We start from the raw sequence: 246,952 nt of genomic DNA, 5'->3' as shown, positions 1-246,952 counted from the left end.
TACCCAAAGGCTCAGGGTGGTGTACATGGAATGGGAACAGTAACAGAGAAGTCATAAATCATTAAACACGGAACCGTGGAACTATGGAACAGTAATGGCAGACAATAATTCATAACTGGAACTTGTTAGTGGGCCTGTGAGCGGTCGGTACAGGCATTAGCTTCAGTCTCATAGGAGGGGAGGCCCGGGGGCCCAGTGGAAGAAGATGGAGCTAGAGGACTTCAACCAAAAGCCTGGTGGAGGATTTCCCTCTTGCAGGCTCTGCAGAACTGTTCTATAACCATCATTGAGCTGGAAATCTTAGGAACTGAACCAAGGACCTTCTGCATGCCAAGCATGCTGTACCACTGAGCCATGACCCCTCTTTGGATCTGCTGGTAAGGCCTCCTGTCCAATGTCACAAGCATTGTCTGATTGTTTCCTGTGGACACCCCCCTCCACAGCAAACGTTTGCATTCGTTCTCTTGCTGGCAAGAGTAAAATTTTGTAGCAATTTGAGTTAGAAGCTTGAATGCTGATAATTAACATTTTTTTTTCAAACAACAGATGTCTTTGTTTATATGTTAGCAAGTGAACAAAAAAGAGGCACATCCTCTGTGTGATTAAATGCGCTTGATACCTGGAGGTAAACCACAGAAACTGCCAAGGCTCATTGATATGCCAAGACTCATGCCAGAAAACCGTCACAGCATTCATTGTTAAAAACATGAGGTTGTCTTAACAGAGTCTTATAACAGCTGCAAGCGGTGGGAACCCTTCTAGAGACGCATCCACCACTGGATGGAGCGTGTCAGGAACAAAGCTGGAAGATTTTTTGGGGTCAGATTTTTATTCACCCAAAACTGCAGAGGTTCATGAGAAAGTCCTAAATGTACAGATAAAAATGTAATAGGACGGATTATGTGTGTAATGAGTTCAGACATTATTTTAATTTAGATAGCAGCCCATTGAGTTTGCTGTGAGTGACCATGTGATTCTTTTGGTAAGTCAACATTTGCTTTGGCAAGCCAACCTAATTTGACAAAGCCTTGGCAAACAAACACTCGCTAATCTCAGACGTTGAGCATGTGGAGTGCGCAGAAGGGACTTCTTCGATGTCTCTCCTAAGTAAGAACAGAGAAGGAAACATGAGTTAGAAATAACAGAATGAAACTCACGACTGTCATGCACCTGTTACATTTGCAAGTTGTCAGAATATGGCTGAAATGTTGCAGTCTTTGGGTCTTGCTTAAAACCTTATTTGTAGTAGAAAAGGAAGATAGAGTAGTATGATCTGGTCCATCATATTTCGCTAAGCCCTTAGTGGGTGGAGAATGGGCAGGGCCCCTCAGCAAGGACGGACAGCAGTTCTGGCCAGTTAGGTGAGGGCCCAATCAGAAGGCGCAAAGTGCCTTCCAATTGGGCCCTCACCAGTAACAGCCAGAGCTCTGCCCAGAAGCCAGAATGACCACTGTAAGTAGGGAGTCAGTTCGGCGGCTGGGCTCGCCACCAGGGAGGGGGCTGGGGAGGGCTTCTCCCGAGGCCTCCGAGCAGGCCTGCTGCGTTGCAGATGCAGCGGGCCTGCTCAGAGGTCCCCGGGGAAGCCGCAACATTGGCAGGGAGGGGGGCAGCCGGGGAGGGCTTCCCCGGGCCAACCGTGCTGGCGGCGGGGACAGGGGACCCTTCAAAGCCTGTCCTTAGTGACGGGCTTTGAATCTAGTTTAAAATAATGCCGAAACACTGAATTCTATCACAGAACTGTTACACACATTGATGATTTTTATGAACTGGAAGCTCATTACCTCCTTCCCCTCCCCGTCCCCTGTTATCAAATCACCTCAATGGAAGCTAAAACGCCCTCCCCTAACCCCACTTAAATTTGCATTTAGATTGTTTGGTGCCAACATTCCCAATAAGATACTTTTCAGCTCTGTCAAACAAAACCTGATTGTCATTTAGCACAGTGGCAGCCAATTTACATTTCCATTAACGTAGATCCCAGACAATTATCTGAGGAAATAAAAAAGGGGGAAAGAATCTTAATAAAACCACGCTTTTGCCTGCATTTTTTATAGTCACCCCTCGATTGATAAATAGACCCTTTTAGCACTGTCACTCCCCCCCCGCCCCGCTTCCCGGAATCATTGGGACAGGTTGAGGCTCTTCCATGGGTGGTGCCAGAAAGAACAGCATGAGCTGGAGAACAAAGTGTGAGGATTAGGCGGGCAATGGGGGCCGGAACCAGAAAGCCTCATGTAACTCAAGACCTGAAAATGAAGATTCAAAAAGTGAAGGCTGACAGGAGAACTGCAGGCAAGAGGCCATGGGGATGATGGGAGGGGGACATTTGAAAACTCTTTACAGCTATTATATTTTACCAACTGTGTGTGTTCTTGCCCAATCCCTGCAATTGGAAAAGAGGAATGGGAGAGAAAAGCAAATGGCACAGCGAATCCATGCAATCACTTGCCCAAGGAAGCCCATATGGGGAGCCCTGTTTTGAATACCATCAATATGGACCTAAATGAGACAGCTGTACCAATGCCTCTTGCTGACCTTTGAACCCTTTTACCCACGCTCCAGTAACATGCTTTAATTACTGCCTGGTACTTCATCGAAGAAGCGCCTCGTCGTATAAAGAAGTAGCAGACTTTTCTTTTTGACTAAGGAACTGCAAATCCATCTGTAAATACTCTGAGAGTTATTTTAGGATAAATGAAAGTCTACAATGTGAAGACAAGACTTTTCTCCAGACTGGATCAAAGGCTGGCTCTCTCTTGCTTGCCCTGATCATATATTTCCCTTGGCACTTCCTAGCCTAACATTATATCTGCCAGTTTTGTTCTGTTCTAAAGAGCTACTAAGGTCAGGAAGTGCTCTTGAAACTATGAAAATACCACAAATGCTGGATTTATTTTTCCAGGAGAATTTAGAGAGAGGCATAGCATAGATTCTTAAAAACAAAACTGGAATGTCCTAGAAAATGGAAGCCAAGATCTTCCATAAAATCAAACCCCTGGAAAATACATCATTATCAAGTCAGCATATTTACTCCTTTTTGGGCCTAGAGAGCGACATAGTTTCCCACCTCTTGTGTGTTTGCCTGCCCTAGATCCCCCATGTAACGTGGAACACACCACTGGGCTGTTTCCTTGGATAATTCTTTTAGTTCCTTGAGCATATAACTGCAGACTGCATTTGGAGATTGCTGATTCTATTTTAGACAAAGATCCTATCAGCTAGTTGGATGGACGGCACATTCAAATGACAAATTTGCCTATGTAAAAATGTCTTCCAGAAGTTGAATGGAGGAACCGCATGGCTGTTCAACCATCTGTTGATAACTGGCTATGATAGTTTACTCCTGGGTATAATTTTTGTGAGGCTGAATGTTGTCTCGGGCATAATGTGTAGGTTTCCATTTATTTTCCTAAATAGAAAAGGACCTCCCACCCACTCCACACCAGTAACTCCGTGCTATCTGGAACGTACGCTTGCTATCCAAACACTGACCACCCTGCTGACGCCTATCCATCCAGTGCTCTGGTTCTCAGGCTTGTTTCCCCTAATTGTTTTTAAGCAGATTTTTTTTCTCCACCTCCCTGTACAGCTTCACAGCACCTTGGAGGCAGCCAAAGTAGCAAAAAAAAACAATGGTCTTGCAGAGTTTGCCATTCATCATAACAGTGCATGCTCGCTTACAACAAAACATGCACCAAAACAAAGCTCTGAAGTGGCATGGTATGAGGGGATCCAGGCTGTCTTCTCAGCTCCTACTTTTATTTCTGGCCTTCATGAGGCAGAGCCGCCATAGTAGTAGTAAAGGTGTGTGTGTGTGTGTGAGGGGGGGAGCAAAAGGAGGGCTAATGGTGTGGATAGTGATGTCATTTCCGGGGGTGTGGTGGTGGTGGGCATGGCCTGCTGACATCACTTCCGGGGCTCCTCGAAGTCTGAGAAATTATTTCAGGGGCACCTCCATGGTCCAAATGTTGAAAAAGGCTGCCCTACAGGGACCGAAAAGCACTTTAGAGCTGGAAAGAAGAGCATGCCCATTATCTCTCACTGTAGCCCCTGTCTGGCTATCAAAAAGTATAGTGGTCTCCAAAAAAATCTCATATAATGTTATCCAAATCCAGTGTAAAAAAAATTGTTATGATGGATACAGCTCAAAAGGAAAGTGGAACAGTTTAGTGGCAATACTGCATTTTAATAACACGGCACAAGGCTGGAACATGTGTTGACCTCACCTACATAATAATTAAAAAAACATTTATTAATTAAGAATCTCACCCACATAATAAAGTTTTTTAAAATGATGCAAGTACTTCAGAAAACAACCCTTTTCCAGAAATTTTGCAGTTCGCTTTTGGAGTGCCTGGACTTGTTTCCTTTCGCTATGTACCTTTTCCCCAGACCGGCTAGTCCCTCCCCATGTAAGAGAAGTGATTTCACACAGGTTACGTGAATGGATATTTTATTTAAAGGATGAGAAACACAGTCATGGCAGATCATTTGAACTTGTCATAATAGCTGACGTTTTCTAAATTATAGGTTAACACTCATGAATCATAAAAACCCCTTTCTCAGCTGTGCAAAGTACAAAGAGTTTGTTCAGATAGCAGAAACTTTCTCAGTACAACATACCCGGCATGATACAAAACAAGTTTGCCAGAACAGTTTGTTTGTGGCTTTCAGTCATAGAAAATGCACACACACACACACGTGCACACCCACACGCACAGGTACAAACACCCCCCATACTTACTGTCCCTTGAATGCTGCTTATCGATAGACCGCAATAGGCATTAATTCTTCCCCTCTGCTCCATAGATGTCACTTCCTAGATTGCTTGTCTTTGCGTTCCCTATTTGTGCTGCTCGCATGGAAGCAATCTGCCCTGGGAAGCTGTTCCAAACTACCATGATGGATGAGAACCCAGGGCTAGAAACAAGTGTTTTCAGAGCACCAAGTGTTCAAAGAAATGGTTTCATCCTCGAATGGAGTATGACGGATTGGTTCTTTAAATATTTAATGCGGAACAAAAAATGCACGAGATATATGTGTGTGTGTGTGTGTGTGTGTGTGTGTGTGGGTTCTGGTAGACAACCCTCTTGAAGTATAAAATTCAGGACAGCTATTTGCAAATCTGCAATTGTGTGATGTTTTGTCCTTGTGGAGTTCATAGATTAACACATGCACCCAGAGATATCCTGCAGCGTTTGCTGAAGAATTGGTATAATGTCCTGCCAAAGGGTGATCATCTTCCCCCCCTGGAGGGTGGGATAAATGCAGCTTTAGCTGCTAGCTGAGCACAATGTGCAAGACCAAACGCCTTGACTGTTATATATTCTCAGCACAGCAAGGAAACCAATTCTAGATAAGAGCTGGTCTCCGGTTTATCAAATATAGAGCTATTTTAGGTGAATACCCGAGCTTATGTGCCTAATAGATTTGTGACTTCACCCCCACTTTAAACAGCAGATCCCCTTGTCACATCATAACTTGTTTCTGAGACTTCCCTCAGTTTCACAATGTGGTTTCTCGTAGTGTGGGCGAGGAAAATGAGCTTGATGCTCCTTGAAATGGATGAAATGAGTTACTTGGTTCTCTGGATCAGTAGCGGACTTCCTTTTAATCGGATCTCTTTGTGCAAACACCTTTTAAGTAACACATGAGACAGGCGAGGGGTTCTTTATTGCCTCAGCAAACATCTCCCACTTTTGGTCCACTACAGATGGCTGTCTACAATATATATAGGAAATGGAAGTTGTTTGGGCCTCTGAAAAAATTGTATGAGGTGAGGTATACAATTGTGACTTTTTTAAAACCAATGTTTACTTGCCATCTATTTCCTTCTTTTATTTGGTCCAAAAAACCAGATGCAAAAAAACAAAGACATAACACAGTATCAGTTTGGACTCCTTCATCTGCTTGACCCAAACCTTCTCCAGAAGATGGGGGATGGGGGGGGGAGACACTCCATCCTGCCAGGTTCTCAGAAGAAGGACAGTCACGCCTTCATAGAAGACTCACACACTGCTACGACTGAAAAGTCAACATTGCTTTCTTGCTAATTTCCTGCTTGTCTGAGCATATTACAGTCAAAAGTACATAATGCATGCTAACATGCATAAATGTTCTCCAGAGCATCATTCCCCTTCAAAAAAAATCACTTCAAGAAGGAGGACTTCAGAAAGAAACAGCAATAAGAAGGGAAGGGATACTTAATAATGGCTATGCCTACTTCTCCTCTTCAAAATGCATAGGAAAACACAGTTGAAATTATGTAGGGAAAAAGACACGGGGGATGCTTTAGCAACTCTGAATTCCCCCCTACTTAACTTCCCTTGCTTTTATTTTTTTTAATGAAAGAACCAGAAAGTATATGTACTGCTTCGTACAAAAGTACCGGTGTTTATTGTGTAGTTCACCCCTACGTGCGTCAAAGTTTGATGAGAAGTTAAGCTTGGGTTTAAATCTCTTGTACTGAAAATAGTAAGACTGAAAAGATTCCAGCCTTTGGCCTTTTAAAAATGTTGGACAAATAGATAGATCAATACTGGAAGGAGCGATACTGCTCTCCGCCCAGAATCTGCAGCCCAATGTTACACTTCCAAGGCAAGTCATGGTACGGCTAGCTCTGGCCTAGCAGAAGGAAGAATGGGCAGACAGATGACAAATTCTGCAGTCAGAGGAATCATGGTTCTGTGGTCATTACCCATTTCAAGAGGTGAAATTCTACAGCATTCAAATGGTGGGATCCATGGAGAACAAAATACCTTTTGCACAATACAACTGAAAATGTTGCCCTGATACTGAGGCATGAGCCAGATTGTACTGTATTTTTGCATCAACTTTTAAATGTTTTTTTTTTAAATTGACAAAATATTTCAGATATTTTTTGCATCTCTTCAGGGGCTGCAGGTTCTGCTACTGGGTGCTTCCTCACAGCATATGGCCCGATCCTAAATATTTTCACAAGTTTCTGTTCTCTGTGTTGGTGTCAAATCCAGGTTCATGTTGTTTTGCTGGCACCAAAATGTGTTTGAGCTGTCCACGGAAATGCCTGTTGTCCTAGCAGTTCTTAGGATTCATGTGGCCTCATGAAAAAAAAGAGGGCCCAAAGCAACAACTTCATGTTTTGATGGAGGGAGGACAGATGGCATTTATGGTATCTGTTTGCAACACATGACAAGACGGCTGCACAGAAATCATGCAGTTCAATCAAACGGGAAACATTTTAAGTGATGTCTCTAGTATACACCATCTGAAAGAGCATACACAGGGCTAGAAATGCAGATTATCCCACTTCTTAATAAAAATGGTAATGGATGTCAACAGTTGACATTACAGGTTTATTTTCTTGCTCCCTGTTTATTGCACCTTTAAGGTCTTGGTTGTTGGAAAATTCTATTGCCTGAACTGTTTTATCATGTACCTTGAGCCGGGGTTAGAAAACCAAACAGTATTCAGAACTATACATTTTGTACAGGAACAAATCACAATTTGATAATGGTAAATACAGCCACCTTCTCGCTGCCATTAGGACAAGCAGAGAGACAAAAATCCAATGTGCTGTGCTTGAAGAAACCTGCAGTGTTCTTTTTATTGCCGTGTAGAAGTCAATTAAAACGAATCTTCCTGGAAAAGCTCCCAAATCTCCAATAATTATCACTGTCTAGACAGAGTACTGTGCTTTGAAGAGGCATCCAACACAATATGTTTGAGTGTGAGGGACAGGTCATTGTATTTAGCAGCATCCCATAAGGGTTTTCTTCCCTTATCTGGGGTTGTGGATAACAAGAAAGTAAAAAGCTTTCATCTTCAAGAATCGGACATTAGCTATAGTAACCGATACAAAATATGTATAGTTGCCTCTTCTAGAACGGTAAAGTAATATGCAGGCATAAGAGTTCACTAAGTAAAAGAGAATGGGCTCATTTCAAATATGACTTCTGGGTGTAAAAATGTCCTTTGGTCATGGCTTTTCACACGTCATTTTGCACACAAAAAATGTGCAAAACTCACTCCAAAGTTGATGTTGAATGAGCAAAATCCTGGAAACTGCTATTGCAGCATGGGATGAATTATTGCCCACTGTTCCTTTGCTCGTGTTCTTGTGTAAGGGAATGGTGAGCTATGCTCTTTGTTGGATCCCACTGAATCACCTCCCCCCCCCCCTTCTGTATTTGGTAGATGTTACTTTTTGTAGAGTTGTGTAAGCACAACTACTATTACCTCGTCTCCAGGGATTCTCTTCTACATACACATCAGATGCTTTCCTTATGCAACCAGCTTCTGTGAGGAAGTATTCCTTCATCATCCTGAAGCCAGTTACGTACATATAACTTGCAAAAATTCTCGTACAACCATAAGCATGAGCCCTAAGTCCTGTCTGCATACTGGCCAAGATATGACTCCATTCTCATAATCCATATACCAACTGCAGACATTTTTGCACGTTTGATAAAGGTAATAACAGTTATCTGTGGTATATTAAATCATGTTACTTGTTTTTAAAATCAGTAATACCATATATATGCAAAGTAGAGGTTCCCTTATCTGCGTGGAATATGCACTGTATAATGCTCCTTGCATTTAGAATACATTAAAAAAAAAACCCTGTCCTCTCTGAAATACTGACATAAAACGGAACAATAAAAATGTAAATGCTGCATGCGGGCAAGAAAAGAAAAAAGGACCCCTTCCTTAATGAAAATGTCACACTGACTCTTAATTGTCGAAGTCCAGCAGACCATATTGGTGGCTTTCCATCTGAAATCCTTGACCACAGATGGAATGAAGAGCTGGGTTCAAACAGCCACTGGATCACATGGCAGCCCTTATATGGTGACAAGATGGTCACGTGACCCTTTGCCAGCTATGGGGTCCACTTTCAGATCCTGTTAGGAACCATTGTGGAAAAATGTACTTCTCCATAATGGAAGTGGAATCTCAGGCAAGCCTGAAGACAGGCAGCCCTCTAGGCTTCTTTGCTATGCCTCAAGATGGTGTGGAAGGATGCTGACATGTTCTTGCACGTACTATTTTCGATGTTATCTAAAAAAGGCATGATAGCAATGTTTTGGACTTTTAGTTCTGTCTAGCCCGACAGTGTGTGAATTTAGTTGGGTTTTCCCTGCACAGCTCCTCATTCCCACCTGGGAAAATGTATTAGTTCCAGAATTTTGCTGCCCCCGTCCTGTGACTCAGTCCCTCTTGCATAGGCCGGTAATAAGAACACTGCAGCTCGGACAAATAAATTACTGCGATATAACAATTCTTAATTTGTTTAAAAACATATTTTCTCTATAATTTACACAAAGTATAACAATGGCTGGGGTTGAGTTTTAGATGCAACCCAAATGCTCATCCTCTCGGCCTTTGATTCCCAACAGAAGGCACTGCTCCGACATACTGCAGTATGGAGAGCACAGCAAGAGACCCCATCCCTGGGTCTGAATATCAAAGAGCTGGGATGAAGAAGGGGGGAGGGGTCTTTGGAAACAATAATTACAGTTATTATTATGGCAGTGGATATTAGGAAAGTGTCTCTTTGCCCTTGCTTTTTGTGCTACGGGATTTCCTCCAAAAGGTCTCTCCAGTCCAGAGAGTGCAGAATACAGGCCCTCAAAAGCTCTCCACGAAGCTTCCCGGAAAGAGGCCCGACCTGCCGTTTCGCTGTAACGTCCCTTTGTACCAACCATCTTCTCTTTTCTTGTGGACAAACACAATGTCGCCTTCTTTCAGTTCAATCTCGGCTTCGCTTTGAGGGGGATACGGAACCACAACGCGGTACCTTGAAAGACAAATGGAAAGGTCTTATTGCACACAACGGCGGACTGGGTTATACACAGCACCCTGCCATGTTGCCAGCTTTGGCATGGTCAGAGATCCACAGCCTCCCATGAACAGCTTTCAGTGTGTCTTGCTGTGGTTTATATCAAATCTCTCCTTATTGGGCAATGATTTTTTAAAATCTGGGCATATGTATCAAGGATTGCCTGTTTTTGTATGATCTTTATTGGCCAAATCCTCTTATGTCCTCTCACAGATGGCTTCCTAGTGCAACAAAAGGTTTTGTTTCAGAAGGACTGACGTGAGATGCTGCTGAGAGTTAATTGGGAGTCTGTTTTATTTGGAGTCTGAAGGCGGTTTGGCATACCTTTCAAAAGATTGCTTTATTTTCTGTGATATAAACTTGCTATAAATTGCTCTATGGATCCTACTGGATGGAAGAGTCTTAAGACACGTGGTCTTAAAGAAATATACACTTAACTCCAATGCTCACTGGCTACAAACATCGTCGAGCAGTTTGTTGCTTATAAGCATGTTTGGCTTTGCAGTTTTGAACAGTGCTCCAGCAGCCCCAACCCCCGGTCCAAAGACCGGGACCGGTCCGTGGATCAGTGGGTACCGGGCTGTGGATCCTCCTCGTCTTCCTCCCCGGCTGCTGCCTCGGGGGCTGCCCTGCCACTCTGCCGCTGGCTCACCTTTGGTGTTCTCCAGTGGCCGCCATGACTGGGGCTCCCACTCGGCGTGGCACTGCGCAGCTGCTGCTGGCAGCGCCCCCCAGTGGGTGGCAGGAAGTCGGGGGCGCTGGCAGGAAAGCAAGCAGGGCAGGGGCTCAGGCGGCGTCCCTCAGCAAAAGACTCAGTAAAATTGTCAAGCATTGACTGGTCCCCAGTGATAAAAAGGTTGGGGACCACTGCTCTAAACTACCTGACGAAAATCCTATCTTGACAAGATAACAGAGACATGTAGATTACAGTGCTCACCAGCCATCTAGAATCAATTGGTCACCTTTCCTCTTAGCCATTAAATATAGCTGTCACTCCTTCTACGTGGATAAGCGCAAATAATAAAAGGTTGAAATGTGAGCTGCAGAGAAAACAGTCTCTCACACTGTCATGGGCAGATATGCAATGCTTATTTTAGGAAGCACTGCCAATTCCAGCTATTATGCAAATGAATGTTCACATTATTTTAGACATGCTGCTCCAATGCTGACTAATTATGTTATTAAATTAGAGTACTTTCCCAACTTAAATTATGTCAGATTTCAGATCTTCCTGCTGTATACTGATGTGTGTAATGAAATGTACAAAACAGGTGTAGTGAATTGGACCACAGAATGTTGGCAAAAGAATACGCAGCTTTCACATCACTGAAAACATTCTGACTTCTATGGATTCTGGTGGTGGAGAGTGCTGTCATATTGCAGCTGGCCTGTAGGGTATTCTAGGCAGGAGATGTTCATAGGCACCTTACTGTTTCCTGCCCCCCAGGAATTTCTCAGAGGTCTCTTATCCAAATACTGGCCAGGGCCAACCCTACTTATCTTCCACAAGCTGACCATATCCAGCTAGCTGACCATCCAAGCTGAGCACATGCATTCTACTAGAAGAAAAAAATCTGACTTAGATCCTAAGCCTTCTTTCTGCTTATGCCTCTCTTTAACCATTGTGGAGGCAGTCCACAAACACGCAGTAGAGAGGACAATTCAGGTTTGTGCCTTGAAAGGCAAATTTTAATGTGGACACAGAGGGGCCTTTACAAATTCAAATCTGAACAATATCACTAGTCTGGAAACAGTCAAGGATTTGCACTGCCCCAGCCCTCAAACTGGCGGATTGGGAGTTTTTTTGGAGCACCTATACAATGTTGTCCTACCCCAGCATTCCTTCTATTGCATTCTGTGGTGCCTGGAGGTTTGACTTCATGTTCTTCCAACCTGTGGATTTCTGAAATCCACTGACTATATCTGGATGCCATTTTTCCTCCCTATCTCCTAATGTCCACCATATTCCCCCTGCCCCAGTGTTCATTATTAAAAATGACAGTAGGCATAGCACTACAATGCTAGCAGTACAATGACTAATGGCTTGAAAACAATACTTTGGCAAAAAGCTCACTGGTAGCATGCAGTGACAGTGGGTGAAACGGGCTGGGGTGAAGAAAATGGTGAATTGGCAGTTGCGGACGCTCCATTGCTAATGTGCATGGTTGGGCCTTTGCAGCAGCAATAAATCCACAAGGAGGCATCACCTGTGTGTGGAAGCAGCTGGATTCAAACATCATGCAGCAGATTGGAGCTGTCAATTATGACAAACATAGGCCTGCTAGGTAACACAGCAACCCTATATTGTATTTCCCTCTCTGTAATGTGTAATTAAACATCTATATCCTAGGATAATTTCTTCATGTTGCCTGTATCATTGGCTACAGATGGTGCACAGTGCAGGGACAACAGGATGGGGTTAAAGTTTACCAGACATTATGGAAAATGAAGGGAAGAATGTGGCATGGGGCCATAATTATTGGTTCCCATGTTTAGTTTAGGTTGAACTTGAGAGCTGCAGTGGAAAGGGGGAAGAGGCAATTCCATGAACTTGCTCTGTTTACAATCTGATTAAATCTGTCCCCAAAGGTCTGTTCTCAGACATGTTTGCTACCAACCTTAGTAAAATGTGAAGGTTTTAAAACAAGGAATATTTTGGAATATGTAGTGGAAACACTATGGGCAGCTGCAATAGGCTATGACTGCCTGACATATTTGTCTATTGTGTGGAGATGCCTGCGGGTAGGCACCAAAACACAACTACTGCATAAACCATGAACCAACAAATTATTTTATGGATCAGCGAAATCCACCTCTCTCCCCTTCCCACCTGCAGACCTGTAGGAATCAAAATAATTTGCTCTGCTTTGTACAATGCAGACGGTGTTGAGAGATTCAAAGGTTCCTGCTCTGTCAAGAGATTAAATGTAATGTTAAATATATCTTTATATATATCTCTATATATATACTTCTAAGCAATTTGATGCTTTAATGAGCTCAAATGGATTTGGAATGAACTTCTAGGCAAGTGTTTAATGCAGCCGCTCGGATGGTTCCACTGATAACATAATCCTTCCTAGGGTGCTAACTGCTAAGGTAATTAATATTCCTCATTTACAGGCATAAAGAGCCATATGATCAGTTAAAGAATGCGGATACACCAGCGATAGGGAAGTTAATTCATAAATCAATTAGAAAATCCTGCCTGCTGAGTATAATTAAGGTTATTTCAATTAGAAGTTATTCCCATACTTTGGAAACCGAAATGCCTAAAACTCAAAATCAAATTCTTAACTGCTGCACAGCGCAATTAGAACTATCTGCAATGTTTTAATGTTTCCATCTGTAGAAACTCACTGGAAGTTCTTTGTGATAGCATCAAACATGTAGGTAGGCCTTTGATTGCATTTAGCGGTTCATAATTTAGAGCTCTGCTTTTGGTTAACTTTTATTCCTTGGGCTAAGAATTGTTCTTTTGTACAGAGAGAGACAGAGAGACAGAGAGACAGAGAGATAGAAAGAAGAAGAAGAAATTGGTAACAAGCTTCACTTTTTGGGTTTTGGTTAGCACTATGACATCAATATGATGGGAAAGGCCTTTTTCTTTCAATTCTGGGGATGTTCCCCCTGGCCCTTTTTGAGAGCAGCCATATAGAGGAATCTTGCAATTGTATAAAAAAGGCCATCAGTTCTGTAAAGCTGCTGGCAATTCATATGCATCTCTGATAGACAAGTTATTGGCTATTTTAAATTTGATGCAGGACCTTTTCTTTAATGGTCTCTTAGCTTCCAGATCCCAAAAGCTTCATGGGGAAACTTTGTTAAAGCCTTACTGAAATTCAGGTAAGAAACATCAACTAAGTTTCCATGATCTAGCTAGCCTGTCACTTGGTCAAAGAAGGAAACCAGATTGGTCTGGCTTATCCATAATGTAACTCACAAGTAATTTGATTTATATCCCATTCCATGCGGCTTAATGGGGTGCCTTCCATGAAGATAGATTCAGGAGGGCAGCCATGTTAGTTTAAAACAGCAGCAGAACAAAGTCTGAGTCCAGTGGCACCTTTAGACCGATTCAAGGTCTAAGTCAGCCTTTCTCTACCTTTTTACTGTAGAAAACCCCCTGAAACATTCTTCAAGTTTTGAGAAACCCTGAAAGTTATGTCAGTGGTTCACACCTCCCTACCACTCCTCTAGACATCACATGACACCAGAAGTCACATGTCACCATTATCCTGGATACTTTAGGCTGATCCTATATTGAGCAGGGAGCAGGACTAGATGGCCTGTAAGGCCCCTTCCAATTCTATGTTTCTATAGTTCTATACGAGACATCACCCAGACACTCTCACTGGAGGTGAAATCATTCTCCATCGCCCCCCAACCCCACAATGTCAGAAATAGCCCAGCAGCCTATTCTGCTGGGCCACGAATAGAACCAGGGTAGACAACTGTTGCTCCATAGCCCCATCACTACCCCCCAAAAGCAGTTAGGTTAAATTGAGAGTATCTTTCTGGACTCCACTTGCTACCTGTGCAATGAGCCTCGACCAGCAAGGAGTTTTATGATTGGGCCCCTTACCCCTCCACCAGGCCCATAACTGGCCATTTGGGGAGGATGGGTGGCTCAACAGAACCATATATGGTCATATCACCCAATACATTTTAATAAAATTTAAAAACTATATTAAAATTAATTCATTCCCATTTCATCTGAGAAACTATTCTGGGGCTGCCAAGAAACCCCAGGGTTTCACAAAACTCCTGTTGAGAAAGCCTGCTGGTATGCAAGTGTTGTAGCATACAAAAACTTACACCTTGAACAAAACTTTTTTGGCCTTAAAGGTGCCGCTAGACTCAAACTTTGTTTGCTGCTTCAGATCCACATAGCCACCCACCAGGATCTATTTTGATTTATATTAGTCTTAGATAAAATCAGAAGCCTTTCCGTTCTTTTTATGTCCCTTTCCTTTTCCTATTTTCTTTCTTTCTCTTTGATATCTATCTTTTATGTTATGTTCTAAAATCCTTAATAAAAGTTATTTTTAAAAAAACGCTTTCAAGTATCACCCGCCATTGGAATTTTGGAAATGCTTTATGACCATTGTGGCTGGAGACCGTGTTACGATCAGCTCACACTTCAGCTGAAATCTGAGACCTCGCAGAGACTGCAGTGGCAAGAGGCTGCAGTGGGTCTTTCTGGCATTTTAAGGAAAGGATTCTTTGATCCACAAGATGGGATGGGACAGAAGAGATAAAATCCCCTGGCCCTGAGGGAGAAGAATTCGTCTTGGTGGGACTATTCTGGTTGACGACAACTGGAAGAAAGAGTTCTCCCACCAGAGCTCTATCTTGATGACTGCCATAGAGCAGAAGAAACAGCTGACTGCCTAGATAAAGACTGCAAAGTAATAGGAAGCTTTTACAAAACTGTGACTTCTAAGCTTCAAGTGCTTGCCTTGGAACAAGATCAGCTAGGGCATTTATAAAGCAAGGGACAGGACAGCCATGTGTCCGTACCATTCGTTTATATTCCTTGAATATAAGTTCTATACTGTTTGGAAATTGGAAATTGTTTTTCATACCACATAGACCTCCACTGACTGAACAAACTATTTAAAATGTGTGCTGGGGAAAGGAGGTGGCCAGTTGTTAAATCGCTATTTCCCTGGGAGTGTGCCAGTGTGGCAAGCTGTCCCCGTTGTAACCAGTCTCTGGGTAGCAGGAAATGCAGGCAGCTGGCAAAACCTTAGCACAGCCAAGTGGGAAGGGAAGTTAAAGGTAAAGGTATCCCCTGTGCAAGCACCGGGTCATGTCTGACCCTTGGGGTGACATCCTCTAGCGTTTTCTTGGCAGACTCAATACGGGGTGGTTTGCCAGTGCCTTCTCCAGTCATTACCGTTTACCCCCCAGCAAGCTGGGTACTCATTTTACCGACCTCGGAAGGATGGAAGGCTGAGTCAACCTTGAGCCGGCTGCTGGGATCGAACTCCCAGCCTCATGGGCAAAGCTTTCAGACTGCATTTCTGCTGCCTTACCACTCTGTGCCACAAGAGGCTCTGAAGGGAAGTTAGTAGTAGGTAATTCCTAAAACCAACAGTTGGGGGCAGCAAACTGAAGAACTAAGGGAGGGACACTTCTGAGGCTTGGGTGCACTGCAAAAGCAGCACCACCCCAGGTGAAGACTCAGGACAGATGCTGGGTGCCTGGATGCCTCAGGGGGCTGAATGGAGTGGTGTTCACAGGCCAGTGGGGCCACTTTTCCACACAAACATCTAATTACTACGAATCTTCCACCAAAAAAAGTTGTGTTTTTCTCACCCTTGTATGCTATTATTAATGAAAAATGCACACGAATGCAAACAAACAAACAAACAAATAAATGGAAGCAAGAGGTAGGATGTTTGGGTACCTTTCTCGAGACAATGGCTTAGGCTCCGGACGGATGGCTGCCATCGAAAGAGGCAGCTGCCTTATGGGAGAAGGGATAGGAAAATTCAAATCCAAGGAGCCTGTTTTCCTGTGCAGCGGTTCCATCTCCATGGCTCCTTGCATTTCGCTTTCAATGGGGCACGAGCCTGCCCTTCCATGGCTAGAGAGAGAAGACAGTTCAGGTCCTATGGCGCCCTGCAGCATCCCTTCCACCACAGACAGGGGGTCATGTGTCGGGGACATGGATGGAGGAGAGCGGGATTTCTTTTTCGTTGAAGCTCCTGCTAGAAGTTTCAATAGTCCACTTTTCTTTTCTTTCTGCATTATAAATGAAACAAAACGAAAACAAAAAGCAGAGCGAAATTTGAGCAGAGATTTTTAACGGAACACCACTTTATTTGCATGCCCTTCAACTTCAAAGGTAGATTTTTAGACTACCGAGCCGAAGTAAAAAGGGTATGTTTATGTCAATCTGTAATTATAATAAAAGGCCTAATGACCTTTTGGGCCTCACAATTTAAGGGCCAATGAATACTCCTGCCTGTGTCATCCAGCCGCCTGAGTGGCCGGCCACCCAATGGCTGCCCGCCCAATCAGGCTGCGTCTCCCACCCCTAACTGTCGTGTCCAACAACTTCACTCACTTTGCCTCAGATCACTGACTGAGCTGCCAGGGGTGCATTGGGGCCCTTTGGGTTAGGCTGGTCTAATCCAGTCTCTCTCAAGGCTCTCCCATCTCGGTTCTGAAAGCACAAACCAGGTCTGAGGGGCCATTAGGGATCCAAAGTTGTTCTAACAAAGATGTCAGCAGGTTTTGTGAATACTTTAGCATATATTCCCTGCACTTTTCCTGATAAAATATGGACTTTTCATAATCCCCACCCTCTGTACTTCTGGCCCTTCACGTCCCCTTGAACTTGCTGGGTTCTAATTTTTTTCATGCCTCCTACACAAAAGGTCTGCCCAGCAAGGAGCTGCACAAAGAAGCGGCCTCTACAGAATAAAAATGGTCCATCCTCAACGTGCCCCTAAGAAGCTTGAAGGGGCCTTAAGCTGGTCTCTGGGAGGCTTCCTGCAACAAACGGCGACTAGAGGTTGAAAGCAAAACGGGGAGGAATTGGCTGCCATGTAATCTCCCCCTAAGAAGAGTCTCCAGTCTGATTTTCCCTTCACATATCTGAAGACATGGCTCTGGAAAGCTCATCTGTAACCACTATGCCACAATTCCCAAAGGTTCCCTCTCCCACACTCAACGAACATTCCAAACCACAGGTTCTTGACACCCATCTCTCCACACCCATGCCCTCATTTGTCACCATGCCACCTCAACCCCCTACACAACACACACATCCAACCCCATGTCTTACGGACTGAACAACCCCTCCCCTTAATCTTCCCACCGCGAAGTTCTAGTGCATGTTGTATTCCTCGATACAACGGGCTTTGCCCCAAGTATATATATAAGTATGTGTTTTGTTAAAAAGGCAGTCACCTCTACAAAGAAGTGATCATTAGTGGCATATCACATTTGCTAAGAGAACTAGATCAGTATTTGTAGGACAGAATCTCATCTGGAAAAAAAAAAGCTCATTAAGGGACGCTGTAGGAAAAGGAAAACAAAAAGTCACGTGACACCCTGCAGACCAGCAGATTTACAGTACAGTCCTAAGCAGGCCTCTTCAAAAATCCTACTTGAAAATTATTCCAGGGATTTACTCCCAGGAACTTGTGTTTAGGACTGTACCATTACAGCAGCATAGGCTTTCATGGACCACAGACCACCTCCTCACATGCACGAGGCAGGTCACAGATATACTGGCACCTACAAAGAAATTGGGAACAGTGCGGATGAACTATAAGAGGTATAATGTACAATAGTATGCAATAATTCTATACAAAAAGTCAAAAGTACACATGACAAGTACAGTGATCATTCACGACAGGTGCAACAGGGGTGGAAAAGTCTGCCTAGTTATATTAAGCAATTTCACTCCTGTCCCAGGCATGCTGCTGTTTACGAAGAACCATGCTGTTCAGGTGCAACTGTCTCATGTCAACCCCTTCCATGGCGCTATCCAAGCAAGGCTTGTTCAGAGGTGGCCTGCCATCGTTTTCCTCCCAAAACCAACCCATTCTCCTTAGCGGTAGTCCATCCAAGTATTGAATGAGGCTGACCCTGCTTAGTTCCCAAGAACTTGGGCCAAAGTAGGCCAATTGAGCTGCTTTATCCCTCAAATTTTCATCACTGTTTCGAACCCTGATGCAATTTAAACTTGCTAAATTCAACAATTTTGCATTGCAGTCCCCTCTGAAGTTCCTTTGTTGGAAAATGGTGATTTTTAGGCAATAGAGCATTCGGGTAAATTGAAATGTTTGCAGAAATGTTTTCTAACGTCACATTTAGGCAAGTCAATATAATGTAGCCCGATCTCCTCAGATGTTGGGAGCCAAGCAGGGCTGGTATTTGAAGAGGAGACCAACAAGGAGACTCTAAAGAGGAAGGGACTGGCAAACCAGCTCTGCTTCTCACTTGCCTTGAAAGGCCCTTGCTGGGTGACCATAAGTTGGTTGTGACTTGACAGAACTTCAGGCACACAATTTCCCATTTGCATCAGATTTGTGTCACTTGGGCCTTCTGTGTAGTCTGACCTGTTTCTCTTTTGCAGACAGCAGAAAGGAATAGTTGACAGATATTTCTGTATATCTTGTCTGCAGAGAAGCGGGTCAGTGAGCTCCTGACTGTCACTGTGCTTATCCTGTATACTCCTGGGCTTACTTTTAGGCCTTGGAGGGCCAAACTATATATGTTGGATTTCCCAACATTTTCCTTAACATTAAAAAGCAGTTGAGGGGGACAGGGAGCTACACTGGGTTGTGGTGCTCACTTTTTTCCTCCTTCCTACTATTGTTTCTGCAACAGAAATCACTTCTCTAAGAATACTATTTAGACAGCAATTTTAAGCAGCCCCCGTCAGATCCTGCTCAGGTATATTCAGTGGGGTTACAGGGTTGTAAAGTAAACACCAATAAATGTTGATCTAAGTCACATTAGAGTGAAAAATAGGGCTGCCAGGTGGAACTGGGCTGGTGGTGGTGGGAATTGGGAGCGTCAAAATGATGTCAGCATGTTGGAAAAATCAGGGTGATGCTCTGGCTTTTGGGCAAAACTCCAAAAGTCAGAGTCGCCACTGTGCCCCCCCCCCCCCGAAACCTTGGGAGCCTCCATTTGTGGCTCCCCATCCACATCCATTGAACCTGCTCTTCTTCCAAAACCTGTGGCACCACGTTGAGGGGGGGGGAGCAGGCACAATGGCTTTCTTGCATTCCTGAAGCTGGGGAGGGGGGCTCTCCAGGGATCTGGCATCCCTAGTGAAAAATGTTGAGTGTCCTTCTCTGCCAGCAGAGGTGCTTTCTCTTGGGGAAATAGCAGGACTTTGGGAGGAAGGCAGGTGGCCATTGTAGATGAGTAAAGAAAGCATCTGGCTCTGTTCTCATGTTTCTCCCAGCACTGCTGCTATAGCTGCCAGAGCAATTTCCAACAACATTTAATTAATCCTTGTAATTGTGAACAGTCCACATGAAGCTATACACATAAGAAACATGTACTTGAGTCGAAAGCTGGGGAGGAAGGACACAAGGGTGAAGCCATTCCAGGGAAATGGTGTGGCCAGCACTCACACATCCTAAGGCACCAGGACATTTGCATTAAAAAGGTATTACAAAGGTTTTAAAGAGGTTCAGATTCTTTTTTTTAAATGGAAAGATGATATAAATTGACTTAGCGGGATAAAAGCTCCAGTTTTTTGAGCTGACATCCCAGTGGAATGCTTTCCATTCTACATTTGGTTTTCAAACAGGCCACAGGGGTTGATTTCAGAAGAGTGATCTCAGCCATGTAATCAAATTACTACATTAATTAGGAAGCCTTTATGAAACATTGCTCAGTTTTGAAATATGAAATCATGTACAAACGCTCAAGAAATTTTAAGATATAAAAGGTTAACTGAAAGTCATGGATAATCTAGTGAAATGGATGACCTGGAAAAAAAATGTAATACAAAAGAAAAAAAGATGTATTTGAAACATATGGTCCAACATCCAATGTTGCCCTGATAAAATAAGGCATTCCAGCTAGCAGAAATGAAATGAGCACTAAAGTGGTGACATTATTGACCAGTGCAGCTCTCAAGTTTTCACATACACAGAAGAAAATAGTTTATTGACTGCTGAGGTTTACACCTCCACACATGTTGGAAGGAAAAGTCAGCTAATGCATTGAATATCCTTGAAGACTGACAACAGATTCAATGATGAAATGCAGCTCACAGCATTGTAATACTTTTAACCTTACATGTATGTGTTCAGTTCAATTTCCTGCCTCTCAGCAAAAGATACGTTTTATTTTGGAAATGCAAAACTATTTAGCCTTATATCCCTTTAAATGGCAGACACTTACATATGTACAGCTCTACAGAAAAAAGCTGATGTGAAATTAAATCTCTCATGTGAAATTAAATCTCTCTCTCTCTGTGTTTGTGTGTATAAAGTTTTGTCAAGTTGCTTCCAACTTACAGAGACCCTATAAATTAATGACCTCCCAAACACCCTATTGTTATCAACCTTGCTTAGGTACTGCCAGCTGAGGGCTATGGCATCCTTAATTGAGTCACCTCCTGCTGGGAGTCTTCAGCTTTTCCTAGAAGTATTTTTTCTCCAGTGACTCTTCTCATAATGTGATCAAAGTATGCTAACCTCAGTTTAGCCATTTTAGCTTCCAGGATTTAACCTAGAACCCACTTTTATTAGGTGGATGCTATTTCACTTTTTTCAAATAAGAACAACAATGGCATATCAACATTATCAGGAAAATTTTTTTCACAGTCAGAGTAGTTCAGCAGTGGAATAGGCTGCCTAAGGAGGTGGTGAGCTCCCCCTCACTGGCAGTCTTCAAGCAAAGATTGGATACACACTTTTCTTGGATGCTTTAGGATGCTTTGGGCTGATCCTGCATTGAGCAGGGGGTTGGACTAGATGGCCTGTATGGCTCCTTCCAACTCTATGATTCTGTGATTCTATGATTCTATTAGTTGTGTGAGGCCATTTCCCTGTCAGATTCATCATTTAACCAATTGTCATAAACTAAATTTCACTCAAAAGTTGTTTTACCCTCCACAACATTACCATGAATAGAAAATGAGAACTTGGGTTTTCTGATGAGCATATATTCAATCAAAAGTTCCACCTAAGATGGGTATGCTTTTATGATGTGAACTAAGAAATCAAAATGGCCCAGGTGCAAGCCAAGCTCATTGGCACCTATGAAGCTACAGAAGAAGAAGAGTTGGTTCTTATATGCTACTTTTCTCTACCAGAAGGAGGGTCAAAGCAGCTTACAGTCGCCTTCCCTTTAGTCTCCCCACAGCAGACACCCTGTGGGGTAGGTGAGGCTGAGAGAGCCCTGATATCACTGCTCGGTCAGAACAATTTTATCAGCGCCGTGGCGAGCCCAAGGTCACCCAGCTGTGGCTGCATGTGGGGGAGTGCAGAATTGAACTCGGCATGCCAGATTAGAAGTCCGCACTCCTAACCACTACACCAAACTGGCTCTAGCAAGGCAGAAGATATTTATCTAAGACCTGGCTGAGATGTATCACTGAGCAGCTGTATCTTCTGCCAAATGATTCATATGCAGCTGATGTAATTAATACCACTACCAGTTTCTTTGAAAAGGTCTGAGCCAAGTGATGCCTGCATCTCTAACAGGACTAGTAGGATTTGGTTCAGCTTGCTCCTGGGCCCATTCCGCACACAAAGGATAATACACTTTCAATGTGCTCTGGCAGCTGTATTATCCTGTGTGGAACAGCAAAATATACTTCTAAAGTGCATTATTTATTGTGTGCGGAATGAGCCCTGGTCTCCAGTGGCCCACCAGAACATTTCCCTCTAAGTTAAATGGCCAGGGCAGTCCTGATGAGTTTTCATACCTGTACGTTGTATGGATATTTAAAGATGTATACTTAAATTATATTGTATGTGTTTCACAAGGAATAAATCCAGAAGAGTCAGTTCTACAGGGGCTCCTTTTTACAAATTCCTATTATTTTAAGCATTCCAGAGCAAGTGTGCTAATTTACACAATCTGTATTTCCCATGCTTTTCTTCTTCTAGTGAGGAGGAAAATAGGCAGATGAGAGAAGCTGATCCTTTATGTTACTCAAGATCTTCTCTCAAGGTGGACTTTTATATCAGAATGTTCATATGCCTGTGTTTGTTTTCTTCTGCCTTTCTGGATTTCTACCTTGCAGCAAGGCCTTAGCACGAGGAAGAAATTTATAGAAGACTGATCCATCTGTCCACGTTGCAAACTGCACCTGTGTGTAATTGTCACACACGATGAACTACATTCAAGATGCATCCACATTCTAGTTCAGAAGTGCTTTCACCATAGGAAACTTGTCATGTGAGAAATAGTTCTTTAATTAATAGTGGACTCCAACTCAAAATATATTCACTTAGCATTGACTAAGCTTCACTTTTTGAATTCCACTTTGAATGATACTTGAAGGTCACTTTGGAGGAACCTTCTGATAATATCTGAGGAAATTTGCATTTAAGGGAGAACTTGGCAAAAAGGAAAGAAAAAAAGTGTGTGGCATCTACATTTCCAGTGTTTAAAGCACTTCTGAACATCAAATGTGTTTAAGAAAAGTAATTTTTGGTACAATGTCATATTGCATTTGTAATACAGGCTGAGGCAGCAAAGGGGAAATCTGCTTTATTACAGAAGCACACTATATTTTGACAGCTGGGATTCATACGTTTGGCTGGGTTAATTGCCAGCCCAAGAAATATTCATGAGTTGATTTTCCAGCACTTTGTCCTTATGGTCTGAGTTTTAAAGATGAAATAGAAAACGGTGGGGAAGATGCTAACCATGACTTTAGCGCTCTGTATAATCATTTTATGGTCTGAAACATCCATGATTGTGAAAACAAATGAGACAAAAGAGATTTACAACACACAATGCAAAGCAGCAATAAGAACTGCAATTTGCATTTTAAGAATTTTAATATTTGGACACAGGAGGTGACAGACAATTTAGCTTACCAGGAAAGTTCCCACAGGGGTGCTGACCTAGAAAGCCCCTGGTGGCCAGTTGAGTCAAGCCCCCCCCCCCCCCCCATGAATCAGGCAAGGCTGTATACTGTTGTCTTATCACCAGGATTTGATTAAGGTGTGAATATCCCAAGTACATGGGCAAATATACGTGTCACTTCCCTTCCTGAAGAACCATTGGTGACAATATATTTTATAACCAATAGGATTGTTGGCAGCTCTACTGAAGAGGTCATGTCTAGTTTTTTTTTAAGTATCACTTCAGTTTAGAAAACCTAGCCCCATTAAGCCAGCAACAATATATTCTGCAATCATTTCAGCAGACACTGCTCCAGTGAAAGAACATTACCCAGACTTTGTTTTGTCTCATGTTTCATGGGAACCAAAGAAACTAAGTACAACAGCAAAAGAGGATCTTCCAGACAAGTCTAATAAATCACTTAACAATTTCAGAGCCAAGTAGTGTAACCCTAAACTGAGCTATGCCCTTCTAAACCCACTGATTGCAATGTACTTAGAAGGGCTTGTCTTCATTTAGGATTGTGTTGCCAATCTCTCTTCTGGTGTAGGAAGGTCATGTGCGCTAGATGCATCCAAGACCATATTGCATATTGAAGGGAAACAACTTCAGCACTCCATGGCTTATACTTGAGTTTTTATCAATGCAGTACAAAACTTGGCAGTGAGACTTACTATAGTTAGAACAAATTAGGATTGAGAAAAACCAATATGTGCAGCTGTGTGCTGTTTTGTTGTGTTTATTTTAAATTTTTCTGGATGTAAAACCATATTGTGGCTTCTCATATTTAGGTATTCCAACGAGGCAAGCATTTTAATGTGTTCTCAAACAAAATGAAATTCAAGCATGAAAGAATGCTAAGTGAGCTAAATGCTTGATTTAGTCCTCACTGTCATTAATATCATAGACACAGTTCTTACTTATCCTGCAGTCTCCTTTTTATGGTCAACAAACCTCTTAACCCCAAAGTGCAGCAGCCCCCCCTCCCCAAATTTACTTCTCCAGTCAAGGAGGCATGATCCCCTCGCTCATTCCTCTCTGCCTGCCTACCTCTCCCCCTTTGCTCACACTGTCTTCCTGTACACATTTACTTGAGGGGCACCCCACTTAACTCAATGAGCCTTATTCTGAGTAAGTGTGCAGAAGAACTCCTGACTGCATCCCCTGGTTGCTCAGTCACCTATCTGGTGAGTGCGATGAAAAACTGCTTGTTCATTTGACCAGCTGGTTTGCTTGCTTGTCAAGCCACTTGCCTGTTCTTCCAACAGTGATAATGGGAGAGGTGGCACTATTCTGTTCTGCCCCATTCACAGAGAAGGTGGAAAGTGCCAGGAGGAAGCAGTAAAACTGTCAGAACACCACCACTTATCCTGGCATACCCCCTACTGCACCATCACAGTTCTGCAGTCTTCAACATAAAATTCGGAACGGTCTCCCTGAACAGTCAAAGTTGCTTAACTTTAGCCTTAGTGTGGTTGAAAAGCAAGTTGGCATAATGGCCCAGAATGCCTCCTTTCAGCTCCATTTGGTTCACTCACTCTCTTGTTCCTCAACCAATCTGGCCATACTGATTCATGCTTTTGTAAGCTTGCAGTCCAATTACTATGTTCGGCATTGGGCTGCCCTTGAAGGGCTGCCCTTGAAGGCCACCCCGACAGTTGGTTCAGAATGGGCAGGCCATTGAATGATTGAAGTATAAAATGTAGGCATCTCTCTCTCTCCCTCTTTTTTGGGGCGGCGGCGGAGGGAAGGGGATATCTGGGGCTTTATTCTATTGGTTTTAAATGGCAATTTTTAAATTGTGACTTGTAAGTCATCTTCAGTCACAAGAAAAGGTGGGATGCAAATAAATAATTGAAAATAGGCTGTAGACCTTAAGAACATTTTGTGAGACACTAGAATTGGACTCTCTACCTCAGCCTTTCTCAGCTTTTTAACCATTGAGAAAGCCCTGAAACATTCTTCAGGCTTTGAGAAACCACAGAAGTCAGCAGGCCACACCTTCCTTCCATACCCCTGGAAGCCCCACATCACCAGAAGTGGCATCATCTAGACACTCCCACCAGATGTGACATCACCAGGCCACTCCCACAGCACAGGAAGTGACAGCACAGAAATATTTTCAAATGATTTGTGAACAGAATTATACCTACACTCGGGGCTGGCTACCAGTTTGTTCTTTTTCACCCAAAGGAGACTGCAGTAACAGGGCCAGAGCAGGACTAGCTGCTCTGACGCCCCCAAGCCCAACCCAGAGCCAGAAACTGCTCAGTAGCCTACTATATATGATCATATGATCATAGATATAGATATAGATATTCCCACCCAATCAGAGGAACCCTTCAGGAAACTCCATGATAAATCCAGACGCGGCCTTGGCCAGGAGAACCCAAAGAGCAATTAGAAATCTGTGAGCCCACATATCAATTCTGTCCTATATAAAACACTCCGAACAAATTTTACTTCTCACTTAGAATAAATGATAGATTTGGGTAGTTGGTTTGCAAATAGTTTGGGGTATATTCCAGCTGTCAAAAAGCACACTAGCTAATGATGAATTAAAGAAACTTCTCCCAGAAGCAATGATTTATCTATCACTGTACAAGTTGCTGTGCCCAATGTTTTGGAAGAATGTAATCAAAATTCTCATCAAAATCCAAATGGTTCAATATTTCAGAAAGAATAATTAGGCACTTGACAGTGCAATCCTACAGAGAGTTATTCTCATCTAAATGCTCTGAAATAAGTGGGCCCAGACTAGTAGTACTCTGTGTAGGAGTACACTAAAAGCCACCCACTGTGATTAGCTTTATCAGATTAAGTTACTGGAACTACATTAGTTCATTCAAATAAGTAGCTTTATTTGAGGTGGCAAACATTAGCTAAATTATTTACCAGTGAAACTGTCATAGGAGTAATTGGCTGATAAATACAGAACCATAGGCTACTTTGTAATTATCAGGCCACAGTTAATCTAGTTTCAGAGGAAACCTTTAATAAATAATACACACGGCTTGGATAAATTTCCTTCTGTGCTTTTAAAGAATGGGTGGAAAATTTAGTACAAGGAATATAAATGAATTCAGGAAGGTGTCCTTTGTCTGTAGTTACAGATAACTGTTGCATGTACAATTAATTGGTTAGTACAAGGAATAAATAAACACAATTTCTAAGCCAAAAATCTGTGACACTGATGTATGTTTGTAATTGTGATCCTCCCTTCTTCCCCATTTAAAGCCTTGATATTTGTAGGAGTGGTCATGTTTCTGGGAATTGGATTCTTTCAGCACTTTCCCTTTTAACAGTGGGGATACTTTAGGCAGTCCCAGCAGAACCAGTTAGTAATTTTTATAACCCAATGAAACAGGCTTTTTGAGACACGGTATTCCTCCTAGTGTCATCCTGCTATAACTTTCCACACCTATAAATATCCCACTAGAATCTACTCATTTCTTATTTCTGTTATTCTTCTATCATTATGCTCAAAGCCAGTCTACCAAAACAGGGTTGCCAGATCCTCCCTGGTCACTGGCAGGGAGGTGAGGCTGTCAGGTCCAGGCCAGGAAACTCATGCGGATTTAGGGGACGGAGGCTGAGGAGGACAAGGGCCTCAATGGGGTACAATGCTATAGAATCCACCCTCCAAAAGTATCCATTTTCACAAGGAGGACTGGAGTAGTAGTAATTCTGGGGATACTCAGGTCCCATTTAAAGGCTGGCATCCCTACCTCCTAAATGTGCTATGTCTAGCCTGGCTTCTAGCCTAGGTAAGTACTGTGCTGAGTTTAGGAATGGTTTGGGAGTTGGGAATAAACACTCTTTGGTTGGGAAGGGTGGGCCAAACTAAACTATTCTCTGACTTTGTCTCAGCTCCAGTTGCTACCAACCTTCCCTGCTCACATTGAGCTTTCTGCATTCCGCAGGGCCTGCAACATGGAGCTCTTCCGCCAGGTCTTTGGTTGAGGCCAGGGCAGTGAGGAAGATCACGCCCCCCCCCCTCCCAAGGCTGGTGTTAGCACCTGGGTATTGCCAGCTAGGCTCTCTCTCTCTACTCCCCAATAGTGGGTATCACCTTGGGTGCGGGGCTTGTTTTATTTATTGCCTGTTGCTGTGTATTTTATATCGCATCAGTCTTTTAATGGGGGTTTTAATGGGATTTTTAATGAGGACATTGTAACCCGCCACAAGTCACTGTATGGGAGTGGCAGGCAATAAATCAAATAAAAAGTCATAATAAAAATAATTTGTTTCCCCCTTCTTTAAGTCTACCTTTTGAGAGGGAGGAAAACCAGTGGTAAGGAAGGTACTAGGCAGTAGAAGGCCCAGTTTTAAATACTTACCCTATTCCCAGAAGGGAGACTCAAGAGCACGCTTAGAAGGTACTGAGTCAAGACAAATTAAAACTATAGACTAGAGTCTTATGTCGGGCTCCTAAAAGTCATGAAAGGTGGTGTCAAGGGGATACTACATCAGACCATTTAAAAACGGTGACCAAGTTGGTTATTTAAATACAGAGCTAAATTATAGTCCAAGTGCTTGGCTCAGTGCTGCTCTGTGAGAGCAGAGAAATAAAACTGATTCACCGTGTATGCAGAGTTGACCTCTGCAGCTGGCAACATCCTGCTCATATATATGTGAGCAAATGGCCTTTGTATGAAGTCCAGGAGACTATGGCACACTCGGGAAACTATCCATCTGAATGAAGGCCAGATTTCAGGGGTGTGGGAACTAAAAGTATAGCGTAAATTGGAAACAGTGCATTAAAAAGAAATTATGGCATAGCTTCTAGAAACACTGTTCTGGGTACAGGTGATGAAATTACTAGCTAAAAAAATCCCAGGATACTACATGGAAAACCATCAAACTTCAGAACCTACTACTAATATAGCTAATTAGGACCACTAGAAACTTTTGAACCGTGTTTTAATTTTCAGGGCAAATTAAGACAGCAGGGGATGCATGTATTTTGTGCTCAAGTGTATATGCTCATCCATCAAGAGCCTCTGCTAATCATTGTCCTGTGAGCTGGGCGCTTTGCTTTCTATGGCTTGGATCCCGTCACTCAAATCCTAAGAACAGTTTCCTGGGACACTGAGCAGACATGAGTGGTGTTCAGAGTAGACCTACTTAGGGCGCCATCTTCTCCTCTGATCAAAGAAGGCACTCTTATTTCTGGACAAAAAGGGAGAGGAATCTGTGCCAATTCCTCCCTCCCACCTTGACCTCTGTGATGTCCCTGGAGGCAAACTGGCCCACACGGGCACAATCTCAGGAAATATACATGGTGGTGATGGGAGGAATCAGGGAATTTGCCATTTATATTGCGTAGCTCCATTCCTGTGGAGCAGAACCCAAACTCTTGTAATTACAATGTGTAACCTGCCAGCAGATGTGCATATGTGTGTGCATGCACGTGCATAAAAACCAGCAAGCCACAAGGAAAAAGGCAGACATTCTTCTCTTGGGGTGCTCAGATATCTTCCTAGTCTGCTTCTAGGCGGAACGCAGTCACCAGGCTCTGCAAGGTTTCCTGTGGGCAGGCTTCAGCACTGATGTATGGGGATGGTTAGCAAAGTGTAAACTCTGCGCGAAAGCAAAACACTGCATTTGTTAAGGATCTAACAGGCTGAGCATTTTAAAAAGCAGCTTGGCACTAGCTTTCATTAACAACACATTTAATGCACTGACGTTGAAAGACTGCTCCCAGGACTGAATAATAAAAGCCCATGCCTACACGATGTATCAATCACATATGGCAATGAATCGTATTTAATCCTGTTCTCTCTTTCTCTCTGTTTCACTGAAGCATAGCAAGGCAATTTTCTGAAAGAAATGGAGACGTTTACAATACTGGTAAACATATCCACCATTTACAAATCAAGGTTTTATTGCACCTTTGGCTCCAACCTTTGGCCTGAACCGCATAGAAGATCTTCTATAAGACGCGTTTTTCTGATTTTGGCCATTCTTTGGACTTTTGGTACCATTTCAAACTTGTGAAAATTTAGATAAAGAACATTGTGAGTGCTGAAAGAACAAACAATTAACAGATGGAGGCCTGGATTGATTTTTCATATGCAGGTGGATACTCAACCAAGCAGTCATTCCAAAAGTAAATCAATAAAACAAGTGTATGAAACAGCTTTAAAAGCCACAGAGCCTCAGTTTTAAACCTTCTTTGTATTAATTCACTTGAAGGTTACATTTTGAAGAGGATGACCAAGAACAAAAGGGCAGATTATACTGAGAATCTTTCACGAAATATTTATGACGTTTGCATTATGTTCTTATAGTGAGCTATAGTGGCCTCTGATCCAGATTACAGGTCTACCCTTGTTAACTTCAACAACTGTGCAGCTATAGATGCTCCCTGCCAATTTACTGGGCCCCGTATTTATGATTTTCCAGGAAGGGCATAAATTCCATTCCACTGCATTGTCATACCAGCCAAATCCATTACCTTTTCATTTTTCCTCTCCTCTGCTTTACAGGCTGTATTGGTTGGACTGCAAGTTGCCAAGCTGCTGATAGGCCCGCCTCCTATGTCTCCATTCAGACTGACGGCTGTGACATTGGGAGGTGTAATTGCTGCTGCTGCTGAAGTCAGGGGAATCATGGGTCTGGCACACTGTGCTCCTGGGATGACATGCACAGGGGAGTGGTGGATGTGCTGTGGAGATACCACCGAGTGTGGCCTGACCACAGTCGCCGGGAGACGTGATGGGGAGTTCTGGGTTCTCAGTGGTGAGACTGTTGCAGTGGGCCGGTCTTGTGCCTGAACAGAAGGGTGCCCAACTGGAAAGCGAAAATGAGAAAGACCGCAATAAGAAAACAGTAAGTCTGCTATTGTCAACATGGTGACTAGGAAGAGGCACAATGCAGTTAAATATTTTGGAAAGTTCCACCCAAATCAACGGCATTTGAAAAGTCTTAATAGTGGGTTTATGTCCAAATTCTTTGATTATACATAAGCGGAAACAAACACAGCAGTACACGGATTGTTGCGTCTTATATCAGGAAAAGTTGCTTAAAATAGCACAATAGTATTTTTAAAAAGAGAGCTTGCAAAAAGAAACTCATTTTGCAGTCTGCAAGACTGCAACCAAAACATTCAGTACACTTAGCTCTTATGTTTTAGGATCAGGTTGAAATTACTGTCAGCCTGCAAAGAAGGTTTCTTACCTCTTTGGGGTCATCTGTACAGTCTAAATGCCTTTGCAGGGCCTTGATTCAGAGCATTCTAGAATTAGGCTTTTATTCACAGAATCCTTCCTGCTCAGTTCTTCCAAAAATAATGCCACAGCAATTGACAACCTTGTGTTGTGCGGAAGAAGGGTGGCTGAGTGACAGCACAGATGACCATTTGAAGAACATCACCTACAGGTAAGCAACCTGTTTTATTTCTAAGTGGTTTCTGCACATAGCATGGATTAGCAGGCTGACCTACCTGCCCAAATGCAGTCAACTGAAGAGAGTGTTAAGCCAGGCTCTCTCAATAGAGGCATTCTTATGAGCTCTGGAATCCAGAGCATAGTGTCTAACAAGGGTGAGATATTGAGACCACAGGGTCACCCAATTGGGCAACAGGTAGAAGTTTGGAGAGCAGGGATATGGGAGGGCACAACATTGGTGCTTTGTGATGTGACATATTCCATGTTCCAGGGAAACCCCAGAAATGATGGTAAGTATCTCTAGGAATTGCTGGAAATTGCATGATAGCCATTGAGTTTACAGCGATTCCTAGATCTACTTGCCATCACTTCCAGGTTCTTTCCTGGAGGTAACATCATAGTGTGTACACCACTAATGTATTATTTCCCCATTTCTCTTTCCCCATTGCTTGCAGTGGCGAGATCAAAGCAGCTTTTAACTCTGAGAAATCCCTGAAACATTCTTCAGGCTTGGAGAAACTCCAGAAGTGGTGTGATCATGCAGAATATGATTCAGAAGATTAGCTATATACAAGCCCACCTGGAGCCCCTTCCCCTTTACACCCCTCCAGGCCCACCCTTGGCCATTTGGAGGAGGGGTGGGTGGGACAACATGATCATATATGGCCATATCATCCAATGAATGCTTAAATTTTAAAAATGTATACAAAATTAACTCCCACCCATTTGGAAAACGCTTCCAGGGCTGTCAAGAAAGCCCACTCCAGTTTTGGTAGGGAGATACTTGTGCTGCAGGCTCAGGATCTTGCTTCGACTTTCATAGAATGTACCTTTAGAGTTCCTTATAATGGCTTATGAGCCTCCACAGCAGAATTTAACAGTAGTTGACAACCAGTTGCCAAAACACTGTAAAGTGACCTTGGAACAAGAAGAACAGAGAAAAAGGACAGGGTGCTTTCTCATAGGAACTATCTTGTCAATATGCAATGCCAGAACTTGACAGGCATCCACTGACTAGAGCTTCCATCTGAAGCAGAAGCCAGAAACAATCTTTGGTGGAATGGTAATGCCAACTCATAGCACTATTTTGTCTCTGTGCATGTACAAGCAAGAAGGGTCACACAGATCTATCTCATGAGCTAAACATGAGCAGGCAGTGTGATGCAGCGGTAAAAAAGGCAAATGCCATTTTGGGCTGTATCAACAGGGGCATCACATCAAAATCACAAGATGTCATAGTCCTATTGAATACGGCATTGGTCAGACCACACCTGGAGTACTGTGTGCAGTTCTGGAGGCCTCACTTCAAGAAGGACGTAGACAAAATTGAAAGGGTACAGAGGAGAGCAACGAGGATGATCTGGGGCCAAGGAACCAAGCCCTATGAAGATAGGTTGAGGGACTTGGGAATGTTCAGCCTGGAGAAAAGGAGGTTGAGAGGGGTCATCTAAGTATTTGAAAGGTTGTCACTTGGAGGAGGGCAGGATGCTGTTTCTGTTGGCTGCAGAGGAAAGGACACGCAATAATGGGTTTAAATTACAACGATATAGGCTAGATATCAGGGAAAATGTTTTCACAGTTAGAGTAGTTCAGCAGTGGAATAGGCTGCCTAAGGAGGTGGTGAGCTCCCCCTCACTGGCAGTCTTCAAGCAAAGGATACACACTTTTCTTGGATGCTTTAGGATGCTTTGGGCTGATCCTGCGTAGAGCAGGGGGTTGGACTAGATGGCCTGTATGGCCCCTTCCAACTCTATGATTCTATGATTCTACTAGCAAAGGAGTTCAGGTAGCCAAAGGACTTTTTCATTCATTGAGAAAGCATAATTTGCAGGTCCTTGTAGGGAACAAGAAGTAGACGGAGCCTAACAAGGCCTTCAAGAATGTTTTGAAGGGAAAAAGCCTGGCCGAGTGTGGCATTGCAGCTGAAGTGGCAGCCAGATACATTGCCAGAGGGGAGGGTTCCAATGCTTGAGAACATAGAAGGAATAAGCACTCAAGGACGGATGCAGCAAGCAATGGGTTCTCATCCATGAGTAGAAGGAAAAAGTCAGAAGCATTTCTGTTTACTGTCCAACAAACACCCTTTCATTTTCAGGAATACCTTCTGCAGAACGCCTTACTAAGCAACCTTGAATATGGGAGAGAGAGAAAATCAAAAGGCCAAATGTCAGAGACACCAAGGGAAAAAATAATAATAAGTTCTCCTTCAGCATACCAGAGGAAAACAGAGAGACTTTGTGCTTTGTTTCTCTCTTGCCCATACACCTAAACAACTTCTTGTTGCAAATACTGGAAACCTTTACTTAGAGAAAGCAGAAGACGTCACCCCCACCCTCTCAAGGTCAGGCGCCAAAGCTGTTATTTGCAGGAAGTGATTCCTTGGTGGCCTCCATCCAAATACAAGCCAGGGCCAACACTGCTTCTGAGAGCTGATGAGACTGGGCCAGGCCACATTTACTACACGCTCAGCTTATTTTGTGCCTAATGAGAAGTGGATTTCCCCCACCCCCAAATTTCCAAAGATGATGAAAAAGTCAAGCATTGAAGAAGAAGAGAAAGTCCTGAACAGAAGGACGGAAGGTCTAGAGAAAACAACCCTTGAAACAATGCAAAGAGCATTCTTGGCAGATAATATTTTCAACCAATGCTGCTGCTGTGGTGGTGGAAAGAGAACTGAGCAGGAAGCTGCAACTTGGAAGAGCACAACGGTGAGCAGGCTGGCAAGAGAGGAGGATTTTGTACCTAAAAGCCCAGCTGTACGATGTTCTGAATTGAGATTCTATGTAGGGGCAGAGTCCGTAGGTGCAATCCACAGACACCACCAAGGAAAATTATTTTTATACAAGCAATGCACCTTTAAAAAAACCCACCACAGCATTCCATATTTAGCATTATTCCTTCTGTAAAGTGGCTGACCCTGTTATGGTAAGAAAAGCAGCCAAAGCATGCCAACTCCTAGCCAAGGTAGGAGTGTCTTCATACTTGGGGGATTTCCTAAGTATGCACAAAAATAAGACTTCAAAAGACACCATAATTAACATGGAGGGGGAGAGGGGGGAAAGATAGAAAGCAGCATGCAAAATTAAGAAGAAGAAGAAGAAGAGTTGGTTCTTATATGCCGCTTTTCCCTACCCGAAGGAGGCTCAAAGCGGCTTACAGTCGCCTTCCCATTCCTCTCCCCACAACAGACACCCTGTGGGGTGGGTGAGGCTGAGAGAGCCCTGATATCACTGCCCGGTCAGAACAGTTTTATCAGTGCCGTGGCGAGCCCAAGGTCACCCAGCTGGTTGCATGTGGGGGAGCGCAGAATCGAACCCGGCTCGCCAGATTAGAAGTCCGCACTCCTAACCACTACACCAAACTGGCTCTAACCTGAGAATGTAAAAGAATTCTGGAAGGAGGTGACTGTAAAGGGTGGGGATTTCTCAGAGGTGCATAGCTTTTCATGCAGACAATTTTTTTTGTGAGGTGGTTTTATGATTTGGTGAAAAGCCTCCCAAATAGTTTTAAAAGCTTCTAATCATAGAACTACCCATAGCAAAACAGCTTAAAAATTAAATCAAAGTAACAGATAATCCATGAACAGAAACAACATTATACAGAAAAAATTAACTCGGCAAGATCTGTGCTCTTAACATGCAGATGGTGTGATCTTGTTGCATTCTGCAGTCGGTATGGGGCATGAAGCGTCTCCATCTTCAGGTGGGACCCCTTATAATACGTTGTGTTACTTTTAAAATCTCCCCAAGCTTCTCATCCCTAGTATTCTAAGAAGCCTGGGAATATCTCCTCCTCCTGGTTTTCAGTTTGCAAATGCAGAACTTTATTACTGAAAACATATTCTTCTGAAAGCTAACATAATCTTTATAGTGTATTCATTTCCATGAACATTTGTGGACAGCATAAACTGTTCTTCCTGTGACTAACTCAGTCATCTCAACTGCATGTACACAATATGAGATCTCTGCCAGAGGCTGAATCTGTTTGTTTTTAATTGTTCAGAACAAGCTTGCACAATAGGGAAGAAATCTGCTGGTCATCAGAAAATATTTCTGAAGATGCTGAATTGCTACAACAAAACACAATTTATTTTTATTTACTGTGCATTAAAGCAAGGCACTGAAGATGTACCATGAATCGATATGCAAGAAATTAACATTCAAGAATGCCATCAAGAAAAAAGGCCAGACTACTGTACACATATTTACATTTCTCTTTTCACAAGGTAGCAAGCAAATCAGACCACTGGCGTTATCACCTGTGTTTGGCCTGCATAATAAATTCCTTTAATCTTTCAACTGCTAATACAATGTTCTAAAATGTAAAGCCATGATTTGTTTGCCGAACGGACTTAGGAGGTTTAGCCCTCTTTGTATGCAGGATGTTTTATGCGCCAAAACAAATCTGTGTAAATATTTGTGAGTGCTGTAATTGATTTCGGCTGTGGCTACAGGACAACCTGATGAACAAAATTCAATCAATAAACATTACCCTAAATAAAACCTGTCCTTATAGCCTGCTGAATTTTAAGCAGAGTGGAATGTTCCCTATAGAGAAGAAAGGATGCCAAGGCCTTGTGTGTCTGAGATACAGGATCTGGACCAGAAGACTGGAAAAACCAAGGCTGATACATACCCATTTGTGCAGAACCGCGAGCCTGGATGACACTGGTTTGAGAAGAATATCTCGAGCAGCTATTCATCTGTGGGGAGGCTGTTGGCTGCTGGGGCTGAGTGGGAGGGGTTGTTATTGGGACAGCAGGTCTGATAACAGTAGCAGGATTCGTAAGAGCTGGGCCTCCTGCATGAGCAGTTCCAAGAGAGCCTTTTGCTGTTGGAGACCCTCCTACAAGATTTCTAGACTGGCCAGTCCCTGCAGGAACTCTTGAAAGAAAGAAATCAAGAAAGAAAAGGGAATATTAAATGCAAACATGGGCATACTGCAATGACTGCTGCTGGATTTCACTTCTCGTTTACTTCTGTACTTGATTCCAGTTTACTTTTTCCTCTGTTTCTTTTTCTTTTAATGCTCTTTCTATTAATTATTTCCTCTGGCTGCCTGTTTTACAATGAAAACTTTAGCAAAGTTCTACCCTTCTAAGACCACTGACGTCAGTGGGCCTAAAAGGGCGTAACTAAGCCCGGGGTAGAAGGGTATATAGGCTGCTTCTTTTCCTTTAACAGGTAGGCTTTGATGGAAGAGGAATGAGTGGATGATGTGGACCATCACTGTTATTAGATTTTAAAAAGAAATATTTATTTTTATTGATGGGAATACATCTACTGGTACACCCCCTGGAACGGAAATGGGTACGGATGTGACGTCCGCTACCCCACCCCAGGCAGCATACCAGAAGATATGGGGGGCAGCCAGCAGAGGAGGCTCAGGCTGTGGACAAGGTGCTGGCTGTGAAACCAGTAGAGGTAGGCCCCTGGCTGGGGCCACTGTGTGACCCGCATGAAAGCTGTGTAGTGAGGCATCGCCTGCGAAGCTGGCTGGGGCCATTGTGGTACCTGGCTTCTTCTATGCAGAGCAGGGCAGGTGGAGAAAGCTGTGCCGCAGTGGTGCCTGGCTTCCCAGGCTGGTCCTGCCTTCCACAGAGCGGGCTAGTCTGCCACTGCGACACCAGAGCTTCCCTGGCCTGCCCCACTCTGTGGAGGGCAGGCCCAGCCTGGGAATCTCTGTCACTGTGGCACCTACCCTTCCAGGCTTGTTCCACCCTCCTCAGAGCTGTGCAGGCTGAGGAAGCTGTCCCGCCATGGTGCTTGGCTTCCTGGGCCTGTCCTGCCCTCCACAAAGCATGGCAGGCCGGGGAAACTCTTCTGCCATGGTGCCTGGCTTCCCAGGCGAATCCCGTCGCAGGCCTGAGCAGGGCAGGCCTGAGAAACAGGAGATGCTGCGATTGCTGATGGAGGGCTCTGGAACTCCTGCTATGACAGGGGGAAGGGGAGCGAGGAGTATGCGTGTGTATCTGAGGGGGGGGGAACCAGGCAGGAGAGGTAGGTGGGAGAGGCAAGGGGGGGAGTGGGGGGATTGAAGGGGGAGGGACCCGGAGGGAGAGGCTAGGAGAGTGGGGGAAGGTGTGGTGGAAGGGGGGATTGTGGGGGGTAGGGACCAAGATCAGGTAGGTAGGGACCAGGGACTAGGAAGGGACCTGAAGAGGTAAGTGGAAAAAGCAAGGGGGGGGGGAAAGTGTGTGAGTGTGTGTCAGAGAGGGAGGGGGTCAGGATCAAGGAGTTCCACAGCAGGTATGTGTTTCACATACACTGTGATAGTCGGACTCTCACGATAATTTTTAAAATTTATATACCGCCCTTCCCTTGCAGCTCTGAGCAGTGTACAACAAATAATTCTCATTCATATATATAAAACATAAATACCAAAAACTTTAAAACAATAGAAGTCACAGTATTAAAATTACATCACAACATCTTGCCATCACTGGCAGCTTCTGCTATAGCCTATCAGAAGACAGTTGTTCATGGGGGGTGTTCCAGGGAAAGTGCATATGATGTTATTAAGATCACTGGCCCAATGCCTGACAGGGCCCTGATCTCCTCCTCCAAGTGGGTGCCAGGACGGGACTCCTAACTTGTTGGAACTAGCAGAGGAAATCTGAATGAGGCAATCGCCCCATGCCCATGTCCTACCCCACGTTACAATATAAACAATTGTAGTTCGATCCCAAACCTTACCGGGTCACCATAATTCAGTTGTGCTGCTGATGGCACAGGTAGATGTGAAATGCATTGGGGAAAATGTATAATTTAAAAGCAAGGATATTCATTCCTTTTCACAACCATCCCTCTATTTCTCACCTGGAAACAGGAGTTACATAATTGCCTGGAAAGACTCCAGACATGCCGTTTCTCAAAGATGTCCCTTTGAACCAGCCGTCCTGACACTTCTCAATGACGCGGTACATTTCACCCTTGCGAAGCTCCAGCTCATCTGTCTTCTGGGGCTTATACGCATACAATGCCAGGTAGCTGAAAGAAAGAAGTGACATCAGTGGTGACTGGAAACACACACAGAGCTGCATTTTAACATAACAGATCAGAACAGAAAGATTTATTTATTAGGAATGTATGTGTCTCTACTGTGAAACCTGGTGTACCAGTTAAGGGCAGGGGCTTCTACTCTGGTGAGCTGGGTTTGATTTCCCACTCCTCCACATGCAGCCAGCTGAGGGACCTTGGGCTCATCACAGCCCTGATAGTGCTGCTCTTACAGAGCAGTAACATCTGGGCTCTCTCAGTCCCACCCATCTCACAGGGTGCCTGTTATGGGGAGAGCAAGGCAAGGCGATTGTAAGTCATTTGAGATTCCTTCTAAAAGCAGGATATAAAAAACAATTCTTCTGAAGGTAAGAGAGCACTTAGCTAAAAGCTGCAAGAATACTGATTTAGACAATCCAAGCAAGGTAAGTGTTAGCTTCTAAGTTCCACTGAAAACAGTAGCTCAGTTATTTGCCTACTAGCACCGGTTTCAATAGGTGAATTGCAGATAACTTTTTCCTGTAAGGGGCGTTGAAATGAAAAGCAACAACCAGACACTAAAAAAGTCATACTCAGGAAATGCTGCGTTTAAAAAAAACCAAACAGAGCAGATGTAATCAGAGGAATTAATTACAAGAAACTATTGGAAAGCTAAAATTATTAGCAATAATCTACAGAGAATATAATTGCGAATCACTTCTTTGCAGGTTCATGAGTGCAGATTTAGGGTATAAAGAACAATGAGCTGCAGTTTTTTGTGCTAAATTCTGCAACAATTGTTCTTGCAAAAGGAGTAACATCCAATGTGATGGGGAGAAGATCAGTCTCAGAATAAATCCAAAAGAAAAAAAAGAGAAGCAACATAAAAGAAAAGGAAAGAAAAACATAGTCACCCACAGTGACTATGTCAGTCAATAACAATGTTGCATTTCTTTCTCTTTTTTTATCTCTGCTCTGTCAGAAATATAATTGAAGAATAATTTTTGTTGATTTTCTGTTTCTTTACAATACCAGGGTGTTTTTGTTTGCTTTGTTTTTTACTGTTCTGCAGGCAGGAAACAAACAGCAGTAATTATAAGAACACTTATATTCAGGAACAACTCCTGTAGGCATATTTTGGCTCTATTTACCATGTGCTTGCAGTACACAGTCTTAGTCAAATAAATTGCATTTCTATCTTACAACAGAATCAGGAAAACAGTCTGGTATTCTTTGCTGGCCAGGCATATGCAGATATCATGGAACATCGTCTGCAAACAAGCTAAGGAAGGTTAACATGGCTGTACTATTACCGTACGATTACTATGGTACAATTATGGGAGGTTTCTTGATGATGATGAAGAAGAGTTCTTATATGCCACCTTTCTCTACCAGAAGGAGTTTCAAAGTGGCTTACAATTGTCGTTCTAGACACCCTGTGAGGTATGTGAGGTTGATATTATTGCTCGGTCAGAACAGCTTTATCAGGGCTGTGAGGAGCCCAAGGTCACCCAGCTGGCTGCATGTGGGGGAGCAGGGAATCAAACCCAGCTCACCAGATTAGAAGTCTGCGCTCTAACCATTACACCCAGCTGGCTCTCATCACTACCAGAAGGACACAATGGGAAGTGCTAAGCAGTACTGTCTGAGACTCTAAACAAGGAACTTCTTAGTATTTATTGCTGGTTGCAATAGAAGGTTATGTTGTCTGACCTTGCAGCAAACCATGTTGGACAGCATCAATGTTAACAGGCCTAGAGCCTGATTCTCTTCTCTGCTCCTCAGTGGCACTAGGTTCCCCCTCATCCAGGGAAAGGGGCACTCTGCTCTCTTTCTCTGGTGCTGGAACCTTCCTATCGGGAGCAGCAGGAGTACATACAGAGGATCCCACATTAAACCTTTGCTGACTGGAGGGATTTTCATCAGTTGAATGGGACTTCCTAACCTCCTGCTGCAGCTCAAAATACTTCCTGAAATACTGTTCCTGGGGGTCAAGTGACCCCCGAAAACAACAGGAAGGGGCCACTGGGAAGACTGTCAAAGGAGGATGGAATCAGTGAAAACTGTCCGGAAATCCTCTGTAGAATCCACCCGACTATGCTAGGACCTTTTTGTTGGGAAGAACAGTGGTTGGTAGAATGTGGATCTGGACATCCAGTGTCATGACCCCATCCAAAGGACTGCTCTTGCTACCAGACACCCAAGCCCAGTGTCATATTGTGCTAATCAGGGATTGCATTAATTTTTAAAAATAATATTTAGCAACAGGTTTTGGCTTTGTGTAGAATTCAGTTGGTTCATTTAGCCCAACACAAGATGCATTATTTCAAGGTTCGAAATCCTTTATTTTTGAGACCACACCAAGTCTGGCTTCTCCATTAACTATTGGCATAGCTGATACTTCTTGCAAAGATGGCTGTTTTACAATGTTGGTACTAACAAAACCAGATTCATCAAGACTTGTACACGGACTGAAATTTCACTTGTTCACTTGAAGCAGTTTAAAAACAGTTTACACAGCGGACCTTCTGCAGGCTGAGAAGTAACATCTCTTTGCCGCTGGCAGCACCCAACAGCAACAATAGAGGAAACCACTTGTTCACTTGCAAGATGTCAGAAGAGAATTGTGCTTGACAACCTGTTGTCAAAAACACGTAAAAGCTATTCTTGTTCAAAAATGGCCTAGTTAACTAGGGGAAAAAATGTTTTTTATCGTTCCTTGGCGTGTGCTTTTGGCAAAGAACTGACATCAGCGGTGTTATCCGGCTATGAAATCTCTGGACAGGGCTGCTTTTCATTACACATTTTTGCAGCACAGAGAAAATTATGACAAAAGGGGGGGAAATTACCTTCAAAGCTGCAATAAGATGACACTTTAGAGTTTTATGGGTGAGATCTAGTTAAGGGACACAGTTTTAATCTATGACAGTCAGTGCTGAAAGTTGCCTGCCAGAATTTCCTGCTTTAACTTTAGCCTGAGGGACTGAACTGTGACTGAATTTATAACAATGAATTCATCGTACTTCGGTTAATGTCATCTCTGTAGGTCTATTATAAGTTAGAGATACAATGAAGCCTGGCTTTTAGGCATCAAGAGCAGGAAGGTGGTTATTTTCCTTTTATTCAATGTATATAAAATATTGCCTAACTTGATCAAATGACACATCAACACTACAGAAAAATGTATGTTTGGGAATGCGTGAAACTATCTCATACTGGCATACTGTTGGTCTATTGAAATCAGGGCTGAATCTGCATGGAGCTTTTATTCCAATCCCAGGTTGTTTAAATCCCTGCCGTCTACACTGAATGCGATTTCCATTTTGATTTGGGGCAATTTAAATTTTCCATCTGCAACCAATCTGATTGAGCCTTGGTGACCCTACCTTTCCATTGCGATATCCAGGAGCGGAGAAAACTCGGTATAATTGATCAAGCCGCTTTGAGGGTTCCCAGTATTAAAGTGTAGATCTGTGTTTTCCCGGAATAATGTCCTCCCCACTGACATAGAGAAGCAGTCTGTCCCTGATTGGCTGGGCGCCAGTTCTAAGACTTCCAAGTTCTGGGTTGCAAGATTTTCCTCCCAAGATTTATTTTTTTTAAGGTTTGAGGTGACTGTGCTCCAGAATCCCAGACTTCTCTCAGCAGAGATTTGCCTCATTCTGTGAGAGGCTTCTGCTGGCTTGGTGTCCCCCCCCCCCACTCCTTTAAGAAAGTAAAGAGGTGAGCAGCCTCGTGATCAAGTGCAGAAGGGTTTCTGTTTCAAGTCGGGGTGGGGTGGGGACAAAGCACAAAGACTCAGGTTCAAATCGATCTGAATTCAGCAGGATTGACAGCAGAAAAAAAAGGTGCAGAATCAGCCCAGTACTGTCTTCTTTGACTGGGAAAACTTAGGTCCTGTTTTTTTCATATTTTTAAACCTGGATTGTCATTCTCCAGGCGATGGCTAGAGATCTCCTGGAATTATAGCTAGACTCCAGGTAACAGAGATCGGTTCCCTTTGAGAAAATGGCTGCTTTGGAAGGTGGCCTCTATGGCACACATTGATGTCCCTCTCTTCCTCAAACCTTTCTTCAGGCTCCTCCCCTCCCCCCCAAAAAAAAATCTCCAGGAATTTTCCAACACAGAGCTGGCAACCTTATTTTAAGTGGACGTACTAGAGAATTAACCTAGAACTTTATGTATCCAAAGCAACCAGAGATTCAGACTCCTAGTTTCTTAAGCATAGTTTTGAGTTATGGTGGACACGATATTTTGTACTGTTTTACTGAGCAGTAATGTATGTTAGCCCCGTTTTCAAGGGCTCAAATGCAGGATAAAATGTTCTAATAAACTAGCCAACTATAAATGAATAAACTCAGGAACAAAATTCTTCAGCTCCACCACCCCAAGGTACTTCATTTGCCTATGAGCTCCTGACAGCTCCTTCTAAATCTGACCTCCAAGTAACAAGCATAGAGCATGTTGCTTTTGTTTGGCTTCAAGAAACAACAGCAGCAAACCCCACACCATTCCACCAAGGTAAAATCACAATTAAACCCATAATTATAGGTGCAATCACAGAGCATCAATAGCATAGACATTTTTATTATAATGTAACATAGTAGCACTATAAAATGGAATGCATTTGCATGCAATGTTCTTTAAAAAATATATTGCATTATTGACAAAACATGAAATTCCCACTTTATAAAGAAAACCCAAATGAATTTTCATAAAGGCTGATAATTAATTGAATCTGTGGTTCAGAAAAAAAACCCAGATTATTCGATACAGAGCTTACTGGTGGGGAAGATGGTATCCTGGAAACAAGAGTAAAGTTGACTGTACTACATACAAATATAGACCACATCCAATGGGAAGTTTGCACAATGTATTTGCAAAGTTTTATTCCTGATCTCGTTAACCTTCTGTTCTTTCAAGTAATATTTAGCCAACCGACGCTCTCTTGCACACAGCATATTAATTTTATGTCTTCATTTATTTGTGCTAGAATATACAACTAGATAGTTTTAATCCTAGAAATTGTTCATCCTAACAATGACAGACTCAGGTGTTCATTTGTATGGAAGCATTATTTCATGAGCGATTAAATTTACTGGAGCAGATTTTCTTTTGCTGATAGGCACTCAGGCTGCCATACAATGATTCATACAGCCATAATAAATATCTCGGGAGCTAAAAATGGACTATGTAAAAAAGGTGACCTGGCCTTTCACTGTTCATTTTTCAATTCTGCCAAAAGGCTGGGTCACGTCCAAGACAGTGATAAGTACGTGTGAAATGTTTCTCATAAAAGACTTCTACACTGCAAACGATACAACCCAAATGATTTGTGGTTTCTTAATACTGTATTCTGTACTATGATAAGCTGATCTTTGATCGTGATAATAAAGGGCAAAATGGAAACTTACATATTTAGAGGTAGCTGGACCTTTGGTGGTGTTGCTTGGTCTCCGCTGGTGGTGCTGGATCTGGGTCCGGCCATGGTTGCAGATCCAGCTAACGGTGAGTCCTAGAAAGAATACAAAAAAGAATGTTTACCAAAGGACGATTGTATCACCACCATATATAATAATTATCACCATGTCATTTAATTTGTATCAAAGACAACATTGCTTTTCATTCCAGTTCACAAATCGTCCAAAAAAGGAATATGACAAGAGCTTAGCAGGCGGAATTCACTTTTTAAAAAGAAAATGTTATATTATCTGTATCAATTATCTCTAACATAGCTCCCATTAGGGATGGCAGGATGGTAGCCAACATCCCCAGGAGCTCAGGGGGAGAAATGATGTTCTGCAATCCATCCACCTGAAACCACTTACGTGCGTGATATAAGTAAAATTGAGAGAGTCTCTGGCGGTCTCCAAAAACAAAATTGGCATTTATGAAGTTTTTGGGAACATTCAGAGTACTCCCCAATGTGCTTAAGACATATTTGGGGCAGCTATGCTGTTACCCTAGTCCAGCCTATTTTAACTTTTTTACCATTGAGAAACCTCTGAAACATTCTTCAGGCTTTGAGAAACTCCAGAAGGGGTACGGTTGGGAAGCACAGCTGTGTGCGTGCCCACTTGGGGCACCTCCTCTTCCTAACCCTTCCAGGCCCATCACTGGCCATTGGGGGTTGGGGGGAGGTTGACCATATATGGTCATATCACCAGATAAATGTTTAACAAATTTTAAAAATTAACTGCCACCCATTCAGGAAAACCTTCCAGGGCTGACTCTTCCAATGTTCTAGGGAACAGAAGTCCCCTGGATCCTGCTGGTGGTCCCCTGCCCCCCCCCATCACCACTCAGTAGGCTGGAGGGGCAAAAAAGAAAAAGGCAGGGGGAATTGCTGGAATGGTGTCAGGATGGCATTTCCTGGGCAAACCTGAAAGTGAAGTCACACTTTTCCAAGATTGAGTGGAAACTGTATAGTTTGCTTGGGAAATGCTGCTATGCCACCCGTGCAAAGGTACCCCTTATGCCCCTCCATTCTCCCATTGGTTGGCAGCTAATGACTGCCAGTCCTAGGTGGGAGGGTGGGTCCATCAATGAGAGTGCTATCACTAGAAACAGACAAGTGGTAAGCCTGTATCTCATGATACAGTAGTGCTCACCAATGGGTTTCCTGTGTCCTAGCAGAACAGAAGGTGCTTCAGAAGAGTCTATGGAGCAACACCTTCATTTCTGCATTCAGAAAAAAGTGCCTCTCCATAATAGCAGAGAAACTTTTCAATGTTTTTTATTTGTTGTTGTTAGGTGCAAAGTTGTGTCCGATCCATCAAGACCCCATGGACAATGATCCTCCAGGCCTTCCTGAACTCTACCATTCCCCGGAGTCCATTTAAGTTTGCACCCACTGCTTCTGTTACTCCATCCAGCCACCTCATTCTCTGTCGTCCCCTTTTTCTTTTGCCCTCAATCGCTCCCAGCATTAGGCTCTTCTCCAGGGAGTCCTTCCTTCTCATGAGGTGGCCAAAGTATTTCAGTTTCATCTTCAGGATCTGGCCTTCTAAAGAGCAGACAGGGCTGATCTCTAGGACTGACCAGTTTGTTCGCCTTGCAGTCCAAGGGACTCGCAAGAGTCTTCTCCAGCACCAGAGTTCAAAAGCCTCAATTCTTTGATGCTCGGCCTTCCTTATGGTCCAGCTTTCACAGCCGTACATTGCAACTGGGAAGACTTAGAATCATAGAATCATAGAGTTGGAAGGGGCCATACAGGCCATCTAGTCCAACCCCCTGCTCAACGCAGGATCAGCCCTAAGCATCCTAAAGCATCCAAGAAAAGTGTGTATCCAACCTTTGCTTGAAGACTGCCAGTGAGGGGGAGCTCACCACCTCCTTAGGCAGCCTATTCCACTGCTGAACTACTCTGACTGTGAAAAATATTTTCCTGATACCTAGCCTATATCGTTGTACTTGAAGTTTAAACCCATTACTGCGTGTCCTCTCCTCTGCAGCCAACAGAAACAGCATCCTGCCCTCCTCCAAGTGGCAACCTTTCATATACTTAAAGAGGGCTATCATGTCCCCTCTAAACCTCCTTTTCTCCAGGCTGAACATTCCCAAGTCCCTCAACTTATCTTCATAGGGCTTGGTCCCTTGGCCCCAGATCATCTTTGTCGCTCTCCTCGCTCTCCTTGACTAAACACACTTTTGTTGGCAGGGTGATGTATCTGCTTTTTAGGATGCTGTCTAGATTTGCCATAGCTTTCCTCCCCAGGAGCAGGCGTCTTTTAATTTCTTCGCTGCAGTCCCCATCTGGAGTGATCTTGGAGCCCAAGAAAATAAAATCTGTCACTATCTCCATTTCTTCCCCATTTATTTGCCAGGAATTGAGAGGGCCAGATGCCATGATCTTTGTTTTCTTGATGTTGAGTTTGAAGCCAACTTTTGCACTCTCCTCCTTCACCCGCATCAACATGCTCTTTAGTTCCTCTTCACTTTCTGCCATTAGAGTGGTATCTTCTGCATATCTGAGGTTGTTGATATTTCTCCCTGCAATCCTGATCCCAATTTGTGACTCCTCTAATCCCGTCTTTCTCATGATGTGCTCTGCATACAAGTTAAATAGGCAAGGCGACAGTATACAGCCTTGCCGAACTTCTTTCGGCAAGGCTGTATGTTTTTTATTGCGCCTTATAATTGCAGCCATTTTTAGATTGATCCCATCTCCCATAGTAGCCATTTTGTGATTAGTATTATTTCCTATGGTAGTCATTTTTAGGAAGACCAACTCCCCATACTTGTAACTGCCGAAATAGATTCTGGTCCAACAAGACTGGGAATGTTGGCCAAGGACCATGGTTACAATGGTGGATATTTGTCAGTACAGAAGGGAGCAAAGACAACAATTCACCAAAACAGGAAAACAAAATAATAATCAGGGATTGTATTGGAATTAAATCTGCTTTATCCCCATGGTCAGCTCAGTTCAGTCACTGTGTGGACTGTATGGAATTTTAAGACTTGGCTTTGATAGGTAAACAGATGTGATTCTCATCACAAAACAATAATATGTGGACTTTTTGTTACAAATTATATAAACATTTCCATTATGTGTGGATTTCATCGAATCATGGAGTTGCAAAGGAGATCCAGGGTCATCTTGTCCAACCCCCTACACAATGCAGGAAACTCATAACTACTTGCTCACCCACAGTGACCCTAATTTCCTGTCTGGAGGAAATTTGCCCCCCCCCAACCCCAAAGTGGCAATCGACATTTTCCTGGGCATGCAAGAAAGGACCCCAAGAGCCAAGTGTTGACACAACTCTTTCTACCAACCCACTCACAATCTGCCTAAGTTCACAAAATCAGCATTTCTGTCAGATAGCTAGTTAGCTTCTGCTTACAAATTACAAAGAAGAAGAACCCACTGCCTCCTGAGGAAACCTGTTCCACTGAGGAACTATTTTAACGGCCAGGAGCTTTTGGATGTTTAGCCAAAAACTCTTATGAAAATTCCTATCTCCCTCTCTTTCTTTCTCTGTCTTTCTCTTATCTTCCTGAAAGTTTCCTGGCCCCTACCTGGAAGTTTTCAACCCAGTTGGCTGCATATGGAGGAGGAGTCAGGAATCAAACCTAGCTCTTGAGATTAGACCACCTCACCACACTGGATCTCAAGAATGAGCAGGGAGTGGGTGGAGGAGGGCCAGAACCAGGAAGGTCACAATGCAGGTTTATGTGCTAGGGCCCACGGTATTCCTGAGTGCAACAGGCTTTTCCTCTAGATATTATCCAGTGGCAGGAGTGAATTGTACTAGTGCGTCCCCTAGCCTTGGTGTTGAGAGAGTGGGGGATATGCTGATCCTCTCATCCATTGTTTTCTATAATGACAAAGGTCTCTGCCATTTGTTCGGCCTCTTCAGTTCGGAACCATCCTAGGGTGTTGCATATGGAAAATCACTTGACAATATGAGAAGTGATCAGCTGTAAGTTCCTTTGAGTTTAAGACAAGCTGGATATTTTATACATAAATATTAAATCTCAATCAGCAGTAGCAGCCTGCGTTTCCAAATGGGCCTTTGTGTTTTGTATTGTCCAATAGGAATCTCTATAATAAGCCATGCTAAATAACTTTAAAAAAAATCTTTGAGCATTCCAGAAGATAAAACATGCAAGCCATGATGAAAGTGTTAAAATATCAACACAAGTCTAAAATTATTGAAAGAAAAACTGGCATTGTCTCTAGTAGATAAGCAGTTATGAAACAATGTTGTTCTGATTTTAAACACAACTTGACGCATTCAATTAAAAATTGAAGATTTTTATTGCCACGGGATGCATATTCGTATCTTATTTTAAATATATATGTTTTTTGGATTTCTCTAAAAAAGAGAAATATGCAGATATTCAGTATGTGCAAGTTAATATGCCACCCTCCGGAAATATCTAAGCTAGAAAACAAGCTAATGGTCCTTGAGATTCATGCTACTAATTTCTGTCAGATTCACTGACTCCATAAAACAATGGGTCATGTCATCACTCCTGGCCTTAATGTTCTTAGAAATAATGTGGAAGCACTTAATTCACAGTAGTGCTACCAAGTATTGGCAAGAAAGAGCTACAGCCAAGATCAAGTGGTCTCATCAAATGTTAATTACCAAAGTGGGAGGTAAAATATCCAATGGCTCCAGAATGCTTTTCTTTTAATGATGTAATATATTTAAAAGACCCAACCCTATATACACAGATAAACATAATTACAGCTGCAGATGGGCCCCCACTAACTCCTTGTCTACTGCAGAAGGTGATGAACATCAATCTTTTGCTCTAGATTTACCTTGCCTATAAATGAATAAGCCATCTGCGCTACTTTTAACTCTCTCTTAGCCTAGATAGTGCAAGGGGCTGGGGACTGAACCTCATTCAGATTTTTTGTTTTAATATTGGGAGACAGAAAGAGAGACAGTCAAAGCTCAGGGATGTCCAGGACCAAATGCTCCATGAAACTGGAAAACAATTCAGTGTAATGCAGTGATAAATAATGTGTATACAACTGTAATCTTAAAATGAGTTACAAATGCAAATTTTGCAAATTTGGAAGGACATTTTGCCGTTCACTATGTAAGCCAGATGGTTTATGCTTAGATGGCACAGTTCCACGTCGTGGAATGCTAAAAACACGTGTGTACTCCCTAATTCATGTGGCTACAAAAACTGGTGAAGAATTGATGGAGCAGCGCTGCTGTTAAACCTGGCTTCCCATGGCACTGTAACTATCTGACTTCTAGACACTTCCCATTCTTATATTTATTTATTTTATTTATGATTTAATTTGTATACCACCCATCCCTTGCAAGAGTGGGCTTGGAGTGGTATATAATCATGGCTAAAACATCATACATTTAAAAAACAATTAAAACGCTATCAAAGGGCAATCAAAACACAATAACATTTCAATAATTTCAATAATGCTCTACTTCTCAGCAACTGTTGCAGTCTAGCCAATCGATTTGGCCATTAAAGTGATAAGACGTTTATACCCAAGGGGAGGAGAGATGAAGTATGGGAGAGGACAGGAAGGAGGCCCATATGATTCTAAGCCACCAAGGCCTCAGGATCACCTGCCCAAAGGTGGTGAGATTGGCCTTGACCAGGGCAAGGGCTGTTTTGACACTAGCTCCAGCCTGGTGGAACGCTCCCCCAATGGAGATCAGGGTCCTGCGGGACCTTAACTAGTTCTACAAGTCCTGCAAGATAGAGCTGTTCCACAAGGCTTATGATGGGGGCCCAGAATAAAACAATCACCAAAAAATGCTGGCATCACTACTGGGAGATGGAAAATACCAGCTCCTTAATGCAGCAGCATTTTGTACCAGTAGTAATTTCTTGGTCAGGGCCAAGGATAGCCTCATGTGCAGTGAGTTACAGTAATCCAGTCTGGAGGTAACCATTGCACAGATCACTGTGGCCAGGCTTTCCAAGGACAAGTAGGACGCTAGTACTTTTGTTTGGTGTAGATGGTAGGATGCCTGGTGAGAAGCATTCATGTCCTGTTCCTTCATTGAAAGGAAGGGATCAAAGGTCAACCCCAGATTCCTGGTGGATATGCAAAGTTGTTAAATGCCCTCCATCAAGGCATGGGAGACACACTTCCTCCTCCAGTCCTTTCTTTCCCAGCCACAGGACCTCCATCTTCAGGGGGTTTAGTTTCAGCTGGCTTTGTCAGAGCCCTCCCATCATGGCATCCAGACACCTGCCCCTAAAATCTGGGGATGTATCTGGTCTACAGTGCCAAGTATGAAGATTCTACTTTAATGACCCAAGCAGTCTTAGCCATTATGGTTTTGTGGGCTGCTACTATGGTACCAAAGGTAGCACAATGAACAATTGCTCAATCTCATATAACTTGCTCAAGTCTCTATGTCTGTTTGATAAATCCATACATTCATATACCCATTTCTGTTTTGAGTTATCCATTTTAGCAACTAACAACAGTACAGTCCAAGGGCAGATTCAGATCTTCAGAAGAGCTATCCGTGGTGCACAGAATATATTTGTATCCTGGGCTATTAAGTGATATAGTTGCAGTTAATTGGCGTAATATTTGGGATTGAGGTAGCTGTAGAAAATGCTGCAGCAGCAGTAGAAATTGCAGCTGGACACTTGGGTGCAAGAACCTGACCTCATATGGGTAAAAAACAAAAAACAAAAACAAAAAAACCCTACCCAATGGGGCCAGCCACAGATATAATTTAGGGTTTGGCAAACCTGAAGGAACCACCAGTTTTGCAGAAAAATCAATCTGGTAGAAATAAATTTGGCCATAACAATTCCAAATGTCAACATTGACATCTGTGCATATGCAAATGTCAAGAAAATTTGCTAAACTTCAGACATCATTTTGAGTTGCCCTAACAATCCAAATGCCATGTAAATTTGTAGTAGTAGCAACCAGCAGCAGGTGAGGAGGTACTGCCTCCTCAATGGCCTTTCTCTGGCTTGCCTTCCATGCCCTTTCTGCTTTTTCACAACTCACCATGCCTGTAGGGCCACAGAGGCAAGTGGGCAGGGGTGGAGAGAGAGGCCAGAGTGGGTGAGAGCCATGCTGATGGATGGAGAGAAGCCCAAGTGAAAAGGCAGCACGTGGGGGCGAGGAAGCAGAAGTGAGTAGGTGGATGCAAGAAAGGCAGCAGGTGGAAAGAAGCCAGAGTTGGCGTGGCTCAGTAGCAGTCAGGTGCGTATGTGTGAAGGTGAAGCTAGAGAAGGAGAGGGTTAAGTGAGGAATTGGGTTTCTCCTCCCCGGCCCAATACCCTGTAGATTCCTACTTGTTTTTCAATAATGAGAAAGAAAAAAAAGCTGAGATAATGTGACTTCTTTCTTCTACCCAATTAGCTATATTCATAGTATGTGTGTTCAGATCAACACTCTTGTATGTTACAGTCTCCACCTGAAAATACAGCTGGTCAAAAAACTGGGTTACTTGAGCGGAGAAGCTTTAAAATGTATGAAAACTGTACTGAATGCTTCCAAGTTAGTGCTGGTGAACAAAGTATGAATGCACCCCTACTTTCCAATAAATATGGTTATGTGTCATAAAGTGGACATCCTAAGGTTCAAAAATAACTTATGAGCTCCCATGAAACAAGCAAGTGTGATTAACCTTACCTATCAAAGTCAAAAAAGAGCCTCTTGTGGCGCAGAGTGGTAAGGCAGCTGCCTGACAGCTTTGCCCATGAGGCTGGGAGTTCAATCCCAGCAGCCGGCTCAAGGTTGACTCAGCCTTCCATCCTTCCGAGGTCGGTAAAATGAGTACCCAGCTTGCTGGGGGGTAAACGGTAATGACTGGGGAAGGCACTGGCAAACCACCCCGTATTGAGTCTGCCAAGAAAACGCTAGAGGGCGTCACCCCAAGGGTCAGACATGACTCGGTGCTTGCACAGGGGATACCTTTACCTTTACCTATCAAAGTCAAAAGAGAATAAAACAGGTTCTTTCTGAATTCAGCACCAGAAGCTGTTTCAGTTGTGTCTCCCCCAGTCTCCCATGCACAGACATAAAGCTAAACTTTTTTCTTTGGTGCCTTTCTATTTTAAATATAAACATTCTACTTCTTAGCTGTAGTCTCCCAATGTCATATTGCAAAATGCAGTGTTAAGAGAATTTTACTCTGATTTGTTTTCTGTCGTCTAGGAACCGGGACTCCCAGCTCCAGCTCTCTTTATACTAGAAAATGGTGTAGAACGACTTGTTTCATTTTGTGTTGATGCTGCTTTCTAGAGTCCTTAGGACGCTGCCTAAAGTACCTTTCCACTGAGAATCAAGTATTAGCTCTTAGCATGAAGCAACCAGCTGGAATTTGTACGAAAGCCATATAATATATGCAGGGCTCTTGCATCCTGTCATCGCTGCTCAGACTATATGGTGGGCTGTCCTTCATTATTTATGAGATACATCTTTGGTCAGAAAGACCTGGGGATTTGGAGCAGGCTGACCTCTGACCTTTCCCAATAGCAAGGAAGAATAATTCATAAGGGGCACAAATGGAAGGAGGATGGGCCACCTGAGGCCACGGCAAGATTAGTGAGTCAGGAGGGACTTTCTCATCTGTGCTCATTGGGGCACAGATCTGTTGCTAGCCTAGCAGCTAACCTCTCCTTGGCTCCGTTTTATCACTGGCATGCAGTCTCAGTGCATTCCCAATACAAATCAATCTAAATGGCCTGTTAGAACACCCTGCATGACAAACACATTTCAGAAGGCCGTTTTTAAAAACGTTTAATGGGTGGCATGCAGTGTGCAGGCATCAACCATGCCAGAAGCAAATTCTTTTGAAAGGGAGCACAGCGCTTATTTTTATACGCACACACACACAATGTGACCTCTTTCTAGTCCACATCTTGCTAAGCAAGATCCCATCCGGCATATAAAAGCGGAATCATTTTAATGTGTTTTCCCCAAAAAGTAGCTCCTGCAATTTTAAGCTCAGGGGAGCTGTACGAACAGTTTGCCATGCAGTTACTGCTGTTGAAACAGGATGGGGTGTTGAAAGCAGGGCAGGGAATGTTCCCATATAAAGGAAATGAGGGCAAAGATCAAAGGATTCTATACTTCTTGGCAGATACCCATGTTTGCTAACACTAAATCTGCAGCCTGGCAGAAGCATTCCTCATACATTTCCAGGTTCTCATTATAAAGACTTCTGGAGACCGTATACATCTTTTCCATTTTCCTGACCATGTAGGATTAAGAGTCAAGTGCCAGATATTAGCCTACGGATGAGAACTGCTTACATCAGTGTGAAAGGATCCCAGAGAAGCAATTCTGTCCTTTGCTTGGGCTTCACTTCTTCAGTATAAGATCAAAAACCATACAGACGAATAGGTATAAAGCCATTTTGCCACTTTCTCCCATAGTACTCCCCTGCAGGGAATAGTGTTCCAGTTCTGATGTCCTACAGAAATGTTCTGGATTATTTTACTGTAGTGTTTGATTTTAATATTGGTAATTTGCATTGAGTCTTTGCAGGAAAGACGGACTACAAACGAAGTAAATAAATAAATGAACAAATTAGCTAATAAACAATCCACTGTGCTGGATCACAAACTTTGGGTGTCTGTGAAATGATATTCTGGCATTTGCATTATTATACATGTGCAAAGTCACAGGGCCTCTTCTCTGACATGCCGACATTACAACATCAGAAGTCCTGAAAGTGAGGGCTCATGAGAGAAGCCATGTCAAGTCTTTCTGCAGAACTGATAGTAAATTTGAATGCTATCCCCTCAGGGTTACAGCAGAACAATAGGTATACAGGTACGCTAGAAAGTAGTGACACATTGCCGGCAAAGCACCATGCAAGTTCTCTTTCCCATACCAGTTCATCTAAATCAAAGTCACCTGTGTTCCAAACTTTTTTCTAAGGTACCTGCTAGGGTTGGGCGCTTTGGTGTCCGAAGCGGCCGTTCCCACCCGAAGCAGCCAGTGCCACAGTGCGGGGGGTGGGGGGGAGCACAGGTGCACCAGTTGGTGCACATGCACAGGTACAGAGCTCTGCATCTGTGTTAGTGCGCCAATTGGTGTGCCCACGCCTCCCCCCCTGCACCGCTGGCTCCTTCAGGTGGGAATGGCTGCTTCTGAGGCCAAAGTGCCCAACCCTAGTATCCGCCAACAGAATTTGGCTTTGCTTTGGTTCCACTGGATGTAAGACCACAAACGGGACATCTTAGGAATCTAAGCCACCACTAACCATAAGAACACAAGAGCCCTCCTGGATCGGACCAGAGCTCTATCTAGTCCACCATCTTGTCTCATGCGCTTGGCCAAACATTTTCCTCTGAAGGTCCAACAACAGGCCTTCCCCTGATCTGGTTTAGGTGCCTTCCAAAGCCCATGGCGAACTTAAATCCAAGTGGTTTGTTCCTTATGCTTCATTTATCCACAGTTTACCTGTACTGGAGCACTGGATGAGAGATGAGCCACATCTCCAATTCTGGCGGCAGCACGGGGGTCGCTGGAGCTTATCAGGACAGGGGCGCTAATCTCCATGGAATGCCTGTTATTCATGGCCTGGGAAGATTTGTGTGTCATACTGAGAGCCGTGAAGGAATGGCGCTTCTTGGTGTTCTTCTTGCCATCAATGTGCCGCTGAATGGCACTGACTGCTCCGGCACTGTTCAAGGTACAGCAATGGGCTGTAGTTACTGCCAGGTTAATGTCAGCAGGCAAAGGGACATCACTGCCAGATGCAGCAGCTAGACTGGTCTTGTCCGTCTCTATAAGCTGTTTAGCTGATTCGTTGAGCTAAATGAAAATAAAAAATAAATAAAAAAGAAGGGAAGAAGTGGGCATTACAGTGCTGTTATGTCTTCCTAGAGTTCACATTCTGCGCTCGCGTGACAGCTACAGTGTTTTTAGCAAGAGTCCTAAGAAGATGGCCAGGCTAATACTCCTTGCACGGAACACTTCACAGTCTAGCTGGGCAGAGGGCTAAAGTGTACTAAGACTGAACCAAAATACTTTTTGTGCCATCACTTGGATACACAGAATGACTCCGGCATGTTATTTCAATGACCAACTACACAATTTTAATGCATGAAATGGATTCCTTGATCATTCTACAAACAGCGTGAATTTAGGGACCCTTCAAAAGAGTTACATTCCATGTATTATTTGTTCATTCTTTAATGCTTTCTTTCATCCTTTTATTATTTGTTCATTCATTAAAGGAGACCTTTAATGCTGACATGGAAGAGACACTAGAAATGAAGAGCTGTAACTTCTGTGCTGTCCTCCTGCTAAAATTCTACAGTTTTACACCACAAGTATTGGATAGTCACTAACCCAGGCCCTAAAAACAACAGAAAGCCATCTTTTGAACGCTGAATGGTGAACATAACAATATTTTAAAAGTTCCAACTATTATAAGCAACTGGAGAATAAACAGGGAGCACTACACAATTCAAATAGTGTTTGACACAGAATGGCTGCATTTTGAGTGTTGTTTTTTTTTTTTGCAGATACAGACACAGGAAAAGACATAACTTTCATGCATGAGTAAATGCCATTGGTTCCTTTACAGATCTGTGAAGATAGTTTGGCATACCCTCCATCACTGTTATTGATCCATCTGTCTGGTTTTTTGTTTATTTGCGTGTCCATGTGCCAATACATTTTTAGTGAATTATATATGATTTAAAATGCTTTTATTGTTCAAATGTTTTAATGTTTGGCACTTGTGGGGCCCTATTTGGGTGCAAAGGTGGCAGAAAAATGTTTTAAATAAAGAGTGAGACTAGCAGATAACACGAACTTCTCATTCTCAGATGACTTGATACAGACAACAGGGTGCTGAAGCCCTAACAAGAGAAATACCAAGTCTGTAAAAAGTCACGTAAAGCAACAACAAAAGCTGTTTCTTATATGCTGCTTCTCTACACAAGTCTCAAAGCGGCTTACAACTGCCTTCCCTTTCCTGTCCTCACAACAGACACAACAGACACCCTGTGAGGTAGGTGAGTCTGAGAGAGCCCTGATATTACTGCTCGGTCAGAACGGCTCTACCATGGCCGTGATGAGCCCAAGGTCATCCAGCTGGCTGCATGTGGAGGAGCGGGGAATCAAACCCGGATCGCCAGATTAGAAGCTGGCATTCCTAACCACTACACCAAACTGGCTACTACACATTTCTCAATGTTTTTACCACTGAGAAAACTCTTGAAATGTTTTCCAGGTTTCGAGATCATGCACTCCACCCCCTTAAAAGAACCAACATTTCTATATGACCTAAATCATCCTCTTCCCATCCTCTCTAGGCCCATTCTGGCCCTTTTGGGAGGGAGGGGTAGGTTAACATCACTATATATAGTCATATCACCCAGTATATATTTAAGAAATATAAAAAAAATATATTAAAAATTACTTAACTCCCACACATTCAGGAAACCCTTTCGGGGCTATCAAACGCCTGTTTGCATTGGGACCACAATGCTGTTGGCAAATGGGCTCCAGCCTCCCCACCGTCATTTTCTGGTGCCAGAAGCGCTCTACAGGGATTTATTTGCTGCCTTAGGGGGCTCCATGCACACTGAATCTTTCATGTGCAGTCCCATAATTGGGCAAATCTGAATTGGACCCTGAGGCACTTGCTTCCCGCAGCTGCCATGTGGCTGCAGGGAAAGCAAGTTGGGATGGGGGAATTTCAACACAAATCCTAGCCAAACAAATGCATAATGGAGTTTAGCCCAGTCAGTCAACTTTAGTGGGTTGCCACTATCCCACCATCCTGTGGTGGAACCCCTGCCACCGCCTGAGACGTGGCAAAACTTTACCACCCTAGAGTTTTGCACGCGCATGCACAGCTCCAGAGTGGACCGTGTTCACCAGGAAATTTCTTCCCCCGTGCATACAAAGGATCTGGCAGGGCATGTTGCCCTGCCACTAGGAATCAGCAGTGGCCTGGTGTGGCTGCTGCCGTGCATAATCAGTCTTTGTCTGGCTGCCAATCTGATCCCTTACTTGGTGCCAAATCAACTGGAAAGGTCGAGTGAGGAAGCAGGCTTTTTTCAAGCACTGCAGACTGCACAAAGCATGGTCAGGACTGGCAGCAGCCAATCACCCCATGAGGAACTGTGAGCATGTCTGGTGGGCAAGGAAGCCCCACCTTCTTAGATGTCTTCTCTTGACAGGGGAAGAGAGGAGGAGGACTCACAATACTTGCCAATCCCCCCCCCCCGTCAAACAAGATGGCTAACAATACATCATCAATAAGCAAAGAAAAGACAATGTGCTGTGTTGACAGCAATGGAGAAAGCAGAGATAACTGGAGGCCCTGAAAAGGGAGAAAGCCACGGCCAAATGGTGCGCAGATGTGACAGAGATTTATCAACTACCTACAATATTAGCTGGCACATAGGATTAACTGGCACCCCTCCCCCAATATCCCAGGATTGCAAAGCTCTCAGTGCATTTATTTATTTATGCAGTTAAAGTCTGTAATGTCCAAGTCTCTAATGTGCAAAGTCTATGATGTCCTTTCCATTTTCCATGGCCAGGGAGGTATGTGTGTGCGGGGTCACTTTCTAACATGGCTACATTTTGTTCTTTCCCTGGAGCTGACTTCTCAGTTCATTAAGCTGCATATTTTCCACAGTGTTTGTTGACTGAAGGTCAGTGAGAAGTGGCTGGGGTGTTTTGCCAGATATTCAAGAAAACACAATTAGTATTTTGGTACTGCTTTTCATGTCTCTATAGTAACAGCTGTAAATACAAGATATGGTTTTATTAAATCAAATACAAGCACAAACGAAAATATCATGTTCCTTTCAGACCTTTTAAGGATCAGGAATGGTAAGGCAAAATAGCTAATTAAATGGAAGATTTAGTGAAAATCGTCATTGTATTCAAATATTTCGGTGCTTCCACACCCAACAAAATACAGAAATAAGAAATATTTTTTTCATAATATTACTACGGAAATAAATGTTTATACAATGAAGTTGTATTATCTTCAATTTTCTGTTTTATGAGATATATAGTAATCCAGCCTTTCTCCACTTTTTACCATTGAGAAACCCCTGAAACATATGTCAGGCTTCAAAAACCACAGAAGTGGCATTATTATGCAGAATAGGGTTAGGAAACATACCTGTGTATGCCAGGCCCCTTCCCTTCCCACCACCTCCAGGCTCATCACTGGTCATTTTGGGGTGGGTGGGTTGACATGACCATATATAGTCATATGACCCAATAAATGTTTAACATTTTTTAAAATATATATACAATATTAATTAATTCAGGAAACTCTTCCAGAGTTGTCAAAAGCCTGTAGTAAACTATGTGGCCATGGCTGAGTTCACTACTTTATCCATTCATGCTACTTTATTTATTACAATTGTTACACGTTCCTCCAAAGAACCTCAGGGCAGGATACCTTACAATGCTGATAAAAGGTAGGTTAGGATTTTTCCTGAACAGCGATGCACCTTTCTAGGCTCATTGAAGACTAAGAAGAGTCTAAATTCAGCAGGCTAACCAATGTATCAAATGTGATTGCAACGTGCAGCTGGTGCTCCTTCCATCTGGTTTTATTGTTCACTTTGATTAGAATTTTTTCCCCATCTTTACTCATTAGAAGAACATATTATCAAATAAAGGGATAAGAATGTGATAGGATTCAGCAGCCATAAAGTACCCATTAATGTGTAGGGAGATAGAGTGTTAAACTTCCTAATACTTTAGGATAATCTGTTGATGATTTATCTATGAGAGCTAATGATGAAAGATGCTCTCCGGTGCATCTGGGAAGCTCTCTCCGGCCTTAGAGAATAAAACACATCTACATTTGAGTAGCTATCAGCTTCCACTAAGAGATACGAAGGGCTGGGAAGGAAAAGAAATGTAGATTTTCAGAAATAAATTGACCCTTTATTTTTTAATGACTCCCCCCCTAAAATGATGAGACATTTTAGAGAGTGCTGAAGAGATTACTTCATTTTCAGAATGAAAGGTTTTACCCACTCACAATGTATAGCCTGATCTTTAAAATATATTTAAAACAGATTTCAGCATTAGATAATATTCCTACATATACTGTAGACACAGACAACATGTTAATTATTTAAATATGAATACCTCTGTCAACAATATGCTATAATATTTTCCATGCTAAAACATTCCTAAACCCAGAGCTCAGCAGCACCTTAAGGACAAATATATATATGAATTAAGAAATTCCAGCATAATGTTTAAGGAGTCAGAATTCATGGTCAGATGCATGGAAGTGTAAATTTATCAGGTCCAAATTAGGGCACAATGCTAACAAGGTCTACTTAGAAGTAACATCCACATTATCCAATAAGGCTTACTCTCAGGAACATGTCTTTACATCATATACACCAGTGGCCCCCAACATTTTTCGGGCTGGGGACTGGGGGAGGGGGAGAGAGAGAGGTGCGGGTGCTGGTATGCCTGTGCCCACAAACCAGCAGACACACCTCCCTCCCCCCCCGCGGCGTGGCATTTGCTACGCCAGGAGCGATCGGCCGCCCCCTGGCGCAGCGAGCACCACGCTGCGAGGAGGTGTGGCAGGTCCGTGCTTGTGTGTTTGCCGGCGCTCCCCTGCCGTGTGGCGCTCACTGCTCCTGGAGGTGGCCGATCGCTCTCGGCGCAGCAAGAGCGCACCGCGCGGGGGGGAATGCATCCGGTGCCCCCGTCTCCCTCCCCACCTGCTACGGCCCAGTACCGAGGCCTCCATGACCCGGTATCGGGCCACAGACCGGTGGTTGGGGAACACCGATATACACAACAGAAGGAAGAGTGCCTGAGTTAAAAAGAGAGAAGCCAGCATAAAACAACATCTAATCCAAAGAATAATCCATATGTGTGAATTATTAACAAATTCTTTTTTTTTTTTGATGTAACAAAAGCTAATATACTTTCCAAATATACTGGTAGTCCTATTTTGGTTGTATGAGATTGTTTTTGTCAAAATAATAGTCTCAATTTTGTTTGGTACTTTTTTTTTACTCCTAGTTTTTTCAATCTTTCACATATCAAAAATTAATAGACATTTGTTCAAGCACCACAGGATGCATCAACAGGCTGCTTTTTCTCAGGTCTATCTGCAATTTATCTTGTAGAAAACTGGACAATGCTATCCTAAACATCTAAGTGCACTGATTTCAGTGGATTTAGAAGTGTTAACTGTTTAAGAAAAAGAAGAGTTGGTTCTTGTAGGTTGCTTTTCTCTACCAGAAGGAACCTCAAAGCAGTCTTCCCTTTCTTTTCCCCACAACAGATACCCTGTGAGGTAGGTGAGGCTGAGAAAGCCTAATATTACTGCTCAGTCAGAACAGCTTCATCTGTTGCAAGCCCAAGGTCACCCAGATGTGCATGTGGAAGAAGAGCAGGGAATCAAACCTGGCTCGCTAGATTAGAAATCCGTACTCCTAACCACTACACCAAGCTGGCTCTCTCAGTTCAGAATTGTACTCTAAGGTGTCTTACTTTTAAATTCTGTAAATATTCCAAATAGTAAATTTTGTATGTTAAGCTTCAAATTATGTTCTTAAAGCAGTAAGTTTAGGTACAAAAGGAAAGTAAATAGTGCATTCTTCAGTTTCCATCCAGTTTACATCTCTGTTTCAGCCTATAGGGAATGGGCAAAGAAATGCTTCAGAGCCAATTTTTGTGGTTTGGATTTGGGAAGAGCAAAAAAACAGTAACAGCTATGGGCAGACTGAACATAAAGCACCATGGGAGGGAAGGTTAAGAGTATTGAGTTGGGAAACTGACATGTGGATGACAGATTGGCTACCTGCTCTAGTATTCAATTGCTCCCAATAGGCTCTGCAGGAGTATTTGTAAATAAAGCAAATTTTACAAAGACAGATTAAATCTCAAATGTGCTTTTTCTTCTGCAGGAAACTAAACTCTCTAATGTTGCCCCTGGAACTTTACATCACTTGGAGAACTATATAAACATGGCTTGGTTTTGCTCATCTGCATTTGCTTATGTATGCAAAGCACTTAGTATGTATGCAAACTACCCTAATTACTTAGCAGTGCCAAATGCTCTGCTGATATAACCGGTGAAGAAGAATTACTCTGAACAGGAGCTTTTTTTGTGATCCTAATCCCTCACCACATGAGCAGATCAAAGTGCATACAGGTAAGACAGAGAACCAGGAAGGTTTTAACAGAAATCCAAAACAATCAAATAATACATAAAAAATGTTGCCCAACTGTGAAACTAGCTCAGAGAGCCCAAGAGGTATTCAACTTGCTGTTCTGAACAGCAGTCTTCCGCACTATGTATCAGGCTGCTTTTGAAACTGATGAGGGATGAGAGGTCAGCTCTTCAGAAAAGTCAAAATTTCACTGGGCAAGCAGAAGCCTAAATGAGACTTTTAATCCTACCCATTGTTTTGATCTACAGGAGCCAATATTTCTCCTACAGGGAAATTAATTAAGAAACAGTAAGTCTTTGTGAGAATCTTTTATATTAAAAATGCTGTTGGAAGGTGAAAAGACCTCTTAAAGCAAAATGTCAAGACTGCATTGGAGTTCAATTGTGTACTTTCAACAGCTGACCTTGTAAACAGCACACAGTGCTTACAGTGAATGGGATTTAATCTATACAATTTTATCTCTCCAAGTCTGTACAAGATTTGGCAAATATGCCTGTAAATTAAGGAGATGAACAACGTTTGGGGGGATGAGTTGAGCTTAGCTCACTTTGGTTTTTAAGTTGTTCAGATTCAGGGCACATGTTCAAGATTATTATTGTACAGCTGGGGGAACCACATGGACATGTCTAATTTCCATAACGCTATTCCACTGACCCAACTCAACCCATTTACCTACCTACCTGTATGGGTTTTTTTTTTCTGTTCCTTTTTCAAATTTCATTCCCCAGACAGCCCCACTTCAATATTCTGTTTCTCTCCCTGGCAAACTCAACCAGTCTATCTCTTCCCAACATTTTATTATCTTACCATCCATTTCCCCTTTTGGCCCCTCTCCCTTCCTATTTTAGTCCATCTCTGTCCCCATGTTGACAACAAGCAAATCTTGGAAACTTCAGCAGTGCTGATTGGGGGTTGCTGAGCAACCATCAAATGGCTGCCAAGATTTCACAATGTAATCTCACAAGATCTTAGTGGCATTCTCTTCTTAGAAAAACAAGCACTGCTCATGTGATCAGACCCCAATTTTAAAAACATTTATTTTCTTGCAAAATTGGGGCTTTTCTTGGGATTGTAGGACTCCCCCCAGTACATGACTTCATAACGTATATTTTCTTACCCACACTTTGGGGCCACTGTTCAGAGTTAGATATACTGATTCAGGTGATGGTTCTAATGGCAAATACATTCCAACATGTGATGTTTCTATTTCCCAAATAACTGAAATGAAATTGTACTCCTCTCCTAAAGAATCCACCTGTCAAATTTTTAAAAAGAAAAGTTACAATGTTATTCTAGAAGGTCCAATACACTTCCAGATTGAACTCTCCTCTTGCATCCAATCAGGAATAAATTCTGAAAGGATTACAGCCTTCCATGAAGGGGTGGTGGTGGAAAGCACTGCCAAATCACAACTTACGGCAATGCTGTAGGGTTTTGAAGGAAAGATATGTTCAAGGGTGGTTGGCCATTGTCTGCTTCCTCATCACAATCCTGGTATTTCTTCAAGACCTTCCACCCAAATACCAGCTGGAGGTCATTGTTGATGGGATATTGCCTCAGCCTTTGCCTTGAGGGGATACACCCCACTAAATTGCATTTGTTTTTTTTTCATGCAGCCAGGCTAATCCCTGATAGCTACAATGGCTGAGGATCCCTATATAGAATTAATATAATAATTAATTAATTAATATAGAATTAACAGTTTCCTAGAAAACTCTTTATATCCAGGAATCACTGTATCCCGATGATTATCCTCACCCCGCCAAGTTTCTGAAATTCTCACAAAGTCCATGTTCTCCCCTGACACTAAGCACTCCTGTCCCCCCATCTGGATAGATTCAAATGGGTAGCCGTGTTGGTCTGAAGTAACACAATAAAATCAGAGTCCAGTAGCACCTTTAAGACTAACAAAGATTTATTCAAGGTGTAAGCTTTCGAGTACAAGCACTTTGAGGAAGAGTGCTTGCACTCGAAAGCTCACACCTTGAATAAATCTTTGTTGGTCTTAAAGGTGCTACTGGACTCTGATGTTATTGTCCCCCCCATTTGTCTTTGGACACTTATGCAAAAGCCTTAAACTGAGCTATTCAGCTGGCCTATCAAGGTCTGTATTGCGTCCTCTGTTTGACAAGAGCCCTCTGGGATCCCCAGTTGAGGACTTTCACAACCCCTACCTCCTATTCTTTTAAACTGGAGATATGGGGGAGGGGGGTGTTAAACCTGAGACTTTCTGTATACAAAGACGATGCTCCAGCAGTGAACCTCCCTGACAGTCTCTTGGAGACTATGATGCACATTTCACTGCCTCTCTAAAAGCCTGCTAAAATGTGCCCACGCTGCATAAAGAGAGATACATTTATAAATAATAACTCAGATGTTTGTTCTAGTCTAACACATGTGTCCTCTGTGCTGACAGTGCCTAAGGCAGCTATGAACCTTTGCAGAGATTCTGACATAGATATTATTTCCTTCCCCCCACCCTCCTTATTCAGCATCAGTGCGATCTTTATTTTCTACTAGCAGTGTTATATTCACAATATACTGAAAGCCAAAGGAATGCTGTGTTTTAATGAACAGTGTGTGCTTGAAATAGCATGTCATCATGAACTTGCAAAATTGAAGTAACTGATGCATGCAGAAACAGTGAACATTAATCCCTGGTTAGTGAACTGGGAATTCTCAACTACGGTATTGGACAGGAAATTTCACAGTTGTGCCGTGCCTGAGCCAAAAATTCCAGAGTCACTCAGGTTCATAACCTTTATTTGGAATACTACATTATTCAAAATGCATCTTTAATTTCAAACATGACAGTGTGAAGGCATTGAGGGGGAAAATCCCTGACTGTTTAATCCTTTCACTTCCCTAACACAGGAATATATCCTGGCTCTTCCCCAGTTATGGAGTGCTGACAATCTAGCTATGTTACAGGTTCCATAATACAAGTCTCAGTATTTTAATTTATGGGACTATTCTGATAGAACTTCTGTTTTAAATGCCAGGCTCCACTAAAGGAAGAATGTAGGATCTGGCATTTGTTTTGAATGGCTGCTTGGTTTGAGTTTGATACTAGAGTGAAACAAATAATCAAGGTACACTCTTACAGAATCACAACTTAGAAACAGCATGGCAAGGAGTGGGACACTTTGGCTGTGTAAAGTTGACTCTTTTGACAGGATCTTAAAAGGAATGAGTAAGCATTAATCACTCTGAAAGAGAGGACTCCATCCTTAAACTCAAAGGCTTGCCTTCAGTCCTTGGACTCCAAGGATTCACACCAAGAACCAGCTACATCTCAGGAATGTTCTCTAGTAGTATTTAGTCGAGACCTTCTAGCCCTGCTGGAATTCATGGTGCCAGAATAAAATGGTGAGTGTTTTCTTCCCGGGAGAGTGAGATCCCCTTCCCCACCTGCAAGACTCACATAATCCTTAGCTTACTCCAGGCCTTAAACTTACATTCCTAACCTTTCTGCTGCTACCCTCTGTTCATCCAGCACTGGGAAACTAGCAGTGATCCTCAGCACTCCTGACTCCCATGTTGTATGCTTGTTTGGCTTGCCAATGTTTTCTGTTGGGCAGCGGCACAAAACAGGAGAGCAAACAGGGTAAGTGGGCAGGGAGCGAATCAGAAGCTGACTAATGCACATGTGATAACCTGATGTATACATACTGATTGAAATTCTACTTCCTGGCAGCCTGATTGAATCAAGCAGAGAGAAAGTTTCCACTTTAATCCATATTCTCAATGGGTTTTGTGCCACTTTGGCCACTGTCAGGAACCTGAGTCTGATCTTGGACTCCTATCGATGGAGGCCCACGTCATGAAAGCTGTCCGCCAGGCTTGTTCTATCTTTGCCAGGTGCAGCAGCTAGAGCCCTACTTGTTGGTGCCTGACTTGGCCACTGTGATCCATGCAATGGTCACCCACAGATTAGACTACTGAAACTTGCTCTGCATGAGACTACCCTTGCATTTGATCCAGAAACTTCAACTGGACCAGAATGCAACTGCCAAGCTTCTTACAGGTACCAGGTGGCGTGAGCATATTTGACCAGTGCTCACCCAGCTGAACTGGCTCCAGATTGAAGACTGAATCAGGTAGAAGGTGTTGGCACTTCCATTTGACCCTAAATGGTCTGGGACCTTTGCACCTGTGGGATTATCTTCACCCTTATGCCTCCCCAAGAAATCTGCACTTCAGCACTCAAAATCTGCTCAAGATCCTCAGCCCCAGAGAAATCTAACTGGCCTCAACCAGAGCCAGAGCCCTGGCATCAGTCTGGTGGAATGCTCTTCTGGAGAACTGAGAGGCAGAAGGTGGAAATATAAAATAGAGTAAGGGAAAAGGGGAAACTGAAAGTAGATAGCCTACTTAGCTTAGAATCCTTAGAAACAGGAGAAAAATTAAAGTAAAGGTGACTTCCACCAAAGAAAAAATAAAAGGAAGAAAAATAGTTCTTGAGTGAATGGTAGGAATTAGGCTTGTGTGATTCGGCTGCTTCAGCGGCCGTTCCCTCCGAAGCAGCCGAATCGCACAAGCTTAGTGGGAATCACCCACCAAGATGTCCTCTGCCTCAGAGGGTGAAGGCACAAAAAATAAAAATGCCTTACAATCATGATGACATTGATCGGTGACAAAATGTGTTGTGATGTAGTCTTTATACTTTCAGTTTTCTGAATGTTTTTGATTGCATGTTCCTTTTAAGATTTGCTCTACAATAATTCATGTAGACCTGATACGTTGACTGAATATGAATGTAACAGCTATGGGAAGCCTGCAGTGTATCATTTAATCAGATAAACTGCCTACATCTAACATTACAAGAAGAGAACATCACCAGCCATTAAGCTTCCATAAGCAGTCAATGTTTCAACAACAGTTGTTAAATCCTTGTTTTAAAATTATAGCTCTTGTCAGCTAAGGAATTTATATTCGTGGGGCTTCAGTTAATATTGGCGACCTACTGCTGTAGGTAATAATCAGACAGCTAGCAAGCTGATTTGTTTTCTGTCAAGCATTCTGTTAGGGAATCTGGTACAGGGAAGGTCTTGTTTCTGAAGAACATCATATCACCTTGGTTACATTATAGATCCAATTTGTTTTTGATACTGCAAATACAAACTAGAAGTAATACTGGCAAACTTATTATTGCCCTCAAATCTTGAGGGTAAAGATAGGTTGGTTAGCTACAGACTATTCAGTTTTGTAGTTCTAAAGCTTGCCAAGGTTTTGAGAATACACTGAGAAGCCATGATGTAAACTGAGAAGAAAAAGCACTTATTAACGTCTGAGGTCTTAGAATTCACATGGACATTGGTGAGAACTTCTCTTTTTGAATATGTATCTAAGTCTAAAAAATGAGACAGAAGACACATAAAAGCTTAGATCCCCTGGAGTATTTCTACAGGTGGAAGGATATGTGCTCATGGAGCACAATGTTCTCACCTCCCCCCCTCCCCTGGCAGCCTGAAGCACACTACAAGAACACTGCTCCTGGGGTTGTCCTGCCCCCCAGGAAGGGAATTTCAGTGGGGAGGCATCCTTTCAAGCAGCTGCAGAAGGAGAAAGTTGCATTGCGTGAACAAATGTTCTTACACCTGCATAAATAAACTACGAGGGTCTAAGCCAAAGTAATTAAGTCACCCAAACTGCATAAGGATGGATAGCTAATGGTCGAAAAACTAAACAGTACCATAAGGAAGGGAGATACAAAATAACTTGATGTCAGATAAAGAATGTAAAAAAACCCACTGAATCAACATTCTTTGTTGGTAGTATGAAATAGGATATATGGTCCATAAGAAATGGTGTACAAGTGGTACTATCAGTAAACTTGGTATACATTTAAAAGAACTCTATGAGCTATATTAAAACTTATAAAGGGCAATTTTCATAATAATATAGTGAGTGAGAAGATTGTGAGAACTTGTGGTTCAGTATCTCTCTCGGTTGGCAAGGGATAAACGCAAGTACATCCCAGCTCTCTGACTGGCCAAGTATGTTTTCCTTCTAGGATGAAAGTGTAACTGTTCTTTGCATTCACCTGTTCAGTCATGTTTTGCCAATGAACTGTTATTAATGATCATGTACGCTATTACATGCTTTTAATTAAAAGCTGACTATATTACTCATATGAGTAATCAGATCCTGTAACACAACTACTAGGGTGCTCGAGTCATTCTTCAAACTGGCTGCTGCTAAAATAAAGGCTGTTCTTTTCACTGGCAATCTTACTTGCATCTCTCATCAGCCATACTCACTGATCATAGTCACCTGTATCATCTGGCTATCAGGTCCTTTGGCCCACGCCCAGAGGCTAAGCTGCAAGAATACATACAGCAAATGCCAGTGCAACAGCCACAGAAAGCCCCGGAGTTCTTGAAGAAATATGTGTTACATGCATTGGAACATGAAGCACTGAGCCGGAATCCAGAGTATGTAGGAGGTTGACTGGGTATCAATGTAAAGCAATTCACCTAAGAAATAATAAGTTTTTCTTAAAGGAGTTGTGATGACTTATGGGTAATTTGTGTGTAATGGGGTGAATCCTGAAAGAGGCAAACAAGAACTCGAGATCAGACATATCAGGATAAGTCTCCTGGGCAATAGAAACTGGTTAAACAGCAGAAATCAGAGACTAGGAACTAGATGGATAATTTACACATGGGATAACTGGATTATACATGAGTTGAGAAAGTATACTGAGAGAATTTACAGGTACATCTCATTGGCCACTCTGTGAAATGATGCAGGATTACATCAATCATTGGTGTGATCCAACATGGCTGCTTTTACAGATGTGCGAGAATATCTAGTTCTAGATCCTGGGTGCTAAGTACAGCAATTATGAATGTAAAAGTTAATTCAATATTATGGTAACTACTAGTTTGAAGTTTTGAATGCAAAAGATCAGCTTCTCAGGTATCAGAATTTATTAAGGCCCTCTTAGAGACCCTAGAAACCGCTCTAAGGGAATGAATGTCCCAGACCCCCATGAGCTGGCATGGAAAAAGATTTCCTGGTGTATTTCTATTAATCTGACTGCTGTAAACATTAGCCAGAGAAGGCAATAATGGGGAAATACTGTATAGATCCGCATTCTGCTTTGGGCTGAAACATTACTGAAATCCTTAAGAGTGATGAGAGTCCAAGCCAGGCTAGCAAAATGAGTAGATTCTGAACCACTGCAATGATTGGCAAGAAGGTAATATTCTGATGCACAAGAGTAATTATCTGTTGAGAAGCATTAGAATTCACTCTGTGTCCTATGACAGGTCCATGGGCCAGCTGACAATCAAAATGCTTTACATTCATACTTTTAAAAAAGCCAGCTAAACAAATCAGTGTGAAATGAGGTTTTAAATTGATTTAATAAACAAACAAGCAAAACACAATCCTTAACTATAGCATCTGTGCTTTTAGAGTAATGCTTTTCTGACTAGAGAGAATGCTAATTACATATTTTAACTCTATGTCAACCGGCTGGCTTAGCTAATTAAATCTGGCCTAAAAGGTTTTAATTATATTGATTGATAATAGTTGTGATGATTTTAATCGTATTTTATTGTATTAATAGATCTAAACTGCCCCGAGATGACTGGTTTGACAGGGGCGGTCTATAAATGTAAATATAAATAGCAATAAAACTGAACTATGTTGCACTAAACTGAAATATTTGTTCTATATGCTGAACAACAAAAGTCTAGATCTGCTATAACTGCTATAAAAGGTCATCTTATCCGATTCCATACTGAATATCCTTGGATAAAGCCATCATTAGCAGGTGTTCTTTCGGACTAGCTGTGGCATTTTAATGATCTGGGCTCTGGGCCACAAAATTATTTGGTTTGAATGGACTGTGCTGGATAGCTCCCACATCAAGAGCACATCTCTGTCTTGTCATTCTAAAATATGTTTTAGATCAGTGGTCCCCAACCTGCAGGCCGTGGCCCAGTGCCGGGCCGCGAAGGCAAGCTTGCGGCCCGGGAAGCTTCTTACTGCGGGAGGGCGGGGAGAGGGAATCAGGGCCGGGCCGTGCATCGCGCATGTGCGGCCCGATGCGCAGCCGTGGCTCGCTCGGGCGTGGTCCGCGCAGGCGCGGCCCGATGCCCTGCCGGTCCCCAGACTCAGAAAGGTTGGGGACCACTGTTTTAGATAACTTCACTTGATTTCTAAGAATCACTAGCAGTAAAGCCCACTGCATGCTGGAATGCAATGGGTGCTAGGTAGGGATTCCCTTTAAATGCTCCCCCCCCCCATCTTCACAGGCAGCTTTACTTGTGATGGTAGGGGAAGGGATTCAAGTGGGCAACTGCCTACAAGCTGAGAATGACAACCACACCACCACATCTCTTTAAACTCCTTCCCAAGTGGGCTGTGCTTCCTCTCAATACTCCCCCCTTTGGAGGCTCAGAGGAAACATTTAAGTGACCCATGGGTTTCATGATCAGCTCTTGTGCAGTTCATGCTCCCCTTCAGTACTTCTTCCTGCCTTTCGAGGCTGGGAAGGAACATTTAAAGAGACTAGGGGCTGCGTGGCTATCACGATAAGCTGTTATGCAGTTGCATGCTTCCTTTTAATACCCCCAACCTCTCCAGAAAACTTTGTCTGAGAAGGTGGTGGTGGTGGTGGTTGTATGCTGAACGTTCTAAAGCCTCCTAGCATGGGCAGGAGTCTGTCTGGAGTTTTTGGAACATTCAACATATCATCGGAAGTATGCACACTCCTTTATATTGTATAGAGTATATACATTCTGCCCCAATGAACATCTTCATTTGAAATATACAAAGTACGTGACACATTTTTCTTTACAGTATTTTTATTTACAGTATCAGATATGTGTTTTGTTCTTTTTATGTCTTAAAATTGTTAATAGACATATCAGGGTACTGCTGTACTTGAGTTCATTCACAAAGTCAGAACAAAATGTGGCTGTTAGAGCCATCACTAGAACACCTCGGAAAGTCCACATCCAGCTGGTGCTCAGACAGCTGCATTGGTTACCAGTTGAATTCTAAATCTGGTTCAAGGTAATTGTATTGACCTTTAAGGCCATATGCGGTTGGAGCCCAGCTTATCTGAAGGACCACCTGTTTACCTGTGAAACCCAGAGAGCTCTTCACTGTTTGGACACCAATATGTCAATTGTCCCCAGCGTGAGAAAAGTTCGCCTGGCCTTAACCAGGGCCTTTAGATCCTGGCCCTTACCTGGTGGGATAAGCTCCCAGAAGAGCTAAGGGCCCTGATGGAACTTCCTCAGTTTTATGGGGCCTGTAAGATGGAGCTCTTCTGTCAGATATTTGGTCAAGGCCAGGATAGTGACAAATGCCATCTAGGGTGTCCCCTCAAAACCTTGATGCCTCATGCTGTCAGAAGATCTCAGCCAATTGCGACTAATATTTATTTTAATCCTGTATGATGATGATGCTGGGCCATTTTATGGGTTGTTTTAATGTTACTGATTTTATTGTATATTTTAAAATGTAAACCGCCATAAGCTGGTGACCCTGGGAGTGGCAGCATGGGAATCTAAATTATAAATAAATAAAGGACCATCCCAGGATTCTGTTCTCACAATAGGATTATTTTCTGCCCCTCAGCATTTTTTTACCCTGCTTTAATGAAGCTAATTACATTTTGCATTATATCGTTGACTGAGATATAAGGCTTCAAGTGTCTTCATTCTTACTTGTATCTCGCAAAGGGAGCTCTGATTCTTGAAACGTTATACCCCCAAAATCTTGTTGGGCTCTAGGGTGCTACAGGACTCCAATCTAGGGGCCATTCCGCACCGGGATCCATGTAGCAAATTGTTTGCTGAATGAAAAATCGCCGTTTTAAATAGTGGAATTCAGCGTAACGCATACCTGCCTTTGTAGTGGAATCCAGTTGCGTTTCTATCGTTTCCCACAGGGTTCCGGTCTCTGCAAAAATCGCTAGCCAGGAAGCGCTATTGCTAAGCTGTGTCCCGCCCCTGGCCGTCAAGCAGCCAATGCTGTTATCATGCTCCCAAACAGCCCCTTTCCCTTTAAGGAAGGTTTAAAAAAAAAAAAAACACCCGTTGCAATGAATATGCATTGATTCGTTGCAACGGAGAGACCCATCCAGCTAGCAGGTGGTGTTTGAGCTGCCGTTTCATCGTTGCCATGCTCCCCCCGAGTGAAAAAAAAATCCCCCCCTCACGGGCGCGATTTTCGGCCAAAAACAGTGTGAAAAATAAAGTGAAAATAAACCAGCAAACGGGCCTCCGCGATGCTTGTGCTTGGTGACTTTAAACAGAGGGGTTGCAGCCAGGGAAGCCTCGCTGGGTAAACGAAGGCTCGCTGGTGCGTTGATCTCCGCTCGCTCGGAGAAAAAAAAATGGCGATCGCTTCGCCAGAAGATCAGAGGAGAGAGCCAGGGGGAGGGACTTTGCAGAAACCGCAACAATGGTAATGCACAGAACTTTCCCGCTAGTGTTGCAGATTGGTTGCAGGAGTGTAGTGCTTTCCGGAGGGTTAATCCACTTTTTGGGATTTCCCTGAAAGCGCTACAACGAAGCGCTTTTTGCAGATCGGTTTCAGGAGTGTTGCAGATTGTCAACAACGTTGTGCATAATGGCAAAACTGTAGCGATTTCAATTAGTAACCATTGTGCTATTTTGGACGAATGCGGAACGGCCCTAGGTCTTCTACTGTAGATCAACCACAGCCACCCACCTGAACATACCAGAATAATGGCCCAAGTCCCCCCCCCCCACAAGCAATGTCTACCTGTGAAGACAAACAGAGTGGTGGAAGCAAGGGTTGTACTTGCCCAGACATGCTCAGAGGAAGTTAATTTCCGGTGGCACTGGCAGCATGTTATCTTTTTCCATGCCACTGGTCCCAGCAGTGCTATCATCACCGCGGACTTGGCCCTGAATGCCACACAGAATGAGCCAATATGTTGCTGTCTGGCACTTGTGCTATGGACTTTCACTATATTCTCTGCATACTGCTTTCTGTTTCTAGACAGATGCTTCCTTTTGGCACGTTAGCACTGAAAGGTACAAAACTTTGGTCTCCTTGTGTATTAATGGTTAGGGCAAAGCTTGATTGTAGATTTTATAACACAGAATTATAGGTGTGCCTTGAATAGTACAGAGCTGGATTCCACAGAAAGTGCCCATGGGATTAGGAGAGGGATTATAAAATACTATAGAGACACTCATGGAAGTGGAACACCACAAGAAGAGAACGTACAATTTCTAGGCAAAATGCATCTCTGTTCTCTAGAGATTGCAAAGCAAATTTTGGGTTGTGGTTTTGGTTGTGAGGGTTGTCTCCAATATGCTGAAATTAAGCTATATATAAAAAGTCTTTGATAGTTTTTAACTGCATATTCGCTATACCGATCTAAACTAGAATGAATGAGACAACCCCCCCCCCCCTTTGGAGTCTTTATATCAGGAAACTGTGACAATCCTGTGTATTGCAGTTTTTTCCCTTCCAAAAGAGTTTTCACTAAGAGATTATAAGATCGTGACAAAACTGTTTTGGAAAGCAAAGCTTTGCTTTGTCTCTAAATCAACGAGCACCATGCAAAAAGCTTACCTCCACATACAGAATAGGGAATATTCCAATCTTATCTCCCAGCATTCCTTCTGCCCAGTTATCATCTACTCTCCTGATGACTGTCAATATTTCATCCTAAAACGACAAAGTTGACAATATGATATGCAAAACAGACTTTATCATTTCTTTGGGAAAAAGTGATTTCTTCATATGCCTCCCTTAAACTTCCTACCCCAGTGAAGTTCATATTCCAAGTAGCAACCACATCCTACAAATGAGGAAAACACCCATTTTCCAATTATGTTTCTTATTTATTTATTTGATTTCTATACCACCCTCCCCAGCAAACCAGCTCAGGGCAGTGTAAAGCATTTAAACATAACAGCATTAACTAAAAGCATACAATAAAGTGAGATTTAAGCAAAAATCACATTGTGCAAACAATATCAGCCTCAACCAGACGGATATTATACCATTCAATTTCTCTTAGAACTAGATTACAGTCCGGAGGTAAGTTTGATGGCGAAGCCCAGTAGATGTTATCTGATTCATTGGCCCCAACTGGAAAAGCTCAGTCTTACAATCAATATAGTTATCAATATAATATGAAGACAACACACAATACAGAGGTGTTAAGCCAGCTGCAAAACAGGAAAAGCAACAGACATTCCTATGGGTTTGTGCAAATAAGTACTTTTGACACATTTGCAGATTCTTTTAACTTGGTAGAAAATGCCCCCTAAATTATGAAACACTGGCAATGTGACTCAGTAGCTGCATAAGGAATAAATTGATTCTGGCATGCATGCAAAGAAAATAAAGAGGTTAATGAATTCCTCCAAATGTTCAACTCGCTGATCCTGGAACTGAATAATGGGCTAATAATTACAGCCAAAGTGACACAAAGGAAATTCATCTCTGTTTGAACAAATCATGTTTGAAATTCTATTTCCCTGCCACCACTTCTTCTTTGCTGATGGCTTCCCTGCTGGCTGGAAAAGGCAGGTGCTGGGTACTGGCCGTGTTTAGCCTGGGAAGGAAACAGGGCAGTGCTGCTGTTTTGTGGCCACCTCTCTGTTCTAGCAACACCTGGTGGAACGAGCTCCCTGAAGACATCAGGGCCATAACTGAACTCCCACAATCCTGCAGGGCCTGCAAAAGGGAGCTCTTCCATCAGCATTTAGTTGAGGCGGACCAGCTCAATAACCTCCACTGGTCCTCCAGGCACCCCTCCCCATGATCTGAACCCAATCCGACCTCCTATGGGATCATAGTTAGAAGTCATAGTTGTAATGTGAAATGTTGTAATGCTGTTACCTTCAGTTATGAATCCCACTTTTATGATTGCTGTTGTTAATTCCGATGTATTATACCTTTGTTTTATGTAAACCTCCCTGAGCCTTAATGAGAAGTCGGTATAGAAATATAAACAAACAAACAAACATCTGGCACATCTGCCCTCCAGTAGACTGTTCTCCTCTTGGACCTGTCAGAGCTTCTTTGGGGTCTGCTGAGCACCCGTAGTTTTGAGCTGGGAGGGAGCCTGCAGCCACTCAGCCAAGCAAATGCTGCTGTTGGACAATGGTCACCACCATCACTCCTTTTATTCTAGCCACTGCAGTAGTTGTAGCATTCCAAAACTCAGGTCTCCCCCCCCCCACAACCCTACCAATGCATCTCAGGGGTTGCTAAGCAACCCCTAAAACGATTGCTGAGATCTCACAACATGCTCTGCCAGATACTGCTTTTTCATTAACTTTGGGTTTGTACAAAAATGTCCCCCTCCTGTCCCTTATGAATGTTTTAATCCACAGCTTGAGGGCCAAATTCAGTATTAGATAACATATTGCTACAATCCATGGCTCAGTGATCAAAAACATGTAAGAATCTATTGGTTCCAAATGTTATCAAAAATATACTTTCTTGTTGATTTCTTTATTTTTTTCCCATTCTATCAGAAGGTGGCACTGTGATGATGAATACTATGATGCAGGAAGACGTATTTCAAGGAGCAAAAATGCTCAAAAGTCTTATGACTAAGCTGAACTTGCCCCATTTCCATACTCACTGCAGCTGAGGAATTTGCTTACACAGAGGGGGGTCAGTGAGATGACACTCATGAGTACTCAGGATGCACAATTAGCAGGAGAAAAGCACAGCTGTTGCCGGTGTTATAATGTGCCTCTGAGCATCATATTGAGGAATTCTATGTATTGTACCATATCCTGTTTTGACTGAGAGCAGATTTGGATGTCACATTATATGTGCAAACAGCAGATGTGAGAAACACTTGTCTCTCTGTTCCCCACACTGATAATGAAGAAACTACTGATACAGTTCTCACAGCTATGTGTAATTAAAAAATAAAACTGAGCATCCTGGCAACCCAAATTTGCCACTGTGAAATATTTCAGGTTAAAGCAGGGTTTTCACCAATCTCCTAGTAAATTCTGCACTTGCAAAAGTTGAACTCTATGGTCTCCTCTTTTGTATAAATCTATTCTACAGTCAGTCCTAGAGGAGATCAGCCCTGACTGTTCCTTAGAAGGCCAGATCCTGAAGATGAAACTCAAATACTTAGGCCACCTCAAGAGAAGAGCCTAATTAGGAGAATAGCCTAATGCTGTGAGCGATTGAGGGCAAAAGAAGAAGGGGATGACAGAGAATGAGGTGGCTGGATGGAGTCCCTGAAGCAGTCGGTGAGAACTTAAATGGACTTGGGGAATGGTAGAGGACAGGAAGGCCTGGAGGATCATTGTCCATGGGGTCCAATGGGTCATACACGACTTCGCACCCAACAACAATTCTACAGAGCCGACTATGATTTACAATGCATGATTTACAATGCAATCCTAAACAGACCCTTCTAAGCCTGTCGATTTCAGCAGACATGATGGTTAACTCTATTTTGGATTGCATTAGATACAAATGGGTAGCCGTGTTGGTCTGAAGTAGCACAATAAAATCAGAGTCCAGTTGCACCTTTAAGACCAACAAAGATTTATTCAGGGCGTGAGCTTTCGAGTACAAGCACTCTTCGCTTGCACTCGAAAGCTCACTCCCTGAATAAATCTTTGTTGGTTTTAAAGGTGCTACTGGACTCTGATTTTATTGGATTGCAATGCCATTCTTGTTTAGCCCATCAGATTAAGGAACAAGGAACCTTTGTAGGTATACTAGATGAGACAGGCCAGTGATGTGATATGGTAGGGTTCTTCTTACATTCTTCCAATGTGGTGGTTCTGAGGACTTTAGAAAAAAGGATTAATCAGATCCAGATTTATCAACATCTATTATGACAGGTACATAAAGCCTTAGCGGTCAGAGGAAATAGCTCATTCCATCTGAGAAGGGCGAGCTATATAAAAAAAATCTATTATTATTATTATTAATATTCTAGACCACTGAATATCAGCTGCTTCTGAGGGAAAACAATGGTGGTGGTGGGGGGGCTTTTCCTAATTTTTAAAACTAGTAGGCAGCTGGCTGACAGCTGTTGGAAACCGATTGCTGAACACATGACCTTCGATTTGATTCAGCTAATCTACATATCCAACCAAATGCCACTTCTGCAGTACCATCTATCGCAACACAGTCAATGGATTTCCATACAATGCAGCTAAACCTGAAAAGTGCTATTTCAAAAGTGCTATTCCATTGTTTTGCTGGGTTATTTTTATGTCTTTTCTTTTGTTTGCTGTAACCAAAACGGATGGGAATTAGTCATTGCCTGACAGCTTCTTCAATGGTGTTAAGGTGTGCAATTCCGTTTTATGACTACTGTCAGAAACTCCACTGAAGATCAATCATTTCGAGGAAGATTGATTCATTAAAAAAAATAAATAAAACGCCAAGTCCTTTCTTGGAAAAATTACATGATGTGAAACATCGCAGATGGAAGCTTTACTAACACAAAAAAGGCCATGCAATAAGAATCATTCATGACATTTTATGAAGGCAGCATCTTCAAAACGGGTAACAGAAAGATTTCAACAATGGCAGAATGGCATCACAGCACATACTGTTCAGCTGTCACTATCATCATTAGCTGCCATCTGGTAATAACAGAGTACCATTTAAAAAGGGAGGAAAGAAATAGAATAAATTGCTTAAGATTCAACCAGCATTCTGATTATGCATATTTATTGCCAATGGAAAAAAATCTATTTTTGTAATGCGGGTAATCATCTCGGCTCAGAGTCGCCTGGTTCTTATTCTGCTTTGTTTTTACAACAGACCTCATGAGTTAAGGGCTCATGTTAAATTTCATTCTCATTTGATTGTTAAAGGCTGCTCTGGATTGAGAGTGTGAACCCAGAAACACAGAGCAATAAAGTAAAAAATTAGTATTACAATGCCTTGCAGTAACATAGCCAAGCTGACTACTATACAGTTAGGGCGTTCAGCCATTCCCTCTGGAACCTAACAACTGAAAAACAAAACCCAACTCTAAAATAAAGTAGGGTTTTAACCTAAATTGGAGGAAGCACTAGTAACCCCTGAAGAGCCCAAGACAGGGAATACGTGATTCTTTCTGCATTTGCTGGCATTGGTCAAGAGGTTTGATAGGAGCAAGCTGGTTGTAAATGTCTCAGCTTGCTGGATTTTTGTAGCCTAGGAAGGTTGCTTTGGATTGCACAACTGTGCTGAGTACTACTTTGCATTTGTTCCTTCTCAGCTTGTAAATATTTAAATATATTCAGTTTCACAAAGACCCCCTAAAGACACCAGTACTCTCTGCTCTGCGAGAGAATATGTGGATGAGAGTATAACCATTATATCTAAAAGCAATGCAGATAATGAAAGCAGCACAACCGGGCCAGGCACAAAAAGAATCTTCTGCATATCTGTGGGACCCCCAAGGATGCAGAACATATTGGGGTTTCTATTCTTTCCCCAAAAGTGAGGGAAATGGGAGGAGGGGGAGAACCCTGGGTAGATAGAGGTAGCCTAAATATCAAATCCTTATAGGGCCATCCTAAACAGAGTTTACACCCTTCTAAGCCCATTGATTTCAGTGGGTCAGAGCGCTGTAACTCTGCTTAGGACTACACTGTTAGACAGTGTGTTGTTTTCAGTATCAGCATTGTGCATGTTAATATACTAAATCTGTGCAATGCAACCCCATGTGGGAACTGCCATTAAGGAATGAATTAAGGGCAGAAACAGAGTTTGCCTTCTCATCTGTCTTCCAACTCCAGCACCAAAAGACAGTCATCCTATAGCAGGAATGGTTAAGCTGTGGCTCTCCAGGGCTGAATCTGCACTAGCTTTGTTTAATCTGTTGTGGATCCTGCTAAATCCAGATCGATTTGAACTCGGGTCTTCCTCTACCCCCCCCCCCCCGAAACAGAAAAGTGTTCTGCACATGATTAGGGAAGCTCAGGAGGTGTGTGTGTGTGGGGGGGAGCCAAGCATAGCAGGAGCCTCTTTCTTTTCTTGAAGGCGGGGCGGGAGGGGGGGAGAAAGAGAATTGGAGACAGCAGAGGAGGGAGAAAAAACCCCCGAGAAGTTAGGGCTTCTGGAGCTTCGGCCAAGAGAAGTTAGGGCTTCCCCTTTAAAGCAAGCTTGCAGCCTGGGAACAAGGAAACCTTTGAACTGAAGCCTTGGCCAACCAGGGCTTCTCTACCAAAGAGGCTCAGCAGCAAGTTCGGAACCAGCAGAGGCTTGCAGCAAGTTATTTCAGGAAAAGCAGACAGCTGCATGCTTTCTCATGCTAATTTTTCAAATATTGAGGGTTATATCCACTCTAGAATATTGCAGGGAAAAGGTAGGGTCACTCTGAACCAATCATGCTTGTTGCAGAGGGAAAATTTAAAGCACCCAAAATCAAAGTAGAAATCGCATTCAGTGAAGATGGCAGGGACTGAATCGACCTGGGATTGGAATAAAAGCACCATGCAGATGTCCATGGATTACCATTGTCACTAGCCCCTGCCAGCATGCACAGGAACATCTGGAGTGCCACAGTTTGGCCACCCTTACCCTATAGGAAAATAGATTAAGCATCATGGCATTTTAAGCATCATGGGCCCCTAAGGAAACTTCCCTATGGGTGGGCACGGGAGGGCTATAGCGGCTTCTCCCTCACATACCCAAGACCTAGGACAGTTACCCTATACAGCCAAATTTCAGACTTTGAAGGGCCACCTTAATCTTATTCTTATGGAACCAATAACCATTAAAAAAAAAGCACAGCTCTGAAATTCAGTTCTTAAAAAAGGGAAAACTCATATGAAATAAATAAATACAGCAATTAAAATACTGGTTAGGAAGGAAGAAATCACTGAAGAAATGACAAAAGAAACAAAAAAATGTCTTTACCTGCTGGTAGAAAACAGCAACCAGAGGGGACAAACAAATCTTCCTAGGGAAAGAGTTACAGAATTTTGGTGCTGACCAAGAAGGCCCTCTCCTGGACTGCCACCTCCCTGATCTCACAAGCTGGAGGTACCTGAAGCAGGATCTCCAAAGATGACTGTAGTGGCTAGATAGGCTTACAAAGAAGAAGAGCTGGTTCTTATGTGCCACTTTTCTCTAACCAGAAGTCTCAAAGCAGCTTATAGACCAGTCCTTCAGGTATGTTGGCCCCAAACTTTAGAGGGCTTTGAAGGTCAATACCAACACCTTGAATTGCGCCTGGAAACAGATTAGGAGCCCTGCCTTGCGGCCCCAGATTTCTGGTCACTTTAGTTAAGGCTGAAGTGATATGGTCCCTATGACCCACTCCAGTCAGCATCCTGGGTTGCACCATTCTTTACCACTTGAATTATTGCAGCGCAACTACATTTTATGTCAAAATGACTGCACTGTGGGCACATATATGCTGCGCATGTACATGCACAACTGACGCTTAATAAAAAGAAACCTGAAAGAAGGCAGGTAGCATTTTGCATAACACTGACATCTGGAAAGATTTCTGTTTGGACTTGTTTCCCTAACAACTAGCATACTGACAAATCAATGATGCCAGAGTAGAATCCAAGTCCTCTCATTCAGTTACTGTCCTAACCCTGGAGAAATGGACATTGCACATGCTTAGAAGTATTTTGGTCTTTGATCAGGCATATTTCCAGTTGCGGGGAATCATAGCTAAAATTTTGTGCCACCAAACTATCTTTGCACTCTAGAATTTCCCAAACACAGCAGAGCTTTCTCCTTGGCCTGCTTGCAGAAGAAAAAGAACTGGTTTTTATATCCCACTTTTCACTGCCTGAAGGAGTCTCAGAGTGGCTTACAATCACCTTCTCTTCCTCTTCTCACAACAGACACCCAGAGGGGTAGCTGAGAATGAGAGTGCTCTGACAAGACTGCTCTGTGAGAACAGCTTCTATCAGGGCTGTGATGAGCCCAAGACCACCCAACTGGCTGCATGTGAAGGAGTGGGGAATCAAACCTAGCTCACCAAGATTAGATATAGCTGCTCTTGACCACTACACCAAGATGGCTCACCTGTCCTTAAAGCTACTTCAAGCTACACACTCCCTACTCACAACCTCTGTGTCCCTGCCAAATGAATGCAGTCGAAACAGTAGAACATGTTATTATACTGCCTATTCTACAAGGACATTCTTTCCACATATCTCACCTCTGTTCTATCCAAGGTCCCAAGAACTGATAAATTTTATACATACCTCTTCCTTGTAAAACTGATCTAATGAGACCATCTGTAATGTGGCCAAATTCTGTACTGAGGCTTTGGCCATAAGAAAGGAGATTTTCCAAACCTTTTAATAACTTTTTATGTGTAATTAATGACATCTGTAAGGCTGTGAATTTTAATTTTTGCATATTAATTTTAAATTCGTATGTAAACTGTTCTGGTAAACTGCTGTTGACTGAACTTTTGATTATAATAAATGATCATTAAAAATCCTTTGTAGGGTATTCATTAATGGAGCCCCTTCTAAATGTCATATAAGCAAATCAGATGGCCATTTAAAGAAAAGGCAGAGTAGCCTCATCCAGCGCTGATTAATGCTGGATTTGACACTTGTAACCCCCTACTGACTTCACTAGAATGTCATTAATGGGAATGAGATTGAAATCCAGCCCTGGGTCTCCAGAAGGCAAACAGGCTCTCCCCCTCTTTCTCAATCACGCTGAAATGGAAATTTTCTGTCTAAAATGTTTTCTCTGACAGACAAATCATATCTATGGCAGTAGACAGCTTAAGTCATTCATGAGGCACCGAGTGGAGTGACTTCAACTGTGTGTGGGACCCGAAACCCAGCTGAACAGGAAGCTTCATCAGAAAGGTGACAGCTACAATTAGCATAGAAAAACCTGATGAAATAAAGACAGAGTGAAGTCCCTAGATGAGAAATAGATTATCCGCTGTCAGAGAAAACAACAGACAAGAGACAAAGACCCAGTTACTAGGTGACAGGGTGTACAGAAGGAAGGAAGCCAAAGAATAAAAAATGCTGTGGAGAGGCAGATCACCGGTCCCTGAGGCAAAACAAAGCAGCCACTGGTAAAGGAGGGTAATATGATCAGAGATGGATGAGGAAAGAGACTTAGAACGCTTACTTGAGTGTGGGGAAAAAAGCCCTGTTGTGTTTGAAAATTATAGCATATATACTCAGGAGAGCATCACCTTTAATGCACTGCCAGCAGCAGCTATATGTCAGCAGTCATTTATGGAAAAAAAAGTTACTCCTAATAACTAAATTGCAGAGGAGATAAAGATTTTGCACGAATGACTGGGAGTTGCAGTCTCAAGATTCTGTTCAGCTTCTGTGGTTGCAACTCACAGAAATACCAAATGTTGTTATTCTTCTAATCACACTTATTAATGTTCATAGATCTCTGATGTACCCTATAAACAAATCACCCTATGTATAGGTCACTAGTTAACCATATTCTTGAAAATGTTTTCTTCCATTGTTTTCAAGAATCATGTCACCCACTGGGAAATTATATCCGAAAAAGCAGCTTCCTGAAGATATTTTTCCAGGCAAGGCATGTGCGTAAGATTACTCTAGCACCTGATGACAGAATTTGTTGTTCTCATTCAGCTACAACAACTGAGAACAAAGGAAAGTTAATCTTTCTGATGAATTTTGTATATCGAGAGTAGATTCTGAGGGCTCTTCAGAAGTCTGAAAAGTGCTGCTCTCCTTGGGGTGGTTAGGATGCAGGCAGAGGTAAATCTCTTGACTCCTGTGAAAAGCTGAGTTTGAAAATTATGACACCTGTTCAGGGCTGTCTAAAGGTTGAGGAAAAAGAGAATGTCATGGAGGAGGGAGTTCCTCAGCTCCACAGTATTTAAATGCCACTTTACAGAAAGCTTTAGTACTATTCTCTGTTGGTCAAACTGCAGTGTGGTAGAGTGGTTACAGAGTTCAAACAGGATTAGGGGGCGGTGGCATCAAGTGCCATCAAGTTGCAGCTGGCATATGGCACCCTTGGTTTAACCTACTTCAAAAGGTAAATAAATAAACTACCCTTCAGCACATGAGTTCAGCAGTACCCTGGCCTTATTTGGGCCTGCGGACACCTTTGGAATTCAGACATAGGGAAGTGGGCATAGTCACAAATTGCTTGCCACAAAAAGAGTAGAGCCAGCCGCACAGAGAAAGTTTGTGCACAGGAGAAGAGGGCTAATTTTTGATAATTTCCTAGGGAAAGATGAATGAGACCCTTACTGCATGGAGGATGCAAAGCTACGCTGCTACCTGGTTTTTGGTCTGGGGCTAGTCACTCTGAGTCATCCCACAACCGCATTTGGCCTGCTTCCACCTGTCCACCCTCGATTTTTGCAGCCAATGAACAGGAAGTGGAAATCATTGTGACTTGGCAACAACTGCCCAATCATTTTCCAGATCCATTTGAGCTCCCCCTCCAAGTCCAAAATAATTTTTTGACCAGGATTATGTTGTAATGCAAAACTGTTACAACACACAGAAGGGGGTATAAAAAATGGGCCATGTTATCGTGTCATTCTCCAACCCCCACACACATGCAGACTATCCCAGATCTCACTAAAACCAAGAAAACCAAACATGGGGAGGGGGGTGCTATTTCATTACTTTGGAATTGCATTGTAACTTGATTGGATGTATGTGTGTTTATAAAGAAGAAGGCTGCAATGGTAGATGAAGGAGGTGACACTCAGGGGAGAGGGTAGGAACAATGCCTTGGCTGAGGACAAGCCAGATTTTCCATGGACAAATGTCCCAGGCCCAACATATGTTCCATTGAAGCCCAGGGAATGTGGATTTATCTGCGTTCCCTTCCTGCGGCCAACCGAGGGCCTGAGTTGGGCCATGCCTAGGACTGCCCTGGACTAGCCCTGATGTCATCAGGAAGCGGGAATTAGCCCTGTGACTAGACAATTGCTGAGGCAAATTGAATTCCTTGTGCAGAAGTGCTCTGAGAGAGAACATAACTGCCACCCAAACAATGTTATTTTAAAATGCCCAGCCAATTAGATCTCCAGCGACCAATCACATGCCTTACTGTGCAGGAGCCACATCTGGTCCTATCCACTTTCCAGATGCATTTGGTGGGCCCTTGGAATGGCACTGGCAGATGCCATGGAGCCTGAACATAGGCAAATGAAGTTGCCTCCTGCCCAGCATCTGTTAGCAGTCTTAAAATTTGAAAACTGATATTGCTTTAAAAATCACATTGAATCCAAACTTTGGCTAATGGTGGCAAGAGAGTTGTCTTGTTTGCATCCTCCTCCATGGACTCATGTTGAAGGGGTGTTTTTTTTGTCTTGTTTCAAAATCTGGGGCTTAAATCACTTGTCTGCCATCCTTTACCGCAGCCCTGTGCCATGGAAGAGGGAATGAGGTGGTTTAAGCTTGGGGTTATTCGTGACAGCAAGTGGCATTCTTTTTGTCTTCTTTTTCTCTCTTGCTGGGCCTCTTCCGCAGGAAATGACTCGAGTATCACCCTTTGCAGCCGAGCTCTTCTGTTAACTTGATGATCACTAGAGCTTTCGGAAAGCTTGGAAAAAAACCCACAAGGAGTACTTCTGAATGCAGTGGCTTGTGCAGGGTATTCTAGAAGGGAGCTTGAAGCACATTACTGAGTACAGCAAGTAGTAGATACCAGCGTATCAGAACCTGCTTTATATATTGCTGAGGCAAACCTTGTTGCACCCAAGAGTACAATGGACACTAGCACATACACTGCACTATGATCTTCCTGGATTCTGCCCTTCACCCCACTCTACGCTCAATCAAGAGCTGGGTTTTATTCCTGATTGCTCCTCCCTATGCAGCCAGATGGGTTGTCAAGATTCACGTGGAGGCCTGTAAACCTTCAGGAAGGTGAAAGAGAGGAAGACAGGATGAGAGAGAGAGAGAGAGAAAGAAAGAGGAAGGAGGGGAGGATGGCATCAGTTCTCCTGGAGAAAACAGCTGCTTTGGAGGGACACTGTCCCTCTTTCCCCATCCCCATACAACAGTGTCTACACAGGTCTACCACTGTCCCCACCTTCACATCTTCCAAAGGCTAGCCAGGAAAGCCACAGGGTGGGTGGGTTACCAACTTCCTGACCCCCTCCACATTTCCCAAAGGCTGGGCCAGGAAGGCCGTGGGGGGCTGCTCTCTTCCCATTCCCTCCCCCACATCTCCCAAAGGCCAGGCCATGTAGGGAAGGCTGTGGTGGGGTAGGCTCCCTCCTTCCCACCCCCCACCCATCTCCCAAAGAGCAGGCCAGGCAGGGAAGGCCATCCATTCCCCCAAATTCCAAAGGCCAAATCAGGCAGAGAATGTTGGGAGGGAGGTGCCTCCTTCCCAACTCTGAAATCTCCCAAAGGACAGGCTGTACAGGTAAGGCTGTGTATTTGGGTGGGGGGGCTGCCTCCTTCCCATCTCACCTACATTTCTCATGGGTCAGGCTGAATCTCCCCAGTCCTTCTGAAGAGAAAAGTAAAGAGCTGTCCGATGGCCTCCTGCAGGGCAATGGGAAGGTGTTGGGAAGGGAAAGCCTTACCAGAAGCTCCGAGCTTCACCCAAGCCTCAGCTGGATGACAGCTTAGCCCCGCCAGATGTTCAATAGGCAGAGAGCTCTGACCAACAGGAAAGAATGGAGCTGCAGACAAACCAGGGCTTAGATTCCAAAGTTGTTCCCGGAGCTCCTCATTCCTCTGTCCAGCCTCCAGCTGCAGTTTCCTGTCTTGTCAGCCCAGCTGGCTCATCTGAGCCAATTAAGCAATGCCAGCTATGTGCTGGAAGAGAGCCCCAGTCTAAAAGGCACCACAGCATGTTAGCAAGACAGTTGCTGACTGCAGAAGACTGTGAGCTATCACAGAGTGAGGACTGAGAGGGTGCTGACAGCCTATATTAAATTCATGCTGTGAGGCCTGGGTTGTGGAACTGCTCCTTTTGCTGATGCCCTTGGACTGCCTGAACAAATCCTTGACTAACTGGACTAAGACATTCATTGCATTCTGTTTTTGAAATACTGATTCTCTCTGCCTTCCTGGCAGCTTATCTGGGTTTCCTTCCAGCAGAGAACTGAAATCTGAGACCAATATGGGGGGCAAAGAAAGCAGCTGGCTTCCCTCCCTTGCCTGGGGGAGATAGAGGGTAGGAAGAGGTTGAGATGGAACAACTTACCAGCAGCAGGGACTTTCACAAAGGCCAGCATCTCTCCCATCCAGCAAGCAGCAAGAAGAGGATAGATAAGCCAGAAACACCTGGGAGGGCAAATCAGGTTGGGAGTGTGTTGTCTGCATGCAATTTGAAATGATTAGCCTTCATGGGCAGAGTGCCCTTTCCCTATTAGGGGCACACCCCCAGGAGGGCCAATCAGCTCAAGAGTGAGTGGTCTGCATACTATTTGAACTGATTGGCCCTCACTGTCAGAGTGCTCTCTCCTATTGAAGGCACACCCCCAAGGCTAATCAGGTAGATAGTAAGTTGTCTGCATGCAATTTGAACTGATTGAGCCTCATTGGCAGTGTGTTCTCTCCCTCTTGGTGGCACACCCTTATTAGCAGACTGCAGTTTGAACTGATTGGCCCTCAATGGCAGAGTGCTCTCTCTCTATTGGCAGCACAGGAAGGGCAAATCAGGTAGGTAGTAAGTTGCCTGCATGTAGTTTGATGTTATTGGTCCTTGCTGGCAGAGTGCTATCTCCTTACTGGTGGCACATCCCCAGGATGGCCAATCAGGTAAGTAGTGTCTGCAAGCAATTTGAACTGATTGGATCTCACTGGCAGAATGCTCTATCCCTACTGGCGGCACACCCCCAGGGAGGTCCAATCAGTTAGGGAGTGAGCTGTCTGTATGCAACTTCATAATATTTAGTGGTAGTGATGATACAATAAATGTTGGTTGTCTTAGGAGGAAAAAAATCCTTTTGACTGTAAGCACTGAGTTCTATATATACCATAAATATGTTTGCATTCTCTGGGACCAAAGGGAGATCAATGACAAATGCCATGGACTTGAACGTACAGAGTGTCCCCAAAGCTGAAACGGTTGTTAAAAAGAACTGGGTGACACAGTTCAGCAGCCAGCTGCCATCGCATCACCTGGAGTGTCATTTTTGATAGGAAAATACAAATGATCAGGCTCTGTATGTCATGACTGCTATAGTTCTCTTGGTGCTCAATACATTGCCTACCCTTGCTCTTTGGTTTTGAAAATCATTGTGGACTAGTATGTACAGAGCAGGCACTGAACTGCAAGGAAGGAAGGAAGGAGAGAACTAGTGTCAGATTCAAATTGTAGCTTAGTTAAGGGATCCCTAGTCTTCCTTTGGCAACACACAGGGCCCTTACTGCAATTTCCTTTGGACAAGACAGAAATCACTGCAGCGTCAGGAGTTTCCTCCAAAAAATGGAAGAATATATGAGAGAGAGATTGTATATCCGTGATAGGATGTGCTTTCTTCTCCTTTTGGGAGAATGAGGGAGGGAAGGATGAATGTTGGGATTAGAATTGCCCTCTAGAGTATTTAACCAAGATTCCTAACTTCTTTTTCTCATTTGTTTTTCTCCATATTAATGTGATAACTGCTTGGATTTGAATACGGCTTCTTAGCTTCCATTCCTAACAATAATTTTTCTCTTCCCACGGAACCCAAAGCAAAGATGATTCTAGTTCATAATGAATCCTCCCCACCTGTATATGATTTTTAATTTTCAAGCAGTATCCTTTTTTTACCCCCACTTCAGTATAAGGTAAATTATTTCTTTCGCAGGTTGTTGGTTGCTAAATAGGATCACTAAATCCTTCTTAAATTTAAGAGCACTTGTCTAATAGCCTTTGGGGAGGATGGCTCACCCTGCTCTTTTTACCCTGCTCTTCCTTCATTATCTCCTCTGTCCTTCACATCTTCCAAAGGCTAGCCAGGATTATTGTCTCACAATAATCCTTTGAAATAAGTCTGGGTGGGAAAGCAGCTGGCCCAGACAGCTTCATGGTTTGGAACTTGGACACCCTAACTCAGGAGTCCCTAACCTTTTTTGAGCCTATTGACACCTCTGGAATTCAGGCACAACATGGTAGGCACAGCCACTAAATGGCAGAATGAACCACACAACGGTTGTTGCAACTTACCTTCCATTAGTGAGCATACTTGTGGTGTGGTAGCAGCTGCTGACACAGCAACATAAAAAAAAAATCTTCACAAGCAATCAACCTCCAATAGCCAATCAAAAACCTTCTTGGGCAAAAGCCCCACCTGGTTCCACCTACTTTTTAAAAATATTTGGTGAGCACCAGAACAAGGGCTAGCAGGTGCTATGGCTTCCATTGGCACTTATTGGGGGGCCCTCACCTAACTACTCTGCTCTGTCCCATCCTCCCCCCCCCCCACCACGGGTTGTCTCCTGTGCACCAGGGTCCAAAATGGGATGGAGTTATGTCTCTAAAGGGAATCTGCTGGCAAATCATGTTGTTCTGGTGCTGAAACAGCAGCATCTTCTGTAATTTGCCTCCAAAACTGTCTTCAAAGGAAGAAAATGGAAACCTGTTTTTAAGAACAACCACCAGAATTTGGGTAAGAAAACGTCATTATTTCAGGCTTGCAAAGACAACCGCTACAATTACTTGTCCTGAAATGATGTTTCAGTCTTGGTAGAAAATACCTATGATTCTAGAATTACCTTTGTTTAATGATACAGCTATGTGTCTGAGTGAGCTTCAGCCTGTTCTTTTAAATCTAAGAATGGTGGCTAAACTTATGTGGGCAGTATTGGAGGCATTGCACAGTACAATAAAATAAAATTTTGCCATATAGAGGAGCAGGGTATTTAAAAATTATATGTCCTGGTTGTCAAATATGCAGTTATATCACTGAGACACTAACATACATATATATTAATTGGGTCAGGAAATGGTATTTCACTTTACCTTCGTGAAGGTTAAACAGTCCTTGTCTTGATCTTTGTCCTTTATTTCAAAATCATAAAGTGCTTTGCCTTGAGGTGGGATGGGTGGAAGAGGCTTGATACACTGGATGTAGCTTGCTGGGAAAAAGCCATGATTTCCGTTCAGTTCGCCATGATACCAATTCTCATCTACTTTTCGTCGCAATACAATAATGTCTCCTTTGTTAAACTTAAGATCACCTGGCTCCTTCCCCTCATACGCGTAGAGAGCCTTTCCATATGGAAGCTGAGAGGAATTCTGAAACAAGAAAGGTAAGTATTATATAGTATTTTAATCATTTATTTATCCATATTTTATAGCCTGCCTCTCAGACAAATGGCTTATGGGCCTGCTAAGAAAAGGTTTTTAAAGCTATCAACAAAGTATGTAACATTCCACAAAATAAACAACAACTGACAGAAATTAAAACATCATCAATCAGCCATTGCATCATTTCAGAAAGCAGATCTGGAGCAGAAAAGAGGGACAGCAGAGATTGTGTGGGGTGATACAAAACTTCGAAAATAGTGTTCTGGTTGGAGAATTCAGCCTCATGAAAAATCCCAGCTTTCATTTAAAAATACATAAGCATTATAAGCACAAACATATTTTTCAAACATACGTATTTTATAAAGGCATGCTTGAAAGCATGAGGGTAATCCCTGAAGAAATCTCATGAAGTATAAGCTTTTATATGCCAGCATACCTCTTCAGCGTGAGGGATGGAAGAAAGAATGAGAGCATGGGGTTCTTACATCTGGATTTTGCCCCTAAAAGCCAATATGGTACCTGAAAAGGTACCAGGGGTGGGGGAGAGAGAAGATCGCTGCTCCCCTATGTAGCACTTACAGCATTGTTTAAAGCCAGCTTTAAACCACTTGTTTTAAGCCAGTTTGATAAGTGGTTAAAAGCAGCGGCCTCTAATCTAGAGAGACAGGATTGATTCCCCACTCCTCCACATGCAGCCAGATGGGTTACCTTGAGCTCGTCACAGCCCTGATAGTGCTGTTCTCACAGAGCAATCCTGTCAGAGTTCTCTCAGACTCAGCTACTTCACAGGGTATCTGTTGTAGGGGGAGGAAGGGAAGGCAATTGTAAGCTGCTTTGAAACTCCTTCGGGTAGAGAAAAGTGGCATATACGAACCAACTCTTCTTCTTCTACTACTACTACTACTACTCATGGAAAATAGGTGAAGTGCCAGAAGATTGGAGTTTGCCACTGTAATGTGTAGTTTTGCCCTATGACTCATGAGCTTGACTAATATTCCATCAGTCATTCCATTTCAATGTACCAAAAATCTTCTGTGAGAGCCAATTTGTATACTGTCTTGAACTTTTATTTGTAAAACATCAAAATCCCTGTTCTGCTAAAAAGGGGCATAAAGCTAGAATTTAAAAGGAAAAAAAGAAAGATAGAACACTTGGCAGATAAGCAGAATTCAAATGCACTTATTGCTTTAACAGTTTTTCACTGTTTTTTCATATCTGGATATAAGAGATTTTATACTGTTATATGTATCTACCCTGAACCTGTCATATAAATCGAGATATAAATAAATAAGCATGTAAATACTCTAATGTTCCCTAAAGAAATAAGACAATAAGATTATTGACAAATAATCCTCTCCTTTCACTCACACCCCCCTTCTTTTAAAAGGTAACTGCTGAACAAATGCCATTCCTATTCCAATTTCAATGTTGAAATAAAAGGGGAAGCACTCACAGCACAACCCATGAGGGAAGGGAATGCCTTGTCATACTAGAGAGAAGACAGAAAATCTTTACTTGCAGCCGAGGACCACTTCATAGCACTACATTTTCAGATGCAGATCTTACAATATTGAAATACCAAGACACATAACAGGGGAATGCAACAGAAGACACATGTTTCAGGTGGAGGACATTTGTGTTAGCATGAGATCAACTGCCATACTGCTGAGTGCACACTCACTTGTATACACGTTTTCCCCTTCCCCCAGATAATGTGTAATGGCCATAATAAATGGAAGGATTGAACAATTCCTCATGTTTACGTAGCTCTTCAGTGACTATAAACCCATATTCTTTTCTTGACACTATAGTTACATCATCTCTCCTACTTGAGTTCTCCTCATGAGTTTCTTGTAGTGCTCTTATAAAAAGTTGCCGAGAAAATGCAGCTTTACAATAAAAGAACTCCTCTTCAAAACTGCACAAGAAAATTGATTATCCGCATTGATTTCCCCACGTGTTTCTTATATTATTAGGAAGAAATAAAATAAAATTGTCCGTTTACTATGGATTTAAGGCCTGTCAAGGCAACAGCGAAAAAAAGGGGGGGGGGAATCTCTGTACAATGCTGAATCTCGCAGAAGGTTTATTTTCTATTATAATCAATCAGTGGTGACAAGAGCCTGAAGCGTTAATACTGTGAAAAGGGTCTTTACCAAGGTCCTAATGATATGCTAGCAACTCAATCATTCCATATTTATGTTTCAGCCAAACCAAACAGCAGCACTTAAGACAGTACCTGCTGGCAAACTGACAAGCAACAATCATGAGGCAATTAAATGGTAACTAGAAGCCTACAACTGAGGAACTGGCTGGCTAGTTGAAATCAATATCAGAAATTTAGCTCCCTCTATCTATCTAGCAATCCTATGCTCCCTTGGCACACTGGCATGCAGCTGCCAGGTCTCCTTCTTCTCCCGTGCCAATTCCTCCTCTTCTTGGACTACGTAGAGGTTTGCCTCACTGATCCAGCCATTCCTTCACAGCCTTTCTTAGTGGTTATGATCCAACTCTCAATGGGAGATTATACTATACCTTTTGGTATTCGTGGGTGCCTTTTTTGTGTGTATTTTCCGTTTTGGTACACCATTAGAAAACCCAGATTTCTGAGGGGGCATTTGTGGGGAAACAAGGTGTACAAGCACTCATTTCTGCCCATTGTGAGAAAGATATTCAGCTGCTCTAGGTCTCCAGTTAAGCTAGGCCTGCCTGCCTACTCCACCACCACCAGAGTAATTTAGTTTGAGGATTATAGTTCAATCTCCTTCTGCCACTTGCCATTTAAGGTCTTATCTACACATCTGTGTTTCTCTTCCCCTTCACACTTATTACTAAAGGGACCACCATCCTTTATTTAGTACACTAGAGGAGTAGGGTTTAACTGTTGCCCCATCTTCCTTCTGCTCCTGGAATACATGGACTGAACAGGGGCTTAACCTGGGTCCCAGACATCAGACTGACTGCATTAAAAATGAAAAGCACACAGCATATTTACAAACACAACAGAATGAGCAAAGATAAAAAGAAATGTGAACAAAATGCAAATTATCTAATCTCTTACGAATCCTAACAGATGGTAATAGGGTAGATATAGTCAATATAATTATCAGAACGGCAAGCAATTCACTACTTTGGTTTCTGCACATTATTTATTAGTTAAAACATTTATACCCTAATTTTCCTTATGGTTCAAGGTAGTTATCCCCCACTGAGCAGTACCACAGACTCATCATTATTCTCCCGACCAAAGATGGACATTCCTTTGAAGAATGTGACAAAATGGCCAAGAGATTTCTTCAGCATACTCAGGGGCCTTTATTGTCCCCTTTAGTCCAGCCCCACCATAGCCTTTCCCCTTATTTCTGCAGGAAATGGCCTCTCTGCCTTCGGGCATCCTGGAGCTCTCCCATCTATAGCTTAGGCAGGGCTCTGTTCTCTGACTAGGGTCATCTGCACGGGATAGCTCTAAGGCAGTTCTTTCTAACTTGTTTCTCCACTTCCTTTGCTCGTCAGTGAAGTCCTTCATAGTCTTTGCAGTCTGAACGCATACAGAATGCAAACTCAAAAACTATCCTTTAGGGCAGCGGTCCACAAGCTTCTGCTTGCCGCGGACCGCTGAGGCGAAGTGGTGGGAGAGGGCGGCCCGGGGGCCCGCGCACGCGCTGCAGCCCCAGCGCAAACGTATTTGCGCCGCTGCCATGCCGGCAGCCGCGCTTCCCCTCCCAGCCCCTCCAGGCCGCGAGCAAATCGGCCGCTAAAGCGGCCGATTAGCTTGCAGCTCAGCAAGCTTCTCTTCCCTCCCCTCCCGAAGCGAGAAGCTTGCCGGGCTGCGAGCTAATTGGCCGCTTTGGTGGCTGATTTGCTCGCGGCCTGGTGAGCTTCTCGCTTCGGGGGGGGGGGAGGGAAGGAGCTGCGGCCGGCGCCGAGGCCTTCGCAGCCCAGCACCGGGCTGCGGCCCGCGGGTTGGGGACCACTGTTTTAGGGCTCCAAATTTTGATATTATTTCTAAAAATGTACAGCATGTTGCCTTGCTTTGAATGGCCCAGGCTAAGCCAATCTTATCAGATCTTGGAAGCTAAACAGAGCCTACACTGGTTAGTACTTGAATGGGAGACTACCAAGGAAGTCCATGTCTGCCATACAAAGGCAGGCAATGGCAGCCCACCTCTTTCCCCCTTGTCTTGAAAATCTGACAGAGTTTATTTATTTATTTTATTTATAATTTGATTTATATCCCACCTGTCTTGACTAGGTCATCTCGAGACGGCCTACAAACAATGAAAACAACATATCCCATAAAAACTCCATAAAATATTAAAACCTACAAATTCCATACAATATTAGTCATAACGTAATGCCGCAGATGGAGGTTAAAAACAATTGCTCTCTAATCCAGTTAACTATAACAATCTTCTGCTGCATCTACATAGCCAATCTCCCCCTGGCTCAGGTCTTCCGCACCAGATATACGACACTTAATGTTGGGTGGGATTCCAGTCTGTAGCTCCGGACAACCCTCCCTCCCACTGACCTCAACCAAATGCTTGGTGGAAGAGCTCCGTCTTACAGGCCCTGAGGAAGCTCCGTCAGGGCCCTTAGCTCTTCCGGGAGCTGACATGTCAACCCCATAAGTTCTCAAGGCAAGAGATGTACACAGGTAGATTGCCATTTCCAGCCATTGTTTCAATGACTCTGACCTTCCTGGTGGTCTCCCATGTAAATACTAATCAGGGCTGACTCTGCTTTACTTCTGAGATCTGACAAAATTGGATTAGCCTGAACTAGTCAGGTCAGGGCAACCAACACATAGCGGTGGGGCAAAAAAAGAAACCCAAGAGGCGGACAGATGGCAGCGGAACACAGAATGCCAGTAGAAAACATTAATAACAATTAAAATATGTAATGCTAATTTTGCAGCTCATTGCTCTGAAAGCATCATAGCAATATCTCACTCTGTGCAATCTGCGTGACAGAACCTGAGAGGCGCTCCTCTGCATTCTGATGGATTGCTTTATACAGGCAGGCGGGACAATGCTTCAGCTTACAGCTTCCGTCATGCATAACAGCTTCTTGGAAATCGCATCAACTGTATCCAGGAGGAATAGGGGCTCTCTTATTGAAATGTGTATTGAAATAATTTCAAGTGGCAGAAGTGTGAGAGTGGGGGGAGCAGAGTGGTAGGAAAAAATGGATGAATTGGCATATTCACACCATGATATATAACCTTTTGTGCCTAGAGCAGTAATTTGAAGCCGCTCAAGTGCAACTAAAAGGCACAATCATGTGATAACATCTCCGTTGCCTTTGTGGGGGGAAAAAGCCACTCGGAATACAGAAAGATGGAAGAAATTGATAAAGTCTCCACAGATAAAGTGGTTCTCACTTGACAGATTCACATACATGCCCACACTCGACAGAACAACTGGCAACTTTGTTTGACAGTGTTAAGGGAAAGGTCAAGAAACAATTCAGTGGAACAGCTTGCTGCAGAGTGTCAACATAACAATAAGTAGAAATAAGCCTTACACAACACAGTACAGTCTTTTACTGAATCAGGTTTTGCTGGTTTAAAAGCTTTTGGATGACACAGAACTCTGAACTAGGAGAAACATCCACGTGTTATACTTGGGGTTTTAATTGGTTTTATAATGTTCTGCTTTTAAATGTCAGCTGCCTTGGAGGTTCTGATTGCATGAACAGTTGGAATGTAAATTTGTAAACAAATAATTTAAATAAATAAAGTTGTTCACCATTTCTGTTCATCCTACTGAAGAACTCTAATAAATTTCCAAGGAATCCAGGGCAGAGTCTGCACTTACTTTGTTTATTCCATTGTCAATCCTGTTGAATTCAGATCGCTTTGAACTCGGATCTTCCTCTCCCCCCCTCCCCACTGAAACAGGAAAGTGTTCTGCACGTGGTTAGGGTAGTTCAGAAGGGGGGGGAGCCAAGCCTCTTTCTTTCTTTTCTTGAAGGGGGGGGGGAGAAGCCAAGTAGGGAGCCTCTTTCTTTCCTTGGAGTGGGGGGGGGGGGGGAGATGATCGAAAAAGGCAGAGAAGGGAGAAAAAATCCAGGATCGACAGAAGTTGAGAGAAATTAGGGGCTTCTCCTTTAAGGCAAGTTTGTCACATGACCACCTGTAGCCAATCATGGGTCCTCTACCACGGAGGAGAGCCCAGATTCAAAACAGCCTTTAAATATTGAGCGTTAAAAGCACTCTAAGATATCACACAATAAAGGTAGGGTCTGGATCAATCCTTCTTGCTGCAGAAGGAAAATTTAAAATGCCCCGAATCAAAATGGAAATCGCATTTTGTGTAGAGGGCAGGGACAGAATCGACCTGGGGTTGGAATAAAAGCTCCGTGCAGTTTACACCCAGGTTTCTCCAGAATATGTGATTCCTCTCCCAAAGATGCAGATTTACAACATTCTGTTCCATTTTGGCCTGACACATGGGATGTATTATGTAACATCTCTGTGTAATCAAACCTCTCCTCTCCCCCTAGTTAGCACTGCAAGATAAAGAGAGATGATCCTGAAGCAGCAAACACTCTTGGAGCCTGGCATGAACTGATAAGACTTTCACCACGAACACTGAAAATCTAGTATCAAGAACTGGATGCACTCACATTGGGAGGCTGATGCGGCAGGAGAAAAAGAGGTGAAGAAGATACAAAAGAGGTCATCAGACCAGCAAAACAAGGGTCAAAGATGGGCTAGAGCAAAGTTCTACTTTCTACATCAACAGAATTTGCCTGCTCAAGCTGCCTATGCATAGGATCCTTGACTATTATTCTCCATCTGTTCACTGCAGAACATGGATCCGCAGCCCTTTTATAGAGTCTGGGCTACTGGTGCGTTTTTGTACCTGAGAGTCTGACTCAGATGCATATGTTCAGGTGGAGAAAGGGCTGGCTACATACATGAAACTAAAAGTTGCTGATCATAACTTTTTATAAACTCTCCATGGTGATGAGTTTGTTGCAGTGAACAGAAGAAATGCAGTGGTTGTCTTTCCTTTAAGAACTATCTGGGGTACCTACAAGCCTGGCAATATTACCAAGGAAAAGTCTTTATGCATTAGAATACAAGAATTCCAATCCAAGACCACCATCTAGTCAGGATGATCAGATTAATAGAGGAGGAAAACAGCCAAATTGTGGGAGAATTTGCCTCCTAGATGGATATTTTAATCTAACTGCAAGCATAAGAATGTTTTTAATTTCCCCATGTAACAAGGGATTGACTGAAAACAATGGTCCATGGCCCAAGTAATGTATTTTATGTCATAAATTAGGCAGAGTACTCTGCTCCTATAAAAGGCTTGAGTTCACATAGAAACTGGCAAGGTTTTTTTAATTAGTTCTGCAAGCTTAAAACTGAGAATGCTATAGCCAGTTCTTTTGGATTCTCAAAGGCATGTTGCTCTTAGAGGCTGCTCAGATAATCTCCTAAAGTCAACTAATATTTATTATTTAAAATGTTCTTATGCCACCCTTTCACACAATCGGGACCCAGAGACTTGTGAAAATTAAAACATTTAAACAACTAGCAATACAGTTAAAATGATAAAATTAAATAAAAAACACTCAAAGACACAGCACTGGAAGGAAGGCCAATACTGTTTTTTGAGGTATGCCAGATGATATGTTCCTATATCTGTATTAAGAATCAAGGAGTCCTACATTGTTCTCCCAGATCACTCGCAATATATACAAATTATAGCAGAGGTCATAACTTGGTATGTTTGAACTTTCACACAAAACAATTAATTAGCATGTTTGATTCCTGCAACCAGTTGTGAAATTAGCTCCTGATTCGATTCTCTTGATGATCGGTGTTGCAATTCATGTTGAATAACTTTGAACCTGTGCAACAGCTAAATACACAACAAGGGCAGGCTGTTGCATTTTATATTTTTTTATCTCTTCCCTTGCTAATTCTTGTTAATACACCATTACATTCTTTTTACCATTAGGCAATAGATCTATTATGGGGTAACAATGGTAATTTACTGAAATCGGGGGGGGGGGGAGATCACAGGACTATACTTCCGTAAACACAAAGAGAACCACATTAGTGACTGATTATAAGGAGCAGACAATGAAGGTAAACAGAGACACTTATATAGTAAGTCTCACTGAAATGTAATGTTTTTCTTTGAACTATGTATCTGTTTGTATGCATGCAGGACAGGGGGTGATTAATAAATAGCACAACTGGTGAACAAATAGCACTTCTCCCTGTTTTCTCACACTGAGAAAGTATCTGGTTATATCCTTTCAGCTTGAGCAAATTAGTGTTGTTATAACGTGACACCTAAGGGTAGAAATAGCATATAGGTGTAATACCAGCAATTTCAAATTTTAAAATGATGATCACAGCAAACAATTTAGATAGAGATTGATAACATGAGAAAACAGACCAACGGATCCGAAATGAGCATAGTCAGACACATCCAAACAGCTCACTGAACAGACAGGTACATGAATGTTGTAACCTTCCTTGAAACACAAGAAAAGACAGGATATGTTTTCATAAATAAATTCACATCACCAATCTGAGCCCCTGATCACAGGAAGACCCAATTTAAATATATACATCCATGTCCAATGTTCATAGAAGTACAGACTATTTACATACAACATTAGCAATACAGTGGTGCAATTGCCAGGTCACATAGCTCTGCCATGCTAAATGTGACATGTTAATATTCTTTTAAACATGATAGATTCAAATGGGCAGCCGTGTTGGTCTGAACAGCACAATAAAACCAGAGTCCAGTAGCACCTCTGAAACCAACAAAGATTTATTCAGGGCGTGAGCTTTCGAGTGCTTGCTGGACTCTGGTTTTTTTTAAACATGAAGACAGCTTACATGAATCAATACTTTCCATGTGGCCTCATGAAAATTAATTTGCACCAGAATTTCAGAGGCAAGGCTGTGGGTTCAATTATTGTACATTACTCTTGAATTATACTGATTGGGTGGCCAAGGGGGGCATCTTGTCCCAAAACTTACTATCGCACAATGCCATTAAAAACAATGTGGAAAGCCTGTGGTTTGGCAACTACGATTCTTGGATTGCCATTTAAACAAGGTTCTAAGTAAACAGTATAATATATATAGGCCTAATGAGAGCCTCTTGTGGCGCAGAGAGGTAAGGCAGCAGACATGCTGTCTGAAGCTCTGTCCATGAGGCTGGGAGTTCAATCCCAGCAGCCGGCTCAAGGTTGACTCAGCCTTCCATCCTTCCAAGGTCGGTAAAATGAGTACCCAGCTTGCTGGCGGGTAAACGGTAATGACTGGGGAAGGCACTGGCAAACCACTCCAGTCTGCCATGAAAACACTAGAGGGTGTCACCCCAAGGGCCAGACATGATCCGTTGCTTGCACAGGGGATACCTTTAATGACCTTTTTATATTTCTGAAGAAGGCTTCTATTTACAAACCGTTTTTAGGGCTAACAATTTCCGCAAGGACACTTTGGAGCAGCAGTTATCAAGAATACCAGATGTTTAGTAATAGATGCAGACTAGAAAATGTCTGGTTGTAATCTGTTTTCTAGGCTTCCCCTCTCCCCTGATCCCTAAAACCATGTTTCCTTTATCCATGTGAACTTCTGACTAGGGTGACCGTCATGTATCAAAGTTACCTCTGACCTTGCATCACAATACATTATGTCAGGAATTCCCAACCAGGAGTCCATGGGAACTCTGGAGGGGGTCCACGGCCTTTCCCCTACTTCTTTAATGGACTTGGCCACAAGCTAGGGAACTGGCCACCTCTGTTCAGAGGGTTGAATGGATAGGGCATGGGTGTAAGAATCAAAGAGGGAGAGTTGGTTGTGTCATGGTACCAAGGGGGGGGGGGTGTTAGGCTGCCTTCTCAGCTCCTGCCCTTTTTTCTGATCTACATGAGGCAGAACTATTGTATCAGAAGTAAATGTGAGGGGAGGGAGTGAAAGGTGGGCAATGGATACGTGTAGTTATGTTACTTTTGGGGGTGTGGTAGGGAGGTGTGGCCAGATGACATCACTTCCAGGAGTTCTTGAAGCCTGAACAATTATTTCAGGGGTTCCTCCACAGTAAAAAAAAAATGCATTAAGTAGTTCTTAAGGAGCTATTTGACTCATTAACTGTCTGGAAACAACTAGGTCATATGCTTTCGCTATGGTAGTCCTGTCCTCTGGAATGGTGATAAAGTAGGCTAAATACAAGCTTTTCCAATGCAGACATCAAGTATTTTCTAGTACTGAAAATGTCCATTAAAAACAAAATAAAAAAAAGAAAGTTTAGGGACCTCTTGGTTGCAGAAACAGCTCCAAGGATTGGAAACAAAGAACTGAATAATTTAAACAAACACTAGTGACTCCCATACCAAGGTATTTTAAGGAATAAAAAATGTAATAACTAATCTATGTTTTTTACACTGGAAAGAATCAAATTCAGTACAGAAACATTCTATAATGATTTATGTCCACCAACTGTAGCTTAGCAACCACAATCCTGTTTAACAAAGTGAAAATCAGGCTAATTCAGATACAACCGAAAGATACAGATGCCCAAAGGCGCCCTGGCTCAATTCTAACACACCCCACTCTGACAAATGAAGTGCCACTCTACTGAATCATGACGGCCTGATGCTATCACCCATTTTTAAGTTTACAAGCACTTTAAGCCCAAATGGATTTTTGGTTTTCCAAAAACTTTGTTATCTTCAGTGGGACTGCATATTTGCACAGTGAGATTGTGTATGTAGCATTTGGCTCTGTATTCTCTACTGGGAGACAGCTGAAGCTCCAACCAACAATCTTTTGCAATAGCAGTTCCAAGAAAAGTATGGGATGGATAAAGCACATGGTTTTGACAGCTGGTTGCTATCAAAATAGTTAATTGGAGAGGTCCTGGCATGCATTCTGGAGAACAGTCCTGCATGACTCCAGTTGACTAGCTCAGATATAGAGGGAGAGGGCTGTAAAGCTGACTAGGATCATCTATGTAAAGTACAATCTGGGACCCGCCATGCTGAACACATCCCATCAGCCATACAGGCAGCTCACTGGGAGAACTGCAAAAAATACCAGCAGTTTGTCCAGAATCTGACAGCTCCCAGTAAACAGCTGCAGGTGTCTTGTACAATGTACAAGACATCAGCATAGGAATCATCTTTAGTGCTCGCTGGAAAAGTCTGCAATGAAGATGAAGCAGCCTAAAGCTTCTATTTTTCACTTATTTCTGGAGTAACTAACTGAGAATCCTCTCGCTGGTTATCAAAGCTGAAGCAATTTCAGAAAGACTCAAATCCTCTCAAAGCAGCTTCATGTTTGGCAAGAATCTAGGTTGGTGTCTGGCCGCCTTTCTGATACGTGAAAATGCTATAGGTATCCCCTGCCAGATTCATAAAAACAGATATTCTGCAAAACTGACCCAAGTTCCCTTAGGGCTCCATAAAACTTGCATCAAACAATGGAATCAAATCCTGGTAGGCGATGCTTAAGTAGCAAAATTAGAGTTGTTCTGTGTTTTGTAGTCAGGGTAAAGTATTAATTCATTAAATACACATAAAGCTGCCCATTTATCATTCATCATGTCACAGTATTCTGCCAAGATATGCACTTTCTGGGTTTCCATTTCATTTCCATTATCTGGCAAACATTAGCTTTACAGCAAAACAAAATGAAAAACACCTTTACTTTCTGATGTATTTTTACCAAGTTTTGCCCTCTCTTCATTATTTCATGGCAACAATATAGTTTTGAGATTTTATGCATCATAATAGGCTGCAGGGGAAAATAAAACAGAACATTTTAGATTTTTTCTCTATTCCAAAGAAATTGCCACATAAGTTTTCTCTTTATTAGTGAAGCTACCTATGTAATGGCAAAAAGTTTTCATATTATTATATAGTCAGATGATAACCTGAATGTTCTCTGTCAACATTCACCTTCCGAGTCTGTCTAGCTGGGATGTGCATGATGACCAGGAATTTCTACCTCACTAGTATTAATCCCAAACAATGGGATGAGGATCTCCCATTGTATAATGTACCAATAAGAACAAGACAGACTATGGTAGAACAGCTCTACTGATGCGTAAGTACCATTCTATCTTGCCCTCTGAGTGTCTGGGCACCAGTTTGTCCAAGTCTCCATCTATCAACATGCCATCTTCCCAGTTTTCCCAAACCATAAAGGATTTTCTCTCCCTTTTTTGATTCAGGCGTTGTCACTGCATTGACCTTGTGGGAAGGCCTTGCTTCATGCCCGAGTTGCTCACTCTCCAGTTCCTGGTTTCCATGGGGACAGCTCACTACAATTGCACACCAGTGGAAGATTAGTTACTTTCCAACTGATTGCCTGTTTGTTTCTCCTGTTGTTTGTTTTAAATAGCTTGTTTGGACAATGAAGGTCTAGGTAGCACAGAGAACAATTTCCAGAACTAAAAATTATAAAACATTCGCCCAGGTCAGACCTCCAAGTCCTACACTTACCTCCAAGGAGACAGAGACCTCTAGGCCATGCCAAGGAAACCATATGGGGATGCTAAGAGAAGCCCAATATGAAACCACAGGAGCAGCTTCTCCGCTTGCCATGACTCCAAAGGACACTAAGCGGCCAGGAGCTAGCCAGTTACTAAATCCCAAGAGCCAAAACCAGAAGCCTGAGGTTACAAGGTCAGCAGAGGAGGAGGAGAGTCTGACACTTATGAAGACCCTTTTCTCATCTGCTGTGGGATCCAGGAAGGCTTCTTTGGAAAGGTGGGGCACGAAGCAGGCTGTAGTGACCTCTTTAGGCCAGTGGGGGGCAGAAGCGAAGCTCTAAGGCTTCCCATGGGGGAGGCAATATGGGATCTCAGGCAGGCAGTTGCTCAAACCCTCCTCCAGGATGGAGGGAGTGAATGAGGCCAGAGATGGCATACAGAAGTACCTATAATGTGCAATTTAAGTTAGATACTGGCTTGTAATATACCAGCATTGTGTGTTTGGCCTGAGCACAAAGTCTGTTTTGCCCATCTGCCTAGCACTCTACATCTCCTCCATCTACCATTGTATTAATAGGTGTAAACTCATTCTGACACCATGGATGATTCTGCACTTACTTTGTTTATTCCGTTGTGGATCCTGCTGAATTCAGACGAATTTGAACTTGGGTCTTCCTGTAACCCCCCAATGAAACAGAAAAGTGTTCTCCATGTGATTAGGGAAATTCAGAAGGGGGGGAGGAGCCCAGCGCAGCAGGAGACTCTTTTCTTGAATGGGGGGGGGGGCTGGACACAACAGAAGAGGGGGAATAAATCCAAGAGGCAAATCTCTGCCAAGATAAGTTAGGGCTTCTGGAGCTTCTGCACTGTTAGACGTTGTGTTGTTTCCGGTATCAGCATTGTGCATGTTAATATACTAAATCTGTGCAATGCAACCCCATGTGGGAACTGCCATTTAGGGATGAATTAAGGGCAGAAACAGAGTTCGCCTTCTCATCCGTCTTCCAACTCCAGCACCAAAAGACAGTCATCCTATAGCAGGAATGGTTAAGCTGTGGCTCTCCAGGGCTGAATCTGCACTAGCTTTGTTTAATCTGTTGTGGATCCTGCTGAATCCAGATCAATTTGAACTCGGGTCTTTCTCTATCCCTCACCCTCCCCATTGAAACAGAAAAGCAAGTTATTTGGGGGAAAACAGAGAGCTGCACACTTACTCATGCCGATTTTTCAAATATTGAGGGCTATATCCACTCCAGGATACCACGGGGGAAAGGTAAGGTCACTCCGGATCAATCATGCTTGTTGCAGAAGGAAAATTTAAATTGCCCAAAATCAAAAGGAAATTACGTTCAGTGTAGATGGCAGGGACTGAATCGACTTGGGATTGGAATAAAAGCTCCATGCAGACTCAGCCCATATCTGCTGGTGCAATGTTTCATACTAGATGCTATCCAAAATGCAAATCTGCCAGTGTAAAAGCAGATAGGAATAAGTAATCTGACTGCCTCACAGATGCGTGAGCTTAATCACACAAACTGTTAGCTAGCTCATCATAGTAAAAAAAAAGGGCTGTAAGCAAAATTATGAAGCATTACAGAGTTCAAGTCAGTCAGGCTGATAAGTGTTCAAAATCTGTAAATTGGCACACTACAGGTTCCTTATGATTTTATTAGAGTGTTTTATCTCGTGCTTTGTAATAAATTATCATAGCTCCCAGTAGGTGACTTTTTTATTACCTTCACAGCTCATGATCATGAAACAAATCTAGCATTGCACCAGTATGTGCCGTTGTATTCTTGCCCAGAAATTCATGAGGCACCTTCCTATGGTACCCTTTGGGCATTTTAGAAGGCTGCATTAATGGCTCTTAGAAATCAGATTAGCAGAAAGAGCCCTCGCTGAAGTTGCCAGAATGTCTGATAGTCCCAGTGATTAGGCTCCTTTCTTTCCGTGAAGCCAAAAACTTTTATTTACTGCGGAGTTTTATAGCAAAGCTCCTCTAAGGGTATAAATTCCTGCAATACTGAGTTAATATTTACAACTGAATTGTACTTCACAGTGAAATAAATAGCCAACACAAATCCAGATTAAAAAATCAACACCCTCTTACTTCACAGAGCTAGCCAGTAACGTTATGGAAACTGAGAATGGTTCAGAACATTTTTTTCCTTTTTGCTTGTTTAAAGTACTAATTTATTTCCGCTTGTTTTCTGACTGCTGATTTTTTAGCAGTATTCCGTGTTTTAATATATATATTTTAAAAAGATTTATTTATTGTAAGCTATCCTGTGTGGTTCAGAAAAGCAGACTCGCAGCATACATCCCTGCCAACTGCCCAAGCTCTGGGTGGAAATCTTTACCTCAGGCCTCACAGCTTTGCTAGAACTTTCATTTCCCTCTCTGACTCTGCTCACACAGCTGAGCTGCTTCAGGCTACCTGTTGTATAGTTTGCAATCCAGATGGTGAGCTCCATCTCTTCACTCTCAACAAAAAAGTAATCTCCAAACAGCGGATGTCCTATTTAGCTCTTGCTACTAGCTGTAATTGACAGGCCTCCTTTCCATCACGAAGATTGTTATCTTAAGTATATTGTCCCTAAAATTGGTCCCTTGGTAAACTCTGAGATTTCCTCCCAAGTAAAGTAACTTGTTCTTTATTTAAAGAAAATCTCTCCCTTTAAAAATGCCTTGCAGATTGACCAAAAGAAAGGAAGCAGCCTACCAGTTTTATTAGCCATTCATTGCACATGGCATGTGTTCTTTAGCAGGTACAAATGCAATTCTAGACAAATAATTTGAGTAATAGCAGTTCAAATATTAAATCCATAAGGGCAAATCACAATTAATGTCAATAACATGCAAATCACAAGCCACTATGCTGCCTTACAACTGCAAATCTCTTTCATATTGTAGACAAACTATTTCTCCCCCTTCCCTCACCGCCAAGTGGCATATCCCGCACTTCATGGTTTTTATTCCTTCACCCAAATCCATGGGATGTAGTGACTCATTAACTGCAATTCACTGGCACACACATTCTTCATAAAGATGATTAAGAGTCTCTTGAAAGTATAAATCCTGCTGATGGTACAGATTGGTACATTCTCGTTCGTGTTAGCCTGTCTATTGCCAGAGGGGTCTTCAATCAGCTCGGCTTTGATAAGTGTTGAGTGGGTTGAGGAGAGAGTTTGTTACAACAGTGACCTGTTCCTGCAGCAAGCTTTGAATCCTGAAAGAGGTCAAGCACTCTCACATTTCAAATTGCCTTCTGCTTTAAAGGAGGAGAGCTCTTTAATTTATTTGTTACTTCACTTGGAACAAACCCGATCATCATTATATATTTTTCCTGATCATGAAAAGCAGTGATACTTAGAGAGCTCGCTGGGAAAGCATAATGAAGATACAAGCATCTACAATGCAAATGAGCCTTTCATGTTCATTTCATTCTTTAAGGTACAGAAATGTTTACTGCATGCAACATTTAGGTCAAAACTACACAGTAGACTCAGTTTAAAGCCTGCTAGCATTTTCAAGTTATCTAGGCTCAGGTAACTTTTTGATCATGCCACTTCCCTGCAGAACAAGAAGGAGAACAATCATCTAGACAATGTTTGTAATCGGTTCCCACCTACTTTTTGATTATGATGTTAACTAGATCTGGTCCCTTGCTGGACTGAGTTGCTCTCAAGCCCTTCTGACCTCGTGCCATTGTTACTGCCACATTTACCCACCTGAAATGATTCAGCTGGAGAAAAGGTAGCCTTGACCCTTCTTTATAAGGGAACAAATTTGAGAAGAGGCTCATGGGACACAGCATGGCCTCCTTCTTTCTCACCCTGAGAAACCAAACTTAATATCAAACTAAGCACCAATGAAATGAAAGACACTAAGGGATGGTTCTCGAAAATGGAAATGTTGTTCAGCTATGTATAGTGCAGATGGTACATCCTCTTCAGTATGTATAACGTGATTTATCACAAAGGCTCATACTTAGTTAAAGACACCCTGTTCCCTTAGAAAAAAAGGGGGGAATGGAAGGATCATAGAAATAGGATGGGTGTCCCTATACAGCCATTAATGTATAGTATGGATTTGCTGTGTGAAACAGCTTTTACTTCCAAGGATATATGGATTGGGGGGAATACCCATTACAATTGCCCTTTCTTTCATCCTGATTTTGAAAGGAAAAATAAAATATCAGTAATGGTATATCATGAAGCCCTCATGAGGGCCAGTTTGGTGTAGTAGTTAGGAGTGCGGACTTCTAATCTGGCATGCCAGGTTCGATTCTGCGCTCCCCCACATGCAACCAGCTGGGTGACCTTGAGCTCGCCACGGCACTGATAAAACTGTTCTGACCAAGCAGTAATATCAGCACTCTCTCAGCCTCACCCACCCCACAGGGTGTCTGTTGTGGGGAGAGGAATGGGAAGGCGACTGTAAGCCGCTTTGAGCCTCCTTCGGGTAGGGAAAAGTGGCATATAAGAACCAACTCTTCTTCTTCTTCTTCATATTGAATTATAACATATCACCAAGTCAAAATATAGCAAATGTATTGCTCTAGGCTCTAGTCACCTCCTCTAATTCACATTTTAGTTGATAGGACAAATGAAGTAAGTTATGAAGCACCTAATTATCTGAATACATCATATACCAATGAAGATAGCTTTCCAGCCAGAGAAAAAAACTTGGTGTGCTATGAGTGACCACATTTGCAAAATTTGGTTCCATGAACTGGAGATAGGTGCTGTCACCTATTTTTAGTGAGTTTCTCATTTGCATGGTCTTTACCAAGGATTAAGGAAGAGAATGTGATTGCCATATTACACCACTTTCTTCCTTCCCGTTTATCTTTCTTTTCTGTTTCAAATGATAAGAAATTATGCCTGGCTAAACAAATAAATGAATTCCAAAGCCAGGAAAATAGAGCTTTACAGATCTGGAAATAAGAAGCCCTAGTTGTGGTGGGGTGGGGTGGGGGGGATGTAGTGTTGGGTATTATATTTTGGCAGTAAAGAGCAAGTGCTTGAGACTTATGCTTGTCAACTAACCCACTATGATGAGCAATTTCCTGCTGTTGTGGCTTCTGCCACTGTTCAAATGAGCAGCTGGGGGAAATGGGAGGAAAGAGACACTAAGCACATGTCAATCCCACCTCTGGCCAAAACCTAGAAGTGAAGTGGCGTCAGTGATGCTTTAGGATTTTGCTAATATCAATTGTTTTATGGGAAATGATGTCCTGATGCCCCACCCTTCATATTTGCCCAGACACTTCAGGCCTACCCTTGTGAGAGTAATTTTTTATAATTATTATTATTGTTGTTGTTGTTGTATTTATACCCCGCCTCCCCCGGAAGGCTCGAGGCGGCTTACATAACCCCGTCCCCTAAAACCATAAAATAACAATAAGATCCAATAAATTTACAATAGTGGCAACAACGATGGCTTAATCTTACTCATTTGGTCTCCGCATCCTCAACTACAGGAGGGGGGGGTGACACTCTCTACCGCCAGTTTGTGAGGGGGGGGGGGCTGATCTTCTTACCGCCCGGCCTCAGCTATAAGCCTGGCGGAAGAGCTCCGTCTTACAGGCCCTGTGGAATGCTGGTAATTCCCGCAGGGCCCTCAGCTCTGCAGTTACCAGTAATGGAAATTTAAAGAAACGGAAGATCTGAATATAGATCTTCAGAGTCCCGTCGTAGCTGAACCTTTACCATGACCAAAAATATGACATTATGTGCAGAACCAGAATAATCTGCTGGGCAATCCACACTTCCAAACCTTTGCTATTAATACAGTGTATAAATGTAAAGGTATCAGGAAAAAAAAATTCACAGTCGGAGTAGTTCAGCAATGGAATAGGCTGCCTAAGGAGGTGGTGAGCTCCCCCTTACTGGCAGTCTTCAAGCAAAGGTTGGATACACACTTTTCTTGGATGCTTTAGGATGCTTAGAGCTGATCCTGTGTTGAGCAGGGGGTTGGACTAGATGGCCTGTATGGCCCCTTCCAACTCTATGATTCTATGATTCCCTATGCAAGCACCGAATCATGTCTGACCTGTGGGGTGACGCCCTCTAGCGTTTTCTTGGCAGACTCAATACAGGGTGGTTTGCCATTCCCTTCCCCAGTTATTACCATTTTACCCCCTAGCAAGCTGAGTACTCATTTTACTGACCTCGGAAGGATTGAAGGCTGAATCAACCTTGAGCCAACTGTTGGGATCGAACTCCAGGCCTCATGGTCAGAGCTTCAGACAGCATGTTGGCTGCCTTACCACCCTGCACCACAAGAGGCTCTAATACAGTGTATAAAACGCTGCAATTGTTCAAAGAAATTATTTTAAAATTGAAAGAATTAACCTTTGGAATTTATCACATAATAAACTAATGGCTGAGGCCCCAATTTCACAGAGACATAATAATACAAAAATTAGGCAAAATCCTGTAAGCATCTGTGAGCCCCCCCCCCAACCTTGTCATCAAAAGCTATAGTAGAAACATTCCCTCCACATTTAAAATACAGTTTATCAAGTGGTTTCAAAAACTGCTGAGAAGAGGGGACAGGTTTGAGAAGATTATACAAATTCATTTTATGCCTGGAGCTTCCTGTGTGGTTCTCTTGATGGCAGCCAGAGTGTTTGCAAAGACACAGAGTTCATTTCAATTAAACTTGAGATATGCTGACTACAAAAGACAATTCTTGTAGAAGCTTCAAAAACAAACGAGTTTAATGATGTCCGGAGGAAGCAGAACAATACTACTTAAAAATAAATAAAGCAAAGTTATTCTTGAAAGTTTGCTAAACAAAAAACCTAGAGCAGACAAAATTTATCTCTGACTCGGGCATTATCAGAAGCTGGAATAGGGTGGGCGGGGAAGAGGGACACACATTACCAAAGCTAACATCCTCTTTTCTGTTAGGTTTAGAGTCTGCTGTTTTCAACATGATTTTGATTTACAATATAACATACCAACCAAGATCCTCCATGTACATCAAAAAATGTTCATTTGTAAGAAGTAACTTTGGGAATCATTCCAAGTCAAACCGCCACCTCAAACATAGCTGCAATTCCACACAAAAGAAATACTGTGCCCATAGAGCCTCTTGTGGCGCAGAGTGGTAAGGCAGCAGACATGCAGTCTGAAAGCTCTGCCCATGAGGCTGGGAGCTTGATCCCAGCAGCCGGCTCAAGGTTGACTCAGCCTTCCATCCTTCCGAGGTCGGTAAAATGAGTATCCAGCTTGCTGCTGGGGGGTAAACGGTCATGACTGGGGAAGGCACTGGCAAACCACCCCGTATTGAGTCTGCCATGAAAACGCTAGAGGGTGTCACCCCAAGGGTCCTTTACCTTTAACTTTCCCACCAAATCTCACCCAACTCTCTTCCTTACTACACCTCATAGCATGGAAGTCCCATGATCCTTAGCATAGCCATTTTTTCATCAGGGACCCACTTCCATTTCTTAACCAGCAGAGAAAATTAACCAGGAACCAATAAACAATGTGGAAGCTTTCTCCTTAAAAGTGTACAACTACAGACTAATCATATATCTTATCCATTTGGTGCCTCTTAATAATTGTGAAACAACCTTGGAGGACGGACTGTCCGGCCTCTCCAGGGCCAATTAGGGTGCAGCCAGCTGCACCCTGATTGGCCCTGCCCCTACAGTTCCTGCCCTCCCTGTCCAAGTTGGAATAGGGCCAATCAGGGTGCAGCCAGCTGCACCCTGATTGGCCTTGCCCCTACAGCTCTCGTCCTCACCAAGCCCTCACCCCTTGCCTCACAGACATGCCTGGCTGCTACAGTCGGTGACTCCTCTGCTCCAATTGCAGGGCCCCAGGTAAGAGGCTCGGCCGGGGGGAGAGGGAGCGCTTCCCAAAGGCCTTTGGTTTTAAAAGTGAAATGTTCCTCCAGTTGTAAAAATACAGTGCAATATCAGAAGCTTAGAGTCATGAAGTCCTGGGAAATGCACTTTTCTTCCTTTATTTAGTATTAGGCATATCTGAAGTTTTGTTTGAATAAAATTTCATAAATATGCCAAAAAGTGGATGACCTACTTAAATTGGGGTTCCTTTAAACCAGGCTTCAAGTTTTGCTTGGTGGGGTTGTAGGATACAGACCATTACAGTTTTATCTGCTAACCTGTGAGTCACACATTGCATATTCTTAAAAGCAGTAAAGTAAGTTTAGGCACGGTAAGTCCTATTGCAGATATTTCTGGTCCCCCCCCCCCCCAATACACCAGTAGATGCTTCTCCTGTAGCTTGAACATTTCTGGAAAATACAGATCTTTATAGGTATTCAGGAAGCACATGCTTACACATGCCATACTAGGAAGTTTGCTTCTTACACAGAGGTCTGGACCTGAATTAAAATCTTTAATTTGGATGCTGGAAGCCAAAACCAGAAAAAAGAAGAGACTTTTACAAACTTCTGCTGTCAGTCATTTCTCCTCATTCACTAAATATGTAGAACACAAGCAAGTTTTTAAAAAAACACATTGCAACATTCCTTTCCCCTTTCCTCCTTTAAAAACAAACTGATTTGAAAACAGCTGTCGTTACGTAACTGTTCTCCATCTTGGGAACAGAAAAGAGTAAGAGTCCAGCAGCCCCCTTAAGGCTAACATTTGTGGTAGGGTATATGCTTTTGTGAGTCACTGCTCACTTCTTCAGGGACCTGAATAAAACAGTGTTGCCCTTACCTGTACCTGTTGTTCATCGTTGACACAGAAGGCTGATGATGATGCTGGCTTTACTTAAGCACTGTTGCAAAAGACTATTAGGAAGGATATTTTCCTCCAACTCTATTTAAAAAAATGCATATGCAGGGTGGTTTACAATACTAATATCCATACATTACCCCCCAGAAGCCATACAGTCCAAATTCCTGAGGAGTATAATTGGTGTCCCTTGCAGTGTAACAAATGCAGTTCTTAGTATACAGAATAGTCACGATCAGCACACATTTAGCAGTTAAACCTAAATCCATCTGGATTAGCCCCTTAATCCTTCTACATAACTACTGCTCAGTTTGGGTGGATGTCACAGAGAAAATATTACAATACAACTTTCCCCCCTCAGCAATTTGCCACTTTGGGCCCTTGAGAGCCAAAGAAATAATAAAATATACCGTTCTCCTTCTGATAGAGCTTGGGCTCGTTTCTACCTGCAGGTGGTGGAGAATCACAATCAAAACTCTGTGCCAGCAAATTACCTCTAAATCACAGAATTATCAAAATGCCACAGAGCCTTCACTCTGGTTTGGCTTCATCTTTCGCCATCAGCGCTGTGAATTTTACAAGGACATGCGCTTCATATAGCTCACCCTCACTCTATCTGTTCCCAATCTACCTGGGAGGTAGATTGGGAGCAATTTACACATCCCTCCTCCTTACGGATCATTGAAACGAGACCTCCATTAAAATGGCCAAATTTTGTGCCAAGGTTTTATCCACAAGGAAGCTGATAACCCAAACTTTTAACATAGAGTATGTATAAAAAGATTTTAATTTTTAATTTTATGTTTACATCTATATGAATTGTGTCTTATATGCAAACTCTGTTATGTTGTTTGATCTCTGGATCGCAAATTAAGAATTAATATATCTATATATTCATTCAATACTGTTTCTAAATAGATGGCAATTATTAAAAATTTACTAATGAAGAGAGATGTAACAGAAATGGCCTTCTGGATATACTTGCCAGGTTTCCCACTACAGAGATCCTAGCTAATCTTCTCTATATGCCTGCTTGCACCAGAAATGTCAGCGGGAGGAAACTGATGTTGGGAGACTGTATCAGCACTAACGTCTCTTTTGGTAAATCCCAGAAGTAATGTATAGAGTTTTTAAAACTCTATAATGATGTCACCTCTGGGTTTTACTGTAAAGCAGGGGTAGTCAACCTGTGGTCCTCCAGATGTTCGTGAACTACAATACCCATGAGCCCGTGCCAGCAAATGCTGGCAGGGGCTCCTGGGAATTGTAGTTCATGAACATCTGGAGGACCACAGGTTGACTACCCCCGCTGTAAAGGACATCAGTGTGCCAGCATTACAACAGTGCCCCAAACCTCATTCCTGGTTTTGGTCTCTGAGGGCGCTGTCTGTGACCTGGCATCCCTGATGTATTTTCAGATGATGCTAGAAGGCCTCTAGTGAAGACACAGTCCAGACTGCAAGGAGGAAAGAGTTACAAAAGGCAGGAGCAGCTGCCAAAAAGGTCCTCATTCAGGCTCCTTCTAATTAGAGTTCCTCACAACAAGGGGTTCCAACAACAAAGTTTTCTTGGCATATTTCAAAGTGAGAGCTGGTATACCCTGGAGCCAGTAAAGGTAACATCCTCATTTCATATTGGGTCCAGAAGCACACTGAAAGCTGTGCATCATGGGAATAATGTAGTCAGGGTGGCCAAGCACACTGGCCATCCAGTTCTGACCCAACTGAAGCTTCCAAGCTATCTTCAAAGGTACAGGAGCGAAGAAGAAGAGGAAGAGGTGGAGGAGCTGTTTTTTTTATACTCAGGATTTCCAAAGCAGCTTACAAACACCTTTCCCTTCCACTCCTCACAAAAGACACCTGTGAGGTAGGTGGAGCTGAGCCAGCTCTAACGGCACTGCTTTGTGTGAACAGCTCTAAGAGAACTATGACTGGCTCAAAGTCACCCAGCTGGCTGCATGTGGAAGATGGGGAATCAAACTCGGTTCTCTAGGTTAGGGTCCACCATTCTTTAACCTATACTTCACACTGGATCTCAGTAGTCCAACCTGGATAGTACCAAGCCATGTATGACTATTGCCCTAAGCCAACCTTTTCCAGAAAAGGAAACTGTCTAAGCTGGAAAAACATACTGTTGGCTACATTCATTACTTGGACATGCAGGAACAAATCCAGAAGAACATTCAGACTGTGCGTTTGGTCCTTCAGGGGGCTTACACCCCATGGCCCTGTGCAAGTTGAATTAGTTTTACCTCCCACTTGCATACCCTCTGTTCTATTCAGATTTAATCTGTTTGTTCACATTCTCTGTATGTAATCTGAGAACTGGAACATTAAATGTTTAATCTCCCATGCTGCTTAAAACATTTTTGTGTCATCTTGTGGGAGTTTGCGATTAAAAATATCGTATTGGGAAACAACACAAGTCCTTTTTTTTTTCCTCCCCCAACAATTTGCTTCCCAGCTAACCCAGGCAATCATTGTAGAGGATGTAGAAAGAGCTATGATTTTGTCAGCCAACTATAATTCTTTCTTTTGTATCTCTTGCTAGGAAGAACTATATTATTATTAGTGACAGTCCCATGCTCTATTGTTTCAGATGAGTAAAATTCCAATTTCATTTTTATTGTTAAAAAAGCCAAAAGTTTTGATTCAAGGGAAGCCATGAATTCTACACACACACACACACACACACACACACTGAAAAACAGGTTAGCTCATGCACAGAAAATCAAGAAAATAGAAGACTTTATTGCACCTGGAGTTTTCTTTTTTCCCCCTTTTAAAGTCAGAATTATAGTATCTGAGCAACTGAGAAAAGATAAGATGAATTGTGAAGTTTCTGTCTCAAAGGCTTCAATGTTCAGCAAATTCACTCTGCACATTCCGGTGTGACAGAAACTGGGCAGGGCCTTAAGTAGCATTCCTCTTAGCACAGGACTCATGTTTCAACCCCTGCATGTCCAAAAACAAGCAGCTTAAATCTAAGTAGTAACAGAAAAACAGTCAGGTCAAACTATAAGAAAGAATGCTACGGCTTATTCCTGTAATTGCTCAAAAGGAAGTATACATGTGACTCCAATTTCATGTATTATGCTGCCTGGGGTGAACCTACCAAAATTTAAGAACAAAATTTTGAGTCCAGTAGCACCTTTAAGGCCAACCAAGTTTTATTCAAGTAGCAATCTTTTGTGTGGACATATCTTCAGGCACACGAAATCTTATACCCTGAAGAAAACTTTGTTGGTCTTAAAGGTGCTACTAGACTTTAAAAGGGTTCTTTTAAAGAAATTAAATCAAAACTGATGTTCATGATTGTATATAAATTAGGTTTTTCCCCAGGGTTTCTCAGTTCAGTTCTGCCTCTTGTCCTACCATGCTGATCTCACGGCAACAGTGGCGGCGCCCCCCCCCCCCGACCAAACTGCTCACCCTGCTGCAACCCCTGTGAAAAGGTTGTTCAACCCCCAAAGGGGTCCAGACCCCCAGGTTGAGAACCACTGCCCTAGATAAATGGATGCTTTGGAGCAGGGGTAGTCAAAGCAGGGGTAGATGCTTTGGAGCAGTGTTTGCTGGCAGGGGCTCATGGGAATTGTAGTCCATGGACATCTGGAGGGCCACAGTTTGACTACCCCTGCTTTGGAGAGTGGATCATGGCATTGTATCTCACTGAGGTTCCTCTCCTTCCCAGGCTCCATCCCCAAATCTCCAGGAGTTCCCCAACTTGAGAACTGTTGTTTGGATCGTGTTTTACAGTTCCTCAGTTTAAGATACCTTGCCTGTTGGGTCTCATCATTGCACCTCTGTGAACTAAGAGTGACCCACTGAACATAGTTTACACACACACCCCAGGTCAGCACTGCAAAAGAACCTTAACAGTTTGGGGAAACTATATTTATTGAGTTTTTTCTTTGCCAGGACTGATCTTGAGGAACTACTGTTAAACTTCCAAGGAACCCCAGGAAAATAGTCCAAACACCAAAAACAAAGTTTGAATTTCCTACCCTAAAGATATAATCACAAAGATCCAGCTCTCCCCCCACCCCAGCTGATTTCATCCCAAAGTATGCCATCACCCAAAAAGGGACAAACTAGGTGGGTTCTGCTGCCATGAACATAAAATAAAAACATAAAGTGTATTAATGCAGGGTTCCATCCCAGTTCCAAGTTCTCTTGCTAGACTACAAACCATTTATGAGACCAGTTCCAGGTTTAAGATATAAAATGAACAATTAAACGAGATATACCTCAATGTTATAAAATGATAATAAGTATATCATGCAGAGCTGAGCTTCTGTGTGTCAGAGGCCCTCAAAACCTATGTATGCACCTTTATACAATGCTTGCTTTGGTTTAGCTTTCCCTGTTCCAGGTTCTGAGTACATGAACACTTGGCAAAGAAAGCAAGACATTTAGCGTTCAGCTTATGTCTGGCTTTGTCTTTCATTTTATATCTCTTGCTGAATCCCCCTTTAAGTTCTGATGGAGTTCTTTGAAAATGTGTGAACTTGTCTGGTCAAATATTCTCCCAGCAGAAAACTCATGCCAGAACTAACTTCATTAAACCCTCATAAATCTTGCACATAGCAAAGAAATCCAGTTGAAACACCAGGGAAGCTGCCTCTTGGGTTCTGTGCAGACAATGGTGAGAAATGAATGATTATGGGCCTATGACTGAAGAATTTAAAGCAGGGAACTGGTGAGCCAGCATAATTTATGGCTGATTATAAAAACAGAAGTAAGCAACATGTACTCTTGCAATAAAGCTGTGTCATCCTAACTCAAAAAAGGAACCACGTTCACATCTTACCTGAGGATATGATTCTCCAAAAAGAAGAATATAATATATCACTGAGAAGACAGATTTGCACTTATCTGTAATTGTTATTCATCGATGTCTTCTGTGCAGACATGCACTGGGATTGTGCTTGTGCAGGCAAGTTGCTGGGCATATCTTTCTAGCTCAAAAGATCCAAACAGGGAGCACCCTGCCCCTTTTGGAGCCTACACATCAACAGGATTCCCACCCAATACATCACATGCTCTGTCTACAGGTGCCCACTTTCCATGGTTCCTGCTAAGCCACACAAACTTCCTTTCATGGCACAATAGGGCCCATGAAAGCTCTACAAGATTTTCTCCGGTGTGCATGGCTTTTCCAAGATTTTTTTTCTGGAGAGCCTGGAACTAGGAATTAAAACTTAGGCCCTTTTACATAGTAAGCTTTACATAAAGACTCCTTCAGTACTGTGACACATCAGTACTGTGGGTTTCTTATGGTTACAAATGGGACTCAGGGATTTGGGAGGAGAGAACTAAAAAAGGCATATCACAGACTACATCCCTAGAGGACTAGAAATGCCCTGATAGTATATGCCATTCTTCCGTCTATCCCTGTGTACCGAATTCTGCATCCTTTCTGTTGTTGGTGCTTATTGACTAGTATCTTCCATGCACACAAATGACACACTCAGAGACCAATCTACCTGCTGCACCTGCGTATGCTATTTTTCAAGGAAAATGTGAGTACCAACTACACTTTATTTATTTATTTATTTATTTATTTATTTAGATTTATATACCGCCCTCCCCGAAGGCTCATGCCAAGCATGTTGCTATTACCTGTAAATGCTAATTCAAAATATGTTCTAGGCTGAAGACTTGAACATAATTGATATTAAGGACTAATATATGTTTGTTATACCAAATTATATGACACTTGGGACTCTAGCTCAATGTTCATGAGACCATAATTTACAGGCTGAAGGAGGTGCATATGTTTCAATAAGTATAGAAACAAAACAATTGCACTGACACGCCAGAGTAAAATATCACAAAGGTTAGATAGTTCAGCATGATTCAGGTTCATGATATAAGAAAGAAAACAAATGCCCTATACCAGTGGTCCCCAACCTCCGGGCTGCGGCCCGGTGTCGGGCTGCGAAGGCCTCTGCTCCGGGCCGCGGCTCCCTCTTCCCGCCCCCCCTGCAGTGAGAAGCTCACCAGGCTGCGAGCAAATCGGCTGCCAAAGCAGCCAATTAGCTTGCGGCCTGGCAAGCTTCTTGCTTTGGGAGGGGGGGGAAGAGAAGCTTGCCACTTCAGTGGCCGATTTCCTTGCGGCCTGGAGGGGTGGGGAGAGGGAGCTGCGGCTGCTGGCATGCCAGCGGCGCAAACACGCATGTGCAGACTTACAGCGCATGCGCATGCGCGTTTGCGTCCAGCGGGGTTGCAAACGTGCACACGCGGCAAGTCTGCACATGCGTGTTTGCACCGGGGCTGCTATGCATGCACGGGGCCCCGGGTCGCCCTCTCCCCACACCCTGGCGCAGCAGTCCATGGCCTGCAAAAGGTTGCGGACCGCTGCCCTATACAATGTTTAAGTTTAGCTCTATTGACTCCCTGAGGTTGAGTAGATAAAAAATTATGAGAAAATGTCAACTGTCCACCAAGGAAATGATGCTGTGGAAGAATCAATGGAAAACAAGTTAGCTAACAATGAGAGAAATGCTAGTTTCAACTCACCTGTAGCAGAAACTATCAACGTCTAATAGAAGTAAGAAAGATGTTATCCTTGGAAAAATGAAAGCTCTACATTCACAGCCAGCAAACCACTGAATACTAGTGCTAAGACACAAGGTCAAGGAAAGCCCTTGGCCTCTGGGCAATGGTTGGCCCCTGTGTGGAACAAGATGTTGGACTAGAGCAGCCTTTCTAAAAAAAAAATTACCATTGAGAAACCCAGGAAACATATTTTTTTATTAAACATTCTGTAAGAGTCTATGCAAAGGATCAGAATGCCAGTGCTGAGTTGAGAGTCTGTGTTCTGATCCTCCCTAAGCAGCAGTCCTCAGAGCAGGGGTCCACTGGCCTGAATGGGGTCCACAGACAGAATGTTGTATACTCCTGGGGTATGAATCTATAGAGCTCTCACCCACTAATTACCAGGTATATTTACTTTACTAGCCTCTAGATTGTTTTTTTCCCCCAGACTGTACCAAGAACTGCTAAAATAGTTTCAAGTCTATCTTCAAGGACTGTACATCAGAGCTCCAGTTTTGCTTTTTGTTTATATGATGGCTAAGAAGCTTCCACCCTTTGATGAAAACTAACTGGCTACAATTGTAGAACTCAACAAGCCTAAAAGAGCAAGTTATTTGCAACCCTGAATGAGCAGTAATGCACCTCAACCTTAGCAACAGTTCAAACAAAATATTCTGCCTTAATTTCATGTTTTGACATCCCTTTTCCATTCACGGCTGCGATTGTCCGGACATACTTTTATCCTGTTTCTGAGAATTGCAGTTTGTATGTCAAGAACCCACTTTGTACCAATCATGGGGAAATGTCAGAATGTTTGACAGAATAATTAGCCTTCACACAACATCACATGTGGTGACAATGGCCGGATGCACCATTACTGGCTTTCCTTCACACAAAGTGGACCCTGAGTTGTTTGAAGCTGCAAGGTATAGTAGGAGAGATCACACACTGTAAAGGTAAAGGTATCCCCTGTGCAAGCACCGAGTCATGTCTGACCCTTGGGGTGACGCCCTCCAGCGTTTTCATGGCAGACTCAATACGGGGTGGTTTGCCAGTGCCTTCCCCAGTCATGACCGTTTACCCCCCAGCAAGCTGGGTACTCATTTTACCGACCTCGGAAGGATGGAAGGCTGAGTCAACCTTGAGCCGGCTGCTGGGATTGAACTCCCAGCCTCATGGGCAAAGCTTTCAGACGGCTGCCTAACCACTCTGCGCCACAAGAGGCTCTCTTACACACTGTATCTCAGATTATTATTAGCATCCGCACACTCATCTCTTCAAGTAGTCATGACTCAAGCAGTAAATTCAGCAGCAGCTGTCCACATGGCCAGTTCAAGAGTTCTACTGCTATGCCTCTGTACTGCCCCTCATCTGAGATGTTTCTACATGTGCACTATGAGTACCATTTTCTCTGTTGGCGGTGGGAGCTCCAAGTGGAGGCACACCCTCTTTTGCAAGCATCAGAAGAAAAATGCAGAGGCCAAAATGTTATCCTGCAATGTCACTGCCAACCCTGTAACTGAAAGTTATCAGCCACTCTAAGAATTCACCTAACATTCTTGGTTGTACAACACAGTCTTTGGAATTCTGATACAGCATGGTGAGCACAGACAAAAAAAACTGCTGTAGGAGGCAAAACCTGCCAGAAAACAGCTGCTGCAACTGACTTTCAGCCACAAAGTGAAGATCCTTATGCTGTGGTGCCGGTGGTTGCTGAAGATTTTAAAAATCTACACTGCTGATCTTATTGGGTAAAAGCCTCACCTGGCCCTGCCAACCTCCTAAAAACTCCTGGTAGATGCCAGGATGGGTGTTGGTGGGTGCCATGGAGCCCACAGGTGACAAACTGGGGAATGGTACCACAGAGTTTAGAGCAAACCCCAGAACCTTCAATGACATGGCAACATCACTTCTGGTGACACACCCAGAAATCCATGATAATGTAGGATGCTGTTCCAGTGTCTGCACCCCTCAAAGTCTGCTTGGCATTACCAGATCTGTGCATCCAGTCCTGTACTCACACTGAATTATACAACCACACACATACACACTGATTGATATCAATGGCCCCGGAAGGTATGTATGTACGTGTGTGTGTGTGTGTGTGTGTGTGTGTGTGTGTGTGTATGTATGTGTATGTATGTATGCATGCATTTATTTGTTTGTTTGTTTATTTTTTCGACTTTATAGCTCGCCACTCCCACGAGGCTCATGGCAGGTCACATATTATAAAATCCCTATAAAAACCCCTAATACAATAAAACATCCCAAAATGCCCAACAACCCAACCAAACCAGTGGCGGTGGTGTTGTACCACATAGCTCACGGCAGTGTTGTACCACATAGCCCCAGGAAAGGAATAGCGAATGGCTTCAAACAAAACCCTAAAAGGTGGGAGAGGGGCCCCGATCTACCATGGAGATAATAGTGAATTCATCATATAATAATGAATTCATCTGTTTTCAGTAATTGTATCACACTATAGTAGTAATTCCAGCAGCAATATAAAATAAAAACACACAGATTTCGAGAGTTAGGAGCATTATGCTTTACTTATCACTTGTGGAATTATTGTTCTCATTTATTTACAGATGTGTTTAAACCCAGAAGTACTTTTTAAAAAGTTTTATTACAAAATTGTATAGGGATAATACCAGGGGGGAAAGACTTAGCATCTTTTGATTTATAAAACCTGGCAGGAAATATATAGTAGTACTTTTATTTATGGAGAACATGCACAACAGCTGGACCCAAGGTGTGGTCCAACTGAAAAAATAAGCGCATATCAAATTCTCAGTGGGATATAGTAAATCACATACTTGCCTATATTATGACGTGTAAATATTTACAAACTGAAAAATATGTTGGTTTTTTCCAGTCCCAGTTTTGTTACAAATATGTAGTAAAAACATATCCCTTGTTTACTTAATTGTTTTTAGTTAGGGAAGGGTGGTATACAAATGTAATGTGTAAATAAATAAATACACATAATCAACTATAATAATAAGATATAACATATTCAGGTAACATTTCGTCTGCAGTTCCAGAGTACACATATCTGGACAGGAAGGGGTTTTGGGGGCCCAATAGATACTGTCACTGACCTTGACCAAATGCCTGGCGGAAGAGTTCTATTTTGCCGGCCCTGGGGAACTGTGGTAGCTTGGACAGGTTCCAGATCACCTCTAGGAGCTCGTTCCACCAGGTGGGGGTCATGACAGAGAATGACCTGTCCCCAATCAAGGCCAGACATGATTCCTTGGAGCCAGAGATAACTAGCTGGTTGGTACTGGCTTAGCATAGTGCTCTCGGGGAGGGGGGGGGCAGGCAGAGAGAAGATCTCTCTGGTACACTGGACCCAAACCATGTGTGCCCTGAAATGTGATTACCAAGACTACCAAGCCTGATCCAGGAGTATGGGCTGGATGTGGGCCTTCCAAGGTGTTCCCATAAGAACCCTGGTCACTGCATTCTGAACCAGTTGCAGTTTCTGGATTAGGGGTATGGGTAGGACTGCGTAGAGCAAGTTGCAGAAATCCAGTCTAGAAGTGACTGTCGCATGGATCACTGTGGCTAGGTGTTTCATGGACAAGTAGGGTGCTAGTAGTTTGCCTTGGTACAGGTGGAAACATGCACGCCGCACTATTTTTATGACCTGCACCTCCATAGAGAGGGAGTCATCTAGGATCACACCTAGATTTCTGGTGGAGTGAGCCACTGACAGCTGTACCCTGTCACAGTTGGGAAATCACACTTCCTCATTTGGAGGGTACACCTTCAGATGACTCTGAAGTTAGGATATCACCAGAGAAGACTCCCTAAGTCTCCTGTCAGTTGCCAGACTTGGCCTAGCAACCACAGAATTATACTACTTATAAAGCCTAAAACGGTAGAGACTTCTGTGACTGGTCAACTTACCAATGTCTAATATTTGGATTGGTAACCAATACTGTGCTATAGAATGGCTTCTCTTTCTATTTGTTTCTCCACATCCCTCTCCACACCCCAGCCTTCTTATTCAGACAAAGTTTTCTGCAACTAACTGAAATATATAGGCCCAGAAGTTCTGCTTTAGTTGATTATATTATTTTCTGCTGTTGACGTAGAGGCTCTGAAGAGTCTCCTCACAAATTCTAAAGGAGCATCAACAAGGTAAAGCTCAGCAATATTTTAAACGGGTCACTTGGGAACTACACAGATTTGAATTCCTGATTTATGTTAATAACTATCTGAAAACTATGTTTCTTTTTTCTTCTTAAACCAGCCTTACTTTATGTAATAAGCAAGGAAATAATTAAGATATATTAATACTTATATGTTCTATACTTCTAGAACAAAGCAAAAATTAAAGATGATCTGCAAAACTGGCTGTGGTTGAGGTAGGGAAATTGATTTGTTTTACTTGCCATTGAGGACTATTGTTGTTGCTGGTTTTATTGTAAACTGCCACAATCTTGCTGAGTGTGGGATAAAATTTTGATCCTCCCCCTGCAAAAAAAATGATATAACACAGTGGTCCCCAACCTTTTTATCACTAGGGACTGGTCAACATTTGACAATTTTACTGAGGCCCGGTGGGGGGGTAGTCTTTTGCCAAGGGACATCGCTGCCGCCTGAGCCCCTGCTCCACTTGCTTTCCCACCGGCGCTCCTGACTTCTCGCCGCCCGCTGGGGGGCACTGCCAGCAGCAGCTGCGCAGTGCCACGCCAAGGGGGAGCCCCAGCATGGCAGCCGCTGGAGAGCACCAAAGGTGAGCCAGTGGCAGAATGGCAGGGCAGCCCCCAAGGCAGCAGCCAGGGAGGAGGACGAGGAGGAGCCACGGCCCGGTACTGTCTGATCCACGGACCGGTACCAGTCCCCGGACCGGGGGTTGGGGACCACTGATATAACACACAGTCCCTACTCTATCATCGAGCTCACTCATTCAATGACCTTGGTCTAGTCATTCTTTCTCAGTCTAACCTACCTCATAGGCTGCTGTGAAGACATAGTGGGGAAAGAGAACCAGGTAAGCCATCGGCAGTTCCTTGGAGGAACAATGGGATAAAAAGGTACTAGATTCCACTTAGCTTCCCTGTAGTACATCTGTCTATTGTTCTCCTGCTTCCTAACTACTTATACTTTCTGGGCCATGGTGTAGTGTGGGGACTCTGATCCTGCTGGACTGCTGTGGCCCTTCCAGTGCACAATGAACTGAGAGGGCACCCTCCAACTCATCTCACACACCCATGCAGCTTCAAAATTGTAGAGATAAGCTAAATTGTCTCTGAGAAAAACTCATCTGCTACTCTAACTGCAATCATATCATTTTGGAACTTCATATGATCCTGTTTGGCTCACAAGTGGCACTGACATGCATACCATAATGTTTCCTATTTGAGACCAATCTTGATGTTGACAATCTGTCAAGACAGAAGCTGGCAGATTCCAGCATATTAGGGATGGAGTCCAGGTGATCTGGCTTCTGGTGACTACTGGAAGGAAATTCTTGACTATACTGGTCTGACTCCACTAGTTATTGTTCCTCAAGCAGTACTAAGGTGAGGACAAGACAAAACAGAGTTAAATCCAGTTATCTATTTTGTAGAGGCTTTCCTTATCACCCGCTTAAAAGCTGCTTTCCCTTAACACCTGCCCAGAACTTGCAATAAACAGAATTCCTTTGTTTGTGTTAACAGAGCCATAGAAATAATGCTCTGCAAGTCTTTTCCATTTAGTGCTTATTTATTGTTAATAATTCACCGCCTGCTGACAGAGAAGGGCACGATGGAGCTAATTTAACATTTCGTTGGTCAGATTCTATTCCTATCTGAGCAAAGGATCAGTAAATAAGAGTGAAGCACCATTTGTTGCATTGCTGGAATTGTCACAAGTTAGGTTATCATACACCTTGTGCTCATGGCAGAAAGATTAATTTCTAGTCTTGTTCACATAAAACACATTCCAGCCCGGGTGACCAGTCTGACAAGAGACAGTGTCCTCTAAACATAAGGATTTTCTCAGAATTTTTGGCTGAGACAAGTGAGGCAAGAATAGAGAATGTGGAAATTTAAATCATCCAGTCAAATGCATTCACAGAACTATGAATAAATTGCTGACATTCTCTTATTTAACAGGGGGGGGGGTGTTCTTGGTCTTTCTTTTTGTGCCAGCTAGCGCACAGCGTGCAGAAATTGCCCTGTGTTTGCAATGAAATCTCACAGTTGCCGCTGAAACCATCTTTTGTTTCCGCAGATGTTTCTGGCAATGCCTAGAGAGGATCTAGTTTCTATGGACTTATACAGACATGGCATCCCAAGAAGTGCCACATTACCGATAGTGTGAAATTGATCAGGAGAGGGGGCATTTCTGTGAATACTCATTGTGCCACATGCACAGGATGATTAAAACCTGCCGTTTCAATTGTGATATCTGTCTCTCATAGGATTGTACCATCTCCAGAATGTATGCGGGGACCTGTTTGCTCGAAAGCCAGTCAGCCTTACATCACAATATCACTTCATACGGAAAGGCCTGCACAGAAGAAAGGCTAGTAATGTGAGGAAATTTTGGTACTGGATTTTGTTTTCAGTCAAGGCATCACTCATATGCATTCTGACAACCTATGACCTGTGTACGCATATAGGCCTTTCCAACAGTTCCTTTTTCCCCATCCCCTCTCATTGGACTGCGCAGTTTGCATCCGTAAGAGCCAGGGTATTTTCTGTGGCTGCACCACAACCATGGAATGGCATACTTGACAAGTTTAAGTTCTCTTGGCCTTCAGATCTGTGTGCAAGTCTTAGCTGTTTCAGTGAGTCTTAGACGGATGATGCAATTGTGTATCTGAGTTCTATGTGAGTGCAAGCAGTATACTTCATGATGGTATGGGGATGTTTTTACTAAAGACTGTGGGTTTTACAAAGATGTGATTGTTCTTCTAATGATGACGTTCGCTATTCTGACCTTTTGCTTGGAAGTGTGAATTTGTGTGTGTGTGTGAGAGAGTAAAACTGAGCTAAGACAAGAACACCATGCCCATTTTGAAATGAGTCCATAAGAATCAAACAAAACAGTACGTAAAGAAGAATTTAGGGATAAGACTGGAATGCACCTTTCAAGTTTCTTCTACACACTGAGCTATGATTAGCATGACAATGGAAAGGCGGCATAACCCACCGTGATATCTGAAAGTGTAAAATCAGTGCATGGTGATAGATCATTATCTAACCTAAAGGCCAAAATGATTCTGGTGGTTACAGATTTATATTCTGATATAAGAGAACATGTAATGGCCAATCAGTAAAGCCTTCTTGTTCAGAAAATAACAGGCACTCAATAAATTCCTCATTATTTTGGAGAGCCTGGTAAAGCCGTTGGCTATTCTCTAGTGCTGAGAGCTTGTCTAGTTTATGACAGAGAGAGAGGGGGGGGGAGGGGGAATTCTGGGCAATTCTGAATCCCACTCAAGTCTATTCAATGGAACTCATGATTCATAGTGAACTAACAGCAACCCTTAACTATAGGTCTTCAGCCAGGTTCGTGAGGGAAGAAATAAGGTAAACTAGATGAGGACCGCAAACACCATATTATTTTCTTTGTTGTTAGATCTGTTTAAGAGCAGGAGACATAGGGAAGGAGAAACCAATGTGAGAATGGGGAGACTAATGGGGAGCAAGAGGAGGGAGAGATTGGAGGAGCTGGAGAAACACAAGGACAGCACACATGTCAGAAAAAGTAAACGAATAAATTGTTGAAAGTTTGGGTTAAAATTGGGTCCCGTCAAGACTCACGAAGCTGAAGTCTACTGGTACCAATAATGTGGTTAAATAGCATTCCATTACTGGTATTTGAAAACACCTCCTGCACCCCAGTTATCTGTGGTATTCAGTTCTAGAAATACAATGGACAAGGGCAGAAACTTTCATCCAGTTTTGCAAAGAAAGCCATAGTTGCGGCTGGAATTTTAAGATTATTTTTATGCCTATACGAATATGAAATCCTTGGCCTATTGGAGTACCTTAACTACTTATTTATAACTTGGAAGACTTAATAAAGTAGTTCCTTTACCTTTCCTACATTTGCAAAGTTTCAAGGACCAAGTGGCTATTATAATTCAAATTTCTATGAATGAACAATGACTTGGCTTCACCAGTCTTGAAAGAAATGTGAAGCTACCCAAGGCTAAGAACAGGTGTTTCTAATAACTTCCAGCCACTAAATCAAACATTCCAGAACCCATAACTCATAACAAAATGCGAGACTTTGAAGCACAAATATTGAAAGGAAGGAAATTCAAACGAGTATGGAAAATAGAGGAGCTAGACAAGTGCATGTGTTAGCAAAGTTCATGAAGCTAGGGGCTGTGATTTATTCTATGGCTTGCATCATTCATCAGTATGTCATAGTCCATCTGAAGTAAGTGCTATATTTGAAATCAAGTCATGCTAAAAGGTGCAAAGGAGAATGACAAACTTTAATATAGTTCATCAATCACGAGGCATATTTGCATTGACTTAAATCCTTAATGAATCAATCTTCAGTTTGCTATCAAGAGTTATGATGTTCAAGATGTGCCATGAGTGCAACAAAAATCCATCTATTACCACCAAACAGCTAAATTAGAAAATTCAGAATCATCACTTCCCTTGATTATCTTAGAAGAATTTAGGGGCTTTGAATTGTTGGAAACAATATTACAGTGTTTACGGGACCTTCATGGTCCTAAGTTTGCTCTGGATGACCATGTAAATTTTTTACTCTCAAAAGACATTAAAAGGGTGGTTTTTAACATTTATATACCAAGCTGTGCTCCATTCTGGGATCACCAGGCTGGTATAAGGCTGAAAAGTAGTGCAACAGCAGACATGAAAACTTCCTTATAGATGGTTTTCAAGGCTGCTATAGAATCTGAGCTTAACTATATTGTTTTTGTCAGGTAAACTAAACCTTATTCGCTAGTGGAGCTTTCAAGAAAAATGTTGACTGTCAATAACCACTGAATATTAGAAACATTTATTCCAGAAAATAACAAAGGGGCAATAAAATATTCTAAAAGAAAAATCACTACTTGAACAGTACAATCTTATGTACTGACTTTTGAGTAGAAAGTTCAACTTGAGTCAATGAGCCTTAGACTAAATTTACAAAGGATTATGGCTGAACTTACTCATTATGATAAAAGGAATGGATATATTTTACTCTTTTTCAGATATCACCTGCACAGTCACAGGAAGCTTCATTCCATCTGGCTTTGTTCTTCTACAAAGACACCAGCCATCCATCAACACTTTGTAAATATTCGTATTAAAGACTCATCTAGTTCTGCTTAATTTTTTTTTAAATCTTCTTGATTAATGAGAGAGGGCTGATTAAACCAACAATTCCCAAAGGGGGGTCTGGGAATCCATGAGTCCTATCGATTCCTTCTTGCCCCACACACCAAATATAAACAGAATCTTCTCAGTTGTAGATGAATGGGAAAAGACCTCAGGAGCTTTCTCTTTTTGAAAGCAGGAGCTCAAATTGCTGCTGCATTCACAGTACAATACCATTCAGAGCTACTCCAGTTTGAGCCTACTGATTTCAATGAACGGAGAATGGATAAATTCTGCATAAGTTTTCACTGTAAATCACTTTTCTAGGCCATTCTACAACAGTACCCAGAAGAACCATTGAATGATTGCTGGGAACACATGACTCTACCCAAGGAACTATAATTGGTCAAATGACACCAAGGAGATAAAGTCAATGAAGTAAACACAGTTACCTCCAGTATAAAATTGCACTACATATTCCAATGAAAAGGATTTCACCTTAGAGAAAGAGACCATTTCCACATGGAGTGGCTTCCTACTTGCAAACGCAGGATGTTAAATCTCAAGTTTGCAGCCCTCTTTCCGGAGAGACCCCTCCTGCATTTACCCTCTATCCCACAGTGGCTTTTTGCCTCCTGACGAGGCTGCAAGGGAAAGCAACTTGAACTTTTCCCTCTGCTCCTGGCTTGTGAATCACAGCAAGCCACCAATCACAGCACAGCAGATCTCTTGTGGACTGAAACTTTCTCCCCTTCCCGAGACCTGAAATTTTTTTTTAAGACAGTTTTATGTTGCTATGTAGTAAAGCCACAACACAGATGCATTTTTAATAAAAATCAACACTGCTGCGTTACTATGGAGAAATGCCAGAACAATACAGCATTCCCCCCTTTGACAATGTAGGTTTGCAGTCACACTGCAACATGGACTGCACCATTTAAAAAAAATTACTTGGAGTAGGAAATGTAGAGGGAAGGGCGGGTGTGAGGTCAGGGCAAAGCTGCCAAGACTATTGTACGTTTTCCCCTATATAAGGGCTTATCCCTGGTTGCTCAGTAGTTGCTCACCGCTGCGAGGTGCAATTTAGAGATGTAAATCCAGTTTTGCTGATTCCCAAAATCACGAGTTAAGAATGGACAAAACTTGACACAGCTACTGGACAGCCTTGGTATGCAGCCGTCGTCATGGGAAGGGGGCTCTAAAACCTGCCAACATTCAAAGGCTGTCCAGGAACAGATTACTTGTGTGAAAATGGTAAGAGAGATGCCACTCTTCAGGCATAGACCGTGGTTTTCAGCTGACTACTGAAAGTTCACCTCAGTGTGATACTAGCCTTCTTCTATTTCTGTAACTAACTCTGACAATTTTTCCAGAGCTGATCTTGTACGACTAGTCTTAATCCAGACGTTATTATCCAGTGTCTTTTACTTCTAAAAATTGAGTCTGGGCCTTTGAGTTACAGTCCTATGGAATCAGCTACTCAAAGACCTGGCTTTGCATGCTGTGTTCAAACAGTACAAATATTTTACTTAAACTTGCTTGTATGAGGTACTGATTGTATTGTTTGGAGTATACACAAGAGGAATGTGTTGCTTTTGTTTCTATTCTTAGCACCCCTATTCCTTCTATTAAAATATTTATTTTTTTATTATTCTATTTATTTAGAAAGACACAAGGAAGTGAAAAAATACTATATAAATGTAATAAATAAATGTAATTAATAAATTATTCTATATCATCTAGAACAGTGGTCCCCAACCTGCGGGCCACGGCTCCCTCTCCCCGCCCCCCCCCACAGTAAAAAACTTCCCAGGCCACAAGCTTGCGGCCCGGGAAGCTTCTTACTGCGGGAGGGCGGGGAGAGGGAATCAGGGCCGGGCCACACCCGTGCATCGGGGCACGGCCCGATGCCCTGCCGGTCCCCAGCCTCAGAAAGGTTGGGGACCACTGATCTAGAAGTTACTGACTAGATACTGTATTAACCCCATGGTTAAGATAAAGCTTAAGATAGTTAATCTAAAGGTAACACCATTTTCTTCTGTTCAATATAATTAATAATACTGTTCAATATAATTAATATTGGCCCGTTATTTTTTCTGAATTCCACTGTTGACTTGTATATCATAAAAATATTTCTATTGATTTAAGACTCTATTTTTCTTGGCTATGAGGGTTTTTTGTTTTGTTTTTGTACAGTTATCTAATTTCAGAACTTTTCTTGAATTTAAAAATTGTATTATAAATCTTAAAATAAACAATATTATGCTTCCAAATGTAGTTGCCAAACTTCTTTTAAAAGCAAACAATGAGTTTTAACTTACCACTATTTTTTTAAACAGAGGACAGAAATGAAATATGAAATTGGCAGACCATTGAATTTGCTCAGCCAAATCTGACAAGTTTGCAAACAAGTTTGTTATAGTAAAAAAAGGAGACCCCAATGTTTTTTTTAAAAAATGCTTCCGACCATTAACCAGCCACCACGTCTTTTCTTCTTTCCTTTCCTTTCCTTTCCTTTCCTTTCCTTTCCTTTCCTTTCCTTTCCTTTCCTTTCCTTTCCTTTCCTTTCCTTTCCCTTCCTTTCTAGAGCTATGATCAGATGATGTGCAATGACTAAATTATTTATTAAAGGAAAATACATTAGACAGAAATTTGGTGACCAAGTAGGTTATGTTCAGGTCATTGTCTAGCATCAGACAGGGAATATTATCCCCTTGGAGTTTATTAAATGGAGAGCATGTTAAAGGCCATGTGATCCAGTGGTTCCTAAAAGCAGTAAAAAAATGACATTCCAATATTTTGTGAGACAGAGGGCAAAGACAATCTGAATATGGAGTACAACAAAATACTTAGGAAGGGATGGCACAAGGCAAGCTAAAGCAAGTGTCCCCAAGGTGATGGGCCAGTAGGTGCCTCATATGTAATGACAAAGTCTGAGGTAAGATACCAAATAACTGACTCAACCAAACTCCAGTCCTGTTGTAATCCAGCTCCATAAAGTGGTGCTGGACAAGTGAAAGGACCTTTGCCTCATCTAGCAAGAAGATATCTTCAGTTATAAATCCTAGCTGCCTTAATCCAGAAATTACTATCTTTATCCATCAAAAATAGTAAGCACCTTCTTGTTTAAGAAAGAATAATGGACCTTCAGCTTTCCTTACCTTTAACTAGAATCCTTAGCTTTAACTAGAAAGGGCAGATATATGCTCTATATGTTCTGATAGCAGGGGATAGGAATAATGAGAGCTTCTGCCATGTTGTGATTGTTTTTAAAGTCTTTTAATGGGTATTTTAATGGGGATAGGACTATTGTGACCTGCCACGAGCCTACGGGGAGTGGCGGGAATACATCTAAATAATAATAATAATAATAATAATAATAATAATAATAATAATAATAATAATAATAATAATAATAATAATAGTTGCCAATGACTTTTGGCTGAGTTCAACCCTGATAGACACATCTGAGATGCAATAGGGACTCATTATCCTACGTATAAACTGACATAGGGGATGGTCAAAAGATTCTGTAAAAATTGAAATCCAGATAGAAACCCCATATAATAACTGGGGTATTATTTCAGAATTGAACACCTGAATTGTACCATGGAAGTATGACCTGTGGCAACTGAATTTCACCATTCCATCTTGCAATGTTTCAGCAGACTATTTTGAGTTGATGAGTCTCAACTGGTCACAAATCATCACACTGTTCAATACCAAAAGCATAAGGACCAAATCTGAACACTTGATTGAAGTGGTACAGGAGCAAGGGTAGCAGATTGTTCAAGTGGCACAGGACCTGGGGTAGCCAGTCATCCTCCCTCCATGACAGTACAGGAGGTCATGTATGATTGGCCCTGATGGGGGCTTTCCTAGTCTGATAGATCTGTATTTTTTTAAACAAGGAGTCTTGCAATCTACTGTAGCGTCACCACAGAAGTTTTGTTTCAGCACACCACCTGCAATCCCCTGCTTTCTATCTGAGTGCCTGATTTTAAATAATGTAGCTTATAGATGTTGTATTTGCATGATAATATTAGACTGCTCTGCCAGGGCTCCAAATGAATCTAGAAAGCTGTTATCAACTGCATTTAAATTTTTATCCTTCGGTGACAAAGGGACACATAACTTGCTTAAGTACCAGGCTTCTATTTTCACTCTTTATGAACTGGAGCTGCTTATGTCTGTCAAACCTTAGGTCAATCGGCAGGTTCTCTTTCCCATTTGCCCTTGATGTGGGAGGGGGACTGTGTAGCTGAGTTTAACTGGAAACCAAGGGGTAACAGTTAGTACTTTAGTTTAACAGACCTCTGAGAAATGATGATAGGTGAATGCAGCTAGATCAAGCCATAACTAGACATAGCATGCTGGGAGGAAAAAAGAGAAGCATCTGTCTGTCAGAGCAGACAGGGCCTGTCAGTCTGTCATAATATTTTTTTAATGCTGGAAAATCCATCCTTTATTGTTTTTAATAAGATACACAGCCAAAAGAACAAAGAAAAATGAGACTCTACCATAATAAAAAAAAAATTGTTGAGGCTTGTAACATAAAATGCCTTCCTAGACCTTTCCAAATCTTAAGTATTTGTTGACATAGTCTGTATAAAAATGTCTAACGGCTAATGAATATGGTAAGTGTTGGAAATGTAGAGAAAAAAACTGTATCTTTTTATCATATTTGGTGGAAATGAAAATGAGTAAGGAAATTTTGTGTAAAACTACATTCTATATCAAAAGCAATGTTGATCACTAAATTTCCTATGAATTCTTTTTTTATGTTGTTAAGTATACTCCTGGATAATTTGCCTAGACAAGCCGCAGTTTTCTTCTTCCATGCTACGAGAATTGTTCTTGCAAAAGGCTGGAGACTTTCAGAGATACTGTCAGTATGGGACTGACTAAATAAAATAGTAGAACTTTCTAAAATGGCTAAACTAACCAGTCTAGTTAATGGCAAATATGCAGAAGACTTTCAAGTCTTTCATAATATTTTAGATCTATGTTTTTAATCCTTTGATTCAATAGAGCACTTAGATACTTTCTAATCTGCCACTTGTTCCCCCCAGTTTATGCTATGGGCTCTAAAAGGATAAATGTTCAAGACAACCTTAGATGGGTCAAGAACAGACTTCTGCCTTGTGTTGCTCCTCAGTGACAATCCAGGCTCAGCAGAACTCTTCCTCTCTCCCCCCTTGTTGGTGTGGAATTCAGAGTTTTGGCTTATTGCCTTGGTAGACAGTGGTCAGGGAATCGAATTGCTCAAATCTTCTACAGTGTCTCAGCAATCAAGAATGTCTTAAATGCTAATATATTTAAAAGAGAAATATCTTCACCAGTGTCCAGGGCAGAGTCTGCACTTACTTTGTTTATTCCATTGTCAATCCTGTTGAATTCAGATCGCTTTGAACTTGGATCTTCCTCTCCCCCCCTCCATCCCCATTGAAACAGGATAGTGTTCTGTACGTGGTTAGGGTAGTTCAGAAGGGGGGGGGAGCCAAGCCTCTTTCTTTCTTTTCTTGAAGGGTGGGGGGAGAGGAGCCAAGCAGGGAGCCTTTTTCTTTTTTTGGAGGGGGGGGGAGATGATTGAAAAAGGTAGAGAAGGGAGAAAAAATCCAGGACCGACAGAAGTTGAGAGAAATTAGGGGCTTCTCCTTTAAGGTAAGTTTGTCACATGACCACCTGTGGCCATTCACGGGTCCTCTACCATGGAGGAGAGCCCAGATTCAAAACAGCCTTTAACTATTGAGGCTTAAAAGCACTCTAAGATATCGCACAATATAGGTAGGGTCACTCCGGACCAATCCTTCTTGCTGCAGAAGGAAATTTTAAATCGCCCCAAATCCAAACCGAAATCACATTCTGTGTAGAGGGCAGGGACTGAATCGATTTGGGGTTGGAATAAAAGCTCCGTGCAGTTTACACCCAGGAGAAGCTGGCCAAGTTCTTGGGATCTATCTAGGGAGTGTGTGGTAGATTTTAAAAAAGAACAAGATGCCAAAGAATTAAAACCTTTAATTGCATTACCCTCGAATCTCATAAAAGGGATGTCTTCTAGGCTTTCAGAACTCTCCTGCAGAGCTTTAAAGTTATTGCTAGTTCTAGCATTTGGTTTCAAGAAATCATCAAGCTTGCTTTGTTTGGAAAATGCTAGAGGTAGTTCTTGAAAGGATAACCTGTTTTCCTAGTTATAATAAGTTAACACAGGCTGTTACTCAGACAAATACATTTGATGAACTCAGTGAGTTGGTAACTCAGGATAGATGGGTTAATAGCTATGACTCATAAAACAAGCAATGCTACCAGACAACAGAACAGAGGTAGATGAAACAAACAGTAAACAAATCAAGCCCAAAACAAGAACAGAGTAAACTAATTCTTCTCTCTTTCCTGGTAATAACCCATTCTTCAAAAGGGAAGGTGAGATAAGGTAAAAGAAGGAAAAAATATAAATAGGGATTTTAAAAGGTAAACCAGTATCTTTGTGCTAATCCCCACTCTGCTATCTTAACGGGGCAGGGAAACCAGAAACAATTTTGAAATAATGTTAATCTTGTAATAAATTTGAATTATTTGTCTTTATTACTAAGAAAATCAACAGATTTACTGTTATTATCACTTTGTCTTCCATTTTCCCCTCTTTATGCCCTTCCCCCCCAAATTTTTATTTTTTTATAAAATGTTCTTAATAAAATAATAATGAAAAGATAAATGAGTTTTAAAACTCCGACAGATAACAGCAGAGAAGAAAAGCAAAGAAAATATACCACCCCAGCAGCAGCCTCTCACAGAATGAGGAAAATCTCTGCTGAGAGAAGTCTGGGATTCTGGAGCATAGTCATTTTAAAACTTAAAAAAAATAAATCTTGGGAGGAAAATCCTGTAACCCAGAACTGGGAAATCTTTGAACTGGTGCCCAGCCAATGAGAGACAGACTGCTTCTCTACCTCAGTGGGAAGGACATTAATCTGTAAAAACGCAGATCTACACTTTAATACTGGGAGTCCTCAAAGCGGCTTGATCAATTATACCAAGTTATCTCTGCTCCTGGATATTGCGGGGGAAAGGTAGGGTCACTGCAGCTCAATCAGATTGGTTGCAGAGGGAAAATTCAAAGCGTCCAAAATCAAAATGGAAATCAGTGTAGATGGAGGGGATTTATTCGGCCTGGGGGTGGATAAAAAGTCCCGTGCAGACTCCACCCAGGTCAAAGTAATAACAAATGCCCTCGTTAATGTAATGCATTGTAACAGAGCCACATATTATTCTTAAATTAGGCAAAGGAGGAGGACTCCAGATCTCAAAATAAACCTGGTTTAGTTGAAGCTCTCTAGCTTTAATTAAGCAACCACAAGGCTTTTAACATAATACAGTTCTTTCATGCACAGCGACAAAGATATTGTGATAATTCCCACTATTACAAATGTCATACCGAACAGGCATAAGCACAAGAACAGGGGAACAAAATCAGATGATTATAGGAACTTTCCTAAGCACCTGAATTTTGTAGATCTTTTCAAAGCTATTGTTTATGTGAAGCCCTATAATTAATGGAACAAAAAATATGGAGAAGGCTGTTAGCCACTTTTTTCAGCAGGTGGAAAAAGAATTGAACAAAAATGATTTGGGCTCTTATTAAATTTCTGATGTTTCATTAGCACTGAGAGGGTGCTGCTCTCCTGCATTCCATCACTATTACTGTCCCTTTTAAATGCATTTTCCTGGATTATGCAACATGGGGGGGGGGAATGAGGACAGAATGCAATTTCTTCTGACATTACCCACTTTATATTCCTCCTACTTGTTCTTAATATGCTACACTGGGGTGGGGGTGGGGAAGGATGTTTTCAACAAACAGATCCAAATGGAATTAGTACACTATGCAGGCACAAATTATGCATTTGCACAACTGCAATTTATCACAACACTCCCCCTAAACTTGAGGCAGGACATCCCATACGTGAAGCATTTCCTGGCAGAAACCTGTCCACACTGTATTTTAAAAGTGGATCCCACAACTACTCTGGGCAAGTCGACCTTGATCTGTCCCTCTAAGCTTTATCATGTTGCTACTAGATTTCTTGACAGAGGTTACCCACATGTCTATTTCAGAGCCCTTAAAGTATTTGAGAAATGTCTTTCTTCATCCCCCTCCCCCAAGCTTAGTTTCAGCAGTTTGTACTTCTCCATTTGGCATACAAGTTCCTTTTATAAGCTTTGTACTTCTCCTCTGCATTCTTGCCAGCTTGTTGGCATCGTCCTTTAATCCTGATATCTCGATGACTGCTCATCTTATTCCCCGATAGTTCCAAATGTCATTCAGCGTGTGTGCCTCTGATGAACAGGCCAAGGAAACCCATACAGAAAAACGCCTTTAGAAAGAAGATATTTAAAGAACCAAATTAGATAGCTGAATAGATAAATGTAGATTTGCTGTTCTGTGATCCCACATTTACAGAGATACCATGAATTCCCAAACATCATGTATAGGACAAAAACAGCCTGGTATTATAGATATGCACAGCTGCGATGGAGCCTTACATGACATGTGCTGATGCAACCACATTGGTATTTTGTACAAAGTGAGCCTGATGAACTGTGCATGTGAACTCAGGCATGTGGGGTTACGGCAGTTTAGCTAAACTCCGATTACGATTGCATACAGCTGAGTCATTCCCAGCCTCTTCCGGTCATGGCCCATGGGTGTAGGACTGCTGCGCTACCTCTGACAGAGGTGGCCACGTCAACCCATGCTGCCGCATCAGCACAACTGCCTAGATCAGCCTGCAACACAAGTGGGACATTACGGATTGTGAGCTGTCCTGCCGAGGCAAGACTGGCACTCATCATTTTTTGTCTTACTTAAAAGGTAAAGGTATCCCCTGTGCAAGCACCAAGTCATGTCTGACCCTTGGGGTGACGCCCTCTAGCATTTTCATGGCAGACTCAATACGGGGTGGTTTGCCAGTGCCTTCCCCAGTCATTACCGTTTACCCCCCAACAAGCTGGGTACTCATTTTACCGACCTCGGAAGGATGGAAGGCTGAGTCAACCTTGAGCCAGCTGCTGGGATTGAACTCCCAGCCTCATGGGCAGAGCTTACTTATACAATGCCTAATATCAGAGTGTGAATTACTGCCACGTGATTCAAATGGGTAGCTGCATTGGTCTGAAGTAGCACAATAAAACCAGAGTCCAACAGCACCTTTCTTTCTTTCTTTCTTTCTTTCTTTCTTTCTTTCTTTCTTTCTTTCTTTCTTTCTTTCTTTCTTTCTTTCTTTCTTTCTTTCTTTCTTTCTTTCTTTCTTTCTTACACCAAAATTTTACATGCAGTACTATACAATAGCAGTTTGTAAAAGGGAGGGTAGTACATTAAAAGGTTAAAAATGCATCAACAATAAAACTTTTCCACCATAAAAGCCAACATTTAGAAGCATTAATGCAGCACCTTTAAGACCAACAAAGATTTATTCAAGGCGTGAGCAAGCACTCTTCCTCAGACTTGTCAATTGCCACTTGTGAGGCAATTTACATGTTGGTTCCTTTACTTTCCTATTTTAGACAGTAAGGAGGATGAGATTTAACCTCCTTTATCAACCTTGGCGGCTTTGTGAATGTCCCCCGTTCAAATTCTAATGTTAATACTAAACACATTTGCTGGTGTAGTGACTGACAAGATCTTGGAACCAATGAATGCATCTTGTGTTCACATTTAAAGTAAAATACTGACTTGCTTTCCTCCATTAATGACCTTATTAATTATATATGGGTAAAAAAGAATCAGAAATAAATCCCGAAGCTTAGCAAACAGCAAACAGTAAAAATGATAAACACAGATGCAGTCCTCAAATAATCTACAGTCTGTGAATTTTTGTCCTACTTGCATTGGGAAAACCCTGTTGAATACCTGTTTAATAAAATTCATCCCTTCACTTGTTATCTTTTCTCCAGTGTGTGTGTGTGTGTGTGTGTGTGTGTGTATACACACACATATACATACATACATTCTGTTGAACAGAAACAGAGACTGATGGGGGGGAAGGTTCTGCCTCCTACTGCTCCTTCATGGAAACTTGTTGCTCCCCCCCCCACATACATGTAATATATATACATACACACACAAACATATATATATTCATATGTGTGTGTGTGTTTGTATGTATGTATGTATTTATGTATGTGTGTATGTATGCATGCATGTACGTATGCATGTACTGTATAGACTCGCATGTAAGCCAAGGGTGGGAAATGCTCCATCATCACAGGCTCACCCATCCAGCGTTGCCGTTCCTTTTGCCATTCAAGGCAAAAGGAAAAAAAGATCAGTCCTTCAAATCGTTGATGTCCTACAAGCTGCCAGAGCAAGATCAGCTTGCAGTACACATTTGCAAAAGGCAATGCAACAATTGGCTGGAGCAGGTTTTATTTCAATTACCATATATTCCTGCATATAAGCTGAAGAGGGCTTTTCCAGTGTGAAAAAAGGTGCTGAAAAACTAGGCTTATACGCGAGCATATAGGGTATGGTAAAACCATAGATTTTCCAATAATTCCGAGAGAACTGACATAACTTCTGAACATTCAGAACACTGTTGGTACAATAGCCATTTAAAAATGTACTTTTCTCCTGCCACCCCAAGTGTAGGTGGGAAACAGGAGCTGGAAATAAGGTCATGGTAATCCTGATATACATACATTCCCTTTTATTTTTGCAGTGCTGGGGAACTGGTAATTTGTGGGTCACACCATCTTAATTTGTTTTAAAACAAGGCTTTAAGACTGCTCTGTAAAATGCTTTGTTGTTATTACGTTTTAGAATTGTCATTCTGTTGGCCTGTCCGTGGACTCACTAAAATTACAGGTTGCCTACAGCTTTTCCCTCATGGAACAAAAACTAGCTAAAGGGATCATTTTGAGTGGGAAAACAGTCAGGTTCAACAACACTCCTTCTCCCATTCTACTCTGTTCCAAAACTCATTGGTTGCTATTAGTTAAAAACAGTCAAATACATTCAACTACTCAGTGAGCAATTTGGCCTTAAGAGTTTATTCAACTATCAGCTGGATTGCCCTTATAAAACATTATAGAGAGAAATTCCATTAAACACAGTGAGATTACTTGATGATTGAATCCATATGCTTTATTTTCCGTTTCTTTTTTGCTTAAGCACAGTTTCTGATTCTCTTTTGCCCAAATGAGTGAGATCATCCCTGCAGGAATGCTGCCTTATATGTGAAACAGCACTGGCATCTAGCTTCAAATATGTGCAGCCCAAGGCCTTCACAGGGATGCATTTGAAGTCTTCAGCTGTGGCTCCCCACACCCGCCCAATGAATATAATATACATGTTATGAAATTACCTTGTAATGACTACTTTAAAAATGTAATGTAGGTAATGAACTATCTTAGATAAACGTTATCTTAATCATTCTCTTCTGCCAAATACCTCAGTGGCTGCTCATGTCTTCTAATTCCTGAGAGAATGAGGAAAATTGCTTTGCAGAATCATCGTCTGCTGTGTGTATATACATAAAACGAAAGCTCAAAGGAAACCAGGTTAAGGATATAACTCTGTGCACCATTAATCTAGAAAGTGTATTTTTCTTTCTCACGTATTTGTTTCAATTAGGGCTCACTGAATCATCTCCACAGCCCCTGAGAGAACCCGGAGCAAGCGTTACCAGTACTAAAAGACAATTTAGAATGCTGCCTGGGATATTTGTTCTTTCTAATCAGCTGTGACCTTCTGCTCTTTCAGTATGTTGCTAGTCAGATACAAGAGAACAGAAAAGTGAATCAAAGTGAATGAACACACACTGGATTTCAGATTTTGGCAATTATGTGCATACAAATGAACTCCACTATTAGGGCAGCCTAGCTTTTTCTCAGGCAGTATTTCAAGCTCTCGTTTAGCCTTAGCCTCAAGTGAATGTCATATCACTGTATTATTTGAAGCTCATGCTAAAACAGGACGAGAGATTACCCTGTGCCTGTCATCTAGAAAGTATTCCAAACAAGTAAGAGATCTATTCAATCTTGGATAATCTTTATGGAAACACATCAGTGAACCACAACATCTGCTTAAACAAAATATCCTAAGAAACAAAATAGTAATACTTAAAAGACTTGATCCACATAGTGGAACATCTTGAAATGTATGCCTGGACCGTTAGGGTATGATTTTGGAACAAAGTGATTATTAATAGGAAACTTTTAACATGAAACTTCTTGTTTTAATGGTTTTGACTCTGACTGTTTATCCTCTGTTGTACGCTGCCCCAAAACCATTTGGAGACGGGCAGGCTAAAAATGCAAACTTAAATGGACTCCGGGGAATGGTAGAGGACAGGAAGGCCTGGAGGATCATTGTCCATGGGGTCGCGATGGGTCGGACACGACTTCACACATAACAATAACAACAAGGCTAAAAATATGACAACAACAAAAAGACATCCAACAAAATTGTCACAGGCAATTTTGGGCTTAGTGTAAAATGTGTATTTTCCCCAAGGTAATTAACAGTGTTCTCCTAAGCAGAGATACATCCTTCTAGGTCTATTGACTAACCAAAGGAGTCTCAAAGTGGCTAACAATCACCTTCCCTTCCTCTCTTGATGCCAGACAACCTGAGGGAGCACTGACAGAACTGTCCTGTGCGAAAAGCTCTGGCAGGAGAACCAAACAGTGCCCCCCAGGCCAGCAAACCAGAGCAAAAAAAACAGTACCCGAAGTTGGCAACCTACTACAACAGCTACCAAAGTGGGAGAATAGACAACTCTAACTAAAACTGCAGTGCCCCCCCCCAGAACAAAGCACTGAAATAAAGAACTGAAAAACTGAACATTGAAAACTGTAAAAAATCAACCCAAGAAGAAAAGGCAAACAATGCTGTTTGGAAGAAGTGATTAGGAAAAGAAGGGGAGAATCTCCCAGTCAAACCATTTATGTCCTACAAGCTACCAGAGCAAGCTCAGCTTTCAAGACCTTCACGGAAGTCAATGTTACAATTGGCTGGCTGGGAGCAACAAGCTCAGCTTTCAAGACCTTTGCAGGAGGCAATGTTACGATTGGCTGGCTGGGAGCAACCCCCTGGCTTGGTAGCATCTATATACTAATGTCAATTTGCAAATTTCCAAATCCAGAGGTCAGACCCACTTACACAGGAGTAAGACTTTCCTACGCACTTGGGGGACTTCTCAGGGTTGCAAAAAAAACAAAAACAAAACATACACACAAAAACCTGAAAGGAAAGAAAGCTGAGGGGTAGGTGAATGGCACATGGCAAAGAAATAAGTTGTATGAGTATCGTTCACATTTCGTTCACATTTGATCCTACATTACTTGCTAGTACATCCGTACTTAAATGCCATCAACAAGAAGACCTGCGTTTTTGTATTCTGCTTTTTTACTATCTGAAGGTATCTCTAAACGGCTTACAAATGCCTTTCCTTCCTCTCTTCATAGCAGACATCCTGTGAAGAAGAAGAAGAAGAAGAAGAAGAAGAAGAAGAAGAAGAAGAAGAGTTGGTTCTTATATGTCGCTTTTCTCTACCCAAAGGAGTCTCAAAGTGGCTTGGTTGCCTTCCCTTTCCTCTCCCCACAACAGACACCCTGTGAGGTGGGTAAGGCTGAGAGAGCCCTGATATTACAGCTCGGTCAGAACAGCCTTATCAGTACCGTGGTGAGGCCAAGGTCACCCAGCTGGCTGCATGGGGGGGAACGCAGAATCAAACCTGGCTCACCAGATTAGAAGTCCGCACTCCTAACCACTACACCAAGCTGGCTGAAGTAGGTGAAGGTGAGAGTTCTGAAAGAACTGTCTCGCTCAAGGACACCCACTTGGTTTCTTGTGGGAAACTGGGTAATCAAACCCGATTCTCCAGATCAGAATCCACCGCACTTAACCACTACACCAAACTGGCTCTCTTGAACAATCTACACCAAGTTGCAACCAACTTATAGACCGTTTATGCACTGGGAACTTCAGTGGCCCAGCTCCCATGCAGGAGCACAAATCAGGGTTAGATAAGGTGCATGGGGCCAAATGTTCCCCCGTGTGGGTGCAGGAAGAGGTGGGGCAACCTGCCATGACTAAAACTCCAGCCTGCAGCCTGGCATGAAACCTCCAGTGCATAAATGGTCAATGTGACGCTTTCAAGGCAGGTGAAAAGCAGAGGAGGTTTGCCCTTGCATTTGTCCACAGAGTCTTCCTTGTGGTCTCCCTTCCAAGAATCGACCTGGGTTAGCTTCCTACATCTGAAAAAATTGGACTATGCTTCCCTCCCCACCTGCTGCTACTGCTGTGGAACTGGACATCAATCACAATATGTGTCAACATAAATATACTTCTATTAATCTGCATATTAAATGTCATGAGGATCCTGGGGATGGCATTTTGAAGAGGAGGCAGGAACCTCTAATAAAGAAATCCCAACATTCTCCCCAACAGAAACTTTTCTACATTATCTGGGGAAAGGAAATGAGGAGTAAAGGTTTATATATCTATTTAGATGTATCTATTTCAAGAGATATATAAACCTTTGTAATAACATTGCATATGAAAATGCAAAACTAATTCAAGAAACTTAGCACAATACATACTTTTTGTGGATTACAACTACTACAGCGATGACATAAATAGCTTGCATTAACATTATCGATAGATCTGTTTATATGTGGTCCCAATGCTGACTTGAGTAAAGATGTCACTTCCTCAGCCTTGTCTTAGTAAAGAAGCATCTGTGCAACACTGACGTTGCCCATTTCTCATGTGTGTTTCCATACTGTAGAGTAAAATGCAGCTTGGCTAATCCAAAAATTCATTTTGAAACTCATGAACAATCTACAAGTAAGGGTAATCACAGCTGATTAAGAACCAGCTGGCATGCTCATTTACACAGCCAAAATCTTCTGTGTAAACATTTGCAGGCTTCCTTCTCCTCAATCTCCCTAACCCCCACCATAAGATTATTATTATGATTAACAACCATACTATATTGTTCCAAGTCCATGAAGTTACACTAGGCCAAATCTGTTAAGCATGAAAACGTGGAGTAGGTTTACATAAATGTTGGCTCTGTAAATTTCATTTTTGGAAGATACAGTACTCCTCCTCCCCCCCACCAAACATAAGCAATATTAAGCTTGACTTAATTTTGTTGGAGTCAACCCAATATAAGGTTGGAAAAACAATTCTGCCTTATAAATAAACAAAAACTATTTAGGCCTCTAAAATTCTAGAAGACCCTCTCTGATTTCTCCTGAGACACAAACAATGTAAATCACAGATAATGTGAAACATTTGAAAACAAGCAACATAAGCTAGCTGGCTGACTATGCTGCGGAACGGAGCAACCAGTGGCATCCTCAGTGGATGAATACATGCAAGTCCATTGCTTAGTATGACATTGTAGGAGAACATTCATGGGATCAGCAAGCAAGAAACAACGTATTTGTTTAATTTAAAAAACTTATATCCCACTTTTCTGCCCTTAAAAGGGCTGCCAAGTCAACTGACAATTTAAAAAGTCCATGATAAAGTTATTTCATAAAATCATCATCATCATAAAACTGTAATACTCGTATAATAAAGTTAATATATATTATATATATGAATCATAACAAACATTGGTTAGGAAAGAGGAATCACTGAGAAAACATGAACCAAAACAAAAAAAAGTCTTGACCCACTAGCAAAAGATGTGAACAGGAGTCAGATGAATCTCCCTTAGGAGACAGTTCCAGAGGTTTGGCGCCATGAATAAGTCAGGATGCTACTCGCCAAATTTCAGAAGCCATGGCCACTCAAAGCAGGACCTCCAAAGTTAACCATAATGATTTGGTGGGTTCATAAGAGATTAATTCCAAGTCATACAGCAGGCTTTCTCAACCAGAATTTCGTGAAACCCTGGAGTTTCTTGACAGCCCTAGATGGATTTCCTGAATGGGTGGGAGTTTATTATTTTTATTTGTTAAACTTTTGTTGGGTAATATAACAATATATGGGCCTGGAAGGGGTGGTAAGGGAAGGGGCCCTAAGTGGCCATGTACAAAGCTATGCTTCCCAAGCATATCCTGCACTATCGGACTACTTCTGGGGTTTCTCAAAGCCGGAAGAATGTTTAAGGGGGTTCTCAATGGTAAAAAAGTTGGGAAAGACTGACATACAGGGTTATAAAGTCAAGACCAGCACCTTGAATTTTGTCCAGAAACAAACTGGAAGCCAGTGTCATGGATCAGCCAGGTCTAAGCAATGTTGACTACTCTGGGAAGGAGGAGGAAACTAGCAAAGCCAAGCCAGAGGAAGTAGAACCCAAAAACAAGAGGAGGAAGCACAAGCTTGTCAAGACTTACAGCCAAAAGCTTGTGCAGTCACCACCACCTTTCAGCAGATAAAATCTAGCTGCCTGTTTCCAGCCCTCCAGGATCACCTGCACCATTAGAGAGGTGCAGGTGCAGGATCAAAGCAGATTAAAATTAGAAGCCCTTGCCTTATGACTAGATGTCAGCTGCTGAAAGTGATGATGAATTGTTGCAGGATTAAGCCTGAGCAGTTGGCATTTAACTACAAAATCTTTTGAGGGACATCAGGGGTGCAGTGTGAGCTATAGGTGATACCTTGCTTTGGCCTCTTTGATTGGACAATTGTGCTTTCCTGACCTCTGGAATCCTGAATGTCAGACTGAAACAACTTTGTATCTTGTCTATGCCCTTAGTTTTGGTTATTTGAAAGAATGGTGAAGATTGCTACAATTTGTTTCCCACACCTGGCTAGGCTATTACAGTAAGTATGCCAAGACTGGAGTGATATGGCACCCAATGACCCACAGCAGTCTGTACTTGGCTACAGCATCCTGTACCATTTGAAGTTTCTGAACCCCTTCCAAGGGCAGCCCCACGTAGAGCATGCTGGGGTAATCAAATCTGGATGCAACCAGTGATGTACCACAGGGCTTGTACCACAATGTCCAGGAAAGGCCCTTGCAAGCTACAGCTGACAGCTACTAATCCAACAGTAGGCCTGGCTCCAAGAACTACTCCAGAGTACAGAACTGTTGTTTCAGGGTGTGACACCTTAAATCCTGGGTCGGGATGGCAACTCTAATTTTGGAGCTAGACAAACAAACATAGCTATGTGGATTGATTAGTTGATTATTTTTAGAAATGTCTAAAATATTATGACTTTGACAATTATGATAAATAAAACAGAGGAAAACTTAATACAAGAACAGCAAATATTAATAGGAAGAATAATAATAACCATATATTCAGGGGCCTATTAGGATAAATGCAGCCTTTTTCTCTGAACAATCCTAAGTACAAGAAATAATCAAGAATTCAAACTAAACAAAAAATTTCAATTAATCCCTCCAAGGAACCTACCAAAGTTCAATAATTTGGGTTTACTCCCAGGGAAGTTCTTTTAGGATTGCACTGATAACCTTGTATCAAATGGCAAATAAACATATTCTTGGCTTGTGATCTTAGGTAATGGCCAGATCCAAAGCACTGCTTTCTAGCTTCTCCTTCCAACAGCAACCCCCCATAGACCCTCTGTAAGGCACATACCACACAAGGATGGAGGCACTCTGGTGGCACCACATGAAGTTCAAGAGGAGGAAATATTGCCCATCTTGCCTGCAGCTCATGATTATACAACACAGGTAGCACATTCTACTTCAAAGAAATTATAATTCTGCTTCAAATAAATCATATTAAGGAAATTATATGACTTGAGACACAAGTAAAAATTGAATGGCTTTTTTAAAAGGTAGGTAATAAATTAGAAGAAATTCTTTCTTCTATAACCTTGAAAGATTTCAACAAGCCAATTCAAGGCAAGAATGACTGTTCAGGGCATAGCTTTTCAAAGCCTCATCTCAAAAACTGAACCTCTCTGCAGATTAGCTACAGTCCCTAACTATGTATATAGTCCAGATCTTCTATATTATATTTCCTCCTGAAAAGCACAGGCTACAGAGTGTGCAGTGCGAGAGATTTAAAAAGCGCTTTCCCGCGTTCTGCAGGGAATTGGACTAAATGGCCCTGGAGGTAACTTCCAACAGCTGATTTATGATGATGACCCCAGGACGGGGCTTTCAAGGCAAGTGAGAAGCATGGGTGGTCTTTCTTGGAGGTCTCCCTTCAAAGCCCAACCCTGCTTACCTTCTGAGATCTGACATGGTTGAGCTATACCATGCTGCCTTCCTTGGCTACATACACAAGTCTTACTTAAAAAGACAAAATAGTTAGGTCTCAAGACCCAATGAGAGCAATACTCAGATTATGGTGAACATCAGCATCTTCAGAAATGGCTCAGATGTGTGATAAGCTTCCTGACACATTAGGTTCCATTATAATCCCCAAGTGCTAAGAATTGTCTTACACACTGGCAGTGAGGTTCAGAAACCTATCAACAGATAGTGTAATGCTAAAAATCAGAAGGAGTCTAGATTCTTGGCTGTTTGCCTCAAATATTTTCAGACATAATCTGAAACTGCACAGTCGTGATATTATCTATTGCATGACAGATATTCACACAATAATAATAATATTCACACAATCTAATTTGAACATGGACACTGGTACCATAGCTTACAATAAACCTGGGCCCATTCTGCACACACTTGATAATGTACTTTCAATGCACTTTTGAAGTGCATTGTTCTGCGCAGGAAAATCCAGCTGCAAAAGGACACTGAAAGTGCATTATCCAGTGTGTGCGGAATGGGCCCCGGATACCAACTTTGCTGCCACATACAGGCAGACAACACTAGACCTAACATCAACTATGCCACCTCAGGCTTATTCATTCATCTTCTAATACTATATATGCCATTAAATGCCAGTAATGTAATTCAGTTCTCTTCCTAGAACAAATAGATGAAATCTCACACCAAAGGGTAAATGAACACATATTTGACATCAAGAATCACAAAACTGAGAAACCTGCAGGACAACATTTCAACTTATAGGGCATTCAATGGGAGACCTCAAAGTAGCTGCAAAGGAATTTCAAAAACAGACTGGAATAAAAGATTGCTCAATTAGAAGTCATTAGGACACTCCGGACAATGGAACCCCCAGTGCTGAACAGAGATACTGGGTTCTTATCCCACTACCTATGATAAGGTACTCAGTTCTCACTTATACCCAGAATTAAAATGTATTGGTCTTAAAGGTACCACTGGACCCAAACTTAGTTCTCATATCAGTTTGTTAATACTTGTATTTGTATGATAATTTATTGCCATTCACAGGTCTTATCAACTGCTTTAATCCAATCTCAGCTATACTTATTGCCCAGTTACTTATGTATCTTGACTCTAACCAGCCCTCCTGGCAACTAACGCTACCCCTTGTCTACCTATAAGGAAGGCTTGAGGAAATTGTTTCAATATAACTGATGAAGTGTGCGTGCACACAAAAGTTTGTATTCAGAAATAAATTTTATTGGTCATAAAGGTGCCACTGAACTGAAACTTTTCTTACATTATTCCTTGTCCATACCATATTACATATATGGATACATATGCATATGTTTTATTGAAGAAATGTATTTATCAATATTTTTTATTTATTTACTTTTCAATTTATACCCCACCGCTCCTAGCAAGCTGGCTCGCAGTGGGTCACAAATAACACCCTCTAAAACATTATCCCATTAAAACACCCATTAAAAACACCTCTATGGCTGTGACTATTATTTGTTTTCTTTAGAACATTTGTATGCCACTTGTCTACGTGATCTGGATTCTCAAGGGAGCTATTTTTGCTTCTAGCTTTTTACTACCCAAAAGAGACTGAAAGTGGTTTACCATCCCCTACCCCTCCTCTCCCCACAACAGGCATTCTATGAGGTGCATGAGAATGCTTTGAAAGAACTGTGACTGGCCCAAGGTCACTCAGCTGGCTGCATGGGGAGGAATGGGGAATCAAACGTTGTTCTCCAAATTAGATATCACTGCTCTTAACCATTACACCAAGGAGGCTCTGGAAGTGAACACCTGGGTCAATTTAATTTCTTTGGGGCTGGGGCTCCTGAGAAGATTTCGCTTGCTCAGTTTAAATGTTCTTAGGAGGCCATAGTGGGAGAGGCAGTTCTGCAGATATGATGGTTCCAAACCATTTAAGGCTTTAAAGGTCAGAACCAAAACCTTTAATTTGATCTGATCTTCAATTTAGAGTCTGTGTAGTTGGGAGAGCACAGGTCAAATATGTGCTCTTCGTTGGTTTCCAGATCACTGTGGCTAAGTAAGATACAGACAGGTAAAATACTAATTGTTGTGTCTGACGAAGGTGGTAAAATGCCTGATGAGCAACATTGGTGACCTGGGCCTCCCTAGATAAAGAGGATCTAGGATCACCCTCAGACTCCTAATGGTCACCAAAGCTGTTAACAGGACCAGGAGTTGCACTGCCTCACCTGGGACATGCTGACCCAGCCAGAGGACCCCAATCTTAGCTGGATTTAACATTTTATTTTATTTTTATTTATTTAGATTTATATACCGCCCTCCCCGAAGGCTCAGTGGACATCAGTGGACTCCACTTGAGTTAGTCCACCACAGACTCCAGGCTCTTGGACAAGGAATCTGGGGTGGGGGGGGTGGGGCTCCGTGTTGCAAAGAGGCTTTTACTGGGACATTCAAAGTTGACTGACTCCCCAAATGCACTCCATCCCACCACCTTACCCTCTTGCACGTGTGAATGGAGCCCCAGAAGCCTGCACGATTCATGCCAGGCTCACATGTACCCAAAGCACCATAAGCCATCTTCACTGGCTCTCCACAGGAGTGCCTGCTGCCAGACACTTGGCTCACTTCAAGCCCTTGCAGGCTCTTGTGTGCTTGACAGTCCGTGCCCAGCTAAAAAGTGGGAAGGTGCTGGCGGCAGCTGGCTGGGGCTGCAGGTGGAATCTCCAGAATAAGGAGCTGGCAGCAAGAGCAGCATGCTCCTCAGGGCTCCACAGCCACCCACTGCCTTCATCTCAGCCTCTCCTCTTCCTTAGGACAGCCCACCCAGCCACCCAGAGCATGCTCAGGATACCCCTTCCGGGGCCCCTGCTTGGCAGCTGGCTATCAGTGGCTCTCTGTGAAGGGGCGTTGGGAGAGTGAAGGAGGCCAAGGCCATAATCCTCCTCCTTGTCCTCCTCATGGGGCTCAGCTGTGCTGCATGAGTGCCACTCTGCCATTCAGATGCAGTGGAGGAAGGATACAGTCTCACATACGTAGTGACTTCCACTGCGGTTCTCCCCTAGGGTGTGGCATAAGATGTGTTTCCACATCAATCAATCAATAGATAGCACATTATAACTAGTGTGATGGTGAGACACTGCCCACCAGGCAGTTGTGAAAAACATCCAGATCAGCTATTCATGGAACTAAACCAACCCTGAAAGATATTTCTGTTACAAATGCCAATCCTAACGGCAGTTTTCAGGGAGTAAATCTTCTGAGTAGACTTACTTGCTTACCCCTGAAGGGGTCAAAGGAAACCCCCCCCCATAAAACCCTGACCACACTATACTCAGTATGTTGTTTTACTGGGGGGGGGGGAGAAGGGGTGGAGAGACACTCTGGCACAAAGAATTCCTCTGTGCATTATTTTTAAAAAGGAGAGAGAATCGTTTTGACTTTTTCAAATGCATAAATGATTAAGGCCAAGCACTGGCCATTAGCGTTTTGTTTTTGCTCTCTCCTATGGGGTCAATTGCACTTAGCAGCAAACTGTGAAAAAAAGAGAGGAAATATTGCGGCTTGCTTCCTTGCTGAGCTGCACTTGCCAGACCATATCTGACAAGACATGTTTCCCCGTGACCAGAATGGATAGTGCTATTGATTGTAAGAGGCCGCGTATAAGCCCCTCCTTTACGCTCAGATTCTTTCATGGTACAGTGATGAATTACTTCTGTGCCCTGCTTTAATCTAGCTGCAATTATGTGATAAGAGGAATCTGACTGCATTCTAAAGCCACCTGTCGCACGGGACTTGAAACAATGCATACTGGGAGCGGCAGCTGGTTGCTGAATTGTGCTTTATTTTTAAAGCCAGAAATTGTTCTATTAGTTTCAGAAATGGTGCAATCAGTCCAATATGCAAAACCAGCGTTGGATGAAGGGGGGGGGAGAGGGCAGGAATCCACATATAGACTAAAAATATTCTTTTAGCATTCTTAAAGGAAAGAGAGAACATACTACACATTACTCACATAATAGACTCTATTGCTGGAAACAGACCTGACCTTACCAGTACAAGCTTTCCAGAACTACTCAGATAAGTAACAACAGAATCCACTAAGGCCTTGCTTTTATTACCATAGCGACTCCTTCAATAAATACATCATTGTCACTTAATTTACATGACTGTTCCACTGTGTTGCCTTTATTAAAACAAAATTCTGCCTTCAGGTCTTTATGCAAATGCAGTATGCAATAAAAAAGCTACTCCAAGTAATGATAAACTATCCCGAGTAAAAACAGACTCATAGCGTTGAGCATTCTGGAAGGATAGCTGAAAAATGGCAAGAGATAGTAAATGCACAGACCTTAAATACACATATCTTGCTCTATAAAATAATTTCCCATGGTCTATAGTAAAGTTATTGGGATTTGACATTGTTCCCATGTACTTTTTCTACTAACCTCTGAAAATTCAATGTAACTTTGCGTAAACTCCGATTACTTTCAATCCGTGCATAAAACAGTTCAGAGGTCGTGTCATTCAATCAAATACTGCTATAAAGTTTCACTGTAAGATCCTGCTCTGAAACTCCACAACATAAATCAACAAAGCGTCCAAGAAGGTCTTTGCTGTTATGGGCCTTCCTCAACCAGCTCCCATTAATAGCTTACTCTTTTGTCTATTCACAGCAATACCCATGCAAATCAAGTTCAAGGGATGCAAGCACATTTATAATTGATGAGCTCTGGGTGAAACTATCACCCTTTGGCAAGAATGCCGAAAAGAGACTTCAGAACGGCAACACAAAAAATCAATGAATTGAAGTTCCCTGCAAGATAAAGGTAAGCCATGCCGTATCTGCTGATGTACACATTTCCAAAGATGATTTTTTAGAAGTGCCATTTCTTGCTACATGAGTTATGATCTGTGCCATTTCAATTTATCACTGGTAGCATTTATCGCTTTTTTCATTTAAAGCTTTATTTCTGCAAAGTTAAAATCTGTAATCAAAATTTTTAATAGTAACTCTACATTTTTTAATGTTAAAGGTACACATCTGTCATTTTTATTCATGTGTCACTGATCCTACTATGGTCAGATAATATACTGGGAATAGAAAACTTCCATCATCAGGCTGACAGATAAGATTACTCAGTATCTTAATTTATGAATGGCTGTTCATGTCTGGATGAGATCTCCTGACTATAACGTAATGAATAAAATGGCAATAAAAATGCAACAAAAAGTTTAAAAAATAGATTTTAAAGAGTTCTTTATAGCAGAGATCATTCAAACTGTACTCCTTTGTCTCCCAACAGGTAAAGTTATTTGAAACAAAAACTGTACCACAGGTGTGAACCTTTGGCATAAGTCAAAAGTCCAGGTGCTGCCCAGGGACCAGTTACTGTTGCTGTGGCAAGGAGGAAGACCTGTAGTGATACGGAGGGGAAATGAAAAAGGTCTGCCTATAGAGACTCCTGGATCCTACTGAATTACAGAATACTCTGCTGTTTCAGGATTCCAAAACACTTCATGTATAAAGAAGAGCTGGTTTTTAATATCCTACTTTTCACTTCCTAAAGGAGACCACAAATGCCTTCCCCTTCCTACAAGACAAGGTAAGTGGGGCTAGGAGATCTCTAAGAGCACTGTCACTAGGCCAAAGTCACCCAGCTGGCTGCATGTGGAGGAGTGGTGTATCAAACCTGTTTTTCCAGATTAGAGTCTACCACTCTTAAATTTTATACCAAACTGATGAAGTTGACTCATCATCAAAGGTTGTACTGGAATAAATTTTGCTAGGCCTTAAAGCAACACATGAATCCTGTTTTATTTTAATACACCAAGCCTTAGTTCTGTCAAGCCAACTTTTCTGTTCCTGCTGGGAGATTAGGGTCTCCAGTTCAGTTCCCATGAAGTTCTTCTTGGTGGTTCCTTCATTAATACTGCGAGAAATCATTCTGAGACTCAAGCACGGGAAAATCTGCTTATATTAAGCAAGCTATTTATTACTGGGTTTTGTACAATTGTCTTCAAATAGCCACATATATATAATAAATAAATCTGGCAGTATATTGTCACCTGATATCTGCTGTTCCATCTGTTCCCATAGTTCTTAATACAAAGAGGCATCAGTTTAACTAAGTGTATTTGAGCTTTACTTTAGCAACAAACCTGAGAGGTATGCATTGTCTTGGAGTTGATCCACCCATATTGTATTTAACGCATGCCTTTCCAAACACCTTTGATAATTCTCCAAATAAATGTGGACAGAGTCTGATACCCAAATCTTTTATTCTGTTGCCAAAACAACATGCAGTGAGGTGCAGTGGTCCCAACCCCAATAAAATATTATGGTTTGCAGCAGCCTGTCCAGGTTTCGCAAACAATATGGGTACTATGAAGGAAAGTGGCTCTTTCATTCCTCAGTATGATGCAAAAATATCACGTATGCTCATCTGAATGTCTAAGATTACTGTAAGATGCTATTTGAACTGATTTATGAGCTGTCATATATTTAATTCCCCTTGATAAAGATATTTTCAAAACGTTTCAAGAACATCAGTCTTTGCAGCTGTGTCTTTCCTGTATGCTTCTGTATGACTTGCAGATGTTTTTGCCTCCCTCCCCAGCTGTCTCCTTCCTTAACATTTAACAGCAGTGTCAGAATTAAAAATGCTTAAAATCATATATTTAAAATATTTATATAGCACACTCAATTCACTTTCTGGACATACAAATAATATCATAGACCAGCCACGGACAAAGCCAAAGCATGCACTGAAATCAGTCTAACTTACTTCTGAAATCAGTCTAACTTATACTGGAACTATAAACACCCCTTGCTGTATTCTGGTCCAAAATCATATAAATAAACTATTCTAACTGTCTTTGCTATGATGAGCACCTATACCAGAAAAAACAGTACATGAAGGTCCTGGGCCATTAAATGTTTGAAAGATTAAAACCTGCACTTTGAACTGAATTCAGAAACCGATGCTGATGTTTCAAGATCTCAGTAATATGGCTGAATTTGGTAGCTTCCCTCAACAACTGGAATCTGCATTCTGTCCTAATCAAGTTTCTGAGCTGTCTTTAAAGATAAGCTCTTGGCCCTTTTCAATCTGGTTCCAGGCCTGGTTTTAGAATAGAGACCGCACTGGTTCCTCTGGTAAGTGATCTGCTTATGAAAACGGAGAGAGGCAATGCTACACTACTCGTATCTTGCTAGGTTGATCGAACTGCCTGTAACCTTGAGGCTAGATTACTGTAAACACTACAAGACAGACTAAAAGGGGTCAAGAGCATATCTGTCATCACAGAAAACCTGAAGATGCTCCACCACAAAAAAACCATAGAAAACAGGTTAGAGTTTGGCCTATAGTTACTGGCTCATCAATTAACATAGAGTACTTTTGCAGCAATGGTCTAGCAATTGCTTCCCTCAAGGGTTTGGGGGAGTGTTAATAATCTGAGCAACCCAGTAAGTTCAACTTCCTCAGACATGATTTAATCAAGCAAGTTCATCTGGGATTTAACTTGTAGTAAGTGGCATTCACAACTCCCAAAATCCTATCGACATCCATCAGGAAGACCAATCCAAAGGGCCCCTGTCTAAAGCCAGAGAGAAAGGATCAAGAAGGGGCCCTATCTAAGGCTTCCATACCCCACTAAACCATTTTATGTGAGCAAAGGAGAGGCAATGGCAGTTTGCATCCTGTAGCTTTTATGCCAATTCCTTGAACTGGCATAAACTTTGGATGCATCTTTATTTCTGAGTCATGCAAAGCAATCTGACTTAAAAAAAAGAGTTGCAATGTACATTATAGATTGAAAACCAATGTCTGATTAGCTATATTTCATTTTATAGCTGTAATACTTACTAGAATTGCCAATATTGCTCTCCGACTTGACATTCAGTATTTATTAGCAATATCAACAAACATTCAAGCTTGCAGGAAGACCAAGTGTTTTTTTTTCTAACTAAATTCCAAATACCTTGGGACTACATTCGTTTAAGAAACAGATTTTAAAGGAAGATCAGAAAGCAAAGAAACATCCCTGTCGTTTCCTCTGTTTAGCATGAAGGATTGCAAGACATCCACATCGATCATTAGATGGACTCGAGGACTTGACTAAATCACTTTAATCCGAGCTATGAATTTTGCTCCAAGGCCATATCCATCTAATGCCTACAAAAGCGATAGAACATAAAATATTTTCACGTTCATAAATATTTATGTATACGTACACCACTGGGCTTCTCAAGTACAGATTCAGGCAAGGACTTGTACAGAATGGAGGGTTATGTTTCAGGCAAGAATAAATGGGGCATGGAAAATGGAACTGCAGTGAATGACTGTTGTCACTTGGGAATATATCCCTTTAATCCAGGCATGAGAATCATGTCCTCACTTGGACATGAAACTCATGATGTGTAACTGACACAGGTTGGCTCTAAGAAAGCTTTTTCATTCCTCATGGAATGAAGAGCACCTGCATGTTGGCAAAGAAATTACATGGAAAGATCAAATAAAAAATATGCAATGAAGAATGTATTCGTTCCAACTTATAAAATACCAATATCTATAAAATGAGGACTAATTTACCATGGTTTAATTTAGCAGTCTTTGTAGCAATTTAGTGCTATGTGGCAGCACCAAATGCCTTATCTAAGGAGAGTTCAGCCCTTCTATTGGAAGGATGCTTAGAAGCATGCAAATCCATTTAGAATTGCACTGTGAGAGAGAAGTCTTAAACCACTTTACTTAGAATCCTATTTGAGTTGGCTCAGTGGGCTGTAATCTCAGGAAGGTGTTTTTAGGATTGCATTTAGGGTTCTCAGGCTGCTGCCAGCAACCACTGGGAGAATTTAAGAAGCTGATACCCCCAGCATTAGGAAAGTTGTGTTTGTTTTCGCCTGTCGTGGGAAAAGATCCAATCATCCACATCCAGCCCAAGGAATTATTTGAATAGCTGCAACAATTAAAAGGTGACACAGTGGCTCTTGTCCAAAATCTAGTGCCCCAAGCTGTCCTGGGCACAGATTTTGATATGGTCAGAAAAGCACACCTAAATTAGGTCATAATCTAATCAGCCACTCTTGTACATCTGCTTGATAAATATCTCTCAATTAGCCAAAGCATTATTTCATCCTCATGCAGGGGTTTCCCCTCTATAGGCAAGCTGCCAAGGTACTTTGCAGATATCTTAGTCTGTATAAGGCTCAATGCAGTACATCTTTAGTCTGTATAAAGTTCACCCTCCATTTCTCTAATGGCAGGACACTTTAAAAGAGGGAGGCCAGTGATGATGACTCCATCAAAGCAGAGACTGCTAGACAAGTATCACACAAGTGCACTTCCAGTGTACTGATATCACTTTTAGTGATGGCATGGGATGCTCTAGGACAGAGGATTTGCCAACCCTTCATGCCATAGCTACTGTGCTTTTACAAATCCTGGAGATATATATATTCAATGGCCTTTCTTACAAGGGTGTCACGAGTATGGCTTACTTGTGCATTTAATAGTGATTTTTACCACTTTCTTGTTGAACTCTGTGTTATGAATGATCCTCTTCCATCATGCCTTCTTTGTTCCTTCACTTTTTTTACTGTCTTCCTTCCATTCTTCATCAGAAAGACTATTAATAGCTATCATTTTTAGGAATTTCTACGAGAAAAATGGCCTTTCTCCAACATTTGTATTTATATGTATTCCTATTACAGCCTATATTATTCATATGGAATGAATACCAAAATCATGGTTTCTTCCAAACTGAACAGTTTTCTGGATCCTTTGGCAGAAAAAAACTGTGAGGAAGCTATACTATAGCTTTTTTTTCACACTGATGCTCTGCTCTGTAAGAATTTATTGACAGAAACGTTCTGCTGTCTTCTATATGTATAACAGAACAACCTAAAAGATAAAACATCTTTGGAAATGTTAGAAGCCATTACTGGGTCCTGGGTTTTGAGTATTCAGAGTTGATGACTACCTATTTGGACCATGCTGTTGAAGATTAACTGCATAGAACGTGCAGTAAAAGGAACTGTGATGTTATGGCTACAGTTAAATAAAGCCAGTGTGTTTCATTATCTTGGATTATTTTCTGCCATGCTCTCTGTCTTTCTGTTCTACCCCATTTTCTGTAATTTGATATCTTTTCTTGAAGATATTGCATTTATAATTTATTCTGTTTTCATTTTTATTTTGACTGTAGCCAAATATTAATTTTATAAAAATACTTTAGGCAAGTTGTACATGCAAGGTAACTACTACACATTGACTTATATGAATCAGGGTCATAGCCCTACAGATTTCACTCTGATCTGTTCCAGCTCCAATATCTAGTAAAATGATTTGTATACTGATTGCAAGATACACTGCTAGTCGACTCAAGATATCTTTGGAAGACCCTCATAAATAAAGCAGTTACTGATGTCATGCATATTTTTCATCATTTCCATGATAGAGAGATAAACTAATCTATTTCTTCTTCCACTGCCTGAAGGCACTCATCTTGAAACATCTGAATTTTCCTGGATTTACAAGACGTATGCAATCTCTTCAGCAGTCACTGGGAAACTGAAAATAGTTGCAAACGGTAGCAGTAATTCAGTGGCTGTTATTTCCCCTGATTCAGTAATGAATGAGGAACTTAGTACAATCACTGTGCAATTGCTGAGAATTAAACCAGACACCCACCATCATTTGTGCTCATTATAGAGACCACTGCTCATTTCTAAAAAAGACAAGATGCTGGAGGAAAATGGCACCCATCCAAGCTTTTACAGTTGTCACATATTCTGCTTTAAAAAATGACTCCACAATATCTATCTGTAATATCCATGTTTTACCACCTCTCCTGAATGACTGATCAATGTTTCTGCACACCAGCAACTAAGGTCAGAGTTTAATTATTATCCCTTTTCTGTTGTTCAGAAAAGTTAAAAACCGCCATCAAAGACAAAATCACAAACAATCCAGGGGACTATTATAGAAACCTTGCTTACTGATCTATTTTTATTACTGATAATAAAAATAATGGTTGTTATCTGATGCAATGTTATGTGTTCAAAGGTCTCATTAAAGTAAATTGGGCTTATGTCTATATAACTGCACTGGATCACAGCCACAGGCATAACTAACTAGCTCCCTATATATACATTGCCTTGAGTAGCAGGTTTTAAAATTATGTTACAATCTGTTTTTTAAACTCAAAATTGCAGATTGCAATTTGGTGCATCCTACAAGATATGCATAAACCTTTGAGCAGTACCAAACAAAGGGGTTCTGTGGATTATGGCCAATGTTTATATAACTGATAAATGATGTAAGTTTTTGTTGTTCTCAAGAGCAATCATGCAGATGCCATATAATGCAGGACTGCTATGGAAGATTAATGAAATTAACTAGAAATAAAAAGGGGAGGGTTGTCTTGAATGAGCCATGCCACCTTGACTGATGTCCGCATGTGTGCGCACACACATTTCCAGCGCCCCACTGGAACCTTCTGCAGGTCTTCAGCCTGCCCGGAGGGTCGTGCCTACGCCTGCTGAGGAATGTGCCAAAACGCATCAATCAGCTCTTTCAGAGCTGGCAAGAAAGCGACCCCCTCCCCTCGCGGGTCCAAAGTCACCCCATCCCACCCGACTCATGTGCTCTGCAGCAGGGCCGCTGCGGAACTCCACCCCTCCATGGTTAAAAGAAGGGAGAAAGGAGAGAAACAGTGAGCCAAAGAGCAAGACGCATTCCCAAGCCTGTCCTGGAGCGGGACAGCGAGCAATGTGGATGTGGTGGCGGTGGTAGCAGCAGCCCCCTCCCCCAGGCAGGGCCCTTGCCTCCCTCCAGTCACCTCCTGCGGGGGGTCACACATGGCCATGGCTGGTGGGGCCAGTGCAATCACCTCCGCAGCGCTAGTCGGCAGCTTCTCTGGCTGGCTCCCCTTTGGGTTTTGTCACCAAAGTTGGGGTCACGGTGAAGAAAAAGTTAAGAACCACTGATGTAAAAGAAGAAAATGGCAAACCACTTCTGCTTCTCTCTTGCCTGAAATGCCCTATGGGCATAGATGCCATGAATTGGTTGCAACTCGACAGCGTTTGCTTCATTTTGACCGGTTATGCACAGGATGGGTATACCAGCACGTCAGCAGAGCAAATCCCTACAAGCACATGACATCGCCGGCCTCCCAGGCCCCTCCTAGCTCTGGTCCATGTTAGGGCTTCTGATGCCCCACAGGATGCATTACTGTGGGTGTCACTGGTGCCAATGCTGTGCCGGGACTGCGTGTATGGGGAAGAGCCGGACCATTTAGGTCCAGCTCCTCCCCCACTTATGGTGTCCCTGAAAGGACACAAAATGTCCCATTCAGCTTCTTGGCACTGTGTAGACAAATGGGGCGTTTTTCAACCTCCCCATGATGGTAGGAGAGTGGCATGCAAACTCTGGGGCAGACTGTGTGTGCTGTAGGATGTCCTCCCCTGTGCGTACATGGGAAGCAGTGGGCTAGGAAGCTGTGGAGGCCTGATGCCACTGTCACCGTGCATAATTGGTCCTTTGGAGCTCACTGAGGCCCATTTGAGTTTTCCCCATTATAATTTAGTATCTTCTGAAAACTAGGAACTCTTTCTTCTAATTTATTAAACGTGACACTAGAAACTCAAAGTCGATCATCTTGCAATACAATTCTGGAACTGATATGAAGCAAGAATGGCCAACATAGAACTGCAAGGTTGGAATGTCATTCTTTATTCCAGAAAGATAGTTTGCAGTGGTGTGGCTGAAATTCTCTCAACCACAATGGGAACAACTTCATGCTCAAACTTGAAAGAGCCTGTTTTCCCCATCTGACTGGCTGTGTATGTGAATATGGACACAGTTCTCATGCATTTGACTAGAACTTTCTAAAATCAATAGACTGTGAAATATACTAATCACTCCAATGATAACATATTTAGAGTTTAAGACAAATGAAAATAGATATATCAGTGCTATTCAAACTTTTCAGAACATTGAGGAACTTTGACAAAACACATCTACAGTTGAAAGAAGGGGAGAAAGCCACTGAAAATTACTTCAGCACAATCCCAAACAGAGTAGCATAATCAGTTTATTGACATCAATTATTTAAAAGAATGTAACCGACAAAGATTGCACTGTAAAGGCCATAGTGCAATAGTGGATTTTATAATTTGAAGATTATTTTTTGGGGTGACAGAAATCTCTAGAATGGCAAAATGAAATCATTATGTGGATTATGAAGAAGACTTGGTGTTTATATCCCACTTTTGATTACCCAAAGGAGTTTCAAAGCAGTTTACACTTACCTTCCCATATCCTCCCCACAACAGACACCCTGTGAGGTAGATGGGGCTGAGAGAGCTCTAACAGAATTGTCCAACTTTCACAGCCATACATTGCAACTGGGAATATCATAGCCTTGACTAGATGCACTTTCATTGGCAGGGTGATGTCTCTGCTTTTTAGGATGCTGTCTAGATTTGCCATAGCTTTCCTCCCCAGGAGCAAGCGTCTTTTAATTTCTTTGTTGCAGTCCCCATCTGCAGTGATCTTGGAGCCCAGGAAAATAAAATCTGTCATTACCTCCATTTCTTCCCCATCTATTTGCCAGGAATTGAGAGGGCCGGATGCCATGATCTCCGTTTTCTTGATGTTGAGTTTCAAGCCAACTTTTGCACTCTCCTCCTTCACCAGCATCAACAGGCTCTTTAGTTCCTCTTCACTTTCTGCCATTAGAGTGGTATCATCTGCATATCTGAGGTTGTTGATATTTCTCCCTGCAATCTTGATCCCAATTTGTGACTCATCTAACCTCATCTTTCTCATGATGTGCTCCGCATACAAGTTAAATAGACAAGGCAACAGTACACAGCCTTGCCGAACTCCTTTCTCAATTTTGAACCAATAAGTGATTCCATGCCCGGTTCTCACTGTTGCTTCCTGACCTGCATGTAGATTTCTCAAGAGACAAATCATAGAATCATAGAATCATAGAGTTGGAAGGGGTCATACAGGCCATCTAGTCCAACCCCCTGCTCAATGCAGGATTAGCCCTAAGCATCCTAAAGCATCCAAGAAAAGTGTGTATCCAACCTTTGCTTGAAGACCTCCAGTGAGGGGGCGCTCACCACCTCCTTAGGCAGCCTATTCCACTGCTGAACGACTCTGACTGAGAAAAACTTTTTCCTGATATCTAGCCTATATCGTTGTACTTGAAGTTTAAACCCATTACTGCGTGTCCTCTCCTCTGCAGCGAGCAGAAACAGCATCCTGCCCTCCTCCAAGTGACAACCTTTCAAATACTTAAAGAGGGCTATCATGTCCCCTCTCAACCTCCTTTTCTCCAGGCTGAACATTCCCAAGTCCCTCAACCTATCTTCATAGGGCTTGGTCCCTTGGCCCCAGATCATCTTCGTCGCTCTCCTCTGTACCCTTTCAATTTTATCGATGTCCTTCTTGAAGTGAGGCCTCCAGAACTGCACACAGTACTCCAGGTGTGGTCTGACCAGTGCCGTATACAATGGGACTATGACATCTTGTGATTTTGATGTGATGCCTCTGTTGATACAGCCCAAAATGGCATTTGCCTTTTTTACCGCTGCATCACACTGCCTGCTCATGTTTAGTTTACAATCCACAAGTACCCCAAGGTCTCGTTCACACACAGTGCTACCTAGAAGCGTATCCCCCATCCAGTAGGCATGCTTTTCATTTTTCTGACCCAGATGCAGAACTTTACACTTATCTTTATTAAATTGCATCTTGTTCTCATTTGCCCATTTTTCCATTGTGTTCAGATCTCGTTGAACTCTGTCTCTATCTTCCGGAGTATTTGCCAGTCCTCCCAATTTGGTGTCATCTGCAAACTTGATGAGTAGTCCCTCCACCCCCTCATCTAGATCATTAATAAATATGTTAAAAAGTACCGGGCCGAGCACCGAACCCTGAGGTACCCCGCTACTCACCTCTCTCCAGTCTGATGAAACACCATTGACAATAACTCTTTGAGTGCGGTTCTCTAACCAATTCCCTATCCACCTAACGATCTGAAAATCCAGATTGCAGTCCTTCAACTTATCCATCAGAACATCATGGGGAACCTTGTCAAAAGCTTTACTAAAATCCAAGTAAATGACATCAACCAAATTTCCCCGATCCAGCAAACCTGTTACTTGGTCAAAAAAGGAAACTAGGTTGGTCTGGCAGGACCTGTTGGAGACAAATCCATGCTGACTTCCTTGGATCACGAAATTGTCCTCCAGATGTTTGCAGATCGCTCCCTTTAATATCTGCTCCATTATCTTCCCCACAACAGAGGTCAGACTCACTGGTCTGTAGTTTCCCGGGTCATCCTTCCTCCCTTTTTTGAAGATCGGAATAACGTTTGCTCTTTTCCAGTCCTCCAGGACATCTCCAGTCCTTAAAGAGGTTCCGAAGATGATGGACAAGGGCTGTGCAAGTTCTCTGGAAAGTTCTTTGAGTACTCTCGGGTGCATTTCATCTGGACCAGGGGATTTGAACTCATCCAGTGCAGCTAAATGCCTCTCGACCACCTCTCTATCCATGTTAACCTGCCACCCAGACACTATCCTTTGGCTACAGCCATCTCTAGATGTGCCTAAACACTTTGACCTGTGGGAAAAAACAGATGTAAAATAGGCACTAAGCCTTTCTGCTTTCTCTGCATCTTCCGTTAGAGTTTGTCCATCCGCACCCAACAGCGGGCCTATTGCCTCCTTTACTTTACGTTTGCTCCTCACGTAACTGAAAAATCTTTTCTTGTTACAATGGGCTTCCCTGGCCAATCTTAGCTCACTCTCAGCTTTGGCCTTTCTGATGATTGATCTACAGTGCCTAGTAACCTGTAGGTACTCTTCTTTAGAGCTCTGTCCTTCCCTCCATTTCCTGAACATTTTCCTTTTCTTTCTTAGTTCCTCTTGAAGTTCTCTGTTCATCCAAATAGGCTTCTTAGAGCTCCTGCAGTGTTTTCGTATTTCTGGAATAGTCATTGATTGAGCATGCAATAGCTCTTGTTTGAGTAGCGCCCACCCTTCACATGCTCCCTTCCCTTCCAGCATTCTCGTCCATGGTATGACACTCATCATGTCTCTGAGTTTATTAAAGTTTGCCCTACAAAAATCCAACATCCGCGTCTGGCTACAAGCTTCCTTGGCTCCCCATCTCAAAAGGAATTCTATGAGGACATGGTCACTTCCCCCTAGGGTCCCCACCTCCTTCACCTCATCCACCAACTCTTGCCTGTTGGTCAGTATTAAGTCCAGTATGGCTGAACCTCTTGGGGGTTCATCTACCATTTGATAAATGAAATTGTCAGCCAGGCAGTTCAGAAACTTGCATGACTGAGGACGCTTCGCAGAGTTTGTTTCCCAGCACACATCTGGGAAATTGAAGTCACCCATGATGACAAGGTCCTGCCGTTTGGATATTTTCTCAAGCTGCTCACAAAGTGCAGCATCCACATCCTCTCGTTGGTCAGGCGGTCGGTAGCAGACACCAACCACCACACTGTTTGTTTTCCCCTCGCTTATTTTCACCCAGATGCTTTCCACTGTAGATATGCTCTCCTTCACTAGAATTTCCTGACAGGTAAGCCCTTTCCTCACATACAGTGCCACTCCTCCACCTCTTCGATCTATTCTGTTTTTTCTGAACAGTTCATATCCATCCACCATTACATTCCAGTCATGAGAATCATTCCACCAAGTTTCTGTGATGCCTACTAGATCAAGATGCTCTGGTATCAAGATGCTCTGGTATTCCCATCTCTTTAAGAACTTGCCACAATTTGTTGTGCTCCATACAATCAAAGGTATAGCATAGTCAATGAAGCAGAAGTAGATGTTCTTCTGGAACTCCCTAGCTTTCTCCATGATCCAGCGTATGTTGGCAATTTGATCTCTAGTTCCTCTCTTCGGAAATCTGCCTGTATTTCTGGAAGTTCTTGGTCCACATAGTGCTGGAGCCTAGCTGGTAGGATTTTGACCATAACTTTGCTAGCATGAGAAATGAGTGCAATGGTGCGGTAGTTTGAACATTCTTTGGCATTGCCCTTCTTTGGGATTGGAATGTAAACTGACCTTTTCCAATCCTTTGGCCACTGTTGAATTTTCCAAATTTGCTGGCATATTGAGTGTAGCACTTTTACTCCATAGTCTTTTAAGATTTTGAATAGTTCAACTGGAATGTTGTCACCTCCACTAGCTTTATTGTTGCTCAGACTTCCTAAGGCCCATTTGACTTCACATTCCAGGATGTCTGGCTCCAGGTCAGTGACTACCCCATCGTGGTTATCAGGAATGTTAAGCTTGCTCTTGTATAGTTCTCCTGTATAATTTAGCTACCTTTTAAAAATCTCTTCTGCTTCTGTCCCTACCATTGTCCCTGCTTCTGTCCCTACCATTTTGGTCCTTTATCATACACATCTTTGCATGAAACGTTCTCTTCATATCTTCAATTTTCTTGACGAGATCTCTGGTCCCCCCTATTCTATTTGTTTGCACTGTTCATTTAAGAAGGCATTCTTATCTCTTCTAGATATTCTCTGGAATTCAGCATTCAGTTGGGTGTATCTTTCTCTTTCTCTCTTGCCTTTCACTTCCCTTCTCTCCTCAGCTATTTGTAAAGCTTCCTCAGACAGCCATTTTGCTTTCTTGCATTTCGTTTTCTTTGGGATGGTTTTAATTGCTACCTCTTGTACAATGTGGCAAACCTCTGCCCATAGTTCTTCCTTAAATCTATTTGTCACTTTTACTGTATATTCGTTAGGGATATGGTATAGTTCATACCGGAGTGGCCTAGTGCTTTTCCCTACTTTCTTCAATTTGAGCCTAAATTTTGCAACAAGAAGCTGATGATCTGAACCACAATCGGCTCCTGGTCTTGTTTTTACTGACTGTATAGAACTTCTCCATCTTTGGCTGCAGAGCAAATTGACTATCTAGAATCTGATTTCTGTGTTGACCGTCAGGTGTTGTCCATGTGTAGAGTCGTCTCTTGAGTTGTTGGAAAAGAGTGTTTGCTATGAGCATTGTATTCTCTTGACAAAATTCTACCAGCATGTGCCCTGCTTCATTTTATACTCCAAGACCAAACTTACCTGTTATCCCAGGAATCTTTTGGTTTCCTATTTTAGCATTCCAATCCCCCATGATGATAAGCTCATCATTTTTGGCATTGCTTCTAGAAGGTGTTGTAGGGCTTCATAGAACTGGTCAACTTCATCCTCTTCAGCAACAGTGGTTGGGGCATAGACCTGGATTACTGTGATGCTTAATGGTTTGCCTTGGATTCGAACTGAGATCATTCTGTCATTTTGGGGATTGTATCCCAAGACTGCTTTTCCTACTCTTTCATTGATTATTAAGGCTACTCCATTTCTTCTGTGAGATTCTTGCCCACAGAAGTATACCTGAATTAAATTCACCCATTCCTGTCCATTTTAGTTCACTGATTCCTGAAATGTCGATGTTCAGTCTTGTCATCTCTTGTTTGACAACGTCCAGCTTGCCTTGATTCATGGATCTGACGTTCCACGTTCCTATGGAATAAAAGTTTTTACAGCATCAGACTGTCTTTTCGCCACCAGTTCCCTCCACAACTGAGCATCCTTTCGGGTTTGGCCCAGTCGCTTCATTAATTCTGGTGCTACTCGTACTAGTCATCTGCTCATCCCCAGTAGCATATTGGATACCTTCCGACCTGAGGGGCTCATCTTCTGGCTTCATATCATTTTGCCTTTTGAACATGTCCATAGAGTTTTCATGGCAAAGATACTGGAGTGGTTTGCCATTTCCTTCTCCAGTGGATCACCTTTTGTCAGAGCTCTTAGCTATGACCTGTCCGTCTTGGGTGGCCCAGCATGTCATAGCTCATAGCTTCACTGAGCTATGCAAGCCCCTTCACCATGTTATGGCAGCGATCCTTGAAGGGGCACGAACACTACTGCTCTATTAAACTATGTTCTTTTCTTGTCTCTCAGTACAGTTATGGTCCATATTTTAATTTATAATCATATATACACTGTTTTTCCTTGAGAGTCAAATCCCAGTGAAAATGTATTTGTTAGCCAAAAGGGCAAAGTATTATTATTCCTTTCATAGCAGCATGACAGAGAATATTCAGTTCAATTAACCAAGTAGAATAAGGAATAATAATGTTTTGTTTTGCTGAAACTTATTGCTGAAACTTCAGAATGAATAGCAATAGAATAATAGCTTCTTATTTAATTTTCATGTATTGGGACATTGATCTTTTGGGAACATTTCTATGAAATTTAGTTCTATGTATCTTTTTAAATGCCTGATTTTTAATTAAGAGAGAAAACAGACACTTTATCTAGAATGCATTCCTTTAGGACTTATCAATGTCTGGAAGAGAGGCCAAGAAAAAAAGCACCTGTTGGAATACATACTTAATTGATTTTTGCTCATGAAGTTTCTATAATATATTTGTTAGAATTTGCCATTTCCCCTAAAATATAGATCAAATATTTCCCCTGAAATATAGATCAAATATCTATGATCAAATTGTTATATGAAATACAAGAGAGTCCACAATTGCATTTTTCATTACATGGCAGCAAATCTCAAGCTTCCTAATTTCAATGCATGATAATGCAACACCATAGCTACTGCCTTAACAGCAGACATAACGGACAAGGAAAAGCCTTATTAATCTAATATTATATTGAAAAGACATCTCAAAAAGGAACACAAATGTTTACAATGAAAAAATACCTACAGGGGGGATTGGTAGAATTAACATATAAATGTTGATCAATATGCACCAATGTATCCCTACAGTGACTGATTTTAGTGATGTTGTAATTCCACCTAAGATTTTACAATTCTCAGAATGGCACTTAAGGAAAAATATTTGAGAGTTCTGCGCCCTCCACCTTGAAACGGGCAATATTGTACAACATTTATTTCCGTATAATTAGAATGTGTGTACACATGTATTGAGGAGGGGGGTGTTCCAAAAAAAAGTACAGAATTATGCAAAGAGCAGATAACCATGCCACAAGCATGCTTTGGTTGAGGGAAGGAACAGATAAATATTCAGCTATGAGTCACATGGCTCAACAGTTGTTTTGTCAAACTATTTTAGCTTTGTTACTGCATTTTTTGCTTTCTCACATACATGCACATGCACAAACATATACTGCTTTGATGCTGATGCAACATAAAGTATTGCTTAGACTTAAGGTTTCACTGAAGCAAAAAGCTTCTTCCTGGAAAAGTTGAAGGCACATAGGCAAAATCATAAGATTCGATACTTCAGAAAAGTTTGTGGAAAGAGCTGGTGGAGCATATTATCTGCCTCTCCTTCCTGCCATCCCCATGAAAATTGGCTAAGGATAGGGGGGACTCTTATAAACAAAATGAACCACAGTAAGGAAGGGGGAATTGGGCGAAGCTTTCCCCTTGCCTTCTTCCTCCTTTCTCACTACAGCTGAGATACCATTTTGTTGACAAATATCCCCCCACAACCTTCAATTTTGAAGGATGTCTGTTCATAATAGAATGTTGGGGAAAGGACAAGACAGAGAAGAATCACTCAGACAATTCTTTCTGGAAACGTTCCCCACAAGGTTCAATTCATGTGTTTATTTTGCTTCCCTTCTCCTCTATCATCTCCCACAAACAAACCACTCAGCCAGATGTGACAAAGAAACAGGTGGCATTCAGAAAGGGAGTGAAGGCAGATATACAACAGTGATAGCTCCAGAGATGAGGAGCAGAGGAAGTCAGTATTTATATATTTAGTTGTATGGTCACAGACCAGAGTACAGAAACATAAGAGATAAATACAAAAAAACTCGCAATGCTTTAAGATCAGTTTGTAGATATATTAAGATAAGCTAAAAGGTATACAAGTTAACAATAAAAATTACAAAATTAAGGTTCAGTATTCTAGAACTTTAGAAATATTTTCTGTTCTTCTGACAAATCACAAGGGCACAGAAGTTCACAGTCTGCAGAGAGATCTGAAGCTTTTCATTGAAAAGAAGTTCTTTAATCCACTCGGCATTGTTTTGACGTGGCATCACGTCTGTTAATGTGTGAATAAGTTTGGAACATGCTTGATAGTAAAGAGGGTAGCATAAGAAAATGTGTTCTGTCATCTCTATTCCCTTTAGAGGACAGGAACAGAGTCTCTGTGCAAGAGGGATTCTTCTGTATCTGGCCCTCAGGACTGCCAAAGACATTGCAGAACATCTATCCCAGGTGAACGCTCTTCTGTGTTTGTGGAAATCAATAGTTGATAAGCATGCAGTGGATATTAAGATATATCTTGAAGATGCTAGTGCTAAGAAGGTAGAAGCGCTTGCAATATCCTTCTGCCATTCAGTATCTTCAGTTCTTTGTTTGATGACTTGCCTTGCCTGGGCCTCATCAAACATAAGGAGGTCACTGAGGAAGATCCCCAAGGTCACCAATTTGATCCCATTATCTTTAAGCCAGCTGGATGGGAAAGAGTCCTGGAGTGTCAGGGCAGGAGACCTTGTGGATCAGAAACTGCATTAAGCCAGATGCAGAAAGGCCTAAGATGGACCCTTGCCTCAACCCTTATCATGCCAGTCTGGAGTCTGATCACAGCATTCGAGATGCATCTGAGTGTTTGTAACACAGTTCTCAGGAGCTTAGCTTGAACTTTATCAAGGGCTTAAAACAGGATTCAGGTGGACTAAGGAAGGACCCATAAAACAGCTGAGCCAAAGACTTGGCTTGGAACAACATTAGTGCCGCTGGGTTGGAATAGCTTCTCCTGGAGAAGAACTTTGTTATACTGAGGGCTGACTTCTCTCCTAGAGCAGTGTGCATTCCTAGAGACGGAAGCTTGGAAAATCACCCCTAAATATTTAAATTTATGAACCTATTCCAACCTATGGCCATTTAGTGTCCACGTTGTGATCTTTGGGTGTCTTCCAAAGGCCATAATTGGGTTTTTTTTTGTAGTTGATCTGGAGTTGTTCGTCCCTGCAATATTGTGTGAGACAATTCCTATTGAGGTCTGAGATAGCAAAACAGCATCATCAGCCTACAAAATAATTGAAATATGGTGGTCGGCTAATTTAGGTGGATAGTGGTCAGCTTTGTATAGATTTCTGACAATATCATTGATAAAGAAAAAAAAGCAGAGGGGCCAAAATACACCCATGTCTCACACCCTTTTGAGTCCTAATTTTGTCAGAAAGATGGCCTTGTATGTGACTCTCAAGGCAGTTCATGGAGAGCTTGGATAAGAAACAGGAGGCTGTGATCAATAGATGAGGATTCTAATTTTTCCCAGAGCAGGAGATGGAATCAAAAGCTGCTTTCAGGTCTATAAAGGCAGCATATATGAAGGATGTTGCCCTTATTGCTATACTTTTCAACTAGGTGTTGTAATATAATACAATGATCTATGGTAGGTTTTCCTTTCCTAAATCCTGCCTGTTTGTCAACTATCAGGTCTTTCTCCAACCAGTCTTGAAATTTTTCTAGAAGACGTCTGGCATAGAGTTTGCTGATAATACTTAGCAGACTTATAGACCCTATAGTTCGTCAGATCTTCTTTACTGCCTTGGAAGGGAACAACAATTGCTGTCTTCCAAACAATGGGAATAAGGCCAGTCCTATCAATGTATGCAAAAAGAGAGGCCAAAAAGGAGACCCACCAGTCTATATTTGCTTTCACCAATTCAGGAGAGATGCCATCCATGCCTAGAGTTTGCTGCTTTTGAGAAGTATAAGATATTCCCTCCCCAATAGAATCATAGAATCATAGAGTTGGAAGGAGCCATACAGGCCATCTAGTCCAACCCCCTGCTCAATGCAGGATCAGCCCAAAGCATCCTAAAGCATCCAAGAAAAGTGTGTATCCAACATTTGCTTGAAGACTGCCAGTGAGGGGGAGCTCACCACCTCCTTAGGCAGCCTATTCCACTGCTGAACTACTCTGACTGTGAAATTTTTTTCCTGATATCTAGCTTATATCGTTGTAGTTTAAACCCATTACTTACCGGAGGTCTTCATATATTTGTTGAAAGTAACTAACCCATTTGTCTGGAATAACATGTGCATCCAAAGGACAAGACTCTCTGACTACAAAATGTCTGATATTAACTTCCAGAACAGGAATGGTTTTTTATTTTTAAATGCTTGTGTAAGTGATTTCCAAAGGCCATTAACATATATTTTCTTTTTGCAGATGATTATGAGTTTGTAGGCCCTATTGGTTGACTGCAAAAAGGCATGTTTATCCTGGGTCTGTTCCCCACAGGAATTTCTTAAATCAAAGCAGGCCTTGCTCATGAGCCTTTTCATACCCTTACACTCTCCATCAAACCAAGATTTGTATATTTTGCCTGACAGAGACTTTTTTAGTCCTAGACAGATAAGTCCCAATTTTAAAGACTTCATGAAATGCAGTTTAGATTTGCCCACTGCAGGTTGGGAAATTCATGGAGATTTGGAGGTCGAGCCTGGGGAGGGTAGTGTTTGGAGAGGGAAGGGATATCAATGGGATATAATGCTATATAGACCACCCTTTAAAACAGCCCTTTAAGGGAAATAATCATTGTCATCTGGAGATCAGTTGTTAATTCCAGGAAATCTTCAGGTCTCACTTGAATGTTGGCAGTTCTAGTAGATAAACAAAAGAGAGAAATAAAATGGGAGTGGGAGTACAAAAGAAGGGGAAAAAACAACCCAAAAATATAGCCAACTACTAAGAGACGGTAACGGATATAACTCAAATTGCAAATTGGTTAGACAAGGCTTTCTCAAAAACCCTGGGGTTTCTTGATGGTCCTGGAAGGTGGGAGTTCATTAATTTCTTTTTTTTTTAATTGTTAAACATTTATTGGGTGATGTGATCATATATGCTATGCTTCCCAAACATATTCTGCATGGGCATGCTACTTCTAGGATTTCTCGAAGGCTGAAGAATGTTTCAGGAGTTTCTCAATGGTAAAAAAGTTGAGAAAGGCTGGATTACACAAAAGGGGGGGATGACAGAAATCCAAGTCAAGCAAATGAAAACATCAAATGCCAAGGTTTGTTGGGTTTTTTTAAGGCTCTAGCCTGATGCCTGAAACATAGATCAAGTACCAGGCAGATAGCTGAAGAGAGAGAGTTCTGTGACCACTGTGGAAAACTCCTTTCCCATAGAGCTTGCTCATCTCATTGAAGTTGGAGTTCATAATGAAACTTCATAGAATTCATACTGATGGAACCAGAAAGCTAAAGTGCATATAGTAAGAGTTCACTTCCATTGCGTTTTTCTTCTTCAGTACATCACATCTCAGTCAATGCACAAAGGAATACTTGATAAAATATATCTAAAAAATGTTTCCACCAGAAAGTTCTCAAGTCCCAGCTGATTTGCATATGTTCAAACATCAGCATGCCAAGATCGACTAATTAAGAAATTCTTTTTATAGGAGATTGGGGGGGGGGGGGGAATCCCACAGCTTCCCTTAATGCAGCAAGTTAAGCGTTATCTAGGCCAGTCCAAAAAAACAAAGTGAATGTATAATGTCTGCCTGTTATGCAAGAAATACCCAGGCAACCTCAACTGATCTATTTCAGTGGAATTGAAAGCAAGACACAGGGCAACTATGCATTCTCCTATAACATTTGACAGGGCCAGGGCTGAGGTTACGGTTTGGAAAGAAAAGATATTCATCCAAAGATCAATAATGTTGTCCCCAAAAAATATCGATATAGAGATGAACAGAGAACTGCTTATCTGAACAATAACACTTCAGATGAATGCTTTGTTTGGGTCTTTAGGATAAATTGGTCAGCACCTCAATCTTATGAAAACTACCGATCTGTCACCTTGACAGCTGTAGCTGACAAAATTTGAGAACAAACCATCAAACCGTCAGTCCTTGAGCAGCTAGAGCAGATGGCTGTGAGTACTTGGAGTAAGAATGGGCTTCATGTCAGATTAACCTTATCTCTTATTTTGAGAAAGTGACTACCTTGCTGGATCAGGGGAATGCCATGGACATAGTTTATCTGGATTTCAGTAAAGCTTTTGATAAGGTTCCACATAATATTCTTGTTGACAAGTTGGTAAAATGCGGTATAGATCCTAATTCTGTCAGGTGGATCAATAACTGGTTGACAGAATGTACCCAGAGGGTACTTGTTAATGGTTCAGCATTGTCTTGGAAATGAGTGACAAGTGGAGTACCCCAGGGATCTGTCCTGGGCCCTGTGTTGTTCAACATATTCATAAATGATGTGGATGATGGAATAGAGAGGGTGCTTACTAAATTTGCAGATGATACTAAACTGGAAGGGGTTGCAAATACAGCAGAAGACAGAATCAGGATAGAGGATGATCTTGACAGATTGGAAAACTGAAATGAATTTCAATAGTGAAAAATGTAAAGTTCTGCATTTAGGTAGGAAAAATCAAATGCATCACTATAGAATGAGGGAGACTTGTCTTGGTAGTAGTATGTGCAAAAAGGATCCAGGGGTCTTAGTAGACCATACACTGAACATGAGTCAGCAATGTGACTTGGTGACTAAAAAGGCAAATGGGATTTTGGGCTGTATCGAAAGAGGTATAGAGTCCAGATCATGTGAGGTGATGGTACCACTTTATTCTGCTCTGGTTAGACCTCTGGTTAGAGGACTATGCTCAGTTTTGTGCATGGCAATTGAAGAAGGATGTGGACAAACTGGAGCATATCCAAAGGAGGGCAAGTTGTCTGAGGAAAGATTGAGAGCTTGGACTGTTTAGCCAGGAGAGAAGGCCTCGGTACTGGGCCACCGCCATCTGCGCCTGCCACTCCCCCCCCACAGCGAGAAGCTCGCCAGGCCGCAAGCGAAGCGGCCGCCAAAGCAGCCGCCAAAGCGGCTGCTTTGCTCATGGCCTGGCTAGCTTCTTGCTGCAAGAGGGTGGTGGGGGGGAGAGAGGCAGGTGCAGACGCTGGCACGCCGGCGGATGCAAACGTGCATGCGCGGAGCTGTCGCACATGCACGTTTACACCCCTGCTGGCGCAAACGTGCATGCACGGCAACTCTGTGCATGCGCATTTGTACACAGCTGCCGAGCATGCGCGGCACCCGGGCCATCGGGGACTGCTGATATAGTGGACGGAGTGCAGTTTTCTGTTGCCCCCGAACCAATGGGTTGACTTTAATTCAAAAAACTTTTTGGCTGAACATCCAGAAGAAGTCCTGAAAGTTAGAGCAGTTCATCAGTGGAAAAGGCTTCCTCAGGAGGTGCTCCTTTGGAAGCTAAGGCTAGATAGCCATTTTAAGCTGAGGTTAAATAGCTATGTGACAGAAATACTGACTGTGAACTTAGGCAGTTTGTGAATGGGTGGGCAGAAGGGATTGTAAAGGTGCATGGCCCTTGTAGCCCTTTCTGGCATGCCCAGGGAAATGCTGCTTGCTGCTTTGGAGTCAGAAGGCAAATTTCTTCCAGGCCGGACAGGCCAGGAATTCTGGGGCCCATTCTGCACCAGGATCAATGTTGCAAATTGGTTTTGGAAAGAAAAAACACCATTTTAAATAGTGGAATTCGTCGTTATGCATACCTGCCTTTGTAGTGGAATCCAGTTGCGTTTCAATCGCTTCCCACAGGTTTCCGGTCTTGGCAAAAATCGCTATCCAGGAAGCGATATTTGCCGAGCTTTATCCCGCCCCTGGCCATCAATCAAACGAGCAGCCAATGGGCGGCCGTTATCATGCTCCCGAAAAGCCCACTTCCCTTTAAGGCAGGTTAAAACACACACACACACACACACGTTGCAACGAATCTGTGTTGATTCGTTGCAACGGAGAAACCCATCTAGCTAGCAGGTGGCATGTGAGCTGCCGTGTCATCGTTGCCACGCTCCCCCGAGTAAACCCCACCCAAACGGGCGCGATTTTCGGCCAAAAATAAAGGGAACCAGCAAATGGGGCTGTGTGGTGCTTGGTGACTTAAAACAGCTCTGTGGAGGGACTGCAGCCGGGGAAGCCTCACTGGGTGAATGAAGGCTCGCTGGTTCGTTGCTCTCTGCTCGCTCCGAGAAATAAAAACGGCGATCGCTTCACCGGACGATCAGAGGAGAGAGCCAGGGGGAGGGACTTTGCTGAAACCGCAACAATGTTAACGCACAGGTCTTTTTCGCTATTGTTGCAGATTGGTTGCAAGAGTATAGCGCTTTCCAGAGGGTGAATCCAGTTTTTGGGATTTCCCTGGAAGCGCTACAACGAAGCGCTTTTTGCGGATCAGTTTCAGGAGTGTCGCAGATTGTGTACGACGTTGTGCATAACTGCATTTTAGTAGCGATTACAATTTGCCACACTCCTGCTACAATGAATCTGTGCGGAATGGGCCTGGGGTTTTGTGGGGGAGGGGATCATCCAGGCATGGATTTGGAATCACTGAGGGTGAGCACAATGAGTCTGCTGCATTGTGCCGGGGGTTGGATCAGATGACCCTGAGTTCCCTCCCAACTCTGAGGGCCTTTTCGCACGGGGATCTTTGTTGCAAATTGTTTGCGGAAAGAAAAATCGCCATTTAAAATAGTGGAATTCGTCGTTATGCATACCTGCCTTTGTAGTGGAATCAGTTGCGTTTTTTAGCGTTTCCCACAGGCTTCCGGTCTCGGCAGAAATCGCTAGAAAGGAAGCGCTATTGCCAAGCTCGTCCCGCCCCTGGCCGTCAAGCAGCCAATGGGCAGCCGTTAGCATGCTCCCAAACAGACCCTTTCCCTTTAAGAAAGGTTTTTTTAAAAAAAAAAACAGACCCATAGCAACGAATGTAGGTAGATTCGTTGCTACGGAGAGACCCATCCAGCTGCCTAATGTGAGCTGTCGTTTGATTGTATGATCGTTTGCACGCTGCCTCGAGTGATAAAAAAAAAATCCCCCCCCCTCTCACGGGCCCGATTTTCGGCTGAATTTATGTGTAAAAAATAAAGGGACTTTATTTCAGCAAACGGGCTTTTATGTGGTTTGTGCTTAGTGACTAAAGGTGAAGGACTGAAGCCAGGGAAGCCTCTAAACAGAAAGAGGCTCGCTGGTGCGTTTATCCCCGCTCGCTCGGAGAAAAAAAAATGGCGATCGCTTCGCCGGAAGTTTGGAGGAGAGAGCCAGGGGGAGGGACTTTGAAGAACCAGCAACAATGGTAACGCACAGGTCTTTAGCGCTACTGTTGCAGATTGGTTGCAGGAGTGTATCGCTATCCGGAGGGTGAATCCACTTTTCTGGATTCCCCTGAAAGCGCTACAACGAAGCGCTTTTTGCGGGTCGGTTTCAGGATTGTTGCAGATTGTCTACGACGTCGTGGGTTATGGCAAATTAGTAGCGTTTCCAATTAGCAACCATTGTGCTATTTTGAAGCCGTGCGAAATGGCCCTGATTCTATAGTTCTAAAACAACACTCATTGGAAAGGCGGAGTCCTCTAGCAAACCTAACTGTAATAATGGCAACAGAAAAAAAGTAGCAAAATACAAAAGTCAAGTTGAGGAGAGATGATGATTCTGCTGCCATCTCCTATATTTAAAAATAAAACTGACGATTCTTTCTCAATAGCCTTGTTCACAAGTTAAAGTGTATAACCTGTTAACTTGTACAACAAGTTAAAGTGTACAACCTGTCTACAGCATAGACTTGATGTTTCTTTACTAGTCCATTGAGTAATTCTCATGTTTCTTCAGCTCAATCATGAAAAAATTTACTGAAGCAGTTTGATTTTGGCAGTGAAACCTTGCTAAAGGTTTCCTGTATAAAAATCCCTCCACTCACTGTTCTAAACTTCCAGAATCACTCAACTACAAAAACAAGCCTACAGTCCCTCATATTTCTTATTGCACCTCTGTCCTAAGTTATCAAAGGCCCAATAAATATTAGCTGTTATAAAACACAATTTCAGTTTGAGTGGCTCCTTTTCTTTTTTATGAAATCATTCTTTTTATTGTTTCAATTGTTCCACATGCTGAAGGAAGAACATGAAGTGAATAGTTAGCATAATTTCTTTTTACAGCAGATATTTTACGCAAGTCTTGTGCCTGGCAATTCCACTCCATCATCAGTCTTAATAATCACTGTGTTTGAGCAATGTCTTTGATGCTTCCCCTTAGATCTATTCAGTTGATTATATGACTTTTGATGCATTATTCCACTGAACAAATCTTGATTACCAACATAATTGTTGCACACCATCCATGAGTGCCTTTATTTTTCATTCTTTCCTAATAGATAACACAAGTTTCTATTGTTTTTACTTTACAAAACATTCTATGCAGACAACAGTAATCAAATTTTAATGTACAATGCCTGGATACGGAAGCAATGCAGGCTGATTTTTAGGATAGCTGGTCTACTAGACTATGTCAGTCTACTGAAACTCCAATACAGAAAGCCTCTATGGCCCCCACCCATGTTATTGTTGTTTTCATAGAATCATAGAGTTGGAAGGGGCCACACAGGCCATCTAGTCCAACCCCCTGCTCAATGCAGGATCAGCCCAAAGCATCCTAAAGCATCCAAGAAAAGTGTGTATCCAATCTTTGCTTAAAGACTGCCAATGAGGGGGAGCTCACCACCTCCTCAAACAGCCTATTCCACTGCTGAACTAATAAGAGTTTTAACAAATACTCTTTAATATTTACAAGAAACACTTATGCAACTACATACAAACATGTGGTTTCCAACTGGCCTCTATTGTTTTGGGCATATCTCCTGTTTTATGTTACCAATTTCAAGGAACTTGCAGCTGGTTATTATAGTTATACAATGTAATCTCAAGCAGAATTGCATCCTTCGAAGTCCGCAGAAGGGTGCATTTCTCCTTAAGATTTCCTGGTCAGTGTTCTATGCTTTCTCCTATTAATGCACTTCCCTTTGTGTGTAATAGTATGAGAAAAGAACAAAGAGGTTACTGCAGCTGAAGATGTCTCATGTGTGAAGCAAGGGAAGCCACTGGGAACACATGAACCACCTAAATAAGATCTGGGGCTGAGCATTTGCCTTGGTGAACCTTTGGTGCAAGCCAAAAGTCTCTCTGCTCTTGACTCTTTGCCTGTGATTCTATACTGGCAAAACCAACACCACCCTGGGACAGTCCTTGTGGCCTATTGTGGCCTGTTGGGTTATATGTAGTTTTGAATGTGCATTTCATTTTGTACGCTTTAAGTTCTCAGTGTGTGAGAAAAACAGGATATAACATTTAAACAAGCAAACTGGAGTTCCATATTCTACAAGGAAATACTTGCTCTGTGATATGTATATTTAAAATTGTTGACAAAAAGACAAATATAAACATGAAGATGAAGCATGCTATGAAAATAATATTCATTTCAGCTCAGTGTTTCATACAACCTCTGCCCAGGGCCAGACTGGGCTTTTGCCTAGCAGGGTTTCTTGACTGGCTGTGCAGATTTTTTAAATGTTACCTCATCTACAGTTGCCACCACATCATATAGATCTTTATCATGTGACTGGAGGGAAGCTGTGTGTATGGAAGGAAATATGTTTAAACAATGTGTTCATTTTAAAAGGCATCCAGTAACCAGAACTTTGGTATTAAATACTCAAGAGTTGCTTTAGAGTTAGGCATGACTTTACTCTCTTGACATTTTGTGTTTGGCTCTGCCTCTTATACCAGCCATTTTGTGGTTGTCTCCATCTTCTGCAGCAGCCATTTTGTAGTTGCACCCAGCCCCTGTATCAGAATTCCAAAGGTGACCACAGACTCAAAGAGTTTTGGAACCCTGCTGTGCACCTTTATAAACAGCAATGCATATGTGAAATGTGCTAAATATTTAACAGTGCACAACTTTCAATCAGAAATAAAACTTCACTAAAACAAAGTTTGAATCTAGTGGCACCTTTAAGACCAACAAATTTAATCTGGCTATAAACCTTTGTGTAGCTGAAGAAGTGTGAGTGCATACATTTGAAAGTTTATACCCAGAATTAAACTTTGTTAATCTTAAAGGAGCCACTGTACTCAAACTTTGTTCTGATGCTTCAGGCCAACACTGCTACCCACCTGAATTAAAGTTCACTAATCTGAAATATGGGCACAGACAACTAAATGTTCCCTTGGTGAACATGGCTATGACTGCATGCAAACAAATGAAAAGTACCAGGACATCCGTATGAATGCCTTGGTACTTCCTATATATATATATATTGTTATTTAAATTTTTGTTATATTTGCAAGCTGCTTAGAAAGAAAAACAAGGAAAGGGCCTTTTTGGTCCTGGCCCCTGCCTGGTGGAATGAACTCCCATAAGAGCTGCGGGCCCTGCGGAATTTGTCAGCTTTCCGCAGGGCCTGCAAAACGGAGCTCTTCCACCAGGCCTATGGTTGAGGCCGGCGCCTCCTGGTAAGATCGCCCCCGCCCCTTCTCAGGGATATATATGCAGCGATCCCTGGTCTCCTCCCTGGGAATGCTGCCATTGCCAGGTTGGTTGGGTTGGATAATGTATGTTTTGTAGGATACTTTATGTATTAGTGGTTTTATGGGTTTTTATATGTTGTTACCCGCCACGAGCCTTAGGGGAGTGGCGGGCTATAAATAGTAATCATCATTATCAGCAGCAGCATCAGCATCATCATAGGGGAGTGGTGGGCTATAAATCAAAATAGTAATAATAATAATAATAACAACAACAACAGATAAACACATTTTTGGTAATATTCATACAAATAGCTGTTTTTCTTCAGCATTTAGAAGAAAGCAATTAATGCCTTACAAATGCAGATACAAACATAGACTTGGCAATCAATAGCAATGTTTATTATAATACATACATAATAAACAGAAGTGCAAATATTCACCTTACTGTTATATGCTATCATTTACTTAACTTCATTTATACTCTCCAAAGGGTTCTCCAAGTGGCTTACACTATTTCCTTCACATTCATTGTATTCTCCTGACAAAACCTGTCAGGTTAGATTGAAGAGAAGAGGAACTGGGGTTTATTGTACCACACTTTGTACAACCCAAAGGAGTCCCAAAGCAGCTCACAAACACCTTTCCCCTTCCTCTCCCCACCACAGATACCCTATGAAGTAGGTGGGGCTGAGAAAGCTGGCAGGGGCTCCTGGGAATTGTAGTCCATGGACATCTGGAGGGCCGCAGTTTGACTACCCCTGCACTACACCATGCTGGCTCTCATGAAAATGCATAACTTGTCTAAGGTCACTTACCAATGCTCCACTAAGTTTTTAGTATAATGAACTTTGTCCATTAAATTATTTAACTTATTTTCAAATTAAACTAGTTACATTTTTATTTGTTAATACTTTTCTTACCTTTACACACAAAACTATCATCCCCCCCTCCAGATAATTTGCCACACAGATTTTATTTCTATTTATTATATCATTTGTTTTTCACCCTATTGTGTGGACTTCTACAGCTATTTACTGCACATAGAAACAGACATGACAGTGGTATCCTCAACAGAGTTAAATTCCTACACTTGCGTTATTAAATAACGAATAAAAAGTAGTTTAAGGAAACAACAATGGTTTACATCAGAATCGGAACTAAAAATAATTTTAAATGGCAGTCCACAATTTGCCAGGTTTCCTTAGAGACTCAGTTACTAAAAGAGTTAGCTTTATTCAAGAAACTGTCAAAATGCAATCTGTACACGCAGTATGTTTTCACTGTCAATCCAATTTGCTATACCATTTCTTAATCCATTTGAAGGCCTAATTTGGCATACAGAAGTAATTTTATCTGAGGCTGAAAGACAGAGGGTTGGATCCAAGGATTTCCTCATGGTAAGTGAAAGACTATCCTCACTTATTGGCATGGATTCAACCCACAGTATCCTAATTAACTGACTTTTTCATCATTTCACTATATACAGTAATCTTAAATTACCTCATCAACTTCTGACAGAAATAAAAACACAATAGTAATGAAAAAAAATACTGGAAGCAAGAGAAAAAATTACCCCAAAGTTCCTAAGAGCACCAATAACTGTTAGAATCGTAAACTCTCATAAATATGACAAGGAACCACTACATAATACCTATTGAATGAGTGAAAACTAAGTATGTACAACCAGCCAAGCAAATATGAACTAATAGCACAGAACTCTCCCTCACCAAAATATCATACATTAAAGGTTTTTCTTTTAGGTTATGAAACCTGACCCTGTTATCTCCAAGCATCAATGACACCCGCAATTAAGACCCATGATCCCAGCGCCTCATATTCAGGGGTAGTCAAACTGTGGCCCTCCAGATGTCCATGGACTACAATTCCCATGAGCCCCTGCCAGCATTTGCTGGCAAGGGCTCATGGGAATTGTAGTCCATGGACATCTACCATTTGATAAATCTGGGGGCCGCAGTTCGACTACCCCGCTCATATTCTTGCTCCAGACAGAACAATCTTCTGTTTCTTTAACACCTACAGTTGCCTTCTCTAAGGCAGAAGATTTGGGGGTGGAACCTAGGAAGGGGGTTGGAACCTAGGAAGGAGTTTGGGGGGGTTTGGGGGTGGAACCTAGGAAGGAGTTGGGGGGGGGGCTCATCATAAAGTCTATCCTCCAAAGTTGCTATTTTCTCCAGGGAACTGTTCAATGTCGTCTGGTGACTAAGTATAATTCCAGGAAAATTCCAGGTCCCTCCTAGAGGCTGGCAAGACAATTCATGCCTGACCTAAGAATTCAGGTAGTTTATTCATTGTAGGGCTCTATGACAAACAGGAGACAAATTAACCAGAAAGGATACAGAAGGGAGCAGTAGGTGGCAGACAGAAAATAATCAGGGAGGGGAAAGAAAAAGGCAGCAGTTCATGACAAAAGAAGGGTAGAGAGCTAAGCAAGAAGGGTGAAAAAGGGGGGCAGGGATCTCCTTTAAGCCCTAAGTTAATTGCAAGCCTTCTGCTTGTTACTGAGGAAAGGCAACCATTTTGAAGCAATGTACTAACAGTATGCCCGAGACATGGTCGTCCATGGTGTAATACAGCTGACTTCTTTCCTCTCTGCTTCCTATGGTGAAACTGAGGTCCATTCTGCATGAGTTAAAAGTAGAAGTCTTACAAATTGTAACGCTACAAATTTGATGTTCCGCATGATGTCGCACACAATCTGCAACACTCCTGCAACACTAGCGCTAAAATCGCTTCGTTGTAGCGATTTCCGGGGAATCGGAAAAAGTGGATTCACCCTCAGAAAATCGCTACACTCCTGCCAACAACCTGCAACACTTGCAAAAAAGACATGTGCGTTTTCAATGTTGCGGTTGCAACAAAGTCCCTCCCCCTGGCTTTCTCCTCCAAACTTCCGGCGAAGCGATCGCCATTTTTTTTTTCTTCGGAGCGAGTGGGGAAAGTAACAAACTACCGAGGCTTGATTCATCCAGCGAGGCTTCTCCGGCCACAGTCCCTCCACAGAAGTGCTTTAAAGCTCCCCTAAGTCCCAAAGCACAACACAGCCCCGTTTGCCAGTTCCCTTTAATTTCGGCCAAAAATCGCGCCCGTGAGGGGGGGATTTTTTTTTCACTCAGGGGCGCGTGGTAACAATGAGACTCGCCAGCTCACACGCCAGCTAGATGGGTCTCTACTACGTTCCAAGGAATCAAGGCATATGCATTGAAACGTGTCTGTTCTTTTTGTTTTTAAACTGTGCTTAAAGAGAAAGGGGCTTTTCGGGAGCATGAAAACAACCGCCATTGGCTGTTCGTTTGATTGACGGCCAGGGGCGGGAACAAGCACAGAAAAAATCGCTACCTTTCTAGCGATTCCTGCGAGACCGGAAACCTGTGGGGAATGAATGAAATGCTACTGGATTCCACTACAAATGAAGGTATGCGGAACGCCGAGATTCCACTATTTAAAATACCGTTATTGCTTTGTGAGAGCAATTGGCAACATTGGTTCTTGTGCGGAATGGGCCTGATTCTACCTGTTTTGAAACTCTACCAACCTTACTAAACCTTTCCATGTGTGTTTGCACCATTTGTTTCAGACCATCTTTTTATAATCTAGTACAGGATGAAGATCAGTAATACCACTGCTCTTTTATTTTAAAATACCACAAACATCCAAGTTACAACCCTGCAAATAGGCCAACCATAAATAAAAAAATATTTTTAAAAATTTGTACCCAGCCTTTTCATGGTTGGTTCAGGGCAGCGGACAGCAAACTCAAAAACGATCATACAAATTAAGAATTAAAAACATTTAAACATTAAAAAAAACATCCTCTTAATAATTTGAACTTGACTTGAACTTGGAGGGATTTTATTGGTGGATGGATCCTCAGGCAGGGAGGCCAGCATCTATGATGTTCTTTCCTGGCCTCAACCATGTGCCTGGTGGAACAGTTCCGTCTTGCAGGGGCCCCCAGAATTGTTTAAGAGCACAGAGAGCCCTGATCTTTTTATCAGAGCATTTCACCAGGTTGGGGCCAGGGCCAAAAAAAGCCCTGCCCAGGTTTTGATCTCTTTGGGGCCAGGGATCCTGAGCAGATTTTGATTCCTTGATCTTAACACTCTGGGGTGTCAGGATTGTAGAATCTCTGTCATAAATTAGCTTGAGTTCCTCCATGTCAGTTATATTGCTTGATTGAACCTGGCGCCTGCTAGCCCAGGCCTTGTAGTTTGTAGCAGCTATAAAAATGAATAGTGTTGTTATGCTAACCTTATCTTGTTGTGGGCTCGCGGGGTTGTTGTCACCTCCTCAAGGCTGTGAGAGTGAAATCCTGTTTATGTTACACATATGTCTTTTCTCTTCTGCCCCCTCCCTTGGGAACTGTCAAGTTTTGGGCGGGAGAAATGTATTGATAAGCTGGGGCAAATCTGGCCTCAGGTCAGATTTGACTTCTCAGTCACTTACGTGTAGTGCTAATCAATAAACTCTTTTCTATTAAGAAGTTTGTTGTGAGTTTCCTGTACGTTTGACATTGGGGACATTGAGGATGAGGCAGTCCCATAGAGAGAGGGATCTCAGACCTTTTAAAGCTTAAAAAATGAGAATCAAGACCTTGAACGTAATCCAGTCACCAGTGCAGCTGGGAGAGCACAGGTGTAATATGTGTAGAGCGAGTAACAGAAGTTTACTCTGGAGGTGACTGTTGCATGGATCTCAATGGCTAAATCTGGCTTTGATAGGTAAGGTGTAAGCTGCTGTGCCTGGCAAAGACAGTGGAACACCTGGGTCAATTATGTTTGTGACCTGGGTCTCCATAGGAAGGTAGGCAGGATCACCAGGTTGCTGACAGTGGTCAAAGGTGTTAAATGGACTGAGAGTGTTGATGAATGGCTGCCCATCAACAGAAATATCTGATGGCAACCCATCCCAAACTCCAGACCAGCTGGGCAAAGGGGCACATCTAGATGTTAAATAACACTGGGGAGAGAATAGCTCCCTGTGGGACCTTGAAGATCAGGGCCTACTGCTAGGAGGTTCTTTCCCCTACTGCCATTCTCTGTCCCCAACCTTGGAGGAAAGACTGCACCATTTTAGGGCTGTGCCTTGAATCCCTACACCAGCTAGGCATTGGACAAACAGTCAATGGTTGACAGTACTGAACACTGCTGTCAAGTCCAGTAGGAACAGCAGCACCGACCCACCTAGATCCAACTGTCTCTGGACATTGTCCATGAGGGCGACCAGAACTATCTTCACTCCATGGTCAGGTTGAAAGCTGGATTGGAATGGGTCAGTAACCAATATTTCTTGCAGGAAATTGTACCCAGGTAAGGGGAGAGGGGCCCTGGGCAAAGGGTCATGGTGAAGCTGTCCTAGTACCACACACTCAACCATTTTACCGAGAAACAGCAGATGCAAAACTGGGAGAGTCAGATGGGTCCAGCCCCGATTTTTTCAAAAATGGTTTGGCCACAGCCTCCTTTACATTCTCCATGGGCTTGTATTATAATAAAGTATTAAGAGATGTTGCATTATTAGATATTCTTATGGTTTTAATTTTCCTGTACAATAGTCACAGCATGCTATGGTTGGTAGTGAAAGATTCAATGTTGTGTGGAATCTTGTGTTAAAATATAGCTTGTGGTTTAAGTGATGATATCCTGAAAATGTAAGGCTTACATATTAACTGGAATCTGAGATAGACCAAGAAAGTATAGAAGGAAACTTGCAACCTAAATTAAGCTAAAACTGGAGACTGGGAGTGCTCAAAAGAGTTTATAGAAAGATTAATAGTCATATGTTAGCTATTTTGGATAGGTCACAATTGCCAGCTGGGCTAGTCAGTCACCAGCTCTTTGGGATGTCATCTTGGAAACAAGCATTTGGAAGCATACTGCTTTCCAACTGAAAATTACAAACAACAATAATGATCACCAACATTTTTATTATGGAGCTGATCTGGTCAAAAGCCATATATTTTAATTAACATTTTGCTAGAAATGTTTGTTCTGCTTTAATGCTATCACACAGAGTGCATTTATTTATTTCCCTGCATATGCAATAAACCCTGGCTGCATAAATTTTGTGTGTCATAAACAGAAACGCAATTTCCATATAAATGTGTGACATCAGTCCCAAATGGACAATCAGGCTCAGAAACTGGAAAGGGGAAAGAGTTATTGCTCCATGTAAATTTGGTCTAAGAGCGTTGTTTTAATATGGTGATAACCAAAATTTTCTGACCATTAATTGGATTTCTTTGCTTCATAGGGTTTTTTATTGTATACTGCAGTGGTTTGAATGACTTTGTTTCTTTAAGTCTAGCGCATTGTGAGAGAGAAAATGCAAATTTAATGCAATCATGGCCACCCTTATATCATTCAATTCAGCCTTCTGTCAAAATATCCTTATTAAGAATCAAGAGTGCTACTATGTTAAGTTTAACCATCTGTACCAAGATCTGTCCATATGGACTGTGTGAATAAAAAAACATTTAAAGGCACCCAAGACTAATTCTAGTTATTTGGAGCTTTTTCACTTTATCTTTATATAATAATTTTTGAAACATTTATAATAATTAAACAATAACATTAATAAAAGGACAGACATTGTCTTCTAAGTCTCCCCACTCCAATAAAAAATGATTTTCATTTTTATTTAAGTTATTCACAGTCCATCTTTCTCACAGGGACACAAGGTAGATTACACATAGTGAGTCAGTGCAATATGATTTGAGGCAGGAGTGGTAGATCAACCATTGATAACTTACCATGAACTGACTTTCTCTTCTAAAGACAGGAGGATACCTTGATGGGTGATCCCCACCATTGATACAAAGATGCAGGAACTACAGGAGTTGATTCTTATATGCCGCTTTTTTCTATCAGGAGTCTCAAGAGGCTTACAATTACCTTCCCTTTCCTCTCCCCCCAACAGACGCCCTGTGAGGTAGGTCAGGCTGAGAGAGAACTGCTTTATCAGTGCTGTGGTGAGCCCAAGGTCACCCAGCTGGCTGCATGCGGGGAGTGCAGAATCGAACCCGGCATGCCAGATTAGAAGTCCACAGTGCTCTCCGTTCTAACGTTGAATGTTTTGAAAGTACTTCTGCCCTCTAGGGAATGCCGATTCTGCCTTGGAGTGCCTAGAATTAGGGTAAAGGATGGTAAATTGATTTCCTGGGAATTATGGAAGGTGGAGTTCACCTTGGGATGAAATGATAGGTATATCCTGGGAACCACTTTGTTCTTATGAAAGTGCATGGTTCTGACTTCATCAACAGTGCCCCAGTCACAGTTATTCTTCAAGCAGATGTAACAGCCTTTGTTCACAGGTATTTCAAAAATATACCCTTAATAGATTCAAAATAATGCATTGTCAGTTCTAATCAGACTTCGTATCACCTCCATGCCAGGGACCTGTGACACTGGGGAGGATTCTTCAATGCAGCACCTTTGATAACGTGGATTTCTTGAAAAAAGGGCACCCATTTATTAGTGTGAATAATGGTGGGTAATGTCTGCTAGGAGCAGCTACCTGTACTCTTCTAGTCACACCCACCTGTAGCAACTCTAGGGGCCATTCTGCAGGACTTAAATGTAGCAGAAGTCTTACCTTTGGTAAACGCTACAAATTCAACGTTCCGCATGACGTCACACACCATCTGCAACACTCCTGCAACACTCCCTCAAAAAGCGCTTCGTTGTAGCGCTTTTTGGGAAAAGTGGATTCCCCCTGAAAAAATCGCTACACTTCTGCGCACAAGCTGCAACAAACCAGCGAAAGACATGTGAGTTCTCAATGTAGCGGTAGAAAGAAAGTCCCTCCCCCGCTCTCGCCCCCAAACTTCCGAAGAAGCGATCGCCATTTTTTCCCCTTAGACCTGCAAAAGCAATGAACGAACGAGGCTTCACTGGCTAAAGTCCCTCCACAGAAGTGATTTAAAGTAAAACAAAGCTCCCTAAGTTCCCAAGCACAACACAGCCCCCTGTTCGGCACTGCCCGTAATTTCGGCCACAAATTGCGCCCGTGGGGGAGGGTTCTACTTGGGGAGGGTGCAAACGATTAATCGCCAGCTCCTATGCCAGCAAAAAGGTCTTTCCGATGCAATGATTGAACGCATATTCGTTGCAGCGGGTGTGTTTGGTTTTTTATAAAACAGTTCTAAAAGGGAAAGGGGCTTTTCGGGAGCATGAACACAACAGCCCATTGGCTGTTCTGTTTGATTGACGGCCAGGGGCGGGAAGAAGCGCAGAAAAAAATTGCTTCCTTTGTTGCGATCCCAACGAGACCAGAAGCCTGTGGGGAAAGAATGAAACGCTACTGGGACTTCTATATTCCACTAAAAATAAAGGTATGCGGAATGACGGAATTCCACTATTTAATATAGCATTTCTGCATTCTGTGAACAATTGGCAACATTGGTCCTTGTGCAGAATGGACCTAGGACATCTAATCTTCGGGATCCAGCAGTCCGCTTTCTTTTGTCAACACCAGTGTATGCAAGTCTTTCAGTAACAGCTGGATATCTGGATTGTATATTAGAAATTGGATGTTAAGATGGTATGGGTTACCTCTGCACTGCAACCCACTTTCATGAGGGATGCCCTCTTAGTCTACACATGGCCATTTTCTACCTACCTTAGCGGTGATGCCATATAATCCTTGGCAAAGCATGTCCACAAAACTGACAAGGTCAGAGGGAGTTCTTCCACCTTCCTTGGATTTGCTCAGTGTTGACTGCAGTAGGTTCATCTCATTTCAGCCCACAATAATATCTTAGTTGCTTCTTAGTTGTGGGGAGAGGAATGGGAAGGCGACTGTAAGCCGCTTTGAGCCTCCTTCGGGTAGGGAAAAGCGGCATATAAGAACCAACTCTTCTTCTTCTCCATTCAGAGCAAAGAATCTGAAATCCCCTTGCTTGTTCATGTGGGTTTTGGCCAACATGTTATCTATTTGAATGTGGACACCTTGAACTGGCCAGCCATGGGACTGATAGAATGTTGATGTTGTTAAACTGTTGGTGTTGTTAAACACTGTTCTCCATTATCATTGTTACTACTGTTACTCATTGGACATGGTTACCGAGTTATACTGCATTGTTCCTTGTTCCCCATGTTCCATGTAAATCACCCTGAGCCACAGTATATAAATATAAGGAATGTGAATCACATGATCCTTGAAGTGTAAGGAGGGCCAGGTAGATCGCCTGACTTTTTACCAAATATTTTGGAAGGGGCATTTTAGATGAGACCTCAGGATGGCATTCTGTCTATTATCATACAACAACCCCTCAAATTTGCATCTGTGAATTTTTGTCATTCCTTGTTGATGAAATAGAATTTTTCCTGTTTAAGTTTTCTGTCCTTTGATCATCATAACAAACACTGTGACTTTCAGGGGAACTTTTATCTATGCATCTTGTTTTCTGGCCATTTGTAACTTGAGTCCTACTTTTTGAAAAATTGCAGGGACTGATTGTTCAGGCACCTGAATTTCATACTTCTTATTAGACAGGAATTCCCTTTCCTCCCTATTATTAAAGCTGAAGTCTGAGAAGTCCACCATCAATGGGCTACTCTTTCCACTTTTTGTGATGCCTTGGTAAACCATCCAGCTTTTTTTCAATTGGATTATCAGATTTTTCATCTTCGTACTTTTAAAATGGTGGGGGAAGGGGGGAGGAAGGGCAGAAAGATAGGGATCTGCCTGAGAAGGGGATACCATCTGGCAAAGGTCTGAGATTTCTTCTATCATGGTTTATCTTAGAAAAGGGAAGAATTCAGGGGCAAGCTGAATAGCCCAGGGCTAATTATGTTACCAGCTTGTAAGGAACCTCTGGAACAGCTGGGATTCAATGATATTATATCACCTGTTTGGCTGGTAGAAACCTTGGCCCATTCAGTATCAGTGCATTGGGAGAATGTAAAATGGCCACTGAAAAGGTTCAGCCTTAATGAATGAGCATGGGTTTCCAGAATACTTCTTTCCTCGCAGCACTCTTTCGTGTGCCATTTTGGCTTGTTTCTGAACTCCTTGTTAATTACAATCAGTGTAGTCCTTCTCAGGGCCATTTGCCCCCCAGTATCCTTGTTTTGCATTTTTTGGCAGCAATATAGGTTCTAAATCATTGACTGACAGAAATCCATCCGTGTGCCGTAACTCGGTCATACTACCAAATGTTTGTCTTAGAATGCTTTGAAATGGTTGCCATGAGCTCTGCACTCCTTAGAAAGTAGGCAAGACAGAAGGGGGAAATAGGAATACTATATATGCTAGACTATAGGAAAACTGAGAGGCAGAAGATGGAAGTATAAGAAAGAATAAGGAAGAAAGGGAAATTGAAAGTCAACAGCCTATTAGACACATGCTGTCCCATAGAGGCAGGAAGGAAAATGATGGAAGGGTGTCTCCCACCATGGAGACAGGAAGAAGAAAAGTAGCTCCTGACTTCCTGAATGAATGGTGGGAATCACCCACCAAGATGTCCCCCATCTCAGAGGGAGAATAACTAGATTTTCAATTTTGTTTTCAAGTCATTTAGAATATACTGGCCTATAAAAATTGATAATTGTTTATTTGAAAAGGTCTTCCAACAGTTGATCCAGTGTTCCTTTAATGCTTGTTTGTCCAAAATTAAGACTAATAGCACTAGAGTTTAGGATAATTGTTTGTGAGCTTCTCTCTTGTGCAATTACTAATGAGCTGCCAAGTCTTTCCCAGAGCCTAGCACAATTCAGATCTCATACATATTTCATATACTGTCCCTGTGCTGGCTGAACCAGAAAGCAGAACATAGTCCCACAACCTTCCAACAGAATAAGCTTTTTTTCTTATTACACCTGAAGGGAATTAAATCTATTGTTACTAATCTGGAAAAACCTCTCAGACCAAGTCTGTGAATTCTTGTTTTAGCTCCAATATCTTGCTTTTATCTAGCACAGGATGCCTCCCATGCAATTACCTGGCTTTGGCAATGGCAGGCTACCCCAGCAATCCTTGGGTGCCAGCCTCCAGGTGAGAACTGGAGACCCACTGAAATCACAATACAGTCCACACAGAACTCAACTGGAGACAAGATGGGCAAGAATCTTGCAGCACAACTATATGTCAAGGGATGCCAGCCTCCAGGGAGTACCTGGAGGCTCACCAAACACCATAGCAGGGAAAAAGAGGAGGGAATGTCTGCTACTGGCAAAGGAGGGGAAGAGCAGGAACAGGCAGAACAAATCCATCATAATACCTGGCAAGCAAAAAGACAATCCATTTGACTCGGGTGAACCTCAGAAGGCAAATGGGGGTAGTGTCACATGGACATCTTCCTCCTCCTCAGCAGGACCAACGTGTGCACTAACCTTCATGACCCCAGTGGAAGTGCTCTGGGTGGCTTAAGCATTGAATCCATGCTTCCATCATCACAGGCTCTCCTTTCCAGCTTCTCCCCCACCAAAAAAAAAAGAACTGTTAAGAGGAAGACTAGCTGGTTATTATACTCCACTTTTCACTACCCAAGGAGTCTCAAAGTGGCTTACAATTGCCTTCTCTTCTCCCCACACCAGATACTCTGAGTGGTTGGTGGGGCTGAGTGAGCTCTGACAAAACTGCTCTCTGAGAACAGCTCTGAGTTAGACAAGAAGAAGAGAAGAAGAAGAAGAGTTGGTTCTTATATGCCGCTTTTCCCTACCCGAAGGAGGCTCAAAGCGGCTTACAGTCGCCTTCCCTTTCCTCTCCCCACAACAGACACCCTGTAAGGTGGGGGAGGCTGAGAGAGCCCTGATATCGTTGCTCGGTCAGAACAGTTTTATCAGTGTCATGGCAAGCCCAAGGTCACTCAGCTGGCTGCATGTGGGGGAGTGCAGAATCGAACCCAGCATGCCAGATTGGAAGTCCACAGTCCTAATCACTACACCAAACTGGCTCTCTGAGACTATTCGGATGGCTGTGATTTGGCCATACAAATCCATGGCATTTGCTGCTTCGGACCGTATTTGGGTGATCTGTGTCCGAAGCAGCTCCCATATTTTAGGACATTTTTAGGCTGAAGCAGTCACACACACCTAGCCAGCTTATAATGATAATCTTCATAAATTTAGACTGGCAACTTCGAAATATCCATCTACTACCACCGCCTTTCCTGGATCCCTCCTTGTCGATGCTGTCTTTTTATTTCCTAGTCCCCCTTTTATTTCTATTACCACCACAATTAGAATCTCTCAGCCCTATATGAGGTAGTTCTTCTAGGAATTTTTGAAGTTGGCAACCCTACTTAGGCTTCAAATTATTAGCTCCAAGGCTTTCTGGGACTTCCTTCCTATCCCCAATTAAGAAAGCAAATAAAAACCCAGCCAACCAAACTAATTTATTACATTTTTTTCAGTTCTTCTGACTTCCATGTCCTTGTATTGGATTCTTTTCCAAATGCTGATGACAAGTAGTGGTTTCAGACATTTTATAATAATCTGCCACATGTTTTTCCAGCTTCCATCCTAACAGAAATTATATTCCAATTTATGCCAATTGCCAATCACTAAAACTTGACATGTTCCCAGTGAGGCCTCAGTGCACAATAGCATTGCCATCATGGAATCTAGGAAGTATTGAAGATTTTAGAAAACATGGAACAGGCAAGTTAATTTCATAAGGTTGTTCATATTTGGTTTGGGTAAAAGCACTCATTCACAATGGTAACTGTGAGCAAAATATGAAGACAGATGGCAAAGTAGGCACAGGAGTTTGAAGCTAAAGAGTGGGGTGATGGATCAAGCATTACTTTAAATTCTCAACAACATATACTATTTTTTCTTAAATAATGTATTGTTTTCCATAGTTATTATAGTATTCCTGACTCTGCCAAAACACGCACATACACACATACATATGCACACACACACACACACACAAATCCATACCATTACAGTCTGCCTACCAAACACAGGTTTTGGGATCTATACACAAATCAGCACAATTATGTCTTGGCACAGAGCCCAAATGCTGGGTTAGGCCAGAAAACTGCTCCCTCCCATCTGCTATGAATGGTACAGAGAGGTACTTCTTGGCAATCATTTCGCAGCAGAAGGTCTCTGTGAACAAATGAATTCAATTCATTACATAGGCTTATAGAAGGTCAGTGTTTGTTCAAAGCATAACACAAATCCTTGGTCCAAACCATAGTTTGGTGCCACATGAATAATGAAGAAGAAGAAGAGTTGGTTCTTATAGGCCGCTTTTCTCTACCCAAAGGAGGCTCAAAGTGGCTTACAGTCGCCTTCCCATTTCTCTCCCCACAACAGACACCCTGTGGGGTGGGTGAGGCTGAGAGAGAGCGCTGATATCACTGCCCGGTCAGAACAGTTTTATCAGTGCCGTGGAGAGCCCAAAGTCACCCAGCAGGCTGCATGTGGGGGAATGCAGAATCGAACCCGGCATGCCAGATTAGAAGTCCGCACTCCTAACCGCTACACCAAACTGGCTCTCTGTGGACAGCCTTCATGCCCACTCTTACGAACCCAAATATACCATGAGCCTCCTGGCTCATTGCAGACCAGAGTTTTTCATGCCTTTGACAAAAGTTACTAGTGCATACATAAATTCAATGCATACATGTGGTTGATGTAGAATGTTAGAGCAAAAGAAAAGTATTTGAATGTGGAATATTGTTTGAGAAAGCTATGGATGATGCACATACTGCACTATCTACTTCCCTCTCCTGAGGGTAAGCCCCAGTGAAATAGAACTGAGTAGGATTCCGAACAGACCTGGTTTGGATTGCTCTGTAAAATAAAGTTTAAATGTTTGAAATGTTGCCCAGAATGTTTTGTTCCCTTGTTGACACAAAATAATTTTCCTCCAGTGAGCTAGATATACACATTAGCCATACCCGAAGTCTGCCTCCAGCTAAAGATTTGACTCATTCGTTCAATTAATGATTCCTTTCTTCTCAAACTACTTTTGGCTGGATTCTTTGGTTTTCTTGGTCTTATGAGCACTCCTTGCCTTGCCTCTTCTCTCTGCCTGAACCCCTTTATAAAATCTGAATACCTTATCCAGTGGCAGTTAGATACCTTTCCATCTAAATTGTACCTCTGTAATACCTAACCTGTAACCTTCAAGGATCGCTGCCTTGTTGTGGCAAGGGGGATTGCATAGCTCAGTGAAGCTTTGAGCTATGCCGTGCAGGGCCACCCAAGATGGACAGGTCATAGCAGAGATGGGGAAGAAATGGGTGACAGATTTTATTTTCCTGGACTCCAAGATCACTGCAGATGGGGACTGCAGCAAAAAAAAAGAAAAAAAAAAAAAGGAAAGCTATGGCAAATCTAGACAGCATCCTGAAAAGCAGAGACATCACCTTGCCAACAAAAGTGCGTTTAGTCAAGGCTATGGTCTTCCCAGTTGCAATGTATGGCTGTGAAAGTTGGACCATAAGGAAGGCCGAACGTCAAAAAATTGAGACTTTTGAACTCTGGTGCTGGAGAAGACTCTTGCGAGTCCCTTGGACTGCAAGGCGAACAAACCGATCAGTCCTAGAGAAGATCAGCCCTGACTGCTCCTTAGAAGGCCAGATCCTGAAGATGAAACTCAAATACTTTGGCCACCTCATGAGAAGGAAGGACTCCCTGGAGAAGAGCCTAATCCTGGGAGCGATCGAGGGCAAAAGAAGACAGAGACAACAGAGAATGAGGTGGCTGGATGGAGTCATTGAAGCAGTCGGTGCGAGCTTAAATGGACTCCGGGGAATGGTAGAGGACAGGAAGGCCTGGAGGATCATTGTCCATGGGGTCGTGATGGGTTGGACGCGACTTAGCACCTAACAACAACAACAACATTTAAAGTTCCCAACTCCAAGTTGTGAAATTCCTGGAGATTTTGGGGCAGTGACTTGGGAAGGTGGAGTTTGGGAAGGGGGCTCAGACAGAAATAATGTCATAGAATCCACTCTCCAATGCAGCCATTTTCTCCAGGGGGATCTATGCCACCTGAGATCATCTGTAATTCCAGGAGATCTCCAGGCTTCACCTGTAGGCTGCAACCCTAAACATTACAAAAGGCAGCCATTAATGGCCAGAGTCTTCATCACCGCCATAAAAATCCCTTTGTGTTGTATCATATAGATGTGTCCCTTCCAAATATGAATTACAGGGCAGTTTTCAAAAAATTAATGATGCATATTGACTATTCACTTCACTATTCTTTTAGTTTAGTTAGCTGAATTGTTATACGACTTTGACTTACCTGGCAAATCTATTTGCTTTTGTTCAAGCCAATTCCCTTATCAAATATTACACTGACTAAACTAGCTTTTCTCTAAAGACTTTATTTTATACTCCTGGAGTTGTGGCAAATTAAATTTTCATGTTCACACATAACATTTGGTTTAATGGTCATCAAAACAGCAGAACAAAATAACTGAAAGTCATAGTATTAAATGTAACAGCAGTGACTACCCTAAATTGTTAAAGGCATATTTTTACTCAGACCACCCAAGGTTCACTATAACACCATTCAGCTACATCTAAAGACATTCAGAACTGGAGCACTAAAACGTTAATAATGTTTAAGCTCAATGCTTTATTGTCATAATGTACTTCCATCTAAGTAATCATAAATCTTTCTCAACAGCTTTGAAACCATTATTTTTCACTCCACAGCAAAGATCAATCATAAAAAAATATGCAGAAAAGAATGGCAATAAACTGACTACACAATGAAAATATATCTTTTCCCACTTTGGGTAGTAAAAACTACAGTAGACCTTTGCCTTTCATGTATTTGTGACTTATGGTTTCATTTATTCACAGTTTGTCATTGTGTGTGTAAAATGCCATTAAACTACAGCCGACTTATGGAGGCCCCAGGAAGGGTTTTTCAAAACAAATAAGAAGCAGAGGTGGTTTACCATCACCTTGATCTGCAGGGTCTTCCTTGGTGATCTCCCTTCCAAGTATGAACCATGCTTAGTTTTCAAGATCTGATAAGATTGGGCTACTTCATGCCACCTTCTCTCCCTCCTTGTAATCATTACATTGTTTATATTTTGTGGGATATGTGGTTGTTTTGCTCCTGGGAAGTATCTCTCAGAATCTGCATATTTTGCTGCATATTTTGCTGTTCACAGAAATTTTGGGAAAGGATCTTCTGCAAACAGCAAAGGTCTACTGTTGAAGTATCTCTTCTGATTAATATATGTTTCGATAATTAGGCAAGGACAAGAATATCCAGACAATATTTGTGCCAAGGTATTTGTTGATTAGAAGAAGGCCATGGGCTTATGCAATCTTCTCCTCTCAAAAAGTGGGTTGCAGGATCTCATTAAAATGCACACATGAAATACTATATTCTACATTCCTTCCATTACTTTCCCTCAAATTATAAATGGTGGAGGAATCATATGGAAGAGACCATCTGTGCAATGCCTATCCTTATCTTCCCTTGGGGACAATTCATTCCTGATTGGGTAAAGTATTGTCTGAAAATGATGAATGTACCTTGAAGTGAATATGGAATTGCCTTTGTCATTTTTGTCTTATCTTTGTTAAGAATAAGCTGCTCCCCCCCGCTCCGGTCCTTCCATATTAAATAGCCAGCAGATGGATTCCCCCACCTGCCAAACAAGAACTACATTGTACATTCTATATGCTTTAAAAACTGATTGGAAATAGCTGACAGACATCACACTTTTTGCTCTTAAGCAAATTCCAACTAAGACTATCTCAAGATACTAATCTACATGCAAGAAAAAGAGATCACATCATTGTCTTTTTTAAAAGAAAGTTTAATGTAGTTACCGAAAATCTCATCTTCAAGCTGATAAGTAAGCGTGTTTCAAATTGAAACAAGAATTAAGACACTGAAAGATGTAAATGGCAGGCTCAATATTTGTTTCTCCAGGCACTGTTGCTGCAATATTGTTTTGCAATGGCAGAAAACAGTTATATTGTACAGGTAATGCAAGAATCTGTTTTTCGAGGATGTGAAAAGTCACTTGCTTCAGAGAAGTCAATTTTAAGGGTCCACACCAAAATCTTTTCAGTTATTATTGTGGCATACTTAAAAATGAAGCACTGCGAAAAACACAGAACTATTACTTTCTAATTTCATTTTGACTTTGCAAAATAATTTAAGGCATATGTTCCCACAGTTGAAGAACGTTTGATATTATAATGGTAATAAGTAGATCACCAGAGTCTTATTCTTACCTGGATGCTAGAAAAATCTAAGAATGTCAGGTCTCCAACCTAAGCTTATTAAATATGTTATATTTCAAAGAAAGAGGCAACTTTGGAAGAAGTCAGACAAATTTACCCTAAATGGAAGGAAGAGAAGAAGGGGGGAAAGATAGGTGAAAACTGACATGAGATCAAGAGTAGGTGACAACTGAATGACTAAAACATATCATAATGTTGTCTCATTTCCTTTCCTTCTCCTTTCTGGTCAAGATATCCTTATAAGCCATGAAAATATACATGGATCCTGGTGGCAAATTGATAAATAGAGCATTATCAAACTGGAAGATAACTGTGGTACCTTTAAGCATGGGACTATAGGACTTATTGGTTCCACAACCTTTGACAATGGAGACTACTGTACTAATGCCCTCCTGTATGTTGTCCTATCACAAATATAGCATTTATCACAATGTATCACCCAGATTCTGCTTGAGTACACCTGTCCAAAAACATTCCTTGCCTTCACTCCTTCCATTTGCCTACACAGTATCTTCCCAGGTAGGCATGGTGGGCAATTATGAACTGTTGGCCTGAATAACTTGCACACACCTGCTGAACATGATATGACATGTTCAAGTTATGCAGATATATGGGTGAAATGCACATAAAATACAGCTTACAAAGCATGTTAAGAAGATTTTCTCTGGGAAGTTAGTTTTGAATATGTAAGGAGAATTTTTGTGAGGAAATATTCAGACATTCAGTTCTCACCTGAAATGCAACAGATACTTCACCGGGAACTTCATGTGGCACTTTCCTATTTATTTGATCTGTGTTTACACACAAGGTCAGCAAAAAACAGAGTTAGAATTCCTTCTATGACTAGAAATGTATAGTTATGAATACCGAAACAAGGTTTGTAAGATACTGTGTTCCACTCATATCTACATTTTATGAGATCAGCATGTTGTTGCCAGGTTTCTGATGATAGATTTGGCAATCACATAGAGAAAGGTGGAAGAAGGGTGATTTCTAGGGCAAGGGGCAGAAATGAAACTTAATTAGCTGGTCCCCTGACTGATGGGTTAGATTACAACACATCACAGAGCCAAATATCAGAAAGTCTTGAAAACTAATATATAGGTTCAACATTATGGAAAGCTGATTTCCTAACCGTGGCAGAGAGATAAAGAAGATGCTGGGGAAAGCAATCCTATGTCCTTTCTTTTATTCCCCCTTCTCACGGATACTTTCTTTACCCATTTGCTATAACCATAAATTGTCTCTAGGTCTAAATCAGGCAAACTGCACTCAAAACAAACTGTGATTTGAAATACTGCTTTGAACTGATTCCAAATCATGATTTGAAACCCTGGTTTCCAAGTACTATAAACAACCATAGCTAGCCTTAACCAAAAGTTTTCCAGTTCAAACATAATTGAAAAGAATGATTGAGATAAAAGTAGGAGGGAACGTGTGAAGAAAGGAGGGAATATAGGAGCCACTGCGTATTCCTAAGGAACAAACCTCTGGAAATCAGCACTCTGTGACATCTGTATTAATATTATTATTATTATTATTATTTATTTGATTTGTATGACCGCCGCTCTCGGAAACCGGCTCGCAGCGGTTCACAACATTTTAATACAAATACAATATATTAACCATTAAAATTCCCCATTAAAACCCCATTAAAACAATGACTAAGTCACAATGATGGCGATTAAAACTATTCCCGTACAGGCCCACTGGATGAGCAGAAGGGAACGGAGGATAATTGGGCATAGGATGGAACACTCTGGGGAACCAGGTCAGTTTAGTACTGGCCTCCCCCCTCCGGGGAGAGGGGTCCGATCTTAGCCCCGGGCCATCACCCGGCCTTAGACAAACGCCTGGCGGAAGAGCTCCGTTTTGCAGGCTCTGCGGAACTCAGAGAGCTCCGACAGGGCCCGCAGCTCTTCAGGGAGCTCATTCCACCAGGTAGGGGCCAGGACCGAAAAGGCCCTGGCCCTTGTCGAGGCCAGGCGTGCCTCCCGGGGTCCTGGGATCAATATGTGATTTCTCTCTCAACAGTGTACAGAGCACATTGGATCCACAGATCTCATCTCATCACATCTATAAATGCCTTACACAGCACTTTTTGCTCCACAAAGAGAATTTTTATTTACTATCTGAACTGAAAAATCCAGTCAAGAATCTTGACCAGAATTCCAGAAATGAGGATATTCATTAAAGCCAGCTTACTCATACTGAACTATATGCTGTCATGGAAATTTTGCCATGAGGAATCAGCCCCACGATAGCCTCTGGTTGCTGGCAGCTTTTAGAGCCACCTTCACATGACGTCGACTGCAACCCGAGGCTGGCATGGGGGTGGCATGAGTTTTAGCTTGATTTGCCTCGCAGTGAGGCAAATCAGCAAAACACAATTCACCATCCACTATCATGATTCCAATCAGGGAGCATCCAGAGGCCTCAAAAAAAAAAAAAAAAAGGTTTTGGTATTCTGGGTGAAGTTCAGGAGCCCCTCCCAAACACCGCTGAGAGTTGATTGGTCGCCTGCGATGATTGTCAGGCCGGTGAGCGGTAAGTGAATAGTACATTGCTCTCTCTTCAGTCTAAGCCGGTGCCTCATACAGAGGGGAAAAGGCGAGATGCAGCGGAAGAAAAACGTGGGACTGAGCTTCCGTATGGAGGGCTGCAAACACGGGATTTACTATCCTGTGTTTGCAAGCAGGCGGCAACTTGCATTTTAGCCCTCCGTGCAGAAATGGTCTGTCTCCCTTCTTAAAACATTTCAATTTAAGCAGCCACCTTCTTTTCTTTTTCATGAATGACAACTGTACTGTCATTACTACCTCTAATCCACAGGTGGTTCTGGCAGTTTAGGGAGCATTTCTCATGCTTTTTAAGTTAAGCTTGGAATAGAGGTCAAGCCAATTCTTTTCTAATTGTCGCCCTTTCTCCCCCTCAATTTCTTTGAAAATCCAGCTGCCAGAAAAACTGCAGAGCTAGTCATCCATTCATTTAGGTATATTCAAAGAGAAAAAATAACTCCCTGACATCAATCTCCTTTCCTCTTAAAGCCCCATGAAATTGATATCTTCTGAAAGCATATATTTTTAATTGTTTGAAAATGAAAAACGATTCTGCTATATACATGGACTGAAAATGATTTTGTTCTTCTTCAAAGAGAGGCTGGTGGTATTTAGGAACATCAACACAATCCTCTGATTATTTTGCAAGCCATTCCACTGCATACTTATTCAGAAGTAAATCTCGCTGAATTCAATCAAATGATTTATAACTAATATTGTAGTCCTATGCCCATTTACTTTGAAGTGGATTCAATTGAATAACACAACTGGGTTCCCAGTATGCAAAGGTCTACAGCCCTTATAATTCTACTTGATAGATTCAAACGGCTTGTATCTGTTAAGAAAAATATACAGAAGAGGAACTGGTTTTGCATGAGAAATCAAAAGGCAATTGTATGGAGGACAAGCTGATAATATACATTCATGTTAAATATACATATTTTAGCTTTTCTTATTGGCTGTTGATAGTCTCCGAAAGTGGATCAACTCCTGTAACCATGGTTACATTTCAGTCATTTCACAAAGCCATAAACAATATAAACCATGATTTGTAAACCAATTCAACTGATTTTTAAAAAATGCTGGCTTGCCAGCTAATCAATAACCATAGGTTTTGCTTCTATCACGCTAAACAATAACAGAAATAAGGGACAGCTTGCTTGGTTCCATTATATCTGTTGTGGTGTACCATTATCTTCCACATCTTTAGGAAAATGCTCAGAAAAGCCAATTAAGGATTTCGTTTGAATGATTATCTGTAAGCTGATAACAAACAACTCTGTTCCTCCTTTCAGCTGAGTCAGGTGACAATGTGTCTGAAAACAGTAGTGGACTGGATGAAAGGCAATTAACTAAAGTTCAAAGAAGAGAGAGGTCTGTTAGTCAATAATACAGAGAATTGAGGAATACAGACTCAGCCTGTTTTGTACAGGGTAGCGCATCCCTGAAAGAACCTGGGCAGTTTGAGTGATTGAGTCTGTAATCACAGATTGAACTGCATCTTCAAGCTTCCTCAGGGATGCTCATTCTTCAGGGATGTACAGAATGACTCTGGGCCTTTTCGCACGGGGATCTTTGTTGCAAATTGTTTGCGGAATGAAAAATCGCCATTTAAAATAGTGGAATTCGTCGTTTTGCACACCTGGCTTTGTAGTGGAATCAGTTGCGTTTTTTAGCGTTTCCCACAGGCTTCCGGTCTCGGCAGAAATCGCTAGAAAGGAAGCGCTATTGCCAAGCTCGTCCCGCCCCTGGCCGTCAAGCAGCCAATGGGCAGCCGTTAGCATGCTCCCAAACAGCCCCTTTCCCTTTAAGAAAGGTTTTTTAAAAAAAAAACAGACCCATAGCAACGAATCTGTGTAGATTCTTTGCTACGGAGAGACCCATCCAGCTGCCTAATGTGAGCTGTCGTTTGATTGTATGATCGTTTGCACACTGCCTCGAGTGATAAAAAAAAATTCCCCCCCCCCTTCTCACGGGCTCGATTTTCGGCTGAATTTATGTGTAAAAAATAAAGGGACTTTATTTCAGCAAACGGGCTTTTAAGTGGTTTGTGCTTAGTGACTAAAGGTGAAGGAATGAAGCCAGGGAAGCCTCTAAACAGAAAGAGGCTCGCCGGTGCGTTTATCCCCGCTCGCTCCGAGAAAAAAAAATGGCGATCGCTTCGCCGGAAGTTTTGAGAAGAGAGCCAGGGGGAGGGGCTTTGAAGAACCAGCAACAATGGTAACGCACAGGTCTTTAGCGCTAGTGTTGCAGATTGGTTGCAGGAGTGTATCGCTATCCGGAGGGTGAATCCACTTTTCTGGATTCCCCTGAAAGCGCTAAAACGAAGCGCTTATTGCTGATCGGTTTCAGGAGTGTTGCAGATTGTCTACGACGTCGTGGGTAATGCCAAATTAGTAGCGTTTTCAATTAGCAACCATTGTGCTATTTTTAAGCCGTGGGAAATGGCCCTCTGTATTCCCCAACTCTCTGTATTACTGACCAACAGAGCTCACTTTTCTCTAGAACAGCCTTTCTCAACTTTTTTACTGTTGAGAAACCCCTGAAACATTCTTCAGGCTTCAAGAACCCCCAGAAGTTGCATGATCGTCCAGAATATGGTTGAGAAGCATAGATGTGTGCATGCCCACACAGAGGCCCTCCCCTTCCCACCCCCTCCAGACCCATCATTGGCCATTTCAGGGGGGGTTGGCATGCCCACACAAGGTAATATCACCTGATAAATGTCTCACAAATTGTAAAAATATATGCAAAATTAATTTAACTCCCACCCATTCGGGAAACACTTCCACGGCCGTCAAGAAAACCTGTTCTATAAGTACTGTCCAAGCATGTATGTTTTAGAGTACAAACAGAAGTACAGATCTAAAGATGTTATGGACTGGCCCAAATTCCTTTGCATTCTACAAAATAAATTTTGTTCACCAGAAAGCAAACAACAGCATGTGTTTATTAACAGAATGATGAAAAAAGAATTTGAAATGGCAAACTGATCCAAGTTACAAATTAATCACAGTTCAGATTAATTTAACAAGCACTAGGGATTATTCTTTTAAATTTAAGGAACTGTTTTCCTTTTATTAGCACAGTATATGACCGGATTAATAGAAATTATCTTACTCTCATGGATAAGACTTCACAGTTGACTAAGGTAAATGAAGGCCCTGACCTGAATGGAGACAAGCCTGATCTCATCAGATACGTTCAGCAGGGTCAACCCTGGTTAGTACTTGGATGAGAGACCACTGATGAAGTCCAGGGTTGCTATGTGGAGAGAGGCCATGGCTCTGATCAACTCTTGCCTTGTAACCCTATGAAGCTGTCATGAATTGGCTATGATTGGATAGCACTTTCCTCTACCAACACCACCGTAAGAAATGAAAGTTGGCTATAAAGCCAGCTTCAAATTCTGATTGCCTGTCCCTACACACAATTTAACAAAGTCTGAAAAAACAAACATCAGACATTTTTTTGCCATTGGCCATCCCAAATGCTATACCACAAGGCCTGGCCTGTCTTTTCAGTTCTGACTTGTTTTTGCCCCAGTCTTCTATCAGGAGTTTTAACCAGCAGTTGAGCACTGCATTTCTTTTTCTTTTTAAAATGTATTCTTTAAAAAGAAAGTGAAGCATGCTGTTGAGCTGCAACCAACTCACGGGGACTCTACGAAGTTCTGCCTCATTTGGGTTTTCAAGACAAGAGATTAGCAATGGTGGTGTGCTAACACTGCTTTTTTTCTCTCATCTTCCTTGGTGTTGACCCTGCTTAGTTTCTATGCTATGACAAAACTGGCCTAGTCAGGGCTATTAAGTTTGCTACCCTTTTAAACTACTCAATGTCAATATAAACTACAATTAACAACTAAAAAAATCAATCTATAAACAAAACCGAATGATACCCTCGTCATTTAATTGGCTTATGTTATCTTGAGTTATCCAAAATAATACAGAAATCAGAAACATCTGTATCAAAACAGATTATGATATTACTGCTGTCTCAAATCTTCAATGGACAAAATCCAGAAAGCTTCTACACAAGCAGAAGGTAGCTCGGTAGATTTCTCTGGTGAAAGTCCCCAAGACATTCTGAAGATCCGCAGGAGCAACTTTAGAGCACAGTAGGAAGGAGGAGATGAAAAAGCTCCCTTCTGCAAACAGAGCTTTACTTGCAACCCCATGAGCATCACAAATCCAAGAGATATATATCCAAGGGAAACACTACTGCAAACATATATTTCCTGTTCTTACCTAGTGGGTTAATTTGAGCATCAGAAAAGAACCAAACAAATATAATGTATCTAATGGGGATAACAAGCCAGGAAAAATCCCAGGTCCATACGCTTGCCTTTCAAATGTTTGATAACAAATGAATCTGTAATATATCCTTAGAGAGAGATTTTGTGAACTACTTGTGAAGTACTTATCATTTGGAGAAGAAAAACAGTACATAAATATGGTGACTAAAACTCTCAAAATAACAGAATACTATACATTTCTCATTCTTTTTTAACTGAATAAAGATGCACATATTCAATTTATGAGCATGTATTCAATTTAAATGTGTGCGTAATAATTATCAGAAAACAAGAATAGAAATGATGATAATTGTTTCTACAGTACAGCATTATCAGAGAATGTCCTTCTAGGCTTTTATGGATAAATTGCCTTGGTCATAAACAGGCACAGAATAGCCTTTTCATCTGCAATCTTTCCAAAAGAGAGCAATAACAAATATTAATTACTTCCTACCAAACACATCTACTGCTGCCTCTGTAAGCTGACATTCAGGAACCTTGAGGATTAATTACAAGTAATGAATCTCATTTCTGCATTGCCCTGTTAAACACAACTTTTATATCTCAAATGAGTTTGACCTTTTCTGTGCCACATGCAATGGAATTTCTTTCCCAGAACTGGAATAACCACAGTAAACATGGACACTGAGAAATAAGCTAAGATACTTCTCATGGTAACAATGAATGTCAATGTTTGTTTGTTTGTTTTCAGAGGGGAGGGTTAAAACAGGAAAAAATGATAACTCAGTATTGCTCTTTAGAAGCATTCATCAAGATCTTTATAATAAAGCACCACTAAAGGTATGCTATTATACTTTCATATTAATGAGCTCAGTGAAATCCTTCGAGAAAAGACCTGCGTAATCGTGCATAATTGGTAGAAATGGCCCGCAGGCACAGAGTTCAAACCTAGACTTGATGTGTCTAGGGATCTGGCTCAAGAATAACATTAATGGGATTCCTGCCAACCTCACAAACCAGGAAAGGTTTGTATACAAGACACATTCCTTATTTATAAAAAAATGTCTGTTAGGCATTCTATCCCTTTGGGGTCTGAATCACAAATCCGCTTCTTAAGAACATACATATAGAGGTTTCCAAGCGCACGTAGCAGTTCTTAGTTCTGAGGCAAACACAAGGGCTCACGGACTGGGGACTTCTTCCCTCTTTCTCCCAATGACAGCCGTTTCCCACTCATGCCACTGCTTGTTAGGAACCTGAACCTGGATAGGTCAGGCATGCCCCATCTCATAAGATCTCTGAAGCTGAGCAGGGTCGGCCTAGGTTAGTATTTGGATAGGAGACCTCCATGGCTGGCCGTGCCTCCCTTGCTGTGGCTCGCAGTTGCTCCCTTGCCGGCCACCTGATGCGTCGAGAGGCACAAAGCGCCTCCGACGCGTCAGGCCGCCGGCACGACGGCAATTGCGAGCCGCGCGCAGCACGGCTCGCCGTGGCTCCCTTGCTGGCGGCCTGCCGGCTCGGGGGCCGCACACTGCCCTGCTAGCGCCCGCTGTATTTCAGGTACAGCGGGCTTGATTACTAGTCAATCAATAATAGCGTAGGAAGAAAAGAGATATAGTTGGTAGGAAGAAAGAAGACAGCTTAAAACAAAGCAACATTGGTTATTCACTGTGAAGGGTGACATTGACCACAGGAGATAGGAAGAGGAAGAAGTTTATTTCTTGCCTCCCTGACTGAATGGTGGGAATCACCCACCAAGATGTCCTCTGCCTCAGAGGGATAAGCATACATTTAAAATGTTGAATGACCTAGAATCAACCCATGGTGTCTCCAGTTAGAAAGAATAAATCCAGCTTGGTATAGTGGTTTTAAGAGTGGCAGCTTCTAATCTCGCAAGCTGGGTTTGATTCCCCTCACCTCCACATGCAGCCTATTATTATTGTTGTTGTTGTTGTTGTTGTTGTTGTTGTTATTTCTAAAATGGATCTCAGGTAACAATCCGGAGATTATATCATTTCCTTAGACCTTGAAGATCAGTTTCAGTCAATCAAATGTTACCAGACAAGATGGACCAATGATCTGACTTAGTATCAGGCAGCCTCATATTCTTACTGAGCTATTGTCTTTCCCTCTTTCTGTTGTCAGGTGTTTTCCCCTAATTCTCTGCACACAAATCTGCTGCTTTTATAACAGTGAGTGTGGACTAGCAAGGACTGTTTTCTTACTTAGAACATTAGGTAAGTAAGTTCTGAAATAAAATTATCCAGTGAGACACAGCCTGTAGTAGTTTGCAGAAAGAACAGCCACAGCAAGTCCTCTGAGGCTTCTACATAAGGAGCTCTTTATTAACACATGGGCAGTACAGTCCTGAGGGCCACCAAGGCTAAGATGGCTGGCGGCAGATGCCAAAGCATTATCACTGGTCCATTCTATATATAAATTCCACAGGAAGAAATGACACATGCCCCTTCACTAGGCACAGCCACCATAGTAAGCACATTGGAGTCCACAGCAACTCCTGGCAAGACCCACCAATCAGAAAATGGCAGCCAATGGTGCCCCCAGAGTGGCACACACATGCAAATACTTCCTGCCAACCAGCCACTGCCCCTTGATGTCACCCTCCTCCCATGGGAGAGAGAAGACCCAGCAATAGTGCAAGTCCAACAGAGGCACATGGCCTGAGCACCCTCACAATCTATAAGTGAAGAGCACCTCTGTGGCAGACAGAACACCCACCCCTTACTCAGGGTGGCCCGGCAGGCAGCCAAAGTGCTGCCCATGCAACCATCCCTATTCCAACCCCCACAACACTTTCACATGAAAAACAGGGGGAGCAAAGCAGTTACGCTTGAATGCACAGACTCCACACTGCCAACTAACATCCTAATTATTGGGCAACGAAGGCTGATGGAATGGAGTCACTCACTGGTCCACTCCACTCCAGCCCTGACATTACCACCAGTCTCACAGGGGACAGGAAGATCCCTGTGCAGACAGGCATGGCTCAATGGGAAAGCACTGGAATAGCATGGTTGGGGCTCCAGGTTTGATCTGCACATGAGGCAACGAGCAAGCAAACACCTCTGAGCCAACATTCTGCCTCCACAAACTGCATAAAGGATGAAATTAACAGATGGTAGGAAAGATGGAGATGCAGATGGAGCGCTGTCACAGATAGGAACAGAGTTGAGAGTGGCAGGACCAGCACCCAGAATTAAACTTTGTTTATTTTAAAGGTGCCATTGGAGTCAAACTTTGTTCTACCACCTACACAGATGCTAAACAGAAACATGTGCAGTGACAGCAAACAGCACTGACACTCTGTCGGCCACAGCCATCACCTGCAGTTCCACCCAAAGAGGAGGGAGGACTCCATTTCCTGCTGTAGCCATCCAAACAACACTTACTGATCCCATGTGGACCTTTCCCATGTCCACAGTAGATCTTCCCAACAGCTGGTTGTCAGACAGCTAGCTGTCAAAAGGCCAGCAGTCAATGGACTCCTGAGATTTAAAGAACCAGCTGCCACCGATCAGCTGATTGCTGTGCAGCTCTTTGTAAGGTATATCAGTCTGGTGGATGCTCGACTAAACCGGGCATGGGGCGAAGAAGGAGAGGGGCATGGTGTTGTCTCCCTGCCCACTGACAAGAAACAAACTTTATTTGAAACCTTATTTTGCATTAAAATACCAAGTGGTATGCTAAAAGAAAATATGAATACTTTAAAAATATTTTGACATTTCACACTTTCCCCCTATCAGGGTAGAGAATGAACAGATGGTTCAGACCAATACATCTCTTAAGTACAGGCATATAAAAACAAATTTGCAACTGAAAGGATGTGGCTGGTTGACATTTTCAACCCCCCCCCTCCTGAATAGCATGGAATTGTATATCCTAGATTAATACTGTAAAGTTTAGAAGTGATTTAAAAAAAAAGGGGGGGGAATTAACTTTAATGTAGGTAGCCAGACCAGCTGAAAAGTACAGGTTGGTGTAACCATGGATGTTGTCATGGGAATTAGTCTTACATACCCTTTGAGCTTGTGTCTTCCCCTTTCCTTCAAACACATCTTTGAGAGAAGCTCAACATACTCTAGTTTGTCATTTAGTTAGGCAAAATGCACAAGTGGTTTTGTCTGGTGTGAGGAACTCTTTAATTTCTGAACTACAGGAGGAAGGAAGACAAGAGCTGGAAGCCAAGGACTTCCAAGGTTTATTCTCATAATGACAAACATGAATGCCACCACTGGCTAATGAAAGAACACTGGTGCTATAAACTATATGTACATGGAGACAGGAATAGTGATAATAAATTGTTTAACTTCTATCACACCAGCACCAGTGGCAAGGGCAACATTTTGTTCCTCCAATTTTTTTTATAGATTTACAAATAGTCCACATAACAAGAATTATAGGGTAAGTTTAAAAAAGATAATTAGTTTTGTGTATTTAGCCTAAGCCTTCAACACCATTTGGTTTAAAAACCAGAACGAACTAGCATCCTTGATCCTTCTGTTAAAACCATATGGTGTCCAAACACATCTCTATTTATTCTTTCCCAGATTCCATCTGCCTCAAGACATGCTCTGTAGTATGTAGTACTGAATTAAATATGAAAAAAAGTATCTGAACATTTACTTTAGTGACAGATTTCTTCAGAGGCACAAGCCAGAAAAGATTATTGCTTTGGTGAGACACAATAGTTTTGGCTTTCAGTTCCTTGAAAACAAGTGATGTTGCTTGCCAGACTCTGCTAGTAGGCTTACAGTTCATTTGGCCCTGTCTTGAGAGATCATTTAAGGCTCAGATTTCAAGCCTTTCAAAAATCAAATAATGTTGAAATGGCCCACTGCCCAGAGGAGCTAGTTTGCATGCAAAAGTAGACTTCCACTTGCAGAAGCAATTATCTTCATCACATAACCATGGTGCACGGAAAACTCGCATGAGGTTTCATTCAGAAAATCTGTTCCACGTGTGCAAAACTACACCCCACCCTGATCGCCTTAGGAAAAAAAGCAGGATATAAATATATAAGGAATAACATATATATATATATATATATATATATATATATATATATATATATATATATATATATATATATATATATGCATTTCATGTTGCACAAATGTTTGTATAAGGTCTCATGTATCCAAGTAGAGGAAGAATGTTGTTTGGTATAAATTTTGAGAACATTCAAGCAAGTTCAGTGAAGGAAACATATTAAGATGAAATTCAAGAATGGCTTTCTGTAGTGAAATCTGATCCCAGAACTGAGTTCCTGAAGTACCAAAGAGAAAGTCATACAGAATGGCTCCTTGATGTGTTCACAAAGGTAATCCACAACAGTCTAAAAACTTCTGAAGGAATGTGATACAAAGTATTATGGCTTTGGCTATGGGGACTAGAAAACGAAACTATGACAAAAAATGTTAATGTGCCTTAACAACTGAGGATTTTTCATCAGTAACAGACAGTAGTTAATACAGCACCCCCCAGGAGCTTTATTCAATCAAGTATCCATCAATGCTTGGGGGAAGAGATCCCCTCAAAGTTGAAGGGGCAATTGCGTATATTTTTGGAAAACAAGTAGCCTGCCCACAGAGAGGCACAGAAAGAAGCAGCTGTGATTTGCGCAAAACCCCTCTCAAACACAAGATTTCTTCCATGTGCACTTGCAGCCCATCAACCTAATTAATTTATTCATAATTTTACTTATATCCCACCACTCCCGTAACTAGTTCATTGCGGGTAACAAAGTTATAAAACCACAATAAAACCCCTCCCCATGAAACATAACCAAAAAGCCACCCACACCTGGCATACTGGGATTACATGGTCCCACAGTCCACCTGATATAGTTGATCACCATTTTGTGCAAATTGGCAGTGTGTGGATTTTCATGTGTGGGTCACATGCATGGAAGCTGAAATGCACATGATAAATCCACATGTTGCCCAATTCACATCAAATGCAAACTACAACAACAGGTGCATTGTGGGGACTGTGTGCTCACCAAGATGTAATAACTGAAGAGGACTTTTTTCTCTTGCGAGCCTCTACCTGAGTTTTGCTAATATGTATATAAATAAAGCAAATAATAATAATAATAATAATAATAATAATAATAATAATAATAATAATAATAATAATAATAATAATAAACCCTGTGATAAGTATCAATGCTGTTTTCTGGGGTGGCCAACTGGTTTAGAAAGTCCCTAGAAATTTAGGGGTGGTGCTTGGGATCAGCAGGGACCTCCTCAGGGTATACAATCCACCCTGTAAGGCAGCTGTTTTCTCCAGCTGTAGTCTGGAGAACAGTGGTCATTCTGGGAGATCTCCAGGACCCAGTGGGAGGCTGGCAAATTCACCCTCTTTTGTGCAGGAACCCAGTACAAAAATCATTGCCCTTCGGAACCTGTCAATATTTGGGGTTTGGGAAACATGGAATACTGTCTTGAAATTTTCTTTGTGGAGAAACCTTGGAAATATACTGCCCCTCCCCTGCAGTTCTCAGAAGTCGGAAGGTATTGCTTTTCTCCTGGACAAGGGTCTCCAAAGTGGCACCCATGGAGATCATATACCCATCAACATCTTTATTGAGGCCGACCAAATGGTTTGAGAAAGTGGGTGGGGTCAGTGGGGCTTCTGAGTGGCCACTGGAAATCTGACAGTGAATAGATTAAAAGGCATACCATTAAAGATGGTTTACGCCTCAAATGTTGATGAGTTATTAGAATTATGCATAACCTTGCTCACAGACAGGGTGATTGGCTCCACTTCCTGAAGTAGCCGTTTTGTTGTTGTGTCCATCACCCCACTGATAAAACTGTTCTGACCGAGCAGTGATATCAGGGCTCTCTCAGCCTCACCCACCCCTCAGGGTGTCTGTTGTGGGGAGAGGAATGGGAAGGCGACTGTAAGCCACTTTGAGTCTCCTTCGGGTAGGGAAAAGCAGCATATAAGAACCAACTCTTCTTCTTCCACGTCAGAATACCAAAGGTGGCCACATGCTCCAACAGGGGTTGGAGACCCCTATGTTAGGGTGTCCTTATTGGAGCAAGGGCTACCCACGGTGGAAAGCTTTGCTTCCACCTCAAATTTACCTTTAAACTTTTCCCCATTGGCAGAATGAAATTTCCCCCAAGGGAGAAAGCTGAAGAGTACACTTATGGACAGGAGTTAAATTTCTTCCCTGCCTCTAATGGCTGTTTTTTTTTTTTAATTCCAGTTTAATTCCCAAATGTACTGAATAAAACAACAAGGTAAATAGATCTCACTAAATCAAGATATCTGTATTTGCCAGATAGAGATTTGAAACCTCAGTGAAACCTACGTTTATACTGAAACAAAGTTAAGCTGTGATTAAACTTCTTTTGCTGCAGAGAAAATACCACCTGATCACTAAGAGTAGAAATATTTAATGGCGGGGACTGCAATTTTAACTGCCAGATGCTAACCATGTTTACTTGGAAGTAATTCCATTGGTCTGAAGGAGATTTACTTCCAAATACATGTGCTTTGGCTTGAAGCTGAAGAGTTGAAAAAATGTTTAACTCTGAGTATGCATAATCCAACAGGTTGCAGCAACACCACACAATTGCTGTACTGTGCAGGAAGCAGCCTTACAAGCTATAGAAATGCAAATAAAAAGGATTATTTCATTTAATCTTTCTATTAAATCAAATCTTGGTGTCTCTTTATTTTATATCCCACAAGCTAGCTTGTGGTTTAAAGTAATTGAATTACCCTGTAGCTCATACAAGCCACATACAATTCCATCTCCTACTAATTCCAGGCTAATGATGCCTCGCAAATGAATTGGAAGAAACCACAAGGTAGATAGGTCTCACAAAATGATAAGGTCTAGCAAGTTCACTTAAATCAATTCATGATTCCTGTCATTACGGGAGAAAGAGAAAGAGCAGTATCATTTTTCCTCCCACATCAGGGAACATCTTGGCAACAGGAATATCTTTTTCAGAGTTTCTTCTTTACTTCATGCTTATTTCATGTAAATGTAATCCATATTCGGATGTACTTACATGTGTCCAGTGGGAAAAAGGTACGAACTGCTTGCCAAAACCCACAAAAATCTTGGCTTGTGCACAGGACAGGATTCCAAGGATACAGAAAAGAAATTATGAAACAGAGCAAAAGATGGGAACCAGAGAATGATCAAACCCTCTGCTATCCCTTTGGGATAAGTTAAAACATGTTTAAATTTCAGCAAATGACTCAATACATAAAATATTAAAATCCACAACAGAGAAACTACCTACTTTTCAGAGCTGTAACCATATCTGAGCTCACTAGCTGTTCAACTACAAAAATACTCAGCTTTCTGGCAAACGCACAATGTCATGCCAAACACTTTGGCCACAGTCCCATGCAGAATTGTGTGCCTAAGGCCTTTGATTTCAATGGACACGATAGTCTTTGGTGGATTGTGGTCATTACATGTAAATTAATTTCCTCTGAAATCAACAGGCATTTTAAAATATTGTGGTTTGGAGAGAGCACAAGGTTTCATGTGGGTCAAAGAAATGATGAAAATGCTGGCAAATGTTCAGAGGGCAAGGAAAAAGAAAATAGCGTCACGGGGTTTTAAACAGAGAAGCATTACACCTGTTTGGGTCAGATTTCCCAACATACACAGGAAGCTTTAAAATTAAAAACATTTTATTGAATAAAAATCACGATTCTTTGCATTCTAATACAAAGGTATTTTAACAAGAACTATGTCAGATCCCTAAAACATGACATTACAAGCTGAATACCACAGGCAGCGAGGTTGGAAAGAAATGAGACTGGATGGTTATTCTACAATTGCAAGGCTGGTTCAAGGTTTCCTCTTATCCTGGTACCAGGATCAGCTTCCCTCTTATGGCAGCGGTTCTACCACCACTACTCTGCGACCCCCTACAGGAGGGGCAGCGGCGAGAGCATGTATGCACACGTGGCGGTTCACATGATGCCATTGCTCCTGCTGCAGGGGTAACAGAGGAGGCCAGTATCACCGAAACGCGGCAGCGGCAGCATCATGCTGGACTTCTCCATGCCGCCTCGGTGAGTTCCAAGGTTGTACAGAGGAGGCCAGTGCCATGCCACCGTTGCAACCCCCAAGGGAGAGGCCAAATGACCCCTCAAGGGGTCGCGCCGCTGCTCTATGGCTTTATATCTAAATAAGTAAACGGAAGGAGGAGGACCACAGCAAATTCTATCATCCCTGGAAAACTCACCTTGTGCCTAACATTCAGATTATTAAGGATATGCACCAGTCTATTACATTTTGCTGGGTACCTCTGTTCTGAGAGAGCCAGTTTGGTGTAGTGGTTAGGAGTGCGGACTTCTAATCTGGCAAGCGGGGGTTGCAAGGATAGTCCTTGATTCAAAAAATAAACACTAGTACTTAGGAAATTAGAACAAAGTTTGAGTCCAGTGGCTCCTTTAAGAAAAAGTATTATTCTGGGTATAAGCCTTCTTACCATTGAGAAACCCCTGAAATATTGTTCAGGCTTCGAGAAACCCTGTACATGGTCAGGTCACACCTTCCTGCCATGCCCCTGAAGTCACATGTCACCAGACGGGACATCACCCAGAAGCTCCCACCAGGGCAGAGTCTGCACTTACTTTGTTTATTCCATTGTCAATCCTGTTGAATTCAGATCGCTTTGAACTCGGATCTTCCTCTCCCCCCTCCCTCCCCATTGAAACAGGATAGTGTTCTGCACATGGTTAGGGTAGTTCAGAAGGGGGGGGCAAGCCTCTTTCTTTCTTTTCTTGAAGGGTGGGGGGAGAGGAGCCAAGCAGGGAGCCTCTTTCTTTTCTTGGAGGGGGGGGGAGATTGAAAAAGGCAGAGAAGGGAGAAAAATCCAGGACCGACAGAAGTTGAGAGAAATTAGGGGCATCTCCTTTAAGGCAAGTTTGTCACATGACCAGGTGTGGCCTATCAGAGGTTCTCTACCATGGAGCTTGGTTTCCCAATCCGGATATTGAGCATTAAAAGCACTCTAAGATATCGCACAATAAAGGTAGGGTCACTCCGGATCAATCCTTCTTGCTGCAGAAGGAAAATTTAAATCGCCCCAAATCCAAACAGAAATCGCATTCTGTGTAGAGGGCAGGGACTGAATCGATCTGGGGTTGGAATAAAAGCTCTGTGCAGTTTACATGCAGATGTGGCATCATGCTCTGTCACCCCCCAACTCCCCAACACAGATAAGTTAAAATGAGAGCTGGGTGTAAACTGCACGGAGCTTTTATTCCAATCCTGGGTTGATTCAGTCCCTGCTGTCTACACAGAATGCGATTTCCGTTTTGATTTTGGGCGATTTTAATTTTCCCTCTGCACCAAGCAGGATTGATCCAGAGTCACCCTACCATTTCTTTGCCATATCAAGGAGTGCTTTTAATCCTTGATTTTGGGATATTCCGGTTGAGAAAGCATGAGAAAGCACTCTCTGCATGGTAGAGAAGCGCTGATTGGCCAGCTGACTCCGTGGTAGAGCAGTTCTGATTGGCCAGCTGACTCCGTGGTACAGAAGCCATGATTGGCCAAACCTGCAAAACCAGCCAAGGCTGTTAGCTTTTCTTAAAGAGGAAGCCCTAATTTTCTTTCTGTAGAAACTGCAGAAGCCCTCTGCAGTGGATAGAGATTTGCCTCGTGGTTTTTTTCCCTCCCTTCTCTGTTGTCTTCAAACCCCCCCCCCCCATTCAAGAAAAGAAAGAAAGAAATAGGCTCTGTCTGGGCTTGGCTTCCCCCTCCCCTTCTGAGCCTCCCTAACCTCATGCAGAACACTTTTCTGTTTCAGTGGGGGGGGGGGGGGAGCAGGAAGACCAAGTTCAAATTGATCTGAATTCAGCAGGATCCACACCGGAAAAAAAACAAAGTATGTGCAGAATCAGCCCTGGACTCTCTGGGCTCTAGTTACTACCATGTGCAATGAACCTCAGACAGCAAGGATTTTTATGACCAGGGTCCCTCTGCTTTCCACCACCTTAAAGTCTATCATTGACCATTTTAGGGGGGAGGGGTCAACATAACCATAACCATAACCTGATTCATCTTTAATTGGAAAAATATATAAAAAACTGATTAACTCCCACCCAGTCAGGAAACCCTCCCAGGGCTGTCAAGAAACCCCAGGTTTTCACAAAGCCCTGTTGAGAAAGCCTGTTATAAGCTTTCCTCATACTGTATTTGATATAACCATGTCGAAGAGAGTATTCAGATATAGAAAGGATACCACTTCCTAGGTCTCCAAAGCACCATTACTGTAAAGGTGTGATAGTTTGTACAATACAGTACAGTTGAAGCCCAGTATATATATCATCTACTTTTGATATAATTACTCGGGCAGAAATTACATGTCCAGAAAAGGGGGAGGGAGAACACCCTTGGAGTAAGTGTCATAAAGTTTCAGCTAACTGCCAGCGAAAATCTATGTGCCAAGTGAACTGTTAATAGCAACTGGAGTAAATTGTCCCTGAAAAAAAATGGACTCAAAAGCAGTATCGATCCCATAAAAAGAAGGTAACTGGAAAGGCAAGATATGAGGGTCATATTGAACAGGTGGTGTTTTCATAGAAGATATTTAGATAAAGCCCATTAGTGCAATTCAAGTTAAATAAAACACTATTCAAAAGACAAGATTGATTTATCTTTGGCTTCTGTTTTTCTGGATGGATTGTTGAGAATTTTTTTTAAGAGGTAGATTCAGGTCATTATCTGCCATTTATATTTTTTATAGTAAATTATACTTCCTTGCTAAATTAGATTCAAAGTCACTTATGTACATCTAGCCTGTCTCTCAGAACTCTGCTTAAGTCTGACCACTACATATTCACTCATCATCAAAGATGAATAAATGGGAAAGAATATACCTGACATATCTTTCATGGAGCTTAAATCAATTTCTGTTTTATACTGTATTTCTCCACTGCCATATTTTGTACAATATTCCATGTGAAATTTATTCTGCAATATTCTGCTTCTCTAGCTTGAATATGATAATTTCTAAGAGTTTGTCCAGAGCTCCAGATTTTTCCATTCTTGCTGTGTCTCTGCTTTAGACCAAATCAGTTCAAGTAAGGCTACACATCCTGCCTCAAAACAATGGATTTAGGAGGTCTTAGTATACCACAGTACATCATCTTTCAGACAATACTGGGAGATATGCACATTGTATATTCTGAAGAGGCAGAGTGCATACTGCAAAAAGAGATGTACTGTGGAACTACTGGCTTTGGTATGGTAAAGGGAATACATTCCCCAAAATGGACTGCCAAGGCCAGCTCACTCTCTTGAGAACTTGGAAGCTAAGCAGGGTCCACCCTGATTAGTACTTGGAAGGGAGATAACCAAGAGGTATTCTGCATGGAGCCAAATAAAACAGTTTAAAAAACAACCAGTTTAAACCACTTTATTATATTACAATTGTTGTTCTGCATTGAATATAGTCTGTTGAAAAACTACGTTGCAATGCTCTCTGCATGAAACAATTCATAGCCCTGCCCCCTGTAGTTTTGCCAACTCTGCTTTGTTCTTTAATGCAGCGGTCCCCAACCCCCGGTCCGGGGACCGGTACCGGTCCGTGGATCATTCGGTACCGGGTCATGACTCCTCCTCCTCCTCCTCCCTGGATGCTGCCTCGGGAGCTGCCTTGCCACTCTGCCACCAGCTCACCTTTGGTGCTCTCCGGCGGCTGCCATGGCTGGGGCTCCCCCTTGGTGTGACATTATGCAGCTGCTGCTGGCAGCACCCCCCAGTGGGCGGCGGGAAGTCAGGGGCACTTGTGGGAAAGCAAGCAGATCAGGGGCTCAGGCGGCTGCGACGTCCCTTGGCAAAAGACTACCCCCCCCCCCCGGGCCTCAGTAAAATTGTCACGCGCTGACTGGTCAGGCAGGCAGGAGAGAAATGAATAGGTGAAAAGCATCCTTCAGAAACAATGCTTAAAAGATGCTTAAAGCACCGAAGAGGCAGTTCACCATGCAGAGTAAAATCAGTTTTGCGGAGTAAATTGACTCTTCTGTGCAGAGATCAGAAAAACAACGATGTATTTAGTGAGTTTTCATCAGCTTGTCCATCATGCAGAAGAGGCCCAGGGAAGTACAGGAAAACTACACAGAAGCACCTCTGAACATCTCTTAACTTGAAAACCCTCTGGGATCACCATGAAAATGCTAATTCCTTTTTATGCACTGACAGTGAATATCCTATACAGATGCTTCCCAGGTTGTGCCTCAATAGCAAAAAAGAGCGGGTAGGAGTACACAAAGTCACCTTGAAAGTTTTAAGTGGCTCAGAATACATGTTTAAACCTATTCTATTAATTTATTATTATTATTTTGTCCATGGAAGGAAGGAGCAGAATCATTCCTCTAGGAATCTACCCTTCATTTGCTTTCTCAAACTTTAAACATTACTTTAGGCCTGGCCCAGTATTTCAAGGGGAAGCAAGAGTTTAGGAGTACACACATTTTATTCCCCTGTCAACATACTTTCAAGATGTCTCATATGTTCTCAGACAGCAACTGTTGTTGTACAGGGAAATGCTTTATGTGACCCTTGGCCAAGTTACGATTCATTCCCACTTTGTGCCTGACGTTCGGTGAAATCTTCAGAACTGCTGAGACTGACTGTTCAAACTGTTCTATAAACAAATTACCTCAAGACGACTTCCAAACCTTTTACCACCTGTGCACAGCTATAAGACAGCAACACTCTTCTCAGATGACCTAGTTAACAAATTTGGTTCACCAGAACATTTCCCAAGAAAGCTACAGACGGCTTGAAAATTCTTATCCCTTGGTATATTGACAGACTGCTTTGCCCCACGATTTCACTACCTCTCTCTAGACCCATTATCCCCTACTGAATGTCATGCTTGTGCTTAGACTCTCAGGAGAAGCAGGGCAGCCAGGTTAAAATCTGGATGCTGCACTTCCCTTAGAACATTACAGAGCTGCAGAACATGACACCACTGGGGCTTTTCCTGCCCTACATCAGGAGGTGCCATGGCTCAGTGGCTGAGCATCTGCTTTATATGCAGAAGATCCCAGGCTCAAGCTCTAGCATCTCCAGTTTAAAAGTTAGTAGGTGATGTGGAAGATCCTGGAGAATTGCTGCCAGAATAATGACCTTGAAAGAAAATAATCTGACGCAATAAACAGCAGTCTCATATGATTGACGCCATTAGTTAACCAGCCTGCCCTTGGCAATCCACTATAGCAAGTAAATCTCCCAAATTCCACCACACAATAAGGCAACATAAAGACCATGGGGTTTGATCACCTGCCCTATGAGGCTGGATCAAAGCAACTGGAACTTTTTAGTGTAGGAAAAAAAGCAACTGAGAGATCACATGATATATGAGAAAGTGATCCGAGAAATTTTTTTCCTTGTCTTTCCCACAGAAGTAACAGCCAGGTTCACCCTATGAAACTGATGGGCAAAGAGAAGGAATAACTAACTGAGAGCAAGCACACCCAACTCATAGTACTCACTGCCAGAGGATGTGGTGAGAACCTCTGGCTGAGATGCTCTGGACAGATTCTGGAAGATAGACCCATTACTGGTTATACAAGACCTCTGTGTTCAGAATATGTTTGATTGCTGGGGAGGAGTCAGCAGATGCAAGTTGTTGCTGTAGACTTTCATTTAAGCCAGCATCCTGTTTTCCAGCAGTGGCCAATCAGATGCAACAGGAAAACCCACAGGTGAACTGGGAGGACTCCACGCCCTAGCCAAGCCTGGTCTCCAACAAAGGAGGATTAGCAGTCCACCTGCTCCAACCCCATCCCCAAATTTGTTTATCCAACCAGAAGGTGCTTCCTCTCCTAGTCCATGCAGAGCTTTGGTACATTGGCTGCCACCTCCCTCGGTCTGCATGGAGTTTGAGTGCATAAAGCACTGCCTTTCTCATTTAGTGAGGGGTTGCAGGAGTCCAGGCACTGCCTCCCTTGGATCTTGCAGAGTTCAGGCTTCATCAAGTGCCATCTCCATCCCTCTGGGTAGAGTTTGGAGCTTGGGCAGAATTGGCACTTCCTCCCTCAATCTATGCGAAGTTTGACAGGGGGATGCCTTGCTCATTCTGTGCAGAGCTTGAGCCAGCTTGGGCTACTGGGCTGGCCCAGCCTATGTTGAGAGGAGGCCATCATCAGCCCACCAAGAGAAGTCCAGGCATTTATAATGACCAATATGTCCCTGTAAAACCCTTATGAACTGCCCACAGATTTCTCACTCCATAAGGAAACTGGAAATAATTAACAATATTTATAAAGTACAGACATTGCATTTGGGGAGAGGAATAAGTGCTGGCCCTATATAAAGCTTTTCATGTATAATGTCAGGGTCAATTTTAGAAAAACTCATTTACAAAGAGTTGTTGGAATTATACTGCAATTAAACATTCTTTCTGAGCTCAGCAGCAGCCACTGAAAGGTATTTCTGTCACTGAAGAAGGGCTTTTGTCTTTCTGGGGGTCACAGGAAAGTGCATACATAGTGCTAATTTCTTCTTATGTGTCGACAGTGGAAAACCTATACAGATGCTTCCCAGACTCATTAGCACTTTACTTGGTAATGTTCAATCATGACAATTAAATTTAATTGTGCATTGGTATATTGTAAAAGACCATTCAGAATGTTGTTATAAAGGCTGCTGATTGCTTGACAAACTTTCCTATAAACTGCTTTCTGGCTCTTTTTTTAAACATTCAGATCCCAAAACTTCACAGCGATGATCATTGGTCTTCTAAGGCACAGCAAAAATGACTACTAATTATAAGCACCAAAGATGCAAAGACAAAAGAACAGACAGGGATATTTTTATCCCAAATATAAAAATCCTCTCATAGTTCAGTTCATGTTTAAAAAGTGACATCCTCCAAATTATTTAATATATATAAATGCAATAAATAAATAAAAATAAATATCACATGCTTAATATAGCACTTTTAGAATTTTCACATTTTTATATAGTGACTTGGGGTAAAATGTCCCATCTGTTTCTTTACATTTCCAACATTTTCTATGTAGCCAATGTCATTAGGACTGCTGTACTATTTTTTTAAATTGTACCAGTTTTCTCTTAATATCTGACAGGCAGTGAACTTAATTTCTTTTTTCTCATAACTGTTCTCATTACAACATAGGTATCTGCTATCTAAAATTTTGCATTAATTTAATCATGCATTTTTCAGTTGTTCTTCTTCTGTTTCAAATTTAAGATGTAACTTATAAATCCATCATAGTTAATGTTCTTTTTGCTTTGTGGTCATCTTTTCACTCAGTCTTTTCTCTTAAAGCTCTGCCTTCCATATTCATGACTTCCTTTAATCCTCAAATTGATTAGTCAGCTAATTAGGCTTATAAAAGAAAAACGCTGAGCAGAGATCATAGTGGAAGCAACTTTTCTCGCCTCAGCTCTATGAACTGATTCTCTCAGTGAACAAAGTATTGCCTTGTTTGCTGCATTGCATCCAGTCTTGCTAACCTCTGCTTGCTTTTCAGACAGAACCCCAGACCCTGTCTCCAGTTCTGACTCCCAAGCTTTAAACTCTGTTCTCCAGATCTTCCTGTTTCCCTGACATTCGGATATAACTTTTGGCTTCCTGACTCTGTGCTGGTCTGTTGACTTTACTCTTCTCCTAGGACTTTCCCCCGCCAATGAATAACAGTTTTCATAAATATTTTATTTATTTAAAATATTCATATACCACTGCTCCCCTCCCCCCCCCAAAAAAGAGTCCAGGTTGCTAGCAATGATGTACTAAATAAGCGTCCAGCAACAACTTAAACCCAAATGCTATTAAAAATCACACCCATAACATTAAGTGCTTGCACTCAAAAGCTCACTCCTTGAATAAATCTTTGTTGGTCTTAAAGGTGCTACTGGACTCTGATTTTATTGTATTAACAAAAGTAGTATGAGGTAAGAAGCCACCAATTAACACACTGAGCTTTCGGTTATTTATTTTTTTATATAAGGAACATCCTGCATTGCTTTTTAAAGCACAATAATGCTCATACCATCCCACCTCCTTGGATAGGTTCGTTCCACAGTCCTGGAGCAGAGACTGAAAATAACAGTGCATGGATAGAAGAAGACTGAACCATTTTAGGAGGTGATATATCGTGTAGAAGCTTATCTGTGGAGACACAAGTTTATACCAAGAAAGATACTTTCCAGAATTATGAGGTCCCACTTTACCCTCTCCCCATGTTCATCTCAAATCTCAGTGAAGTAATACTTTTCTGTCTTCTTACAAACGGGGCATTTCCTCACCTACAAAACGTAAGTGGTATAAATTAAGGAGTATAAATAGAAGCGGTATAAATTAAGCCATCATGTATGGAAGTTCCTGCAGACGTCAATGTGTAGGCAGAATTAATGCTCCAAGGAACAAAACAGTATAAAATTGAAATAGACCAGTGTTTAATTTATACCTTCTCCCAGCAGCACCATTCAATTCATGCTGCAAGCAGATCTTTGGAAATATGATACAACACGCTGTGCTCAGCCGGAAGCTTCATTCAACATCCAGTAATTTCTGTGCTTGTCACTGTGCCAGACTGAAAACTTGGAATTTTCTTTCTCATCTCAGCACAGAAACCATGGCTGTACATGCTGCCAAAGTGAAAGCACTGCTGGAATTAATGGCAAGAGCCTCAAGGAGTTTTGGCATCCTGGCAAAATAATCTCAGTCATTTTGTGCTGATTTCCAACCAGGTCGCCTTCATTGAACAAAAATACTTTTTTGTCTAACCTTTACGTGACAAAAAATATAGTGGAACTGACATTTATGAGCAAAATTAATTCTCCAAATGAGGCAGATTCATGAAGAGGGATAGAAACATTGATAACTTGGCCAAGGCTGCACTTAAGCACCCTTATGGATAAGCAAAACACATCCAACTCGGCTTTGTAGGAGTAAACATGTTTGAGATTAGGCTGGCTACTCTCCCAGATGGGCTTGTTCTATTGTGCCTTTCCCATAGGAAGGTTTTAGCAGAAGGCATGTTTACTTCCTGCTATGAAAAACTATACTCAACAGCTTCCCATTAAAGACAAAATAACAGGTCAGCTTGGGTTTCTTTTTTCTCGACTGACAGTTTGGATTACCATAAGAAAAAATGAGAATGTGTATTCGGGATATATACCAGACTTTCTCAACCAGGGTTTTCTGACACCCTGGGGTTTCTTGACCTCTTGGTGTAGCACGTGCCAAATGCACCTCCAGATGCCCTGCCAACCCTACTGAAGGTGGTGGCATCCTGGATGCTACAGTTCCCCAGACTATTAATTCTGGGGGTGTTTAACGTCCATGCTGAGCTGGCGACATTAGGGTTCTCACAATTTGTTGTCCAACCTACTGGTAATCCCCAGCCCCAAAGAAGTGTGGTTGTCCCTGGCTCCAGTCTGGTGGAATGAGTTGCCGGCTGAAATCCAGGCCCTATCAGAGCTGACCAAGTTCCAAAGGGCCCACAAGACAGCACTCTTCCACCAGTCTTATGGTTGAGACCAAGACGCGCACAATATGACATCAGAAGGGCTCCCCTCCCCCTCCATATCTGTCATGCCCAGAGCTCCACCACCACCACTGCCAGAGGACCCATCAGCGCTCATGTTGACCCCACCAGAAACATTTGTGCCACTGCCACTGCTGAAGCATGCGGCTGTGGAGACAGGGCTGAATGGTGAGGAATCAGAGTGCAATTGGCACAATTTGAGCCTTGGCCGGGACAAGCAGTGGATTCCCAGCCAGGTAGATACCCTGCCCTTTGTCCTGGCAATGATCAGCATCTCAGTCTAGCCCAGACAGCTCACTGGAGTGCCGAAGACACTGATGGCAAGTGGATTTAACAGCATACCGCTCAAGCTTCCAGCTGATGGTGCGTTATCAAGCAGATGGGCCCCAGGTGCAGGCACTTCAGGGGATGATGACAGAGACCACAGGTGCAGCTGTTTAGCAGGTTGCACTTAAATGGGGTGGCAACTATGGTTCCTTGTGGATGCAGTATGAGCTGCCTCAACCTCGCGTCAGCAAAGCTCTGCCCGACTGTACTGGTTCCTGACTCCTGTTTTGACTTCTGGACTCTGGCTCTTGGTACTCCTGACTCAACTCTTGACCTCAGCTCATTCCCTGACTGTTCTCTGAACTACTGACTTGACTCCTGAACTCAGTTCACTCCATGACCACCCTTCCACCTCGCCCTTAGATTCAGACCTGTTTGGCTGAAAATTAGAACTCTGACTGGTCTTTGACTCTGCTTTTGGTACATGATTTGGGTTTCAGCTTGCGGCCAAAGGTGGTCAAACTCGGACTCTGCCTGGGTGCCCACATAAGGCAGCACAATATCCATCTCAATATTTGAAATCTAGTCATAAGATCTGTGCCAGAATTTTTCTGACCTACTGGTCAGATTCAGGGTACCCAAGTGGGCTTTTTAGATTAAGAATTTTTTAAATTACTGACAAATGTTTTATATTTACTTTGTATAGTTGTTTTAGTGATATGAGCTGCCCCAAGCTTGTTTTAGGAAGGGACGGCCAATAAATATTTCTGTTATTGTTACTGTTGTTGTTACTATTGTTGTTGTTGTTGTTATTATTGATGGCAATGATGAATAATTGAATACAGTATCATGAGAGGGGTGAAGGAAGCTTTTTTCTTTTCCTCCTGTGCTGTCATTCTACTTAAATCACTTCAGAAATAGACTTTTTCTACCTTGATGTCTTACAGGTTTATTAGGACAAAGAGGTAAGTGACCCCAGTACTACACTCACTGTCTGCCACTTCTCCAGTAGTAACAACATTATCTCAAACCAGCTTTTAAAACAAAATGCAGTTTTATGAAATATGTACTTTGGCCACTCACATATCACCATGGCCTACTGGTGGGAGGGAGGAGCGATAACCGCTATGATATTCGAGAAAATAATATTGTTGGGTAACTTGAGATGTACAAAATGGGCCTGGTTACATTCTATGTTGGGCCATATTTTATTGGGTGCAAAGCTTTCAAGTCACCCAAAGTTCAGTATTACTAAAACCTTTCAGCATGCCCAGCTTGGGGGGGGGGGGGGGCAGCATCCCAGGAAGAAAAAAGAAAAAGGAAAAAAAGGCCCTGGGTACCACAAAGTTCCTATAACTACCTGGAAGTGACAACAGTAGCTCTACTAACTTCCAGAAATTCTATTATAAGATTAACATAGATTATCCACTTTCCTTGCCTTAGTTTACTGGGGCTGCCATCTCCTCTCCTGCTGGAGGAGGGATTTGGAAGGGCTAAAAACAAACTAGTAATAGATTGCTATAGCATTATAACAATCTATTGCAAGTATGTACTCATTTCACTTTTCATTTGTAAGAAATATCTAGCAAATTTTACTGTAGATATATAAGAAAAATATGTAGCTACTACCTTTTCCTTTACAGTTCCACAATGAAAGGGGCTACATAGTTCTTTTAAAAAAAAAAAAAACCCTTAAGGCTGGGAGCAAGTCGGGAATTACTATAGTGATCCTTTACCCTTTTTGAAATCTCGCAAAAGCCCCCTGATGGCGGGAGTGGCTGTGGGGATTGAGTTAAGCAAAATTATGCCAATGTAAGCAGAACAAACAAAAATGTGCATTTTCATGTCAACGTTGTATCCAATGGCACTTTGACAGTTACCTTTCCAGGCCATCAAACAAAATCACATTTAGGAAAGATCACAGCAAGGGGGAACAGAAACAGAACAGAGAATGACATCATGTGGATGTTTCCCAAAATAGGCAAACATCTGTGTGGATATAAGCATTTTAGTTCTGACATCAGTGTTTTTTTCATTGTTTCTATTTAGTTTTCATGTAGTATGGGGCACTGGGGTGTCTATTGTCTTAAATTTATAACTACATATTGCTATGTATTTATATTCCCTTGGGGCTCTTCAAAATATATATATCAAATGACTTTAGCAAATAAAATATCGATATTTTATCTTTCTGAAATTCATTTTTTTCTTCTAAAATCTTCTTTTCCACCATTTCAAATACAGTACAGAGAAAACATGGCTATTGTTTAAAGAAGGCAGAGCGAGGATTCTCATTCGGAACATTAGACACTGGAGAGCATTTATATATTTTATCTCAGAAGATTTGCAATACTAGGGCAGAGGAGAACAGAACTAGAATTGCTACCAATTTCACTACAAATACAGGCTCCGGGAAATAAGTATTGACTAAACAAGCTGATCTCACTTCTGGATGAATGTGGCTGTTTCCGGTGAGAATTCTAGGAAAATGTATCTTCTTTAAGAAAACTCCTGCAGTTCTTATTTTGTGCTTTAAAATGCTCCTATTGCACTTTCGTTTTAGATATCCATAAAATCTACTACATAGGATATTGAACTCGATCATAAATATCCACCTTGCAAAGTTAAGATAAGTACAACCCCTTGTTTGCTCCTGGCAATTCCCAGAACTGCCAGCTATTAAGACACAATCTGCAGGTACAGATATCCAGTGGAGTCTTACTTCAGTTTTATGTGGCAAAACAGGAAAGGGAGATGCTAAAGAACAATGAACCAAGACATTTCAGGGATTCGAGATGCACATCACTAGCGGGCCAGATGGTCTGCGCAATAAAAAGGCAACCTACAGGCAGTAATAAAAGTTATTTTTCACAGATGGCAGCACAGTGACTGAATTCTCTGCTGACAATCAAGGAAGAAGTCTAAATTTTGGGACTGCCACTGAATTTATGACTTCATTAGCTATGACTACATGTAAGTGAATGCACAATTTTACTAACAAATCTATTAAATGGGGGGGGGGTATCCCTATGCTGTCAAAATCACAATTTAATTTATTGAAAATTTGCTATAAATGAAAGAAGAACTTTTTCTCAACTATTCATTATTTTTTGCTCTAGGATGACAGTTCTATCAAAAAAACGAAGTCCAAGTTGAGAAGACATAGGTTGGATGAGAGAGAATGGTACTTTCTATGACAAACCAGCATCAGCTACTTCTTTACTATTTCAGCAAATAACTTTAAAAAATCTCCTTGTTTCGGAAAGACATGTTTCGTGTATGAGTCAATTCTTAAAGGAATGTCAGGACGCAATACAGATATTCGATCTCTAATGGTTCTATGACAGCAAACCAGGATGCTTGTAGATCAGTACTAACACAAAATATCTCTGCTTTATTTTATGAAGTGTTTCCCTTTCCTTTTACAATCTATTTCTAAAAAAGCAGATGTGCAGCAAAAAAAAGTAGCACAACAAAATCAGAGTGCAGTAGCACCTTTAAGACCAACAAAGATTTATTCAAGGCGTGAGCTTTCGAGTGCAAGAATAAATCTTTGTTGGTCTTAAAGGTGCTACTGGAATCTGATTTTGAAGGTGTCAGACATCACCACCTTTCTATATCTTACTTTTTCTTATGAGCTTTAATAAAAAACAATTTTCCATGCTGAGGAAGTTTGTGTTTTCCAAGTACTGTGTATAATTTAACTGTCAACAAACTCTATTTAGAAAATAAATTATCCCAAATACATTGATCACAGTTTAATCAAACATGATCTGGAACAAAATGATAACAAATTACTCTTGAAATACTATCTCAAGTCTCAACTAGACAATATATGTAACACGAGGTTCACCAAATAGATTTGAAGACAGATGGTGGCTACAAATTTCCCATAGGAACCCAAAATGCTGTGGGGGCTTAGTTCTCATCAGGACTGTGGCAGGGGAGAAGGGTCTTCTGCTTTCTTCCCTTCCCCATATTCCCAGTTTGAAAAGGTCCAGGGGGTTATTATGAGCCCTTGGGGGGCCTGCATGTATACTGAGGTATTTCACATACAACCCTGCCCCCAACTGGGGAAAATAATGTCTGGCGTGGATCTCAGTATTCACAGCACAGTATTGAGCATGGCAATCTACAGGTAGAAAGATTAAGCCTTCACTTACAATGTCCCATTATACATTCTTCCAACAGTAAATTCCAAATGACTGGCCTAGTTAGAAAATAGGTGGAAATACTGGACACTAAGTGTTATTTAAAAGAGGGGGTATATTTTTGCCCACCCAATTATAACCTTTAGATAGATGTGAAGATAGATGGCAGCTATAAATGGGGAAGAAAATAAGAAAGATGACTAAAACATATGTGATAATACTGGATGTCTTCAACATTTCTCACATTGACTGGTTAAATATGTAATCAAGTCATGCTGTAGAAATGAGATTCCTAGACATTGTAAATAACTATTCACAAGAACACTTGGTCAATTAAGGGGTTGTGTTGGTTCTTAGCAGAGCTCAAGACACTGGGAGCAGTGATCACAATGGTAGTAAGTTCAGCATTCATGTCAGTGCAAAGTTATCCCTAAAGTCCCAAAACAATAGTATTTTTCAAGGGAGGAAACGTTATAAAACAAGATTGGTTAGAAGGAAGCCTAAACAAAAGATCAAGAGAGCAGAAAACCAGACAGAGAAACACTTGGGTCTTGGGATGACCCAGTTTAAATGGATTGTTAAAGGAAGATGGAGAGATGGCAAATAAGCGAAATAAATTCATGGCATCTGCATTCACCATGCAGAATATAGCATCTATATGAGCCTCTTGTGGCGCAGAGTGGTAAGGCAGCAGAAATGCAGTCTGAAGCTCTGCCCATGAGGCTGGGAGTTCGATCCCAGCAGCTGGCTCAAGGTTGACTCAGCCTTCCATCTTTCCGAGGTTGGTAAAATGAGGACTCAGCTTGCTGGGGGGTAAAACAGTAATGACTGAGGAAGGCACTGGCAAACCACCCCGTATTGAGTCTGCCATGAAAACGCTAGAGAGCGTCACCCCAAGGGTCAGACATGACCCGGTGCTTGCACAGGGGATACCTTTACCTTTACCCCTTTACCCCAGCCATAGCCCTTATTTTCAGGAAGGGTGTCTGAAGAACTGAGTTAAATGGAAGGTACAAAAAAGAAAGTTCTAATCCTACTGGATAAATTAAAAGCTACTAACTCTTTAGGTTCCAATGGCATCCACTTGAAACTTCCAGGGAATTATAATGTGAGACTGTTGATTTCCTAACTAGTATATACCTTGTCACTAAAAACAGCCACTATACCAGAAGACTGGAGCATATTACAACAATTTTCTAAAAATGATCCAGAGGGGAAACGGGAAATTAGAAGCCAGTTACCTAATGTCTGCCCCAGGCAAATTAGTAGAAATTATAATCAAAGATACAGTTATTAGGGCAAAGCCCAGTGGGGGAAAACCAGCATGGTTTCTGCAAAGGGAAGTCCAATCTTACCAATCTTTTGGAATTCTTTGACAAAGTCAAAGCATGTAAACAAGGGTGAGCCAATAGATGTTATATGCCTGGGCTTTTAACAAGGTATCTAACCAAAGACTCCTGAGTAAGGTTAGCAATCATGGGATAAGAGGAAGGGTCCTTTGATGGATTAAAAAATTGAACAAAAAAATCCCAACTTTAGTATTTGCTAATGGAGCCTGAACTTCCCAAGACAGAGACCATGGGGTCGTAGCAGATAACTCAATGAAAATGTAAACTCAATCTGGACAGCTGCACCAGGAAAAAAGGTAAAATTTACCCTAGAGATATTTATATTATTATTATTAAAATTTCTGTACCTCCCAATGTGGCTCAGGGCTGTGGGTTAAAATTAACAAATTAAATTAATTAAAATTAACAATACATGTGGCCTAATTTGGAATATTGGGTGCTGTTCTGGTCACTGTATATCAATAGGAACACTGCAGAGCTAGAAAAAGTACAGAAGTGATTTTTTATCACCTTTCCTATGAAGAAAACCTGAAGAGATGACCGGGTGAGAGGATGACAGAGGTTTACAAATTATGAATGGGTGGACAGACATAACTTTTTCTCCCTCTCCCAAAACACTAAAGCATGAGGACAATGAAGTTGATGGACAGTAGATACCAGACAGACAAAAGGAAATACGTCTTAATGAGTGATTAAAATGTGAATTTGCTGCCAGACGATATAGTGACAGCCACAGGAATAAACAACTTTAAAAGGAGATTGGACAGATTCATGGAAGATAAGTTCATCAGTAGCTGCTAATCATGGTGATTAAAGGAACCTCCACATTCAAAGGTAGTAAGTCTGAATACCAGTGCCAGAAGGCAACATCAGGCTTCTGGGCCCGGTTGTTGGACCTCCAGAAGAACCAGCTGGCCACTGTGTGAGACAGGATGCTGGACTAGATGGACTACTGATCAAATCTAGTAGGGCTCTTCTTATGTAAGTTCAGGGAATTGAAGACCCAGGGACTGGCAGAGATAGAAAAAAATCAGATTAAGAAAAAAAAACAGGACTGTTTTTCAATTTTCCCAATGAAAACTTCAAAAAGTTAAGGAGCTCTGAAAATTTTGAAATGCCTTTTAAGATCAGGTATTACTCAAAATGTATAGTGGGAAGGATTTTATCTAAGTTGATGTAGAGTGTTATATAATAAGTCTTGTGTATAGTGTTTTTTCAAAGATAAATCCATGGTTTATACGTAACTAATTTTGTACACAATTATTATACCTTAATGTACGTGATACGAGCTTAAATGGGCTCCGGGGAATGGTAGAGGACAGGAAGGCCTGGAGAATCATTGTCCATGGGGTCACGATGGGTCGGACACGACTTCGCAACTAACAACAACAACAAATGTACATAATGATGATATACCACTGAAGAATTTGGTGATTCCAATGTTACACAGTTTAACTTACTATACAAATGTTGCTTGTCCTACTGGGAGCGTGTGAGGCTATTCCTGCACAAACAATAGACTTGTTTGTGTTTACTAGAAAAGCAATCTCTCTTTTTTGGGAGGGGGGATTGCTACCTCTCAGATGGCAATGTCTCTTTCAATTACTGGGTATAGTCACAATTTTGCTTACAGAAAACTACGGGGAAAATTCTAAGCAAGTCTACTCAAAATAAGGACCATTTTATTCAGTGGGGCTTTCTCCCAGGAAACTGTTCCTAGGATAACGGCCTAGAGCAGTTTTCCATTCCATAAATGTCTCAAAAAGTAGCTAGGTTATAGATGATATATTTTTTGTTTTGAAAGAGGCAAAATAAGTGTAGGATAGATCAAGAATTGCATATATTTCACCCCTTTCCCAATTTCTACTCCCAGCTCCCTTGTGGCTTTGAAATTTCAGGAAAGTTTATATTCCTAGTCAAGTCAACCTGATGCAGTAAAAGCTACCGTCTTTTGGCACTTCAAAGACTAACAAAATTTATTGTAACAATTTTACTGTTGCAAATTAAAGCATAAAAATACACCTTGTGGGGAATAAAATACTACAAAATATACTGTGAAGAACAGAATAAGCTTTCCAAAATGTAACAGTCTCAGGGTTGACTTCACTGCACAACAGCAGTCTGAGAAAATCTAATGACAGGTCAATAAAATGCCATTGGCATGCTATAGAATATGATTTGTTAGCTTGAAAAATTATACCATTGAGCCTGGGAAGTTTAGAAACATGTAAAATCAGCATATCGCCATTCCTGCTAAATAACACTACAGTCCCACAAGTTCTGATATTTAATTATCCATGAAATCCATGGCGGGCAGATCACAAGAGACCAAAAAGCAGCTCCATACAAAACAGAAAATGAATCTTTTATTAAAAAGTATAAATATTCCCTTTTATGCTGTGCTATGCCCACTAAATAAAACGCATCAGCAGTTGCAAAACAAGTAGTGACGACAAATCTTCTGAAGCCCAGAAATGAGGGTAATAAAGAACAGTGCAAGGATGCAACAAGAACTGCTGTTTAAAAATGCAGCACCCAAACATAGCAAGACGGCCGCTGGCAACTGTTGAAAGGCCTCTTATACAACACTCTGTTAGCTACAATTTGGACTAGCTGGCCAGCCATGGTACAAAACTGCTCCATAAAATGCGCAAAGCAGAATTATTTTGACGTGCCTTTGATGGAAGTAACTAATGCATGACAATGTTTTAATTCAATATATTGACGTGTTTTCAAATCACATTTACAGGAGGGAACGCAGCACGGTCCCATCGGATCCCCATAGCTATTCAGGGTCAGCCCTGGTGAGTGCTTGGATGGGGCACCTCCAAGGAAGAATGCATAGGAAGGCAATGGCCAACCACCTCTGCTTCTCATGTGCCTTAAGAGCCCCATGCTGAGGTCTCCATAATTCCACTGTGACTCAACAGCACTTTACACACACAGCTACATTTTATAATTGTATGCCTTTATACTTTGTAAGCCACTTGGGGCATTTTGAAAAGGTGGGATACAAGTATTTAACCAAAATAAATAGCTTAATTATAAGATTTGCTATGCCAGCACATAGGTAAGAGCTTAAAGTCACAAAGGGATGTGCCTGTGCAGGAGTACAAAAGCCTTTTGCAGATATGCCTGAAGATCTGAATGAAGGACACCTATACTGAACAGATACAGATGACCTTTAATGGCATAAAAGAAAACTCCAATATTTACAGATAAACACAACTCAAACGACCGTTCAAACGCATTAAATCTTAATATTGAGCAGAGTACATTGACAATTTTGGACAGTAGAGCATAATCCTTCTCACCAAGCAAGGCGTTGATAATTGACAGTTCGTTGCTACAATTCAATCTTAACTATATAATCCTGAATCAAACTACGCTGACCAGAGAAAGTAGGACAAGCCTGAATAACGTGAGCAAGGGTATCAGGTACATCATACACTGAACAAATAGTACTCATGGGGAGCTATTTCACCACAGACCACCAGAGTACATGTATCCTAACACTAGACATGGATTATTTTTTAACTCTGTGTGTTAAGTGCTATTGAGTTGATTCAGACTTACAGTGTGAATTAACGACCTCCAAAATGCCCTATAGTTAACAGCCTTGCCCAGGTCTTGCAAACTGAGTCTGCATGTACAGGTGCTTACTGGGAGGCCACGCCTGATTTTCTTCTGAGCTTTGGAAATTGTATGCCTGACACTGTGAATTGACATTTTGCATAGGCAACTAGAACTGTACTGTAATGAAGTGATCAGAACGGTTCATTGGTATAGCAATAGAGACCTATGCCACTGTACTGCCACCTAACAACTGTGAGTATACTGCATACAAGATTGTTCCCACCCCACTTAGCATATCATGTTTAAAAGTTCATGCTTTGTTTTAAATCTGTTTGAGATGTCTGTTTGTTTCCTGGTTTCTACAGTCCAAATTCTATTGTGTTACTCACTGTATGCCCCATCCTGTTGACAGTACTTGTCTTACACTATGAAATCCTCTTTAACACGCCACAAGGTATGCCACTAATAATCAAATATTTATATTATTTATAAATATAATAAACTACACATCCCAAGTAACCACATAACCATAGTTGTATGGTTATGTGGTTACTTGGGATGGGTAGTTTATGTATAGACACAATATCACAGAGCGGTTTTGTTCATCCGTCCGCAGAGGCTCTGTTGTTAATTATTCTCTTGTGTTTGGTGTTTGTAGCATCACAATCCTAACCAGTGTGAACACCATTATAATTCCACCAACTTCAATGGACACAGATAGGTGTCACTCGGCTTAGGATTCCACAGACAGCATTAAGGTGACTTTTGCTTTTCATTTGCAAAGAGAATATTTGCATTTTCTATGCACAGCTAAAAATTAATACTTTTATCCCTTCTGGAGGTGTGAACAAGATATAGTTGTGCCCTGCACATTACTCTTTTATGGGAACACAATGAGCTTTCCAAATAGTAGGAGCCATATAATGTCTTTATGATGTGAAAATGAATCATAACTGTGAAGCAGTCTCTCTTTTTTATTCGCTTCCAGGTAACACAACAGACAGGAAATATGTATGCTTGGGCAATTGCAATGTGTCTAAAACTGGCCTCCTTCACGTTATGACAAAGAGGACCAAAGATTTGTGTTACCTGCCTGGGAGGGATCTAAATGTGTTGTGACCCATCTAAAAAAAAAAAGGGGGGGGAGGAAGCTTTCCAGACAAGGGAGTTCTCAGTGGTTAACCTTCTGGAACACATTAGCTACTCCAAACTCCCAAATGCCCAGACTAAACAACCCTGCAAAGTCTTGATTTTATTCATGGACCGGAAATTGTTTGGTTAAAGCGCTGGAAAGATAGCTATGAGAAGCCACTTATAGACACTCGCTTGACTGTACTTTACTGTAAAATCATCCATGCCTAAAAATTCCACAGCTGTGCAGTGATATTGCTTTCTTTCCTTTTTTGCCATGTTTAACAGAACAACACCATCACTATATATACTGATGAGAAATAGACTAGAATTGCCTCCCCAAAAAAGGCCCTAGAAATTAGCAGTAAAAAGCACTATTCATGCAAGAAGGGCCTATGCAAATTCCAAGCTGTATGGATGCCCTGGCAAAAGAACTGTATTAAACAAGTCTACTGCTACAGTCAGAATATGAAAGTGGGGCTTAAGCAGATCAAAACCTGGCCTATGGAAAGCTGTTCTTTTTGCTTATTATAGCCTATTTCTTTCCAGCATCTTACTATATATTCTCTCTTCCTAACAAGTAACTTTATACAGAGAATTCATGTCAAAAATATTTTTAAACCTTTTAATAATTATTTCAAACCATTTGTGGTTTTGAACATGTGAATGGGACCGAATGCATGAGAAATTTGCCCCTGCACAGCTTCTCGTTGCTCGCGGGTTTTAGTGCTACTTCCTCATGACATCAGCAGCAACCTGCAGCTGTGAAGGAGTTGGCACGAGTTTTCATCGAGTTTGCTCCACTATGAGGGAAATCACAAAATCCTGCTTCCTCTTTCTTGTCGCACTGCAAATCGGGGCGCAAACAGGGGCAAGCCCATGTGAAAGGAGAAACATTTTGACAGTCTTGGTAGCATTGTCCCTGCCCTCATACCCACCTTCCCCTCCCCATTTCCAGATCAAAATATTTTTAGGAAAAAAAAATGCTGTGGTCTGTATAGCTATTGGACTGCAAAGCGACATGTCCTCTGTTCAAATAGAATGTTCTCTTCAGTGTACACAGTAATATGGGGATTGGGCAGCAACCCAATCCAAAACATATTCCTGTTGTGTTTTCTGCAGGTGGGGTATGAACGGGGAAAGAGGGGTTTGTGTGATGAAGCAGCCCTTAGCTTAGCTTCCGTGCTCTGTGTTTTAAATCTTCATTGGGAACACACAACCCTCAGGGTCCAATTACCATGGCCAGCTTATCACAAATCTACCTAAACATAAATACAGACCACTATACAAAGAACGCCAAAAAGAGATATAAATAAATGTTTTACTGTTGTGGCATGATCCCATAGCAACGCGGAAGTGTAAATTTACTGTTGTGGTGTGTCTCCGTGGCAACAAAGAAGTGTATTTTTATATTATTGGGACTCGGCGGGGAGGGATGGGGGACGGAGATTTGAATCCCCAAAACACCTCTGTGAAGGGGTGGTTGCATTGATTGACAACCTGAGAAGCTGGGGGGAAACTTTGGGATGTCCACCCTTCCAGCTACTCCGCCACCTCGTTGGGAGGCAAAAATCCATGACAAGACAGCGGGATAACATGGGAGGAGTCTCCTGTCAAGAAGAGTACAAACGCGCAATTTACTATCGTGCGTTTGCAAGCAGGAGGCGGCACACATTTTACATCTCCATACAGAATCGGTCCGGGGGAAGGGGGGGGAGCACAATGACATACTTCTATTTTGGTTGGCTGCTCTTTTAAATTTTATTTATTTATTTGGTTTACAATCAGCACCTTATCTTCATCATAGGACCTGGGGCAGTTCACAGCATACACAAACATAGCCTTAAAACTAGAATAAACAATAAAAACTAAAGATTCAAATAAATACAAAACAGATTCTATTTACAATTTAACTGGTCATCAGCTCTAGAACAATCCTGGACAGACAGATTCTGCACAAAACTCGGTAGCCTTACATGCCCAAAAGAATCCTAATGGATCCTGCAGGGCATGAACTTCCTATTAGAGTTGGTTCCAGAGGGAAGGAGAAGCCACCAAGCAGACCCTTGCCCTAGTGAACAATAGGTAATACATTTTTACAGGGCCTGCAAAATGGAGCCCATCTGCCAAGCATTTGGTTGAGGTCGACTGAACCAACAATAACTACTGGGCCCCCAGAAACCCCTCCCCATTAACTGAATCCCAAATTGACCAACCTATGGGACCATGGCTAACAGGAATTGTGATTGGAATTGTTATCACTAGTTACTGAAACCACTGTTACTATTATGTTCTACATGGTGTTATTGAATTATACTGTACTTATCCTTATGTTCTAAGTAAACCACCCTAGAGCGGAATGAATGAATGAATGAATGAATTGATTAATTAATTAATTAATTAATTAATGCATGAACAAGATATTTGTGGACCAGGCACCGGAAGTAGGCCCTGTGATGAAGCCCGGAGGGGGCAAGGAGGGTTATATTGGGGAAGGTAGTACCACACGTATGAGGGTCCCAGACTGTTTAGGGTTTTATAGGTCAAAACCAGCAACTAGAATTGGCACCAACAAAACTAGAATTGCTTCCTAAACCAAGACTAAACTGAGCTGAAGGAATGGCACCAACAAAACATATCTAGTTATGTATGTGGTTCAGTTAATGATTCTACTGAGGACTGAGCATGAGATCTGAGGTAGGATCGGCATGGGCAATGTAATTTCCCACTGTGCTGCAAGATCCCCGTCCCAGGATCCAGTCAATTTAAAGCAAAACTGAACAATGGCACACACTGGCGGGAAGATCCATTTTTTGCGATTGTATATGTTAGGATTTCTGAGGGGTTTGTTGGTTCAGTTTTGCCTTTTGTACCACCATGCTAAGATCCTAATAAAGAGTTGATTGAACTCCCAGTGTGCTTGGCTTCCTTCGAATCCACGGATTTAACATCTACCCTTGCCCTAACAGAAAGAAGTGAAGAAAACAAAGGCAGGGAACAAAAGTTGCAAAGAAATAACAGAAAGAGCCAGTATGGTATGCAGGATAAAATGCTGGGTTTTGATTGAGGTTCATATCCTTATTCAGCTATGAGAGTCAGTGTGTGTCGCCCTGGGCTAATCTTCCAGCCTAACCTATCATTTGTTGAAATGACAAAACAAGTACCTTTCAGTATGCTGCTCTGAGAACCTTGGATGAAGACAGAATCTGAATAAGCAAGGATCCTGAAGAATACCAAGTATTTAAGGAAGCCTTTAGCAAGTAGTCATGGAAGGACAGGCACAGAGAATTAATATTACTGTATAAATTCACCGATTTGAGTTGATGACACTGCCCAAAATCAGTTCCCATGTGGCTACTCTGACTTATGACCTCTATCCAGTGAAGTACTATCCTGTTAATTCCTGATTCTCTTAGCAGCTTTCATGATACCCTTCTGGAACACCTGCCTGGTTTCAGAGTTAGGCCCTGTTACAATCTGGAAAGTAGTGCTTGGGATTTTTAGATGTATGTGCCAGCAATCATGTTAAGGTAATCCTCAGAGTTATATTTTATCTCTTTATTATGTTATTTAACGTCTACTGGAAACTGATGGCTGATGCCTTTTGGAGATTTAACTTCCAGTTCAAATTAAAACATTATATGAGCGGTGATGTCAACCCCACATCTGTGTTCCTATGATGCATCTATTTTGCATACTTTTTCTTGTTTTGCTAGACAAGTGATAAGGCTGAGAGGTTTGCAAGAAGACTGTTCTGCCCTGGGCTGTTAGAATCTTATTCAGTAGCTCTTCTCACTGTAGGCATTACCTACATTCTTTTGTTCTAAGTACATTTTCACAGCCATGCCTAGAAACTTAGAAAAAACAGAAGATAAATTCCATGTTCAACATTCAGGAGATTGGAAGCACTCCTGTAGAACTGGCATCTGATTTACTTAACTTCTGAAGTCAGTAGATTGTAAAAGTGCTTAACACTGGCTGAATAATGCCTGTTTTCTTCAACAGAAATCTATGAGTTTGGGGCAGGGTGGAAGAATGTATTCCCCAAGCCCAGGTCTAATAGGTCTTTAAATCGGGCACTGGATCCAGAGGGGGGCAGGAGCAGGAGGATGGGGCCTGGCCTCCTCAGGGATGCAGAAATGGTGACAAGCTGGCAATACCGTGGGTTCAGGCCTCTAATTCGATGCCTCTGCCCCTTTATCTAAAAAGGGAATTCCAATGACTTCGCTTTGTTCATGGGATACAGTTATTTACTTAGACCGTGTATTGTTTCCCTTAATGAATCTGTGCTGTTTTTTCTTTCAAAATTCTGATTGCCATTTACTTTGTTTCCTTTGTTTGCAGTCTGATTTTTAAAATTTATGCCATGAGGCTTGTTCACATCAAGATGACCTTTTAAGTGACAAGAAGTCTAAGAAGAATCCATCACACGAAATTCAAAGATGCATTTGCTAACCTGTGTTAAGGATGTCAAGGATATGTTCAAGCACATAACATTCTTCTTGCTACAGCGATTTTCCTGCGGCAGTGGCTTTTTGGTCTACGTGCTGAAAAGTTGCCAACTAAAAAAAAGGGTTTTTTTTTAAATCACAAAAAATATTTACTTTCTTCAAGTTCTCATATTTATGAGTACTGTATATACTCACATATAAGCCGGGTTTTCCAGCACATTTTGTAGCACTAAAAAGACCTCTTCGGCTTATACGAGGGTAGATTAACAGCCTGCCCCCAGCCAGCAGCATTGCATTTGCAACCTAAGCTCTTTGAAAGTGAGCTAGTGACCTCCAGTTACCTTCTGCAAAGATCTTAAAAACTAAGCTCTTTGCAAGTGAGTTAATTGCTCCCAGCAAACCATTGCCTTTTACAAATATCTTGAAAGCTGAGCCTACTCTGGCAGCTTGTAGGACATCAACGGTTTAACAGAGGGTTTCTGATATTTTTCCCCTTCTTTTCTTAATCGCTTCTTCCAAACTATTCTTTTTGGTTTCTGTGGGTGGGGTGGGTTTGGGAGATGCTTTGGGATTTACTGTTTCTTCTAGTGTTTCTTTCTTCTTTTCTCTGAGGGGCAGCATTGTTTGCCTTTTCTTCTTGGGGTTGTGTTTCTTTTAAAAGTTGATTTTTACAGTTCTTTCTTTCAGTCTTCAGTTTTACAGTTCTTTATTTCAGTGTTTTATTCTGGAGGGCACTGTAGCCCCCAGTTTGGTAGCTGTTGTACTTGTTGTGGTAGGTTGCCAACTTTGGGTACTATTGTTCTGCTCTGGTTTGCTGGCCTAGGGGCACTGTTTGGTTCTCCTGCCAGAACTGTTCTCACAGAGCAGTTCTCTCAGTGCTCTCTCAGAGTGTCTGGCATCAAGAGAGGAAGGGAAGGCAATTGTAAGCCGCTTTGAGACTCCTTTGGTTAGTGAGTACAAAAACCAGCAGCTATTCATCCTCTTGACTTTTCTGTATTTGTTGAGGGGGGAGCCTGGATGGGCAAGCCTGTGATGATTGAGCATGGATTAAGCGCTTAGGCTAACCTGTACATTTACCAGTAGCCTGCTGCATTTCCCACCCTCGGCTTATATGTGAGACAATAAGCATGCCCAGATTTTGTGGTAAAATTAGATGCCTCGACTTATATGCGGGTCGGCTTATATGTGAGTATACACGGTATTTTGTTTACCTCATTACCAGTGTTTGAACGTAACTATGGACTGATTCTGTTTTGTACTCAAAGTAACCCAGAAAAAGTCTATTTGGAATTGCCCAGAATTGTTCCTCTGCTCATTCTTGGATGCTACTGAGATCTTTGGCTTCAGCCTCCCAGTAGTCCTAGTAAGTAGAACCATACCTGTGCTAAACCCCTTCCAGAACAAATAGATCCTCCCCTCCCAGAGAAGAGGGTATTAAGTATCTAGTTAGCATTTCTCAACTTTTTTTACCATTCATCAGGCTTCAAGAAACCCCAATTCATGCAGAATATGGTTGGAAAGCATAATTGTGTACATGCCCACCTGGGACCCCTTTCTACCCCCTTCAAGCCCATCATTGGCCAATTCGGACGGAAGGGCGCATGAAATTAACTCCCACACATTCAGGAAACTCATCCTGGGTCTCAACGAATCACAGTCACTACAAAATGCACAGTGTCTTCATGGGCACCAGAAAGCCCTCAAAATAAGATTCTTTTTTTTTTTTTTTTGCTGAGTTCTATTGTTAGAATCTTCAGCATTGTTGGCCCAGTGGCTTTTGATGGGAGATGGTTGGTTAAACAGTTCTTTCGGGATTTTATCTAGTTTCGTTAAACCTTCTGTAGTACCTCAAATCCTGAAAAATATTTCAGGGGTACCTCCACAGTCAAAAGGTTGATCTATGTCATAATGCAATCCACATCTGGTTATGATGCAGCTCCCGAAACATCCATGTGAAATAATGGCAATTTGAAATAATCTCTGCTGCATGAGAGTGCCCCTACCGGTGACTTCCCTGCCCGGGGGCTTCCAGCCCGCAGCCTTTCCAGGTCCTGGGGGGAGGGAGAGGCCATCTGCAGGGTTCTTCTATCCCACCCGAATCCAGCGCCTGTTGTATTCCTGAATGCAACGGACTTTGTCCCTAGTATTAGCAATAATAGAATAACAGATGAGTTGATATAAATTCAAATATATATCTTTCAAGAAAAATAATGCTTTAATTAAGAGTACACATCCAGTGAGAACAGATCAAAGCCATAAACCTAAAGACACTTTCCTAGGAGTAAACCCCATCGCATAACAGGACATGCATTGCTGAGGATACCTGTTTAGAATTGCCAAGGTATAGATTGGTATGAATACTGGAGATGCCATTGTTAAATGGTGCCATTATGTTTTCATGTTTCCTGAAATTGTCATCTGTCTTGAAAATTTCCTTTGACCTACAGCTGGGAACATTTGTAGAGTTACTTAACAGCCGAGGAAGTCTTTTATTGAACTTGGCAGGCCTCCGTGCAGATAAAGCAGCCACTTTGGCAGTGCTGTTGTAGGGAAGAATAATACAAACTACAGAGACTCAGGAAGCTGAATTTAGGTTGGAATTGAACATGCATAGTCAGCTTATGAGCTCACATATTATTGTGTTTATATTGTCTATATGTGCAGTTTTGTTTATTATTTATTTATTTGATTTATAATTATTTTTTTTAATTCTTGGAGATTTTCTCAAAATGGGTAGTGAGCACAGGTTATAAAAGAACTAGTATATAGGCTTTTATTTTTAGGACTAACATTTCTTAATGTTTGTTCCCAATGCAGAAGTGTATTTTTAAGAACCTTTTGAAAGTTTATTTTTAGATCTGCAGATCTATTATGAATTTTGAGTCTTGCTTTGTCAAAGGTTCTTGTGTAAAAATGCACATGTTTTCTCAGGCTACCTTTTTAGTATGTTGTATAAGTATTTGAAATCATCCTGTTTCCACAAGCATTTCCTAATACTGCATATTTGTGTGGTTATGAATTCATAAAAAACAATTTTCCTTAATTTTTTTTTATAAGAAAGTTCAAATCTGTTGAAATAGAGGTATATGTGTGGGCTCACGGAATGTGCTACATAATAAAGGACATCTAGAGTTGCTTCAGAAATACAGTTAATCCTTATTTGATCCATTAAAATAAACAAAACAAGTTTAGCTACCTTGTACCTTATGTGCCTTTCTGCCACTACAAGTAATGGAATTCAGTTTAGAATAGTTCAGAGAACATTCTGAAGGTGATAAGAACATCAGTAAAATATTTGGGTGGATGCTAACCTGGGAACCAAACTAGGTACCATGGAGGATAAGTCGGGCAGACATGATAAGGAGCTCTGTTTTCCAAACAATCACGATCATGGAAAGCAGTGACATCATACTCATGATACATTCATGCTATCACAGGAGCAAACCTCTGTTACATCAATAATGAGTGAAACAGTCTCTTATTCCATACCTAGGCAGTGATCCAGCCACCATCATTTTATTTTTTTCTAGTTTATTTTTGCAAAGCAGTAAAATTGATACAAGAATTAAAGCTTGCACTGGATGATCTTTTTTCCACCCAAAGTACTAGCTGCAACAGCTAAACAATCTAGCCCAAGGGCATTCATGAAGCATTTTTCCAGCAGTCAGAGATAAGTCTTGAAAACATTCTGAACCTAAACATGTATAAATCAGCTTTTGATGCCCCCCCAAGTTAGTAGACAATGCATAAAGAATGAAGTGAACTGAACCTCATATTACAGGAGAAGCACATCACCAGTAAGCTAATTCTAAAGCAGACAATGTTAATAATGACCAATCTCTACAATATGATAGTAGATGAAAGTAACTGGTGTCTAACATTAAATAAGATTGCAAGTGCAATCTAGTTACAGGAAGCTACAGGTGTATTTAATCTCTATGGATGGTTATAAATGCCAGCAATCTGGATGTATTATAGGAAGATTGATAGTTTTCTTATAATACTTTCAGCAGAATTAACAGATAATTACCAGCATTCTGCAGGGCCTGTAAGACAGAGCTCTTCCGCCAGGCTTACGGTTGAGGCCGGGCGGTAAGGAAGATCAGGCACCCCCCTCACAAACTGGCGGTAGAGAGTGTCAACCCCCTGTAGTGGAGGATGCGCAGACTAGATGAGTAAGATTATGCCATCATTGTTGCTACTGTGACCAATTGGTTACTAACTATTGTAATTTTATTGTTATCGTATGGATTTTAGGGGATGGGGTTATGTAAGCCACCTCGAGCCTTCGGGGGAGGCGGGATATAAATACAATAACAACAACAACAGAACTCACTGTCTACTAGGTAACTGCACAGGTTAGCAAGAGTACTTGTACTTGATCAAAAGCACACTGTAAGTAAGCACTGCTATAGTCCTGTTTGGGGTCACAACTGCACAATTCCCTTCAGCTAAATATACAGAAATAAGGCTAAAATAAATCCTTGCTAGAACCAAAGTCTCAAGAGTCCTCACATGTAATTAAGCATTCTAATTTCTGTTAATAACCTTGATCAATTCATTATACGAGTGTGTGAGGTAATCCCCACAGGATTTACCTGTAAACTTCACCTAACTCTCAGACTTCAGACACTCTTGCATTACAAGTCAAAACATCTGTCTACTGTAACCAGCTGGGCAGTCAGCCAATAACCACAGCACCTCTAGGAATTAACTGGTAAGTTCAGAGAAGTGGAAAAATGAAAAGGTTGTCCTCTAAGGCTGCACATTATCACGCTGGAATGCTGTTTCCAAGATGACCACAAGTACAGAGATGCCAACCTAAGAAGTTCAGTCTATCAGGTATTCTCAAGTATCAGCATCCTCAAAATGCCTCCACCCCATCTTCTTAAGGCAGGCCTCTGATATCTGACCCACCAAGAGAAATGCAGTCCACCAGCTATGAATGATGACCCACTAAGGGTTCGATTATCTTCCTAATTGTGCAACATGCTGGAACTGCAAAAACAAAGAGGCTGGACAAGCAAGAAGCAGATCACGATACAGTGGGGCTGCTGAGAACTTTGGACCAACCATGTTCAGCTGGCAAACGTACCATTTCCCACAGCTGTGATCACATAGCTCATTGCCAAGAAGCATGCTGAACAGCTTTTTGACTGCACAGTAGCTGTGGTTGCTAACTTTGGGTTTTTTAATGATTTGCGCCCTTCTTCTGCACTTGTACAGTAGAGGAAATCAACCTTTCCCTAGAGTCACTGTGGAATCAAAGTCATTAAACTCCACAAGTGAAACTCAATTTGTCTGTACTTAAACATGAATAAAATGCTGCCGACCCAAAATGATGAGAAGCCATCAAATTTGATAAAACAGACTTAGAATACCAAATGGTGAGAACTTAAAAAAAATACACTACTTGTTTATAAATCAATCTTGCCTGCTCAAATGTTAGTTAAATGATTGCAATGTGACCTGTAATGATGAAAGGTCAGTGCAGAGAAAACTACAAATCCCACAGGGTTTTCCTAGAGCACACAAGCCCCAATTGATGCCAACTTACTGTACTGTTTGAAATACATGAAAAGTAACCTGCTGAACAGGCTCAAAGTGTTGTGAACAGCTGGACTTGCCTGATGAATGAGTAAATGATTTATTATGGTCGAAGCCTTGCACAGAAACAGATGCAATATCAGAAATATTCACATTAAAAACTGTTAGAAACTGCCTGATGAAATATCTGCTGCCCAATCACAGTAAGTGAGCATAATGACTGCCAAATTGACAGGTGCTTCAGTTACAATGCATTCTATCTCTCAGTTTGGAAGGCTGCGTACAATGCAGGGCTGCTTTAAAAAGCAACAGCAGCAAATCAAATAACATGTAAACTAACAACTCACTAGCTTTATTCAAAAAGGTAATATCACGTTCATTTAAGAAGGTACAGAGACTTAATAAGCAAACCATCAACAATCCGCACAAGAATATTGTACAATAAACCTCATTAGCCTCAATCTGCAGATGGGGCACTGAAGCTTGTAAGGTGATTCTCAATCTTAAGCAAGTAAGTTTATGGTGGAGGTGAGAGGAAGATGAGAACAGGAAGGTACTGCTAAATCAACCAAAGAACAAGTACCTTCACAACACACTGTCCTTACATAACCCAGGAGGTCTTTCATTTCATTGGGGGGGAAACAATATTTGAACTCCTTATAACGTACAGCAATAAATAGAAAGTAACAATTGCAAATCACGTTCTTTAATGTTTAACACAGGGGTGGTCAACCTGTGGTCCTCCAGATGTTCATGGACTACAATTCCCATGAGCCCCTGCTAGCGTTTGCTGGCAGGGGCTCCTGGGAATTGTAGTTCATGAACATCTGGAGGACCACAGGCTGACTACCCCTGGTTTAACACCAAGGCCTGGCAACCTTTTTGAGACAAGACCCAGAAAAAAATGCAGTCTTTACCCATCCCATGAAGATGTTAGTGTGGCAGCAAACAAAAGGGTCGTACTTAGTCAGACACAATAAGCCAAGCCCCAACAGCTCTGTCAGCATCTCAGGGATTCTCTTTGGACTCTGATGGTGCCTGTGCAGATCTGAGAGGAAATGATGGCATAAAGCAGGGGCAGTCAAACTGCGGCCCTCCAGATGTCCATGGACTACAATTCCCAGGAGCCCCTGCCAGCATTTGCTGGCAGGGGCTCCTGGGAACTGTAGTCCATGGACAGCTGGAGGGCCACAGTTTGACTACCCCTGGCATAAAGCATGCCTGTTATTTTCCCACATTGCTGGACTCAGCAGTGCTGCCAATGCCTTGGTTACTCGGGCAGAGCTCTGGACCGGGAGGGAGGGGAGATGGGAACAAAAATGGTCAGGGATTCCACTGCTGGCCCATGAGCTGGGGAGTTGCCAGTCTGGCTCAACAGACCCCATCTCTTTCCAACACTTTCTTCATTTCCCACCAACCAAAAACAGCCAAAAAAAAAATACCCACAGCAAAAATGCAAATAAATAAAGATTACTATTGCTGATTTATTTTAGCAACTGTATGTGTCCCCCTAAACATTCCAAAGAATCTAAACAATATCAAAACTAAAACACACTGTATACAGGAGAATAAGAGACATATCAAAAAGTATCACCTTGCACAAAGATTTGTCAACTGATAAAATGGGGAGAAACATTTTAATGTGAATGCTTGCATCTTTTAAAAGTGCATGGTAAGTCAGCGGGGCATTAGTGTATTTATAACTTGTGCACCTGGGAACTGGGATTTTCCTGACTGTATCGCATGCAAAAACATGTTCCTGTAATATACCTACACAGGGTGACAGCAACAGAAACCCCCCACCTGCATAATGCAAAACATACAGTTCTTGTATCCTCGCTTGTACCTTTCATCAACACTGAACCTGTCTGGCACTTCTTCCCTGTATAGCATGCTAGCTTTGGAAATTGGGTCCTGGAATAAGGAGGTATTCCTGTATTTTTTATAGATTTGAGATTCATGACAACATGAGGATAGTCTAATACAATGCAACACAAGCAACCATCAAAATAGTTTGGGGCCTGTTAAAAATCTTTCAGTGAATAACATCCCATTGCCACCTGCATTTCTTGAAGACAGCTGACACTGGTAAGAATTTTAAAATACAGCAAATGAAAAGGATAAGCCAACCATGCAACTCTACCAGGTTCATTTCTTGTGAGTGCAAAACGTATTGCTAGAACATTTTTTACGATTTCTGAAAAGTGTGACAGAAGCATCAGCTTTACAGCAGCACAATTGCAAATTACATTCCTTTCTAACAAAAAAAATCTACCGTTATGTAATGGGATTTTTCAGTTCAGCCTCTCAACAAGATAAAGACACAGGGTTCACATCGGTCTACAGCTCTTCACAAGGACCAAGATGTGTTATCTCATACTGTGCAGTTCAGACAGAGATGCTCAATTTATTTTCAGGGAAGCTTTACAATCCAGCAACATCAGTAGGTACGAGAAGTGTTACTTTCTTTTAAAAAAGGAGATTTGTTCAGATTTCTTTCATTGCAATGAACCTTGCAGGAACCAGTAACTCTGTGTCCATTTCAAAGCTGTGAGTCTGTTGAAAAGACTAAACATTTCCCCAGAACCATTTGCATGAATAAATCTTTGTTGGTCTTAAAGGTGCTACTGGACTCTGATTTCATTTGCACTCATTCACTCATAAGCCCACGGATGATAGGAATAATACTAACAATCATGACAGCAAAGGAGCGACTTTAAAAATCAGGGAAAGGTTTTCCATTTCCAAAGCATTTTGCTGCAATAATATTGGTCAAACTTCAGTTTATACACAGTGCTTCCTAAGCTTCAATTAAAATAAACAAATGGGTCTTCACAGTATTATAATACCACCAAGGAATGATAAAATATAATCTACATATTCATTACAGAATTAGCTTCTGCAAATTATTTGTTCTATTAGCCAATAAGCTAAAACATCCCTACTGCAGAAATTCACATCAGTCTCCCTGCTTCCTCTGCTACCCTGTATTTTCTGCTCTATCTGCTTCCATATCCATCGACACACAACCATGAAGCCCTGCTGGGCACCCATTCACACAACCCACCGGAGCCTGAATAAATAGGGTTGAGTAGATCTATACAGAGATCGGCAAGTGATGGAGAAGTTGGCCTTATTGTGCCAGTCTAGCAACTAACACAATGCCACTTCTCGCATCTGTCGGAGCTACTGGGTGACCTGAAGCCACCAGCAGCTATGGTCATTTCTCAGGCCATCCCTGAAAGGAGTGTCAGACCCCTCAGAAATTTTCACACTAGAAGAAAGTGCTCGTATAAATCTTGGTCACCCATAGTCACCCAAATGAAATGATCAATTGGAGATAGACAATGTGATAACAGGAACCTTTCAGATCTCTTACACTGAGCTACATACGTGCTAATGCAAAGAGCAAATAAAACGCAAACTATCAAGCAAGCCCTGGCTCTGATGCTCTGATGCCCCTCGCCACGCCTCCCACCGAAGCAGTCAGCGTCAAGTATCAGAACACACAACAGACACAGAAGGATTTATTGGCATTTAGGCATTTTCTGAAAAGGCAAAGAGGTTCTGCGAACAAAGCACTTGTAGTTGGGTAGCATGCAATCTACCCAACTACAGCAAACTGTAGGGCAAGCTGCAACAAGACAGACTCCTGTACCACTTAGCCAGGTCTTAGCCATGCAGCACTGAGTGACAATCAGCTCAGCCTGCTAGAACGCCCTCTCCTATGCCAAACGCACAGAATCAGTAAAGCAACGCCTTCCTCAGCGCCGATCAAGGATCACAAAGTATGCAAGCTTTCATGCCGCACAGAACACTTCTTCTTATGCAGCAATTAAAAGATACAAAGTAATTCTGCATAGGATTATTTTCTCCCCCCTTTCCCAAATGCTTCCCTTCTTCCTAGGATTTAAATGGGAAAAACGAGATTATTTTTTTAAAGACATTCTCTAGGAATTCAGCAGAAAGCGAAAACTGTATTGTGCATCTGTCCTGACAAACACAGCAATCCAATCCTTTCCCCGTCCCCTAGAATTTCAAAACAGCAATAGGAAGCCTAACAAAGTTGTCAATCGGCAAAGAGAAATTAGAACGCTGTCCTGCATCCCGAACACAAAGTCACCAAACAACAAAGGCTACCTGGCTGAGGGGTGTGAGAGTGTGTGCGTGCCTGCGTGTTGTTGTGACGGGTCCGGGTGGGTGGGTGGGTGTGTGCCGGCAGCCCGCTGGCTGGGGCGGAGCGCTGTGCGTGTGCCGAACGAGGGGGGACGGAAAAGGCGGGAAGGGGCAAAGCCGCCCCCGGCCCGGCCACTTGGCCGCTTACCTTCTGCAGGGCGCTGCGGCTGGCGGCGGCTAGCTCGCGCAGGCTGGCGGCGGCTGAGGCAGCGGCGGCGGCGGCGGCTGTACTAGGCGAGCCGGTGGTGGATGCGGCCGCAGTCGCCGCCGGGTGACAGCCTGGCGGAGCGGCGGTGACGAAAGTGCTTCCTCCCCCTGCCGCCGCCGCCGCCGCAGGGCTGCCCCCACTGTGGCCGCTCGTGGTCCCGCCGTTGGCCTGGGTGGTGGGGCTGCCCGGGGCGCAGTTGCTACCCGCGCTGCTGCTGCTGCCGCCGCGGGGTCTCTGCCTGATGCCGTCCAGCAGGCGGACGAGCAAAATATTGGCGGGCAGCTCGTCCACGCCGCAGCCCACCAAGATGCGGCACTCGGGGCAGCGCAGCTCGTGGCGGGAGCTGACAATGCTCTCCAGGCAGCGGCGGCAGAAGGTGTGCTGGCACGGCAGCACCTTGGCCGTCGTGTCCAGGCGCTCCAAGCAGACGGAGCACTCCAGCAGGTCCAGCAGCGACGACTCGTCCATGCTGCCTCCGGCGGCGGCGGCGGCGGCTGCCAGGGGGGGTCCCTCGCCGTTGCCCCCGCCGCCTCCTCCTCCTCCGGCAGCAGCCTGCCGCCTCCGCCTCTCCTCAGCAGCCCGTTTCTCTGCGGCGGCGGCGGCGGCCGCCTTGGAGGAGCACAGCCAGGACGCCCCTAGGAGCATGGAGACGAGCGCGGGAGGCCGCGGGAGAGGCGGCGGCACATGGCAGCAGAAGCGAACCCAGCCCGCCTAGGGCCTGTCAGCCAGGGCCGCCGACCGGAGGGCGGGGACTCCGGGAGACCTGGCGTGGGGGCCCCCTCCTCCTCGGCCCGCCTTCTCTCCGCGGCAGGGGGCGGAATGCAGCTGCCCGGGGAGCGGCGCAATGAGTGCAAACCCCCCGGGTCCTGCCGGGGCGCGCCCCTCCGCTGTCAGGCGCCGGGGGTCTCCCCGAGCCAAGTTGGGGCGCGCGACTGCTGCTGCTGCTTGCCAAGGCGAGGCAGACCGGCGGCACCTGTTTCGTCTTGCGGCCGCTCCGTCGGGACCGAGGCGGGGCACGGCTGAGGCGCTCTCCCCTTCGCGCAGTCAGTCAGGAGCAGCGGGGCTCGGCCGCGGGGGAAGCGGGGAGGAGAACACCTGCGCTGTGGCGGAGACCGGCCGGGCGCTTCGTCGCGGTTTGGGGCGCAGACCTCCGGGTGCCCCTCCGGCTCCCTCGCTGGCCCATCGCAGCCTGGCGAGACCCTCGTCCCCGCGGGCGTCAGCCTCCGTCCTCACTCGGCGGCGCGCCGTCCCATCCTCCCGACGGGAGGGAAGAAGAAGAAAGGCGCTCCCAGTCTCGGCGTCTTCGCTGAAGCCGCGGCCGGGCAAGGCTGCCTGCTGCCCCGTTCGGGCTCAAGCGCGCCCCGTCAAGGAGCAGCTCAGCCCCACCAACACGACACCGCTCCGCGGAAGGGGTTGCCCCTTTCTCGCCTGCCGAGATTAAGCAGCCAGGCAGCAGCAGCCGCCCAAGCCCCGCCCTCCCTTCGCCTCCCCTCCCCTCCCCCGGAGAGGGCTTGAGAGATCCCCCAGGGAGGCGGCGACGGCTAATCCGAAGGCAATTCGCTCCAGCGGCTGCGTCCGAGCTCGGAGTTGGACGAGCCTGCGGAAAGTGCCTCCCTTCCTCGGCGCGCTGCTCCGCCACCCGATCGCCCTCACATCCTCCTGCTTGACACTCTCTAGCCGGTAGATCCAAAGAAACGAAGGTCAGCGATGAAGCCCCAGTTTAGTGCAAAGGCTGAGAGGCTGCGCCACTGCGGAACCTTCCCCCAGCCATAAGCAGGAAGGGAGGGAGAGATGTTTTTCCCCCTCTTGCCCGACCCAGCGTCAGTGCAACGGAAATACGTACCCCTCGAGCAACCCGAGAAGATGGGGAAGTTTGCAGAAGTTTGCTCTAATCGGACGGGGGGGGGGGGATTCCTTACAGTGTGCTTCCCCCTAGTGGAGTTTCTTCCAAACAGCATCTGGTTAACTTGCCGAGGGGAGGCTATTTCTCTCCCTCCCTCCACCCCCTTCAGCAAGCTGAGCCTGGTGCAATTGGCCAGCTCTTTTTATCGATTAAAAATTAATGCCCATTTCCAGCTGGTTTCAACTAAGCAGACCGTGGCGCTACATAATCCTGCAAACGGCAGCAATCTAGTGAAAATAAAACCCACAGATTAGCATGGGTGAAAGGAGACATAACCTCAATTTCCCCCCAGCCCCAGCAAGCCTGAACTCCAGTTGAAATGTTTGTTTCCTTTCTGTTGTTGTTTCTAAGGAAGTGGTCCCCACTTATTCGCTGAGATCAGCTTACAAATTCACAATTGCTTTTTTTTTAAGCACTAAAAGCAACCAACAGCATCAACCTATACAACACAGTGGGCCCATAATTAAACTGGAGACAGAAACAGCCCAGTCAACCTATGCTTTAAGATAGGCCCACACTGGATTCCTTTCGCAAGGGCCCTTAGGTTTAGTCCCCTCTTATTTCTGCAGCCCACTTGCCAAGAAGGATGCTGAGTTGAGAGGGGCCACTAGGCCGACCTCAACCAGCGCAAAGGCTTATAAATGGTATAATTTCTGAACTCGTTCATTGTTTGAATAAATAATATGCAACAAAACATATATTATTCAGATAAGATGAAGTCCATATTGATTTTGCTTTCTGTTCCAGATGTTTGTTTTCTCTTCAGTCTTCAACTCTGTACTGGTCTAGCACACATGTTCTTATGCCAAGAAAAACAACGGCAGCTCAGTGTATTAAATGCTCACATACCTATTAACATGAACCAGATTCAGAAATGATTGAATTTGTCCTAGCTCACTTTCTTTTATCCCCCCCCCCCCAGTTTTTTCCATTGTATTCTCAGAGGAGGCTTAGAAATGCTGATGTGACCCAGAGCATATTTTTGTCTGTGACCATAGTTGGGGGGGGGGGCGTAATGGGGACTATGAGGATTTCTCAGTATGCAAAACATATATCAAAAGGCAGCAAAAAATAAGGAAGAGAGGGAAGTGTGGGAAGAAGCAAAAGGCAACCACTTACAGCAGTTCATGATTTATTTAGAAACAAGAGATTAAAGGCCTCATTCGAAGCTACCCTCTTGTGTTTCTGTAGATCACTGATCTCTACCATCCTCTTCTCCGGAGCTTGCAAACACTTTGCGGTTTTCAATCACCCTTCTGCTCCTCCCTTGTGTAACACTTTTAATAAATCATCTGCTAATTACTGTTTGCATGTAGCAGTAGTCCAACACAGTCCTTCGTATGCCTGTTATCGATACAGCCACTCACCAACATGCAATCCAATTGTAATCACAGCAAGACTTTTGCTGTATCTAAGGAAAAGATTAAACAAGGAGCTGGAGGAACAGTAGGCTCTTATCCTCAAGCAACTATGTCGGAGCAGACTTCAAACATTTCAACGTGGGCTCCAGCGAGCATGAAGATGACTCATGCTGACTGAAGTGGACATGATGCTAACAGCAGTGAGGCCAACCACATGCCCACTAGACCCCTGCCCATTCTGGCTTCTAAAAACATCTGATGTAAGAACAAGGGCCTCCCTCCAGGAGATAATCAACCTTTCTCTCACAACGGGAGAATTCCCAGAGGGACTAAAAGAGGCAATGGTATGCCCTCCACTGGAGAAAAAAAAACATCTTTAGACCCATGAGAGCCCGACAACTATTGACCTGTCTTGCACTTAGCGATTTTGGGGGAAATGGAGGAAAGGGCTGTTGCTGATCAAATGTTGGCATTCCTGGAAGAAGCTTCAGCCCTAGACCCATCTCAGTCAGAATTACAGCCTGGCCATGGGATAGAGACAGCGCTAGTCGCCCTGATGGATAACCTCCGTCACCAGCTGGGCTGTGGGGTCAGCGCTGCTGATACTACTATCACAGTCAACCATGAGCTTCGAACTCGCTGAATTGCCAACACCAGAATATAGGGGACAGCCCTCCAGTAGCTGATTTCCTTCCTCCGGGGTCACGGACAGAGGGTAGCAATAGAGAGAGATCATCAAACCACCGACAACTCACTTGGGCGTGATCCTGGATGCTTCCTTCTCAATGGAAGCTCAAGTCACGAGGGAAGTGCAGCTGGCATTTTGCCACCTTCGGCAAGCCAAGCTACTAGCACTCTACTTGGCTCTGGAACACCTAGCCACAGTGATCCATGTGATGGCCACCTCTAGACTGGACTTCTGCAACTCGCTCTATGCAGGCCTGCCCTTAACCTTGATCCAGAAAGTACAGCTGGTCCAAACGCAGCAGCCAAGATCCTCACAGCAACACCATGGAGGTCCCACATTCAGCCCATCCTCCACCAGTCAAATTCTGGATCAGGCTAAAGGTTCTGCTAATCACCTTCAAGGCCATACACGGTCAGGGCCCAGTGTACCTGAGGGACCGCCTTTCTGCCTACACCCCGCAAAGTGCTTTGCGCTCTGCCATCTCCAAATGGCTAGTGATCCCTGGCCCAAAAGAAGCCCACTTGACCTCAACCAGGGCCAGAGCCTTCTCTTTTCTGGCTCCCACCTGATGGAATGAACTCCCAGAGGAGATCAGGGCACTATCGGTACTAAACAGTTTCTCAGGGCCTGCAAAAGGGAGCTCTTCCACCAGGCGTTTGTTGAGGTTGTCCAGAACCAACAATACCCGCTGGACCCTCGAACCTCCCTCCCAGAAATCCATGTACCTGAACTGAACCATGAACCTGTTTGATTGTTATCCTGTTAAATTGTTATTCTCTTGTTATTATTACCATTGCTGTATTTCTATTTAACACAAAATCCGAGTTTGATGTTTTGTTCTTTTACGTTCCATGTGAACTGCCCTGAGCCTGAGGAGTAATAATAAATAAATATAAAATAAATAAATGAAGGGCTCTGTGGGTGAGGCTGCTCCCTACTTGAGCAGTCAGTCGATCCGTTGTTGCTCAGCAATGCCCTTGCAGGAAGAGACTAAACCATTCAATAAGGTAAACTATAAATAATACTGATGTACAGAGAAATGTGAAAGGCAAGCATCAAAGACTTTATACTACCTCAGTAAAACTGTCAGTCTCAGACATAAGAATAGTACTGGAGAGCATTCATGGGTACAATGCTTTGAAAGCAAAAAAAGAAAGAGTAGATGCTGAAGAGAACCGTAACAAAATATGGGGAACCTTCTACTGGCATTACAATTCTTCAGGGCTACAAATGTGCAAACTATAGAACTTTGTCAAACTCACTAAACCCAGTTTATTGTCCATCACCTCAAAGTAAAAGCATAATCCTGCCACTGAATTGCACATGCTGGATTTAGGAAGGAGTGGTACTACTAAGGACAGCTGATTACAAAGGACAATGAGGTCAAGAAGAAATCTGGCCTTGTCTTAAACCAGGGGTAGTCAAACTG

General features: G+C 42.4%; 1 protein-coding gene and 1 long non-coding RNA gene across 3 annotated transcripts; one reads left to right on the top strand and one right to left on the bottom strand.

Annotated features, from left to right (window-relative positions):
• Window positions 1–4,436: 4,436 nt before the first annotated feature.
• SH3RF3 (SH3 domain containing ring finger 3) lies at window positions 4,437–243,375 on the bottom strand. 2 transcript variants are annotated; one of them, XM_077343628.1, is made up of 10 exons: window positions 241,512–243,375; window positions 87,249–87,524; window positions 71,964–72,059; window positions 53,647–54,000; window positions 43,172–43,272; window positions 37,599–37,769; window positions 35,416–35,663; window positions 29,850–30,184; window positions 16,233–16,570; window positions 4,437–9,778 (listed from the first exon to the last, which is right to left on the bottom strand). In XM_077343628.1, exons 1-10 carry the CDS (start codon window positions 242,214–242,216, stop codon window positions 9,610–9,612), a joined length of 2,793 nt encoding a protein of 930 aa, XP_077199743.1. In that variant the 5' UTR covers window positions 242,217–243,375; the 3' UTR covers window positions 4,437–9,609. The 2 variants fall into 2 exon arrangements, with proteins under 2 accessions (XP_077199743.1, XP_077199744.1); XM_077343629.1 differs by lacking the exon at window positions 53,647–54,000.
• LOC143840298 (uncharacterized) lies at window positions 107,686–122,305 on the top strand. The gene is made up of 3 exons (XR_013232113.1): window positions 107,686–107,858; window positions 119,612–119,658; window positions 121,704–122,305. It is a non-coding gene; the product is annotated as an uncharacterized LOC143840298 (long non-coding RNA).
• Window positions 243,376–246,952: the final 3,577 nt, after the last annotated feature.

Source organism: Paroedura picta, chromosome 6, assembly GCF_049243985.1.
Source record: "Paroedura picta isolate Pp20150507F chromosome 6, Ppicta_v3.0, whole genome shotgun sequence".
Taxonomy (NCBI): Eukaryota; Metazoa; Chordata; class Lepidosauria; order Squamata; family Gekkonidae; genus Paroedura; species Paroedura picta.
Note: the sequence above shows the minus strand (reverse complement) of the source record. Positions and strands in the feature narration are given on the sequence as shown.

What these genes read in the sequence shown, in the direction of transcription:
- SH3RF3 (XM_077343628.1), bottom strand. Translation starts at nt 242,216, where the DNA reads ATGCTCCTAGGGGCGTCCTGGCTGTGCTCCTCCAAGGCGGCCGCCGCC. An exon ending in GCCGCAGCGCCCTGCAGAAG is followed by an intron (nt 87,525 to 241,511) that starts GTAAGCGGCCAA and finishes TTCTTGTTTCAG; the next exon opens with AATTCCTCTCAGCTTCCATA. An exon ending in GTCCAGCTACCTCTAAATAT is followed by an intron (nt 37,770 to 43,171) that starts GTAAGTTTCCAT and finishes TCTTTCTTTCAG; the next exon opens with CTACCTGGCATTGTATGCGT.